Source organism: Eretmochelys imbricata, chromosome 22 (assembly GCF_965152235.1).
Source record: "Eretmochelys imbricata isolate rEreImb1 chromosome 22, rEreImb1.hap1, whole genome shotgun sequence".
NCBI classification, from domain to species: domain Eukaryota; kingdom Metazoa; phylum Chordata; order Testudines; family Cheloniidae; genus Eretmochelys; species Eretmochelys imbricata.
Window position 1 is genome coordinate 14,602,800 of NC_135593.1, and position 281,011 is coordinate 14,883,810.

Consider the following 281,011-nt stretch of genomic DNA (forward strand, 5'->3'; position numbering starts at 1 on the left):
AGGCACTAGGGAAACGCTGCACCCAGCCCAGCCAACGGTAAACACAGCCAGGGGAATTCGCTCACTCCACATCCAGCTCCAGCCCCCCTCCCTGCAGGCCCATGGGGCACTGGTGGCATCAGTAATGCCCTGGAGGGAGCAAGGGAATGCTCACCAGCTGCTGTGGGGTGGAGAACCAGGCTCCTCCCCCAGACACATTCACCCCCTAACAAGCCCACTGGAAGTGCAGGACCTGAGACCCCCTGGGACAGTGACAGCCCTGCTGCCTCCAGGCCACCACTGGAGATCTCATGAATACTCCACACATAAGCCCCTAAGCGGCCTCTGTCCAGGGGAGCAAAAGCAGCTTGAGGGCCAGGATCATGTCTTGGGAGGGACTCAAGACCATGGGAGAAGGCCCCAGCTCCATCTCCCTACCCCAGGCACACTCTCATAAGATGTCTGACCCTGAAGCTTGGTTCCAGGCAGCACCCATCAGACAAGCATAAAAGAAGAGGCAGACTTGAATTCCCACCCACTAACACCAGTGCAACCAAGGAGAGGGCTAGGGTTGGGACTGCTGGGTTCTACTCCTGGCTGGGCCACCAACTGGCTGCATTACCTTGGGCAAAGCAGGTGCACAGATGCCCCAGTGATGGCCACTAGGAGAATCATTTTCAAAAGCATGCAAGTGACTTAGGAGCAGAACACTCCTTGAAAGCCAATGGCTCCAAAGGCACTTTTCAAAAGGGGACATTAGCTCCTAACTGCAGCACCTTGAGGGGAACCTATCTAGGTTTTTTCAGGGCCTAATATTTTCTATGTATGCCTCAGTTTCCCCCCTGCAATGCAGGGGTAATAGCACTGACCTACTGATAGCTCCACAGGATCTGTGCTCCACCCCCAGCTTTGGAACAGTCTCTAGCTGGAACCCCTTTGGGGGGGACAGACCCCCAAGGGGTCTCAGTTTTCCTGCAGAGAATAGGCTATGCAGCCTCACCCCCTCCTTTGACTGAATCTCTGGGGCACCAGCACTCCTCCTTCACAGCAAGCACTCTATTCAGCAAGGCCAACTGAGAAATGCTCCTGGAGAGACTTGGAGACCCCCCTCACCCTCTAATGTACCTCACCCAGCCTTTGCAATGACTCAAGTAGCATGGTCAAAACAGTAAGTTTATTTGTCAACGGGAACACAGCAAGTCCTTAGGTTAGCCCAGAGTCTTCAAGGTCCTTCAGGTTAGCCCAGAGCCCAGCCAAACTGTAGCGTACCCCCCTTTCCAAGCACCATCATCTCCTTCCTCAGATCCCTGGTGAGCACTTAGCTGCCCTCCAGATGACAACTTTTATTCCCCCCCTTTACACCTTCCCAATCCTTGGTTCTTGAGCTGGGGGATTCTGCCCAGCTTCCCTGCAGAGAGGTGGGGAAATCCATCTCCCTCTGGGGCATTGGTTGCCAGGTGTCCATGTCCTGGTGACAGGGTTTGCCATTGTCCTCTCATTCTCCATCGATAGGGTGTCAGCCTCCACCAGTCCTTTACAGACCCATTCAGGTTCAGACAGCTAGGCATCATGCATGCTTATGTCTCTTAGCCTGCCCTGAGAGACTGTCTCCCTCCCAACTCCAGTAACCATGAAAAATAAAGGGGAAACTGAGGCACACATTGGCAACATACAGTTACAGAAAACTCCATAGACACTGCTCTGTGCGCCTCAAGGATGGCTAAGGCTTCATAGAGCAATGTAAGCCAGGGGCTCGGAGATGCTCCTCAGGAATGTACTACATCAGCATACCTTACTGTCCCACTCTGGGGTGCAGTCCAGACCAGTGAGGGGTTGGGTCATCACATGCCCTGTAACCCTGGGTGCCTCACAGCTTTGCTGCTGTAACTCCCACCCTGCACCGCTCACAACCAGACCCCTAGTCACACCACAAGCGTCCATGTAGAGCTGCAGCCTAGTCCAGCAAGACTGGCTTTCAGCAGCCTTGGTTACTCCTCTCGGGGTGACCCCAGCACACTCCCAGTCCCAGCTTTCCCCAAAGATGTGTGTTCTGCACTGACCTGCCTTCTCCTGAACAGTTCAGATCTTCATGTTTGTTGCTCCTGTAAAGAGTCAACATTCAGTTTGTTGCTTTAACTTGAGTTAACAAACAGTTTGGTTTACACACAGCACTGGATTGTTTTAGATTAGTATCAAAAACAAAACAAAGGTAGGATTAAGTGAATTCAAGTAGAAGAGGTGAAACTAGCTACAAGCAAAGAAGAGTGAACATGCATCTAAAAGTCTAACAATCTAACAAGTTTTGGTTCAAAGCTTGGTTTGAGATGGTCTCACCCGCAGCCTTCCAACAAGATGGGGACTGTCCCTTTCCTGGGTCAGGCTCTCTCCCAGAGGCCCAAAGGTGCAGGGGCCCTGGTGGTCTTAGGCAAAAGAGATTACTTGGGGTTCTCTACCCCTTTATAGTCCAGGGAACCTTAGGAGTGGGTCCTACTGAAGGTTACCCCTCAAACCAAAGTTTATGCAAGCTGTGAGGAAGGCAACATGGAGTCTGGTGGGCAAAGAGGCTTCATGCACCTTTCCCTTCTTGTTGGCAGGGAACAGAACTTGTAGTTCCGCTATCTCCTCCCCCTGCAGTTTTGAGGACGCTGCTTCCCTCAATTTGCACACAAGTAAACACATTGCCTTCTTTGGGCCAGACCAGACGAGTCTAATACCTTTGCCTGGGCAGGGCTGTGGCATTTTGAACATGTGCCATTGTACAGGGGATTTCATAACTTTACATTAAGTTATCAACCAGCAAGTTATTAGTTTTCAAATGATCCCTCACAAGGCCTATTTTGTGCAGTGGCATGTAGGGTGTGAATACAGGGGTGCTTTCCACCACCGCCAACGCCACAATGTAGCCACTTCTGGGGTGGAGCACAACAGCCGCTTACCTACCCACAGCACCACATAGCCCAGGGGAAGCAGGGCAGGTCATCTCATCAACTTGATGGGGGACCCCTCCATGCATCCCAGATCTAGCTGCCTGAGCCACTAGGGTCCTCAGCTCCTGGGGAGCACCAGTCCAACCAAGCCAGCTCAACAGTGCTGTCCCTTTAAGACTCCTGTTTGCCATTCCAGGGGACTTGACCTCAGCATCCTCAGCTGAGTTGGATTAAGGTGGGAGGAGGGGTTGGGGCTTGGGCTGTTTTTTTTAATGCTTTTAAAATTCTTTCACTGCCATGTGGCTTTCCCAGCCCCCTCCCCCTGGAGTCCAGTACAGCCATTCCTTGGCTTCCAACCTTTGGTACCAGCCAAAGCAGCCAGCCTGGCCATTTACATTCCCCACAGCAGGCAGACTGAGCTCACCCAGAGCTCTGAGTGCTCCGCAATAGCCACGTGGATGTCCCGGGGGAAGGATCAAACCCCAGTCGCACCTCTCAGGAGCCACTTTGTGCTGTCGCAGTGATCAGGAGCGGCCATGCCGACGGCAGAGGGGCCATGGGAAGGGGCCAGGGCCCACCAGACCCGGAGGGTGAGGAATGCACCAGGGGAGCAATTCTAGCCAGATCTGCCAGGAATCACCCCCAGCGATGAAGGACTTCACTGAAATCACACTGTGCCCCGACAGGCTGGAGCAGAGTAAGGTACAGGCGGCAGCAGGTGCCACTGGGGAGGGAGCTGTGTGGGGTCTTGGCCCTGAACCCGCTTGGCCCAGAGCTCCTGCTGCTGGTGTCACCTCCTGCCCCTGGGGCCAGGCAGTCACCTCCCAAGCCCTGACCCCTCAGTGCCATGTGCTTCCCCCAGCTCACCCTCAATACCATGCAGTCCCCCTCCCCCGATGCCTGGTACAGACCCCCCGTCAGGGGATTCACTCACCATTGGGGCATCTGTTTGGGGCCTTGCTCCTTTCAGGTCTGATGCTCCCCATAACTGACAGCTGCTCATGCTGCATCCCACCTCGCTCTCCAGGGCTCACGTGGCTTCCTCTGTGGCTCCACGCCCTGGCCAGGTCACTGTACTGTCCTCCCCTCCTGGATCCACTGTCCCACCTGCCATTCCAGACAGTTCTTCTGCACCACAGCCGGGCCCTGGGCCACTTTCTCAGCAGCAGGGAAGGGAACCAGGCCTGCCCACGACCCCAGGTTCCAGCCCTGGAATGCTTTGCCCAGCAGCCGCTGTCTGCTTGCTCCCAGGCTCCAGCACTCCTTGGATTCCTTCCTATGCACCCCACATTCCTGCCCAAACTCCCTCCCCCAGGGAGCAACTGCTTCCCCAGCAGCCCGTTCTGCTCTCAGCTTCTTCCCTTTAGACCACCCCACCTGAAGGTCATCTTCCACTCAGCTTTACTGAGCCCTGGTTCTCCTCCTGGGGCAGCCTATGAGGTTAATTGACCTAATTTAACCTGCTCTGCCTTGTGTGGGGAGGACCTCACTTCCCACTCCCACCATACCTCCTGCTTCTCCTCCCCAGCACTGATCCCTCCCTGCCTTGTGCACCTGTTCCCAGCACCCAGGGCTGGCCCCCTTGCGCACACCCACCCCCCAGCAAGGCCCTGACTCCCATTAATGAACAGCCCAGCATGCCCCATGTTCCCCACCCCACAAAGCACTGTTCACCTCCCTGCTGCCTCACACTGCACTGTGTCCCATGCGCTCCACCCCCACCATAGCCACACCAGCCCCTTAACCACCTGCTCTGTGTCTTGCAGACGGAGTTTTGCAATCCCATCTTCGAGCCTGAGAGCGAGGGGGCTGGCTGCGCACCCCCCACTCCGCACCAGATGGCGGGGGAGAACGGGAGCAGCACTGGATCCCCCTGGGATGGCCTCGGTACCAGCCCTCTGGGGCCCTCGCACCAGTGGGCCCTTCTGAGTGGGCAGCCCCTGAGGGGAACAGGGAGGAGAGGCAGGGGATCTCCCTCTGCCTGGGGGAGATGGGCCCAGCAGACCCTAGGGTCCTCCCTAAGGGAGTCATGCACCACACAGTACTGGCTGGCAGGGGGCCACCACGGTCACACCAGTGCCCTCAAGCCGGGCCCCCTGTACTCGGTGTACCCCAAGGAGCTGGTCCTGTGCCCCACAGCAGCTTATTCCAGTGCCCTCCAGCTGCACTTTGTATACCCACAAGCACCAGAGGGGGAGCAGTGACCCACAGGTCCCACCCAACACAGCGCCCACTGGCTGCCAGGGCCAGAATATTGGGTATCCCAAGAATGGCTTGAGGGGTCCTGTGCTCGTACCCAGAGCCAGGTGTATCCCCACAGGGTCCCCTCCCCAGTTCTTCCAGCCTTGGGGGTCCTGTCCCACTGCCCTTAGCACTGGCAGGGCTGGGTGCCCCACAGACCTCTCCCCTAGGGCTCTGGGAAGGAGGGGCCCCCCCAGCCATGCTCACCAGTGACCCCTCGCTGTGCACACAGCTCCCCCCGCAGGCCAGCGGCTCTGGGGCAGGGCGGGCAGGAAGCACGGGCCCGACTGCAAGTTCTCCTGGCTGTGCGTAGCACTGATGAGTGCATTGCTCTTGCTGCTACTCGCCTTGCTGCTGGGGATCATCATCTCCCGTGAGTACCAGGGCAGGGGCAGCTGGGGCATGTGGATGGACAGCAGGTGTGGGGGGCCCGGCATGCTAGCAGCACAACCCAGCTGCAGTCTTACACCCCCGCCCCCCCCAGGGTCAGGGCAGTGAGTGGGGCTGGGAGCACACCTGCGGGAATGGAGTAAGGGTTAGCTACTGCTACCCCATCAAGACCCTGGCCCCACCTGGTCCACCCTCCAGCCGGAATTACTGACAGCCTGAAATCCACTGAGCTCGGGGTGGAGGGAAGAGACTCCCCAGCCCCCAAACACCTAGCTCCGAGCCCCTGCTCCCCCCCCGCCCCGATCTGGGGTGCCAAGCAGGGGAGACAGCTGCAGGCCAGGCCTCCCCCCCAGCAGTGTCTGATCCCTGGGAGAGAGTCTCAGCTGCCTGCCCAGAGACCCCGGTTCCAGCGGCTGACCCCCACTCTTGGCTCTCCCTGTGGAAGCAGAGCTGCAGTCCTCACACTCAGCCGGACCCTCCTCTGCGACTGCATCTGCCCACCACCACCACGCCACCACCACAGCGCCTGCAAGCACCGCCGAGCCACAGAGAGAGCCGCCCCCAGCTACTACACCAGAGCCCTGTGAGTACCGGGGCCTCGCAGAGCCTCGCCCCAGGCCAGGGGACCCAGAGATCCACCCCCAACCCTGCTGAGCACAGGAGGGCATCAGACCCCAAACCGAGACCCCATTGTCCGGGGAGACCACAGGGAGCCACATTCACAGCTCCCCTCCTCACCTCCCTGACTAGCCCCATGTTAATCCCAGTAAGGGGGAGCAGTGGGGAGAGCAGCTAAGAGCAGAGGGGATCCCCATCCCTGACTAGGGTAAGCATTGAGCCCCAGGGCTAGGGGCACAGAAAGGGGCCCCACCCACCCCATAGCTCCCCACCCAGGCTGGGAACACAGAGAAGGGACCCCCCATCCACCCCCCTCCAGGGCTGGGGGCACAGAGAGTGAGCCCCATCCACCCCACAGCACCCCCCATCCTGGGGTGATATGGGGAAAGAACCCCTTCTTAACGCAACCCACTGTAACCTTCCCTCTCCAATGTGTCTTGTGTCCCTGTGCAGCCTGTGGGGGGACCCTGAAGGGCCCCGAGGGCTCCCTCAGCTCCCCCAGGTACCCTGCCCCCTACCCACCCAACACCCTGTGCGTCTGGCGCATCCAGGTGGAGGACGGGCTGGCCATCCAGCTAAAGATCGAGTCACTCAGCCTGGAAGGCACAAGATGGTGCCTCTTCGACAGGGTGGAGCTGTACGAAGAGCTGGGAGCAGCCAGCAGCTCCCCTTGGGGAGGGACATCCAGGTAGGGACCCCATTGCCAGGCTGGGTGAATCACAGACCCCCCCCCTCCAATATCCCCACCCATCCAGGCTCACATCAGCCACAAGATCCTCAGCTTTTGGGCCATGGGTTTCTCAGTTGCAGAGGGGCAGTGCTCTGGATTCCCATCTGCCAGGGTGGGCAACCTGCCAGAGCAAGCAGCACCCTCTGCTCAGGCCAGGCCCCAGCCTAGCTGGGCCTGCAGAAGGTCCAGGGCAGGTGTGCTGGTAAAGCAGGGGGTGGGGTGGAGAGGGGCACTCACCCCCAGGGCTGCCTGGCACTCAAGCAGGGCTGTAGCAAGTGGTCTCCCTCCCCGACATCCCTTTGTCAGTTACAATTCTGTCTTGGGGTTGGGGGAGGCAACCCCTCTTCTGTGGCTCCCCTGCTGGGTCACAATCCAGGCTTCCCCTTCCAGGGGGTCCCCAAAGAGACACCAGTCACAGAGAAGTCTTCCAGCACCCAGAGGCTTCAGGGCTTTCCCCATAGCTTGGGGGACACAGGCTCTTGGCTAGTCAGGGGCTCCTCCAGTTGGATTTTCTCCCAAGGAGAAGGCCCCCTGGGTGGCCCATCTTTTGGAGTGCATAGAGGAGCCCAGGCCCACCCTTTCCACCAGGCTCCCATACAGGGCCCAATGGTGGGCAGCCAGGTTCTGCACCTTAGGGTGCTAAGCAGCCACCCCCCAGGTCACTTCCTACCAACAGCCCCTTTCCCCAGAGGAAGTTAAAGAACCACAAAGCTTCTGACCTGCTCACTGGGTCTCTCCAGTCTCTGCTGCGCAATCTTGGTCAGGGCTGTACTGCTAGCATTTCCCCAGCCCAGAAATCTGCTCTAGTCCCGCTGCCTGCCTTTTATACCTTGCCTCCAGCTGGGCAGGCTTTGCAGGTGCCTCCACCTAGGCCCAGAGCTTAACCCCTTCTTATCCAGTGCGGACTTTGTACCTGTCATCACAGGAGCCCAGCGCAGGAGGCTGTGGATCAGGACTGAGGGGCACTGGCAGAGCTGTGGGGGGACAGGGGGACCAGGGATGTATGGCAGGGGGTTCTGGGTCAGGCTTGAGGGGCACTGGCAGAGCTGGGGGGCAGGACAGGGTGTCCCAGGGCTGGTATGGCAGGGGGCTGTGGATCAGGACTGAGGGGCACTGGCAGAGGTGGGTGGGAGCCTGGGAAGGCCAGGGTGTCCCATGGGTGGTATGGCAGGGGGCTGTGAGTCAGGCTTGAGGGGTACTGGGAGAGCTGGGGAGCGGGAGGACATGGCATCCCAGGGCTGGCATGGCAGGGGGTTCTGGGTCAGGATTGAGGGGTACTGGCAGAGCTGTGAGACAGAAGCTTGTCCACCCTTCCTGCCTCCAGCCAGCACTGACATGCCCATAAGCCCAAAAATGCCCCCTGCCCTGGGCCTGCGGGTCTCTCCCCCCAGAGCAGCGCAGCAGGAATGGAGTGGAGGGAGCCCAGCGGGGCTGTCCTGTGCTCCCCTGCTGCTCCGAGGGCACCCTGGCAGATCCAGCCTCCCCCCACCACGGGATCCAGGCCATCCCAGCCATATGGGCTCAAGGGGTTAATGGGCAGGTGCCTGCCTCTGCTCCCTGCCCCACTTGCCAGGGTCTGTGGGGCAGGGGGCACCGGTTGCACACACTTGTTGCTCTCTGCAGGTTTTGTGGGGACGTGGCGCCCCCGACAATCAACACCAACTCCAACCGGCTGCGCGTCACCTTCGTCTCGGACAACAGCGTGGGTGCCCTGGGGTTTACCGCCCACTACCGCGCCATCGTGCCCAGTGACAGTGAGTGCGGCCCCCCACCACACAACCACCCCAACCCCTGGGGCTTCACCCTCCCAGGGCAGCAGGGGCCCTCTGATGCAGGGCCACCCCGAGCCCTGGACACCTGTGGGCAGCTTCCAAGGGCAGGGGGAGGCTCTGTTATACAGCTGATCAGAGTGGTCCCTTCTGGCCTTCAGATCTGTGAACCCACAGGCAATGGGGCACTGGCCCTGGGCAGGGAGCTGCTGACCAAGGGGCATTGCCAGGTTCCTAGGCCCTCACCCAGCCACTGGCTCCTGCTTTCAGCAGCCACCCCTCTTCCTCGTCCATCTGTCTGTCTGTCCTAGAGAGCTGTGCCTGGGACGAGTTTTTCTGCGACCAGGGGCTCTGCCTCCACCTGGGCCTTGTCTGTGACGGCTTCCACGACTGCACGGACAAGAGCGACGAAGCCAACTGCAGCTCGAGACACAAAGGCACGGGCAGCCGGGCGGCCTCCGGCAGGGCTTGGCCACACAGGGGCTGGGCCGGGGCGGTGGGGGGCAGGCCTGGGCCAGCATGAGGGGCAGCAGCAGCGCTGGGTGGGGCCCTGGACTGGAGTTGCAATGGGGTGTTGGGGGCCCGGACCAAGGGATATTGCAGGGCTGGCAGGCAGGACAGCCTGACAGGGCGTTGGTGAAGTGTGGGAGCCCAGGCCTGGGACAGCACGGGGACGGTGCATGTAACAGTTGAGGGGCATTGGCAGAAGTGGGTGGGATCCAGGACTGGAAAAACAGGGGATGCCATGCGTCAGGACTGAGGGGCCTGGTCAGAGCCATGAGAGGAAAAGTCCATGTGTTGTGGGCTGAGTGGGGTGGGGCGATCTCTAACAGACTACGCGGGGCCAGAGCAAATCCCTCAGCAGGGACAGTCTGAAATGTTCTTGCCCGGGTGCTGCAGAGTGCAGGGAGCCCTGGAAAGCCAGGACTGAGTCAGACAGCACCAGGGGTGCCGGGCCAGGGGTGGGATGGGGAGAGCCCATGGGTCACAGGGCTGGCGGCAGAATAACCAGCGTGCACCAGTCACAGCTGGGTAAGAGCAGAGATCCGACCCCATGGTGTCTGTCTTGTTCCAGAATGCGGTGGGTCGCTGACCAGCTTGGAGGGGCAGTTCTCCACCCCAAGCCACCCCCAGCCGTACCCGCATCAGCAGGTGAGGGGGGAGCCAGGGGCTGGGGGCAGCAAGAGTGCTAAGCAGTGGAGGCTACGGGGAGGTGTGTCATGTGGCCCAGCTGGCACAAGAGGACAAGGGCCAACCTCTGCCATGCAGCTGTTGGCATCAGAAAGGAGAACCAGGGCTATGGAGGGCAGGGGAGGTGGAGTGGTCAGGTTGGCCCTGTGCTGTTCAAGCCACAGAGGGATAGGGTCCCCCACTGTGTCCAGAACACCAGGAAGAGCCAGAAATGCCCCAGTCTGGGCCACCCTGGCAGCTCCTCCATCCAGAGGTGGGCAGTGGTTTAATGCCCAGTGTCAAGGATCAGGTCCGGTGCTCTCGTGCGGCTCTGGAACAGTCCCTGGGAAGAGCCCTTCAGTGTACCAGCCCCCTTAGGGTCACACTCTTTCACGAGGGTGAGCCACTTGCCTTCCCCGCCTCTGGGGACTGAACCTCGGAGCCTTCACCACCCCTGCTTCCCACTGTGAGCTCCCTGCAGCGAGTCCGCCTGCAGGAGCTGTGTGCACCCAAAGGGATCCATGTACCCCCCTGCCCCCAACTTCCTTAAACTGCAGTGACTCAGCCAGAACTGTAACAGCAACAGGGTTTATTACATGTCTGGAACACAGTGTAGACAGCCCTTGGTTAGCACAGGGAACAGAAAGTTACAGCGTAGAGCATCTGCGTCCGGCCCAGAGCCCTCTGACCCCTCTTTCATCCCAGTCCAGGAACGTCTCCCCCATTTCCAGCAGCCCCCATTTAGCAACCCCACCCGGCCCCTCCTCGGTCCTTTGTCCTTGTTCCCCTGCTCGTCACACCCTGCTGGCATCCATGGTCGTTAGTTGCTAGGTGCCCAATCTCCATCCAGTTGGAGTGGCTGTTGTCTTCTGGGACTCTCCATGGGCCTGGGGCAGCAGGCAGCAAGGCGTCAGACACACCCGGATCTCTGGATCTCTACAAAGAGGAAACAAGCTTTTCGCACCACCTACTTAACCCTACACCACATAGGGGAAACTGAGGCACACACGCGCTTCATACAAAATATCATGAAATAATTCCCACGCCATCCCACCCGGTCTGTGCCCAGCTGGCAGTTCCCCATCCAGACACGGGCAGGGATGTCTGGCACAGGCTTACTGGCATCGGTCTCTTCCAGCTGTGTCTCTGGCAGATCGCCGTGCCCGTGGGCCATGTGATCGATCTGCAGTTCCACAACTTCAGCTTGGAGTCGCAGGAGGACTGCACCTTTGACTTTGTGGAGGTGCACGACAGTGCAGGCACGGACGCCCTCAGCCTCCTGGGCAGGTACAGGTGCCCGCAGCTCAGCGATCTGCCCTGGGGGCAGGAGATTGAGGGAAGGGGAGGGGGCCAGAACTCCCTGAGCAGGGCTGCCTTGCAGAGCCACCTCCTGGGGAGAAAGAGGAACCTCTCTCCTACCCGACTGAATGCCCCCATCCCCAGCACTGGAGAGACCCAGGTCCTGCCCTCCCAGACCCAGCCTTAGCTGCCTGTCAGCCATACATCTCCAGGTGCTGTACGAAGCAAGTCGGTTTTACTCTCTCCGTTTCGCACAGCAGGGAAGTGACTTACCCAAGGCAGGCCGGTGGCACAGCTGGGAAAGGGCACCCAGGGCTCCCAAGTGCCAGTCCAGTGCTTTATGCACTAGGCATCAATGCCTTCCCAAGGTACTAGCCAATATTCTGCACACAGCAAGAAGACGGGCTGCACAGGGAGGGGACAAAAGTCTCTGGAGGCATTTGGCACGGTCACAACTTCCCACACACCGTCCATTCCCATCCCCATTTCTGCTCCTCTCTTCTTTTCCCTCTCTGTCTCACTCCCCTCTTTTTCTCCATCTCTCTCTCCCTCCTGGTCTCTCTCCCCTGCTCCTCAGCCCCCTCGTTCCCATCACATTTCCTCTCCTGGCAGGTTCTGTGGCTCCCAGTTGCCGCCCGTCCTGACCTCCTCACGACACGTCATGACCGTCCTGTTCATGGCAGATGAGGGCGTGGCGGAGGACGGGTTCTTTGCCACCTACCGTGCCCGGAACGCCACGGAAAGTAGGTCCCTGGGTCTGAAACGCACCCTCCCTGCTACTCGGTCTTCCTCCAGCTGGGTGGCAGGATCGCCCATCTCTGAGTGGCATGTCCTGGTGCCAAGCTGACCCAGGTGCACACTCTGCCAGGGTGCTGCTCAGCTGTGGGTTCATTGCTGGCACGGAGCTGGGCATCACATGTGGTGAAAGCAGCATGGGTCTCGGCCGTTGGTCTGCCTCCCTAGCTGTGGGATCGTCCCATCTCCCCACACCTCCCTGAGAAGGGGACAGAGACCTCCTCAGCCAGGCTGATCACAGGGTCGTTTTTTTTCTAGGAGGGGAACTGCCTTGGGGGGTTTATCAAGGGAATAGCCTGACACCCTGTCATTTCCCTGTTGCTGCCCAGTAAGTAGCTGATTGCTGTTACGAAGGGAGAACAATGTGATCGCCTCCCTAGCTCCATCCCCGGGGAATCACTGGGGTAAACAGAAAGCAGCAGTGCCCAGAAATCTTAGCAGTGACTGTCAGGAGAGTCCACTCCTCCACCCTCCAGGTCTGCCTTTCCCCCACTTCCTCTTTCCAAGGTATTTCCCAGGGGACCTTTGCTCCCCCTCAGTGCATTTGTCCATGCACACCCCAGTGAAGCAGTGCTGTTGTGCAGATGGGAACTGAGGCCCAGCGAGCCTGAGTTCCCATCTGTATGGGAAGTGGCGAATTGATACCACTGTAGCTATCCTGGCCCGTGGACACTCGCTCTAGTCACGGTATGATAGCGCTGTCCAGTTGGGTCTGTGATCCAGTGACCATGGTTACATTGTAGTTACACTGGAGTTGGGCACCGCTTCCCATTGTAATTACAGTTGCTGACTGCTCGTGTGTGTCCGGTTGGATCTGCAAGCGCGGGGTCACCATGGTGACTATAGTTACACTGCAGCCCATCGCACGTAGGCCCCATCGCTGTACTCAGACGAGTACCCGCTCATTCCGACATCTTTCTCTCTCATCCGCCAAGAAACATGCAGCCCCTTGGAGTTCTCCTGCAGAAACGGGGAGTGCCAGGCGCGGGAGTCGGTGTGTGACGGCTGGCATGACTGCCCGGATGGGAGCGATGAATTCAACTGCACTAGTGTCTCACTCCCCTCCTTTGGTGAGTGACAACCCCTAGCCCAACCAAGCTCCTACAATGACCAACACTTGGCTTATGGGGTGGGGGGAACTTTATCCTCCAGTTTCCCTCAGCCGGTTCAGGTCACAGGTGGAATGAGTTTGGTAGGCCTCAGCTCTGCACCCAGGGAACCTCTGTCCTTACACACTAATGTGACCACCAACTCTGAGGCACCTGCTGGGCTAGGATCCAGATTTTGGAGCCCATGGGCCCTGCAAACGTTTTTTGCACGTCCTAGCTAGTGCACCCCCCCAGCTCAGAGCTGCCACCTGTATCACCTGTCCTCTCCCCTGCAGAGTCCTCCTGCCAGCAGATCCAAGTGGAGGTGTGCTTGGGTCTCAGCTACAACACCACCTCCTTCCCCAACATCTGGCTGACCATCCCAGACCAGCAGGAAGCGGCCACCATGCTCCGAGACTACAAGGTGAGCCCAGCACAGGGGGCCATGGGGGAGACTGTGAAGCCCGGCCGGGGGTGTCAGCTGGGCGGGAAGGGAAACCCAGTGGGAAGCAAGCAGGCTGGGTGGAGAATTTGCTTTGGGTGGAAGGTGGGGACATCAGCTGCCAGCAGTGTAGAGTGCCCAGGGGGTAATGCACCCATAAACGGGGAAGCCGCCCCCATCAGTACCCCAGGCCTTGTGGTGCTCACTGCCTCCCTCTCTCCCTGCAGACCCTGATGGGGCTCTCCTGCTACCAGCACCTGCGCCTGCTGATCTGCAGCCTCTTCGTGCCCAAGTGCACGCTGGACGGGGGCGTCCTGCAGCCCTGCCGCTCCGTGTGCCTGACGGCAGAGCAGCGCTGCCAGCAGGCCCTCAGCCTCCTCAGCATCCTCTGGCCCATCAACTGCAATGTCCTCCCTGACTCCAACGACCCCGTGGAGTGCTTCAAGCCATGAGGGGGAGGTGGGGCCCGGCGAGTGGAAGGGTGGGGCTGGCTCTTCCCGCCCCAGCCAGGCCAGAGACGCGACCTGTCTGGCTTTGGGGTGGGTGGAGACTCGAACCCTTCTCTGAGCTATGCCCTCCCCTTCCAACGCGTTTCCCTTCAGGGACCTGAGGACATGGGGAGAGCCTGTGGGGCCTAGGAGCCCCAAATAAAGGTGCTGGAGAAGAAACCACCCACCCTGAGACTGGGAGCCTGCTGCCTCATAACTCCCCATGGTATCCCCCATAACAGTCCCCTGTGGGAGCCACCAGGGCTGGCCCTAAGTGCCCAGAATGCGAGTGACTGGCTGCTGGGGTCCCCACACTGCATAGCCACAGCACTTCGGCAACGTCTGGCCCCATCTCCCCAGTCCTGTAGTGGGGTCAAAGGGTCCGCCAGCTCGTGCCTTCTCACCCACCACATCCTCCGATACACCCCGTCCTACACCCCCTGCATGACCGCGGGAAAAGAAAAAACAAATCCTTCTTTGACTCAGTTTCCCCATCTGTAAAATGGAGACAATGCTACTTCCCTAACAACCAGGGGGTTGTAAGGATAAAAGCATAGCTACATGGGGCCCTGTTGTGATGGCGGGGGCCATAGAAGTACCTAGGTAGATGAATGACAAAAAACACCTTAAGAAATGGCACCTACCCCAGCATCACGCTTCGTTTTACAAACCTTCCAGTGCCCGAGCCTCTAACTTGACATCTCATCTGGGCAGCAGGGGGCTGGAGGGCTGCTTCCCCAATGCCACGGCAGCTTAAGACATAGCACCAATTGGCACACTTCAGTTCCTTGGCCCAGTTCTGGCACCGGACAGCTGTCTTTCCACCTTACCCGAATGCCACTTGTACACAGGGTAAAGAGTTAATCAGCTCACCACGCAGACCTGTAGGCTAAGGCAAGGCCCAGTGCACTGTGTTCCACTTGACTTGGCTGGCAGTGCCTGGGGTGCTGGCCAGAACAGCAGCGTGGGCTCCAATGCCCTTGGCACGACTCTGTGTGTCTAATAAACAGCTGCAGCATTTTGCAACTACAACCTTTCAAATAATAATTTGGCTTCACACTCTCCTGGGAGGGCAGGTCAATATTACCCCCAGGTCAACACTGGGGAAACTGAGGCACTGAGAGGGGAAATTATTTGCCTGCAGGTCAGGGGCAAGGCCAGGAGCAGAACCCAGGGGAAGCCCATGTATGAATCCCCTGCTCTAAGCACTGGAATATGCCTGGGCTGGGCGGAATCACTGGAAGGGGTCACTGGGAACCGAGACCTAAGGGGTCCTTGGACAAGGAGCTGGGGAGTGAGAGCAGGAGCCCTTGTCTCTCTGAAGCAGACAGGGCTCATAGCCAGGGCTCCACCAAATTCACAGTCCATTTTGGTCAATTTCACCGTCATAGGATTTTAAAAATCGTAAATTTCATGATTTCAGCTATTTAAATCTGAAATGTCAGGGTGTTGTAATTGTAGGGCTCTGACCCAAAAAGGGGGGGGGGGGTCACAAGGTTATTGTGGGGGGGGTTGCGGGACTGCTACCCTTACTTCTGCGCTGCTGCTGGCGGCGGCTCTGCCTTCGCGCTGGGCAGCCGGAGAGGGGCAGCTGGTGGCTGAGAGCCCAGCGCTGAAGACAGAGCCGCTGCCATCAGCAGCGCAGAAGTCAGGGCGGCCTGGGCTGGTACATGCTGCCGCTGGCGGGCGCTGCCTTCAGAGCTGGGCTCCCCCCAACAGCTGCCGCTCTCCGGCCGGCCAGCGCTGGGGGCAGTGCAGAAGTAAGGTGACAATACCCCACAACTCCCTTTTGGGTCAGGACCCCCAATTTGAGAAACGCTGGTCTCCCGCCCTGAAATCTGTATGGTGCAGGGTAAAAGCACATAAAAGACCAGATATCACAGTCCATGATGCATTTTTCATGGCCGGGAATTTGGTAGGGCTCATAACAGGGCTGGGCTGGGCTGCGGGGGGGTGGGGGGAAGGGGTGTTGTTTGGGAGATCCAAAAGCCAAGGAGATAGGATCTAGGCCCCTTTGTTATCCGAAGCCCTCCCATTTCAGGGGTGAGTGGGTACGGGGTTCCTGGCTGTGCATCAGTCTGGGCCCATCTCACCCAGAGCAAAGTGGGGGTATTCTCCCTCAGCTGTAAATACTGAACCCCTCCCCAAGCTGGAGAGGGTGGGAAGAACTGGGGAGAGGGTGGGAGGGGCTCCACTCCCGAAGAAGGGGAAGGTGGATTCTGCTCTGGAGCAGGGGCAGGCCGTAGCTGGAGCTGCCAGCTGGGTTTGGACTCCTGGCCTGACTCCTGACCACTCCACTAAGGTTGGCTGTGCCTTAAAGCCACAAACAAGCTTCTCCTGACCAAAGACAACATCCTGTTTTCCCATCCACTGGGAGGATCCGCAGGCCAGTGCAGCTGGCTGAACACCACCCCTGTGATCTCAAACGCTGGTAGAGCCACCCACCAGGCCTGGGATGTCCGCTGGGAAGGGCACAGAGGGGCTATCTCTCCATAGGCTCAGAGCAGGGCTTCCCTCTGCTAGAGCACAGCACCTGGGAACCCCTGGCACCCAGACGTGACCGCGCCCTCCCCCCCCGGTGCACAGTTCCCAGGAACCCCTGGCACCAAGATGTGACCGTGCCCTCCCCCCGCTCGTGCACAGCTCCAAGGAACCCCTGGCACCGAGACGTGACCGTGCCCTCCCCCCCCGGTGCACAGTTCCCAGGAACCCCTGGCACCGAGACGTGACCACACCCTCCCCCCCCTGGTGCACAGTTCCCAGGAACCCCTGGCACCGAGATGTGACCGCGCCCTCCCCCCGCTGGTGCACAGTTCCCAGGAACCCCTGGCACCAAGACGTGACCGCGCCCTCCCCCCACTGGTGCACAGTTCCCAGGAACCCCTGGCACCGAGACGTGACCGCGCCCTCCCCCCACTGGTGCACAGTTCCCAGGCATCCCTGGCACCGAGACGTGACCGCGCCCTCCCCCCGCTGGTGCACAGTTCCCAGGAACCCCTGGCACCAAGACGTGACCACACCCTCCCCCCACTGGTGCACAGTTCCCAGGCACCCCTGGCACCAAGACGTGACCACACCCTCCCCCCACTGGTGCACAGTTCCCAGGCACCCCTGGCACCGAGACGTGACCGCGCCCTCCCCCCCCCCCGGTGCACAACTCCCAGGAACCCCTGGCACCGAGACGTGACCGCGCCCTCCCCCCGCTGGTACACAGTTCCCAGGAACCCCTGGCACCGAGACGTGACCGCGCCCTCCCCACCCCGGTGCACAGTTCCCAGGCACCCCTGGCACCGAGACGTGACCGCGCCCTCCCCCCCCCGGTGCACAACTCCCAGGAACCCCTGGCACCGAGACGTGACCGCGCCCTCCCCCCCCGGTGCACAGCTCCCAGGAACCCCTGGCACCCAGACGTGACCACACCCTCCCCCCACTGGTACACAGCTCCCAGGAACCCCTGGCACCCAGACGTGACCGCGCCCTCCCCCCACTGGTGCACAGCTCCCAGGAACCCCTGGCACCAAGACGTGACCGCACCCTCCCCGCACTGGTGCACAGTTCCCAGGAACCCCTGGCACCAAGACGTGACCACACCCTCCCCCCACTGGTACACAGCTCCCAGGAACCCCTGACACCAAGACGTGACCACACCCTCCCCTCACTGGTGCACAGCTCCCAGGAACCCCTGGCACCAAGATGTGACCGCGCCCTCCCCCCGCTGGTGCACAGTTCCCAGGAACCCCTGGCACCCAGACGTGACCACACCCTCCCCCCACTCGTGCACAGCTCCCAGGAACCCCTGGCACCCAGACGTGACCGCGCCCTCCCCCCGCTGGTGCACAGTTCCCAGGCACCCCTGGCACCAAGACGTGACCACACCCTCCCCCCACTCGTGCACAGCTCCCAGGAACCCCTGGCACCAAGACGTGACCACACTCTCCCCCCACTCGTGCACAGCTCCCAGGAACCCCTGGCACCCAGACGTGACCACACCCCCTGTGCTACATTACAGCTCACAACCTCATTCTGCCTTTGCATATTGCAATAACGCCTTGTTGCCAAGTCTCAGGAGAGACAAGAAGCAGCACCGCCTTTCCAAAGAAGCCCTGCCCGGTTCAGAGGGAGGACCGTGGGGGGTGTTTCTACAAATTCCATCCTTTGCAGTTCTAGTTTTGTTGCACACATTAAGTTACACATTAAAAATATTAAAATAATAAGTGTGTGCACTTCCATGATTTAAAAAGGTCATTCTCACTCTTTCCATCCTCCGTGCTCTCTGTTGCCTCAGTGTGGTACATTCCCGTGTTGAATCGCTGGAGCATATCCTGGTGTGGGACAAAAAATTCGAACATAGGATGTGTCAAGGGGCGGGCCACTAAGTTCATGTGTTTGGGTGTGTTTTCTTCATTGAACGGGAGCGGGGATAGGAGGATTCTCAAATTCTAAGGAAGTGTATCACCCTGCTCATCACGCCTACAACCACATTTAAACTATAGCCTCGTGTTGAAGTCACCTATTGCAAAAAAGCCCGAGTAAGCACCCTCCAAAGGAAACAAGCCCCAAACCACTGCAATCCACAACTCTCAAAATATTTAAGCCGCTTTTTGTAAAAAAAACCAGCCCACCAGAGTAAAACCTGCTGCACATGTCCACAGGAGGGGGAGAGAGAATTCTTCACTCTATCTACTTCTGGGGGGCAGTGGAGGAATTGTTACTGGTGTCAGGAAATCAGGCAGATGGACTGTTTCAGCCCAATGCCCAGTTGTGTGTTTTCTCTATCTGGAGGGTCTGTCTCTAGCTCTGAGAGTGGCCCATTCAGTTCTTAGCCTCTGCTACAATTGCCAAAAGGAGGCAGTGTGACCGAGCAGTTAGAGCGGGACTGGGACTTCAGGGGTCTATTCCCAGCTCCGCTGCAGACTGTCTGGAGAAGCCACGTGACTGTCCCCTGCCTCTGTTTCCCCACCTGTAAAATGAGGATGCTGAAGCTGACCTGCCTCTCAGTAGGGTTGTGAGGATCAGTGTACGGCTGAAAGCAATAGACCAGGACAGAGTCTCGCTGTCATTAATTTCTGCTAGGGGTGAGCCAGGCTTTTCAGTGATGGGGACACAAACCCATTGGGCACACAGGTCTTTGGCTGGCTGCTTCCCCAGGGAATTCTCCTTGGCCGGAGAACCTCTTCCCCCAACCCCATGGCAGGCAGAGCTGGGGCGAGAGCCGCTTGGGCTCCGCTCAGAGCTGAAATGAGTTAAATAAGCGTTTCAAAGGCCTGCCTCAGGCACTGTGTCCCGTGCTCCAGCGATGGGGGAGAGAGAACTTCACTCACACCTATACTGGCTGCCCTGGTGGTTTCCTCCATGTTCCCGGCCTGCTGGCAGCATTGCGTCTCTGTATCCATCTGCAGAGCTGGCCGTGGCCTATTCCCTGGGATTGCGGGCACTCACAGATCAGCCGCACCGACTCCTGCTGACGCTCAGCCCCAGCTCCCAGAGCTCAGCATACCCTGGAGCTTGGGAGCCCCAGGCCCTGGGTGAAGGGGAGCACGGGGGCTTTATAGCCAGCCTCCCGGCAGAAAACTCCAGCCTGTGGAAGCGATCAGGGACCTTGCTGGGCTCCCAGTGTTGCTGCTGTCCGTCCGGCTCGCCTGCTGTCCAAGGAGAAACCTGCAGCGACCTGGGGAGCTGACGGAGAGAAATGTGAGCCCAGGCCAAGTAAAAGGTCTCACGCGGCCTCTGGAACCACAAGGCTTTGGCCGGTGTTTCACATTAGTAGGGGAGAGTGTTTGCGTGTTGTGCCAGCGAGGGTGTGACCCCCGCATGCATGTGTGCACCCCACATTTGTGTGTTGTGCTGATGGGTGTGTGGCTCAGCGTTAGTGGGTCTGTGCGTGTGGTCCGTGGCTTTAGAGGTGCGTCTGTGGGTAGTCTGTGGGTAGTGCATGCCATGTGGTCTTTGCTGCTCGCATGTGTGACGTGTACAGTGACAATCGGCGCGTGGAGTGTGTCCCGTCCGTGGGTGTGTGGTTTAGTTCATGTCTCATGATGTCCCTAAGCAGGACTGAATTGCGGGAGCCCTCACACCCTTTGGTCTTTGCTCCCACCTGCCACACCCACAGCCTCTCCTCCTCCAAGACCTTCCACAAAACACCTGCCTGGCCCAGACACCCCAGTGCTCCCCTCCAAGAGGCCGGTTTTTGGCTTGTTTCGCGTTCCCCCTCCTTCCCCAGCCCTGTCACTGGGCTCCGCTCCGCCCAGAGAAAGCACCACAAAAATGAACCAGCCGGTTTCTGGTATGGCAGCACTCCCCACAGCACAAAGACTGGCCTGATGCTTCCAGAATGGGGGAGCTGACATATTCATGGCTACTTGGGTAAACTAGAGGATGTGAGCCACCTCCTTCACCCTCCTCTCACTTTTCCTGTCTTTCCCTGTTCTGCCATTCCCCTCTCTCCTTTTCTTTCTCTGCCTCTTTTCCTCAGCAGCTCCCGCAGGGTGATGTGTTAAGTCAAGGGGTTTTTCGAGTCAGGTCTGTGGTTCTGTCTCTCCCACCCTCCTCCCACTGGTGACAGCATTTCCGACACTGGGATTTTTTTCCCCTCCTCTTGTAGCTCTTGGCTCTGAAAGTCACTGATTTCCTTTGGAGTTTGGGAGGAGAGACACAAGGAGGGGAAGGGGTGCGGGAGAGAGACAGCCTTTCCTCGGAGCTGAAGTGGTCAGGAAGAGCTCACAGGACAAGGGGACGCAAAGCCGGCGCAGCAAGAGAGCCAGGATACACAGTAAGTAAAGCTAACCAGCTCCAGCTGCTCCTAACAAAGTTGATGGTGTAGCTATGCGGCCAGACGGCCATGGGATTTCCCTTAGCAACTCGGCCAGGCCCGGGAGCTCGGCTGGGTCCCAACTCCAGTCATGACACATTCCAGCGGCAGGCTCTGTTTTCCTTCTTTTCCTTTTATTTGGAGAAAGTGGCCTGCAGGAGTCCGGAAGGGGAGAGACCTGCTCCGCAGTGGATCCCTGCTTACCCGGGCGCTCCGAGCCAGGCTGGGGAGAGGCCTGTATGTGGCAATGCAGGGGAAGCCAATGCTGAAGTGAGTTGGATAGCATCCCTGCTTGGGGGAGCGAGGGGAATACCAGCCTTGCAGGCAGGGGGAAGGGCTGGATTCTGGACCCACTGGGAGGGTGGTAATGCTGCAGAAGCTGGGAGGGTGTCCCCACACTCCACAGCCTTGGGGGGCGGGGAGAGGTGCTACCCTGCCTCTGGGTGCGGTGCTGAAGCCCCTGGGTAATGCACCGTGGAGCCGGGAAGGGACCACAGTTGCCAACTTTCATGCTGTAAATAAGCACCCCGACTTTCACAATAAGTCAAAAATCAAGCTAAGCCCATTTCAAAACGAGGCCAAAACAAGCCAATCCCTAAGAACCCCAACACTCTAGATCCCCCCATCCCCCCGGTGTGAGTCAGGGACTGTGGTGGGCCCACTGTGCACACCTGGCTCTCTCCCCTCCTTGCCCCTGCTCGCCGGGAGCCTATCAAAAAAAAGAAGCAACAAGCTACAACAAGCAATAAGCTACAAGCCAAAAACTAGCCAACAAGCAACTCACAAGTCAATTAAGCCAAAAACAAGCCCAGTTTCTGGTTTTTTTCGAGGGTCTGGAAGGGTCCTGGCCTCACGCCCCGTGTGAAGGGAGAGTTAGGAGCGTGGGAGTCACCGTCAGCACAGCAGGAGCCCCCTTGGGGAATGAGCGCAGCGTGCGGGGCAGAGGGACCCCTAAAGCAGCAGTTCTCAACCAGGAATCTGGGGCCGTCTGGGCGGCCGCCAAGCAGGGCCAGTGTTAGACTCCCTGGAGCCCAGGGCAGAAAGGCGAAGCCTCGCTGTGCAGAGCTGGAGCCCGGGGCCCTGAGCTTTGCCACCTGCAGCTGCAGTTGAAGCTTGAGCAGCTTAGCTTTGCGGGGCCCTGTGTGGCGTGGGGCCCCAGGCAATTACCCTGCTTGCTACCCCTGAACCCCGGCCCTGGCTTTTCTGTGCAGAAAACCAGGTGTGGCTGCACGGCTGGGCCAGGGAGTTTTTATAGCATGTTGTACGGGGGGTGAGGGGGCTCAGAAAGGAAAACGTTGAGAACCCCTGCCCTAGAGGGCAGGAAATAGAGACAGGATCCTTGACCACAGCCCACAACCACCCACACATCCCACACTCACAACCCAGGACACACACAGCCCACTACCAACCACACACCCCACACTCACAACCCAGGACACACACAGCCCACTACCAACCACACACCCCACAGCTCACAACCACCCACACACTTCACATTCACAACCCATGACACACACATCCCACAACCACTCACACACCCCACAGCCCACAACCCATGACTCACATAGCCCACAACCACCCACACACCCCACACTCACAACCCATGATACACAGCCCACAACCAGCCACACACCCCACAGCCCATGACACACAGAGCCCCCAACCACCCACACACCCCACATCCCACAACCACTCACGTAAGCCACAGCTCACAACCACCCACACGCCCTACAGCTCACAAGTGACAGACGCAGCCCACAACCACTCACACACCCCACAGCTCACAACCCATGACACACACAGCCCACAACCCCCACAGCTCACAACCAGTGACACACACAGCCCACAACCACCCACACACCCCACAGCTCACAACCCATGACACACACACCCCACAACCACCCACACACCCCACAACTCATAACCCATGACACATACAGCCCACAAGCACCCATCCACCCCACAGCCCACGACCACTCACACACCCCACAGCTCACAATCACCCACACACCCCACGCTCACAACCCATGACACACACAGCCCACAACCACCCACATCTCACAACTACCCACACGCCCCATGTTCACAACCCATGACACACAGCCCACAGCCACCCACACGCCCCACAGCTCACAACCCATGACACACAGCCCACAACCACACACCCAGCCCACAGCTCACACAGCTCACAGCCCACAACTCACCACATACACACCCCTCAATCCAGCTCACAACCCACCATGCACCTACCCACCGCATAGCTCATAGAACACTATCCACACAACTCACACACACACACATACCCCTTCCAGCCCAGCACACACACCTGGCCCATTTAGCCCATTGTCCTCCCTCCTGTCATGCCATAGTTCCCAGATACCCTGGTGAGGGGCAGATTGGACTGGACTGACTGGGCTCGTGGCCTACCCAGGCCAGTATCCCATACCTCCCTTCTGGGCCGGATCGCTGGTCCATCAAGTCCAGTGTCCAGCGTCTCTGGTACCCAAGCTCAGTCGGAGCGTTGCTGTGGAGTGAGGGGAACCTACAGCCCACAGACCCTAATCAGAGCTGTCAAGCCAGGGCCTCCACCTCTCAGCCTGCTAGAGACATAATGGTTCACTCTGCTCCCAGCCCCTCCACGGCAGCTGAGATGAAGCAGCTCCTCTTCCTCTTCGGGCTGATCGCCAGTTCCATCCAGATTGAGGACAACAAGATCCCGAGCCTGTGCTCTGGGCAGCCCGGCATCCCAGGCACGCCCGGCAGCCATGGAAGCCAGGGTCTTCCAGGCAGAGATGGACGTGACGGCCGGGACGGAGTGGCTGGGACGCAGGGAGAGAAGGGAGAGATCGGGCAACCCGGTAAGGAGACCTCCCTGCTGGGGAATGCACCTGGAACTGGAGCCCTGCTCCCCATGAAGGAGGATCCAGTGGTAGACCCATGGCTACCACACTAGAGCAGTTGGGTTAACCAGCCAACCAGATAGATCCAAAGGGGCTAAGCACCAGGTGCAAAGTCCCTGGGTCTCAGTCTTTATCCTTTGAGGGGGAATAAATAAGATGCCATGTAGTTGATGTGAGGGGGGAGTAGGTCCTGTCTGCTCTGTTTGGTATCCATGACATGCAACCAGGGGCACAGATCCCATGGTGATGGGTGTATCACGAATTAGATCCAGAGATGGATGGGCTGGCTGGTTATTAGTGGCTCCAGTGCACTGGGCTTCTCTCCTGCCCCCTGTAATGTTCTCTCTCCTCGCCCTCAGGAGTCCCAGGTCCCCGAGGGGACAGCGGCAGCCCCGGCATGAATGGTCTGACTGGGGAGAAGGGGGCTCAGGGGGAGTGCGCGGTGGCTCCCCGCTCAGCCTTCACCGCCAAGCGCTCAGAGTCACGCAGCCCACCCCTGGCGGACCAGCCCATCCGCTTCGACGTGGTGCTGATCAATGAGCAGGGCCACTATGACGCGGACACGGGCAAGTTCACCTGTGAGATCCCCAGCGTCTACTACTTCGCTGTCCACGCCACCGTGTACCGCACCAGCCTGCAGTTTGACATCATGAAGAACGGCCATTCGGTGGCCTCCTTCTTCCAGTTCTACGGCAACTGGCCCAAGCCCACGTCACTGTCAGGCGGCGCCCTGGTGCGCCTGGAGCCGGAGGACGAGGTGTGGGTTCAGGTCGGGGTGGGTGACTACTTCGGCTTCTACTCCAGCATCAAGACGGACAGCACCTTCACCGGCTTCCTGGTGTACACCTACTGGCAGAACTCAGCTGTCTTCGCCTGAGACCCGAGCTGCCCGGGGCGGGGGGAGAGATGGAGAAGTGCCGTCCCCGCGGCGCACAGCCCAAACCCCATCACGTCCCCTGGGGAGGGACCCCCAAGAGGCATCAGGGTCCAGTGGCCTAAGCATGGTGGGTTCTTCACCATTAACGCTTCCCACTAATGCGTACAGTGGGGATAATGATGCTTCCCTACCCCGGGGGGCGGGGAGGGCGCTGTGAGGATTCATTAGTTAGTACTGCATAAGAGCTAAGTGTTCCTATTATCACTGGTGCATGAAGTTTGGGAGGTCTCAGCCCAGCCCATCTCCTGGCTCCCTGAGGCACGCGCTGTCTGTGCAATGTAGACGCAAGGGCATGGTTATTGTATGTCACTGCCCATAGCCATTTAGTATTGAAGCATATTCCCTGTGGTGTGAGCGCTGCATCCCAGCAGGACTGGGCAGCATCCACGGCACAAACCCCCCAGTGTCTGTGGGGCTCACTCGCCGCATCTCAGCAGAGATTCCAAGGGCTGGGTGGGCCATGGGCACTGAACTCCCGGCATATTGCTGGGGCTGCACCCTCCCTGCTCTGAGCAAAAACAGGGCTCTTCAGGGGCTTCCAATGAACAGACCCAGACCCTCAGCTGCTGTAAATCACACAGCTCCTCTACGGAGCTTCAAGACTGTACGCCGGCTGAGGATCTGGCTGGATCTTCTTCCCACTTACACCCATGGGGATACAGAGAAACCCCATTGAAGCCAACGTGGGAGCTCCAGGTGGACCCGGTTACAATGGACTGGACCCTGCTCCCACTGAGCGCTGCCATTTGACAAGCAGACACCACATGTGGCCTGACTCCAGTACCCGCTGGACCTGCTCCAAGCACACCCTGCATAGGGCCGCGGCTGGGACGTGGAGCAGGAGCTGGGTTGACAGGCGGCAGGTTTGCCAGCTAAGTCACCCAACCTCATCTGTGCTAGGAGCAGGGACCACCCTGCTTTCATGCCACCCAGACGTCGCTCTCACAGTGTATATGACCTCTCTCAATAAATGGGCTCTTAACTGTTCGTCAGCTTGTTAGCGTGTCTGCTCTGGAACGCGTGTCAGGACATGATCATATGTTTGGGTTCTTGGACATTCATCAGCTTGTTAGCATGTTGTATGCCCGTCAGGGCATGTTTGTGTGCCTCATCTGTATGCTCACCAGGGCATGTCTGTATTATCAGCTCACGAATGCATGACCGAGTGTCATGTGTTTTCTCTTGTATGCAAGACTAAGTGTGTTAGGATCTTCTCTTGTATGCATGTTAGTGCATGTTAGCCTGTGTTGGCTCCTGTGTGCACATCAGGGCATTCGCATGTGTCCGCTTTTTTGTGTCTTTCCTTGTATGTGTTTCAGGGCCAGTTTCTGTGTCTTCTCTCCCAGGTAGGTTAGGGTGTTAGCATGTCAGCTCTTTTCCGCGTGTCAGGACAGAGGGATGCCAGCAGCAAGCCCCATTTACAGACACTTTTGTCAGCGCTGCCTGCTCCTGCAGGCAAAGGCTGTCCCTGCTTGCACCCAAGCTGGCAAGGCCATGCCCTTGTGCTTTGTTGGCTCTGGCGCAGTTTTGGGCAGATGCACAGAGCCCTCTCTCCCCTAGGGGGCACCAGCTCCCCACATTGGGCGGGTTCTTGGGCAAAAGCATCAATTCAGCAGAATATCAGGGTTGGAAGGGACCTCAGGAGGTCATCTAGTCCAAGCTCCTGCTCAAAGCAGGACCAATCCCCAATTTTTGCCCCAGATCCATAAATGGCCCCCTCAAAGATTGAACTCACAACCCTGGGTTTAGCAGGCCAATGCTCAAACCACTGAGCTATCCCTCCCCTCACCTAGCTCCTGCTTCTGTTCATTAGCAGCCCCGCTGCCAGGGTACGACACACCCCACATTCTGCACAGCAACAGGGCATATCAGCCAGCGCCTTACTCGCCTCTCAGAGCAACCTGCCTGGTGTGGAAGTCAGGACTCCCGGGTTCTAGACCCAGCTCTGATATTGACTCATTTTGGGCATGTCGTTTTGCCGCTCCATGCCTCAGTTTCCCTTCTGCCCTCTGGGGCTCACCCTCTTCCAAGGGCTGCCGTGAGGATTAGTGGAGTTGGGAGGTGCGTTGAGATCCGGAGCTGGAACAGTGCCCTCATTCTCTGAACTCCAGAGCTCCCACAGAGAGTGACGCCTGGCTCCCCTCACTGCCTCCCTGGGGGCAGGAGTTGCTGAGGCAGCACTGTCTCACTTCCCTTCCCTCTCTCCCCTTGCAGATTTCCAGTGTGAATGTTGTGACCTGGCTCAGGAAAAGGTCCCTATTTTTAGCAAGGGAAGGAAGAGCCCTCTGCGCTTCTGTCCAAGATAGCCCTGGTGCTACTTTTCTAAATTCCACTGGATCGCGCCCAGCTGGGGACTGCTTCCCATTGTGAGAGCATGGAAGGGGGATGGCAAATGAGTCTGGACCCTGTGAGCTCCCAGGGGGGAGCAGGCATCATAGATCTCCCCGAGAGGACAGCTGTGCTCATCCAGCCTGAGCTCATGTGGGTCACAGGCCTGAGAATCAGGGCTGCCCAGACAGGGAGCAGAGCATGGGAAGAGGCAATGCATTTCATCCCCCTCTCGCCTGCCTGCCCTGCTCAGGTGGTGGGCTCATTACATGACCTGCCAAGCTAAGCAGTGCTAGAGAGCACCAACAGATGGTGGGTATTAAAACATTGCAGGGGATAGCACCCAGCCATCTGTGTGCAGTGCCCAGGTGCCAGACTGAATGCTTCATGCCCCCCGTCATGAAAAAGCAGAGTTTGATTCTGTCACTTAAAAGACCCTCCCAAGAAGCCACTCGGGCTCGGGAACGAGCCAGGCCCACAGAACAGGGAGGGGAGCAGTGTTGGGGGGCAGGAGAGAAATTGCTAATGTGGGGCATTGACAGCGTGATCTGGGAAGGGGGACGTGGCAAGGGAGTGTGGCCAAGCGGGTAGAATGAGTGGGAGATCGGACTCCTGGGTTCTATCTCCAGTCATGGGAAGGAGTCAAAGGGCTGCAGTGATTAGAGATGGGGCCCTGGGAGGCAGGACTCCTAAGTTCTCTCCCAACTCTGGGAGTTGAAGGTGGTCTGAGCAGGAGAAAGTTAGAACTCAGACTCCTGAATTCTGGTCCTGGCTCTGTTACTGCCGCCATTGTGGAGGGTTCAGGTACATTTTGGGGTTGGTTGAGGGGAGAGTTAGAGAATAAGGATGAATTGGGGAAACCCTAACAACATCTTATTGACAGGTTTCAGAGTAACAGCCGTGTTAGTCTGTATTCGCAAAAAGAAAAGGAGGACTTGTGGCACCTTAGAGACTAACCAATTTATTTGAGCATAAGCTGTAGCTCACGAAAGCTTATGCTCAAATAAATTGGTTAGTCTCTAAGGTGCCACAAGTCCTCCTTTTCTTTTTGCGAACATCTTATTGGTGTATCTCCCATGCTACGCCCTGCTGCGGTCGGTGATGGCCTCAGAGCTCCACAAGAGGGCACCCCTCTCCTCCTATGAGCACATCCGGCAGCAGTCGGTTTCCAGGTGGCCTGGGGACGAGGAGCAGGGCCCCATGGGGAAGCTAGAGGCCCAGAAAGCTGGGGGGGTCTGACAAGGAGCCAGTTTGCAGGGAAGAGGGCTGGGGTCGGGGGCTAAGAGCAGGATGCCCAGGAGTGGGAAGAAGGCAGCAGGGTGGTGGTACATGTTCTTCCCTGCTGAGGATAGAAGTTGGGCGTGGAGGGTGCTGGCCAGCTGTGATGGCTGCTGGACACTGGACAGGCAGGTCCTGAGGCTCTGGGCATAGACAGACACCCCATGCCCTGTACCACCTCCATGTCCCTGAGCTGCAGGCTCTGAAAGCAGCCTGGGAGCATACACTGGGTCTGGGAAGGAGCATGGGCTAGTGCTTAGAGCGGTGACTGTGAGCCAAGCCTGCTGGGTTCTGTCTCCACCGCCCAAGACTCCTCTACCCCCAGTCCTTTCCCTAACCTCCTAACCAGAAAAGCCATATTCTGTGCCCTGCCTGGTCTGTTCTGCAGCCCCCATTCCTGGGCCAGGGTCCCCCATGGGGCCAGCCCAGCAGGGTGCCCCCTGGCCTCACCTCTTAGCCTCCCAGAGTCCCCAGCTGTGATGAGCCAAGAGGCAGAACGCGCCTCAAGGAAATATTAGCCCAAGGTCAATAAGCCACCCCTGCTCTGGTTACCTACCCAGAGGGGAGCTAGGCAGCAGCACAAACGGATGGGGGGCAGGGAGGAGCCAGGGCTGCTGCCTATGGGGAGAGGGGCTAGGATCATTATCCAGGGTATGGGCACTTCCTACCTCCCCACTGATCCTCCCCAAGGCCGCAGGCCAGCACACACTGCCCTAAAGAGCTGGAGGGAACCCTGCCAGCCAGTGCTGGAGAGCTCCTAGCGCTGCAGTCCCAGGCCCCCCCAGCAGGAGGCACTGGAGGGAATGGCACTGGGGCGTTGCCCATAGGAGAGCACTCTGCTGCTCCACCCCCAGGGCAGAAAGTGTCTCTCCCTTCTCCATCCCAGCTATGAACGCCAGGGGTCTGTGTCCCTCTGCTATGCTAGCTAGCAGATCACCTCTGTCTGCAGAGAGGAAGGCTGGGAAAAGGGGGCAACAGCACCTGGAGCCATCCCAGGGAGGAGAGCTCTCTCTGGGGACTTGTCAGATGCCTCATAGCAGGGGCTGCACAGCCCCTTCCCACTGTCCAGCTGAGTCCCAGGGGGGTTTGCGGATTAAGCCAAAGTTGGGGCCCAGGCTGAGGAGCACAACATCCCCTGCTAGGTGACCGGAGGCCCCTTTGGGGCAGGCTACAACCTCAACCCACAGCAAGAGGGAATAGGGCCGCCTGCACCTGACTGGGGGATGTGTTCGGGCTTAGTAGGGGCTCTGTCACAGAGTGCTTGACTCACCACCAGAGCACCTCCTTCTGGCCATATCTGGGGATGAGCTCTGTGGGTCAAAACCCCTTCCTGCAGGGGACACTCCATCACTCCTCTGGGGCTGGCTCTCTCAGGACTTGACTGCTCCCACTTCACGACTTGCCCCTTCCCAGGTCACTGTAGTTTCCCCTGCCAGGAGGGGCACGTTCTCAAAGCATCTCAGGACCCACCATCCCGGGCAGTTTTCTCTTTCATGGCCCCTTAACAGCACCACCGCGCTGTGGCAGGGCAGCCCTCTACACTGGGTTCCAGCCCAGGACCCTACAACAAGCAGCCAGGGTCTGCACAGCTCTGAACCATACTGCTCTATCCCTAAACTACAGCCTGCCTCTCCTTCCCTCACCCTGACAGACTACAGGCCCCTTAGGCAGGCAAGCTCCTGGGCTTTATATGGGCCCCTCCTGTTCCTGTCCAGCTGAGCCTCATCCCTAATTAATTCTTGCTCTGCTCCTTGGTGCAGCCTGAGCTGGTAACTGGCCCAAGTGGCCAGGCCTTGTGTGGAGTGGACACCCCATCACAGGCCCATGGGCCGCATAGGATCTTACAGGAATGGGTGTCACTCAGGGTCCCATTTGGCTCATGTCTGTCCTGAGACATAGAAATTGCTGCTTGTTAGAATCCCTGCAGCCAACACCTGTGGGTACAGGCTGGTGGGCTGCATGGCAGGTCTTTGGGGTCCCATACTGGACCCCTGGGCTGCCCCTGAGCAAAGCCCCCGGAAAGGGAACGCAGGACCCGAGCAACTCTGGACCAAGGGCTCACTGCGTTAGCGAGAGCAAGTCTGGCTTCAGCGGCTGCTCCCTGCAAAAGGGCCTGGAGCCGCTGCTTCTAGCTGCTGGTGTGAAATGAGCCAGAGGCCAGGCCTGGCTGGGAGCCATTCTCCCCTGTGGAATGAGCTGGGCAGGTCTCAGTCCAGTTCCTAGCAGCCGCAGAACCACTGGCGCTAACTGGGCCTGAGTCAGGAGCGGGCCAAGGGCTGAGCAGGCCAGGGGGACGGACCTGCCCTCTCTCCCCAGAGGTGCGTCTCCTCCAGCTCTGGGCTGAGGCTGGCATGAACAAACAGAGGGCTTCCTTCCAATGAAGGCCTGTGCAAGGGACTGGGAAGCTGTGGACTCCTGGCCCGGAAGCTCCAGATCTGGAGATTGCAACCGGCCTCCCAGGCCGCCCAGAGGCATGGCTGAAGGAATTCTAGCCCAATATTCCCCTCAGCGGGAACCAGCATGGAGTGCCCATTGAATCCCCTGGGAGAGGCCGCTCCTGGGGCTGCCCTGGCTAGTTAGTCCCCATGTGTGGCAGGTGCTTTCCAAAGTGGCCACTGACTCCAGCTGACTCCAGTTGGGGGCCCAGGCTGAGATGCTCTGGGCCTGATCTTGAGCAAGTGCTGAGCCCCTGCAGTTTCCGCTGACAGAAGGGAGCCCAGCAGCTCTAGGCTCTCTTGGTGGGCACCCAAAATCAGTGACCATGCTTGAAAATCCTGGCTGGACCCCAGAGCTAAGCTCTCCAGCCCCGAGTGCCCTCATGGGAGGGGGCCACGCACCAGCTGGGGAGACCTCTAACCAGAGCTCCAGGAATCTATGGGCTATGAGACTTCACAGCTCCCCCCAGACTTGGGCTCACCCCCTCTGAGTTTCATGTTCATTTAAGATGCCCCTGGTCCCCCAGAGAAGCAGCCAGGTACCCTCCTTAACCCAGAGCTTTCAGTACTCCCAAGGGCCATGGACCCCTCCCAGTGGATGTGTCCGACATAGGTCATTGTGGTGGAGTGCAGTCTAGTAGTTAGAGCAGGTGGAGTGGACACTGGGAGGCCTGTCTCTGGCAGAGAGTGGGGTCTAGTGGTTAGAGCTGGAGATTAGGATTCAGGACTCCTGGGATCTATTCCCAGTTCTTCCACTGACTCACCATTCGACCTTGGCCTTAACCACTCTCTGCCTCAGTTTCCCCATGGGTAAAATGGGGATAGTGCCTTGCAGGAGGAGGGAAGGAGCACTCTGGGACTCCATGGGTTAATGTAAAGTGCTTTGAGAGCCTAGGGGGTGGGTGCTACAGAAGAGTGAGTATGTACCGGATGTGACGGGCACGGGGTGCTGCCCACAGAGGTGCCCCAGCACGGGTCTCTGCCCCTCCCTCCTGCCGGCTCTGGGGCTGCAGCGCAGCAGTTGGTGCTGAGGTGGGGGATGGTTGCAGAGCGTTAGGGGGCTGCTGGGTGCTCACTGCAGAGCCCCGGGTCCCCTAGAAGCTAGGCTGGGACTGGTTAGCCAGAGCCCCGGGTATCCGAATGCTCTGGTAGCAGCACCTCCTTCCTGGAAGCGGCCTGAGGACAGCAGTGGACTTACGACTTATGCCTGCCTGGGTTTGATCTGTTTCCGTAAGCGGAGCCACCTGGGGGCTAAATGGATCCACGGATCGATGGCAGGAGCTGCTTGCTCTTGGAGATGGACAAGCCTCTTTTGCAGCTGAACTCATCTGCTGGGTTGGGCTGGGGGGGCTGCAGAGGATGGTGCAGGGGGAGGGAACCTCACTTCCAGGGGGCGGTTGGGCTGAGGGTGGGCAAACAGGAAGGGTGGGGAAGCCCCTGGAGCAGTGGTACTCAACCTTTTCCATGCTGGGACCCCCCGCAAACCTCCTTCCCCTCCCACTGGAAATCCCCTTTCCCCTTAGCAATATCGGGAGGCGAGGGTGGCCGTGACCCCTTGACACCTGGCTCAGACCCCGAGGTTGGGACCCCTGTCCTAGAGGTTCAGCTGCTCAGAGCTCTCCTCAAAACAGGCGACTTGCAGCCGCCCTGGGTCCCATCACTGCAGAAAAGCAGCTGCTGCCTTCACAGCCCCAAGCAGACATGGGCTTAGCTGCAGGTGCTGGATCCGGATTCTGGACACCCCCAAGTTTGCATCTAAGGGTTTGGTTTTGCTATTTGCAGCAATGAGGCCATTTGCCAGATCCAGATGTAGGATCTGAATTCCCACATCCCGAGCTGAAGGAGGCTGAATCTGGGCTCGCTGTTCTGACCCATCAACAGCTGAAGGAGCCTTCTCCGGGGTGCCAGACGGTGCCATCAAAGAGCTTCTATGCACATGACATTCCTGCCCCACCTCGTTCCCTACGCCTCAGGCCCACAACTGCCAAGGTCCCCGGTGGTCCAGCTGCCATTTGTCATCTGCTGCTCATAGCATCATTAGCCAGCCTCCCTACTGGGCACGAGACAACCTGCCTTGTGGAGAGAGGCAGCAGGGGGTGAGAGCAGATGGATCTGTCTGTCCTCCCGACACTGCCACCGTCTCTGGAGCATGGAAATCACCATCTCATTAAAGCTGGGGCCACGATTAGACCCCATGGTATCTTGCCCAGATTAGGCAGAAGCTGCTCAAGAGAGGGGCTACTGCTCAGGCAATGGGAGCCAGATGAGTTGCGGCTCTTCCAGGTGGAGTTTGCTTGTAATTACTATCCCCTCCTTGGGACCTGTGACCAGCCCAGTCACTCCTTGGCCCTTCTGAGACCATTGGTGCCAGCAGAGTTGGTGGTTCTGTGCTGTGCAAGCCAGGAGCTAGACTGAGACCAGCCAAACTCAGTCCACCCAGGCGGCCACGTATGGGCCAGAGACCCAAGCCTGATCCCAAGGAGTAACCCAGTCCCCTGGTTAGTACCTCAACGCCGCCTCCTCTGGTCTCCAGCCTCTTCCTCCTTCCGTCCCCACTAATGCAATCCAGGCCCCTTGCTGCACGTGAGCACCAGGCAGCTCTGCCAGGCTCTGGGCTGTGCAGGCTGAGATGTCCAGCTCCCCAGCCTCAAACTCCCACATGTGTTCCCGTCAGGAGGGCATCTCCCCTCCCAGCTCATCTCCCTTCCTTCTGCTTCATCCCCCCTCTGAGCCACGGAGCCAGCACTGGCTGCTCGGGACCACACAGTCTGGCGGGGCTGAAGCTGCGAGGCCAGAGGATGAGAAGAGTCTCTAGGCTGCTCTGGATCCACCTCCAGGTGCAGGAGTGTGCCAGAGGCTGGGAAGCCCTTTGGGAGGGATTAATTATATTTTGCCTGCTATGCACGCAGGGATCAAAATGCCCTGCTGAAATGCAACTGCCTCTGGGGAGTTGCCCGGTGGCCAGCGCACATTAAAACAGTGCAGGGTGGTGGATTTTAGCCAAAGACCCCAACTCCTACCATAAATGCCACTTGCTGGTGAATGTCTGCACAGAGCCTGGATTTTTAAGGGTTCCACCCAAACACTTTCCAGGGCTACCTGGAATTCTGTTCCTCCCCTTCTGCTGGACAAAGGACCCAGCTGCTATTGTTCCAGGGTGTGGGCAGTGAAGCCTGATGCTTAAGCCACTAACCCATGCCCTGTCTGGAGTAGGATGGCAATCTGACCGGGGGGTGTAAAGAGATCTCCCCCACGTGCCACCAGACCAAGGCTTTCTCCAGGCTGGAGATTCCAGGCTCTTGTACAGCTCCAGCAGGGAAACACTCAGTACAGACAGGCAAAGCTGTTGTAAGTCCGGATTTGCACCAGGGAGCCGCAGGCATGATTGGAACCGGGTTAAGCTGCACCACTGCAAATCGGGCAGTCTATAGCAGCTTTGCCTGCCCATGCTGGGGTTTGCAGTGGTGGCTAGAATTGGGACAAATCCCCCGGGATAGCCTAGGTCTCACTGTCCCAAAGGGGCACAGGAGAGCTGGCTGGAATTTGCTCAAACCACGACAGTTGTTTGCACTGAGGGATCACAGTGCAGGGTCACTTTCCCACCCCTCAGCTGGTCCACGTTCCAGCTCTCGGCCCATGAATATTTCACTAGCCCTGTGCTAACACGAAGCCGGCTGGAAGGTACATTTTTAACAGCAGCCAGAACAGCGAGTCCAGGAGCTGCCACTTAATGGGTGAGTTATTAAGGGAAAAGGTTGAGTGCAGGTATCAATAACCCTGCGATCTGCCTAGACTCGCTGGGAGCAGGGCGGCAGGGAATGTACAGTTGCATTTTTTTGTTAATTGCCTGCTGTAACAGCCAGGGAGTAAGTAAAACCACAGGCCTGATGGCTCCCAGGGGAAGAGCCGGCCTTCCGAACCCAGCTCTCTGCTGCTTGTAATAAAGAGTCTTAATGGGCTACAGGAATGTTAGCCAAAAAATAACTTCCTTCTGCTAGGCCAGCAGCAGCTGCAGGGTGGGCGGGTAGAGAGAGCACCGCCAGGTTCCAGCATGGCATGTTTCCTTCCCACAAGCCTTCGGCTGGCTCGGGAGGTCGGCACTGGTAGCATCTGCACAGATAACCAGATCCTCAGCGAAGCCGCTCTAATCCCTGCTCTGCTGTGGATTAGCCTTGTAGCCTTGGGCAAGCCCTTTAAGCTCAGGGTTTCAACAGTGGCCTCCAAATGTGGGGGTCTCTAGTTTGGGGTGCCTAATTTGCAGAAGTGCTGAGCACCCCCACACCTTGCATTTCTACCTGAATTCATTAGGCACTGCGGGCATGGATTATCTCTGGAAATCATGTGTCGGACTAATGGTGGGCACCCTGGAAAATGTGGGGCTGAACCTTGCAATGTCTCAGTTTCCCCAGCGAAGAAGAGGGTGAGGGGATGAGTTAGCTAATATTCAGAGCTAGGAAGTGCTGCGTACGTGCCGAGAGGTGGGGGTGGGAGTTCGCCCACACAAGGGCTGCAGAGAGATGAGGCAGCATTAGAGACATTCATCTCCCAAAGGAACGCAGACCTTCAAGGTGGCTGGAGCAGGCACTGAGAGCCAGGACTCCTTGGTTCTAGTCCTGGCTTTGGGAGGGGGTGTTTTCTATTGACTAGAGTGGAGGAGTCTGAGCTTTAGGACTCCTGGATTATGTTCCTTACTCTGGGACTGGGGTTGTTGAGCATTTAGATCAGGGAACTGGAAGCCAGAACTCCTTCCCATTTCGTGGCTCCAAACTATATGCAAGAATAGTTCATCCACTAGTGAAATGCAACCACCTCTGGGTTGAAAAGCAGCATGCTTACCCATGCATATCCGTCCAGCAACTCAGGACAGGACGTGAAGGATAACACATTAAACAGCCACTGCACTTTCACAGACCTCAAAGCATAATTGATAGGAAGCCAGATAGTTGTGGCTTCCATATTGTTACAAGGAAATGTTATCTAGACACATAATAAGTGAAACATCCTCCTTTCTGGGTCTTCTCTCTCTGCTTATAGTGCCTCCTAGAGATACCCTGAAGTGTCACATTTTGCAGGCATGAATAAATTAGCCTCCCATCCACCCTTGGGGGGTAGGTCCAGATCATCATCCCCATTTCACAGCTGGAGAAGCTGAATCACTGAGAAGGGAAGCAACTTGCCCAAGCCCCCCAGAGTATCAGATAAGGTGGCGTCTATGCTGAGCCACATGTCTCCGCATGCTCAGAAATTTCTGCAAAGCCTTCTGTGGGGGTTGAACTTTTCCGTGCTTGGGCTAAGCTCAAAGATTTCCTAGATTTCTCTTTGGAAAGCTAGAGCAAAATCTAACCACTATTTTATTATATTATTATTTATTATGAGAGGGTGAGGGGAAAGCTTTTTCCTGCTGAGAAAAAAATGAACTAATTTCAGATTTTTTTTGTTCCCTTCCGTACAGCATAACGCAAAACCCAGCTGACCTGTAAACGCTGAAGCTTTCCTGTTGGCTGGGTTCTCCCCACTGCCCAAGACCTGATCTGGTTGCAAGAAGAACATATATACAAATAACAGATACCAGTGAGTGAGGGAACATGGCTCTGAAAGAGGTTGGAGGGCAGGGATATTGACAGAGAACTTGGCCGGTTTTTACTGCCTGCTCGTTTTGTTTCACACAACTGGGACGTGGGAGGCAAAGGGGGGCACTAGCCATAGCTGCACTTGTGCATGCAAGTGGCCAAGCTTCCCCAGTTGAAGGTTAACTGTGTGTTACGCCCAAGCACACCCCTGACACACCATCCCCATATCTGCCTAGGGCCTGACCACACCCCTGAAGGGTCCCCTCCTCTCCCTCTCTGGTTGTGTGCACGATCTGAACATGCTCCCCCCAGCCCTCTCTGCCCACCCCCACCGCGTCCTACCCTGTTCTTCACCCTTGTCGTTTTTGCTCAGAACTCTCTTGCTAAAGCTGCAGGTTCCCTGCTGATTAAAGCCTGCAATCTCTGGCTGCAGGGCTTTCTCCCTTTTCCAGGGGGCCAGAGATGAGCGGAAATGAAGTTCAACACCAGTATCCCTGTGGGGAGGTGGCCCTCCCGCAGTTGGAGCACTCCCAAGAACAGGGCCATAGGCAGTTTGGTTTTTGCAAAGGAGACTTTAATGTGCAGAGTCAGGTTAGTAGTGCAAAGAGTTAACCTTAAAACACACAGCTTTTCTGGACAGCAAATAACAGCCCCTAAAAAGGCAGAGAGACTGACTTTTAAAACATCAAAAAAGACTGGATAGGAAGGGAAGCAGCAGTGAGCTCTGGGAAGAGAAGTCCCCCAGAAAGCCCGATACAAAACTCTCTCCCTCAGGGGATTACGTTAGAAAAGCAATCGCTCAAAATAAACCCCTGAAGCAGAGCAGCCAGAGAGCAGCCATGAGGGAGCCAGCTTTTTACGAAGGCACAAATGGGGAGGGTCTGGCTAACTTTACCAAGAGGGCCGGGTTCGCTGCGCAGGCCTCTGCCTGCCTCCAGCTTCCAAGGGGGATGGTTAGGAAGAAGTGGAATAGCCTCATCTGTGCTGGAGCAGGTGGAAAGCATTACGTACAGTTATGGACGCTGCACCTCCCCAAGAGCCTAAGAAGCCTCTTCGGCCAGATCCTCCTCAGGCTGAATTGGGCATAGCTCTCTGCCCATTTACACCAGCTGACCCGTGCTACTGTATTAGATTGTGCCTGTGCAATTTGTGGCATGAATAATACCACAAATACACTTGGGATTTTAGCAATGCAGCTATGAGCTTTGTTACTTGGCATGGTCTTTCCCCCCAGCCCATCAGCACTAAGGCCCTGGAGCACTTTCTGAAGGGACAGAACACACGTACCACCGGGAAGGAGCTTTGGCCCAGCCCCACAGCCACCATTCTGCTGCGCTTTGAGACGCTCTTGTGGTGATTGGGGGGTGGGTTATACAAACTCTACAAATCAATCAGAGCATTTCCAGGGGAATTCACAAAAAATAAACAGGTTTCAGAGTAGCAGCCGTGTTAGTCTGTATCTGAAAAAAGAAAAGAGTACTTGTGGCCCCTTAGAGACTAACAAATTTACTTGAGCATAAGCTTTCGTGAGCTACAGCATCCGATGAAGTGAGCTGTAGCTCATGAAAGCTTATGCTCAAATAAATTGGTTAGTCTCTAAGGTGCCACAAGTACTCCTTTTCTTTTTAGAAAATAAACAATTCTCCGTTTGGATTTCAACATCCCCCTGCAGTGTTTGAAAATGGAGGTGAGGCAGAAAATGAAAGGGACTGGCCAGATGGAGAGGAAAGCAACATTTGAAACAGACTGCAGCTGGGGGGGAAGGAAATTTTTTTCTAAAGTAGCAAAGTAAGAGATTGTAAACATGAGGATTGCAAGCCTGGCTGTGTGTCAGAATAGGCAGGGCCCATATTGTACCTCTGGCTGCGTGGGTTACAAGCGAGGGCAGAAGTTGATTCGGTGACATCTCACTTTTGTCACCCTAGATTTCAAGTGTAAGGCACTCAGAAGGGGCAGAGAAGGATATTTTTCATCCCCTTGCCAGCGGCATCACACAGCAGCCATTCAAATGCTTGTCTAGGATTCTTTTTTTATTGATCAGAAAGTGAAACCTGCATCATTTTACGTGTCAGTGGCCCAGTAGCAGCACTGCTCCCTTGCAGCTTTCGAGGTTAGAAGCTTAACCTCACAGGTTCTGCATCTCACCCTTCACACTCATCTGCCAGGTGAAGCTCCGCCCTGAAACTCTTCGCCAATGCCTGGATCAGCCTCCCTAAGACCGTCAAGCACACAAATACAGGGGGTCTTCCTACAGGCCGTTGTGTGCCATGCTCTGCAGGGCAGCACAGTGCCCCACCCTTGGTAGAACTGTTCGGTTCTGGCCTCCATGCAGGGGCCGCCTCATATACTAACGCCAGAGCGAGACCAGGGGTAAATCCTGCACCCACTGAAGTCAATTTTCCCATTGCCATCAGCACAGCCAGCATTTCACCCTGAGGCTGTAACAACGTCCCACGAAGTGCTTATAACTGTTCAGTTACATTCACACCGACTAGCCCACGTCTCGTTATGACATAGTAGAATTCTGCAGTGTAAACAAACTCATTCGACCCTCCCCAAGTGCTCTCTGGCCTTAATACAGGGCTTCATTTGGGGTCAGACCAACTATCAATTATTTATTAGCTTGAGAGAGAAGAAAAACAGCCCTCAGCCTCTTGTCTTGTGGTCCAGGGACTCTTTCCAATGTAAGTACTGACAATTAAATTGATTCTGGCACTCTTATAACCCATCTCAAGCATCCGGGAACACGAGAGGGTTTTAGTTTAAATATGTATTTGTCAGCTCACTGATCTCTTGGAATTACGCTTACTGGCAAAATGTTGACAGGCCCTCCAGACCTTCCAGTCCAGAGACTACTGCTAAGTTTCACTGCAAGGGGATGGTGCACAAGCAAAGGAGATCTCATGATATGTTTCACATTTCAGGCTGTGGGTAAAACTCAACACTATATAATCCCACTCTAAATTACAATCCCTATATGTGCAATCACAGCTTCATCCCACATGGAAAAGTACTTGCTCCCCAGAGTCTGCATGTCTCAGCGGTCCAGCATTGGGATTTGGAGCTTCCCCCCTCGGAGACCACTCCTTCAATTCCAACCCAGTCTGGGAGACAGTGAAGACAGTTACAACGGGATGGCTCTAGAGCAGTCTCAGTAAAGGCCATGGGTTGAGTAGGTCACGGAGAATCAAGTCCCTTCTAAAGGGGACCCTCTGAGTGTGGAGGGAAGTACAGGGAGATGTGGATGCTTGCATTGCTGCTGCCCAAGCTGGACCTGTTCTGTGGATAAATGGAGGCCTTCAGTCTCCAGGGCTGTTAAAACAGCACCACATTCATGAGAAGAAAATCTTCAAAAGGAAAAAAGAGTCAGCTTTCCTCTCCCCCACTCAAACACCCCCCATCCCAAAAAAAAAAAAGAAAAGAAAAGAAAAGCTGTGCAAGGAGTCTGGAATGTGCTATCTTGCATAGGTGATCTGTGCTAATTACATGCAAGTGTATCCAATGAGGTTCTGACTTAACTCTATGGTAAGTTAAACTGGGAAGAGTTTGTGTTCTCCCCAGTAGCAACATTTGGCTTCTAACTTGCGTCTCTCTCGAGGAGGAGGGGCCCTGAGAGAAGTGGGGAAAATGAGCTGGAAAAATCCCACAGCCTAGTAATTTCCCCCCTGCATTACCAGCTTTTGAAGGGGAAAAAGAAAAAATCAAGACCCCAGATGGCACCAGGATCCAAAATACTGTGACAGTTTCTGAAGAAATGATTAAAGACTGCACAGGGTGTCCTTCTGCAACCAAAAGCCAAATAGGCCTCTTGCTGTCGAGATCACGAGCCAGTCTTTTGGATCAGGCTTGAAAGATGCACTTGCCCACTCACTAGGGGCTGTAGCCGAGATCCTCAAAAGTATTTAAGTGCCCAGCTCCCATTGAAATTGATAGGCATTTGAGGCCTAAATATCTTTGAGAATCTGGACCTGTGAGCCTGGGGCATCAGTGTGAAATTGATAAGACAGCACTGTAGTCTGCTGTGAAACTGACCAAGAACGTGTCAATGTCAGCCACTCAACTCCCTTCCTGCCCCCCTACAAGAAAGCAGGAGGGTAAGGGGGAACAAGAAGAGCTCCCTCTCCCTCTCAACAGCTGAGAGAAGAGGAGAAATGCCAAGATTTTCAGGCAGTCATTAGCCAAGCCTGCCTTGCTCCTAATAGCAGGGTTGGAATTCCAGCATTTGCTTTTTCCTAACAGCTGAGTTTCTTACCAGGGCACAGCCTTCATCTTTCATAGCACACTTTTGCTAGGAAGTGTCTGGAGCCTTTTTCAAGCCTTGCTTTGGATACTCTATATGATGAACCAACAGAGGAAGATTCTGCACTCCGGGCAAAAGTCCTTGAAATACAGAATGTTCAACTGCCAAAACCTTTCAGTCCATTATTGAGACCAGCTGCTGTGCTTTCCAGTGGCAGTGACAAGCAAGTTACACCATAATATTAGTGAAACCAAGCTTCTAATGTTCTCTCTGTTTCAGTGCCATTCTCGGTTCTTTGGAAAACTCCTGGTGGCATAGAAAGCGTTGAGCTACTGCCGCGTACCAACACAGAAAGTAACACCACCGTGAAGCCAGGGTCCCAGGATTCTCCTTGCTGGCTGGCACACCGGGTAAGCCCGGTGGAATGTAGATTAAGCAACACCCCGAACTCACAAGTACACGTCGAGAGTCTGCAATATCATCTGTCGGCAGAGTGGGCAGTTGCGCTGGTAGATGGCCTGCTGCAGTAGGATTTCGGTGCATTGTTGGCAGAGGCACAAGTGCCTGCAGGGCAGGAGCAAGACTGTCTTGCTTTGGTCCTGGCAGATGACACATTTTTTACGTTCTTCTTGTTCTTTCAGGAGCATCCACGGGTCATTCTCCAAAACGACATCCTCGCTGTCCTCCTCCGAAGCATTCAGCTGCTCTTTCCTCAGAGCTTTGGCTCGTGATGTGCTTGGTCCTTCGCCTGGTGGCTGGAGGCGCTGCCCTGCTGTGGCATTTCGACCAGAGGCTGGTTGCACATTTGATCCTTGCTCAACGTTCGTGTCATGTTGGTCCTCATGTCCTCTGGCTGCTGGCTGCTGCACCTGACGGGCACCACCTGCACCCTGCTGATTGGCTCCAGGCAGCCCTGGTCTTCTCTGATGAGCTCCTCCAAGAGCAACTGGCCTATGAATGATTGCAGCTGCCCCTTGCCTGCCTTGGTTGGCCTCTGCACCTTGTGGCTCTTGATTGACCTGTTGATTTGTTGCTCTGCCTCCTCCATTCCAGTTGGCCATTTGGAGACCCCAGCCTGCTACCCTGCGCCAAGCATGGGAGCTCACGACCATCCCCAGTGACAAGAGCACAATCTGATAGAGGCGCCAGATGTCCCTCCGCAGGCGGTGGTAGGAAGGCAAGGTATTCAGGTATCCCAACACATGGTTTGCCAGCGTCCTTGTCAGCTCAGGGTTGAGGACTAAGATGCTGACTGTGACAATTAGGGCGAGCAACACTAGGCCATAAAGATTCAGGAAGAAGACATTAACCAGGAGTTTGCTCATGGACTCTAGGAGTTCGAATGCCAGCTGGCAGGGTGACCACACGAGAATGGACATGGCAATGGCACTGCTAGACATGTGAGCAAGGAAAGCAGAGAGGAGGTCTGTGACTCTTAGGAAAGGGCCAATGATGGAGTCCCACAGGGCCAGCACCAGATTCTGGGTGCCGATCAGGCAGATGTTGATGATGCTGTTAACGAAGTAGGCGAGGAGGCTCATGACAATGGTAAACACTTCGCATACCTGCCTCAGGAGCGACTGGCCAGAGCCAACCACATTCCAGAGCCCTCGGTGCACAAGTTCCTTGCTTCTCAGGACCAGGTGCGAGAACAGGTTCCCGATCACTTTCAGACTCTCCAGGCTGGAGCAGAAGCCTCGGAACAGGCCAGTGACCGTTTGGACAGAGCCCAGGGCCAGGCAGCAAAGCGCCTCCACCAGGTACAGCAAGGAGAACAAAGTCCCGTTCCAGCACTGGATCACACCAGCCACCAATGCACTGGGCAGGTTGTAGACGAACGTGATGAGCCAGACCAGCACGGAGACCAAGGTGGAGACCAGGAAGAAGTTCACATCGAGCAGGAGGCTCAAGAAATCCAGGGCCATCCCTATGCCGTTGACGACCAGGAACACTAGATCCATGGCTCGCGCCCTGACGAGGGGGGTCCCGGCGTGAACTACAGCAGCTGGGTTGGAGGAAAAGAGAAGGGTCAGGCTCTGATGGGAAAAGCGGAAGGGATGGGGATGGTTCCCAGGGGGTGGGGAGGGTCCTGCCAGGCAGCTGGAGGAGAAGAGGATCCTCTGGTGGCTAAATGTGCCGGGGGGGGGGGTCACTTTAGCGTTTCAAGATCCTGGCTGCGGGGGGTGGGGTGGGGGGATGTTTCCTTGCTACCAGGCGGGGGGGGCGCTCAGGCAGGGGTCCCAGCAGGGTGGGGGTGTGAAATCCCGCAGGGGTGGGGGTCCTCTGACGGGGGGGGGGGAGTGCCGGCTGGGCGATTCCATCCTTCCGCGGCGTGGGGGGGAGCAGCTCCTCACCCCGCTCTCCCACGGGGGGGCACCCCGGATCGCTTCCCCCCTCCCCCCCCGCGGGGGGTGAGTCTTATCCACGTCCCGGGGCTCCCTCCGCGCGGATGGGCGCCACCATCTTGAGTGGGCGGGGCTGGACGCCGGCCAATGGGCGGCGAGAACCGCCCCTGCTCGCGCTCTGATTGGGCTGTTTGAAGGACTCGGGGGGGGGGGTTTGCTGTTTACGTTCCGACGGAAGGGGCGTGGCCTATGGGTCCCAAGGCTCCTGCGATTGGCTAATGCTGGCTCCGGCTGGGTGGGTGGGCTGAGGATTTAAAGGGACAGCGCCCTACCCTGGGCAGAGGGCGGCTGGGGACGGGCTCTCTCCCCCTGGCGGCTCCGCCACCCCCAGGCGGAGCCTGGGCTCACCTCCCGTGGCCCCCGGCCGGTGCCGGGCCCCCGCGGCGATCCTGGGCCAGCTCGTGGAGCAGCCAGCCCAGGATCCGATCGGCAGGCCGTGGCTGGGGCCAGATGCTTCCGCTGCCCCGACCAGAACAGGGCGATTGTCCAGGGGTCCCGCCCCCGTCGTCCACTCCCAGCTTCTGGCCCTTCGGGGCGGCCGGCGCACGGGGTTGCATCCCTGAGCGTCTTGGCTCCTAGCCCTTGGTGAACCCCATCCGCCATTGAACTTACCTCGTGCTCTTTTTGAACCCAGCCGTACTTAACGCCCGTCGCACGTCCCCCTGGCAGTGAGTTCCACAGGTTGACCGTGCGTCATGAGAAGTACTGCCTTCTGTTTGTTTTAACCCTACGGCCTATTAATTTCATAGGGTGACCCCTGATTCTTGTGTTATGTGAAGGGGTAAATTACACACCATGCATGGTTTCATAGACCTCTGTCATATCCCCCACCACCATTCCCCCCCAGTTGTCTCTTTTCCAGACTGGACTGTCCCAGGCCTTGTTAATCTCATTCAAGAGGAAGTGGTCCGTTAAAACCCTCGCAGTCATCGGACAAAAAGAGGGGGTTAGTGGGTTACAGATGGTTGTAATAAGCCATAAATCCAGAGTCTACGTTCAGTCCATGATTTTTGTTGTCTAGCTGAGTAATGAATTTAAGCTCCCAAACTCACCTTTTGAAAGTATTGTGCAGGTTTCCTTTCAGGAAAAGGAATGGTCCTTGAATGGTCCCTTACAATATGTGCTAACTACTTATGCTAAACAATCTGTTCCCCCCCTTGCAGTTTGTTGTGACACTAGGAGTTCCTTTCCCAGACCTGAAATATGGGATGTTAGATGGGGTGGGATCAGAGTTACTACAGAGAATTCTTTCCTGGGTGTCTGGCTGGTGAATCTTGCCCATATGCTCAGGGATTAGCTGATCGCCATATTTGGGGTCGGGAAGGAATTTTCCTCCAGGGCAGATTGGAAGAGGCCCTGGGGGTTTTTCGCCTTCCTCTGTAGCATGGGGCACGGGTCACTTGCTGGAGGATTCTCTGCTCCTTGAAGTCTTTAAACCACGATTTGAGGACTTCAATAGCTCAGACATAGGTGAGAGGTTTTTCGCAGGAGTGGGTGAGTGAGATTCTGTGGCCTGCGTTGTGCAGGAGGTCAGACTAGACGATCATAATGGTCCCTTCTGACCTAAATATCTATGAATCTAAGAGCTCTGTGTAAGATCAAAAGATTATCTCTCTCACCAACAGAAATTAGTCCAATAAAAGATATTACCTCACCCACCTAGTCTCTCTAATATCCTGGGATCTACACGGCTACAACTACACTGGCTGTTTACGTGTAAATTAAGTATTGTGAGGTTCACAATGGGCCTCCATCTACAGTCTGAGGTGAATATTAATGAAGGACTGTGAAATCTTCAAACAAGAGGAAATTTAACAGGAAGAGGTAAATAGCGGGTGTGTGGGACAGCCTGATGTTCAGGTGAACATCAAAAGTCTGTTCTTGTGTATTTTGGAGACACCCCCTGGGATCCTTCACCTAGGAAGTAAACTGGCAGTGAGTTGGTTTCGGAAAAAGTGGGTCTCAGCTAAGCTTGGTTGCAGATACAGGAGAGAACTTCTGGGGAGATAACTAACAAGTTCTCCCCCTGTCTAAAGAAGTTTAAATTTTAGATCAAGAATGAGTGAAATGATGTTGCTTTAAATGTAACCATGTATTCCCATCTCTCATGCTGGTTTATATTTGAATCTCTGTTCTTTCTTAAATAAATTTCCTTTTGTTTTATCATTGAACTCAAGTGCTGCATATGATACAGGTGGGGTGGGCTAAGGTAAAACTAATCAACTGGGGTACACTGTTCTTTGGGAACAAAGGCTCTGGGATTTCGGTGGGTATCCAGTGATCAGAGGCTGGACGCCATAGCGGGTCACTTTGAAAGGAGTCATGGGCTGGGGTATGCGGATTGTCGACCTACAGGGCAAAGACACGACTGGTGGAGCCCAGAGAAGCGTGCTTGAGCTAACACCCAGCTGGCACAGGCAAGAACCCCACACACTGGAGGCGGGTGGCAACAAGGTAACTCACAGCCCTGGCTGCCCTGAGAAGCGTCAGAGTGCCCTCTGCCAGTTCCTGGGTCACAACTCCCCTCTATTCCCATGGGTACACCCCACCCACCCCCCAAGGCTAGGGAATGGTGCCTCCCTCCCATTCATAGAATCATAGAATATCAGGGTTGGAAGGGTCCTCAGGAGGTCATCTAGTCCAACCCCCTGCTCAAAGCTGGACCGATCCCCAATTAAATCATCCCAGCCAGGGCTTTGTCAAGCCTGACCTTAAAAATATCTAAGGAAGGAGATTCCACCACCTCCCTAGGTAACGCATTCCAGTGTTTCACCACCCTCCTAGTGCAAAAGTTTTTCCTAATATCCAGCCTAAATCTCCCCCACTGCAACTTGAGACCATTACTCCTTGTTCTGTCATCTGCTACCACTGAGAACAGTCTAGATCCATCCTCTTTGGAACCCCCTTTCAGGTAGTTGAAAGCAGCTATCAAATCCCCCCTCATTCTTCTCTTCCGTAGACTAAACATCCCCAGTTCCCTCAGCCTCTCCTCATTACTCATGTGTTCCAGTCCCCTAATCATTTTTGTTGCCCTCCGCTGGACTCTTTCCAATTTTTCCACATCCTTCTTGTAGTGTGGGGCCCAAAACTGGACACAGTACTCCAGATGAGGCCTCACTAGTGTCGAAGACCCATTCCCCTGGGTCTTCTTTTATTCCCCCTAGGGAGTAAAGGCAGCACCCCATTTATTCTCACCCCCAAAGCCCGCCTTTACTTCCCCCAAGACAAGGGCAGCTACCCCTCTTTATTCCCTTCCCTGAGGAGAGGTGCCTTCCCCCACCCTGCCCTGGGATCCCCAGCCACAGATCCCGACAGCACATGTAATGGCCATAATATGGCCGTGTCACAGAAGAGGTGCCCCTGATTGTACCAGACCAGGCTGCCTCAGGACCACGGGCCTCTCACCTCGGCCATCCTGAGCTGCTGCCTTATCGCTGCAAGTGCAATACAAATCCTAATGGGACTGATTTCCCAATTCTCAGCCCACTGCCCCTATCAAGAGCCCGTTCTGCCTCTCGTTAGGGGTGGTGGTTGAGCAGCAAGCATGAACTGGAAAGAAAGCAAAGCAGACGTTAAAACTGCTTTGCTTTTAATCATCTCAACACAAGAAGGAATTATTATTTTTAACATATACAGATCGATGCTGACAACGTTCCTCTCAAATGGCTGTGACTGGGGTCAGCCTCAGGTGGTCACCAACCAACCCAAACTACACAGGCAACCTCTCATATCCTGCAAAATCTTGCTTGCAAAAAACAACAACAAATCCTGGAATACAGCTTGGGGAGGTGTGTGGGGTGGAATCCCTGTGTTGCAACATTTTGCATCGTCTCTCCACATTCTTCACCTCTCGCCCCTGAATTCCTTGCCCCTCCCCTGTGCAAAATATGTGGGGGAGGGGAAATGTTGCAGAGGGAAACTAAGGGGTTAATTGCAACCCGATGTCATGTGCTAGAATAATTTCTCGGCTTCAGTTTTGTCCTGCCGTGCAAACCTCTAGCAGCTGCCCCCATCACTCCAACCCTGTGATTTTCACCCTGTGTTGCCTGGGCTGTCCCATGGCACTGCTGGGGTTGGGTTTTTCCATGATGAGAAGCTGTTTGTGTTCTGTTTACACAGGTGCTCTTTCTCCAAAGCCCCGGCTCTCTGGGAGAAGCCAGGTTTTAATAGATTTAACAGAATGTATTCGGCCTGCTAAAACCAGATACCCCGAGCTCAGGGCTGCTCGTTAACGTGCTATCCTGCGTTTCCTCCCCTTGCCCTGAGCTCTGACAAGCCCTACTCCTGTAGCATTAGGGTGACCAGATAGCAACTGTGAAAAAACAGGCTCCTATTACCCCCCACCCACTGTCCTATATAAGAAAAAGTCCCAGAAAACAGGACTGTCCTTTAAAAACGGGACACCTGGTCACCCTATGTAGCATCCTCGGCTGAGGATTAGAGGGTATGCAAGATGCTGATGCAAAACAACCAGAGAGCAAAGCTGAGCCCCATGGCCAGGGACAACTGCCCCAGGGTAGCTTTCTCTGACGCTGTTGCTGGTTCGCATGAGCCTCCCTGGGCTTCAAAGCGCCACAGGTAATTAAAGGGCAGCAGTGAAGTCAAGTGGTTATCACAGGTCTGGGAATCAGGACTCCTGGGTTCTATTCCCAGCTGTGTTGCTGACATGCTGATTGATCTTGGGGCAAGTTACATCCTCTTCTCATGCATCAATTTCCCCATCTGTACAATCTGGGGATGTTTGGATCCGGGATAACGGTTTAGGCTTGTCTCTAAAAATGAAGCTCGTAGTTGCTTTACATTGTGGTTGACAGGGGTGCTCATGAGGCCTGGGCATGATGGCTTGTTACTGTGGGGTCTGTTCAGGAGCTCTGCGGGCATTGGCATCAGTTTAGAAAGCGTTTGTCCTGGGGGGGTGAGAAATGGGGAGCTTTGCAGATGCACATAAAGAAAGGGGGAGGTCAGCTTTGAAGCTTGCATGCTGGTCTGAGCCGCCCCCTGCAATCTGAGGGCAGCTGGCGGCAGGACTGTTCTATGGAGAATGACCTCGACCCTGTGCCACACAGTTACAAAGTTCGTCCTTCTAGGAACGCCGAAGCCTGGCACTGGCTCTGCCCTGCTGTGCGCAGCCCCTCGGTGGCCCTGTGTGCCGCTCAGGCGGGTTTGCAGCTGCCGCCGTTCCCACTGTGCTTGGGAATATTTTCAGCCTTCGTGATGTCAGGCGGTGCAGGAAGATGTGTCTGGGGCTGCAGGAAAGCCAGCGAGCCAGGTGTTTTGCTACGGGGGGTCCCAAGGGTGATCTCCACTCAGGACTCCTTGTATTCAATGACCGCTCGGGGGCAGGTTTGCAGGTCGATTGAACAAAGGAGAGAGAGCGGATGAGGTGGTGGGGAGCTGCCCCTGAGGCCGCTCTCGTCTTGGATCAGTGTCTGAGAACCTGCTGGGCTGGGGGGAAGGACTCTGCAGCATGTGGATCCCTGTCTGGATGGCCAGTAGGTTAAGATGAAGCAGAATTGGAGGCTGCATTGTCTGTTGGACTTCAGGCTGGTGGTGTTGCTGGGGGACCCAACAGAACAGTGATCAGAGGCCTGCAAGGTGCCTGGTGGGGATGCTGGATTTCCAGTAATGGGGGTCAACGTGTGACCCCAGCCTAAGGGACTGGGGCAGAACTAGTGGGTAACTGCCAGGGCTTGATGACCAGCTGGCATTCTGTTCTCTTCAGGTTCTCACACCAAGCCCATCACCGTGGTATCTGATCACATGGCACCAGTATTGTCATCCCAGCAGCGTGCTGCAATCTCTGGATCTCCTCTGTGAGAGGGTGGTGCTCAGCCAGCTGAAGGAGAAAGGGAAAGGGTGGCAGGATCGGGGTGGTGGAAGGAGTGTTAACTCGTCAGGCATGTGCCTCAGGAGAGCTGGGTTTGATATATTGTTAAGATCACCAACGACATGAGTGTAGTGAGTTCTCATCCTAGTCACAGGGGAGGTCTGTGCTTGTCGCAGAATCCCTGCCCTGTCGGGCACAACTGGAAGTGACAGATTAGAAAAATAGCAGGAGTGTTGAGGTGCGTGGGAGGCCAGGCCTGGACTACCAAGGGGGGCTTCAGGTCAGGGTTGAGGTGCGCTGGCAGAGCTGTATGGAGGACCCAGGACTGGAATAATAGCAGGTGGGGGTTGAGGTATATTTACAGAGCGGGGGGGGGGGGTAAGCGGGGGAGCTTGCACATTGCCTGCCTGCGGCATCGCCTGGCTCTAGCCAATGTTATCAGCTTCTCATCACAAGCATTACATTTATGGCCAGCTTCCAACTGCTCCTGCAGTCAGAAGAACCCACGGTCTCTGGGTCTGGCAGCAGAGGCTCAGCATTGGCTGCTGGGAAGGATATTTTTACTTTAATTCCCCAGTATCCAAAATAAGCCCCATGCCACCCTGGCTGTGCCAGAGGCTCACCCCAAGGGACTGTGCTGACATTCCAGCCCCTGGTTCCCAACACAACACTCCCCTGCTCCCCACTGCAGGTTCAGAGGTTGCACAGCAAACTGCAAACAGAGCCTGAGCCTTCCCGGGAGACGCATTCCAGGCTCCTCAGGCTTTGGAGCCGGTGACGACAAGCCGTTAGCTCTGTGTGCGAGACCTGGAGCCCAAGGCTTTTTAAGGAAGGGGAAAGCAGCGAACTGGATGAGCCATGGGAAAGTTATCCATGGAGCTGGCCGCACTCCTGGCTATGAGCAATCCGGGGGCCGCAGCTATTCAGCCCTAGGAGCTGCTCTGCACTGCTACTCCCTAGACTGGCCAAGAGGTACCAGGCGTTACGAGGCATTGCTGGTAATATTGACAGGGAGCATAATCTGCTCATGTCCAGGACTGAGAGGTGGGACTCCTGGGTTCTCTCACCTCTGGGAAGTGCCAGTGGTTACAGCTGGGGGCTGGAAGCCAGGACTCCTGGGTTCTATTTGTGGCTCTGGTGCTGGGTCACCTTGGTGCAGGACGTGCCACCTCTTCCTGTGCCTCTGTTTACCCAGCTATGGAACGGGGATAGTGCCAAAATCTGCCTGGGCTGTTGAAGTGTTTTGCCATCCTAAAGGGGAAAGGGGCTTGTGACGGGCCGAGTCCAATCTAGCAATGCTTTGTCCAAACGAGCAGTGTCCTGTCCTAGTACTCTGCCCTTCACTAGCTGCTTCCAGGATTTCACTAGCCAGCACTGCCGCTTGCCCCAGGGCTCGTGCCAGCTCCTGAACAAACCCAAACAGCGCGGAGTTAACTCCTGGGCGCTTTTTAATGCTGGTCACCTTCAGGATCATTGTCTTAATTATTGGAGCAGCAAAACCTACCCTCTCTCACCCCCGTCCCTCTGGATCCTCCACTCCTCCTCCCCAGGGTTCCCTTCTGCTGCTCAGGCTTTCACCTTGCGTTCCCTACATCCTCTTTCCACCCATTCTGTGCTCCTTCTCTTCCTGCGTGTGGCATTCTGCGGGAGGGGGGAGCGGGGGGGTGCATGCATGTACATGGGTGTGTCCTCCCTGGGTTCTCTCCGGCCGTGTGTGTCTCGTTCCCTCAAGGCTCACGCCCACTCTGGGGGCCTGGCTCCCCATGGGAGGGGGATACAGGGAGATATTTTGAGCATTTCTGGTCATGTTTGGATTTCTAACAATTTTTTCAAAAATCTGAGGCAGCCTCTGTCAGTTTCATTCGCTGATTTGTTCAGGCCCCTGAGCTGGGGAAGTGGGAGACGAGTCGTCCTGGGACGAGCAGGCACCATGTCAGCCCATCCCTCGCTGCACCTGCTTCCCTCCTGTCTCCTTACCTCTCCTCCCCCTCCCACCTCTTTCTTCTGGGAGCCAGTCATGATGGACCCTCTGCTCATTGTGCCTAGCTCCTCCATGGCCACATCTCCTGCCCACAGCCCAGTCTCCCTGTCCCTCCTGACATCAGGCAGTGCTAGAGCAGAATCGCCACTCCCCAGTCTGTGTGGCTGCCAAAACCCCTGTAGCAAATGCGGGGTCACTGTAGCTGCGGCCCAGGCCCCGGGGGGCAGGTGTGCACCATCCTTCCGTTGGAAAGGGAGGGAAAGAGGTGGCACACGGCTGCTTCGACTGTGCTGACACCTCCTTCCTCCAATGGGGGTGCGTCACCCCTCGGAGAGAGGGGGCTGGGAGCCGCTCTAGGGCGGAGACAGCCTGGTACTGACTGTTGTAGCCCAGCACGAAGGAGCTGCCGGCTCGAAGGCACTGACTGTATTCCCACCGTCCGCCAGTACGCTGCAGCGTCTGGGAATCCCTGTCGCTGATGACTGCATCACAAGAAGTAGATCACAGCATCCAGGAATCCCTGTTGCTGAGCTCTGACTGCATCCCATCTGCCTGGAAACCCCTGTCACTGAAGTTCCTTTGTGTCACCTCCATTATAGCCCAGCACCGAGTCCCCTCCCCGAATTCCTCCACGTCTCCAAGTTCTCAGCCTGACCCCCAGAGGTTGCTGAGCTAGCTCTGCTTATTGCAGGCCATGCTAGGCAGTTGCTGGAGGTCACGCTGATTTGCCTTGGGAAAGGAATCGACAGCAGTAGCAGGTGCTAGCCCCTGGCCCGCCTCTCTGGATATAGCCCATCGACCCCATGTGCGCCGCATAGCTCTAACCCGATTACAGCCACCCACGAGAACTGAATGAACTCACCGCTCCCTCTTCTCCAGGCCGAACAAAATAATTAGCCTCCCCTAACCTCATTAGAAGTCATTTACGCTCATTTGGACGTGAGCAGGCCAGTGAAACAGACCCAGAGCTCAGCTGGCATGATGGGTAGCTGGAGTTCCAGCTCACAGCAGCTACGGCTGAGCCCCAGGGGAACAGGGAAACTGGGACTCCCTGGGCAGATGGTGATCGCCTGGTTTTAACACGTACATAGACATAGGTGCTGGAACTACAGGTGCTGAGGGTGCTGCAGCACCCCCTGGCTTCAGGTGGTTTCCATCCTACCCAGGGTTTGCAATTTGGTTCAATGGCTCTCAGCACCCCCACTGTACACATTGTTCCGGCACCCCCTGTACATAGAACGTTTCATCTTCCGAGCACTTTGTAAACCTTAGTCCCAGCTCACAGAGATGTTGCTAGGTAAGGGGTGGTGAGACTGACCCTGCCTCTGCAATGCAGCCACCTCTGGGGGTGGAACAGGACAGCTGTTCAGCAGCTCGGTGTGTAATTGTTTTAGACAAGAAATGAAGCCGCTTGTCTCCGGCTGAAGCTTCGCGAGGAGCTCGGGTACGCCGGCTCTGGAATCAGGAGACCTGTGCTCAGTTCCCAGTTCTGCCACTGACTTACTGTGTGACCTTGGGGAAGTCACCCCTCCCTGCCTCAGTTTCTCCCACTGTAAAATGGGGATGTTGATACAGCCCTGAGATGCCTGGATGCAGCGTGCAATAGAAGGGCTCAGTATAAGCATTACTTTCAAAGAGTCAAGTCTTCAGGACCCCACTTCTACACCTCATCTGCAGAAGAACATCCCCCTAGTGGCCCTGAGGTGCGGAGGGCATGGTTATGAGGCACAGGCAGAGCTGGAATAGAGTATCAGGATCAGGGGGCACTGGAAGAGCTGTTGGGGGGGAAACTTGCCTAGACCCAGCTTGCTCTACACTTCACTCTAGCTACTGCTCATATTGAGGGGACTGTTGGTGGACCGCAAAGCTGGGGTAAGAACCAGCTCCTCTGGATCTTGGCCTGATGAAATTCTGAGCCCTGATCCATGCCTGCAGCCAGCTGTCTGGGTTATGGGTGCCTTCGGGTCACGCCCTGGGCAGAGCCCAGCAGGGATGCTAGGAATGAGCTGGGGGATGTCAGAGGAATGGGAAGAATGAGCCTGAACAAAGGGCCGGAGATTGGAACTTCCAACAAATCCTGATGGATGATGAATGAGATCCTCAGAGGAAACCAAAGCATTGTCCAAAGCACCAAAGACGGGACTTCCTGGTGAGGGGCCCTGTGCTCCCTGGGCAGGATGCATGGAACTGCGCTGGTCGTAGCACACGCTCTGCCTGGAGAGGTAAATCTAGCTCCTGGGGCCCATCTACGGAATCTCGTCTTTCCCTGATTTTCACTAGGACCCCAAAGTTTTAACCATCCGAGGCTGAAAGGGTTACACTGAATGAATCCCCCTGGGCCAGAGCTGTCATTCTCGCTGGTTTATATTGCTGTGTGACTCCAGGGGCATCAGGGATCTGCTGCAGGATTGTGGCCATAAACTCCATTTATTATGAATTATTCTTGCGTGAAAATCCAGCTGCTCAGCTCCAGCCTGGGCGTGAGTCTCCTTGCTCCATCCCGTTAGTAATTCTGTCCCAGCTCCTTGATCCATGTGCAGCTTCCAACTCTGCTGGATCTCTGCTCAGGGCAAGCGGCACTCCTCACATCAGATGCACACGCTGCTGGAGAGGGGATAACACACACACAAGCCACCCCTTCCCTCCCCATCACAACTTCCCTGCAATGCTTTGAAGGAGCAGAGAGCCAGCAAAGCACTGGCCGATCTCACCCTGCCAGACCAGTTTGGGGTTGGCCGCTTTGAGTTCAGTTCTCCTCCGGAATTCTCCCTCCCCTATTACTTGTGAACGTGTCCCAGGGGGTGGGAAAAAGCTTCTCCCAGATCCCTGCCTCTTAAGCAGAGTGCAGCAGGGTTCATTTTTTCCTCACTTGTTTAAAACAATGGGTGATTGTGCTGTATCTGCTCTGGGACTGGGGAAGCCCCTGTTTTCCTGTTTCCTCTATGGATGTGAGCAGAGATACTTAGGATGATCTCACTGCTCTTTGGGGCAGGCCCAGGAGCGACCCATCGGCAACACAGCATGGTGTTGACGTTGAAACAAGCCTACTGAGAGCCTTGGTTGTGGGGAGAGAGGTATGCGGGCAGCCTAGTCCCTGTTGGATTTGCCTCCAGTTTACACCAGTGCAGGTGAGAGGGAACCAGACCCATGGAGAAGCCTTTCATTTCTCAGGGCCTTACTTTCACCAGCACCTGTCATTCAAGAGGTGAGCCCCAAGGTACAGGAATCCCTTCACCCACCACTAAGATGCAGCCACCTCTGGAGTGGGACATGGCAGCTGTTTTAACAGCTCCATGGCCATGAGGCACAACAAGTTAGGATAGGATGCAAAGAAAAAAATTATATGCAGAAAATTACATATTGATTTAGGGCCCAGTCCTGCAAGGTGCTGAGCACCCTCAGTTCTTTGGGATCTGTGGGAATGGAGGGTGCTCAACAACTCCATGCAGGGTCAGGCCCTTATAGAGGATCCCCAGAATAAAGCTGATAGGATCTGTCTTTTCCAGGAAAAGAATGGGCTTTCCTTCCTCCTGCACCTTTATTCAGACTGGCAGCCTTGGGGATCTCTGCCGGCCGCAGCTCCGAATGGCGGCTTTCCAGAGCAAGGTTTCTGAAGCAGGGGCAGCTGGGGTACTGATATCCTGTCTGGAAATTCTCCAAAGAACGCTGGGAAAAGCATGCAAAATTCATGGGAATAACCTGCCTGGGTAAATCCCGCTTTTCCGAGCCAGTGGGCTTCCTTTCCCCTCTGCCCCTTTTTACAGCCCATCTGATGGTTTCCTAAAGTTCACTGGCCTGAGATATTAGCTGTTAAGCTGAGAGGATGTCTCTAGGCCACAGGGGTCATAACTAGGTCTGGCCTCAGTGACCAGAGTGGGGCTGGGAGCAGCTGCAAAACCTCAGCCATAAACAGGGTAATTGAGTAGAGATAAAAGGGCCACAGCACGACCCAGGGGCTCAAGCATCGGACTGCGACTCTAGAGCCCTGGGTCTGGCTTCCCACTCTGACACTAACTCACTGGGAGGCCCTTGGCAACAAACTACCCCTCCCTGTGCCTCAGTTTCCCCCTCTGCGATGGTGGTGACCTGCCTTTATAAAGCACGAGGGGATCTGCAGGCTGGAGAGGAGTTAGGTAGTCACTGTGAATGCACGTTCAGGGGAGAGCTAAGTGCTGTGAGCGGAGTCCTGGCTGGAGCCCTCTCCTTCTCACTAGTCAGCATGTCCTTTGATGAGTCTTCGCTGGGGAGGAGTGTGGGAATCAGCCTGGCAAAGCCACCAGGAAATTGCCCAGCCCTTACACCCCATCTTGACTATTTCACCAGCCTATAAAAAACATCCCAACTTGCCCTAAGCTGGTGAATTTAGCCAGGCTGCCTCCAATCTGCCCCAGCCCAGAGCATGATGCAAAACCTGCCTTCCGAGGATACCAGACAGAATGAAGCCCTGCAAGGAAACTCAGACCTAGGGACAACAAAGACCAGGGGCTGTTGTGAGCATGTTCCAAACCCAAGCCTGCTAACGCAATGGATCTTAATAAAGGGATCTGGCACCTGGAGAGGATGGAGCCGGGCAGGGCACACAGTCCACTCTGGATCAGAGGCAGCAGGAAGGATTTGGAGAGGGGACAGAGGATGTCAGAGGTTCTATCTCAGTGGGCTTAAGGGGCTGTGTTCCTGCTGCCTGGAGCAATCAGCAAGGCTTGAGAATAGAGCTAGTCCTGGGGGGCAAAGCCCCTTCTGCCACCCCAACCCCACCCCACCATCCCCCCACCGTTGCTGCTACTGTCCCTGCCACTGGCTCCATTTTTCTTTCCTACCAAATTAAGCTTTATTCCTTTTGTCCCCAGTCCGGCACAAGCAGCCCAGTGACAAGCTCTGGCCACTGGGCCAGCAGATCCACTAGCCGCGAGGCCTCTGGGATGGGAGACGTGCCCTGTAACTGAGACCCAGGGCACAGAATACACCCTGCGGAAGAGTGATCAGAGGTAAGCAGAGGTACTGGGGGAAGTCTGGACATGCAGCACGGGGATGAGAATAGCACCAGGCAGTTTGATTTAAGCCCCTGACCCAAAGGCATCAGGCTCACCCAGGCATGGCCCTGGCTCCCCCAGCTGTCACTTTCCCTCTGGTCACGGCCAGGGGGCTGCTGATGAATAGGTGATGGTGTGAAGTCAGACACACAGAACTCCCTGGCCCACCAGCCATTACAACCATCAGCTGCCTTAACGCTCTTCTGAGCTCTGACAGGCAGCGGGGAGGAGGAGCCCAGAACATACCCCATGTTGGTACCTGCAGCTTTGCCTGGTGTCCCAGCCTCTTGCTGCTATTTATAGGGCATGATCTCCGAACCTGGGCTCCAGCCCAAGCCCAAATGTCTTCACTACCATTGTTAGCCCCACAGCACAAGCCCAAGGCAGCTGACCCGAGCTCCAAGACTCGCTGCCAAACGGGTGTTTTTTGCAGTCTAGACGTACCCTAAGAAGCAGCTCTGATGACAGTGTGTGGAGTGCAGGACAGACGGACAGATCAGTCTGGGAAATACAGCACCATGGGGCAAAGATACCTCCTGGTGCCACTCGTCCCAGCTCCACAGGATTGCTCTGGATGTAGGTGTGACCCTCCAAGCGGCACTCAGGGATGGGTCAGGCCAGCATCTGGGAACCAACATGATCAATGATGCTTTGCTCTTCTGGAGCCCAGGGAGGGGACATGTGCGTCACCTGATCTCTGAGCTAATGGCAGAGCTGGGAATAGAACCCAGGAGTCCTAGCATTTTGCCACTAGAGGCCATTCTCTGGCTTCTTGTTCCATGCTCTAGCTCCTAGGCAATGCTGCCTGTGTAGAAGCAAGGAGGGAGGAAGTGCTAGGGAAGCAATCCATGGTGTTGGTGATTACTGAAAATAAAATATTCTCGGGGCAGGGGGCCCTCCTTCCTTGGGCCCGGGAGACACGGGCCTGTTTAATCAGACCTTGATCCTCCCCGGTGTATGCTCAGCAAGCGGTGAGCAGCTCAGAACCATGCCAGACACTAATTGACAGCGACACCCTCTCCCATCTTATCCGGAGCCTAGGGATTTCCAGTAATGGAAATGAATGTCCCCAGCATCCAGCCTGCCACCTGGGCCCCTGCCTCACTTTCCCTGTCTGCTGCAATCACTGCTTGCCCCAGAGCCCTGCCTCCCACCCTTGCTTCCCCTCCCCCCCACCAACCAACCAGTCTTATTTATTTGGATTAATTAGTTAATTAGCACATGAAGAGGGAGAATCTGGGAGGCAGCTGCTCCAGCTGGGGACCTCCCCTCCCCGGCACCCCCCCCCCCAGCTGGCAGTATAATCCCGGCCATTGTGAAGGCAAGTAACTGTCTCAGCGACTCTGTCCGGCTCCAGACAATGGGAGCCTTTTCTTGGGCATGAGCTAAAGGGAGAGATGAACTCAGAAGTTTTGCAAAGGAAAAGGGAAGTTAAAATTAGCCAGGAGGGGTGGGGGGGAAGAGACTCTTCCCCTACTCTCCCCCCAGCACCAGTTCATTTCCTGTGGGACCCTCTGACCCATTCTCTGCTTCAAAATCCTTCTCCACAGCGACTCGGGGAGCTGGATGGATCCATCCCAGGACAGCAAGTCCTTCTTAAGGACACTGGACAAGCTGACTCTGGGGTTCTCTTCCTGGTTCTCTCACTGAAGCCCTGGCAAATCACTTCCCCCTTTGTGCCTTCCTTTCCCTAGCTGTGAAGTGGCCAGATGCTTGGTTATTGTTAGGGAAGCACTTGCACAGATTCAAGGCCAGAAGGCACCGTTGGGATCGTCTAGCCTGACCCTGTATAGCACAGAGCAGAGAACTGCCCCCAAATAATTCCCAGAGCAGAGCTTTTAGAAATTACATCCCATCAGGATTTCAAAACGGCCAGTGGTGGAGAATCCGCCATCACCCTTGGCAAATTGTTCCAGTGGTTAGTGACCCTCATTGTTAAACATTTACACCTTATTTTCCATCTGAATTTGTCTCGCTTCAACTTCCAGACATTGGATTGTGTTCTACCTTTCTCCGCTAGATTGAAGAGCCTGTTATTAAATATCTGTTCCCCACATAGATACTTGTAAACTGTGATCATATCATGGCTTAATGTTAGATTGAGCTGCTTGAGTCTATCATTATAAGGCAGGTTTTGTAACCCTTTAATAATTCTCATAGCTCTTCTCTGAATCCTCCCCAATTTATCAACATCCATTCTGAGCTGTGGGCACCAGACCTGGGCACAGCATTCCAGAAGCAGTTGCACAAGTGCCAAATTATCACAGGTCAACTCACCGCTCGGGGCGGCTCCTGCTGGCCGCTGTGGGGATTAGCTCCTTCCAGATTCTGTACCCTCCTCTGGTGGTCTCTCCATCCATCGTCCTCTCACCCTGCGACCCCTCTCGCTCCAGAACCTGCAGCTTCCTCATTATGACTTGGCCCTCTGGCCAGGTCACTGGGGTCCTCCCTGTCTTGGGTGTCAAAGTCTTTTAGGGCACACTGTCCCAGGCAGTCTGCTCTCCACTGCCTGCTCTATGCCATTTCCTCAGGAGCTGGTAGGGGAAACCAGACCTGCCCTTTGCTCCGGAGTCCAGCTCAGAGACCCACAGCAACCAAGGTCTGCACTATGCTGGACCTTACTACCTTTTCCCTGAGCCTTTAATAACCTTTGGGCTCTCCCCCTTCTCTGGAGTTACCAGTCCCCAAAACATCTCCCAGACAGTGCACTTCCCTACAGCCCTCTATCTACGGCCACCTTCCTGTCTTTATAAACTCAGCCCTGCTCTTTCCTTCTCAGCTGGGCTCTCTCATTATTCAGTCGGATTACTTCAGCCACCTGATTCCCTCAGCTGAGGCCTGTCTGGTTAATTGGCACACCGGCTTAGCCTACATTAACCCCTTCAGGACAAGTGTGGGGTGAACACCCCACCACACAAATACAGAGGTAAAATAACCTCTCCATTCCTACTTGACATTCCCCTCTTTATACACTGCAGGATCGTATTTGCTTGTGGCCACAGCATCACACTGGGAGCTTACATTCAGCTGATTTTCCACCACGACCCCCAAATCTTTTTCAGAGTGACTACTTCCCAGGATAGAGTCCTCCATCCTGTGGAGCATGCCCACATTGTTTACAGACGTATACATTTACATTAAGCTGTATTAAAACATATATTGTTTGCTTGCACCCAGTTTACCAACCAATCTGGGTAGCTCTGAATCAGTGATCTGTCTTCTTCATTCTTTGTCACTCCCCCAATGTCTGTGTCATCTGCAAGTATCATTGATGATTTTATGTTTTCTTCGAGGTCATTGGTAAAACTGTTAAATAGTGTAGGGCCAAGAACTGAACCCTGGAGGACCCCCCTGGAAACACACCCACTCAATGACAATTCCCTGTTTACAGTTACATTTTGAGACCTATCATTTAGCCGGGTTTTAATCCATTTAATGTGTGCCATGTTCATTTTATATCCTTCTAGCTTTTTAATCAAAATGCCATGCGGTACCAAGTAAAATACCTTACAGAAATCTAGGTATATTATATCAACACTAGGACCTTTATCAACCAAACTCATAATCTCATCAAAAAAAGATATCAAGTTAGTTTGATAGGATCTATTTTCCATAAACCCATGTCGATTTGCATTAATTAATAAAGAACTAAAGGAGGGTCATTTAATCAAGTCCCGTATCAGCAGCTCCATTATCTTGCCCAGGATCGATGTCAGGCTAACCAGCCTATAATTACCCATTATCCCATTCACCCTTTTTAAAAGTTGACACAACATTAGCTTTCTTCCAGTCTTCTGGAACTTCCTCAGTTCTCCAAGATTTATTGAAGATCAATATTAATGGCCCAGTGAGCTGCTCGGCCAGCTCTTTTAAAACTCTTGTACGCAAGTTATCTGGACTTGCTGACTTAAAAATATCTACCTTTAGTAACTTCTGTTTAACATCCTCCACAGATGCCAGTGAAGTGGAAAGAGTGTTATCAGCACCATATGATGAGAGTATATCATCAGTGATTTTCCCAAATACAGAATAAAAATATGTATTGAATACTTTTGGCTTTTCTACAGTATTATTGAGAATTCTCCCATTTCCAACTAGTACCAATACCACTGTCAGGATCCTTTTTGTTCCTAGTATATTTTAAAAACTCCTTATTCTCCTAACTCTGCTGGCCACAGATTTCTCCTTAGATCCTTTTGCTTCCCTTATCCATTTTTTTCTATAATTCCTAACTTCTTTTATTTATTATTATCAAATTTCTCCTTCTTCCATTTGTTATTGTAGCGGGGATGTTACCCCTCTCCTAAGGGAAAAGGGTAGGCTGACTGGGGAGGCGGCCACAGCTGTGGCCACACCCAATCAGGCCACAGCTGGCCCTGATATAAGGGCTAAGGGAGGCACTGGGTCAGTCTCATTCCAGCCTTTGAGTGGGAAGGACCTAGCTGCCTGAAGGAGTATAAGGTACTTGAAGCAGGGGAGCTCTGGCCTGGGAAGTCCCCAGGTTGAGGCCTTGCTGAATGTCCAGGGATGAGTATATAAATATGGCTTGGGTATGTAGGAATAGAATCAGGAAGGTTAAATCACACCTGGAGTTGCAGCTAGCAAGAGATGTTAAGAGTAACAAGAAGGGTTTCTTCAGGTATCTTAGCAATAAGAAGAAAGCCAAGGAAAGTGTGGGCCCCTCACTAAGTGAGGGAGGCAACCTAGTGACAGAGGATGTGGAAAAAGCTAACCTACTCAATGCTTTTTTTTGCCTCTGTCTTCACGAACAAAGTCAGCTCCCAGACTACTGCACTGGGCAGCACAGCATGGGGAGGAGGTGGCCAGCCCTCTGTGAATGAAGAAGTGGTTCAGGACTATTTAGAAAAACTGGATGTGCATAAGTCCATGGGGCCAGATGCGTTGCATCCGAGAGTGCTAAAGGAATTGGCGGATGTGATTGCTGAGCCATTGGCCATTATCTTTGAAAACTCATAGCGATCGGGGGAAGTCCCAGAAGATTGGAAAAAGGCTAATGTAGTGCCCATCTTTAAAAAAGGGAAGAAGGATGATCCTGGGAACTAGAGGCTGGTCAGCCTCACCTCAGTCCCTGGAAAAATCATAGAGCAGGTCCTCAAGGAATCAATTCTGAAGCACTTAGAGGAGAAGAAAGTGATCAGGAACAGTCAGCATGGATTCACCAAGGGCAAGTCATGCCTGACTAATCTAATTGCCTTCTGTGATGAGATTACTGGTTCTGTGGATGAAGGGAAAGCAGTGGATGTATTGTTTCTTGACTTTAGCAAAGCTTTTGACACAGTCTCCCACAGTATTCTTGTCAGCAAGTTAAAGAAGTATGGGCTGGATGGATGCACTACAAGGTAGAAAGTTGGCTAGATTGTCAGGCTCAACGGGTAGTGATCAATGGCTCCATGTCTAGCTGGCAGCCAGTATCTAGTGGCGTGCCCCAAGGGTCGGTCCTGGGGCCGGTTTTGTTCAATATCGTCATTAATGATCTGGAGGATGGTGTGGATTGCACCCTCTGCAAGTTTGCGGATGACACTAAACTGGGAGGAGAGGTAGATACGCTGGAGGGTAGGGATAGGATACAGAGGGCCCTAGACAAATGAGAGGATTGGGCCAAAAGAAATCTGATGAGGTTCAATAAGGATAAGTGCAGGGTCCTGCACTTAGGACAGAAGAACCCAATACACTGCTACAGGCTGGGGACCGAATGGCTTGGCAGCAGTTCTGCAGAGAAGGCCCTAGGGGTGACAGTGGACAAGAAGCTGGATATGAGTCAACAGTGGGCCCTTGTTGCCAAGAAGGCCAATGGCATTTTGGGGCGTATAAGTAGGGGCATAGCCAGCAGATAGAGGGACGTGATCGTTCCCCTCTATTCAACATTGGTGAGGCCTCATCTGGAGTACTGTATCCAGTTTTGGGCCCCACACTACAAGAAGGATGTAGAGAAATTGGAGAGAGTCCAGCAAAGGGCAACAAAAATGATTAGGGGACTGGAACACATGACTTATGCGGAGAGGCTGAGGGAACTGGGGTTGTTTAGTCTACGGAAGAGAAGAATGAGGGGGGATTTGATAGCTGCTTTCAACTACCTGAAAGGTGGATCCGAAGAGGATGGATCTAGACTATTCTCAGTGATAGCAGATGACAGAACAAGGAGTAATGGTCTCAAGTTGCAGTGGGGGAGGTTTAGGTTGGATATTAGGAAAAACTTTTTCACTACGAGGGTGAAACACTGGAATGCGTTACCTAGGGAGGTGGTGGAATCCCCTTCCTTAGAAGTTTTTAAGGTCAGGCTTGACAAAGTCCTGGCTGGGATGATTTAGTTGGGATTGGCCCTGCTCTGGGCAGGGGGGTGGACTAGATGGCCTCCAGAGGTCCCTTCCAACTCTGTTATTCTAAGGCCAAAGGAGGTACTGGGGCTGCAGGGAGACAGCTAGGTCAAGAAACGCAGCAGGTCTAACCTCCTTGCCAGTGATGAGTGGCCATTACAGACTGCAAGTTTGTCCCAGAGAATGGGGGCAAGATCATGACTGGCAGTAGCCACTGAGGTGAGGTGGGCTTTGGGGGTTCCCCTAGGAGGGGAGACCCAGAGCATGGGGACTGCTGTGGGGCAGAACCCCAGGGTAAGGGGCACTGGGGTGTGGGAGGGATATGGGGCCTGAGGTGGGACAGACACCAGCCAGCAGGAGATGCTGTGAGGACTGGAAGGGAGATAATTCCTGGATGACCAGCAGGGGGTGTGGAGGTAGTGAGTGCTTGATCTGCTACAGTTATATATATATATATATATATTTTATAGGTGTCTTCATTCCCCCTCTAAAGCAGGTCAGTTTTGTAACCAGCTCAGCCTCCTTCTCAGTTGTGGGATTGTGAGAGCCTTCAAAGTGATGTGCCACCATGAGGGATAATATGGTATCCTTTCCTCCACGCTTTCTCCTTTTTTATAGTCTCTTCATTGGGGTAGCTAGTCCCTGTCCCCTTCCTCCAAGCATTTAACATTGCTGGGTCAGTGAAATTCTTCTCCTTTGACAGACAGAGAAAATGAGGCACAGAGGAGTAACATGCCCAAGGTCACACAACAATTCAGTGGCAGAGTCAGGAACAGATCTTAGAAATCCTGCCTCCCAGTGCCCTGCTCTAATCACTAGACCCTACTCTCTTCCCAGAGCTGGGCGGGAGTCAGCTCTACTCAATAGACCTGCTACTGTGGGAGGTTAGGTCACGTCAAAACCTCCTTTTTTCTGTTGAGAATGCTCTCCAAGGCAGCTTTTATCTTTCCTCTGTGCTGCTAGCCCCTTTCCAGGGCACCCCTCCTTGTGGTGCTATACCCAGCATTTCAGATGGACTCCAGGTTAACTGAGCGGCCTCCCCTTTGCTTTGTGCCTGCTCGGCTCAGATTAGTCAGGAACCTGTTGGCTCACTGGGCTAATGGCTTTACCGGCTCTGCCCCAGTCACCTCTCGAGTCAACGTTCCAGACACCTGTTCTGCCCAATCCTGCTTCCCAAAGTGGGCTCCTGGCTTCCCCCACACCCCACCTGCCCTGCAGCACCAAACAGGCTGGTTGGAGCAGATTTTGCAGCTAAGCCCTGTTCCACAGCTCCCACCTGTAGGAGGGGTCCAGGAGTGGAACAGGAGCATTTTTGTCCCTGACGTGGGGACTCTGGTTTCTTTTGGCCACTGTGCATGGCACAGAAGCAGGTGGGCCCGAGGCAGCACCCAAGATCTCAGGCTCCTCCAACCTGAAAATCCAGATGGTGCTTTATTTTAAACTCATCCCTTTCCTCCCTCGCAGCTCACGTCTTTCCTTCCTCCGCCCTGGCTCGCTCCCCCATTTTGATTTTCCAAGACGCCATCCCCACTGTATAAACAAAAGCTATTGTAGCCATGGTTAATAATCCTCAAATAAAGCACAAACAAGGGAGAGAGGAAGGAGTGAGGAACACACACAAATTATTCACTGGGATCCGAGCCCAGAGAGGGGGAGCAACATGAACTGGTACGGAGACTCAGCAGGACGGGGATGTTCCAGGACTGGGGCAGGTGTCAGAGTTACCCCAGGATCGAATGAATGTAGAGGGCTAGATCCCCAGCTAGTAAGTCCCTATTGTCAGAGGAGTGACACTCATTTACACCAGCTGAGAGTCTGGCCTGGAGAATGAATTCCCCCCTTTCTCCACTAGAGAAGGGTGTGAGGGTCTCTCCTCGCTCTGGGGTGTAGGTTTCCGACCCAATGATGGCACAACTTGCGGGACATCCAATAGGTCCAAAAGCAGCACCCATATTTTGATGACTTTAGGGCCCTCATCCCAGAGGACACAGCAGGCCTGATCTTAGTTATCCCATGGCCTCTTTGTGCAGCTCTCCACATGAGGCTTCCCCAGCTGCTATGTAAGGGCCCCTGGTGTAGGGAGCATGGCCCATGTGCACTGCATTGCGTCTATTTGTTGCTTCCTATGGTGCCTGGGAAACAGAGTGCACTAGAGGAGCCCTGAGGTTGCTCTAAGTTACACATGGGGCCAGGCAGGGCCCAGCCCTGCCTCAGAATACAGAGTGCAAAGGTGGGTTAAAGTCTCCTTAGCTCCCTGCAATGGCTGGCAGCAGTGGAGTAAATGAGACTTAGACCCAGTGCTCTCATGCCACAGCACCTGGTGGAGTGGGTGCAAGCTGGAGACAGGCTAGCGCACCATCTGGGGAGTAACAGGACTAGGCCTCCGGCCTTACTTCAGAGGGACTGAATTCCTCTTGTGTCCCAGGAGAGGGCGACTCTTCCCCCTCCCATGGCAGAGGTGTGTGAAGAGGTCCAAGACTGAACAGTGTCCAGATTCCTCCCTGAACATCTGCCTTTCGTCAGCTGTGAGATCTGGGCAGGAAGCGAGTCCTGCTGAATAATGCATCATGCCGACCTCATAAAGAGCAGCATGAACCTCGGATGGAAGAAAGCTGGCGGGTCTGACCCTCCCCAGCTGATCTGCCTGCTTTTAGCAGGGGACAGTGTGATGCATGGCTAGAAGGGATTAAACAGCCTGCAAAATAACCCTCAGAAGGTGTGTGGGGAGATAATGTTGGTGGTTTTGTCTTTACATATGTATAAGTAGGGTCAACAATGTAATCAACAGTCCCTCTCTATGCTGTATTCTGACAATTCAGAGGTCAAAAGATCCTAACATTTAGACGATTTGTAAACACAGGATATCTCAGTATTTATCTCTTTGAACTGTACTGTGAATAGCCATATGTTAATTCTGTAGCTAAGTACTGATGGTGGACCTCCTTCAAAATCATCCTAATTACCTTTTGTTACCTGAGGAACTCCAACTTGTCAAAAGACATGAAATTGTATAAAAGATCTTTGGATCCTGATTCTGTCCTCTCAGATCTGCTTAAGCTTCATCAGGGGAAGTTTTGAGTTGCAAGACTGAGGTCCCAATTATGCTGCTATGCCCTGAATATGAGATTTGGATGTGGACTATGACCTATGAACTATTTCTGAAGGAGAGCTTTGTAGTTGCAAAGTTTCTGCTGTGAATCTGCACCTCAACAAATTGAACTCATATCTGTATGTATTTTGATCTTTTAACCATTCTCTTGTTTTTTAATAATTTAGTTGTTAAGAATTGGCTGTAGCGTATCTTTGGGTAAGATCTGAAACATTTGTTCACCCGGGAGGTAACGTGTCCTATCCTTGGGGATTGGTAGAACCTTTTCTTTTATATGATGAAATAAAATTTACAGAAATTTTCATCAGATTTGATGTGGGTACCTGAATGGAGACCTGAGGCTGGATCACTTTAAGGGAAATGTTTGGACTTCTGAGTAACCAGTAAAGTAGATAAGAAGCTGTTTTAGTCTGGCTTAGTGAAACTAAGTATTGGAAAATCCACCAGCTTTTTAGGGTTTGGCTGCCCCTTTCTTTGCAGTTCACCCTAATTGAGTGACCACAGCTGGCCCCCACAGGGACCCCAGTCACAGTGGCGTAGTTGAGCTTGGAGACACATTACCACAGATTAATTGGGTTTTTGGATCAGAACCACACACTTGTCAAAATTTAATTTTGGCATTGGGGAGTTTAAGTTAAAAATCAGTTACAGTGAGTGACCCAGGAGCAAGATCCTGACAGAAAATGCCTGGAAAGATTGTGCTTACACAGAGGGATGTATTTTAAGCAAAAGGCCTGTTGCCTGCCTTCGGATGTTAATAATATTTATTTGGATAGTATGGGTTTTAGGCTCGCCAATCTGTTTGATCAGAAGATAAAAGTTTTTGTCCTGGATCAGGCTCCACAGAATTTATAAAGGACCCTCGGAGGTATGACAGGAAGCTCACACTGAGACAGATATAGCCTTAAAGACTTTTTATTAAAATCAATGAAATAGTAAGTAAATGGTAAAATAATCAGAGTTACAATTGCATTACTGCTATTCAAAAGATACATATGGTAATAAAGTATTGTATGCTACAAAGCTTTGATTAATATACTCGCACCTTTCCTCAGTAACCTGGTGGTGAGAGACACAGGACCAGCCTCACGGTTCAGGTTTCTCAGTTCTTGAGTGAGATGCCGTGCTTAGAAGAACCTAATTCTAAGACCTATCAAAGCTAACTTAGGGTTTACTTGACTAACTTAAACTTAAAATCAAAAACTAAGAACAAACGCTTAGGGAAACCAAGCTTAGCCTTGTCTCCTTGGAACTTAAAGTTTGAAAGAGAATGAGTAGGGCCCACCAATAGTTAGTAGTGTCATGGATAGAGTAGAAATAAAATACTCTAGCGAGGTAGGTCACCTCTTTAATAGGGCACAAGTGCCGGAAATCCTTCCTCCTATGCCCAAATTTCATTCCTCACCCACTGAACGTTAGGGTGCGCTTACTCTATAGGCAAGCATCTTTGTGCATATTGATGACATGTACGTACACACGTTCTTTTTAGTCATTTCAGTTTTTTCCTTGTGGTGTACCTGTTAACTCTGTGGGTACAAACTTGGAAACCCCTATACCATTCTTCCATTATCTATCTGTCTAGATAAAGGTCTAAGACATAAGTGTGGGTACTTATCTAGGTAAAAGATCTTAATATAGATATGCTAACTTTACCTTAGCTTAACATACAGGATATGGCCTGTAGGTCCCTTTGCATTACAGCCAAATTTACTTTAATACAAATCTATAAACCTACTACAATAAGCCAAAATATTTAAACTATAAGAAGAGAGATAAGCAAGCAGGTTAATCCTATAGGCTACAGGCCCCAGACCAGGAACGGAAAAATCTGTTCAGTGCCAGTGCTAAGGAAGAAGACCCAACAAAAATGTTAGTGCTAAGAAACCAGGGGTTCAAACTTGAACAAAAGCAAAAAATAGCTGATATGAAAGGAGAAGCTGCTGAAAGAGAATGCCTGTGGTTTGAATGTGAACAAAGAATGGCATATATTTGATCATAGGAACTAGAAGCTAAAGCAAAAGTAGGCAGACTCAAGCTCCAACTCAAAAGAATAAAGGAACAACAGGAACTGTATGACAGTGAAAAACCAGTTCCTCTCAACAACAAAGATGGGGATGGAATCTATCCAGTTTGTCACAATGTTGGTATGTTTGACTCTAAACAGTTGTCTGTGTGTAACCAAATTTACCCCAAAACTTCCACCTTTTATGTAAATGCTTTTACTCTGAGCTCGGGTGAAGGTAACCCCATAATTTGTGCAGAGAATGTAAAAGTCAATGGGAAAAGCTGTTTAAGGCAAATTACAGCTTCTAACATCACTCTTGTTAAAACAGATTTTGTCAGAGGAAGATTATTTATCAAATCAGAGTGTGAATATTGTAATCCTCTATGAGTTTACTGTAAGCGTGGCTTTAGCCAGAATCCATCTTGAATGGAATGAAATGGTGTTCAACATGAAGTTATAGCTGGTGTAAGGAAGTTATTGCCTAAGGATCTTTTGATTGGGGTTGATATTAAAACTTTGTTCAGTCAAGTTGATGACATAAACCAGTCACAGGAAAGAAATAATCCTGAACCTGTGTCTACTAGGGGCCAGGATTTGCCTATGGATGGTTTCTCCAAATATCTGTATGAGGAAAATAGCCGTAAATCCACTAGGACCCCAGTCACAGACAGAAACAAAGCTTCCGGGTAAGCAGAAGATCCACATTCCATCCAGGCCTCCGCTGGATAATCTCACTCATCTCTATCTTCAAGATCCCAGAGACGAGTGGAGCAGGGTAGCCTCACTGTAGGACAGGCTCCGGTTTGAGCCCTGGGCCAGTCAGGTGAGCAAGAAGTGCAAAACACATGCATGGATCTGGAGCTAGGATGGCCAGGCAGCTGCATCTCCATCTCCTTCCACATGGTGTAAATCTGTACAGAACAGGGGCCTTTGTGCCTGTCTGTTAGAGAGGGAGAGCAGATGGTCCCATCTACAGCTGCCAGTTCTGATCCAATTGCATCTTGCAGTGCAGATGGGATCAACTCAGGGAAGCCCAGTAGCTCCAAAAGCCATACAAAGAGACCCTATATTTCAGTCACTTCTGGTCCCAAACCAGGCCTCTTCCTGGGGCCCAAACCTGCACCCTACTGGAATGTTCCCATTGATTTATGGCAGCTGTGAAGCTGACCGTGTTTAAGTACATTTACTGAACACAGGTGGAGTTTGGCCTCCAAACAAAACCGTTTGTTTCTTCTGCCTGTGCGTATTGTAACCCCGCACACACCAGCCTTGATCTTCCCACAGCTGCGGTACACAACTCTGCGCAACAAGCATCAGTTTCACCATGCAGATGGTCAGAGAGAGAAGTGTAATTACCAGCTCTGGGGCTACGCCTGCAAATCAGGAAGGTCAGATAACACCAAGGTATCCAGGCCCATGAATCCCCAGCTGTGGACAATGTTATCTGAACCCTGAGTCCCGTCTGCAGCCTGAGTCACTGCTCTCCCACCTGGTGTTTGCTTGATGGATGGGGTAAGACTAACAAGGAGGGGGGAAACCATGGGATTTTTCTAATGAAAATCATAAAGGGCAATGGTGTCAAACCCACGGTAGCCAGAGTAACAGCCTAGAAAATTGTCTAAATGTTTATGACACTTACGGCTCCCTTTCCAAACAGTTCTGGCAGGCACGGCACGGCACGGCACGGCACTGGGTGGTTGGATTGCGACATCAGCCCTCCATCGCTTTGCTGTAGTTGATTTGCATGCTGCAGTTGTGCTGGTCCAAATACAGTTCAGGAGTGTGGCCAAAAGGGGGGGGGGGCTGCACCCTGAAAAGGTGATTGGATGAAGCTCGTGGCTCACCCTTTTCTTCCTGAGTTGCCTGTGGGATTTTGCAACATCTGCTTCAATCTCTGTTTATCAGAGATGGGGCAGAGTTGTAAATTCTGATCTGATTGAAATTCAGGGCAGTTTGAATCAGGGTTTGCCTCTTGTTATTTATAACCTTTTGAGCCAGGCTAGAACTATGCCTCTTATGGAAGCTGGGGTGAGCCTTGCAGAGCTTTGGGCTTTATAGGGGCCGGGGGGGAGCTGTGTGTAGTGGTAGCAGGGGTTCCATGCCCGGCTCTGAAGTCATAGATTCCGAGGCAGAAGGGACCACTGTGATCATCTAGTCTGACCTCCTTTGTAACTCAGGCTAAAGACCTGCCCCAAAGTAATTCCTAGAGCAGAGCTTTTAGAAAAACATCCCATCTGGGTTTAATGATGGCCAGTGATGGAGAATCCACCACGACCCTGGGTAAATTGTTCCCCTGGTTAGTTACTCGCCCTTTTAAAAAATGTACACCTTATTTCCAGTCTGAATTTGTTTACTTTGTCTTCAACTTTAAACCATTGGACCATGTTCTAGCTTTCTCTGCTAAATGAAGAGCCTGTTTTTAAATATCTGTTCCCCACATAGATAGCTATAGACTGGGATCAAGTCACCCCTTAACCTTCTCTTTGGTAAAATGAATAAATTGAGCTGTTTGAATCTATCATTTTAAGGCAGATTTTCTAATCCTTCAGTCATTCTCCTGGCTCTTCTCTGAATGCTTGCCAATTGATCAACCTCCTTCTTGAATTGTGGGCACCAGAACTGGACACAGGATTCCAGCAACAGGGGCACCGGTACCAAATAAAGAGGTAAAATATCTTCTATTCCTACTTTATACATCCCAGGATCACATTTGCTCTTCTGGCCACAGATTCACACTGGAAGCTCATGTTCAGGTCATTATCCACCATGACCCCCAACTCTTCCTCAGCATCACTGCTTCCAGAGAGTCCCCCATCCTGCAAGTAAGGCCTGCATTATTTGTTCTTAGATGTATACGTTTACATTTAGGTGTATTCAAACACACACTGTTTGCTTGCACCCAGTTTACCAAACAATCCAAGTCTCTCTGAATCGGTGACCTGTCCATCGCATTATTTACCACTCCCCCAATTTGTGTGTCCTCTGCAAACTTTATCAGTGATGATTTTATGCTTTCTTCCTGGTCACTGATAAAAACATTAAATACCATAGAGCCAAGAACCGATACCCAAGGGACCTTACTGGAAACACACCCCTTTGATGATGATTCCCCATTTAGAGTTACATTTTGAGATCTCTCAGTTAGCCAGTTTTTAAATCCACTTAATATATGGCATGTTGATTTTATATCGTTTATATAGCTTTTTCATCAAAATATCACGTGGTACCAAGTCAGACGCCTTACATTATGTCAACACTAATACCTTTATCAACCAAACTTGCAATCTCCTCTTAAAAAGAAAAAAGACATCGTTAGTCTGACAGGATCTATCTTCCATAAACCCATGTTGATTGGCATTAATTACGTTACCCTCCTTTAGGTCTTTATTAATTGAGTCCCATATCAGCTGCTCTGCTATGTTGCCTGGGACATTGTGACCCTCATTCTCTATTGCTTTATTGCTCTGCACCTTGTGCAGCCACTTACACCAGTGCTGAGTTCTATTAAAATGGTTGCATTATGCCCCCACTTTGTGCTGACATAATCCTTTGCCCGAGGTGCAGGACAACAGTGGATCAGGCCCAGCATATTCACTGGTTCAAGCTGGGGCCCAGCAGGGCTTCGGACTCCTGGGTTCTTTCGGGCTAATTTTTGAAGGGATACAAAATTAGCTTGAGTTCATGAACCTAGTTACCCTCCCCTTTAAAGCCTGCTCCATTACACTGGATAATGGAGTGTCACTGGTGGAGAATCAGGCCCTGTGTTTATTGCCATGGGTGACACCATGATGTGTGTGTTTAGCTGTAGGGCAGCCTATGCTGTGGGGCAGGACAGGCCCCCGTAGGCTGAGCTGGCAGACGTGGGTGTCAGGGGATGAGATCTGGACTGCGGAAGTTTTCCTGCAAATGATTTCCCTCTCTCTTTACAAAGCATCTCCGGAGCATATCCCAGCATAACTCCTGTGGCCACGGACCTCAGCGAGAGCAGGATCGGACCTAGGAGTCCGGCTCGCATGTGCCATTGCCAGCTGTCTAAGCAGGTCCAGAAGGCCCGCCCCTACTCTGCAGCTTTGCCTGTTCGGGGCTCCAGCCAAAGCCATTAAACAAGCAAATAAAACAGAAGAAGCTAGATAAGGTGAGAGGGAGCAAAGACCAAGAGACTCAGAGCGTTCTGGTCCCCAGCGAGAAGCATCCTCCTCTACCCTGTGCTGGGACCCTGCATGCGTTCCCCATCTTTCCCAGGAACCCAGCGGAATTGCACGCTGCCTCCAGGCTGCGGTGTGCGCCCAGTTGCACAACCCCTGGCCTGGAGATGTAGAAGGAAGAGCTCCTAGTGGATTAACGGGGGTTCAGCCAGTTGTTGTGAGGCTGTCTGTGGACAGGCTGTGGTTTCCCAGGGTTTTGTCCCAGGATCTGGAGGTGCCGTCTCCCTGTGCCTTGACTGGGCTGTGCCACAGATTGCCCATGCCCAGCCCACCCATTCGCTGCTACCCTGCCCGCCCCTGCCCATGCCCCGTTGTTTCTCTTGGGGCTCAGCCAAGCGTGCAAACAATGTGGGGGTGGGGAGAGAAATCCTGCCCCGGAGCAGTGTATTGCTTTGGGGTTCCCAGGTACACCCTCTGGCTCCACCCACAGACAAAACAGAGCCCTGCCACCATCCACCAGCAGCAATGATTTCATCTCTCCTGCAACTGGCCCTTGGTCAATACCGACTGAGCTGCTAATCAGCCTTCTGGAATCCCAGTCTGTCTGCACAGCGGAAAGCACCATCTGTCTGTCTGGGAAGGGGGAGATGGATGTGACCAAAACACTGCCCTCAGCCACTGGCTGTTTCAGACACCTCCTTTGTGTGTGGGCACCCAGTTGTGCAATATTTGCATGGCATGGATGTGTAGGGGGCATCTGTGTGTGCATGTTTCTATGAGGGCATTTCTCTGTGTGTATGTACATTTGTGTGTTTGCAATTTTGTGTGTCTGTGTGTTTGTACGTATATTGGTGAGTGTTTATTTGTGCAGGCATACTTGTGTGTGTGTGTTGGGGGGGCATTCCGTGGTGGGTATGTCCATGTGTTTGCATGCATGTGTGTGTCTGGGCACATTTGTGTGCATGCTTGTTTGTGTACCTGCGTCCACCCGCCTGCTTGCATCAAAATACCTGGCTGCACCTTGTTTTCCTGTGTCAGTTGATTGAGTATGTCCTTATGAGGGTGTCTGAAGAGCATGGCTGGAACAGTACTTACATGTAAAGTTTGCAGCTGCCTTCCCCCAGGTGTCAAATAAATTCCTTTCCACTTGTTTCTGTCCAATCTAACCTGCTCCTGGTCTGCCTTCGAGGCTCTAGCTGCTATCAGCAGCCAGTACCTGGAGTCATATGGCAAACCAACCAACTAGGCCATTTTAAACAACTAATCTCATTTGGAATAAACTGTTCATTTCTGATGAATCATCCAAACCCATTTGTCCTGGAAAGGAAGGGGGAGGATAGAGAGACAGTGGATCAGAAATGCATCTAGAAGCAGAGAAGAAGGGCATGGGAAGGACTGCTGTGTGACACATACACACACAGAGAGAAAGGAAGGAGAGGGGGAACGAATAAGAGGAGAGCTGAAGAGAAAGCCACAGGCAGAGGGAAGAGACAGAGGGGAAGTGATTTGCCTAGTGCCATGCAATGAATCAGTCTCAAAGCCAAGAGCAGAACCCAGGAGTCCTGGACTATGGATTTAGCTCTCATCATCAAACAGGCCATGTCTGAGACCTGCAAAGAGGACCCAGGAGTCCTGAACCCCAACCCTCCAGCTCTCACTGCTGGACAACTCTCGGTTTGTTTGGTTTTCTTGGCCTTTTACCACCTCCCTTTCGGATGCAAGTGTGGATCCTTTACCTCCATTCCCCGCCCCCCTTATCCATTGGGACCTTTCTCCTTCTCTCTCCCCTGCCCCTCCTCCCTCTTTCAGAGAGATGCTGATATGTATCTTTGCAGCTGCAGAGAGGAAGGCCAACGGAAGCCTTGCAGGTGGGGTATGAATCCCAGTCGCAGTGTTAGGAAAAGCAAACGGAGCAGGGAAGAGGCTAAAGGCAGATGAGGCAAAGGCTCCAAGACACCAAGCATTGAGGGCTGGCATGGGGGGGCTTTCTACTGCATCCAGGAGCTGCTGAGTAAAGCCAGGTGTAGTCCTTGGGGCCAGGGTGAGCCCTCCAGGTCTGGGGGGAACTGGGAAGAGCTTCTAAGGGCATGGTAGTCATGGTGCCATCCCCTGCTCTAGCACCATCCAGGCGAGGATCTGGCAGTGCATTACAGAGCATCTCATTGATTAGGCCTTACGACCCCCATTTCCCACATGAGGAAACTGAGGCACAGCACAGGGAAGTGACTTGCCGAAGGTCACCTGGCCAGGCAGTGGCAGAGCCAGGAATGGACCCCAGGAGTCCTGGCTCATTAGCCACTAGAGCATACTGTGGGGGAGCTGTTCAAGGCAGGACAGCCTCAGCTTTGGGGTTGAGGCTAACAGCCTTTCAGCCCATTTTCATCTCCCAGCTCCCCACAGACTGATCCCTGGCTTGTTGTCACAGGAGCCACATTGCAGCTACGAGAGCCGAGTCAAACACGTGCTGGGCACAGAAAGTGACAGGGTGGTGCCCAGGAGCGAGGGAGCCACGAGTCTGGGGGAGCAGTGCCCTGTGGGGGCTCCTGGGACAGGCAGTTTTTGCTGGGTAATCACGGCCTTGCACAGCTCTGGCAGTGATCAAAGGCTCCTCCAGCCACATGGGCTCAGGCGCATTCTCCCTACCCGTACAGGCCTGAGAACAACTTTCCCACAGCCGCTGCACTGCACAGGATTCAACAGCTGCATGGGAGGCTTTGTGCTTCGGCTGAAGAGGGTGGCGGGGCGGGTGGGGGAGGGGGCGAGGGCCAAAGGGGCTTTCCACAGAGCCATTGTGCTTGGCCGTTTCCAATCTGGAATCCGGGTGTTGCTGAATGAGCGTGAAAAGGAGAGATTCAGCCAATCTGGCGTTGCTTTCCAGGCTGCCTCGACCCAGGGGCGGGCACCTTTAACAGGGAGACAAAGATGGGCAGCTTCACCACGATGCTGTGATGTAACACAGGAGCTTTATGATGTCATCTTGCATCACTCTGGGTGTACGGACAGGCCCTCGGAAGAGCAAACTCATCTGATTCTGCTTTGACACCCCCCCCCCCCAGATAAATTCTGGACTCCTTCCTTCTGATTTTAAAAAGGACCAAGGGCTAACTCAGCCCTTTGCACGTGTCCAATGCACAGTTATTGCGTAGCGTCTGTCCTGGCCCACAGAGGCTCCTTTATGCCCAGAGAGGCAGCAAGAGGCAAATTTCAACCCTGGCCTCTCAACACGATCCTACCTATCAAACTGGTAGGCAGATGCCCAGGTACCCCGCTGAAGTGGGCAAGAACCTGTCTGCAATCCAATGGCTGGGACAATGTCAGGCAGTGGGAGTTAAGTGCTTAAATATCTCTGAAGATCTGGGCCAATGGACTTCGCAGATCTAAACAAGTGCATCTCTGCTGATGTCCGTGTGTCCAGAGAAATTGGCCAAGAGCTTTGGAGGACACTTAAGTTTAGTCCTATCCATAGGGGTAAGAGACAAGGCACTGTGGTTTTGAAGAACTTCCCACTGACCGCCAACATATCATTGTTAAATCAAACGCTTCCAGGGTCACTCAAGTCCCAAACGTTGGTCTCAGTAACACAGGGAAGAGAATTTGGTTTCCGCCTACCCCAGTGGGGTCTGGATTTCATCTGGGACCTCAAGGCGTCCCTGTTATACAGATAGATAGTGATGGAGAGGAATGAGTTAGGGTGTAACAAGGATTAAGAAAGGGGAAAGAGGTTGATTAGCAGGAGAAATGACCCAGCAAAGAGGTCTAATAGGTAGTGGGACAGTCCCCCAAGAGAAGAGGTCAGAATGTAACACACTGGCTTTGTGTTCCTTATCCCCTCTATCAATAGAGGATAACAGCCTACTACTGCTACCACAGCTAGCCCTTTACCTCTGGTGGTAGAGACAGTGCTGGGGATCCTGCTGATGACCCATGGCGGGAGGTGGTCATTACAGATGCCCCAACATTCAGGACATTTAAAACCGGACTGGGCGAACCACTGGCAATGGGGTTCTTAACCTGGAGGTCGCAAACAAGTTGTTGGGGATCATGACTACCACCCTTCTCACACTGCTAGATGGTAGCAGGGTCCCAGCTTGATGGGATGAACCCCAGTGTGGAAAATCAGATGTACATATCTTAAAGAAACAAGCCTACATTAGGCTCAGCTGGATAACCAGGGCACCCCAATGGGTTTTTTCCATCTCGGATGCCTAGGAGCCAGCTGCTACAAACTTTCCCTCTCCATTTGTAACCCCAAACCGGCTGAGCCATCCAAGCTGCAATTTTTCAGGCTAAATTGGAATTAAACCCCCAGTAACAGAGTTATAAGCACTTGAAAAACGGACTGTTTCCAGACCCAGTAAAGCATTTCCTCTAAGTTTCCAGTTACAGGGCTATTTATGAGGCTCGAGAACAACCTGGAGACATGGGATTGATGTTATTTACTTATAGCAGAGACATGATAACTGTCTGCAGCTAAGTGCCGCGTGTGAAGGGGAGGAATGATTTAAGGTGGTACACGGCGCACGGTGAGTATTAAGGAGCCGTGGGATGAAGTTAGGAAAAACTGGCTGGATAACAGGGAAAGCAGCGAGATCTGCTCAGCTGTAGGATGGTCTCAGTGGAAGCCTCATTGCTCGAATTGTTTACTGTTTCAAATCGTGGCTGTGTTCAAGCAGCTTCACTGCAGATGCAGGCCCCATTGTGGCAGGTGCTGCCCAGACATATCATGAGAAAGATTCCTCACCCCGGCAGCTTAAGTAGACAAGATGGACAGAGGATGGGAGAGGAGAAAACGATACAAAATCTCAAAAACCAAAGCCTCTCGACTAGCAAAAGTTCAGCAGGAAACCATCCTGTATGGGCCCTTCTGCTGTCCGGTTCCTGCAGCAGTCTGGCAGCGTAGGGGCTGGGGGTTGCAACCAGACTGATCTGTTTATTTGCAGCAGGCTAAGGTGCAGAGTCAAAACCGACAGGGCAACAATAAAAGAGGTGTCTGCAAATAGCCAAGGGAGAGCTGTCCTCTGGGCTGGGAACACAAGCCAGCTTAGGGGGGCTGGACAGACAACCCTGCACCTTCCCAGCCAAATCTGCAGCCACAACTCCACCGTTCACTTGGGGGGAAGGGGTCCCAGAGACAGAGCAAACCAGCTGCTGTGCTGAGGAGACTGCAGGGGAAGGACCATGCCTGGTTTTCCTGCTTGGAGGGAAAGCAGCGGCCGGGGGCCCTGGTAAAGCGCAGGCACCTTTGTGTCATTAAAGGGGTCCAGAAATCCCCCCCCCCATCCCCCAGCGCTGGTCATTGTCTCCCTGGGACAGCTCCTCCCCCGCCCCCGCGTGGTGCCCCCAGCCCCGCTGGAGGGATTGAGGAGGGGCGCTGCCGCGTGCGGCAGGGGCTGGAGATATGGGCTGGCTCGGTGCAGCCGGTGGCCCCCGCTTGGACCAGCTCCCAGTCCAGCCCCCTCCTCCCTCCCCCCTGACGTCAGCCCCTGGGCTTCTCCAAACCCGCCGAGCCGCCCGCTCCTCACTCTGCGGCTGCGGAACATGGCTCGGAGCGGGGCGGCGGGGCGCCCGGGGCTGCTGCTCGCCTGCGGGCTCCTGCTCTGGGGCGCCACAGGTGAGCCGGAGCGGGGCGCGCACCCACAGGGCTGCGGGCCGCGGCCTCTCCCCGCCGGCAGATCGGACCCTCCGGCGGCGGCGGGGCGAGGGGGTTCGCGGGGGGCGGGCGGGCGCTCCTGCCCCCAGCCCCCCCCCGGGGCTTCGGGGACAGGTTTGCTGGGGGGGGGGGGGGGACGGACAGTGCTTGTGTTCCCGAGGCGCGGTGCGCGGAGCTGGGTGGGCTTGTGTGCGGGGGTTGGGGGGTTTTTTTTGGGGGGGGGTTGTTGTGCGGTGCCCTCGGCCCCCCCCCGTTGGTGAAGAGGGGGGCGCAGGGCAGTTTGCGGCGAGGATGCTGCGCCCCGTTGGCTTAGCTCCGACTCTTTGTGCCTTGGACCCGGGCGGGGGAGGGGGGCGTTTGGGGGGGGGCGGGCTGTGTGTCTGAGACCAGTTCAGCTTGGGAGTTTCCACGTGCGCTGGGCTCGTGTCGAGAAGCTGATCCGAACCCAGCCAGCCCCCTGCCCCCGGGTTGCCAACTCCCCCACCCCGGATTGCAGCACAAGGCTGGTGCATTCAGGTCCTCCTCGCACCGCTCCTTGATCCGGAGGGGTCAGCGCAGGGCGCGGCTCTGTGTCGGGGTGGTTGGGCGATCGGGTGGAAATTGACCTCTCCCCTGCGACAGCTTGGGTGGAGCGGTAAGTGCTTCTCGCAGCCCGGTTTTGCTCCATTGGGGTCAGTTTCCAGGGTGGGGGCCGATTCGCCCAGGTCTTCCCCCTCCCCCCGGAGCGGAGCTGGTTTGAGGGGCATCTGGGCAAAGCAGGGCTTAGGGGGCTGGGGTGCCAGACCCTCACAGCTTTGCGCTCCTTGTAAAGTGAAGCTCAGGAAGGGGATTGTGCACCCAGAGCAGCTGTCTGGCCCAGAGAGCGGGGAAAGGGGCTAGGAGCAGAGTGACCCTGGGGCGAGAGAGTGGAAGCCCTTGCCTCTTGGCTTTTGGGCACTGGACCGAACTGATAAATGGAGGGTTTCTGCCTATGCCTAGCGGGAGCCAGTTTCAGCTGGAGTTCAGGGGTGATATGTGTCTCCCCTAATCTAGGGCCAAAGGAGACATGGGGGGTTGCAAATCACATTTCTATCTGAAAACTCCAGCCTGGTTTAAACAGGGAGCTATAGTGGACTAATAAAAGGTGTGATTTGATAGTGATTGAATTAATCAGGTGAGACTCTGGATGCTCATATCAGTTTGAACCTGATTTAGAGTAGTTTAGCTGTAAAGGGACAGGTTCAGGCTCAACCAAGAGAACCCGTTTGAAACCAATATGAGCAGTTTTCAAACTGATGTAGATTAAGCCAGGACACTTTCTATCTGAAGACAACTCTTCAGTGCTTAACAGAGAGAGAGGAAAAACAATCGTGTTGCCCCTTTGGCCTGAGTGGGTAGCCAAAAACCTTGGGTTTGGGTCTTCCAGTTAGGAGGAGAAACTGATGAGCGAGTCAGGGATCTTTGATTCAACTCTGTTTATTTGCAAAGAATGGACAAAGTCCTGTTTCCCTGAACACAGCAACAATCAAACAGGAGACAGTTTCTTTGCTCACAGTTCCAAGCCCCTCATCCTTCCTGTACTCTGCCCAAAAGCTCAGTCTCTTGGCTTTTCGCAGAGCCACATTCCCGGTGCTTGGTCTGACTGTGCCAGGTGCTTCCTAGCTGTCTTTTATCTCAGCTTCTCTGGTCTTTTCTGCCATTTCTTCCCCAGACACAAACTTTCACGAAACAATAGCTAGCAAAATCCCTCTGCCCAAATGTGCCTTGGGTGCCTTTGATTTGGGTGGTGACAAGACTGTGTTTTGGATGGAGGCTGTGATTGTTTCAGTGACCTGGTCACATAAAGGCGCTTAATGCCAGTCTAGAACAATATTCTTGCAGTTACTTGTCCACCTTATATAGAGTTATTTTCACTGCTTCACATGTATGGTCATTTTCTCCCTTAGCCTCCGCTCCTCTGTGAGTGGTTATAAACCACCACTCAGGACATACTGTTTAAAGGCGCCTCTTCTCGGATACATGCATTTCTTAACAATGAACCAATTTAAAAAAAATTCCAGTTAACGGTGTCCCTTTTAAAGTGTGCATTTCAAACGGCTTCCACATAGCACTGCTGGCATGTAGCCGCCTCTGGGGTGGGGTATGGCAGCTATACAGCACAATAAGAGAGGAAACTTTAGCCAAGGAGATGAGAGCTAACCTGTGCTCTTATGAAATGATGGGGGGTCTTAATGGCCATGCAGACTAGACAAAGCTTGTGATTATTTCTGAAGGGTGTTTAGGAGACCCCACACGCAAAATTGCATGTTGTCTGCTTCAGAAGGAGGGTTCGGTCCAGTCCTGCTGGGATTCAAATTGCTGGTGCCAAAGAACCCAGGAGTTTCACACAAAGGTTTAGGCAGCCAACCCATCACTTCCATATAGACTGATCTCTTACCCAGCTACTGTGACCTCCTGAGCTTTCCTGTTAGGGTCACTGACACGTCGGAGCTGGCAGGGGGCGCGATGCCATTTCCCCAAACACAGAAAGAGACGTGCTGGTTTAGGGCAGCGGGGGAATCCCTGTCGTTAGATGGAGAGAAGAATTTGCAGGCTCTTCCCATATGGCAAACGGGACCCTCGTCCCTGAAGCTGTGCTGTAAAATACTTCCCAAGCTTTGGATTCCTGTCTGCCGCAGCAGCACCTTGAATTCCGCTGCCTGCCCCAAATCCCCCTCGTATGATGGGGAAGGGCTGGAACTCTTCTACTGGTGCTGCTGCGGGGGGTCAACAGAGAGAGATGGTACAAAGGAAACGTGCCAGGGCTTGGCTTTTCTTTTTCAGGGTGGTCTTGCCGTGGCCACCCAGACAACGAATCTGCGGGGACAGGGAAGCAGCTTCCTCTTTTATCTTTCTCTTGCTGCCGACCTCCTCCTTGCAAACCTGGTGCCTTGAAACTCCAGCACCAGGGTGGGCATGGGCGTGGCTGCCGCCACCAGGGCGTTGAGCTGCGTGCTCTGAGCTGGTGGCATGCACGGGGCCGAAATGTTGGAGCTGTGCTCTGGCCCCCTGCCCCAGCCGACACACGCGTCTCCCCTAGTTCTAGGCAGCCAAGCGCAGGGCTGCCAAATACCAGGCACGTACCAGGCTTGGGGCAGAGACCTCGCCATACACAGCATGGGCTGCCCAGACAGGGCTCCTGGAGTGGGGGGCAGAGCACGGAGATAATCGGGGGCTCGCTATTTTGGATAGGGCAGGAGCGGTAAGCAGTTCAGTCTGGAGATGGGGCAAGGGGGTGGAATGGAATAAGGGCAACTCCTTTTTATCATTCGCCCCCTTTTCCAGATGGTCCTGAGGTGTCTCTGACCCTTTCTGGGGCTGGAGGCACCCACCAAAGCCTTGAGAGTGAGGTCAGAGCCCAGGCCACTAACGCAGCCACCTGGGGCAAGTTGCTTCTCCTCTCCATATGCCTGCTATCCCCACCTGTAAAACAGGGGGTTTCTCCCCTTCCCATGCCAGCCCAGTGCTCTGGGGGTGTAGAGCACTAGCCATGATCCTGCTGGGCTCCTGCAATTGTTTGTTTACCCAGCTTGCCAAAGCAAGCAACCCCGGCCCGAAGAGCTTCCAGCCTCAGGCTCATGGAAAGGGGAGCTGCGTGAGCCAACACGAGGGCCATGGGGGTGGGGGGTGGCAGGTGGGCAGCGGAGGCTGTGGTGGGCCGGAGCATGGCGAATCTGTATTGATTCCCATCCAGGGCTGGTCGGGTCTATTGGGAGCTGGCCATGGCTTTCCCTTCTATGGAGTTTTCCCTGGAGCCTTGTGTTTCTCTTGGCCTTTCTCACTTGTTCTTTTTTTATCCTCTCTCCTTGCTGGTTGTTTTTTTGTTAGCCTGTGTATGTTTGTGTATTTTTTCCCCTTCCATTCACAGCTGCCTCCTCTCCCATCAGCCAGAGCTCAGCAGTTCCCTCTGGGCCGGCTTGCCCCGTCCCCGGGTCAGCACTCAGCTGAGAGACGATCTCCTCCCCAGGTTGTGTCCGGGTATTCTGTTATCCAGCCCACGCTCTGGGCTCCATAGAGACAGTTAGCCGGGTCTGTGAAGTCCTGTCCCTTTGGCCTGGCCAAGTTTACATCCCGTCTTGCTCCCAGGCAAGCTAAATGTAGATAATCAAGGCACAGCCTCATGAACCCGCCTTGTGATTCAGGGTTTCCCAGGCTGCATTCTGCTCCCATGAGCCCGTGTGAAACCCCACCGCCAGCCCCCGAGCCATCGGAGCTGCACCTCTGCACGTCGTGGCTAGTCGGTCACCCAAAGCAGTGCAAGGGCTGGGAACCGGATAGGGAGCCTTTCCCCAGTTCAGAGCCATTACTGTCTCGCAGCCATTCAGTGGCTTGAGCAGAGTGATCGGATGGGTCCTGGTCCGGTCCTTGATGGGCAGTATCTGCTGCACTTTGTTGCCAGCAGGCTGAGGACAGAACAAGCGGCAGAGACAGGCTGGGGGCACCCTTTCAGGTCAGGGCATGGGCATGTTCCTCGAGGGGTAAGGTTGCCCGGCTGTGCCCCATGCGATATCCCATCTTCCCCCAGCATTGAATGCTGCTGCAGTGCCTTGGACACCTCTCCAGAACCCCCAGTACAGGCTCTCCAGGCCTGCAGCTGGAAGAACCCCAGCCCTTGTGTGGCTTGTTGCCGTTGCATGTGCATTCGGAGAGTTTGCAGGGCCCGTGCAGATTTAAAGGGCTGACACCGGAATGGGGGCGCGGGGGGAAGGGGGTGTGAACTGGAACTTGCAGTAGGGGTGGAACTAGTTGATTCAAGGGAGTGGGAGTCAGGATGCCAAACTTCTCCTGACTTCCGGTGTGGGGCAAAACGCTTCTCCTCCCTGCACCCTCCTCTGAGCAACGGGGCACAGCAATCCTGCCCCCCCGGTGTGAGATCCTGGGCTGGGCCACGCGGAGTGTTAAGGGCAGTGATCCGACAAGTAGCATGAAAGTACCAGCAGCTGCTTCATAGCAGCAACAGGAGCACTTTGGAAACCTCCGCTCCCACATCTGGCCACAGGCCCCCAGCGCACCCTGCTCTCCCAGGCCTGGAACTGTTGCGGGGTTGTTGTTTTTAAATGACCCAGGTGAGGAGGCCCAGCTAGGGTGTGGGGGCAGGGCTGGCGCCCATCAATCAGGGCTTTGGTTGATGAATATTTTTGTGGGCGAGCCTGGCCACTGGGAAGTGTTTCAGGACTCCTGTAAGTGCAAGGCTGGCTCCAAGCATCAAGCTGGCCCCCCTGCCGGCCCACCTCAGCCCCGCTGGAGGGGGTAGGGCTCTGCAGGAGGAGGGGAGGAGGGGTACTTTTTCCTCCTGAAGTGTAAAAGGCCGATCTTTGTTCGTGTGCAGTGCTGGCTCCAGGCCAGAAGTTCGAGAGCCAGCTTGGAAGGCGCAGGAGCTAACCACTCTCTTGCAATAGAAAGCTGTAAATCTGCAGGGCTCTCTTTGAAACCCTGCCAGGCAGCTGGGAGAAAAGGGTGCAACGTGCTTGCTGGGTCTGAGGCTTGATAGCGCTGCTGGTGAGCAGCTGACAGGCCATTTCCTGGGGGTTCTCTGCCTCTTGCCCATGCTGGTCCCATGTGTTTTGTGCAGGATCCATCTGGGAGGGGCTGGGAGCTCCCCATGCTTCTGCCCTGCTCCCTACTGCACCCTGAGCTGGGAGAAGCTGGGACTGGGGCAGCTGGGGGCCAGGGTGTCCTGTGCATGGTGAAGGGCGAATGAGATTGGTTCCTTGCTGCTCAGAGGGTCCAGGGCATTCTCTGGTGACTGACATTATCGGTGCAGCTTTGAGGGGGAGGAGCCACCTCCCCTGGACCATGCCCTTGGCTGACTGAGAGCCTCCCCTAGGGTCTGCTGGTGGCCTCCTTGGCCCGATGCCTGCTGGCTTCTCTTGCCCTCTCTCTGCTGGGGGAGGGGATGGGAGTGGGGGTGGGTTTTGGGAAATTACTGTTCCGTTGTGGGGGTGGCCTGAATCCCAGACCCCTTGGTGCAGGAGCCATTCCCACCCCCTTGTTCTCTGCCACGGGCCGGTGGAGCCTGTCGGGCACGGGTCCACACTCGGGGCTGCCGGGCACCAGGAGCCATGCTCCCGTCGTGCCAGTCCCCAGCCTGGTTTGTGGCCCCACTGGCCGAGCCATGATGGCTGCTGCCCCTCACTGCCCACAAAGCCTTTCTCTAGGGCTCCTTTCCTGGGCTCTCCCTGCGCTGCCTCCAGAGGTGGCTAACAGCAAACAGCTGTGCGTCTGGCCCTGCCCCCATGGCTCCAACTCCTGCCCTTGCCCCTCCACTGAGCCTGCGGGGCCCTGCTCTGGTTATGCCGCGCCCACCCTTACTGGCCTCTTCCCCAGGACTGGGGACCTTCCTCCCAAGAGGGATCCCAAGGATGGCTCCATGCAGGCTGCCGGCTGCCTTCGCCACGGCGGTGGGGGGCTGTGAGCCCCTGTTGGCTCCCTGCCCAGGCTGTGGCAGAGCCAGCATGGGGCCTTTGAATGTGCCGCTCTCCCAGGGCAGGGCCTGCAAGCCCGAGGCACGAAGGGCCAGAAGGGCCCAGTGCCCGCTGTGCTCAGAGCCCCGTAGGTCTCATCTTTAGGACTGGAAAATGCTCAGCTGATGCCTGGCAGCCTTAGGCGTGAGATGAGTCACAACCTAGGCAAGCTTGCCCCATGGGCGGCTGTGAGGGGAGTTCTGGAGCCGTTTAGCCCTTGGGCTCTCTGCTGAGTTGTGTGCTCGAGTCTTGGGGCCTCTTGTCCCATTGGGACCTGCCCTAAGACTCACCAGGCTGCTGTGGGTCTGGAGTAAGCCCCCCTCCTTCCCCGTGCCTCCAAGGCAGGGGAGTCAGGATCTCCAATCCCCAGCCGCCTTCCATTGTGTGCCTGACTCTTCAAAGCAGGGAGAGCTTGGCTTAGTGCAAACAAAGCCAGCTTTGCCTGCTTGGGTCCTCTCCCTTGCCAGCCCCCTCCAGGCAGACGCCCCAGCCTGCCCATTAGCCCATTCTCCACCACCGCTGCTCCAAATCCCTCTCCCCGCTGAGCGTGGACCCCAAAAGTAAGGAGACACCAGGCTGGTCCAGCTGAGTGGCCCTCAGTTACAGTGAAGCCATGCCCAGCGTCTCTCCAGCCTGAGGTGTGTGTGTGGGAGGGGCAGGGCGGTTAGACTGGCTGATGGATCCTCTCTGTCTGCTGGGGGTTTGGAGCGGGGAGCTTCCCTTTCTCTGTGGGCGTGGGGGCGGGGTCTGCTGTGAGAAAGGTCTCTCTGTTCCCTGGGCTGCCCCAGCCATGCCCTCTGCCCTGCGCACAAAGTTCTCTGGGCTCCTCAGCACTGTTCCCTCAATGCAATCACTGTATCCCGAGGCTCCCGCTCCGGTGGTCAGGGCCTGGCTCCTCCTCCTCACAGCCCAGGCCTAGAGTCTGCCCCACACAGGGCCCTGGGCCCCTCCCCACCAACAGAAGGGATCAAAGCTGTGATGAACCCTAGGTAGGGGGTGGGACTGTCAACCTGAGTCAGGGAGCTGCTGAGCGAAGAGGGGGGGAGGCAGCGGGGTACATCCAGAGGTATCGGGGGAGATCCCCCACATGCTCCAGAGTCCTCCCCTGAGCCTGCCCTCCCCGCCATAAAGTCTCTCAGCCCAGCCCCTCGCCGTGGTGTTCAGCCTCTCTCTGTGCCCCGGGGGAGCTGGGGAGGATCCAGGGCAGTGGGCTCTCCGAGGTGCCAGCAGTGGGGTGCGGCACGTGTGCCAAGGCGCCAACAAAAGGAACGTTCTTTGCCTCATGGCGGGTGGCAGATTCCGGGCATTCTTGGGCTCTGAGCTCATGGCACTGGCTGGACTTCTCATCCGTGCCAGAGCTTGGGGGCTGGGGAGGGCGGGGCAGAGGCAGCTGTCTCTCTCTCTCTCTCAGCCTTTGGCCAGCAGCACCAGCTGGGTCTGCTCCTTCCCGCTTCCCCCAGCATCCCTTCTTTGTGTGTTAGGCGGCGGTGCCTGGCACAGTGGCAGAGCCTGTAGCCCATCTCTGCCCAGGAGATCTGGACTTGGGCCCACCTCTGCCCGCTGGGGTTTTGCAGCAGGCTGCCCTGACATGGATGGAGTCTCCTCAGGCTGCCGTCCCAGCCAGCTGCTCTCGCAAAGGTGCAGGACCTGTGGCTTGAGGCGCTCATCCCCCCTGGTCCCCTGCTGGCCTCAGGGAGGGGCATGACCATGGGCAGCAGGTAAATGGGCTGTCTCTTTGCAGAAAGCAGCTCCATCCGGTCCATCAACAACCACCCCCCCCCCCCCCCCCCGCTCTGGGGCACGGTCAGTCTCTTAGGCTTCCTCTGCAGCTCGTTAATGATTCCCTTCGTTTGCTAACCTCAGCTCATTACCTGCCCTCACTGCTTAATGTGCACTCAGCATGCACGGCCCCTTCCTATTCTAGATCAGTGCATTTCCATGCCTACGGTGGTGGGTTGGGGGCTCTGGTTTAGCAGCAGGAGTGCCCCCAACCCAGCAGTGGGCTCATCCCGGCTCCATGGGAGATGGGGGTCGCTAACAACCAGACTGCCCCAGAATCCGGGCAGGATCACTCCCCGTATCTCCCCGTTCGCCACCACTGGGCTGTCTCAAGTGACAGAGCCTCCTCCCTTCCCTTGGAAGCAGGAGAGATCTTGCTCTTGGGATTACTCCCATGGCTCCTGTTCCTTCCTGCAGTCCCTCTCCTGTGTGGCATGCTCGCTCTGTGGCTGGTTGCCTCCTCTGCCCTCCAGGGCTCAGCTAGCTGTCCTGGGCCGAATCCAGCCCTGCTGTCAGGCCCATTGAGTTCTCTGTGCCTTGGAATGGCTGGGCTGGGGGTCAGTGCCAGGGCCTCTCACGCTGGGCTGAACCCCCTTGTTTACATGCGGGGTTTGTTTACCGTCCCCTGGCCTGTCAGTTCGGGAAGCATCTCTGCTCCCCAGCTCCTGCCAGCGCCGGGTCGATAAGCCATTACATTTTCTCCAAAGCTCTGGAGCCCGGCCAGCCACTCCATTACCGCTGTGAGGCTGGGAACACGTGCCGAGGAACCCAGTCCCCGGCCCGCCACCTTGCCAGCATCCTTCATCCCCCATGCTCTGGTGCCATCCGTCAAGGTGCTGGGCCTTGGTCAGGCTGCTTTCAGAGCAGTACCAAGCGGCCTGAGCCATCAGGATTGGCCCCATTTTGCAGATGACGATCTGAGGAATACAGAGATTTGGACTTGCCAAGGTCACACAGGGCTGGTCCTGGCAAAGGCAGGGTGCAGAATCCCAGGGCAGGAGAGCTGGGGCAGCTCCCCCAATCCCCATTGGCTGCTCAGTTGTATTATTTTAGAGGGATTAAATGGGCTAAAACTGTTAATGTAACGCAGTCGCTGTCCAGTGGTAGACGAGGTTCGGGGGTTGGTATCCAGAGATCTCAGTGCCATGGCAAAGCCCCCATTAAAAACCCGTCCAACCTCTCATTAAAGATAAAGAAAAGAAGGAAAAACGGTGGCACCCTTTGAAATGTAGGGTAGTGAGTGAGGTTTCATTGTAACAACAGCCCTGGCTTCTTTTCCTTCTAGCTGGGGAGTGTTTACAAGGAAGCCCCTGGGTCTGACAGTCCCTTGGCTCGTGCCAAAGGTGGCGATAACTGGCCTTTGCGGGGAAAGAGAAGCTGGGCTGGAGCTGCCATTGTTTCTGCTGCTGTTAAAGTCTGACCCTGTTTATTCTCAGGTGGAACATGGGGCAGTATGATGGAGAAGCTTGTGCCAGCTGTTCTTTGTCTTTTTCCCCACAAGTCTCTTCCCTTAAGGCCCCGCAAAGGCAGTGATGGGTGGAATAGCCCATCCCCTCATTATTTGGCCATCGCTGATGCCTGATATAGGACACACCAATTTTGGGTTGTTAATTTCTCCCTTGCCCCTCCAGCATGGGCTGAGGGTGCATTCCCATGGGTTGCCCCAGGCTGCCTGCCTTTCGCCCCCATTTGTTTGGCAGCTGTAGAAAGTCGAGGAAGAGAAAGACCCACTCGGGGGCTTTGAAACTCCTGCCAGACTGGGGTGGGGTGGGGGAGGAACTTGCCAGTCCCAGGGGATAGGGTGGGGAAGCAGGGCAAGGCCTTGCAGCCAACTACACAGCCTGGGCACAAAGCCGTATGCCGGGCAACAGGCCCAGTTGCCTCGCAGGTTTTTAGTACGTTAGAAGAGAAGAGCAGCCAGACTGGGTCATCCCAGTGGTCCGTCTAGCCCAGGATCCTGTCTTCCGGCAGTGGCCAAAGCCAGGTCCTTCAGAGGGAATGAACAGAGCAGGGCAACTCTCAAGTGATCCATCCCCTGTCGTCCCCTCCCAGCTTCAGGCAGTCAGAGGCTGAGGGACACCCAGAGCATGGGGTTGCATCCCTGACCATCCTGGCTAAGCGCCATTGATGGACCCTATCCGCCATGGACTTATCTACTTCTTTTTTGAACCCTGTTATACTTTTGCCCTCACAGCATCCCTTGGCAATGAATTCCACAGGCTAAGTGTGTGTTGTGCGAAGAAGAATGTCCTTTTGTTTGTTTTAAACCTGCCGCCTATGAATTTCATTGGGTGACCCCTGCTTCTTGTGGTGCGTAGGAAGAAAGAATGCCTCCTTACTCACTTCTCCACACCAGTCGCGATTTTATAGACCTCTGTCATAGCCCTTCTTAGTCGTTTCCTTTGCAAGCTGAACGGTCCCACTCTTTTTAATCTCTCCACACACGGAAGCTGTTCCATATGCTTAATTATTTTTGTTGCCCTTCTCTGTACCTTTTCCAATTCTAATAGATCTTTTTTGAGATGGGGTGACCAGAACTGTACGCAGTATTCAAGGTGTGGGCGTACCATGGATTTATATGATATTTTCTGTTTTATTGTCTATCCCTTTCCTAATGGTTCCTAACATTCTGTTTGCTTTTTTGACTGCTGCTGCACATTGAGTGGATGTTTTCAGAGAACTATCCGCATTGACGCTAAGATCTCTTTCTTGTGTGGTAACAGCTAACTTAGACCCCACCATTTTGTATGTGTAGTTGGGATTGTTTTCCAACGTGCATTACTCTGCATTTATCAACATTGAATTTTATCTGCCATTTTCTTGCCCAGTCACCCAGTTTTGTGAGATCCCTTTGTAACTCTTTGCAGTCTACTTTGGACTTAACTAACTTGCGTAATTTTGTTTTGTTTTCAAGTTTCGTCACCTCACTGTTTACCCCCTTTTCCAGCTCAGTTATGAATACGTTGAACAGCACTGGTCCTGATACAGATCCCTGGGGGACATCACTATTGACCTCTCTCCATTCTGAAAACTGACCATTTATTCGTACCCTTTGTTTTCTGTCTTTTAACTAGTTACTGATCAATGAGAGGACCTTCCTTCTTATCCCATAACAACTTACTTTGCTTAAGAGCCTTTGGTGAGGGACCTTGTCAAGAGCTTTCTGAAAATCCAAGTATACTATATCCATTGGATCAGTCTTGTCCAGATGCTTGCTGACTCCCTCAAAGTATTTTAGTAGATTGGTGAAGCGTGATTTCCCTTTACAAAAGCCATGCTGACTCCTCCCCAACAAATCGGGTTCATCTATGTGTCTAGTAATTCTGTTCTTTACTATAGTTTCAACCAGTTTGCCTGGTAATGAAGTTGGGCTTATCGGCCTGTAATTGCGAGGATCGCCTCTGGAGCCCTTTTAAAAATTGGTGTCACATTAGCTGTCCTCCAGTCATCTGGTGCAGAGGTTGATTAAAGCAATAGGTTACATACCACAGTTAGTAGTTCTGCAATTTCATCTTTGATTTCTTTCAGAACTCTGGGGTGAATACCATCTAATCCTGGGAACTTACTGCTGTCGTTTAGTCCCTAGCACCAGGCTCAGAGGGGGAGCACCAATGGGTATGAGGGGGCTGCATTCCCCCCTAATGCCAGGGTAGGTGTTGGAGACAGAGGGTGAAGAGGCTGTACTGCCCCCAACAGCCCAGGGCCCTAGTGCCAGGCTGGTGGGTGACTAGGGCAGCCCCCACACTTGTGCTGTCTGAGCTGGCTGTCCCCCTGGCCTGTGCCCTCTGCTGTGGACATAATGCCCCATTCATGCTTGCCCTTTCCCTGAGCTCTCTGGATCCCGTGGGCAGCAGGGGGCTGGTGACATCAGGATTCAGTCACCCCCCACTCTGGCCGCAGAGACCCAGTCATTGTGCCGCTTGCTTGAGTCACCAGGAGCTCCCTGACTCGGTTTCCTTCTCGCTGCTTTTCACCAGCGGGGAGGAGGTCAGGGGGCCTGGGACTGCTGTCACACTGGGGCATTGCCCCCCCAAAGGGCCATGCTGCGGTCTCTGATGGGCTTTCGTCCCTCCCACAATCCTGCTGTGTTGCATAGGGCACCCCGGCATGAGCTGTAACCCTATGGCACTGCATGGAGCTGTGCTGGTGCCCCTTGCCCCACAGAGCGGTGCCAGCGAAGGGGAGAACATGGCCTCAGCTGAGACTTCAAATCTGCCAGCAGCGCAGAGGCTGCCGGGGAGGAGAAGGTAGCTCTTGTGTCTGCAGCCCTGAGACTGCGTGAGGAGGCAGCTGGAAAGGGAGCAGAGCAGAGAGAGGGGTTTAAATACCAGAAGCAGAGCCGGTGCTGGGCATAAACCCATGACACAATTTCTTAGGGTCCCAAGCAGCTCAAGGGGGCCCCTTATCTGCTTTTTTAGAATGTGTTGTGGGGGGCCCCCAAATATTCCTGCCTAGGGCCCCCAGAGGGCTAGCACTACCTCTGAAAGGGCAGGTCGGTTTTGTAGGTGGTTCCTGAAATGACGGGGGGAAATACAGTGAAGTGGAACGGCTGCTCTTAGAACATAACGGAAGAATGGCCACCCTGGGTCAGACCAATGGTCCATCCAGGATCCTGACTGGTGACAGTGGCCAATGCCAAGTGCTTCAGAGGGAATGAACAGAACAGTGCAATTATTGAGTGATCCACCCCAGTCGTCCAGTCCCAACTTCTAGCAGTCAGAGGCTTTGGGATACCCAGAGCATGGCCATCTTGGCTAATAGCCATTGATGGCCTTACCCTCCAGGCGCTTATCTAATTCTTTTTTTTGAACCCCATTATAATTTTGGCCATCACACATCCCCGGCAATGCGTTCCACAGGTTGACTGTGCATGGCATGAAGAATCATAGGACTGGAAGGGACCTTGAGAGGTCATCTAGACCAGTCCCCTGCACTCATGGCAGGACTAAGTATTATCTAGACCATCCCTGACAGGTGTTTGTCCAACCTGCTCTTAAAAGCCTTCAATGATGGAGATTCCACAACCTCCCTAGGCAATTTATTCCAGTGCTTAACCACTCTGACAGTTAGGACGTTTTTCCCTAATGTCCAACCTAAACCTCCTTTCCTGCAATTTAAGCCCACTGCTTCTTGTTCTATCCTCAGAGGTTAAGGAGAACAATTTTTCTCCCTCATCCTTGAGACAACCCTTTATGTACTTGAAAACTGTTATGTGCCTTCTCAGTCTTCTCTTTTCCAGACTAAACAAACCCAATTTTTTCAATCTTCCCTCATGTGTCATGGTTTTTAGACCTTTAATAATTTTTGTTGCTCTTCTCTGGACTATCTCCAATTTGTCCATATCATTCCTGAAATGTGGTGCCCAGAACTGGACACAATACTTCAGTTGAGGCCTAATCAGCGCAGAGTAGAGTGGAAGAATTACTTCTCGTGTCTTGCTTACAACACTCCTACTAATACATTCCAGAATGGTGTTTGCTTTCCCCCTCAAAGTGTTACACTGTTGACTCATATTTAGCTTGTGGTCCACTATGACCCCCAGATTCCTTTCCGCAGTACTCCTTCCTAGGCAGTCATTTCCCATTTTGTATGTTTACAACTGATTGTTCCTTCCTAAGTGGAGTACTTTGCATTTGTCCTTATTGAATTTCATCCTATTTACTTCAGACCATTTCTCCAGATCATTTTGAATTATAATCCTATCCTCCAAAGCACTTGCAACCCCTCCCAGCTTGGTATCGTCCACAAACTTTATAAATGTACTCTCTATGCCATTATCTAAATCCTTGATGAAGATATTGAACAGAACCGGACCCAGAACTGATCCCTGCGGGACCCCACTCATTATGCCTTCCAGCATGACTGTGAACCACTGATAACTACTCTCTGGGAACAGTTTTCCAGCCAGTTATGCACCCACCTTATAGTAACTCCATCTAGGTTGCATTTCCCTAGTTTGTTTATGAGAAGGTCATGCAAGACAGTATCAAAAGCTTTACTAAAGTCAAGAGATACCATGTCTACTGCTTCCCCCCATCCACAAGGCTTGTTACCCTGTCAAAGAAAGCTATTATGTTTGTTTGACACTATTTGTTCTTGACAAGTCTATGCTGACGGTTACTGATCACCTTATTATCATCTAGATGTTTGCAAATTGGTTGCTTAAATATTTGCTCCATTATCTTTCCAGGTGCTGAAGTTAAGAAGTATTTCCTTGTGTGCGTTTTAAACCTGCTGCCTATTCATTTCATTGGTGACCCCTGGTTCGTGTGTTATGTGAAGGAGTAAAGACCCCTTCCCTAGTCACTCGCTCCGTCATAATTTCACAGACCTCTGTCATATCCCCACTTAGTCCTCCCTATTCCAAGCTCAACTGTTCCAGTCTTTTTACTGGTTTCAGAGTAACAGCCGTGTTAGTCTGTATTCGCAAAAAGAAAAGGAGTACTTGTGGCACCTTAGAGACTAACCAATTTATTTGAGCATGAGCTTTCGTGAGCTACTTCTCTCTCCTTATCAGGAAGCTGTTCCAGACCCCTCATCATTTTGTTGCCCTTCTCTGTGCCTTTGCCAGTTCTAATAGATCTGGTTGGAGATGGGGTGACCAGAACTGCTACTAGCCTTTAATGGACCTGACCTCCAAGAGTGGTGGCTTCCTCTTTGTGACTTGGGCCTCCAGCCAGGTCACAGTGGTCCTGGGTAGCAAGGTCTTTTAGGGCTAACTGTCCCAAGCAGGCCAGTCTCCATTGCCTGCTCTGTGAGACTTGCCCAGGGGCTGGCATGGGAACCCAGGCTCACCCTCTACTCCAAGGTCCAGCTCTGGGACCCTCCGATCAACAGCCAAGGTCTGAACTGTTCTGTCCCTGGCTGCTTTTTCCCCTGAGCCTTTCCTACCTCTCTGGCTCCCCCCCAGTTCTGGATTTTCCAGCCCAAACTCCCTCCTGGCAAGGAGTCACTGCAGGCTAGTTTCCTTTGTAGCACCAAACACCCCTTCCTTCCCTCAGCAAATGACTGCAAACTACTTCCCTATAGATCCCAGCTGCATTCAGCTCCTGGGCTTTATACAGGCCCCTCCTGTCCCTGTTCCTGTCCAGCTGAACCTCCTCCCTAATTAATCCCTGCTTCCTGGCTGCTCCTCCAGATGCAGCCTGGGCCGTTAATTGGCCCAGCTAGCCACCTTAACCCCTTCAGGCCTTGTGCGGAGCAGACACCTCAAATCATCTTCACACCCTCAAGCCCATAAGCCTTGGGGGTGGGTTAGTGCAGCTGCCTCCTGCCCTGCATTTGCCTGAGCAGGGCCAGCAGGGCATCCCTCTCTTGTTCTGCTTCACCCACTAGGAGACCCAGATTATCCTGGTCCTCCACAGCACCCCTAAACTTTTCCCTTTGGTACTCTGGGTCTCCATCATCTATTGGCAGGGCCTGGTCCATGGCTACTCGTTTCTCCTGTAGCACCTTCACTTGCCCCACAGGATCCCACAGCCCCCTTTCCCTCAGGGCCTGAGTTCCCACCATAGCTTGCTTTGCTTCAGTGGCAGTTCCTATGTCCCTCTGGGCCCCCTCCGTCCTAAGCATTTTATCTTCCAACTCCTACCACCCTCTTCTGGGTGCCTGGTTGACCACCTGCCGGGTCCACAGTCATCCCCACCCCGTCTACCCTGACAGTCTCCTGCATGGTCCAGTCCCCAGACACCCCCCTTCTTTTTTTCCAATCTCACTGTGGCCCATGCCTTCCCCTTTGCTACCCCTTAAGAGGGCAGGGCCTTTTTATAGGGCCAACCTCACGGCACCCAAACCAGCCCCTTGTCCTTGCCTTGTCAATAGGCCGTGCTTCGCCCTTGTCTATTCCCGTCACAGTTCATACATGGGCATCTCCTTCTTAGGGGCCCCCGCTGACCCCGGGCAACACACGCCTGTCCCTTCCCTGTTCTACACACACGTTGGACTCTTTGGGGTTTCTTGTCTCCTTGCCTTCCGAATAAAACTTCTCTCCCCTATACAGGCAGGGCTACTCATGTCCTTCGCCCGCAGGTACAGCACTTCTCTGGCTTCCCGGCCTCAGGACCCTGTCCAATCTCCCTCTCTGTGCCCTTTGCTAATCTCTTTCCATGGGAGCTTAAATCAATACAGCTGCTGTTCAGCCAGCCGTGTGTCCAATAAGCATTGGCCTGGGCCTCTCACTTTCTCTGTGAGTTCTCCAGCACCTGCCTGCTCTTTGTCAGCCCCTTCCACAGAGGTGGCGACTTTGGGGTCCAGGCTTGGAGGATGCATACTGTAGCTCCATTGTCTCCTCCCAACGTCTCCTACCCCTCCCTCAGGGTGTGTGATCTCTGCTGATCTGCCTGGAGAGATGTCGCCTTCATGTCCCAGACCCCTGTGAAGCAGGCTCGAGGAGAAGAGGTATTTCCAGGGAGCCAGGTGGCCTTTTGTCCAGCCCTGTTTGTTCAGCTCTCCTCTCTGGGGGCGGCTGGCAGAGCACACGCAGTCCTGGACAGGTGGGATCTGGCAGCTAGCGTGACCGGGGAGAGATCCTGCTGAGGGACAAGCGGTGCTGGGACGCTCAGGGTGGGAGCTGGCACCGCTGGTCTGTAATGCTCCTGGGTTGTCTGCCCTTAGACACAACCTCCAAAGCCACTTGGCTAAGCCACTGCCCCATATCTGGGCCAGATCCTGCACTGATGGCCCTGTGGGGCAAAGTGGCTGCCAGGTGCAGGGGTGGGGAGGGGTTCCTTGCCCTGTTATCCGCGGTTTCCTTCAGTACTCAGGAGGGGCCTGGCCCCATTTCCAGGAGCCCCAGGGGCAAGTGTTCCCTGGGGCCCTTCCTACTGACCCCCTCCCCAGCTGGGAAGAGAGTGAGACAGGATTAGGTGGCTCTGGGGGGCAGAGAGGCGGCTGGTCTGGGAGCTCTATCCAGCCTCCCGTCCCCTTCCACAGATCAGGATGAAGCCCAGCGGGAGATGGGGGCAGGGGGAGACCTGCAGGGGGATTATCTGTGGCTTCATGATCCCCACGCTCTCCTGTCCCAGTCCTCTAGGGGGGCACAGGGCGATGACACCCCCTGCCCTGGACCAGAGCATTAGGATCCTGTGGTTTGATGCTGGTGATGTGGTGCGGGACATGAGGGCCTGGCATGGGAGGTGCCAAAGACAGGGGGCACAGCCCCAGGCAGGAGATTTGGGTTTGCTCTTAGCAGGTTTCGCTCCAAGCAGGTGCAATTTCAAAGACCTTGTTCTCGCTCTTCAATTAGGAGCCATCAGGGGGAGGGGGGTGGCCCCCTCTACGTCCCCTCCACTATGACCCCATCCCCTGCTATATCCTGGCTGGGCCCCCTGGTGGCATCCCTTGTTCTGTGACCCCAGCCCCCAGGGTGTAGCCCCCTGGTGTGTCCCCTGTACTGTGGCACTTGGGGACCTCTGGCCCTAAGATGCGTCTCTGGCACTCTTCATAACCGGCAACCCCCACACACACCCTGGCTGCGTTCCCTTGGCTCTCCCCCCGCCCTGTGACCCCACATCCCCCTTGCTGAGTCCCAACCCCCACATATGAACTCCCGAGGCTGTGGCCAGGGCAGCCTGGAACCCCTGCATTCAGAGCAGCCGCCGTGCGTAGCTCCCCCTCTGGAAACGTGAGTGGCCGGGCTGGGACAAAGGTCCCTTGTGTTGGGGCCAGTGCAGGACAAGGCGCTTCCTATCTAGAGCTGCATGGCAAGATTTGGAAACCACTTCCTGTGCCAGGCACGTGGCCAGCACTGGAGGGGCGGGTGGTGTTACAGAGGGGGGCGCTCACCTCTTGCCGTAACTGCCCCATGACCACTCCTCCGCTCAGCACCACAGCCCACTCCCAGCTGGGATCCAGCCCGTGGCTGATGGGGGGGGTGCAATCTCACGGAGGGTATTGCTGGCATTTGGGGGTCCCCTCGCTAAAGAACGTGGGTCACTCCCTGCAGCAGGGCTCAGGATGACTCCTCACGCCAGGGGAAAGCAGACTGGTCCAAAGCGGTGAATCACTGAGTATCTCCTGCCTGCAGCCCTCTCGTCTCTGCTCCTGGGGGTGGGGGCTCTGAACTGGGGGGCTTTGGAGACAGGGTGTGACCTGTGGACAAGCCCTCTGGGGCCACGCCTGCCCGTCTCTCGCCTGTGGGGGGCCCGTGGCTGGCTGAATCCTCGTGGCCACCAGCCTGCCAGACACCCAGTTTCGAGAGATGTGCCTCGGTCGGTTCTGGGAAGCTGAGCAAGCTGGCGACCTGGGTGCTGTGCTGGGGGGGAGGCTCGGCACTGCCCCCCCCCCCCGTGTCGGGGGCTGCTGTTGGCGTGACTCATGGGCCGGGCTCTGGAGCAGCATCACTGGCTCATCCGGGTTGCGTTGGCTGTCACCATCCATCACTGGCTGGGAGCACCAGCTCGGCCCTGCTGGGGAGAGTCCCACGTGCAGCCGTAGTCGCTGCCTGGGAGGGGCAGCTGGGCTTAGACTGGACCCACGGGTGCCATGGGGCTTCTCCCCAGTGAGGGGTGAGCTGGTGGCTGCATCATGGGAAGCTGGAGCCTCAGAAATCTCTCCGGAGCCCCCCATAGACGTTCTGAGGACCCAATTGTTTGGAGGTGCAGGGGGCTCCCTCTCTGCTCCCCACGGTCGCTGTCCTCACTCATATCAGGTGCCCTTCATGACCCTTTGCAATGTGGGGTGACCCCCCACTCTGGGCACCCTGGCTGTGTGGGGCAGGCTGGGCTGATTCCTGGTGCTGTGCCCACCCTCTCCAAGCTTCTTCCCTGACCCTCCCACCCCCCAGGGGAGCCCTCTCATCTCTTGTTAATTGCAGGGCTTGGTGCTGTGCAGACCCTGAGGTTCTCCCTGCCCTACAAAGGCCATGGAGGGGAGAGGGAGCTCTGTTTGCTGGGCAGATTAATCAGACAAGCTGAGGTCCTGCAAGCAACAGATGGCACAGATCACAGCCACTTCCCCGGCAGATCAGAGTCAGTGCTGGGGAAGGTTGAGGCAGGATTGGCTGTGGGCATCCACCGGTTCCTCAGGCTGTATCTGGTCCTTGCCCAGACCCCTAGCATAACACCCCCTCCCTGCCATCCTCTACCTATGCCCTGCCTAGCCCCCTGCTTTGCGCCCAGGGGAAGCCGGTAGAATTTCCTTGGTAGTGCAGCTGGGAACCAGGACCCCTGGGTGCTGGCTGTGAGGCAGAGAGGGGGCGTAGGTTCACAGTTGGAGGTGGAGGAGCCAGGACGCCTGGGTTCTGTTCCCCATTCCAGAAGGGTGAAATCCAGGGGCTAGTACAGGAGATGGGGAATCAGGACTCCTGGGTTTTACTCTTGGCCCTGCCAGTGATCACCTGCTTGTCTTTGGGTGAGTCCCTTCCCCACACTGTGTGCCTCAGTGTCCCCGTAAGGGAGCAGGGTTAATGGTCCATATACCTAGGGCAGAGGGGCGAACATGGGTTCCAGCCCTGCTTACATGGGGGGTGGATTGGTGATTCCTCTGCCGGTTGCTCCATGAGCAGCCAGGGCCACAGTGGCTTAGACGCAACCATGCTGCCCCCTCCATCATGGGTGGGATGCAGCAGCCTCCCTCCACCATGGCCCACGCTAGGCCGGGCACGACCCCCTCTGCTGTGGCAGGTGCTGCCTCCTGCCAGTCTCAGCCCCCTGAGCTGATGGGTGCCATCTCAACCGGGAGCCCCCCTCTTCATGGCCAGAGCCCGGGCCCCTCGCTCCCCAGGCCTGAGGCAGTGGTGGCCCGAGTGATCCTCCACCTGCCGGGGCCGGATGAAGCTGCGGATGTGACCAGGAGGCCAGGATTTCCCCCACGGGGGGTATGTGTCATGATCCCGGATGCCCTGCATGCCCCCCGTCCCCACTGCCAGCCAGGCCACCTCAGACCCAGCAGATGTCCTAACAAAGGGGCTGCGGCCACCGACTCGCGCTCAGCCAAGCACAACATCCTGCCCCAGAAGTGAAGTCATCCCAGAACATGGGGGGAAACTGGGGGCGGGGGGGGAGGAGCAAGGCAGCCAGGGCACCGCCCCCCCCCCCCATATAACTGTCCCCCTTGTGCTGCTCATTGCCTAATCCCCACCTGTGCTGCTCTAATCGGCATCTGGAAAGTGACTTACTGGGCTCAGCTGCCTTCCCCGCGCTGGGGGTTGGGGGGCAGAGGGGGAGCTGCTTTTTGCACCCACCCTCCTGTGGGACCATTCTCCTGACTCGATCAGTGCTGGGGGCGAGGGGACACCCAGCTGCAGGGGGCAGAGAGAGTATCATGGAGGGCCGGAGCTCAGATTCCAGGCCCCATTCAGCCATGGGCCCCTCTGGCTGGGGAGACTATGGAGGGGAGCCACCTGTGCCATTGGGAAAGCGACCGAGCCCTTCCAGATTTGTCCCACCCAGCCCCAGACAGCTGTGCTCCCCCTGGCCTCAGCTGGGTCCCTCGTGGGGAAAGGCCTGTGCCCCAGCCTGCTCCCCCAGCAGCCAGGCCCCGCAGCCTGGGCTGGATCGGAGCCAGCGCCCCTGAGAGGGGAAGGAAGCGGAGTGTTCCCCACACTCTGTGATGAGTTTAGTGGCCTCAGCTGCTATTGTCTTGACCACAAAGGTGTTCAGCTACTTGGGGAGAGGCAGGGCTGAGATGGCCCAGCTGGGGGTTAACAAGCTCTCGCTGGGTAAGTAGTGACCCCCACCACCCCACGCCCACCCGCTTGGGCAGGGCCGAGGCGACAAATGGGAATGGGAGGGGGCTGGGGACGTGGCTGCACATGGCAGGGTAGCTGGATGGTAGCAGTGACTGCTGCCTAATGGGAACCATCTGGGGCGGTGTGCGGAGAGTAACCAGGAGCAGAGCAGGTCTAGCAGCTGGGAGTGGGGAGGATGGTATGGTGGGGGTGGGGGTGCCTGGGAGGTGTGGGGCTGTGCTGGCTTGCAGGGGTGGGGTCCTGGGTTGGTTTGGGGTCAAACAGGGCTGGTAAGGTTTGTACGGTGCTTGGAAATTGCCCCCCACTCTGGCACTCAGCTAGCATTCTCCTCCTGGGGCGCCCCCAGGGGTGCTGAGCTCACTCCAGGGCACTGGCAGGCAGGCCGGTGTTCGCATAGGGATCTCGCAAACAGGAGCCATGCCGCTGTGGGCAGTGGGGTCTGTGCGCCAGGCCATGGCATGGTGCCCCCAAGAGTGCCAGAGCATGGTGCGGGGAGCAGATGAGGCAGCTCCTGGGGGCAGGTTTGTCCCTTGTTGCTCTTTGCTGGGGGGCTTCAACTCCCCCCATCTCACCTGAGGGGCCGATTTTGCTGTTTGGCCCCAGTGGCATGTAGAGTCTTGTCTGTCTCTGGGGGCGGGGAGGGGGGAAGGGGATCTGTTCTCCTGCCCCCCCTTGCCTCAAGCACAGTGTTTGTGGGGCATCCCCCCCCCCTCACCTTGTGCCCTGTCTTAGCAGGTGGGGCCAGCAAGGTGGAGGTCTCCATGCTGGAGGTGGTGGAGGTGGAGTTGGGCCAGACAGCCAGGATCCCATGCAACTTCTCCCTCCCTGAGGCGAGCGACTATGCCTACATCAACTGGTTCTATGTGAGTACCAGCACCCGCAGGGCGGCCCGGGGTGGGGGACTGACGGGGCAGGATCGGGGGCCCCCAGCGGGAAAGGTCAGGGGGGACAGCGATGGGGCAGAAGCAGGGGACACTGGAAGATGTAGGTGGGGGGCAGAAAGGAGGGACTCCCATGGGAGGGTTTTAGGGGAATAAGAGCCCTAGAGCAGCTTGGTTGCTAGCCTGGCAAAGGCTGGCGGTGGGGGGTCCTAGTCAGAGCGAGACGGTCTTGCCCCCTCTCCCCGCCTGGCCCCTGGAGGAGATCCCTCCCCACACGCCAGTGTCCCAGCCACCTTGGCGCTGTGCTAACAAAAGCCTCCACCGCCACCCAGTGGCACAAAGCGGGCCCAGCAGCTGATGGGTCCTGGGCTGGAGTGGCGAGTCCCTCTAGTTCTCGTTCCCCTCTTTAGATCGACAAACGCAGCCGGACGAAGATCTACTACATGGTCCGTGGCCAGGTCTTTGAGGTGGACACGGAGTACAAGGGCCGGGTGGCCATGGAGGATGACTTTACCCTCACCATCAGCAGGGTGACCCTGCAGGACGCCAGGACCTTTGTGTGCCAGGTCGGGGCGGGCAGCTTAGGGGTGGGCGAGAACCGGACCAAGCTCCATATTTACAGTGAGTGCCACTGGACCTAGAACCGGGGGAAGAGGGGGAGAAAGAGGGGCAGGGCGACAGCCTCTGATTGGCGTCTCGGCCCAAGCCCCTGCTCTGGATGCTGCTGCTCAGGGACACCAGACAAGCTGACATGCTCCTTTCCCATCAGGGCTGCCTGCCCCGGCCAGGGCTTTGCCCAGGGGCACGGAGGTTTGGAGGCTGATTTAAGCCGGGAGCCTAGGGCAGGGCAGCGTGTGCATGGCTCTCTCCATGCCGTAGTTCACAATGTGTGGGCATTAGTGAGAGAGACGCTGCTGCCCACTCCAACCCCTGCTGCCATTCCCCCGGCATGTGACATGCCCTGTAGGACCAGCCATGCTGCCCTCGCTGGTCGCAACGCCTACCGGTGCAGTGGGAAGGCGGGAACAGGCTCAGGGCATTGAGAACAAGGGCTGGGTCTAGTCCCCCCTTCCGTGGTGCTGGCTCGGCCTGGGGAGGGGCTGGGGACTTTGCCTTTCCCCTCCCTCTCGGTCCACCTGGCACCAAACCCCTGCCTGGCATGCTGCTCTTTTCCAGAAACCCCGGAGCCTCCTGAGATTCAGGTGAACGACGCGGGCATCCCAGTGACGAGTAAGGAGATCCCAAAGGTGAGGGGAGCCAGCTGCGCCACACAGAGCCTGGCTAGCACCAAAGGGGCCAGAGCACTGCTGGGGGGGAAGCTCACAATCATAGGTGCCAACTTGTCCGGCATCTGTGGATACTCAACCCGCCCCAAGCCCCGCCCCGACACCTATGCTCACAAGGCTGGCAGGCACCCAGAAGAAGGTGGGACACTACTGGCAAGAAGCTCACAGTGCCAGCAGGGGTGGGGGGAATCCTAACTGCCTTGTCCAGGTGCAAGCTGCACCATGTGCTGTGTGTTGGGGGGTACTAGGGGGCGCTGCGCGGGGACCTGGAGGTTTTGAGCACCAAGCACTCCCTTTGCTGTCTCAGATCGCAGTGTGCATCAGCAAGAACGGCTTTCCGGCCCCCAACATCACATGGTACAAGAATGGGAGCCCCCTGTGGCAGGATGACACAAGTAAGTTTTGGGACCAGCTCCTTCTCCTTAGGCTGCTTAGGTACATTGTAGCCTGGTGAGGCCAGCCCTGGGGAGCTGGGGTAAGGGGCCTGCCAAGGCAATTCCAGGACCTCAATGCTCAGGATAATCCTGTATCCTGCTGCAAGGAAGCTCACAGCAACGGAGTGCCCATGGGCACAGTTGCGAGGAAGCTCACAGCAATCCTGCTCAGCCCAGGGGTCGAGAAGCTTGTGCATCCCCATTCCTTCCTTCCAAGGGCTGGATCCTAGAGTCAGGGGTGCAGGGGTGGCTTTGGAGCTAACAGGGTCTGCAGGTGCCTAATCCTTCTTGGCACTGCCCCCATCACCTGCTTTTGCCCAGCAGAAATCAGCATCCTCTCCACCCTCATCAAGGAGTCCAGCGGGCTGTACACGGTGAGCAGCACCCTCTTTGCCCGTGTGAGCCGTGAGGACCGCCAGTCCCGCTTCCACTGCGCGGTCAGCTACTGCCTGCTGGGGGCCGACCAGACTGCCGTGTCCGAGAAGGTCAACGTCACCGTGTTCTGTGAGTCTGGGACTGATCAGCCGAGGCCTGGCCAGCCCAAGGGAAGGGGAGTGACTCTCCCTACCGGTGATAACACTCCCTGTGCTGCAGGGTTGATGCTGTAACTTCCATGGCCCCGCCTGAACGCCGTACGGCTGTTGCTCTACATGGGGATGGTAGCGGGGGCCCGCAGTGATCCACCCCCCAGCTCCAGGTGTCGCCGGAGCTGCATGGCAACAGGTGGCATCTGCTCAAGTCTTGGCCCCTCACACTTCTGAGCGTGGATATATGCGGAGTCACTCTGCTCTCCAGCCAGAGCAGCGCCCCGTCTATCAGATTCCCCCTCTCCTGTTTGCCTCTTGCTAGTTTCTCAAGGACCCCTGGTCTGTCCGCCCCACGGTCCCGGCTGAGCCGAGGCTCTTCACGTCTCTCTCTCTCTCTCTGCACCCCAGATTCCACGGAGAAGCTAAGTCTGGTGATACGCTCTCCCCAGCCGCAGGTGCGGGAGGGGGACGAGGTGACGCTGCACTGCGAGGGGGACGGGAACCCCCCGCCCGAGTACAACCTGCTGAAAGTGCAGGTGAGCAAAGGGGCAGGGCAGCTGGCTGGGGCAGGCTGGCTCTGGATGCCCAGGGACTGACAGAGTGTGCCTTGAATATGGGGCTGCCTGACAGTCCCTGTCTGAGCTCCCCCCTTGCTGTCTCTGTGCTCCCCGGTACACCGGGATCCTCACCCTTCCTGCGCTGGGGGGAGGGCTGCGGGTTCCACACACTTGCTACACCTGGACCTGCCCCAGTCTGGGAATCTATTGCCGAGGGGTGGATGGCTCAAGGAAAGGGATAATCTCTGTGCCAGGGCACCGGTTCCACGCCTGCCCCACGCAGAGTGGGCTTGATCAGGAGATGGGAGGCAGAGCCTGGCACCTCCCTGCCCCCCCCCACACACACTAGGGCACCAGTTCCAGCCCAGCCCAGGGCAGGGGAATGGACTACGGGGCCGCAAACCAGCAGCAGCTCCCCACTGCTCCCGGTGCAAAGGCGAGCCACGCGTGTGCCCACGTACCCTCACTCCCGTCTGCCCTGTGCCCCTCAGGAGGGTGCCCAGGCTGAGGAGAAAGACCTAACCTCCAGTAACGGGGTGCTGATCCTGCGGAAGGTCAAGAAGGAGGACAGCGGCCGATACCTGTGCCGGACTTTCGACCTCGACTCCATGGCGAGCCTGGAAGCCACGGCGGAGCTGTCTGTGAACTGTAAGGAAGGGCCGGGGAGGAAGGCGGGGAGGTTCCCCTGGGCCCTGTGCTGTCCCAGCCCTTCTCCCATTGAGCTCCACATGAATCTGTGCCGTGCTGCCTGCCCACCACCCGCCCCCATCCAGCACGATGGGCTGGCGACTCAGGGCCCCGTGACCCCAGCTGACCGGATGAGCGGTTCCCCAGTGCGGGGGAGGTGGCATTTGAGAATGGCCGCTTCCGGCTGCCTCCACCCAGAGCCAGCCTGTGTCCATGCTCCGGGCTGGCTCCTGGGAACCAGCTTCTGTTCTGTACCAGAGACAGCAAGCCCTAGGCCACACGAAGGGTGCCACGTCTCATCCCCACGCTTGCCCTCTCCCTAGACCTCGAAGGGCTCAAGATAACCCCTGAGGGGCCCATCCAGCTGCAGCAGGGAGAAGGCTTAGCCCTGATCTGTGACGCCAGAGGCTCCAAGCCCTTGGAGTTGCGGTGGAAGAAGGAAAAGGTAACGAACAATGCGGACGGCTGCTCCCAGACAATGGCACAGTGCTCCCCTTCCAAAGCGGCGCTGGGACCTGGGCACAGTGCAGGAGAGGCCTTGGCTGTGCTCTAGTGACCTGCAGAGCTAGATGAAACCTCATTAATACTCCCCCCGGGGCAGGACATTCCCTGCCCGCTAACCCCGAGGGGGTGAGAGTCTCTCTCTGACCTCCAACAGCAGGGCTTTGAGTGGAGCTGGAAAGCTTGGGAAGACCCAGCTGCTCCCTCAGCCATGTGCTGCTCCCGGGCAAGAGGCGGGGCCGCAGCAGTCGGACACTAGCCTGCTCGTTTCCTGTTCCAGAAGGGGAAACTACTGGGGCACGGAAAACAACTGAAACTGAGCAACGTCACCCTCGAATCTTCCGGCAACTACAGCTGTGAAGTGTCTGTGGCTGGGGTGCCAGGGCTCTCCCGCTCCAAGCAGGTGTACGTCGCCGTGCACGGTAAGAGCCAGCCACCGCCATATCCCCGTCCCCCCTTCCTGCACAGGCTGGGAGGGGACAGCTTCGGGGCGGGGGGGGGGGGGGGGGGAATCCAGCAAGGAGCCCATGGAATTGCCCTCGTGGTACACACAGCCCACACCCGACTGCTTCCACCCCAGCCCTGCTGGTCCCTGGGAGGAATGAGCGGGCAGAGAGAGACGAGAAACGCAGCCTCCCAACGTCCTGGAGGGCGTGGTGCATCTCCCCTCACCTGGTCAGATGGCTGCAGGGAGCCCATGTCACAGTGCTGGACAATTGCACCTGTATTTCCCCCTCCATGGGCCCTTGAGGGCACTCACTCTAGGCTCCTGGCTCCTCAGTTGTCACCTCTCTTGGGCAGAGACTCGCATTTCTCTCCCTCCTGACTTTTCCAGGTTTTTCCTCCTGAGTTTTTCCAGGCTGCAGTTTATTCCCAGCAAGCCAGAGTGCCTGAATAGGGCACAGTCCGTGCTTTGCTTCCTCGATAGAGACTATGAACAGCTGTCATTGCCAGTAGTCACAAGTCTGTGCACAGCTCTTTCTAAGCAAGCACATTTATTCTTAAGGTGAAAGCATAACAGAGAAAATCGATTACAAACAAGCAAAGAGCCCCTATGCAGAGGTCATCCCAATTGCAGCCTCAGGTTCGTCAAACCCCACACCTGGGTTTTCCCCACTGTTACAAGTTCATAGCATCTCAGATTCCAGACAACCATAAATAGCTCAGTCATTCCTTTGTACGTCTTGGGCTTTGATCTTGGCTTTGTACTAGGTGATCAGCAGACAATGGCTCACTTCACAGGATGTAGCTTCAAAAGGCTGCGGTTTTGCAGAACCAGAGGTGGGGAATTTGCATTCCCCCCAAGCTCCCCCAGGAAAACCACTAAACACATTTTGTTCCCAGACTCTATTCTTGCCTGACCCATTGTTCAGTATAGTCCTCTGAAACACACACACCCCGCTGTCACATCTCCCCTCAGGAGGTTGCACGCAATTCCGGCCCACAATAAGACAAACTGTTCATCGATTACAATGGGGCCCCAAAGATACAAAAACGTAATCCAATACAGTCTCCCAAGGACACTGCAGGAAATTGTCCCATCTGTCCCAGGCCACGCTGACACCTCTGCTTTGTGTTTCTTCCTCCCCCACAGCAAAGCCACAGATCAGTCCCAAGGATTCCCTGGTGCCCGTGAAACAGAATGAGCTGGTGACCCTGATGTGCAGAGCTACTGCCCTCCCTGAGCCCATGATCACGTGGAGCATCAATGGAACGGTGAGATCCACCCACCGGATGCGGTGCAGGGAATGGACGTGGGGGCTCGGCAGTGGTTCTTGACCTCTTCCATTCAGGCGTCTCCTGTTACATATTTTTGGGGAACCCCCAACTAGGGAGGGCAGTCGTAGGCCCTGGTTGGGAACCCATGGGCTAGCAATCACTTCTTCCCCTCCTGAGCGGCATCCCTCATTCTCTTCCATCTCCCCCCAGGTCCAAAACCACATAGACCATCACCACGTCATCAGCAACTTGACTGTCCAGGTCACCCCAGAACTGCTGCAGTCAGGAGTCACCTGCATGGCCACCAACAAGCTGGGCACTAGCAGTCTTCACATTACGCTGCAGCTGAGTAAGTCTCCTGGCCACCTTGACGGGGGAAGTATCCCATGTGGGAAATCCCCTTTTCTCACTCCAGACCAGACTGGAGTCCTCCCCTCCTGCTTTAATTCACAAAACAGAGACCATTTTTTCTTAATGATTTTTTTTTTTAATTTCTGATTAAAAACAAAATACACAATATACCAAGAGCATCAGACAAGTCATGTAGCCTTCAATGCACGGGCCCACACAACCCCAATAGCGCTCAGCCTGCCTGTGAAAAGAGTCACGGTTCACCCAAAGATGGATAGAATAGGGGATCTGCAAAGGGGCTTTACATTCTCCAGGCCTGATGATCATTCATGCCTCAGTGGCAGGGTATAAATGGGCCTCAGTGTAAATGAGAATTGGGCCCTTCTTCAGGATCAGAGCTGGTTTAAAAAAAAGTAATACATGTTTTGTCAAAATATCAGCAATTTCAATTTTTTAAACAAAGCTTTGGTTTTTGGAGAAAGAAGTGACAGGGCACATAAAATGAAAGTGTTTCTACCTGCTGGGTCCCTCGAATTTTCAAAAATCAGAAAATTCTGCCCCAAATATTTTTGGAGAGAAAAACTCTGACGGTGATGGAGAAAGACAGACAGCACCCACATCCCCCTGTCCATGATGATGGTTCCACTTGAGACATTTCAGGAGTAGCTGGTCTGGCTTGGTCTGATTTTGCTGAAGTTCTGAGCTTCTCTGCCATTTTTAAAATCTTAATAATAATCTCTTCCTCTTTCTGTCAAGGCCTAATCCTGTCAAGTGCTGAGCATCCTCTACTCACATTCATGTCAATGGGAGTTGAGGATACTCAGCACCTCCCAAGACCTGATTCTCAGTACATGAGTACTCCCTTTGACTATTCACGTGCGCCAGCGTCACCTAACATGGCCAGTCAGGAGAGACGGGTCCAGGGAAAGCAGGATTGACAGGACCTGAATTGCTAATGGAGGAGGAACTTTTCCGTCTCTTTGTAAAAGTCAAGTTTTCCTCTCTTCCGTGAACCTAAATGTACATAGAAAAGAGATCACTAATACCATAACAGGGAGGGCCACTTACTCTCTATTTACAATTAGTAGGAAAAGTACTCTGATTGTGGCACTGTGTCCTCAAAAGGCCGGAGTAAGTAGGTAACAAGGAGTTCTCACTCATAGCTGTTTTCACTTGAAGAGAGCTCAGCTTTGTGAAGAGAATCAGACATGTGGAGAGAATCTCTTTCTTCAGTGGTAGGATTAAATCTATTTCCCTGGTCTCTTGCTGCACTGATGGAAGAACGTGTTGGTTCTTAAGCATTTGCTCTGGGTTCAGTTCCCTGTGGATTACCAATCTAAAAGCCAAGTCCACTTTGCAGGGTATGAAGCTCCCACCTACAAATTCTTCCATAAGGGCAAAACGTGAATTCTAGAGTTAGTGTTTACAAAGTCTCCATAGGTTATTACTGGAGCTGCTGTGCACCACAGTCCAGGATCGGGGCCCCAATGTGCTAGGTGCTGCACAAAGTGACATTCCCTGCCCCAAAGGGGTTACAATATTTCCTTGGTTGCCTCACGCCAAAGGATGAGCTAAGGAGAGGTGACAGACTGAACTGTAAGATTTAAAGCTCGGTTCTACTTGAAAAGTGACTGTGAAAGAGGCGTGTGGGGTCAGGGCTGGGGGAAGAGGGTTCATTGTAAAGTAGTGATTTTCCTAATTTGCAAGTTCAGCCCTGAACCGAAGAGCTGCTGGCTTTGATTGGAGCTCAGGACTGATTAACAGCAGAGACTAGGCAGTCAGAACTTAATTTAATTAACGGCACTATTGAGAATGCAAAAGCTAAAAGAGAGGCTGGGCAGGGCTATGGGGAAGACTGAGCAGTCAGTGCTTATTCGTGTCCTTCAAATCAGCAGGTAGGATGCTGAATGCACACAGCTCTCCGATCTGAGCTGCCAAAGGACGGAGGGGAATTCTGAGGCCAGTTGCTGATCGCCGTTGGCCTGGCTTCAGGGAGGGCAGCTTGAATTCACTTAACACTCACTGACCTTTCCCATGTGCTGGCTAATAATTTCCAAATGTAGAGTCTCCTGCATGTTTCTTCCCCATGTCTCTCTGGGCTGGAGAGTAAGCCCAGCTGCTTGGCTGTAGCCCACGCTGCGTGATCCGTTCTCAGCACGATTTGTTAGCGGCGTCTGTGTTGAACATTGAGGTCCTAGAAAGTGGAGGTCCAAAAGATGATTCATCATCTCGTTATCGTTAGCCCTGGGTCCCTGTGGCGGGAGAGGTACTGTGCACATGGGTGAATCTGTAACTGGCTGGGGAAAGCCAACGAGCACGTCTGCAAGGCTGCCCAGGGGCAGGGAATGCTCGCCCGCTCCAGCCCCTGGCGTTTCAATGACACACTGTGCACAGACAGATGGTTCAAGGCTGGAGTCTCCCTCTAGCTGGTGGGATGCTGCTGGGGGCACCCTTCATGCTAACTCACTCCCAGCTTTCCAGAGAGGGGAGGAAATCAAATCAACCAGCCAATGTCTATCTTCATTACAGGGACGACAACTACGTCACCTCCTCCTATTGGCAACACTACCGGTAAGCGTCCCCAGGGAAAGTGCTGAATAATGGCCCCTGCAGTGGTCAGAGGAACGAGATCTCACCCACACATTAAGTACCCCCTGTGGAAGGGAAGGGATGAGACCAAGAGCCCAGAATGGCCCAGCAGTGCTGCCCGGGCCCCTTGAAGATGGGGATGGATGGGGAATAGCAGCCGCATCCCTTCAAGTCACCCCTTGGTGTCCTGGTACGGAGAGATGCCATGGGCACCTAGTTCTAAACTTCAGACCCTGTGAGCTGCCCTGGGGCACCGGGGTGGGCGGTTAAGTCCCAGAGCCAATGGGGTGAATGTCTGCCCAGAGCCTTCCCACCTCCGGGAGGAATGGGCCTCATTCAGCGCTCTCTCTCCATTCTTTATTGGCATTCTAGCGGAACCCATCAAGAAAGGTCAGTAGCTACTGTGCCCCACAGGACCCCCTGCCTCCCAGCTGGTCCCTTTCCTCTTGAGACCCCCGGCCTGCTTTCATCGTGTGAGCTCCTCGCACCCCTTCTTGTGGCCTCCAGGCACCCACTCCCAGCCTTCCCCTCTGCCTACAGCTGTGTTGATGGTTGTGTGTCCCCCACCGTTTGCAGAGTGCAACATTCACGTTACACCCCAGAAACAGGCACGAGCACGTGACTCCTTCAGGCCATTCTTCCCCTAGTTTCCTCCCCACTCTTTGACCTTCACTCAGCTGGGATCTCTTGCCCTCGGTCCGTGGCACTGGGTGGGTGGCAGATGCTGCAGAGGGAGGTCTAAATTAGAGCCTAAAACCCGGTATTTGGATGAGAAGTGCTTCCATATCAGCAAAGCGTTTCCCACCTGACCGAGGTTTTAGACACTTTATTTTAGATGCTGGGTGATTTTAGATGTGCCTAAGGCCCACTTTCAAAAGCAGCTTAAGCACTTAGGAGGCCAAGTCGCATCGAGCCTTAGGACCCGAAGTCACTGACGGCTTGTTGATACGTGGCACACTACTCAGCAGCACAACGGCTGTGTGTCAGGGAAGACATGACCTCCGTCAACAGGAGGGGCTCTCCCATTACTGGAGATGATGCTTAATACACAGCACGTTACAAACATCCATTCGTTGCGTCCCATATTGTTACCCCCCAGCAAGCCAACAGCAGGGCCAGGAACAGAACCCGAGAGCTCTCCCAGTGCATTCTGCTAGCTCTGCTGCATGCATCCCCCTTCTCTTCCTGGTGCCCCCCAGCAACCCCCTGCCCATTCAATGCCCTTCCGATGCAGCCTGGGGAGAGGTAAGCGTGCTGCCCACTACCGCGGCAAGTGGCAGGTGACGGTCATCTCTCAGGGAAGCCGTGGGGTCAGGCAGTAACAGCACCTGTCTGTTGCGAGCAGAGCAAAAGACCCAGGAGAGCAAGGGCGTGATCATCGTGGCAGTCATCGTGTGCATCCTGGTGATCGCCGTGCTCGGCGCCGTGCTCTACTTCCTGCACAAGAAAGGCAAGATCCCCTGCAACCGCACCGGGAAGCAGGACATGTAAGCACAGCTTGCGCCCCAGCCACACCCTTCCAGCGCTCCCCCGCCTCCCAGCTAGCAAGGGCTTGGCTCAAAGACGCACCAAATCATTCACGCTTCCCATCTCATCCCATTCAGGCAGCTTGCTCTGCCCCCCACCCCCCTCAGAAGGGCTAGGATGCCTCACTGCCTTTCTCATGCCAGGGGGAGGCCTGGATGTAGAGTAGCCAAGAGCTTCCCAGCAGCAAAGGCTCCCGGCACTGCCTCCTGAAGCAGGCACTGTAGGGAGCCACAGCTGAGTTTCCCCATCAGCCAGCAAGCCCTCGTGTGACCAGAGTAGCTACAAGCCACACACACTCCAGCAGCACTGAGCTTGGCAGCTATCCCAGGGCTCCTGCCCCTTCCCCTACAGCACCTCCTGCTGGAGTCGTTGAAAGCTTCCCTCAGCCTGGGTTCCCACCATAGTTGGATTTTGCTCTGACTCCTTTTCCTTCTGCCCTCTGGGAGTCCGGAGCAATCAGCCAAAGGGCCCAGATTCCCGCACCTCAGCCTGTAGGCGCTCAGGTACCTCAAACGTCTCTGAAAACTGTCACCTCCCTCCCCCTAGCACCAGGCCAGATGCCCGTAAAGACGAGATTGTAGTTGAAGTTAAGTCAGATAAACTTCCCGAAGAGGCGGGGCTTCTGCAGGGCGCTAACAGCGAGAAGAGACCTGCAGGTGACCAGGTAGGACAGATCTCCATGCAATTACCTTCCGGGGGCTGGGCTCTCCCTTGGCAGCCTATGGCCAGGAGTAGCAGCAATGCTCGAAGGGCACAGGGGGTGTCTCTGCCCTACAGCTCACACTGAGGGTGGGCCTCCTCTGGAGCTGGGGAAGCAGCTGTCAACTGCTGTTCCCAGCACCCCTCATCTTGCATGGGCCTTCATCATCCATCGTCATCAGCAGTAAATAAGGGAAGTGGGGAAGAGACCTCATGGTGCCAGCCTTCATTGCACAACAGTCAGCGCCGGGGCCGAGACGTGGATGTGTTGCTGCATGCTCGTGGGAAGTAGCGGTGTTGAAACTGCTTTCCCTTCTGCTATAAAAACTTTCCCTTCCCCCTCCTTAGCTCTCTCACCGTGAACTTGACCACTTCCCCTAGCTCCCAGGAGAAAGCAGAGTTGCAGGCCCTTAGGTTTCCCTGTTCCCTCTTGGTTCGCGGTCAGCCTGGTCTGGAGCTAAGCGGTGTAGGTGTTACAAGCTAGAGAACCTCTGGCCTCCGCAAAGCCCGCGTAGGGACCTAGACTCCCTAGGCTAGGTATGTGCCTAAGAATGGGATCCACAAACACCAGGGCAGGGTCTGTCCTCAGCCATGGGACTGCAAGGAGGAGGAAAAGAAGGTAGCAGCCCTAACCAGTGGGTTCTGCTGCTAGGGAGTTTTTCCCCTCTCCCCAGGGAAGCTGCTCCATGGGGTATAAGCAATTAAAGAGGCAGCCCCCCCCACCACTGATATAGGCTTGTTCCTGACGTTTATCCTAAAGTGCTTTGTCTAGTTTTAATATGCAGAGGTTTCCAGTTGGACACTTCCAGTTCAGCTAACATGTTCCTTGGTTTAATGCAAATCGGCATATACAAGCACATGCCCCAGTAGCCTTCAGCTCATCCCTCAACCACAGAATGGTGTAAGGAGGAGCCTCCACTGCCAATACCCACTGCTCTAGGAGTCACACTTACCCGGGTTGGCTCTGAGCAGCTGGTCCTTTCATCTGTGGGAGGAGGGAGAACCTGCACTCTGATTGCCTCTAACTACTTATTTCTTGTCCATGGCTTAAAGGCAGAGAAATACATCGACCTGAGGAACTAGAATGAGGGACCCGCCATGTGTTTTTTCCCTTCAAACCTTTCCTGATCCTGGATCGCCGCCTCCCAACCCTGCTCCAGCCCCTTGGGAGCGTGACCAGAGACCTTGAAATGCATCACAGCGCTGAGACTGCTCTGCCAGGAGAAATACCTCACCCCCCAACCCCACCCAACATGGCCGTTACACTAGCCAAGGGTCTGAAAGATACCATACTAGCAGCAGCAAATCTGGACTGGCTTACTGCTTCAGAGAGGCCAAAAACAAATTCTTGGAAACATCCACATTACCCTGACAGGGGAAGAATTTAAGGTCTTATCAGGAATGTTACTCTTCGCTTTTTATTGTTCCAGTTGTGTGTGTGTATTGAGAGACGGGTGGGGGGGAAATCTAGAAGCAATTTTACCGAAAATTCACAACAGGTAAGTCCCCCTGCCCTCCTGAAAGTAGGCTAGAGCACTAGGCAGTCTGGGTTTCTCTGGCTAGAGTTGTGCTTTTAATTGGAGCTCCTTCCGACTGAAAAAAACCCAACCCCACAACCCGTATTAAATTAGCAGCATTCAGCTAAGTCTCTGAACAATGGGTGCATAGTATGAATTACAGCTAGGGAGTGGAATTTACCTGGTGGGTTCTAGGATGCAAATGGTTAATTCTCTTAGCTTTTCCCTTAACTGTTCTTGTTTTGCTGGTTTAGATTCACAGCCTCTCAACTTGCACTGGTGAAATGCAGGTAGAGCGCTCCATTCTCGGAAGAGTTGATTTAGTTTTCCCAAGTGACTCTATTGAGAACAAGTAGCTGAAAGGAAAGGATCTCTGTTCTATGTGCAGTAAAAAGCAGGGCCTCCCAGTTGTTCTGAGGTTTCGGCAGGGACTGGACCCAACAGTACATTCATACGAAAGTTTTAAAGCTGCATGATGTGGCATTGCTTAGCTGAGGGCTTAGGCCTTGTTTCACACCTGCCACCTCCCTGAGGAACGTGGCTACCCTGGGCAGATTTCTAATTAAGCTGTACCGTGGCTGAAATGAGCAGGCCCTCCAGCAGACCACGTCTAGAGTCGAGGCTGATGAAGAGAGAAGCTTTATGCCATGCTTAGAAATTGGCACCTCTCTTTAAAAAACCCTCAAAAAAACCCTAAAGTATTCTCACTAGATAAAACATTACATATCCTTGACTAAAATCCCACTCTCTGGCCTAGGCCAGGGTGACAGGTACCAACTGTGAACAAGAAGGGAAACTGACAGAACTGAGCTCCCAGACTATTGAACTGGTGCTATCTCAGAGATACCAAACAGACCACCACCTCACGGAAAACACCTAGCCTGTAAGCATATACCGCTGTTGCTTCCATCAGCCCTATGAGTTCTCCCTCATCCCCAGGCGAACACTGAGGAGATGAGCCCCTTGCTTTTCCTTCTCTATTCCTATTAGAGAAGTAAAGCAAGTTGCAGAACTTGTTTCACCTAGGCACACACCCCCATAGCTGCTACTTAACCAGCCATTTATTTTCCATTCCTCCAACTCTTCAGCAACAAACAGACTTACATTAACACTGGGCAAAACGATAACAGCTCCTTTCCTATGCACCCAACTTCCTCAGTGGTTATTGAGACTCTCTGCGGCAGCAGATGCAACCAACTCATTAACAAAAAGGGTGAGCTGTACTTGTGAGCTAGAATTATCAGAAGCAAAAGCTTTGGTTATATATATATATATATATATATATTTTTGTTGGTTTGTGTGTAAATTTAAGAGTTTGTCTGATATTTGCAGGGGTTTTTTTTATATATGTGAAAATAAAAAGCCAAAATACTTCCAGGACTGGCTGTACTTTGTCTCAATTCACAATGGTGAAGTGAGAAACTCAATTAGGGATGTTAACATTCCCTAGGTGCGGATTGTACACTTGGACTGTAATGTGTGACTTCATCTCCTCCTCCCTTCACCCCTCATTTGTCTACTGCATTTATAATATATGCTCACAAGTGGGTCAGGAGTTACTACTGCATTCCTACTTAGACTGAATTTGATTTAGATTTAATTAACACAGGGATGGGCAAACTTTTTGGCCTGAGTACCACATCCGGGTATGGAAATTGTATGGCAGGCCATGAATGCTCACAACATTGGGGGTTGGGGTGCGGGAGGGGGTGAGGTTGGGGGTGTGGGTTCTGGGCTAGGGCTAGAAATGAGGAGTTCAGGGTGCGGGCTCCAGCTGGGGTTGCAGACTCTGGGGATGAGGGGTTTGGGTGTAGGAGTGTTCTCTGGGCTGTGACCAAGGTGGTCAGAGGGCGGGAGGGGGATCAGGGCTGGGGCAGGGGCACGGGAGGAGGTCAGAGATGCAGGCTCTGGATGGCGCTTACCTCAAGCAGCTCCCATAAGCAGCAGCATGTCCCCTCTCCAGCTCCCGGCCAATGGGAGCTGCAGAGCTGGCGCTTGGGGTGGGGGCAGTATATGGAGCCCGCTGGCTGTCCCTATGCATAGGAGCCGGAGTGGTGGACATGCCCACCATGCTCCTGCTTCCAGGAGCCGCGCCAAGCGGAGCAAGACCCTTACCCCACTCCCCAGCTGGAGCACCAAGGCGGGGCAAGCCTCTGACCCTGCTCTCCGGCACGAACTTGAGGGTCGGATTAAAAGGTCTGACAGGCCAGATGCAGCCCGTCGTTCGCCCACCCCTCACTTAACAACTCCATAGCTGTGCTGCTGCCAGAGAGGAAGCAGACGCAAGTGTTTCAGGAAAGATCTATTGACAGTCCTCTCTCATAAGAGGTCAAGAGTACCCCCCCACAACTCAAGAGAGACATTTCTCATTAGTTTCTTATAAGAATGAGGCCTGTCAGATACCAGTTTGCATTGCTTAAGGAGCACATGCTTTCCTAGAATGCCAGCAGCTGGTGACAGGCCCTTTTTCCTATATTTCCCACCTTTGCTCAGAAGGGGCAGTGTTGACAACCCATGTGTTAGCAGAAGACCAAAGCTCTGTGAATGAGGAGGAATCCTCATTCAGTAGGGCTGTGCAGTTTAAGACAAACTTGCAGCGTCTCAAGGCTTGTCTCCACTAGAGTTTTGCTGCTTTAACTACACTGGTATGACTGACACTGCAAAAACCCCTAGTGTGGACGCAGCTATACTGGGATAAGTGTTTATACCGTACTCCAGTTCAGGAAGCAAAATACACCATATACCAGTATAATTTCATCCACACTAGGGTTTGTACTGGTATAACTATGCCAGTGGGGGAAAAATCCCACCTGTCACAGACAGTTATACTGGTATATCTTTTCTAGTGTAGACCAGCCCTGAGCTGTCCACCCTAATACCAGTTTGTATTAGGATGTACCAAATAACCGTAATAAGGTACCTTTTATCAGTTCCTTTGGTGGTAAGAACACCCAGTCAGCAGTTCTCAGCGTTTAATGTGCATCCCTGTTACATTGAATAGGCTTGTGACAGTTTCAAGAGCAGTACTGTCCATGAATCACAGTAAGACCACCTCACTGATATGCTACAACAAAGGAAATTTATTTAAAAATAAAACTTTGTTTTGTTTTGTATTTTTTTTTAACTGACACAGGTGCATGAAATTCAAAACAAAAAAGCTCTTTAGTGGGCTGCATACAAGAATGAAAAAAATTAATAAATAACATTAGTATAACTTCTAAACATTAACAATGTATTTGCAAAACAAAACGAGGACTTTAAATCAAATGAACCTTAAAGCTCAGCTACTCTCTGTAAGAATATTTACCTTCTGTTTTTCTTATTCTTTACAGGTCTCAAAGGATTAAATACTGCTAATATAAATTTTTTTTATATTAATGACACTATTATACTTAAAATATTTTGTGAAAATCTCAACATTTTAACACTGATATTATATAAATTGGTATTCATTATTCAAGAGAAATAAAGCTACTCTTCCTCCCCCACCATGAATTTCAAAAAAAGATTTATATTAGGAATTTAAAAAATAATAATTTTCTTGTTTCCTGCTCTGATTTTAAACTGGGGCACATTAAAAAAAGCCACAAGAATTGCATTTTTGTCCTTAGTCAGATAAAATGCACATGTACAGCAGTTACGCTGCCCCTAGATTAGCTGGAAAGATGTACAGGGTCTTAGTGCATAAAGCAATGTGCTGTTCCCCAACCTATCCAGCTGCCCTGGGATTTGGGTAGCAGCTAGGGACACATGGGGAAAGCTTACAAAGAAAGCAGAAGCCACTGCAAACCAGCAGAGAGGCACTAACTGCTTAATGCTTAAATCTGCAGCTCTTGCAGAGAGGAACAAGACAAGTGCAGGTCAGCAGGCAGATTTCTCCACCTACAGGAGTAACAGCATGGCTGTTACCTCCCTCCTGTGGGAATTGGTTGTCTTGTAGATTCCCATACAGTTGGAAGGGTGGTTAACGCACTTGAGGGGCTGGAAACTTGGAATGGGATGCACAGATCTGCAGTCACAGCTACCTGCTGATTGTCACTTGGTGAAATACAATCTGGTCCCACTGCATTTTATTACTCCTCTCTCACTGGACTGTACGTTGCTTACTCTGTTTCCTGGGGTGAGAGGTGGGGGACAAACAGCATTTTTATGACCAGAACTCTAATTGGTTTTGTTAAAAGCAAAAAGAATCCTGTATTACAATTCTACTGTCTTCACACCAAGCTTATTACAGCACCAATCCAGACAAGTCACCGTTAGTAACAAGGATAAGGTAAGAAACCTCCACAGTTGAAATGCTACAAAACACAGGGTCATCTTTGAAGCGACTCTCCCCGATCTCTCTCTCTCTCCTCCCGCCCACCCCCCACTTCCATCCCCTTCAAAGCAGTTGCACTCACAGGCATCGATAAGGCTAGTCTAGTTGAGGCTCTAAGTTTTCACAAGAGGATACTCAGATCCAGCCTGGAGACGCAGCATTCTCTTAAAGGCACTAGACATTTGGCTTTTTTTTTTTTCCTTCTTTCTTCCATTTCTTTCTTTTAAAGTAAAATAAAACGTTGACATTCTGGAATAAAGACACAGGGGTGGGATGGGGCAATCATAAGGTTACCTCTGCAAAAGAAAAGCAGCAAGGAAAATACACCACAAAGTGCTTCACTTTACTCCACAGAGAACCACCTCAGGAAGCGCTGTTGGCTCGGCTATGCTTCGGCAACACTCGCAGACTGTTACAAACATTCACGTGTTCAAGGAGAAAAAGCCACTTAAGTTTCTCAGATAAGTTTAAGACACAAACAGTGGGCAGAAAGGACACATGCATAAAAATAACATCAGAGATCCACGCCACAAGGATTGCCTTCAAATCTCTAATCCTGGAATGATGTCCACAGGCAATGAACCTCCATGGCCGAACCCTGAAAAGAGGTCTGTCAAAGCTTTGCTAGGCATGATCTAATTAGCAACAGGACAAGCCTGTGAAAATGGACTGTCCACAAGGACTAGGAGACTGCTGCTTTGAACAACAGGCTCTCTGCACAGCAGGACAACAGTTCAGGCTTTTTAGCTGGTTAAATTTAATTGCCGTGCAGCAACGGCAGAAGCACTAACCCTGCTGAAAATGCAGCCACAGTGCATATTGAAACACCCGGGCTAACCATGCAGAGAAAGTTATAAGCGAAGTGGCTGCAAAACCAACCAGGAGTTAGTGGCAGCTTTAGAGACAGATACCAAGAAAGGGTAGAAAAGAGTAGTCTTCACGTCAGAAGGGTCACTATTTGCTTCTGAAGCACATTTTGGACAAGCACAGACCACGAAATGATTCAGATACTCCAGAAATTGCTTGGTCAGTATCAGAACTACCACTGCATCATGCAGATGTAATAAGAGAACAGAGCTGCCCTTGTACCAACCTCAGCTGTTCCTGCACTAAACCTGCAACCAACAAGGTCTGAAAGACATGCTGACCACGGCCTGCTATGTATTATTGTCACAGCATTTCACACAAAAACAACAAGACATGACCTGTTAGTTGCCGTCTGTCACGTGCACGGGCAGAGGAACAGCAGATTAAGGTATATTCCATGGAGGGCAGACAATCACCCTTCCCTTTACAGCTCAAAACTTCACTAGGGCTGGACTCTGCCCTCAGCGATGCACATGCAACTCACGCTGAAGTCACATGGCTTGACTTTGCACTATTACAGTGAACAGTAAGCATCTCCCACCTTGCACGAACACAAACCACAGCATCAAGCTGTGTTTGCAAATTATACCTCTGGCGCTGAAACAGCAGCCATGCTGATGGGCAGTGACTGTACCGCACAGAGAGTTGCTCTCCCTAGCATTCCAGACGATATTTTCTTTACCAAAGAAGGGAGGAAAGGAGAAAAGAGCAGACAGTTCATGCATTTATGTCACCTGGATCCCACTGCACATACAACAATAAGGGTGGAGATTCAGAGATAATCATTATGTTCCACATAAAATGAGAATCTAGTACTTTGTTCCCTTCTGTAATATTTGCTATTACTCTTGTTAAATTCCCTCTGTCGATTTCAGGCTCCTGATCGGATTACCAGATTCTGTAAAAGGGATGAATTACATCAAACAGTCTCGCACCCCTAAAGATATTTCAAGCCATAAATAGTCATTTAGTCACTACTGCTGTTCATTCATACTACTGACATTCAAGAGCGAGCCAAATAATTCCGGGCACAATCTGAAAAGTTAATGTGCACTGAATACATGCGCATTTTGTTCATTTGTCAGACTATGGTCTCTGAATCTCTCTTTGATTTAATTCCTCTCTGAAAGAATCAGTCACTTCGCGAACACCAAAGACACCCAAATTGAAAGGGACTGAGTAAACAGGATACTAGCAAGTCAGGTTTTTCCAAAATAATAGTTGAACACCAACTTTTAAAGTCCAGTTTGATTGCTTCATAACTATACAATTTCCTCTGATCTCCTGTCTGACACAAGCTCTGACAATTCCCTGGTGTAACGAAGGGGAAGCAAGCCCCATATTATTGTGACAGACAGCCTCAGAGAATTTTGTTGCATTTTTGCTACAAAGCAGATACGATACTGATGAGATACATCGGTTGCACCTACCTACTCCACAAAACCTGGCACACAGGTGAGTGGCTCCCACAAGCGCTCTCTAAAGGAGAGGATGGAATGTGTGTGAAGGCCACTAGTGTGCTATAGCCACCATGCAATTAAGATAAATAAATCATCATATTTACCAGATGCAACATTCCTATAGAAAGTGTGCATGGGAGTATCCAGTGGTAGCTACTCAAGTCCAACACAGCTGTAAGCAAGTTGAAGCACTGAAGAACAAGATGCTCTGGGCTAAAAAGGTAAGCAGCAGCCAGTTCTCCATGCCTACCCTCCCCAAAAGACTCTCCCCCCACCCCGCTAAGTTCAACATATCTAACTCCCTGCATTCCAGTGCCAGCAATGCGATACATGGTGAGAGAAATCCACCTCCCAGCACTAAGGAGTTAAAAATACCTGACTGCTGCCAGTCACACTTGTATCCCAGCTAAAGGGGAGGACTTAAATTGTGAGCAATAATTATGAGTACAGGAGAAATGCCACAGTAAACGGAAGCAATCTAATCATCTCTTCCTAGATCTCCTATGTATTCCCAGCAGAGGGCCACCTACAGACTGCTCTAAAAATCCTGAGCCAAACACACAGCAGTGAACAGGTCCCAATCTAGTACCACGAACCACAGGACACACCACATCAACCTGGAGACATTTTCCGAGCATTCAGTTAGAATTCACAGCACAAAACACTTGCCCACCCCCAGAGCATCAGCTCTGGGATCACTTGTCATGATACCTATTTCTACCAATGCCCTTTGAAACAAATCTGTACTCCCAAACAAGAGGCGGGGGTGAAGGACTCCAAAACGATGCCAAGACACACACTGTATAAACATCTATCCGCTCCGTTTCACTCCATTGCTTTGAAATCTGGAACCACAGAAACCTGATAACTGATTCTCTTAAGAGGCAGGGCTGAATTGAGCACAATGTCTCTCAAGGAACCCCTTCCTCCTTGCGGTTGCAGCTGGGCTATGGGCTGCCCAGGCCGTTGGTCCACAGAAGTTGTAGGCAGGGAGGTGATGTGCTATGTGGCCACGTGTGCAGGGGAGGAAATGGAGACAAATTCCCGGAGAATATTCTTGGCCATTTCGACATTGTTATGGGCAATGACCAGCGCTTTCTGAATGTCCTGATATGAGTATCCCTGGCTCATAAGGTTCTCAATCTCACTGGAAAGTTGGGGCGATGTGCTGGTGTTGGTGACAGCACCACCCTGCTGACAACTCCCGGCTTTCCGTTCAGAGTTTATCCTCCGCGGCAAGGGCTTCGGCGGCCTTTCTGGAACTTGAGAGCCATCGGAAGAACCTAGAGGGAGAAACACCTGGGTTATTTGGGAAGAAGACAAGTGCTTGTTGCGTGAACAAGCAGCTTTAGAACACTGTAGAACCCCACAAGCCACTTTTCCCAGCCAGCCCGTCCTTGCAACTTCAGTTTATCTCATCTCCTCTTCCCTGGTGCACAAAAATGGTTACAGAGGTTTAGTAAATAATTAGTAAACCCGACTGGTTTTGCTTATAGAAACAAGACGAAGCAAATGGGAGCTATTTGGGTAAGCGTGTGAGCAGACCTCAGACAGCAAAACGACAGTAAGAAAGAGGTCTGGAAAAACAATGCAAGTATAAGGAATATGCAAAAGATCTCACCACACATCCCAGTATGTGTCTAAGGCTTGGGAAACCCCCCTGGTTAACCACTCACTTATTACCTAATTTATCAGGCTCTGCTCTTTTCTAATGAGACCTGGCCATTCTGGTCTCAGGGCCAGGTCTGTTCCTGCTTTTGCACTTCTCTGCCACATCCCCCACTCCCTCTGCAACAGGTCCAGTGGAAGGGTACCCTACCTAGCAACAGTAACCCTGCTACAGCAGATCAGCAAACTCAGCCTCTTCAGCCTGTCCTCACCATGAATTATTCCAGCGCCTACCTTCCCAAGGGCCACATGTTGTATCCTCTTGTGAAAAGGTAACAAAAACATCAGTCACTGATTTGCCAGTGAAAATCTGCCCAGTGTCTAGGAACACTGCCCCTTCAGATATCACTGTTTGCTATCCGATGTTCCTTACCGTTGTCTTCTCATTTTAACCTTTGACAGCTGAAGAAAACATTTTGTCCTACTTTTCAAATCACTGAAAACTTTTCAACATGAATGTTGAACATCTTAAGAAAAAGTTTGATTTGCCTTTCGGGGTAACCCCTCAGGTGCCTGAAGATGGCATTTTCCAATAGGTAAACTTCTGCAAAAAGTGTACAAGCCCTTAGAGTAAGAACTCCCAAACAATCTAGTTTAAAAGGAGCCCGCCGTGAAGCACTGGTGTCAGGAAGGAAGCAGTCACCATGATGCAGGCTCTCTGAAAAACGTATCAAAAGCACAACAGGCAACCAATTCACTGAAGCTGCCCCATCCATCAACATGCAGTTCAACTCACTAATCTTCCAGGAAAAACAAGCAGCTTAAAAACAAACAAAAAGCCTTTTGTACAATTGCAAACAGGAACTCCCTCCACAATTTGCCTTAGAAATAGGTAGTTCACCATAAGCTGGATCATGTTTCAGAGACAGCAGGTCATGCTAGAACAGTAGCCATGAGTACGGAGCCTTGTTACAAGTGTATAGAAAGCTATGTTTTACGGAGCAGAGTCATCCATAATGGTCCATCCCACCTAGTAGCCAGCCTCTAACAAGAGCCAATACCCCATGATTCAGACAGCAATGAAAACTCCCCAAAATCATAATAATTAGCCCTCCCCTAAAGCATTTTTCATCTGTAGATCTCAAGGCACTTTACAAAGGAAGGACAGTATCATTATCCCCACTTTACAGATAGGGAAACTGAGGCACAGAGACAGGAAGACCCTTAACCATATGGTGACACAGTGTGGCACAGCTGGAAACAGAAAGATGGCAGATTCTGCTCCTCTTTTATCCCACCCATGGTATTCTATGAACGCTGTGGGGCATTGAGAGGAGATGCCGGGAAGGGCATGTGTGGCGAACCTATTAAAGTCCTGCTGCTTTTCCCAGGGCTGGAGGAGAGCATCCTGAGGAAGTGGAAGCTGGAAGTCTGAAGAGCAGACTCAGGGGAAAGTTCTTGGAGGCTCTGCAGGAAGGAAAGCTGGAATCTGAAACTTCCAGGCAAAGATCTGGAAGACACTGATCAAGGCAAGGAAGACACCCTCTGAAGGGTGTTGCCAGCAGCATCTGAGAGGCAAGGTGTTACTTTGAGCTGCTCTTTGCTTAGAGTCTCTGCTAAGTTAGAGGACTTGGGAGCAGGAAGCACTGTTTCCTACTTCTCCCTCTGAGCCCCTTGCCACAGCTATCACATCCTCTTCCTCTGGGGGTAGCCTTTGATTCCTGGGGGGAAATCAGGCATGCTGAACTCCTCACTAGAGTAGCCCCACAAGATGCAAGACTAATAACCCCAAGGTGGTCAGTGCCTCCAACAGATGTGACTGGACAGTTGCAGAATAGAAGTCCCAGGCTCAAACAAGATTTTTGCACAGAGTGAGCCTTGATTTTCTCTTACCAAGTCTGTGTGAGCCAGGACAGCACTATTTTCTACAGCCTGGAGACAGAAACAACTAGCAAGTCCCTTCTCTCTACAGAGTAGACATCACCAAACAGTTTCAGAACACTATCTCCATCTGCTGGCAAAGAATGATACCCAAGAGTCTGACCTAGCACAAAGAAAAGGAGGACTTGTGGCACCTTAGAGACTAACAAATTTATTTGAGCATAAGCTTTCGTAAGCTACAGCTCACTTCATCGGATGCAGAAGATCAAAGATTGGTCTTTCTTACTACCTTTGCCTGCAGAGTTACCAATGTCTTTAGGGGCAATAACATCAGAAAGCTCAGTTTTAAGTCCAGCTATAGTCTGTGTCTTACTTCCCCTGCCAGTGAGTGCTACAGGTAAACCTAATTTCCACAGAGGAGTATTCTTGATGACCAGGTGAATATGGAGGGTTTTGCCAACTGCTAATCCAAACACCAAATGGTTTAAATGGCTAGTGCAGCACATGTTAAGATCTAAATCAACCCTAACCCTTCAGGACTGGAGTACCTCTGGAATACAGAACTGATTCTTCTCTAACATAAAGGCAATAACAAGTTAGTGACAGAGACGCTTCAAAGATGTGTACCAAATTACCACATACTGCTGCAAAATCAGGAGGTAAGGGTGTTCACCTGTGATGGGATCACAATCCAGAGACATTCGGCTGAAGGCAGAAGTGGCATTGGAGATATCAGACAGTGTGCGACGAGCTGTGGCAATTGGTAAAGGTGGTTTGGGGATATCATATCCATCTTCCTCATTCTCAGACTCTTCTGGGCCATTGCTAGCACTGGCTGCAGCCATATCCCCCTCATCTAGAAAAATACACAAACAATTAGCTCCAAGTGCTTGAACAGAGCCTTCCCTTTCTTAAGACAGGCTATATATTCCATTCACATCAGTCCACATGCCTTCACAGAGCAGATAGCTAAGGGTCTCTTGTTGAAACCCGAGTCCAGAAGAAGTTCTTTCCAGGAAGCAGTGAGTAAAAAGTATCACAGTGGAAAAGTTGTAAATACCTACCCCTGCCTCACATGGTACATTTTTTAAAAAACCCAGGTGTCTCACAAACACACAAACTCTTCAGTTTTCCTGCTTAATTTTAAACTTTACACTATGCTTGCGGAGCAATGCAGATGCCTTTAAGATCAAATCCACCTTGGCTGAGTGCTCCCTGAGTTTCTGCAGTTGACATTCAACTAGGCAGAAAGCAAAAGGGGGCACGAGAGACACTGTACACTTTGTGTCCCGCCAAACAGCCTTCTGCGGGCAGGTCTGCGTGTGCAGCTGTGGGTTGTTCTTTACCTTTCTAGTAAAGTTAACTATCTATCTTCTAATGTATCAATCACAGTAGTATCCAGGGCATAAAATACAAAATGGAATTCATCATTCTGCCAGGAAAAGGACACAAACACGCCATCCCTCCATCAATATATGTACTATCTGGAGCATGCTCATTCTTGGCTATTCCCTTCCAAGAAGCAATAGCCAAGTCATTTTGAAGCTGTGTTAATGTGGAGCACGGGCTGTGAGAAGAGACAGGTCTTGCATCAGTCCCCAAAAGGGTCAAGATTTGGGTTCACCTTGATCTCCAATGACAGAAAAATCCTTGGGACATCAGTGAGAATGCTGGCACCCCAAAAAATTTGCCCTAGAGACCTGCCGTGTGATATCTCCACTAATCACAACTGCCACATTGGTGCACAGGCCTTTGCCTACTCCATTGAGAATCAGCAACTTGAAATGGATCACACTAGAAAAGGAATGTGTCAGATACACACACAGGGACGAATTTCATAAATTCAGTAAAAATTACCAATAATAATGAGGAGAATTAATGGGAACAGCTGGAAACAGAAAGATGACAAGTCTGGGCTGACATTTTCCATTCCAGCTACCTACAGCAACTACCACTTCATACAAAAACCTTTATAACGATGATTTCTTTTAAACAACCGATGAGTCTTAAAGCCATGTTAAATTAGGTTCTCTTTACTGACATCCCAGTTTGCAGTCTGTAGGCAATGCCAATTGAACACTTACACATATGACAAACTATTTACCTTGAACACCAAGTGACACCTCTGTTAAATGATAGCTTAAATGCTATTTAAATTGGGAATCTTATCAATTCACTCCTACCCAATTTCTCTCACGGGTGCTTTATAACATGCATTGATGCCCACTCACCAGAAGTGTTGGTGGTCTCCAAGTCAGCGGATGTTGCCTGGGACTGAATGTTGTACATAGCTTCATACATACAGACATTATTTGGCTGATCACACTCCAACTCTCTGAATGAAAAGTGGAAAAAAGTGTTCCCTTAAGATATGCAACAATAGTTTCCTCCTCACCTACAATCTGTTACGTAGATTCCTCTCAGATGCATACTGTGATATGAAGCACAGCTCTGCTACCTACTTTCTTTCAGAGAATATTTGCTCTCATACACATTCTGACATTGTCTCCATTGCAACATAACAGATCAAAATGTAACTGGTATACCTGGAAAGTGAGGGAACAAAGCTGTACATGGAATGTCACATTTCTATGTCTGCTGATGTCAAAGGAACAACAACAAAAATGGCCTGGGGGCAGGGGTGAACTGCATCCACTATAAAAGGACTCAGACCAGAGCAATGTTCACATTTCATTTACCCCACTACTCTAATCTAGATCTGGTCAATACCAGAGGGAACCAGGCAGCAGATAAACCACGGGACCAAAACCTCAGCCAGAATAAATGAACAAGCCTCCTTGGATAGGTGGGGTTGTAAATGCAGCAGACAACTATAATCTCACCGTAAACCGTGAGTCATTTCCAAAGGCAGCTTGATCTCTGTTTTTTGTTGGGCAGAAGCAGGAGGCACCAGAGGCAGAGAGGATGGTGACATGTATTCAGTGTCCTCATCGCTTTCAGACTGCTCCCCCTGTTGCAGTTTTGGCACGGGCAGTGGTCTGCAGAAGGAAGAGGATCAAGAGCATGTGAAAACCAGTTCATCCAAACACCACCGCAATCAGTTTGAAAAACAGTTAATGCAAATAAAAACAAACCATGGTTAAGCCAAACAACTAAATCAGTTTGAAAAGCAGCTAATCCAAACAACAACAAAATGGCAACCATCAGCTCTCAAGCACTGAAAGTCAAAGCTTCGAGCCAGGCTTTTCAAACTGATTCTGACTGAAGCAACAACCTGGCTTATTGGAATTCCGAGCTATGTAATTGTGAGACCTGATTTGACGGTGAAATAATAAGCAAAAGTCTTGTCCAAGGTGCGTGGTAACAGTGCCATAGAGAAATCCTAGCCACTGGAGGATCTCACATTTCAACCTCATTTCAACATATACACTCCCTCATACCATATGTACTGCTGCGTCTAAGGCACAGGACACTGCACACCACGTTGTCTGAGACTGCAACAATTCTGGGTAATTACCATTCCAGTAACACTCGAAATTACCAGTTGTAGATCTAATACTAAGGATACTTGCTGAGAGATTTACTTTTCCTTGTTTGTATGTTCTTAACAATCCAGCGCTTGAATCCTAAACTCAGGCCATCTATATAATGTCAGATTCTAACCCTGCTACCAAAGAGTACTGAGATGTAAATAGAGATCCAGAAGTACATTTCTGCCCTCTCTACATCTACAGCAATCCTGAAACTGATTATCTCTACTACAAGAAAAGAGCCTTCATTCAAAAGTAACACACCTGACCGCTAGAGAGTAGATAGCATTGGCAGATGAAGAGGGTTTTATTTTGGGGTGCTCATATTCTGAGCCTGTTGGGGGGCCACTGTTCAAGTTCTGCAAAGAAGAAACCATAGGTTAGAAATAGCACTTCTGTCAGCAGATTCAAACAGACATCAATGTCTCATCACCCAAAGCACCAACTCTTGTCTGAGAAAGGAGAGCTTCTTTGACATTCTGAATCATCCATTTCAAGAAACCTTGTACCTGCAAAAGAATTTGTTGATATCTAAAAAGTACACTGGCTTTCAAACTCTGAAGAAACTTGGAGTTGGAGGAAGCAACAGATAAGGGTTAAAGAATGAAAGAAAGTAACATGTTCTGGGAAGCATTTCTTCTCGACTGAAATATACTGCATCGCAATGTGTTACAGATGGTGGGGGGGGGTATCAGTCCCACACGCAACACAGACCCAAAGTCAACAGTGACTGTAAATTGCTGCCAACTGATCGCAACCATTTAAAATGAGCTGGGCTCTTAGTCCAGCTGTCAGTGGACAAGGAAACCACATCCCAAAAAAGCCCACCACAACCAGCACTACCTGACCACCTTCCTGGCCATCTCAAAAGAGAAGCCAAAGGACTGAAGCCTCCCCTCCTACAGACCACTCTGGGCTGGGTGTGATGCATAATGTCAGGGCAATGACATCCCATGGGAGGATTTTATTGCTCACAGCTCTTGATCCAGCACTTATAATGTGTATGAAAAATGTGAACAAAAATGACAGTTCAGCTTTATCATCACTTCAGAGAAGTCTTATACAAGCAGCATTCCCCGTCTCTCCCGCTCACAGGAAGCAGGCCTGCACCACTAGAAAGCAGGGTGCCACCACATCAAGTGACTTACCACTGTGGTGTCTAAGCTGAGTGTACTCCCATGCCTAGGAGCATCAGGTCTGGAATCCATCTGAGATGGTAGTGAGAATGGGAGCGAGTGCCGGTTCGTCAACTCTCTTCCTGCCCAAGGGTCACTAGGACTGAGAGCTACAGACGGCGCTTTTGGAATTGGCCGCAATGGCCAGGGCTCCCCCTGACGGCTGGAAGGTACGAGGGGTAATTTGTCTCTGGAAGGACAGTCTCCTGGTGTACAGGGTAAAGGACGTCTCTGAGGTCGACTCTCTGCCCCAATGGAATATGGCCTGTCTGGTGGGGGCGGTGGTGGGAGATCTCTGAGCGTTGGAGGTACCGGCAAAGGTTTATCTTTATGGAGGGGACCAGGAGCAGCCTGTAAGACAACATCAGACATTTAAAACCACAGCTTAACAAGCAGGAAGTCCAGCCCACTGCACTTATCCCAGTTAGGACGCTTCTTACACAAAATTAACTCTAGAGCAGCCGTAGAATGTGAAATAACTCCCAGCTATATCCTCCATAGACCTTTAGATACAACATTTAACCATTTATGGCTAGGAATACATACTAAGTCCCAGGTTTGCTTTCTTGCTGCCCACAATGGCACCATAAAGGATCCCTACCAGAATTCTCACTATTTCATCGAACTTCTTGTACAGATTGAATTCACAAGTCAATTTTTATCAAATACTGATTAATAAGATTGGTTATTTTCCCACCTGAGCTTTCAGCACCAACCCACAGCCTCTCCCACCCACTCCAAAAAAAACCAACAACCACTAACATGCCCAATGCTACCAATACTGTGCTTCCTCCTTCTACTGGTCATAAAGGAAATATGACCATCTCTTCCTTCTAACGCCCTTCCCCTTCCCTAGTTTTCTCTCTGGAAAAAGAAATGCTTGGGGGAAAACCTGGAAAGGGAATATAAGAACCAACTTCACCCAGCTAGGCTAGTAGCTGGAACAAACACAGTTCCATAAATGCAGCTCCACATGGAGTAGTCAGAGGCGTACTGGTTGAAGACCAAGAAGGACAAACTGCTTTCTGGGGGAACTGTGGGCCCTCCTTGGATGGAAGAAAAGAGCTGGTCTGAAATGACTTGTGGAGAAGAAGGAAGAAAAGGTAGAGTCTGAAGAGAGAGTAAGGACAGTCCAACACTTTTCCCATATCTCCTCTGCATTCAATAAAGGACCTTGGAGGAGGGTGAAAAGAAGACTTCACCTTGGAAGTGGTCCCAGGGCTGGAAGCTCCAGAAGGGATGGACACGCGTTGCTGCAGAAGATCGAGTCGTGGGGGTACTGGGGGAAGTGGGGCTTGTGGAGCCACTGAGAATGGAGAAGGAGGGCGCTCAACCTGGAAAGAGAAAATAAAGAAAATGAACAAAGAGCCAAACTGTAGAGAAGACATCCTATCTAAAGCACCACACCCCTCTTGCCTTCAAGTTCTGCACCTCACCTTACCTTGCTGCAGCTTGTAATGAAATTACTACATTAACACCGAGCATGCAATACGAGGTCATGTTTGTTTCATAGCACTGCAGCATTTGCCTGAAACCAACCTTGTGAATCACCAACAGGCCCAACTCTGGCACTCAGCCACATGAGCACATACCTAAAAACCTCGCTCTAAAGTGCTGATAAATTGTTTGGTTGGACCAACTATTCTTTAATACTGGTACTGGATTTGCAGTAGGCATATTTTCTTTTCACCATCAGAGGGCATGCTCCACTACATTAATGGCAGAGCACAGTGAGCAGAGTTATATTATAGAGGTGTGCAAGTTGTCCCTTTGCCATGACGGGACGGCACGGCACTTACAGCAATCATTAGCGTGCACCAGGAGCAGTGTCAAAACCTTCCTTCTTGTCCTTGGATAACTGTTTCACCACCTGACAAATCAGAACAGTCACTCCTTTTTTCCTTATCTTTATAAGAGTTGCTTTATGATACAGGCTAGAGCATGGTAACTTTGAACAGCTTGACAGTATTTGTAAGTATCTGGTGCTGGCACATCCAGAGCACTTGCCTACTGCAAACCACAATGGAAGTCAGGTCATGTCAAGGGAACTGTATCCTGACCCCAAGAAATGCCAAGCTGCATAGCACTCATCTCCAAGACGGTGGCCTGGAACTTCAACTGCTGACTACAAAAGAATTTATAACAGGGATGAATCAATGCAGATTATCATTAAATCTGAACAGAGAATTCTTAATTAGAAGGCCCTATTTTATATAAAGTGAAACTAACTATTTAAAAAAAAAAGTCTGATTCAAAATCTTTTTCCCTAGGCACCAGAACAACTAACTGGTGATGGGCAAGTGGCAGCAATAAGCCAACAGAAAAAAAAAAACCCACTGTGCAGTGATTCATAAAGAATGCCTTACTTGCACACATTTCCCTGGCAGGAAGCGGCATTGATGGAAGGCAGTCATCAGACCTTTATTACACAGATTAATCAGACAACATATTCAAAGATGACAGTCCAATTGACTTCCTCAGCAAATCAGACTGCCCTCTACTTAGTTCAGTCATCAGCCCCTTGGAAAAACTTCTTCTCTAGCTGGTTGCTTATACTCAGCACTGAGGAAAATGACTTTCTGCTGATAAGGCTGATTACAGATCATAAATCAAAAGCAGCATCGCTCAGCACGCAGAGAAGTATTAGAAATATAGGTCTTGTATTTCAGTAGATGAATTATGTCACCCTGCTAATGGCTTGGACAAAGACCCACCTTCCAGGACAATATATACAATATCAGAGATTCTGGTATGTAGAACAATATCGCCTGACTGAACTGGTAAGTTTCAATAGTATGGAACTTACCATCTCTGTACCAACCGCAACCTGGAAATACAGAGGGCAGTTTCTATTCTGGGGCTCAACACCTCCAATGTGCATAGTCAACAAGACTCAAACCAGCTTACTCTGTGTCTATTGCCACATTCAGCAGCATGTGCCTAATGGGGCCTTTACCTTAGCACCGGCCAATTCTTTCATCATGAAGAGGGAATCATCTGCTCTGTCATCTTCATCATCATCATAGTTTGGGGAGGGAGCTCCCTCTGCACATTGCCGCAATAATCCTCCTCCTCCTCTGGGATCAAATGGGTCGACTACAATGGGCTCTGTGCCTTTGATTTCACAACGGCAGAAAGGACAGCCCTGACCTTCCGATTCCTGAAGGGGGTGGGGGGAAATGGGAAGAAACCTATTAAAACAACGGCTGTTATGAAAACAAGTAAAATGGACAGTAACTTATCAGACAAAGGAGTTTAGTATCATCTTTTTATTTGGTTTTATTTAGGTGTATTTTGGTGGAGGGAAGGAGTGAAACAGGAATTAAGACTACACTATAAATACAGCATGATCCTTATCATTTGGAGTAAAACCAAAAAAAAACAAAAAAAAAACAACGGGTTTTTAAAAAGCCCTCCCTCCCACACACACTATTCTTAAGGCAAGAAAGTAGCTGCTAGGGCACCAACAATGAAGAAAAGGTAGGAGAGTCTAGTGAGTAGAACCAGTTTTGAACACAGAGTCCAAAGTCTGCATCCTGTGGGGACAACACTCTAGCATCCTTTATTATTTTGCGGTTGGAGCAAGGCACAACAGATGTATTGATATGAATTTCACACTATGCTTTCAGCTCCACCACCAAATTGTCGGTACCCATAAGGATCTAGACCAGAGGTGGGCAAACTGCAGCCCGCGGGCCACATCTGGTCCCTGAGCTCCCGGCCGGGGAGGCTCACCTCCGGTCCCTCCCCCGCAGCCACCATGCGGGCAGCGCTCTGGCCCACCGCTCCTACAAGGCAGCGCAGGGAGCGCAGCTGGCTCTGGCCAGGCAGCGTGCTCCTGCTGCTCTGAGCAGCATGGTAAGGGGGCGAGGGGGGGACCCGGGGGGGCAGTCAGGGAGCAGGGGGCAGTTAGGGGACAGGAAACAGGGAGGGTTGGGAGTGGGAGTCACAGGAGTGTGGCTAGGGGTCAGGGCAATCAGGGGACAGGGAGCGGGGGGGTTGGATACGGGGTGGGGTCCCAGGGGGTGGTTAGGGGCAGGGGTCCCGGGAGGGGGCGGTCAGGGGACAAGGAGTGGGGGGGGGAGGGTTGTTGGATGGGTTGGGGGTTCTGAGGGGGGCAATCGGGGGCAGGAAGTTGGAGGGAGCGGATGGGAGCGGGGGGCCAGGCTGTTTGTGTAGGCACAGCCTTCCCTACCTGGCCCTCCGTATCCTTTTGCAACCCCAGTGTGGCCCTCGGGCCAAAAAGTTTGCCCACCCCTGATCTAAACAGTTTGAGAAGAAGGAAGGAAAAGATACATCACCCCAGCCCAAAGACAGACCAACTTCACTCTGAAAGAGTGCACAAATGGGGCAATTCCTTACCTGCCATGCAGTGAGACAGGAAGTGCACATCAGGTGGCCACATGGCTCAATTTTCACGTCCTTGTCATTTTCTGCACAAATTTTACACAGCTGGAACGTGGAGCCCATCTCGCAGTACAATTCATATTGTTCCTTGAGGGAAGGAAAACAGAGATAATTCACTCTGGAATATAACGTGCCTCATTAGTCGTAACTACAAGAAATCCCCCCCAATATTCACACAGAGAAAAAAATCATAAAATCACAGCATCAAACCACAGCTCAACAGAAACAGACACTTGCAAAGGTTACATTGCAATTTTATGTGCTAGAGACTTCCGTAAGCAATGCTTCTGTCAATCTCTGGGAAAAAAATGGACTTGAAGCTATCCTAAAGGAGCCTAGAAGCCTTCCAGTATAGAGCTTCAAGTTCAACTTAAGGTCACATAGGTCAGGGATAAAAGACGACATAGGAGTTAGTGTGTCCTTCTGCCAGCACTATCATATTACTCTAAACAAGGAACCCAAAACTTATCAGCCCTAGACAGAGATGAAGTTTTGTTTGATGTTTTCAATCCGTCTTCCCCAACCCAACCATTCAAAGATTTTTGTGTCTCTTATAAGACCTGATACAGCTGCTTCATACACAAGGAACCAGTGTATTAAGCAGATGAGGAGGCCAGAAAATGGAGAGAAGTGGTGCTAGTTTGACAGGACAGAGCCCTCTTGCTCACCTGTGTAACTTTAATGTGGTCCTGAGGTGTAGGCTCACACAAACCGGTCAGGTCAGGATTTTGATTCCGACCATCAGGAAATAAATAACTACAACAAGTAAACATAACATAAGATTTAAAGAAAGGCACCTTCCTTTCTTTCTAAAATCCCTTTTTAAATCTCTTTTTAAAAATGCAGAGGTCAACTATACTTGAACACTGATCACTCAGCAAAAGAAAAACCTACCTGTAGGTTCAGCTTGGGATCGTCTCATAGGGGCACTTTTCCACGTAAAGACTGAGCATCTCAGTTCTTTGGGAATCCAAGCTGCTTTGGTTTGAAAAGGAACTTTCAAACCAGAGAAAGCCCCCTAATATACCACATTTATCAATACGCAAACAGGAAATCTGTTTTCATGGTTTCCCTTTTGCCAATGATCAAATTATTCAGTTTTTTTTTTTAATAAAAGGCACTCTCAGCCCCCAATCTTCTCTTCTTATATGACCCACCCTGCAGTGATGTCTTAATGATGAAACTATAACACCCGAATAAAGAAAACTGAGGTCATAACTCATAATCCTAATTTTTGTGACATCAGTATAGGGTCAAATGGAAGAAGAGACTACATTGACAGGAAACTACAAACCAGACATGTACCTTCAACAGTGGCATTGGGAGTAGAGACAAGCAATGAAAAAAATGGCTCTCTCTATGAACATTCTTGAGAGTCAAACTCCCTCTTTAGGAACGCAGTTCAGTAAAACAATCAAGCTTGTGAGCAGTTCCATCGACCTCAACAGGACAACTAATAGGTTTACAAGTGCTTTGCTGATTCAGGGCGTAAATAAAGAGGACGGACTGCGTAATGCTCACCTGCACAATATCCCTATCAGTTGCATGGCCGCTGCAAAACGCTGCACATACCACCAGCCAGAATGACACGCGACTGAAACGTGATGGGTACGTTCTATCAGCCCACTCATTTCTAAAGGTACATTAACTAGTGGTGGGATTAAGGCCAGTACATCATAGGGGCCACAGCAACAGGATGCATTGTACACTCACCGCAGACTGAAAGAGCACAACAGGTGACAGGCTGATGCAAAGTTACTTACAAGCCTTCCCTGAAGCCATCTATCAGTGCTTGAAAAAGAGGTTTGTTGTGGGGGATAGTCTGGAGAATGTTCCCATCTGCAGTGACGTAACCGATGGCCCACTGACCGAGTCGCGTACAGCTCAATCGGAATATGTAACTGAAAAGAGACAAAAACAGAAATTCGTTTTGCTTGGATCAGCCAAGAAAACGTTAAGAACCAAGTAGGCAGCCTCTGTCTAGCTATCTCAAGATGAAAGATAAAGACAAGCTGAAGTAGCTGGAGGGTTTCTACCAGCTTTTGCCACTTTGCTCACTTGTAGCGCAAAGGGAGAACCCCGCAGTCTGATACAAGTGAAGCATCTAAAAGCTCGTGTATGCGTGCGCACGCTCAGTTAAACACAGAATCCACAGCAATAAGGGTGAGTGTCCTCACACTCACTTGCTGTTTCAAATTAAGTTTTTTAAAAGATTATACAAGGGTTCCATTTTTAAAAGTTTCAGAGTAACAGCCGTGTTAGTCTGTAGTCGCAAAAAGGAAAGGAGGACTTGTGGCACCTTAGAGACTAAGGTCTTAAAGTACACAAGTACATTCTACTCCTTTTATTTTTAAAAGTAGCATGCAACCTGTGGTCTCCAGAGGTGAGAGGCACTAATCTCCTCCCCTGCCACAGCGCACGGTAACAGCAACCAGCAAAACACCGAGTAAGGCCCCTCTGTCAGACCGACCCTCCTCTGACACAGCAGGTGCTGCAAAAGTAACTAACTAGAGGAGTTAGCAAGAGTCCTCAAAAAGGCAACTGCTACCAAGCACTAACCTGCCAGGTTTGTGAATGAATTTCTGAAGCCGAGCTTTCACCTCATCATAAGTTAGAAATGCCATGTAACCAGGATGAGTCACTGCTAGGCTATTCCAGTTCCTGAGCAAAGAGGACCACGGCTAAAGAAACAACAAAAGAAATACCATTAACCATGCACTTCCAAGATGTACCCATGCACATGATTGTCCTTAATCCAAAGAAGTCAGTTCTTCAATAAACTGGAGTTCTTATTCCATTGTAGGGGCTAAAACTTATTTACAATCAAGCAGCATTAGGATTTGAGTATCACCCCCTGGAGACAACACAAAATAGCAACAGGATGGTGACAAATCGTACCAACATGCAAAGTGTAGCAGCAACAAAAAGGAAGCAGTGAAAGCCAGAAACGTAGATAGTGAGGTGTTTCAGTTATAGAGACATTGGCCCTTTCCCCTTAACTACACAGGAAAAATTTCCTTAGCTAAGTCTTGGCATCCCAAGAATCCCTTTCCGCCACACCTCTGTGATAATACAATCAGAGAGGCTACAGTGGACTTGCCCATAAGGTGATGGAGCAACAAAAAGTATCGCAAAGCTTGGAGATAACACTGTTATAGTCTGCCAGTGCAAGGCTATGATTGGTGGCCATCCCTGGGGGAGAAGAATGAGGTATAAATATTGCTGTTATCTACTAGCGCTCACAGAAACAAAACTATGCAACTCGGTGTACTCTGTTCAACTAGCAACCGGACCAAAACACAAAATCAAAGAACACTTTCTGTATCCCCTTTAGATAGATGGAAGGATAGGCAACCTTAAAGGTGAGGAAGAATGGATAAATCAGAATGTTTACCAGGTAGAAAAAAAAGGGGGAAGAAACCACAAAGTGAGACATTTATCATTTTAGTAGTCAAACACCACTGGGACAGAAATCCCAGTCAATACACTTAACAAATACCAAGGGATAAGTCATTCTGCTCACAAGGAAGGCAGCCCAGGAATGGCTACCACTCACACCATTCTGGGGAAACTGAGAGGTGAGACAGGGATAGAGACGAGTAATTCAGAAGATTAAGCGAAGGATTACAAACCAGAAACTATGACTCGGCTCTGTCACTGACATGCTGCATGGCCTCAAGAAAGTGACTTAACTTCTGTCTCAGTTTCTCTGTCTGTGAAATATGGAGAGCGATACCTAATGACCTAATCTCACAAGGGTGTGGTGAGAATATTGTCTGTACAATGCTGTGACTGGATAAAGCAATGTACAAATGCTAAGTGCTGTTGTTATTAATGCACACAAAGTCAAGAGACTAAGCATAGCAGTTTACAATACTCATAACTGTAACTCCTCCTAAACCACCTCTTCACATACTAGAGTAGAGAGAAGTACATAATTTGACCAGCCGCAAAACAACACTGCATATGGGAACTTTCAGCTAAACACATCTTAATTACAACCCACCCTATCACATGGGGGAAAAAGGCAAGTCAGAGCCCAAGTAGTAAGTGTTTGTACTTGTAAATATCCAATTGCCCCATCAGAAGCTGCATTCTTTATCCAAGTACTACTGACGACACAGATTTATTTTAGGTTTTCACCCAAAATTAATATTGATTCCATTCAACAACAGAGATGTTTATTTCATATAGAAAACACGATATGTTTATATAACATTTTGGTTGTGGCAACTCAAAAGCCAGGAAATCTGAAGTTCCATATTGTCATTCCAACCAAAATACGCCCTCACAGAAAAAATATCCAACAATAAAAGGGCACAAGGGAGAGTTAGGGATGGACTGATTGAGTGAGCTTCACATTTCCTGGCTTACAGAAGTTTATCATAACCTCAGTTTTAAAACTGACCTTTAAAGTGGGAAAAATTGATTCGGGGAGGGATATTGAAAGTGTGCTACAATTACGATTTATTTTTAGAAAGCCCTTTTTCCCCCCTTTGGCAAGAAATATCACACAGTGCTACCGAACAGCAGAGTTCTAAATCTTAAAAATATTTTTATATTTTCATTTATATATATAGGGGGAAAAGAAAAGTCTTATTAGTATTAACAGTGTTATTTTACTATTTAAGGCCTAGTGTAAAGGTCTATCTAAGCAGTAGGCTACATATATTTCCAAAGTGTTTCAAGTGACTCACGTTCCTCTGCCCTTACCTGAAAGAGTCGGGTAAAGATATCAAATTCAAACACTGAAATGTAGTCATTGCATGTCAAGTCAATAGTCGACTTCAGAGCCATGGCCTCTAGTCCTGAACTGATTGGATGCACCTCATGCAAGGCCTGGCGGAAGGTCTTCCATGGGACAATAGTCCTGGCAGGGGAGGAGGGGAAAAATCCGCAAGTGTGCACTTAGAAACATCATCATGCAATGCCATAGTGTCACACTCTATATATGATATATACAGTTGTGTACACACAGGCACCCCCAATTAGAAAAGGAAAGAAAGACAAATCCAACTGAACTCAGAGAGAAAATTACTCCTGTCAAGCATGAGGGAGAAACTTCCCTGCATCACCAGCAAGCAGCAGCAAACCAGCCATCTTTCAATTCACTACTCTGCAAAAAGTAAAATGTTGGAATTGCAAGCCCAGCTCTGATCTCTCTTTCCCCCATCCCATTAACGCCTGTGCAGCCAACAGTTCACACTGAAAAACAGCATCTACAGCACTTGCTGTCATAATTTGATCCATTTCATCTTTCAGCAGCAGGCACAGGAAGAGTTAATTTAAGTCTCCCTGGAGCAGAGACCAAGACAGTCAAATGACAGCACACAGCTATCTAGAGAGATGATTTGCCTGAATAAAATTTTCAAAAGCACCAAAGTAACTCACATGCCTGGGACTTAACCTTCTAAGCCACTCAGGTGCTTTTGAAAAATTTCCTCATTTCCATTGGGTAAAAAAATATACTCCTACAAAAGTTTTTGTGCTTTCCATAGCAGGCCAGAAGAACCAAGTATAGCTGGACTCCATAAACTAGATGCCTTCCTACATGCTGGAGACCAGAACCTGAACTTTCTATATAATTGAGCGTTTTTCCCTTTTGAAATATATAGTGGAAGTCTATAAAAAGATCCCTGAAAAGAGCTTACCAATCTTCAGGCTCCTATCTCTTGGTCAAGTCCAACTGGTTTCATTTTTTGACTCCTAACTGTTAATATATTCATTTAGTATCTGTGATGTACTAATTACACTGTTTATATGGTGTGTCTTGTTTAGTCAGAAGTCATTGTCCCATTCCAGTAAACCTTCTCCTCTAATATAGTGGAGGACATTTCTAAAATTAATACAATCAGTGTTTTATTAGATTTAAAAAAATAAATCTGACATTTCATTGGCCTGTACCTAAATATACATTGCACTTAAGTTTCTCCTTTATTCCATCTTAACTTGACCATTATGCAAACTGAGCAAGACAAGCAATACACAAATGCTAAATATTATTAGAGAAAAAAAGGGATTAGGAGACTGGAAAGACTAACTAAAGGAAAAGCTAAAATAACTTAATATGAACAGCCTGGCTAGCAGACAACTAATGTGGGGAGCACGAGAACCATTTGCAGGCAGGAAGAGGAATTATTTAGGATGGCTGGAAGTTATGGGATTAATTAAGAAAAGGAAAGTTGAAGCTGAATGTCCAGGGAAACTTCATAACAGTAAAATAATCCCCCACAGAATGTGGGGAAAGACCCATTACTTGACATATTTAAATAAAGACTGGACAAGGAACTGGAAAAATATAACATAGGGAACAATCCTGCACTGGACCTTGGAGAATAGACTAGATGATCTAATAGGTCTTTCCCATCACTAATTTTATGATTAATTTGACAAAAGATCATCATCATACTCCATAAAGCAGAAGTAACATTTAAAAAAACAATACATCTATGAACTTTGTTCTTGCATCTCTTATATTAAGCACATTTAGAAACTTACTTTTCCCCAAAAGCTTTTCTCCAGAACTCTGCAGCATCTGCCTTGGTGATCCGGAACGTATCTCCTTGGAAGAGGCCACTTGGGAAAATGCCTTTCAGTTCTGCCAGCATATGGCTGAATATCAGGGACAATTTTGTCAGGTTACGCCTGCAAGAGATTACAAAGGCAGAAGTTTCTTTTTAAAAAGAAAAATGTGACTTTACACTGTTTGTGGGCAAGTCAGCCAGATGCAGAAATAGCTTGAAGAAATCCAGAAACTATCCCCCAACTGAAAAATCCCCCACTGGGAGCATTTTTCAAACATACATTTATAGTTCTCAGCACATTTTGTCCAACACATACCACTTAAAGAGATTTACATTCTGGAAGTGCTGGATACACATAGACTAATTAACTAACCCTCACTACCCTTCTGAGGTGGGGAATATTTTAAGCTTTGTTTTGTAGTTAGGAGAGAGGTTAAGAGACTTGCTCAAGGCTACATAGCAAGTCAGGTGGCAGAGCAGGATTAGAATTCAAGAGGTTTTGACTTCATGTCTCATGCTCAAGTCCTTACACCATGCTGCCTGTAAGGGACGCCACTTTTTAGTTAGGCAAAACTAAACTAAGGCACAGCCTAGTTCCTCCCTTACCCCCAAAGTCATAAGTCTTATAGGAGAGCACACCCTCTCCTCCAAAGGAGTCAAAATAACACTCTTCCTGGCTGAGAGCAAGAGCCTAGATGAAACTGACAGTGATGGCATGATAGAAACGTAAGAGAGATGGCTCCGGATGGAAGGTGTGTTTATTTGCTCTCTTTCCTCACCCTCACCTTTATGTGGGAAGGCTCCTTTTCTCTTCCTCCTCCCCACACCACTGGGTGTTGGGAAGGACAGAGCTGCAGATTAGGAATGGGGGTAGTCCAGTAGTTTCTGTCCCCCTCCATATGGGAGATGGTAAAGAACTACTGGCATGAATGCTGGTGTCAGGTGGAACAGGGAGAGTGCTGCTTTGATTAATGCTTTTTCTAAAGACAATTTAGGCAGATTGTTAGCGATCAGTGGGTTTCAGCAGCAGAAGAGCTGCAGAGCCTGCTCAATGGCCACAGTAGGTGGCCTAACAAGCTCCCTCACCTCAGCACTAAAAATGCCTTGACTATTGAACCACAGTGGGAAGGGGATTCACTCACATGGAATCATTTTTTAAACATGTTATCTTTAAGGACACTATTGTAGGGCAATACATCCCTGAATGCAGTTAGTTTGGATGTACACTGGATGCACCTGCTATTTCTTCACTGATTTTGAATACTCATTGTTTTGATTAGTTCTGTGAAAGATGCCATCTGCGGTCTCTAAACTGGAACTATAGTTTTCAGCCAGATGTCCCCATTCTGCTCATGTTGCCCTCCTAGGTGAAATAAGCTCATTCAAGTGCAAGCTCTGCCATCCTGACTCACTTCAGAACTGGACTCCAGCTTCAGCCCATCAAGAGAGTCAGTTACTTCTTCACTTCCCCTTCTATTACCATTTGCAAACACTTCTCCATAGACCTGTGCCCCAAAATGTAGAATGAGACCATTTAAAACACATGAGTTAGAGTTTTCTTTTCCTCTAATATTCCCAGAATTCAAACCCAAACTGGAGCTAGTCTATGCTCACTTTATTACCCCCATAGTCACTCACCTGTTTTTTTAAATCCCCAATATTTTAGAGTTTTGTAAAGTCTGGAAAGAGTATTTCACATTCCACATAGCCATATGAAGTCAAAATTTTGAGCCCCTATTTGGAAGTGTCATTTTTTGTCACTTTGTCCTGTTCTCATTCCTAATCATTTCATGTTCTGCCTTTGCTAATGGAGTTCTTTGGCACATGTATGGAACATGCTAGTTTGGGATTAAAGGCATCTGCTCTCTCCCACTTTTTATCAGGTGTGAGCCCAGCAGATGCTCAGGCTGAACACAAAGTACCAGCTGGAAGGTGCACTCAGGTGCTCTGCAGGAAGCAGCTCTCTCTAATAGTAGTCTCACAATTTTACAGTCTTATTTAGACCTATTACAGCATCCAAGATTTATGTTAAAGTAGCACAAACACACTGATCATATGGTTCTAGATGCTGCAAGTCTTTGTACAGTTTTCTTTATTGTACAGAGGTTGGGTAAAGGATACCTGAACAAGCCTACAATTAGAGGGGAATATAGAGTCACTTATTAAAGCCAAGACTATTAGTGTGTGTATCTTGCTTTAGTCGTGCAGTATGATTTCAGAAGGCATGGCAAGTGCAGGGAACTTACATTAACATTCAGCAGCATCAGTAACTCAACCTTGCATTTTTAGAAAGCTGGGCTGCCTCTGCAAAAGTGAGAATTTTACTGGCAGCATTTCTAAAGAAGGAAAATTGTCAGTGGAAGTCAAATGTTGTGGCAGTGCATAAAGATATTAGCTGATGAGGTACTACTCACTAACTGAATCATGTTTGGAACAAAGTAAATAGTGGAAGTTTCATTTAATTGAAATCAAGTTACTAATGTTCAGTGATACAAAGAAAAGTTCGGAAGGTTTATTTTTAATGCAAGGTGTTTCTCCTTTCAGCTGTTTGAGAGCTTCACACACTACATTCAACAACATACATGAAACGGTAAAAATATTAGGTTACAAGTACTCAAAAGGATAGTGAAAAGTACTTCACAGCCCCCACAAAGTATAAAATTTTCAGAAGCACCAAAGTAACGCAGGTGGCTGGGACATAAGCTTCTAAGCCAATCAGGTGCTTTTGGAAAATGTCCTCATTTCCATTGGGTAAAAAACTATACTCCTACAAAAGTTTTCATGCTTTCTACAGCAGCCCAGAAGAACCAAGTATAGCTGGACTCCGTAAACTAGAAGCCTTCCTATATGCTAACAGGGGCAATGGGACTTGGTTTGAGTCCATAAAGAACAGTGTGGTTTGGGATTTGGATCTCTACTAACAATCACGACGGGTTCTTTTGTTGACAGACCCTAAAAACACATTGACTAATAGACATGGGACATAATGAGTTAAGGGGCCCCAGCCATGCAACTTGTTCCCTCTGACTACCCACTGAGTTTACTGATCTTCATCAGATGGTACACAGCATCTTTTTGATCAAGCAAATGCATGATTAAAGACATGTATTGGTTCACATCATACATAGGAGCAGCGTGTGGAGGAAAGGGATGCTTATACTGTTCAGTGTGAATCTGCATTTTATCGAGGATACACCTAGTTGCTACAGAAGAAGAGCATGTAACCAACTGAATAAATAAAAGCAAATGGAAAGTGAAGGACTGAACCAACGATATGTTTGTTTCTCCAACAGCCTGACATGGAAGAAGTAACCAAACTAATTCAAACCATCAGCAAATGCAGAGAACCTTCTTGTAAAGTTGAAGTGTAAATCGTAACAGGAAAAGTGGTATCTCACCTCGCTGCACGTCACTGATGGAAAGAGTTTCCAGAAAAGTAACACCATGAAGTTGAGCAAGGTGATTAGCTGAGCTAGCTTGGTAACACTAGATTTCTGCTACTAAAGCAGCACAGTTCATAAGTATGATTCAGGACATACACACTGTAGTTTATGAAGGGTTGGGGGAAAGTTAATGTCCCCAACGACTACGGCTGGCAGGCAGGGTTATGAATGTTTGAAAAGGAACACAGTATCCTGACAGGCTTAGGGGTGAATAACCAAAAGGCCTTGGAGCTGAATAAAGTTAAGTTTCAACACTTTTCAATTCTACTCTCAAATGCTGATCTACAAATTGTTTCCAAAACAATTCTACCAAGGTCTACGGATTTATAACTTCAGCTGCAGTCCAAGTTATTGCCATTTTCAGACAAGCATCACTTAAATCATCAAAATGAAAGAAGGGAGGGGGAGCCCTACTAACAGCTTCTCTGAAGAGCCTACGGAAACTTACCATTCTTTGCTACGTGGTGACCAACTGCTGAAATATATCAACTGCCAGTGCTTTGCAATTACACAAATTAACAGAAAAATTAAAAGCTACATCACCTTTGTAAAGAAATAACAGCCCAAATACATGTTAGCAAATATATGTTAGCTGTTTATGGCATATCAAGGTTATGGTTGTAACTTATTTTTAGTATTGGTAACACTGACAACTCTCACCCTCACTGCTGCTTCAAAACAAAATCAAATAGTAAATATTCATCCAAAACAACTGGAAATGACAGTGGCAACTTGGCTTCTACTGATAAAGAGTAAAATTTTCAAAAGCTCCTAAGCGACTAACGTGTAGAAATCCCATTGAAAGTCAATGGGATTTAGGTATCTCACTGAGTTATGCATTTTAGAAAACAGCACCCTAAGACTGCAAACATTGCAGAAGTCAGATCTCTCCACTACTTGTAGTAGATTCAGTTGCAACTGTAAAAACTAAGCTTCAGAAGTAAAATTTGCATGATGCTTCTGTTCAGTGGTTACCATCAGGTTCAAACTGAAGTGTCTGCAATTTGGATAGGACACCACACTTCTGTTAGTGAGATTTTATACAGACAGAGAGACAGAGAACAGTTGACTGCTGGGAAATTAAGCAATCTAGAGACAGAAAGAAGAAAGGTTCAAAGAACTAACGACTTCTGCACTTACTAAAAAAGTCCAAGTATTTTATTAGCTAATAAACTTCTGCAGCTGTAGCCTGGAGCCTCCATTCTTTAGGTATTAACAGAATGTTTAAAGATAGTTTAATAATACATACAATTACACTTAAGTATTACTAAATGCAGACTGGGTAGTTGCAGTGTGAATTGTGCTTTTAGTTTTGTTCCCTTGAATACTGTCCAGTCCCCCAAGGGGCAAGCCTCAAGTAACTTTTGTAGAGAGACTAAAAAGAAATAGCATAGTGAAATACAGTGTGACCAGATAACTGAGTAAGTCAGACAATTAATATGTGCTGAGCCAGTTTTAAGCCCCATGGAAGGTTTTTCAAGACCGAACAGATACTTTGCTTGATTCTCCTTCTCCTCCCCATCCCCTATGGTTATGCTACTTCCTTCCCACTTAATGATTATTTCTGCTCCCCGGGTCTCACAGGAAGTCAACAGGTCAATCAAGTACTTCCAATCCTACTGAAATCCTTCAGTGTGGCCTCCCTATGGGCCTCAGCTTCTCCCAGTTTGGTTTTCTGATGTTGGTCCCCTCTGACCTGCAGCAGGCTGTTCCTTTCCGGTTTCCTGTTTGTTGGATGAAAGCACTTTTCCACTGTAAGAGCTCAGTCTTGCAGAACAGTCAATAGTAGAGGCAGACTTTAATCTCAGTGGTTTTTTAAGTTACATTTTTTGCTTATTTAAATTCCACCGGGTTACAAAAAACCCACCTCTTTGCACAAATAGCCAATGACTGCTGCAGTTCATAAACTGCATTTATAAAAGCCTTCCTAAAACTAAGGTCACACTATCATCTTGCTACTTTCTTCCAATACTCCTTCAGTGCTAACAAGAGCCTGGCACTGGTGTAACATTATGTTTCGTGTGCAGCAGTCTGTACAGAAAGACTGTTCCAGAGGAGGATTTATATAGTTCTCACTGCGACGCACAGCTATAATGCTATTATAGTTTGAAGTGTGCATACAATACGATCATCCTGGGAAGCTTATTCCATTGAAAGTGCACCAGAGTTCCTGCAGCATGAAAGGAGTTAAAGGATGCAGCATAAGGTTAGCCAATGTCAGAGCTCTTCATTTCTCCTTTTTGAAATTTTCTTGTAGACTTAACAGTTGCTTACAGCCTGATTTTCAGAGGTGCTTAAGCATCTGCAGCCTCCATTGAGATACACTGGGGTTGAGAGTCCTCACCACCTGTGAAAATTACACTCTGAGTACCCACCAAGGGACATTACAATACTTACTAAGTTGAGCAGCTTCAATAAACAGCACGCATTTTCACATGTGGCAATGTTCAAGTTCACATAAAAACTGAATATGTAATTACAGGACAATGTTGGCTGTCAAATAAAATCTAAACTAAAAGTAACCTGATTAACATCATAACTACAACCAATTTTAGGGTAGAATTCTCTTTAAAGTAATTTCATGAAATTGGCAAAGTTTGAGGCTGGCAGAGATCTTAAGTCAGTAATTCTGACCCGAGTGTGGGGTTCTCTGGAGGGAAACACTTGTGAGGAATAAAACCAAGTTATTGTACAACTCCTGACTATGCAGAACTGAAAGGGAAAGGGGAGGCTTAATATTTTAAGTGGACCATTAAAAAGGGACATGACCTGGATAGGTGGCTAATGACAACAAATTAGAAGCAATAGCTAAGTTCATTTGTGAAAAAGCTCCAGAAAAGAAGAAATGAGATTTGAGAAGAATTCACTTTTTTACTCTAATGAAAAGTGAAGAAAAGAAGCCTGACAAAATGCTGGAAGAGTCTGATCTCTAAATACTAAGTTCTTTAATGTATTTTTAAAGGCAACAAAGGAGCTTGAAAAAAACCTGATGCAATTCTAAAACAAAGATTTATAGGCTCCTTATTTATATTGAGGAAGACTCGGATACATATACTGGGGACAGCCCATCTAGTTGATTTCCTTCCTGCAAGCATTTTGTTTACACAATACAAGAGTCCATCATCAAAAAGGATGGCTAGAAAACCAGAAGAACATTTAGCCAAATAAAAAGGTAACAGCACTTGGCAGTCATTGTGCTATTTCCCAATATTACTGAAGACATGTATTTTAAACAGCTTCTTGCAGCCCAGCTGCTCCTGCTCAGTTTTGAAATACTGCTTTGCAAGTACTGAATGATGTCTTGAATGTGTGACATTTTCTTTGCTTCCATAGAAGAAAATGTGATGTTCCAGTTCATTGGTAATTACTTCACTGGTTGAGAAGTTCTTGCCTGCTCCTTCACAGTTTTGCTTAAGCAGCTCTTTGGTAAGAATTTATTCAGCACTTTACATGTCCAAATAACTAAGAGTTAACTTATCCTCAATAAACCTGTGAGACAAGGAGGTGTTGTTCCCATTTTACAGATGGGAAAGCTGAAGCAGAGATGAAGTGACCTGGCAAAGGCCATGCAGCAAGTTAGTGGTCAAGTACAATCACAACTCTTTCCAATTCCTAATTGCATATTCATTCCTCCAGAGTATGAGGTACTTCTGGCAAGTACTGCAAGAAACCCTGTAGTTCTCAAGGGACTTAGATCAGCACCACACAATGAACACTAGATGGCATTTATACAAAGAAGTCTCAACAAGTAATATGGGTATGCAGCAGCACACACTCAAATTTAGAACTGCTACATCCAAAAAGTACTCTTATCTTTTTGGGTGCTGTAAACACTGCCTACATGTGACGTTAACTCATACTCTGTTGTGCTTAACTTCACGCACAGCAATTGTAAGCAGTCATAGTTAGTGGGTCAGCTGACTGCTTTGATCTGCCATAGCTTGAGAGAAAGCTACTCTTTACAGAAAAATTATGACGAAACTGGATTTTCCTGTGACAGGAACAGAGTATTGAAGATTTATAGTAGTAAAACTCAGCTTTCTCCCCAAATGTTTAATAAATACTTTGCAATTACAGAAACTTATCAGAGGATCCCAGCATTTTTTTAAAAAGCCCCCTAATTGTATCAGCCGAGCTTTACAGCACCCAAATGAGGTCAGTGTTGCCCTTTTATAGCTGGGGAAAACTGAGGCACACCGAGGCTAATTGACGCAACTCAAGTTACACAAGGAGAAAAATAGAATTGATGTCTCCCTAACTTCCAGTCCTCTGTTAACACTTGTGGGTTCAAGACCCTAATATGTTTGGACACGTATAGAACAGTTAGTCCAGAATTTTTTTTAGGAATTAAGCTGTGTTGCAAGTTGATAGTTTGACAATTTAAGGATTCAAACATTTGAAATTACGTTCTTTAACCCTCTAACATGCAAGAGTGTGAAATGCACTTTACAAATGCCACCAAAAAGGAAAGCTATCACATAGCCCATACCCTGTCATATTTTAAAGCTTATACGCCAGATACTAATAGTCAGTCAGACTCAGATAAACGGCTGCACAGAATTCCAGGAAGAATAGCAGTATGCCATTTCCTAGCACTATGTCAGCCAACAACTGTGCTCTTAGTGTTAATATAACTGACCCTTACACACAAATACTAAGTAGGAATGCTTAAAGAGATCCTGAGATGACATTTATAACTCAGTGGCAGCTTCAGAGTCCTCTGCACACAGTAATCAGTTTTAAAAATAGATACAACGGAACTACTTTCAAGAAAGCTTCCAGCACAGGAAGTGAATGACATTCCATTTAACTACTACTGACTCAACAGCAGAAGTCACCTCCCAGAGTAATAAGAAAAGGAGGACTTGTGGCACCTTAGAGACGAACCAATTTATTTGAGCATGAGCTTTCGTGAGCTACAGCCCACTTCACCTACACTGGCACTTTCCCGGCAAAACTTTTGTCATTCAGGGGTGTTAAAAACAAAAAACAAAAAACCACCCCCACAGGACCAAAGTTTTGGCGACAAAAAGCACCGGTGGGAATAGCGCTTTGCCAGCAGGAGTGACAAAGCTGCTGCCGCTCGTGGGGGGTGGAAGTTTTTTGTCGGCAGAAGCGAGCTCTCCTGCCGACAAACAGCAGCTACACTGCGCGCCTTTTAGCAGCATGGCTGTAGCGGCACAGCCATGTTGCTAAAAGCCTCGTGATGTATCCATAGCCTTAGAACCGGCAGAATAGATGCCCACGTTATACTATTTTGAAGGAGTCAGCAGGCGTTGGTTGCACTGATTTTGTGGACTGATTCATTAAGGCTCCAGTGGGAAAAAGGGATCTAGCACGTTAATTAGATGCAATAGGGCTGCTATCAAGAAAAGGCATAGGTCAAAACACCCTCCCTGCTTTCTTGTAAAGTTTTTACAAAAGATACATTAAAAGTGGAATATTCATTGTTCCATTCTTTGTACACTTACAGAAAGCAGTTAGTAACAATTTGTTTTGCATTTGTTCCTTCTCGTCACACACTCCTTTTTTGTGCCGGACAAGACTGTAAGGGGGGACATTTAACAAGTGTAACACTAGCTATTTCTATTCTCTTTTTATACAACCCCCTTTTCATTGTGGCCACCAATTTCCATAGCTATAAAGAATCTTAGTTTAATTGCAGGTCCTTGGCTAAAAAGTGACTGTTTACTAGTTCAAAGCTTTGTCTTCACGCACAGCATTCAAAACCTTAACACCTACAATACATGCGTTCTAGTGCGGTTGGAAAAAAAGCACTCAAAAATAAAAGCTACAGACAGCCCCACTGACCATTTAATTGTAGCTTCCTAAGTTGTGTTTCAAAAGACTACAAAAGCTTAAATAGGCTAATGCCTTTAATTTTACATATGTGCTATGAAATAAACTTTCTACAGAAATGAATATTAAATACATTTATCCCGATACATGCATGCACCCTTTCGATTCAGTCTCCTAAAGCAATCCAAGAAACTGTGTAAACAGCAACACTGAAATGCAACTATCTATTGGGGTACAGGGCAACAAATCACTTAACATATTACACACAAAATACTGCAAAACAATGGAGGTGGGACAATTTTGGCTCACATGTTATGTTTATGCATAAGGACATGAGATATCTGGAGCCTACACATGACATCAGCTTTTAATAACTCCTGAACAACCCACTATTCTAACCACAACATTGTGTTGGCTTTGCCTGGAATAACAAGCTCAGCTCCGGACTTTCTGATCCTTATGTTCAGATCACTTTTAACAGGCCACTTTGCTCTTTCTATGGTGAAGAGAAAAAAATATATCACCAGTTCATTTCTGCTGGATTTGGATATTTAAAATGCTTAATTATAAAGTGCTGAAGAGGCAGGGTTTAAAATGACTTAATCAGAGACTAGGCTAGGGAGTTCTACGCTTCCTCAGAGGATTTGCAAGGATAAAGGACAATAGTATATCTAGTTAACAAATGTATTCCTTTATGGTGATCTCTGAAATATAATAGCAAGACTTGACCTCTGACGCTTGTATTATCTCTTAACAGCAACACTCCTCAATATACCTATCTTAGGCCACTTACCCTCTGGATTACAGTCGGAACCATACCACAATGGAGTATTAGTGACTATGTGTTACAATGCAATAAGTCATTATAGCTAAAATCAATTCTGGATCCCCTTCTCCCTCCCCACCCAGACCCCTCCACTTTTAATTCAAATAGGGTTCTCCTATTCCTGCCCAAAGCTTCTCCAGTTCCTCAATCTTTTCTGCCCTCCCTTGAACTTGAGGATGGGTAGAATCTCCTCGTTCATGCACGATACCATTAACAGACTGCCTGAGGGATGCAAGTGTCATCCTTTCATTGAAAAGTTTCTTTGCCCATCTCCACTCTTAAAACCTCCATTCATTCCCTTTTCTTAAATCTTGTCAAACAAGTGAAGGCAAAACATTTTGCTACAGGGATAAAAATTCCCAAAGAATTTAAATCTACTTTATGTCTTTGAATGGAAATCTCTGAAGACCTGAAAACAAAGAATCCAGACGGCACAGAAACCTAGCGCCTGTGTCAACCTGCAGTCCTCCCCCTGCACTAGGTTTGGAAACAACAATCCATTTTTGTTCATAGTGCTGTTTCCAAAAAAACTCTGCCAACACCACCACTATACTTCTAGCCACGCTTTTTAGAGACAGCCAGTGGTCAATGAATCACACAGCCAAGTCAGTGGTACACTAACTGAAAATGCAACCTTATCCCCATTTCATGAAGAAAGCAAAATGTCTGCAGGTTCATGAACTTGTTCTATAGGTCACAAGGTAGTGTTTCAAAATATTAGAAAGGAGCTGTTCTAGTTTAGCTTACCATCTTTCATGAAGCTCAGCCAATTTTTCAGCAGCATCCTATCAGGCTGAAGTAATCTTCCTTTAGCAAAGGCACAATCTGATGTCGAACAGCACAATCCAAAACGTGACAATGCCTCACACAAGAAGTTAAGATGTACAAAACACAGATGTCAGACAGCTAACTGCACAGGTTCAAACCCCAAGAAATTGATCAACATTTTAACCAATGATCTGTGATCAACTGGATGATTGCTTCTGCAGTGCCAGCCACAAAACTAAAGTCCATGAGGTAAACTAATTTCCTAGAAAACTTATTTTAGACTCAGATACACAGAGGAAACACACCCAGAGATCAAAATCCCATCCATTTATTACTGTGCAAGAATCCAAAAGCTCAATTTCACTTACAGAATTGCATCTGCACAAAAATGTTGTTATTTATAATGGGAGGAAAGCGAAAATAATGAAAGTTTATGCTATTACATTGGTAATAGCTGTAACTGGTTACAGTTTTGACTATGAAATTCAACACCTAATCTCTCTATTAAAGCCCAAATGTAAGGAACAGATTCATATTTCCCCCCAGAAATTTAAATGGTAATGGTTTCTCCTTGCAAGCAGGCAATTAGGGCTTATATGCCGCAGCTTGGCAAGGAAACCTTTCTTGTGGACAGCCTTTGAGCCTGCTCTTGTCTTCAAGATGTTCTCATTTAAATGCAGATGTAGGCTCCACAAGTATTGTAGTGTTGTGGGTTTTCTTTTTCTCCCCATTTCTTTCTTTTTGAAGTGTTAGCTGCATCAGAAGGAAGTGACAGAAGGAAGGCTCTTTTGCACCTCATTCACTAGATGTTTTTTCCCCTCATTTCTTTCCCCTTCCCCCTGAGTGTTAGGAGACATGTCTGTTGGTCCAGTAAGAAGTTTTCTTGTTGGACATTTTGTGGGTCAGAATTTAAGAATCAATGGTTTAAAGCAAACAAACCAAGCTTTTTTATATCTTTCTGTGGGATCTGTTTCCTTCCTCTTTTAGACACATGTCAGTACTCTCCTTTATAAAAGACAGTAAATATCTACAGCTTTCTTCCTGCATGGATAAGTAATTCTATACCCTGGAGCAAGGCTAGAGTATGAAATCCTACTGAGGCAGCATCACTAAGTCTTGCTGTCAGATAGCATGACAATTAAACATGTTCCAATTTCTCAAGTCAGCAACTTGATGTTAAATTCAGAGAATTTTAGCATCCTCGGCACATAATCTATCAATATATATTCTCACACAGAAAACCAGGGGTTTTTTTAGTTAATGTACCTTAACTATATAGCAAGGTTTCAGAGCAGCAGCCGTGTTAGTCTCTATTCACAAAAAGAAAAGGAGTACTTGTGGCACCTTAGAGACTAACAAATCTATTTGAGCATAAGCTTTCATGAACACTTGGGTTCTCAAACTGGGGGTCAGGACCCCCCAGGGGGTCATGAGGTTATTACATGGGGGGTTGCGAGCTGTCAGCTTCCACCCCAAAGCCTGCTTTGCCTCCAGCATTTATAATGGTAAACATGTAAAAAAGTGTTTTTAATTTATAAGGGGGCCGGGGTGGGGGGGTTGCACACAGAGGCCTGCTATGTGAAAGGGGTCACCAATACAAAAGTTTGAGAACCACTGCTATATAGCCTACCTGTGCAAATAGCAAAAAGCAAGCAAACAATACTTGTGTCATTTAACACCTTATCTACAGTTGCTTTCTCAACTTCTAACGCTTCCCTTCCACCACACTGCCTCCTTTTCAACTTCTAACCCTCCCTTTCACCACCTATATATATATATATATATCTCCATCCTCAGCCACTGAGAGACTATGGTCTGGTCTACACCTAAAGCTTAGGTCAACCCTTGAGAGATGTAGTTAAACTGACTTAATTCCTGGTACAGGCACTGCTAGGTCAGAGGAAGATTTGTCGTCAACCTATCGCCTCTTGAAGGGGTGGATTTACTACCGCGACGGAAAACCCCCTTCCATCTACACTACAGTGCCACAGCCGTGCCTCGGTAGCACTTGTATTATACAAGGTTTGAAGGCTGAATTTTGTTTCAAAAGATAAAATGGAAATTCTATCGGCAGTGGACTGTCCTACCAACCGATTTGGAGGATAGAAGCAGAGCCTATTCCCACTACTTAGAGAGAATATTAATACCCAGCAATTGAGACACTTCATATCTACATTTATGGATGGGTAAATTATTTGCCTTTCCTATATTCTCCACCAAGCAAGATATTAGATAACTGCAAAAAGACAGTTCATTAAGAGACATCTCTAGCTTACACAGCCAGGTGAGTTTATGAATTGCAACTCTTGTGTAAACTATCGCTTTCATTTCTACAGCAGGTACCTGTAACTTTCTGTGATAAAAATAAAGGAGTATTTGTGGCACCTTAGAGACTAACCAATTTATTTGAGCATAAGCTTTCGTGAGCTACAGCTCACTTCATCGGATGCAAATAAATTTATTAGTCTCTAATGTGCCACAAGTACTCGTTTTCTTTTTGCGAGTACAGACTAACAAGGCTGTTACTCTGAAACCTGTGATAAAAATAAAAGCATTCCAACATGAACTGCAGTTAAGGTGAGTTAAAACTATACCGTGAACAGTTGGGCAAGTTCAGCATTGCCATGAAGAGGTACTATTGTATTAGATTAACTGGAACCACTAAACCTTGCATTGCTGCAGGAAATGCACTTTTTTTGGTTCCCACCTTCCAAATAAAAAGGAACATGAATGTTTTGGTGTGTGTTTCCATGCTTGTCTAGCCCCACAGAAGCAGTACATTTGCTATCATGTATCCAAATTAGGCATTCAGGGTTAAAGTTGTTAATAACACAGATGTACCATACGCCACCTTTCTTTACTCTCCTGGGTCCCATATGTCCAGATATATAACTTGCAACCCACTAGGTGTTCATTACACAATTCAGTCTGTTTCAAACACAATCACTACAAGAGGATTCCACACACAAAAAAGAAGGGCTGAGATCTAGTAAGGACATATGGGAAAACACATTGCAAGATGGCACAACTGATATGGCCTTTTTCCTTCTACCCCTACAACTAGAATTCTCATTCAAACTCCTCTTCCACCGTTTTGGCCTCCTTGTCACCCCTAATGGACCCGCTTCGGTCCACACAAAATAAAACTTCTAAAATTATCTTCTTTGCTTGATTCTGATCTACACTCCACACTCTGAATCTCAGTACTGGCTTATCACTCTCTACCATGTTAAGTTTAAGCTCCTTGGGTGCTGCTTTCAGGACCCTGCCCATCCCTACTTATCTGCAGATCTCTCTCTTCACATCGCCCTTACCTCTTCTGATCCAATTATAGAAACCTTGATACCTCACGGAGTTGCCTCTCCTAAAAGCATCTGAGTTTTCTTCCACATGCCCTCAATGCATGGAACAACCTTTCTGAACTCAGCCACAAAGCCTGTTGCACTCAAATCCCTTATGGAGACCCTCTTCTACGGTGAAACATGAGACTAACATGCTGATTACAGCAAGATTGTGGGGTACCTGGGACAGTCTACATTTTTAGAAATGTATTAAATTGTGGACAGTCACCTTGTGATCACTTTACTTGTACAGTACATTTCACCCAATACTCTCTTTCCAATTTTTGGATTAAGCTCTGCCTTTTTGTTTGGGAGTGCTAATGAAAACAAATATAATCAGAAAAGTATGCCATTCCACAAAATGATGCACTATAACTGAAATGCCCCCCACCAGACTCCATCTTTCCCCCCATCTATGATCAGGAGATATTGTATATTCAGACAGAATAGGAACTGACTTTTTTCTAAAAAATGATCAACTCCCATCCCGGGGAACTTTTTGTTGGTCAGAACACAAAGAACAAATATTAACCACAAGAATCTAGCAATCCACCCTTATTTTCTCATGGGCATAGTATGACCAAAAAATCCAGAATAAGTAAACCTTTAAACACTAGTGGTTTTCAAAATCAGGGGCCAGCAGATACTGCAATTATGTTTTACTGAACTCCCAAATACATAATCTGTATTTAGAAACCTGGTTCCTGAGTAGCAAGTTCAAACTTAACCCACACAGGCCTCACTTCCCACAACTGATTGACTATATGCATAAGAGATGCAACATCCCCATAAGATTAAAAGTGTACTTAGGGACTTCTCATTTCTAAATTGAAGCACAAACTATTGTTCATTGCTTCCATGATCAGTGCCAATTCAAAAATATTCACGGCTTTGTACATACCACAGTTAAGTAGTGCTCGCATAGTTTAAAAAGCAGCCATGATTTTGCTGTAATCTTTAAACAGACATGTAAATTGAAGCAGAATTTAGATGACATCTTTAAGATGTCAGAACGAAATAGCTGAGTTAAAAAAACAACACCAAATATATAAATACTGTATAACAGTTTATGGAAACCAACAACAATTTCCACTGAAGCACTTTATACCAAACCACATTGCTGCAAGCTACAAAACAGCCGTTACAGTCCTAGGAAAAGCAAGTGCTATGAACACTGAGCACTGGAAGTCAGCTAAACCTCACCTTTGTTTTAGCCACCCTAGGAGGATACTTTCTGCATAACAATTGTTAGTATATAGCATAGAAAGGTTAAATTACATTTGATTGATTTTCTGATCACATCTAATGGAGCCCAGACTTTCAGCCACCATCCCTTAAACCGAGTGTTTCTACAAGTCTATTATAATTTCCTGAACACAACAGAGGAACAGGTGCATCAAAGAAAAAAAGTTAGATATAATAAATACATCAAAGATTCGTGCTCTGATCTTTGAAACTTAATTTTCTAAACCCTTAAAATGTAAATTTAATCTCACTTCCTGCTACTACATTTTAAACTGAGCCAAGTTTTCATTTTACAGTAAACACTTAACAATTAGCAGCCATATTCTGGTTCTACACAACTCTGGTGTAAGCATCATATATTGTACAGTGTACCATGAAATGCAAAGTGACTCCACGCTAGATGACACACAATGAAGTTGCTCTGTAGAGTGTCAGCGAAAGGTCTAACAAACTAAAAAGAAAATGCCAATCTGCCCAAGAAAGCCAAACATTACACTCCTCGATGTGCATAAAGTCATAACGCAGCACACATCTGTAGCCACTGTAACTCTACTGAATGGCACATGAACAACCAGACAGGCTCTCTTCATTTCTGCCTCAATCCAGCTCTTGGAAGAATTCATTGGGGATCATTTTAAGCTGCTTGGGGGGAACCCTGTTCCTTGGTTTGGAGATCAAAAATAGTTTGAATTCAGAAAGATTTAAAGAAACCTAGTTATCTTATCAAAAAGAATGATTTATTTTGTCATTTGCCACTCAGTGTTGCATTTATTGGAAAGGGACACATGCACAGTTTGCACACGAGTTATGCAAATGTCCAAATACTTCATTTGTTCTAAACCATGAGAAATTTTGGGGAAGGAAACAAAGTGATTGCTAAATTCAGAAGATGGGAAGAAAGGTAAATGTTTAAATTGAGCACTACAGGAAACATGCAAACCAGGGTAAAGGAGAATATGGAAAGCAATAACATTTAATAGGCTGAATGATAGCAAAACTGAGATAGGAAAAAACAGAATGTTTTCAAACATGTTCTAACTGGCCGGGGCAAACAAACAACGAAAGAGCAAAATAAGAAACATCTTTCCTTGCCAAGAGGATGTATATAATGCTACCTCATAACGGAAGTTCAACTGAATGCCAGACTCTTGTTCAGGGTTCCTGGCTTGTTCTAAAACAGCTGATGACAAACTTCTAGAACAATTGGGGGAGCTCAGCTTATTTTTAAAGCACAACCAATTTACCTTAAATCTCCTATGATTTTGTGGTTGATTTCCAAAATTTACAGTAATCAGTTCCTAAATGACACCTAACAGCAAGCTAGAACGCAATAACTGGCCTGACGGGCACAGTGCTGAAAACAGAGGGTTCAACAAGCACATCTAAAAGCATTCCCATCTGAACCAGAGAATCCATATTCTGTACACGTGATATCCTGAGTTAGTGCCTGAATCATTCATACGTTATAGACTATTCTAACCAATCGTGCCTTTTTATCCATTGAATAAATATGGGACGAGTGAGAGAGCTACCAAGCTCATGACTGCCCACTGGCTAAAACATGCCTAAAGTGTAGTCGGAGGAAAGCTGCTTAATCCACACAAGGGTGACTACGTCTTTCTGGGTTGAGAGATGGATGGAGAGTAGGGAAGGAGAAGGTGAAAGTAGCAGGGCTGTGATTTAGTTACACCAGCATGCTTACCAGTTCTGACAGGCCAAAAATTTTCACTTCTGTTGATGTAGTGTTTGATTGTCAATCCTTCAGAAGCATAACTCTAGAGAGACTGCTAGTCAGATCCCATCTGGCAGACGGTAAAACTGACTGCAAAAGCACTGGTTTTGCAACTCATATGTACCATCTTGTCAATTAACATGCTTTGAATATTAGTTGAAATAGGCATTTTTGTTTTAACTCTAAATAGTTATATTTTTTTTCCTTCTTTGCTTCTCTCATGTCAGTGCTATGGAACTATCTGAGGCACAGAAGTCAGAAGATCAATTCTTGTGACTAAAATTTTGGACTTAAACAATTGATGTCGCCTGTCAGTTGGCATCTGCTCAGAATGATGATCAGAATCCTGAAACAATCAACAGGTTAGTGTACTTTAGTGCATGTTCAGTACTGTACCACTTCTGAGCCTAGTACTGGAGGTGGATTGATCTGGGCAAGGTCATTTGTGATGGCACAGGAGCCCAAAGCAAGCTAGTTTCCAATAAAAAAAGCTCTTAACAAAAGGTTTAAAATTAACCTTACATTAAAGCGTTCCTGCAGTTCACTACACTGCAGAGCGGTTTACAGCCTTACATTGGGTTCACAGGTTGTCAGTGTCCCAAAAGGTTTTCCAGCAAGATAGAAAACTCCAGCAAAAGACCCAAAGGCCAATTTTAATTAAAATACAGTTTACACAGTTAATCCATGGTGACAAATGCTTCTTGCATCATGCACGTTTTAATTTGAGCTAATCCAAAATGACTGCAGTTTTACATTAAACATTCTCACTCCCATAATGTCATGCTAAAAGTGTGTTATCCCCGAGGCATGCGTGCTCAAGCCCCCTCCCCATTACATCCACTATTTTTTATAACTTTTCATGCATATTCAAGTGTTTCTAGCTGAGAAATCTTCCGTGCCCTACCCCCAGTTTCAATTCCGATATCTATGAAGAGTCAATCAGAGTCTAAAGAAGCAGCAATTTTCCCGTAAGGGACAATCTGGTCGTTTGATTTGGCTTCACTCATTATACTGGCCCCAAACCTTGAAATCCTTATACAGAAAATTGGAATTAAATTTTAAAGGCAGACAGATTTACAGCTTTGAAGCAAACTGTGAAAAGTAGCATAATCCTTGCAAATCAAAAATCACAAATTTGTCAAAAAGCCATGCTAAACAGCAGCTTTTAGTTCCATTTTCACCTCCCACATTCAAGAAATTACCTGAAAACTTGAAATGGCTATGAAAAGATTTTTAGTGAGGCAACATCTAAAAGTAAAATAACTTGACAGAATAATACTTAAACCCCTCAGTGGCCATGGAAAGGGGGAAATCAAAACAGTAATAATGAAGCCATATTACATGAACACATTAAAATAAAAAATCATCAAGAAACATTTATGCAAAGTGGCTCCATCACTTCCCATTTTGGTTTCAAAATATTAGAAGCAAATAGCTGCAAAGGCTTCATTCACTTAAGTCATTCAGCTGCAACGAAATTCAACTGATCCAGCTAGTTCCACATTTTTCTACTTACTTCAGTTTGTACATAAAAAATAAACTGTACCTATTCCACTACCCTAGGCGCCCTTTGAAAATAGTTCAATACAAATATACACTTTTTACAACTCCCTCCATTATCTTGTACCACCAATGGCTAAATAAATATAAATCAGCATTAACCCTTCTGCCCCCCATCAACCTCTTGCCACTTAAAGTGGCCATACCCCTCCTCCCTCCCTAAAAGCCAGAGAAAATAGATAACCTCCAAGGCATGCTGCAATGCCCTTCAGATTCAGACCATTTCGGTCCAAGTGAGGGGCAAGTTCCAAAGTCAAAGTGCCTACAAAGAGGACCTCCTGCTGATAACCTTTCCACCCCCATCCCCAGCTCCCATTTCTTATACTTAGGGGACTCCAGCTCAAGTGTCTGCTGATCTCAACTGTGACAGCTGGGCACAAGGAAGGAGGAGGTACCTCACGTAGGCAGGCCTCAGTCTATTTAGAGTTTATAATTCAAAACTAACCACAAAAAATACACCCAGAAACCAACAGGCAGTCAATGCAGATCACAGAGCACTGGTGTAACATGCTTATGGTGAGATACCTCAATTAGTGGTCTGCCAAATTCTGCACCAGCTTCAGTAATGAAGTAGTTTAAATTGAGGTAATAAAGGCATGGGTGACAGGTGTAACATTTGAATCCACAACAGTCAAACTCATGGTCATCTGCAGGTGGAGAAAAGTCACTCTTGCTGTGACTGACATTTGACCATGTAAAAGCAGCTAGAAGTCTAACCAGCCACCCAGACTGCAAGCAAACACATGTACGCTCACTGACAAAGGAGCACATTTCCTCATCACATTTTATGGTTGTTTTCCAAGCCAACCAGCCACTGCCATATGTTTTATCGGACAGTCTAGCCCTCCATCCTTTTCTCCAAAAAGACTCAAGAAGTCACTATGTAAGGCAGCAAACTGAACTACTATGGCTGGGCCAGATGAAATGTAAAGTATCAGCATGCCAAAAACACCATGTTTCCTCGATAAACATTGCAACATCCATGTATGCAGATTAAATGAGAAGGGTGACAACATGGAACCCTATAGAACCTGTGACAGCACTTTTAGGGAGGAGAAAAATTCCCCACCACTACCCTTTGAGAATCTTCAACGAAAAACAAATGGAGGCACCCAAGAGCAGCCCTGTCTATCCCTACTTTGTTGACGTTAGTCAACGAAACCTTGCTCTCCATTGTATCAAACAGCTAAAGTAGCGGCCATGTATGCATACTACTTTTAGTAATAGGACATGTGCTCATGACCTGCATCCTTTAGGACACAAGCTGATAAATGAAGTGCTTCTAAAACCTTGAGTCTCTCAAATCATGACAATAGTCAGGACACCAGAGAGCTGTTGCAGTCCATCTCTAAACAGGCGTGACATGGAGGCCAAAGCGAGGGGGGGAAAATATGATGTCTGGGGACAACTTAATTGACAGCCAAGGATAAAATAGCATTATAAAATTCTAAGCCATTGATAAAGTGACTTGCCAAAAAAACACTCCTCTCCCTCGGAGACCTCTGAATATGCTCAGGTTCCTTTAATTTCAAAATAGATCAATTATGTGCAAATCAGAGCTTCACCCTAACTTCAAATTCTAGTATGGTATGAAAGGGAAGTGAGAATTTTAGGACAATCTCATGATTTTCTTCCCTCTGCCTCCTATGCTACAGGGCATTGTTTTGTACTTCATCAAACCTCCAGAACTGCAATCAAATTAACAGAGCAGAGGTCACAACTCCAACTATTAAAGTTTGTAAAATTAAGTCTTTCAATATTAAGTACATAGTTTTAAACCTCAGAACAAGCTATTCTAAAGTCTTTACAGATTTACAGACAAAAGAACCTTATTGGTGCTCTTTACTTTGGCATGGAGCTGTACTCAGGTACATCTCATACATAAATTTGAAAACCCATTCAGAACATAAATAATCTTATTCTTTATACTAGTGCGACTCAAATGAAAGCTAAGCCACAGCCAGGAATGATCAGATCTGGAATATGAATCTCTCTTCATATTCATGTCCTCTCGTTGCCTTCATTCCAGCACAGAATAATATTTTACTTCAAACTTTACCCTCTCCAGCTAACCTTAAATCTCTTCACTGATTTCTTCCTTCCCACATACCAACTACCAAGCTGTTCAGTTCAAGGTCTCACCCACTCAGCTAGCAGTGGTGCTACAAGTATTTGTAGTAACTTTTCCCCATTACCTTGGCTGAGAGTTCTCCTCATACATCCTCTCCTTCCCTTCCTTAAAGAGGCTGATGGTCTGTTTGGTCTTCTTCATCAGGTTCTCCATGAAGACCCTGAAGTACTCATTTTCTCCTAGGGTCTCCATCTTCCCCTCATAACGTGACAGGATGGTTCGTAGATGCTGATACGTATCAGGTAGCAGATCTAGAATATAGGGTGGGCTGTTCTTCAGTGCCAGTTTTGGGTTCTGACATAAACGCACCACCTGCAATAAATGAATAATGGAAAAAGTCACCATTTTGAGATTTTAAGACTATTTAAAAATTACAAGTAAATATTGTTTAAATAGATGATCAGTGACATTGCTTTCTAATGGAAAGGTTTTCTAATTTGTATTACAGCAGTGAGATTATCTACACGTTCCTAGTTAGTAAGAATTTGAGTCAATTATTCCACAAGTACACTGTGCAAAACAAATTAATAGGCTTATCAGTAAGGAAACTTTTTGCCATTTTCTATGCATCTATTTTTGCTTCTACATAACAGGTTAGGCACCGTAACTGAATAGAAAAATTTCATTCAACCTGCAAAGAGAATGCTGATGCTGTAACCGTATATGACCAGACAGCTCTCGAAATGTTAGTGGTCTGCAAGAGAGCGACTACATGACAAAGCTCATGAAAACAAGTTTAATCAATAGGAAAAACAGTCTTAAAAAAGGATCATACACCTCACAGAGAAAGGCCTCATTTGTATCCAGAACAGCCAAGATTCTCTATTACCTAATCAAGGGAGAGAGAAAGCTAGCTACAGAAGGCATAATGCAACTTTTAAAGTTATTAGGGCTCTCTGAGCTCCAACCAAGTGCTGAAATACCAGCTTAGCATGACAAAGCAATTTCAGTGCTTTAATTCTAAAGCCATCTTTTTGAAAAGACAAAAAACAGGCAATTGGGAATAAGACTCAACTAACAGCTCTAGTCTTTGGCACGTTTACCTCAAACAAAAAATAAGGCTGGTGCAATAATTTCCTAAAGCTTTCTACTGTAGTATAAAAGCACTGTTTTGACTTCCTAATATCAAAAGGCATGACTGAGGTCTAAACTGGCACCAGTGATGTGCAAAAGAATATTACAAAGCAGATCTCATAAAAATGCTGCAGAAGATCACTTTCTTCAGAAGGCTTTAGGAAGGTAGATAAGAAAGCGCCAAGAATAACCCGGTGCTGCTATGCAGTGCATCACCAACACAAAATCCGGTAAAAAACCTACTATATGCCACCAGGTAACATTCTGAAAAAAATTAACTGGCTCTCTATATTACACACTTAAACACTTATTCCACTACTTTTGCCTCACAAGCTGTGACTGAACAGTAAATATTTAAACCAAATAACTAATTTAGTCTGAAATGGAACTCTAGCATTTCACTCAGCCTTTTAGGATAGGTGCAAGAAACAGTGTGGAGAGGTCACACATGTCTTCCAATTATGCATGGCTCCACTGAGAGACTTCGATTTCCATCAAGGGAATGACTGCCTGACTGCACCAAGTCTCACACAGGTGAATAGGATTCTCATAATTAGAAGGAATTACACTCTGGAGGATCACCGAATGTATAGGTGGGAAATAATCTAGACAAGTAAACTTCCCCTCCAGTCTGAACTGACAAATACTAGGAGATCTAAACAAGGAGCGGAGTTATCACAAGAGTGGTGCTTCTTTCATACATCGTAAAATTAACCTTATCAGGGAACCAAGCTACGACAACTGTATTCTGAGACCATAGTTTCACTTTGCAGCATGGAAGGATCCAAACCATGTCCCCAAAGCAAGCTACAGATAGCACCATTATTGCTCCTACAGATCTATTTTGTTATTTAAACAATTGGGTTTAAAACTATTCTTGGTGTGTTGTAGGGAAACCACATGAAGGAAGCAGACAAGTCAAAAACAAAGAACAGTCATTTCTCTGGGTCAGCTACAATAGGAAATGGCACAGGCTGTTATCTCTTGAAACTATCCAGCTATGTAAGAAGCAGACCTACTGTATGTCAGTAACTATACAGACTTATTTGATATTGATATTCATATCAGACATGTTTTCCCAGAAAAGCAAAAAATTCTGCAGACAGGTCGTATTCTCACAACCTCTCTAAAACTTTTTCATTAAAATACCCTGTATGAATACCCGAAGTAAATGGTTTACAGATCAGAAAAGCTGAAAAACTTTGGTTTTATTACCTGATGAATTTTAAATAAGTTTAATTATTCACCAAACGGACACCTATTTCAACAGCTGAAGTTCACAACTCCCCATACCTGGTTTTAAAAGCACCCAATAGCAGCACTCAGATATAAAGTTACTTGCCTACGAACTGCCTGTCATTTAACAAACTGACTTTTCTTAATACATCAGCAAGAAAAAAAAGGGTTTCACTTTGTTTACTTCTCTACCTGTGCACTTGCAGCATCATGACAACGTTAAAAGGAACGTTCACAGCTCTGGGAAACCAGCAGCGTATTAGCAAGTTCCCATGCCCTCCATTCATTTTCTCCCCATGATTGGCGGCTACCAAAGAACATTACAGTGAGTCCAGAAAGACAGCAAATACCTTACATTAGGTATGCTCACTGTAAAGAGAAGTAATTTCTGCTTTTTTAAGTGACTTAAAAATAGGTGCAGTCTTAAATGGACATTGTCAACTGAAATTTGGCCTCACTGTAAAACTATTTTAAAACTAAAGCTTTTACCAACAGAAATGTTTCTATATTTTTAATAATTTAAATGAAAACAGTTGTTTGTGAACACAAACTTTCCCAGGCAATGTTTTAAACTCTCAGAAAGGAGCACCTGAAAATTAAACAGACTACAAACAGTACTGAAATTGATTTTCCGTTTCCAAGCTGAAAGAAATGAAAAACGTTAACAAGGAGCATGAATACCTACAAGTATAGTGGTCTCAGAGTGGTAGCCGTGTTAGCCTGTATCAGCAAAAACAACAAGGAGTCCTGTTTTAGCCCACAAAAGCTTATGCCCAAATAAATTTACTAGTCTCCAAAGTGCCACAAGGACTCCTCGTTTTTACAAGTATACTGGATTTTAAAATTTTCATCTAGCCTTGTAAAAGGAACACTGTAGGTTTACCATCATAGTTCCTATTTTTTAAATGTTTTTCTCTTCCTTATTGTTATATTAAAGACTCACACAAATAGGGGAACTATGACTAGAATGAGGAAACAGTGAAACTGACTTCAACGTGCTGTCAAAAGCACGAAGTAAAAAACTAAAAAATAATTTCTTCTCTATTCTTTATGACTTGTAACAAGGGTAAGTAAAAAGAGTTCAGAAGAGTGTGATATTTATGTAGATGTTAACAACACAGGTGCAAAAGTTTGTTTGCAAGTCATGATTTGACAGTAACCTTGAAAGAAAACGACAAAAAAACCTAGGAGTGACGGATCTCTTTCTATTGATTTCTCAACTCCTATTTCTCTTCCAACGCTGTTTTCCTAAACAGGCCTATGAGGAGTCTGACGCTTTCTTCCTTTTAAAAAACAAAGCTACATAGCTCCATTTTTCGCCAAAGCCAAGCATTTGCTTTTTCCTTGAAACATCAGCAACTCAGTACATATCAACTTCTCAGCCTCCCACAAAGCCACACCTGACCACATCACTACTATTAGGGGTGAGTTGCAACAAAATTTCTGAATTACATCCATATTTAGGTTACAGAGGTGTTTGCCATTTTAGCTCAGCCACCACCAGTTTCTTAAAAAGAAAAGGAGTACTAGTGGCACCTTAGAGACTAACCAATTTATTTGAGCATTTTCCACTAACGCATCCGATGAAGTGAGCTGTAGCTCACGAAAGGTTATGCTCAAATAAACTGGTTACTCTCTATGGTGCCACTAGTACTCCTTTTCTTTTTGCGAATACAGACTAACACGGCTGCTAATCTGACACCAGTTTCTTCTACATCCTGTAATGTGAAATCTACTATTCTTCCATCCCATCCAGTTACAAAACCCCTCTAAGTAGTTTAGAATTTCCATAACTAGTTCCTCAAATGCCCAAGAACAGCATTAGGTTATGTCTTCATTGCAGCAGGGAGTAAGCCTCCCAGCTTGGGCAGAAAGACTTGCGAAAGCACACTAAAAATAGCTGTGTGGACATCATGGTTTATCGGCAGAGTCTTGGGCGAGCCACCTTAGCTCAAGCCAACCCTAGCCCAACCCTCTGCCACTGCTGCAACATCCACACAACAATTTTTAGCATGCCATCATGAGCCCTGCTAGCACGAGTTTGTCTGCCTGAGGTGGGAGGCTCACTTCGAGCTACACTGTAGACATACCCTGGATATTATTTGTATTATTCTGCTGCCTAGATTAGGTTCTGAAGATAAACCATCAATTGCATTATCCACAAAAATAAAGCAACTCCCTCCTGCCAAGACACAGCACTAACAAGTTACTTTACAGCATCAATACATTTTCTGATATTAAGCACTGCTTTAATTGCTTAACACAGTGAAAAGATGAGGAAATAGGATAAATTAGACTGACATCAGTTCCTCCCACTTTAGCCTAGTAAAAATGTATAGGATGGCTACAGTCAGTGCAAAGAAGTGACTGAGATGCTTAGTGTGCTATTTGTTGCTGCACTTTGAAGGCTCATAAGACATCTAACAGCAGAGCCTCAAAGGCATGATTCAACCTCTAGATAAGAAAGCAAACTGCTGAACTGAGATGAATTTCATAAGTTGCCATCAAACATCTAGAATACACAAAGGAGTGAAATTTCAAGGTGACCAGTAATATACAGATGTGCAATATAACAGATGCTATATGCCAGAACTTCATATAATATAGCAGCATGTTTAATCTTGCATACTTGAATAGGCAAACTGTGTTTATACCCATGTTAATCAATCATACTCTAGTTCTCTTACAGAACAAAGACAAAATACTTGCCTAAGGAACTTAAAAGGTTTCCTGTCCTACTTTAGCAAAGTTTGAAAAACTGTACCACAACCTCATATTCCAGTATCCTACTTAATCACATCAAAAGACACAAACATACTAAAGGTACAAGGTTTTGTTATTTTCTTTAATGTTTGCCAGAGTGGGGCAGATATTCTAACAAAACTGTAGGTGATGTGGCCCTAAAGAGTCTGACCTACATACTGAAAACTCTTTGGGACATGGACTGTGCCTACTTCTGTATCTATACAGCACCTAGCATGACAGGGGCCTGATCAGGGACTGCAGCTGCAATTAATATATAAATATTAATCTACAAAGTGGCCAAATATTTAAAGATATATCAGCTTTCAAAAGGACTGTTTTATCCTCATGAAATAGAACAGAAGCGGGTTTCAATGGGGAACAAAATTGCTCCAATCAGTGAAACTCTCTGTCAGGACAATGTCATTTTTGGTTTGGTTTTTTGGAAGGGGTAAAGAGGCCTAGCACAGCCCAAACACTATTTTAGCTCCTAAACAAGGTGCACCTGGCCACACAACTCAGACAAGCTTCAGCCTGCACTCAAGTGTGAAAATGACCTGCCAAAGGTGGAAAAGGAATGTATGAGTATACTTTCCCCGAAAGTGTGAATTAAACTTTGAACACCACACCCAAACCAACTATTTATCTGTCTAGTGATTTTACTTGTTATTTAAATGGCTGCTTTCACATAAGGCAGTGGGCTGCGGAAGTAAAGTCCAAACAAGCTATAAGGGTGCAGATGGCAAACCAACATAAGATTTCACTGACAACTAAGGGTGTGTCTTCACTACCAACGTTAAAGCGCTGCCGCGGCTGTAAAAAAAACCACCCCCACGAGAGGAGTAGCTCCCAGCGCTGGTGCACTGTCTACGCTGCCACTTTACAGCGCAGAAACTTTCTCGCTCAGGGGGTGTGAAAAAACACCCCCCTGCACCATGCAAGTGGCAGTGCTGTAAAGTGGCAGCGTAGACAAGGCCTAACATTGACATACTAGATGCGCGCAGAATGCCATGAAAGGGATCCATCTAAAAACCTGGAAAGAGATTATCCAGTGTCCAATTTTTGTTTAAAGTGGTATGCTTATTTATTCTTGCAACTGTCAAACTTTGAGATTTACTGAAAACAGAACTTCCTAAGTACTGAAGTGTACTATTATATACTTGTTGCCTGTGCAGTAACGAGTCAAACAATTAGCTCTACAACTACAGCGTTTCTTTCAAATTTTAACAGATAGGAATGCAATGAGTTAAAATTTGAGAATCCTAGTTGATGTACCATGTTGATGAAGCCCTGGTCACAAGTCAAAAAACCCAATGCAAGCCTCACTACGGAACCCCACATCAACAGCCAAGGCATAAATAATGAGTAAAAAGAGATAACTGAAGATGAACATCCGACTGGATATACGAAGGAGTGCTGCCCAACACTGGAGCTTTGGCCTCATTATGGGTCACCGAAGGCAACTGTGGGAAGAACATGGGACAAAATTAATATGAAACAAAAATAAAACTTCTTCAGATGGAAGTTGGGCACATGTCAAAATGTGCGGAGAGAATGGAATGGACAACTATTAGCTTGTGTAGGAAATTCATTAGCCACACCTGAAGAACAACAGTGCCTGAATGCTTTTGCAGGATACCAACTAATTTTATGGGTTAATGAATTTAGGTCACTGTACAGATACAAATACAGCAAGCGTCTGATCTACAAGATCCCTTATCATATGTGCACCCATCAACTATTTTCTTACACACCTATTTGAGTTTGTGTGTATTTGAAGTAGTCAGATAACTGACAACAGAAACGAAGTTTCACAAAAATTTTCACAAGTTCTTCCCACCTCCTTGCAATTTCCTCAACCAAGTCTTGGTTAATGGTTGGCAATTTGTGTTAAGAAGCAGATATTCTATTTTAGGCCCAATCCTGTAACAGAATGTGTGTACACAAACTGTTACCTCTATACAAAACTGTTGAAGTTAATGGGGCTCCACACAGATGCAGGGTGCACCCATGTAGATCAGACTGCAAGGTCAGGGTTTAAGTCTGATTTTAATATTTTAACTATTATTAAACACACAACTAGAGCTTTCAGCCACTATTTACTAACAAAGGCATTTCATAATGAGGTTGTAGAATTGGCAGCCAACACAAGTTCAGGCAAAATAAATTCCTCTAAATATTTTTGCAGCAACTGCAGCACCCTTGGCTTTACTTCACTGATCACAATTTCATGGTAAGGAAACTGTGTGTGGCCAAGACCTGACTATGCAGATCAGTAATGGTATTGGTACCCAAAGACGCCCAGAAAATGCTGCTTTTATACCGCAAGATTACATACCAAGGTAATCTCCATCTTTCCAATTCCATCTTTTTTTTAAGCCTTTTTTATTGCCTGACTAGTCTATGTAGTTGAGCATGAATGTTCATGGCATATACATGGGAATGGAGATTCACATTAGAATAAGTTTCAGAGTAGCAGCCGTGTTAGTCTGTATTCGCAAAAAGAAAAGGAGGACTTGTGGCACCTTAGAGACTAACCAATTTCGTGTAGCTCACGAAAGCTTATGCTCAAATAAATTGGTTAGTCTCTAAGGTGCCACAAGTACTCCTATTAGAACAAGTCACATCCAGGCATCGACAACACATCTGTATATGCATGCAGAAATACGCATATCTAACATCTTTCCAACATTTTGGTTATCACTTGTATTCTCTCATCTGTTCGCCCTCAGTATCGACAATGAAAGAAAAGGTTCTTGAAAGGTGCTTAGGTTATTACCTTCCTTTCTCCCATCCCTCCATGTATAGGAGAGCTCATCACATACACAGCAAATGAAGGTCACAATCAAACCATGCTTTTTGTATAGTCTGCCAAGAGAATTTTAAAGGGAATTTTTTGGCATAAATGTTTCTTACTGGTCTTTTCAAAAAAGGTATTTCTATTTTTCTTTTCAGAATGAACCGAGCTACAACATTTGCTGCAGGAGATCCAGGGCTTAACATGCACAAATGCTGTCTGTTAAAAGAGGAAGAAAAATGACATGCATGGGTCGGCAGGCTTACTGTATGAGATATACCCATCTTGTCCAATAGGAGAAGGTGGATGGTGTGGCACTCCCCAAACTACTGCCAAATGCTTTCTAACTGCATTCATTATGCACTCATCTACTCTTTCAACTGAACCTAGCATTATGAAGTATGCCACTCATTTTATACACGAATATATCTCAATCCCATACAAATTTAGTCTCATCACTTATCCATGGAAATTAACAACAGAAAAGTAAAATGTCACAACTAAGGTTACAGAAAACCATATATAATAAAGAAAATATATTCCCATTAAGCCCACCTCCTGGATTACTGTGCCCATTTGTGGCATGAAGAATAGTGCCAGAATCACTCATCTAGATATAAACTAGGTTAGCACAATTCTCTACAATTAAAATTAAGCACTGACTGGGGCTATTTAGAGCAGTGGCTCCTCTACTAATATACCCATCAGTACTAGGACTTAATTTACCACATTCCTTCAGACCCTCAAGCCAACTAGTCCAGCGTGCCATCTCTGGCAGTACCCACTCCCTGATGCTTGGGGGCAAAAGAAATTAATGAACCTGGATATGTAGTGCTGGAAGTTGTGAGAGTGATTCCTTTCTGATTCCTACAGCAATCATTTTATGCCATGAAGCATGAGATTTCATTTCCCTTATTTTAGCATAACTCCTCATGTTTATTACAGAGGAAATTTTACAGGGTCTCATGACTGGTACTCAAAACTCACTGCTTTAATAAAAAGTATCTATGCTGAGTCCCAGTGCATTGTCACTACTCATCCAATAGACCTCTCCAAACTGCCAAGGTACCCCAGACCTCTGTCTTGCCATCAAGAGAGCAGACCATGCTCAGCAGTGGGCTGGAACTCACAAGCAAGTGGGTCAAGCTCAGCAAAATACTTCCTCTGGTTACAGGGTAGGGTTTACCACAAATAGGTCAGAGGCAGGAACATGTCTGCAATGGTGCCATGGTGCTGACCACCACTCCAGCCCCCCCACCACTCAACAAGCTCTCCATCTTCCCCAGCGCCCTAACCAGCACCCCCTAGAAATCCAGCCTTCCCTCTGACATATTGCTCCTCTCCTAAACACCACTACCATCTGCCCCAGCCTCTCCCCAGCACATACCTTTCCAAAATCTAATTTCCTCTCTCCCATCGCGAGCCCCCAGCCCCATCTCCAGCCCAATCCTGCCCCGCCCCATCGCGAGCCCCCAGCCCCATCTCCAGCCCAATCCTGCCCCGCCCCATCGAGAGCCCCCTGCCCCATCTCCAGCCCAATCCTGCCCCGCCCCATCGCGAGCCCCCTGCCCCATCTCCAGCCCAATCCTGCCCCGCCCCATCGCGAGCCCCCTGCCCCATCTCCAGCCCAATCCTGCCCCGCCCCATCGCGAGCCCCCCGCCCCATCTCCAGCCCAATCCTGCCCCGCCCCCCCCCCGCCCCATCTCCAGCCCAATCCTGCCCCGCCCCCCCCTGCCCCATCTCCAGCCCAATCCTGCCCCGCCCCCCCCCCTGCGGCCCTCCCCCTCCCCCGCCCGTGTCTGCCCCCCTCCCCATCCCCCAACCTTGTCCATGAGTTTCCAGCACTTCTCCACCATCTTCTTGTCCACGGCGCCGGGCTGGTGCGGGCCCAGGTGGTGGTGATGCGGCTGGAACGCGTCCTTCATCAGCCCGATCAGCCCGCCCGGGCCCTTCTTCAGAGGGGCCGCCATGGGTGGGGGGCTGCGGGGAGCGGCGGGGGTCAGGGTGCCCCGCCCGCTGGCTCCGCGGGCGCCTGGCCGAGCCCCCCGGGCCGCTCCCTCCCCGGCCGGGCGGAGAGAACGGGACGGAGGAGGCGGCGGTTCCGGACTAGGAGCTGGGGCTACAGCGGGGACGCGCCTCGGTGCGGGGGGAGGGGGGGCGGAAGGAGGGCGCGCGCGACCCGGCCCCAAGAGGTTCGCAATGCCGCGTGCTGATTGGCTGCTGTGGGAGGGGCCCCGGCTCGCGCCCCCGGGAAGGAAGCACGCGCGCCAATTGGAGGCTGGGACGCAGCCCCGGCGCGCGCCCTCGCTAAGGAGGCTCCCGCGATGATTGGTTGCCCCGGACGGCTCGGCGCGCGCTTTGAGGGAAGGGCTCACTCCGCTACCGCCCGGGGGTGGGAGGGAGCGTCCCTCTCACGAGCCGCCCAGCCGGCAGTTCATTTGCCTTGACTCCGCCCCCATTTCCCGGTGCTTTGCACTGCGCGTGCTCTCACCCGGCTGGCATGCGCACTGTGGCGGTAGAGGCCAAAAGGAGGCCATGATTAGTGTGGGCACGGGCTTGGAGGCGAGGGAGGGGAAAGAAGGAAGTGGGAGGGCTGGAGCTGGGGAGCGAGGCAGGGCAGGGCAGGGCAGGGCAGCCTGGCCTGGGGAACAGGGGCAGACTCCCCTTCGCACAGTGATGGAGCAATTTAGAACAGGGTGATTTAAATAATGCTGTAGTGGTGCCCGCAGCGGCTCAGGGCAGGCGGTCCAGAGCCAGGGCACAAACCCCAGCGCGGTGGCCAGTTCCCCAGTGAGCTTCCACCAACCGGTTATTGAGTGTAACCTCCTTAGGCCCTGTGGCAGCCCCGCCAGGGAGTCGCAGGCGCTCTCTCCCCCACCCCGCATAGGCTCTTACCCCCCACCCAGCTGAGCCTGCCTTCCTGAGAGATGGTCCCGCACACAAAGAACCAGAGCAATGCTCAGATTACAGCCCGTCCTGAAGGACCAGGCGCTCACCCCCGGTCAATTGCACTTTAGCTCTCACACCCAAGACAATGCCTGTAGGCCGGGGTGCGGAAAGCCGCTGAACCAAACTGTAAACCCTGCCTATAATGGAAAGCACTTCAAGCCAGGGGGTGCAGCAGCACCCCTAATTCCAGCCCCTATGCTTGTAGCCAGTCCCATAATAAAGATTAATGAAGAAGGAAAAGGAAAACGAGAGATATTTACAAGGTTGAAGCAGGTTAAACATACACACTCAAATGAGTTACAATGTTAAGTTTCAAAATGTAATAGAAGCTTCTATAGTAAGCAAGCTCTACATTAGGGCTAACCCAGCCTAAACACCAGGAGTCTCTTGCTGATGGCTAAAAAATCTTGCCACCCAGATTCCAAGCAGCATATAGTTCCTTCTTGTTGGGGGGGTTTTATCCTCCCATCCATTGCGCTCTGAGCTGCAAGCTCAGCTGACAAGAGGAATCCTCATGCATGGCTCTTCACCAAGGGGAGAGCAAAACAACAAAGGTCTTTTATCCTCTGTATTGTCTCCCAATAGTTAATTTGCTGTTGATGGACCTTTCCTGTTGGGCAGGATGTAACATTTTCTGTTGGAGATCAGTACTTCGCACTAGTTAATGTGTCTTTCCTGTCTGGTGATTTACACAGTCACAGAGGCTCCCAATACAACCACTCAGATATTACCTTACAATATGGGATAGAGATATTATAGTTAAGATTACGCCAGGCAGCAGCTAACAAACATTCCATAAAGCCTAACCATTAAACACATTCTTATAATTCTAATAGCTGTTTTAATAATACTCACATGCAGTTGAGCCAGTCTGATTCCAACCAGATATTTGTCAGTGTTCAGTTGAGACCTGGGGATCTTGGCATCTGATCTGCCAACATCACAAATGCATTTTTTAAAGGCAGGTTGAGATGTCACAGTTGTAAAACGAATGTGAAAGTTGGCGCCATTGCACCATAAGATTAAAGTTTAATTAACTATACCATCAGTTCTGTTTTTTTAAATAAATAAGTACTCCTCGTGGCTGGATCTCTTATTTGACTTTTACAAAACAAGAGCCCTATTTAAGTACACAGAAATAGTATTTTCAAGAGTGCTTGAGTGACTTGGGAGCATAAGCCCTGTTGATTTTAAACTACAAACCCTGATGAAGGAGCATAACCTGGTCAGTGCATTTCAGCTTAGTTTTTCTGGGTAAGTTTAATACATTAGAAGGTGATGTTGGTTGCAAATATAGCCCAGGCTATTTGCTTATGTGGGAGTCTCACAGAGGTTAGAGGGCCCAGACTTGTCTTTTTCAGCACTGATGAGTATTTTAACTGTGAAACTTCTTAGTAGGAAGATAAATTTATGTAAAACCTGAACTTGTATTAACAATTAGAAAAATGAAAGGAATAAGTATGAGACATCCATGTTATCAATTTGACTACAAAGTGAGTGGAAAGTAGAGAACTAGCAACCTGTGAGTAAAAACACTGATTTAAATTTGAAAATAATAATCCTGATTTTTATCCGCCCAGCCTGTGTGTGGGACACACCCCGTACCCTTGCAAGGGACAAATGGCTGACACACACACACACCCCCGCCATGTAATGCACCTTTCACACCATCACAGCATCTCATGAGCCCCATATAACCAGCCACACTACCATGCAGTGACCTCAGGGGTAGAGGGCAACAGTCAGCACATAGAACCCTACAGGCCAGGAGGAGGAGGGGAAATGTTGGCCAAGAACTCCACAGCAAATGCCCATCCTACCAAAAAGTGCTGCATGGGATCATTAATATCCATGCAGAGCAGAGAGAAGGCTTGCACTATTACAACCTGGTTCCCAATGCATCTGCTTCTGAAGTGGCTCCAACATCCGAACCTGCACATTCCAGGGAATCAAGGCTTAAACCCTGATGCTTATGGCTGCAAGATATCCCCTTCCATTTATATTTGTGTTATGAAGGCAACAACCCAGAAAGGATTTGCTTGTTTTATTGTTGACCCCATCTCTCCCCCCATCTTCCTTTTTAGCAAGCAGAATTATTGTACAGACATAGCACCACAGCAGCATTTCCCTTTTTCAAAAAGCCAGGTTCCCTTTTCTTCAAATGGAGAATTTTCAGCGTAAATACGTAAAGAAAAGTCAGGAAATGGAGCAAGGAGATTGCAGTCTCTCACCGGGTGTGGGAAATGCAAGGCTTGCAGGTTCACTTTGCCTTGGGAAACTGTTGACTAGAGAAGCTGCTTCCTATTAAACTGAACCCGCGCCTTGAGACCCCCAGGCGTTGCTGGTGTGTTTATCTCTGACCATTCCTCTGTAAAGAATAAAGATCATGGTACCAGCATACTCAGCCATTCTTGTTAAAGTCATACACTTCCCTGATCTCATAAGGAAAGGAGGACTTGTGGCACCTTAGAGACTAACCAATTTATTTGAGCATAAGCTTTCGTGAGCTACAGGTGCCACAAGTCCTCCTTTTCTTTTTGCAAATACAGACTAACACGGCTGTTACTCTGATCTCATGAGGTTTCTCTCCCGCCGCCCCCACCCACCCCAACACGTTGTATAAGAATAGAAACTGGCCTTCAGCTGTTGACACTACTGACCCTGCATCTTCTGCAAACAGAAACCTTTATGACCACACTTGGGTTTACCTTGTGACAAGCTGTAAAACACACATGTCCCAAGAGACTCTGGCTCCTCTTCTGACTCCTGCTGAACTTTGCTCCCGCACAGAGTTCCCATGGGACTGCTTATGCTAGCAAAGTTAGGTAGGTCTGCAGGATCGGGATCGTCGTGCGTAATCCATAGTCCAATGCAGTCAAACAGCTTTGCATCAGGCCCCTCTAGATTCACCCATCTTTGTGTAAATGTGTGAAGTCTGTCCTACTCCAGGTCAAGTTGTGACTACTTTAGTCCTATGTGTGAGCACTTATTAGGACAAGTGGTCCCAGTGAAGCTAATGAGATCACTCTTGTCACCAGGGGTGGGAGAGTTCATAGTATGGTCCTCACTGATATCATAAAATGTGTATCTTTACACTTAAACAGTAAGTGTAACATTTTAAACAAGAAATTAATAAATCCTGTGCTAGGTGCATGACTGAATTCCACAGAGAACAGACTCAGTGATTGCCTCCGCCCTGCCCCCCCCATCCCATCAGGGAAACAGCACACAGGCCCGAGTCTCATCTCACAGCAGTTTTCTACCAGCGGGAAAAAAACCCATAGAGTTTACTTCCACAGGGTTACCACTCCTGATTTGCAGCAGCACCACTGAGAATGAGAATCAAGCTAATTGCTTCCCAAACCTGTGTCCAAAGAATAAATCCTTCTGCAGCAAAAAAGCCAGCCATGGAGACATGGCTCCTGAGTGATGCCAGCGGTAATAAACACAGCCAGTTAATAAAGTGTTCTAAAACCAACATACTGGAGTCTGTCCCTGGTTTCTTTTAGGATGCTGTATTTCACAATGGCACTGAATTTCTCTGGAATTAATACATCTTCTTTCTTCATTCCCCCACCCCCTTCTGCAACAGGGCAGAGCAGGTTTGAATATGTGCAAAACAGAACTGAAAACACTCCAGGAAGATCACAGAGGGAGTTATGAGGGAGAAGAGCCAAGCTGGTAGAACAGTGACTTTTGGGCAGTATTGCAAGCAAGCAAAAATCATGAAATTAGCCAGAAAAAATCATGTGCTTGTTTTAAAAATTGGGGTTTTTTCCTTTGCCTTCTGGTTTTTTGAACAGTAAGGGAGTGTTAGGGAAGTTTTTCCTCCACAGCCACAAGGTCTAAAAGTTTCGTTTTTGTTTTTAAATAATAACGGAGAGTCTCACCAAAATAACATGACTCCACGAGCTGAGGCTTTAAGGGGGAAAGCCCACCAACTACGGCAAGCTGGGCAATGCCGGTTTTTACAACTTAGTTTGAATAAATTATTTATTTACATCCTAGTGCTTGCTTACATTAAATGGTGTCCTTTCTGGGGATGTGGGTCTCTTCTGTCTTTGTAAAGTCCACTTTTGGAGTGTTCTGAATAAATGACTCAGAGCAGCACCTTCCTGTCTCCACTTGGAAATTCAATGATTCCATGGCAACGGTGGAAATGGCTTGCAAGTTAGCAGCGGCAGCAACTTCCCTGCAGGATAGAAAGGACGTGTACTGCAGCATAGTTTGTACAAGGGACATGTTCAAGACACGCCATCTCAGAGCACCCTTTCATGCCATAGTGTGAAATTGGAGTTGCTATACCCCAGCTTCCCCACCACGCTCTTCCGCCTACTCCCACTCTAGGTGACTTGGCTCCAAAAGAGCCCCTCTGGAGAGACTAACCCCTTCCAGGGTAACAGAGTCCTTAGGCAAAAGACAACAAAAAGCACAAAACAAAGGACTCTTTAGCCCAGCCCCCTGCCCTCTTCATTACCAGCAGGGCTCAGCTTCAAAAGCCTCTCTTAGGGGTACCTGGGCTCTACCCCCACCCCTCCTACAAAGAGTTGCGGCAGGCTACAGTCCTCAGATAGCTCCTAGAGACTTTCTAACCCCATAGGCACAGTCTATCTACTCTCCTCCCCAGTCAGCCTCAGCTGCTAGGCTTTCCCCCTCAGACCAACACCCCACACACATATAGCAGGGCAGTGCGACCTGAACAGGGTTGAGTGGCTGCAGCCCTCCTGGTTCTTAAAGAGGCAGGCCACCCTGTTACAAGACAGGTTACAACTTCCCTGCCATTTGGTTATATCACAACACTGTGTTGTGTGCCCACATTGTGTCGCCATTGCCTTATACAACAGTAATGTTTCACATGCATGCTCTGCATTGCCTTACATTGACACAGGTGTTGCCTACACATTGCGTGGTGGTGCACTGCTTATCCAGCAGCAACATATTGTGCAATTCCTTCCACCAAACCTGGAGCTACAACGGTTTCATTGCCGTAAGTGAAATTCCCCCTGCCCAGAAGATCAGCTCACCCTCTAAGCACCACTTCATTCTCATTAACCGCACGTTGACCTTCTGCTCTGGGGATGTTCATTCCTTGTAAAGATTCCATTTCATTCTTGATCTGATGCATTGTACCAACAGGCCAATGGACTGCTTTCAAACATTTCAGTTGCAGGGGGGGATATGCCAGCTAACCTCCTATAAATCAATGCACATTAACATGAAACTCACAAACTTTATTCCATTGCCCTTTGGGGGCTGGTAATTATTTCTGGAACAGGCAACTCCCTGCCTGGCTTTAATTACCTGGGAGAGTTTTCCTAAGGATTATACTGACCTCAAATATTTCCACATTAATTGAGTGCCATGTTCTTGAGGCTTTTCCCCTTAGATACTCATGCATTCTGGCTAATATTCAAACCCATGTGACCACCACAGGGTGTCAGGGGCAACCCAATGATGCCACCACTTCCCAGTGACAGAAGTTGTGGGGGTTAGGCTCTCTTTGTTGAGCAAAACATAACGACCACAATGGACCTGATCCAAACCCCGTTCAGATCCATGAAAAGACTCCTGTGGACTGGAATGGGTTTTAGATCTAACCCAAAGAGCCCAAACCCTGCAGACATTGAGTGACTGTGTTACTGACACATCTGCCTCTGGCATCATTCAGATCTCCAATAAGGGTCTTAACATTTAACCAGAATTAAAGTGAGGGTAGAGCTCTGTCACTGACCTACTTTGTGATCTTGGTCACTTAACTTATCCGTGTCTCAGTTTCCCCATTTGTAAAATAGCAGTCACGATGCTTGAAAAGTGCTGGAGATCTACATCTGAAAAGGACTACATAAGCACTAGGTACAATTATTAAACTGCTGCAGTACTTTACAGTAGCATTCAATACACTGTCAATATATGTATTCATCCACTGTAAGTATTATTAACTATTGATATAGTGCCATGGATTTATACGGTGCTATGGAGACATGGACTAATACATGTTCCTTGCCCCAGAAAGCTTATGATGAAAGCTAAACAAGCCAAGACTCAGGGTAACAGTCTAGGAAAGGGAGGGTGAGAAGAGGCTACTTCTGTAGCTCACAAAAGCTTATGCTCAAATAAATTGGTTAGTCTCTAAGGTGCGACAAGTATTCAATAGTTAGGGTCTAGTTTTTTTCTCAGTTAGACCGCTGTAAATCAGTCATTACTCCACTGATGTGAATGGAGTTACACTGATACAAAATCAGTGTGAGATCAGAATATATTGGGCCAGATCCTCAACAAGTGAAAAACCATCAGCGCCGCCGGGCCATTCTACAGCAGCTGGGGATCTGGCCCATTGGTTAGACAGAGCCAAGGCCTGAATTCTGATCTCACCCTGGCTTTACCCTGCTGTAACTCCATTCACGTCCATGGAGTTACTCTGCTTGACACCGATGTACGAGAGGGAGAGCCAGGCCCTTTATGCCTAAAACCAAGACAAGCAGATTGGAAGGCACCTAGAGGGTGGGAGGAAATGAGCTCAGAGATGGAGTGTTCCTGCATTCTCTGGGGCAGTGACTACGCTGCGGCTCAGGGGACACTGCCAAAAGTAATACATCTAGAGTTAACAAATGTGGGGCTCAGTCCTGAAGCCCCACCTCAGGCAAAACTCCTGTGATTTCAAACCAGAGTAAAGGCTTGGGTTTTGACCTATTGAGGATAATACACTTACAGCCAGACTCTCAGGCAGCATAAGTACTCCTAGCTCTTACTCCAGCCAAAGAACTGGCTCAGATTGCATCGAACTTTGTATCTTCTAAGTGTGCCATGGACATTAATGAACCCTCACGCTTCCCCTGGGTGGTAGATGACTTTGATCCTCATTTGACACATGGAGAAACAGTAGAGAGGGGAAGTGACCTGACCAAGGCCATATTGCACTGAAAGCAAAGCATGTTCACCTCTTTTGGAACCCCACTCCTGGGTGCAATGCTGTGTTTACGTGTAAGACCTAAAGCAAATGCCACCACTTTTAGCACAAGAATGATCAGTTTGAATAAAAAATCCCTCTAGGCTTTGATATTAGGGCCGTTCCTCTTTGTGGCTTTCAAGATCTGTTTCCTTTCTGGTCTAGAGGATTTGGCTGTATTCCATTACTGCTGCTGCACAATATTGCTCTGAGATTTCTGCAGACACTAAAGGCCCCAAGAGCCGTGGGCCAATGCTGCACGTTGAACTGTAGAAAGTCTTTCAGTGATCACTCTGGTTACAGTGTGTATGGTAACACCCATTGTTTCATGTTCTCTATGTATATAAATCTCCCCACTGTATTCTCCACTGAATGCATCCGATGACGTGAGCGGTAACTCACGAAAGCTTATGCTCAAATAAATTGGTTAGTCTCTAAGGTGCCACAAGTCCTCCTGTTCTTTTTGTAGAAAGTGTGTGTGTGAGCGAGACTGAGTGAGCGTGACTGTGCATTCATGTGACGATGCATGTCACGGTATGCCGTTGTTGGACTGTTTGTATGAGTGTGTATGTGTGTGCGAGACACAGTGCGACACTGTGTTTGCCATGTCTTCTCCCATTTTACCGCCCTAGCTGTAAAGGACACATTTTCTCTGACTGCTCACAGGCAGCCTGGCTGCAAATCTGCCAGTTCCTGATTGTGCTTGAACCCTCCTGCTGGAGTCCATCTCTGCCAAGCTTCCCTTAGTCACCATAGCAGCAAATGGACCTGCTGCCTAGCAATGTAAAGCCCCTGTATTGCACTGCCAGGATAGGCTCCCAGCCACCAAGCCACTGGTTCTCCTCACCGCTGATAGGCTTGCCCGGTGCTACTCACACAGGGTTGGTTACATTTCCTGTTGGATAACTGCGGCATATCAAGAAATAATAAGCTCTTCACTTCCAGGTATTCAGGGGGAGTTAATTGTATCTTGAGCAGAAATTACTGTTTAAAAGCCTTTTTCCCTTTGGAGCTCCACTGAGATCTACGAAATCAAAAATAGAAGCAAAATACTGATGCTTTTAAGGCAGCAAATGGAAAAAGCGTTTGCGTGTGACGAGCAGGAGGAGTGGATTCTAACGGTTAGAGCCAGGGTCTAGGAGTCAGGACTCTAATTTTAGTCCAGACTGATTTCCTTTGCGGCCCAACATGAGTCACTGCCCTTGTCTGTGTCTCCATTGGCCCCAGCTTACAGCAAGTGGTTTGAGATCTGCGGCTGAAGGGTGCTGCAGCACTGCAGAGAGACCACTGTGAAGGCTGCGAGGAGCTGGGGAGGCCACATTTGTGGAAGCTGCACAATCTAAAGTTTTCAACTGAATGTGTGTAACAGAGCTTGGGCTGAGCTCTAAGGGCTGGATTCCGAGCTGTGTCACAGCAGTGTAGATCTGGAATATATCCTTTGACTTCAGTGGAGTTATTTCAGTTTACACAAGAGAGATCAGAATCAGAGCCTAAAAGTGGGATGGAAGAGAACTGAACTGCCTTGGAGCCAGTGCACTGGGGCTGAGAGCTGGGATAATTACACTGATACAATGAGCTGGGGGGCTGAATGCAGAGATAATTGCTCTGGAGCAAATTCCTGCGGCTAGCGGTAGGACTGTTGTACTGGTTCCCTACCCTGGCTCTGAGTGCTAGATTAGTTGCACTGCAGAAGGAACATCAGCTACCCGCTCTGTAATTGTCTCTTTTAACCAGTGCAGAATGGTCAACAGACAGTTACTTTTCCTTTATTTTGAGTAGCCTTTTAGCTGTTCCTAGACCCCCATTCCCACGCCCTGGGAGGTGCAGCCTGGGCTCAGGGTGCATGCTGTGGTCCCACCATGCCTGGATCCCAGGCACAACGTACATTTAAGTTTGTGTATCTTAGCAGCACAGGACTTGCCAGATTGGATCGCTTCTCTAGCCCACTACCGCAGCTCCAACAGTGGCCAGCACAGACAGTTCTGCCCTGAGCTGCCCTTGGGGAAGACCGCGGAGCACAGGCGTTAATAGGCCTTGTCAATTTCTATTTGCAGAAAAAACGCAAACAATGGCCCCCAGGAACAGAGGGAAAGGGAAGAAAGGAGGGAAACAGAAGAAAAAGAAGAATGTGGCAGGTGAGTGTGGAGGCCCCCATGCAGTCCAGGAGATTCCCCCATCCCTGTTTCTGTCCCCATTTCTCCCACTCCCAGGGCCAGAGGCTGGCTTTGCCGCAGGCTCCAGGAAGCTCAAGCTGGGAACGCTGTTGATGGAATGTGTCAGTCCCCAGGGGGACAACAGCACTAGTGCTGTCTCATCCTCTCTCCCCCTGCGCCCTCGCTGTTGCAGCTGCTCCTACATTCTGATGAGAAACAGAAGGGCCTTTCCTAAGTGGTTTAATAACCTCCCAAGCAAGGCGGAAGCTAGGAATCAAAGAGAGTGGCCCTCCCAGGCCCCTACTTCTCCCCCTGGGCCTTTAAAATGGAACCATATGGCATGGTGTGGTAGGGACAGGATGCTGGAAGACTGCTAGGCACGCATTTTTGGAGGGAGCTTCTCAGCACTTACACGTCCAGGAGACCCTGCTTTACCCAGTGTCCGTGAAATACAGCCCCCCGATTCCGAGGGAAATGTTCTGGGTAATCCCAGGCATGCCACAAGGGGAGTATCGCAGACACATTCCTATCCAAAAGGGACACAGGAATGGTTAGAGCATTGCTCTGGCTTGCTCCCAACTGGTGGCCCAGGGGATCGTTCACAGGCCCTGGTTCCTACGCTGAGGCAAGTCTCAGAGTAACAGCCGTGTTAGTCTGTATTCGCAAAAAGAAAAGGAGTCCTTGTGGCACCTTAGAGACTAACCAATTTATCTGACCATGAGCTTTCGTGAGCTACAGCTCACTTCATCGGATGCATACCGTGGAAACTGCAGCAGACTTTATATATACACAGAGAATATGAAACAATACCTCCTCCCACCCCACTGTCCTGCTGGTAATAGCTTATCTAAAGTGATCATCAGGTTAGGCCATTTCCAGCACAAATCCAGGTTTTCTCACCCTCCACCCCCCCACACAAATTCACTCTCCTGCTGGTGATAGCCCATCCAAAGTGACAACTCTTTACACAATGTGCATGATAATCAAGTTGGGCCATTTCCTGCACAAATCCAGGTTCTCTCACTCCCTCACCCCCCTCCAAAAACCCACCCCCATACACACACAAACTCACTCTCCTGCTGGTAATAGCTCATCCAAACTGACCACTCTCCAGGCAAGTCTGATTCAAATGCAAAACTGCTCCTCACTTTCACATGGCAGGAGGGTAGGTGAGTGCTATGGGCCAGATTGTCCAAAGAGCACCCTCCTGCAGGGTGCAGGTCAGGCTCTCGACGTTTTGAGAATCTGGACCTAAGCATCATAGCAGGAGTCACTGGGGGCTGAGCTCTGTCAAAAATCTGGCCCTTATTTAGATGCCTAAATGGGAGTGGAGATCTTTAGAAAATCTGGCCCTGTTTGTTGTTTCTGAGCCCTTGAAAATCCAGCTGCAGGGTGGGTGAGGAGCCAGGATTCCAGTCCCGTGCATGGCCATGCTTACCTGGAGCTTATCTCATCCTCTGCATAGATCAGCAATAACATTCTCTCTTTTGCTCGCTTGCTGCAGAAAATGAAGTAGAGGAGAAATACAGGAAAGCAGCCCTGGAGGTCGACATCCTGAAAGAGCACCTGGGTAAAAGCCTCATCTCTTTCCTCAGGACATGTGTCCTGCTACACCAGGGACTGGTAACAGGTGGAGGATAGGACTGAGGGGAGTTTTCTCCCTTCAGAGGGGAGACAGCTGCTGGGAGCCACCAAGTTTCCCGTATGGGATCAATCACTATCCCCCTGCAGAAGCGTCTGCTTTCATAGTAATGAGCCCAGTGCTGCTTTCAGTTACACCAATGTAAATCAGCAATAACTCCAGCGAGGTCAGTGAGTTCTGCCATTGTATGTGAGAACAGAGTCAGGCCCATTGGTTTATATCTCTCCAGCCCGTTTCAACTTGAAGGCCTTCCAAACTGTTTTATAGGTTATGCCTAGGAGTCCCTCCCGCACTCCTGGAATGCAGCCACCCCTGGGGTGGAACCCAGCCGCTGTTTCATGAGGTGCAGTGATGCTGTGCAACAGCTTAGGACAGGAAGTGAAAAAAAAATCCCATTGCTATTGAAACTGCAAGGGAGAACTTCAGGGAAGCAGCACGGACTTGGCCAAGGGTAATTAACCATGGGAACAACTTACCAAGGGTTGCGGTGGCTGCTTTTCGTTCACCAGAATTTTAGAAAAACCACCCAGTCTTGATGTGCTCCAGTTTAAAAGATGTGCTCCAGTTTAAAACAGGCATTAATACAGGGAAGTTGTATGGCCCATCTAGCCAGAAGCTCAGATGTGGTGATCACAGTGCGCCCTGCTGGCCTTAGAGTCAATGAAGGAATCTGTGAATTTGACCAAGCAATCAGGGTTAGTAACCTGGGCCCAGATCCTCGGAGGTATTTAAGTGCCTAACTCCCATTGAAATCAGTGGACGTTACGTGCTTAAATTCCTTTGAGGATCTGAGCCCTAGTGCTTGGGAGAAGTGCACGGGCCCGTTGATGACCACAGGTGGTCAGGACCTTGGTTCTCCATCAGTGCTGGAACATGGCATGTCCAGCAGTACAGTGCCTCCCTCTCCCCATGACGTTGTGATCACAACTGGTACCTTGCACTGAATCACCACCATCCCAGGCAGCTCCAGAGGGCTCCAATGCAAGTGCTGTGAAGTTCAGTTCATGACCGTTAGCAGCGGCCCCCTGAGCACGAGGCACGGAAGATGGTAGAGAAGTGCCAGGTATTGTGGCCCGTTGTACTCCTGCTCTCACATGGAAGTGTGTAGGTGCGTCCCTTCCCCAAATTCACAGACTCCAGGGGCAACGTTGCCGGGTACCCGCCTGGGGGCAGCACATCAGGGGAGGGGAGTAGGTTCCAGCCTCTCTGTTGAGCTTTGCATCTCCGTGCCCGGCAGCCCTCGGGAGGGACGTGGCCAGGCAGGTGAAGGCTGACAGTGAAGGACTCAAGCAGAGGCAGCTGGAGCTGGAGCGGGAGCTGGAGATGTCACGGGCCGACAAGAAAGACATTTACGAAGGTGAGGGGCTGGGGCTCTGTTGCCTAATGCTTGTGGGGTGTGGCATCCTGCTGCTTTAAGAGGGAACCCCTCCATGCTTCTTCAGCACCGCCTGGTGGGGAAGTGGCTGGGAGATGATAGCGGGCGGCTGCAGCTGGCTACTGGCCGAAGCTTGAAGGCTGCCTGAACCCCTAACGTTCCTCCTAGGCAGGCAGAGGCAGCTGCAGCCAAAGGCCATGTGCTCCATTCCCTCCAGACCAGTGGATGCCCCTCAATTGTCCCAGAGGAATGGAACACAACTGGGCTTGTGGACACACTGCCATTGCTCCCTCATAGCCCTCCCTATGTGGAGCTGCATTGTCCCTTGGAGGCTCCTCACATCCCACTCCACCCATCCCCACAGAGCAGCACCTCCCTGGTTCTATTGGGCCGTACGCACCCTGCGAGCCGGGGGCAGATGTGCCCCCAGCTGTGGACTCAAGAGCCTTAACCTTTGTCCCGAGGTCTGGAATCTGGGCTCCCCTCATGTGGAAGGCCTCCACTGGCCTTTCCCATTAGCAAACGCTTCCCTCTTCAACAGCTCTAACCCCTGCCAGGGCCTTTTCTTGAAGGTAAAGCTCAGCCAGTGGTGTGGAGTCTGAGCAGTATATAAACCCTACGCTGCTTTGGCTCCCTGCAGCTAGGCTGATGGGCAAAATTCCCCTCTGGGGCTCTCTTCTGCACATACAGCCCTCCTGCCCTTTAGTGCTGGTGGGAGGGGTCTCCCACAAGGAGGCCCTCTGCAGGGCAGGGCAGGGAGGGACAGATGGTTCAGTGGTTAACCTGAGACCTGGGTTCAGTCCCCTGCTTTGCCACAGCCCGCCTGTGCGACCGTGGGCCTGTCCCTTAGTCTCTCTGTGTCTCGGTTCCCCACCCCCAAAATGGGGTAATAGCCCTGCCCTGCCTCCCAGGGTGAGGATCGAAACATTACAGAAGGGAGATAGTGATGGGCTCCGAGAAGAGCCTATGACAGACAGGAGGGGAGCGTGCCCACTGGGTTGCATTTTTGTATCTCTCAAAGAGTCACCATGTTTGGCACCTTCCTCTCCCCACCCTTGTGCTCCTGGCCACTCAGAGATGATCCGGCAGTACCAGGAGCTCCAGCGGTAGACAGAGACCCGCATACAGCAACTGGAGACCGAGACGAAGCAGCTCCAGGAGCAGCTCGGTAGGATAGCCTGACACTCTGGGATGGAGGGAGGTGACCCAGGCCGGTGGGGCAGTTCATGGCCATGTTTCTGCCCCCCAGGAAGCGGGGATGTGCGTGCTGGCCAGCAGGGAATTTCTGAGACACATTGTCACCTGCTGAATGGCAATTCTGGGAATGTGCTTCTCTCTGGGACCAGCAGCATTTCCCCTGCAGGCTTAGTGGGGCCCTTGGAATCCAGGCTGGGACCTCTTCCATCCGAAGGGAACGCTAAACAAGTGGGATCCCATCTTTGATCTTGTAGTCTGGGCGCCTCTCAGCCCTGCACTCTCCGTCAACACCACTGTGACAAGATCTCTTCCTCCCCAACCCCTCACAGCCCCTGCAGCGCTAGGAGAGCGAGGTGATTCTGCTCCGCCTCATGCAGCAGCCATAGGGAAATCCCGCATGCAGAATCCACCTTCCCCGCTGGGCTCTCTGCTCAAGCACCTTCTGCTGCAGTCAGATAGCAATGAAGCTTTTGTGGTGTGGTTCCTGGGGGTTGGAACTCCCCCCCTCCTCCCTGCCCAAAACTGTTTCATGCCGCTTCCCCTCCCCTTTTGGGAAAAGCCTCTCAACCCCTTCCCAAGGTGTGCTCTGGTCTCAATGCTGCTGGACCCCACGTGGGTGAACTCCTCACCCCTTGGCTGGTTCTGGTGCTGTTTAAGGGATGGCCTCTCTCCATACATTGCAAAGAATTTGATGCTGATACCCAGCATCCTGTGCCCGGGGCAGAGGGCACTTTGTCATTGACATAATCGCTGTGGTGCATTTACCTGCTCCTCTGCCCTCAAGGTCAGGCCAGTCCTGATTCTCCACCTCCTACCCAGGCCCCGGTGCTGGGCTCTGCTGCCTGCCATCCCCTGCAGCTATTCAACATTCCCACTCCACTGCCCTCCTCCTCTCACTCCCTGGTGTTCCTCTCTGGTAGCAACTTGCCGTGAGGCTATCCAGGAGGCCCGGGCGGAGAGAGAGCAGGTGCTGGGGGAGAAGGACCGGACCATCACAGAGCTGCAGGGTAAAATCGATGCCATGGAGACAGGGTATGAAAAGATCCTGCACGTAAGTTGCTGTGTCAGGGGTCTGGCGCCATGCCTGTGGGGTGGGCGAGCCCTGCCGGAGCAGGCCATGGGGTGGGCTGGAAGAATCTTCCTCTTCTTAGAGGAACCTGCCAGCCCTGCTCCACAAAGCTGGGGGTCCTATCTCCAATCAACCAGAGACACAGAGCGAAGAGTGGCTACCTGCTGGTATCTACTCTGTGTGTTCCCAGGATGCCCCCCACTGCAGCATCTAGGCACCCAGTTCCAGAGCCTCCCCACTAGGCCCCTAACAGCCTGATCCCGAGGAGGCCCCCCCTTAGCGGCTGTTCGTCACCTGTTACTTCTCTGCTCTCTCCCTCCAGGGCAGCCTAGACAGAGTCCTTTCCAAGCTGGCAGCCGCCCAGGGCTGCTGGGAGAAGGAAGCCACGGCCCTGCACACGGAGCACAAGGAGAGACTGCGAGAGTTTGGGCTCAATCCCCTGGAGATCTAGGGCCCTGGTTTATGCTGGGGAAAAGGGCCATGTGTACACCCCACCCAAGCACTAACCCCCCAGCAGTGGCAGCTGTGATGGGTTGCCTTGCAGGGCTAGCAGGTATTCTCCTAACTGTGGGAAGGACCTGGATCAATAGCCCTGGAGACTGGTGTCCTCTTTCCCCAGGGCAGCTCTCTCAACACCAGGCCCAGCTCACCTTGGCCTGGGGCCCCCCAGCTAGCAGTAAGAGAACAGTTCAGTCTCCATGCCCCCTTTGGTCCTTGGCTTCTCTGCTGAGAACGGCCCTTCCCGCTCTCCCTCCCCATCCTGCTCCTTCCCAGAGAGTCCCACCAGGTTCACTGCTTCTCAGACCAGCTTAGGTAATTTTTTAAAATTGTTTTAATTGTGTAAAATGAGAATAAGAGGAGGAAGTGGGAGCCAGCTCCTGTACAGCAGGAGGGATGGATGGCAGCTGCAGGGTGGGGCTTGCAGAAGGGAAGGTTGCGGGGAGGGGGGGTCTATGCGTGGCACAATACAAGGGGCCAGATCCTCAGCTAGCTGGGAACTTACACCATGGGGGTCAGGCGCCAGGAAAAGGGAGTAACTGTTTGGGGCCCTGCCCCCTGCGTGCCATGCAACTGCTGACCCCCCCTGCCATTCCTGCCCCAGATAATTCTTGATTCTTAACAGAGAGCCCGGTCCATTGCACCCCTTCCTCCCAAGCCCATGTGCCACAACCTCTCAGGAGGCAGGGTTTTACTGCCCCTAACCTCAGCGTCTCTCCAAACTATGCAGCTGGGGAGGTTAACTTGTAAACGCCGCAATTAGGACCCAATGCAGCAACTTTACTATCTCCAAACCTCCATGCTTTGTTGCAGCACCCCCAGGTACAGCTCCTTGGCAGAGCCAGTGCTATCAGCAAAAGGGGTGAAGAGACAAGATTGTCCTTCCATTACACATGGTGCCACTGTGTCTGTTAATAAAAAGTCGGTGTGAAGCCTAAGCCAGGTGGGTGATTGGTTTCCCTTAGGTGCAGGCCCCTGAACCTCCTTATTTCACTGACCTCACCTGTTCTGGTCCCTGCTCCCACACTGGGCCAGCCCTTAATCTCTGAGACCAATCACAGGAGAAGTGGCAGCTTTAAAGTCCCAAGATCAGCTGATTGGTGTAGCAGCTCACCAGAAAATAAAATCAAGGGAAGAATCAAAGTGCAAGTTATTGTGTGTGCAAAATCGCATGTCCAGGGCTGGTCTAGGCAATGGTTTGAAGCCGCTCCAGAGCTGGGATTGCGCTGAGCCCACAGGTCCAGCACAGAGTGGCTAGAATGACTGGCTCCGTCCCTTCCAGTCCTCACACCGTGGCTCCTGCGTGGAACGGAGAAGGGTCAGTACCAGTCACTTACATGGCCCTTCTGGAGACCCTGAGCATAGGGGCTGTCCAAAGGGAGACAGGGGAAGCAGCAGAGATCAGGGTTCCAGGTGACATGTGGTACAGGGAAGAGGTTCTTAGAATCATAGCACCACCTGCACGGAGGCTTCTCCCGCTTTGTTCTCACCTGCACCATCTCAGTTTGCAGGGGTGGGTCAAATACAGTTTGGTTACTTCTCTGTCACCCCTGGGATTCCCCCCATCCAGGTATGCCCCGCATGTGACTTGGGGGCCAGATAGCAAGACAGGGACTCTGATCTCAATCTAATAACCATGTAAATCCAGAGCAACTGAAGATAATGGAGTGACTCTAGATTTACACCAGGGGCTAGGAGCAAATTCACTTGGTGTTCCTGGCCTGGGTTCTGCTCCCATTTACAATGGTGTAAGTTGGAGTAACTATACTAACACTGAATGCATCCTATGAAGTGAGCTGTAGCTCACGAAAGCTTATGCTCAAATAAATTTGTTAGTCTAAGGTGCCACAAGTCCTTCTTTTCTTTTTGCGAATACAGACTAAACACGGCTGCTACTCTGAAAACTAGCTTTTAGGCAGTTACAGCCAGGCAACAGAGCAGAGTCTGGCCTGTTGCATTTGTTCTGACTAACGAGTCACTGATGAGCTGGAGGGAGGCCAGAGAGGAGCAAGCAATGAAAAACCATCCCAGGTGCGGAGGGAAGAGCTCGGCTGTTGAGAGCTCCTGCCATGGGAAGGGCACAAACGCCTTGCCGGGAGAAGAGTTAGCGAGCCCCGGGCCCAGAGAAGTGGCAGAGGCCTTATCTGCACTGAGGGTTTAGCCCTGGGTGTAGCTGGTGCAGACATGAGTCACACCAGTGCAGGGCCATTTGTGGGACTCCAGCTCTGTCAGTGGCTACAGGCCCCAGGGCAGGGAAGCCCTAAGGAAAGGAAAGTGGAACATTAGGCAGGAACACCCCTGGAATCATCTCCCGGCAGGCAGGGGAGGGAGCCCCACTGCTTGAGACCAAACCCCGCAGCAAACCATTCTGGCCTGGTTCTTGGGCCTGCCTAGGCTAATACGACTCCTCCTGCTCTGGCTTCTCTGTGGAGTCTTGACCCCAGGTGAATGCACCGGCAGGGCGATGTGGAGCCTGGGGCAATACGTAGAAGGCAGGAGCAAGGCCAGCCTTATTCACATTCACCTGCCTAGAACTCAACAGGGCCTCAGCCCTAGCAGCAGCATCTCAGCCCTCTGGCACAACAGCCGTGATAGCGAGGCCCATCTCCCTGTAGCTCCTAAGCACCTCCTGCTCCACCCCCAGCAACGTCAGCTGTTGGCTACTCTCCTTTATCCTCCCCGGCACCTCTTTGTAGCTCTCCTGCTCCACGTTGCTCCCGTTGACCTCAATCACCACGTCCCCCTCCTTCAGGCCTGCTCCCTTCCCGACGCTGCCCCTGGCCACCTGGGAGACAGCAGCCATGCCGCTCAGGAAATACTCAGCCTTCACTGCCCCTCCAACTTCTCAGACGTGCAATCCAATGGGCAGGCCATAGAGCTGGGTCAGAGACCCTTGATGCTGACCATGCTCCGTGGGTGAGGCAGAGGGAGTCACTGGTTCTCCCTGCCTTGGAATATGGCAGGTGGGCTGCCTCAGCATTGTAAAACCACCAGCATGGGGTGTTGTCTATTCAGGGCCTCCTATGCCTATTGTCCAGGTCAGGCAAGCTGTACTGCAGCCCCGGGCTCTGGGTGGCCCCACTTTTCCAGCTAACCCTTCTAATAACCATACTAGGTGATTCTGCCCAGTGCCACCCAGCTGAGAATCCCACAGCACTTTACACACGGCCATATGGGCGAGTTAGTGAATGCAATGGGACTAGAAGCCAGGAGTCCTGGTTCCCAGCCCCCTGCTGTAACTACTCCCTTCCCAGAGCTAGGAAGAGAACCCAGGAGTCCTGGCTCCCAGTCTCAAGTTCTGCTATAACTCCTGACTCCATTCCCCTCCCAGAACTGGGAAGAGAACCCAGGTGTCCTGACTCCCCATCCCTCACCTCCACCAAACATTGCCTCCAGCTGGAAATGAAATCAGTGTTGGCGAGGCAGCTCAGGATGCCAGGCATGGACAGCCAGGGACACAGAGAGGCCTGTTCCCTGCTCAGTCTCTGCCTTGGGGGAGAGGGGTGCTGGGCAGGGAGTCTGAGTCCTGTGAGCTACCCATGCCAGAGTACAGTGCCATCTGGAGCCTCTAGCTCAGGCTCCATGTGTGTGTGTCGGAGGCTGACCGAGATTGTTTGGCCCACCCTTGGCACTGAGGTGAGGAGCATCAAGGGGAGTTACCTGTGTAATAAAGACCCCCGGCTTGTCGGTGATGGTCTGCAGCTGGAATCCGTACCCTTCCGGCCCCATGTCCAGGTGGCAGAGGCGGGGCGTGCCAATGGGCGTGCCGTTTCGCTGAGGCATGCTGGGATGAGATCCTGAGGCCGTGTGAGTGCCCGATGAAGGGTGCCCATCTTCACAGAACAGTAGCGGGGACAGCCCCATCTGGAAAACCAAGCAGCCTGAGGCTCACAGCTCCTGGGGCCCTGAGCCAGAGGAGAACATCCCTGAGGCGGGAAGTCAGCTTTGCCAAGGCCTCTATCTCGATATCCCACATGGCCATGGGCCTATAGTGACCCAGCACTGAATGGCAGAGGGTGCCCGGGGAGGAATTCCTGTGGGGCTGCTGCCCCCAAAGAGGGCAGGGTTGGGATCTCTCCCTGCTGCCCACCAGCCCTCACACTGCGCCGCGATCCTGCTGGGACGTACCGAGCTGTAGAATTTGTCTCCATCCGGATCAATCACCAGCAACGTCACCTGGTTGCCGCTAGCGCGGATCACATCCACCACCTCCTGGTGGCACAGCCCCTCCACGCCCTCACCGTTCACGGCCAGGAGCCGGTCTCCATCCCTCATCCCTGCCCTGTCGGCTGGCAGCCCGGTATCCATCTCACACAGGAAGTGGCCTGCATGTGTGGGGGACGGACCCAGAGAGAGAGAGAGAGAGAGAGAGAGAGGAAGAAAAAAGAAAGATGGAGAGGAGAGAAAAGGAAAATTGTGAGTATGAGAGAGAGAAGTTAAAATTTCTTTACTGACAGGGTCCATACAGTGGGGCTGGCCCCGTCCAGCTAATGCATTGATCCTCATCGCCAGGCGGCGATTAGGGACAATATCCCCCTTTTACAGATGGGTAAACTGAGGCAGATGGGTGACCTTGGGCAAGTCCCTAAGAAGTCAGGGTCAGCATCAGGAACAGAACTCATTAGCTCTGGGCTCCCAGGCCTGTGCTCAGGCCTCTACCTCTACGATACGCACCGATAGCCCTAGTTCCCCATCCTGGGCCGACTTACCCATCCTCCCTGAGCTGCCCCTCTCTTCCTTCAGCAGGAACCCGTAGCCATCTGGACCTTTCACCATGTGCAGTTTCCTGGCCTTGAAGGGCAGCGTGGCGGTATCGGCCATGGCAGCTATGACCCTGACACCCTGCAGCCGGTAGAACTCCTCCGACTTGGCATCTATCACCAGCAGGGTCACTTTGCTGCCACTCTGCTTGAGCTGGCTCCGAAAGAAACACATGCGCACAGAGAGCCACGTGGGCCTGGTTAGAATCAGCACCGGGCCCCCTGACACCCTCCCGCAGGGCATAGGCCATGGAATAGCCTGGAGACCAGGGGCAGGGATGGACAGTCCTAGGCATCGTGCCTTCACCACACGCATCAGAACTCAGAACACGGAGTGTGGAGAGCACTGGGCATTGACCTGGTGGGGCATCTCCAGGGTGAAGGGCCCTGTGTCCCCAGGGAACTGTCCACTACCATCTGCTGAGTGTGGCGCCAGAAGGTGACTGGATCTGTGACTTTGGACAGACAGACGCTGCCAGCCTTACATGAGGCGTGATTGTGAGGGAGACAGGGGGAGAGAAGAGGATGAAGGCTGTGGGGGAGGGACAGGCAGATGAAGAGGGAAAGTGGGGACAGGAGGACAGAGAGGTGAAGGAAGGACAGAGGGACAGTGACTGAGGAATGGTGAGTGGGAGCGGATAGGCAGACGAAGGGGGCCTGATGCAGGGCAGAGAGATGTTCAGTGATGAGTGGGTGGGAGGGAAGGAAATGGGATCTAGTAAGGCAAAAGGCAGCAAGTGTCTGACAGACATGTTCCAAGGACCTGAGGGGAGATTCGGGCCAATCTACGACCTGGTGGCCCCCCACCCTGGGGAACAGCCTGGCAGTGGGACGCTAGGCCTGGGCATGTACCTTCCTGGTGAGCAGTGCATAAGTGTAGTTCCTCACACTGGCCCCATTCAGCTCGAGCAGCCAGGAGTCAGAGGGGACACCCGCTTTATCTGCTGGGCCGTTGCTCGTCACGGACAGCCGGAACGTGCCCTTCACACCTGCATGGAGAGTAGAACAAAGGGATAGTGCTGGCAAGCCCAGCCACCATGGGGAAGTGCCCCCTCGCCGGGAGGCCTGGCTGGCCCTGCCGTGGGGAAGCGGGTAGAGGAATATACACACAGGAAGCACTGGCAGGGTTTTGATGTTTTCTTTTACCTTCTGGAGCTGAAACCCTGAAGCCAAAGCCACTTTTGTCCTTCACGACATGGCAGAGCCGCGGCCTGGTGTGGCCCGGCAGCAGCTCTGCCAGGTTCTTGTCAAGGGCTTTTGCAACTTCGTAGGCATTGCCATCCAGGACTGCGACAGCGACCTGGTTACCACTGGCCTTGATCTTCTGCGCCACCTGCAAAAGAATCCAGGCATATGGACCCAGGGCCAGGGGGCTCCAGACACAGGGCTTGGGAGGGATGTCGTGCTGGCAGAAGGTACTAAATTGACAGTCTTGGAGACTCTAGTCCTCTGTTTGGCCACAGGACAGGGAGAACCTGGGCTGCAGCAGAGCAAGCTTCCCAACCCTGCCCTGCCATGTGACTCGCCCCTGCTCGGACAGAGAAGGGGGCTCTGCAGTCATGGCCTGCTCATGCTTTGGGCTAATGCTGCCGGCAAGGGGCCAGGTGGAGTGGTTGTTTCCGGGCTGTGGACATTAGGAATTGAGCTGAGGCCCAGCAAACTCATTTCACGGGAGCCACCCAACCGCCCGTGGGACACTGACTTGAACCAAAGCCCAGATCCCAATACACTGGAGCTCCAGGGGAGTTTGGTTTTGGAGCCAGATGTTATGGCTCTGGCCCATGCCAGGTCTCTGCTGGCTCCTACCATGGACAATCAGAAGGGTACAGTGTGGGGCAGCCAGTGCCCCATGACAGTTCATCCCCCGTTAACCAGGCTGAGCTGATGGTGCTAGTCACAGACCTCGGCGCTCAGCCCTGCCCACGGCTTACCCTGAAGTGCTCCATGTTGTCCACGTATTCACCGTTCACCTCCAGGATCCGGTCCCCGTCCTGCAGGCCCCTGCGCTGGGCCATCCCCCCACAGGCAAGCTGCCGGATGATGTGCCCCTTGTACCCCACTTCCTCACGTAGGCAGAACCCAAAGCTCTCCCCATCGCCCTTGGTCAGCAGGTAGAATCGTGGCTTCCCTGCGTCTTCTGTATCTGAAGGAGAACAGAGCCTGTGAGTGCCACGTGGTACCCAGGCTGTCACTGTGGAGGGGGACATGGGTAGGCAGCATGTGGGGAATCAGTAAGCGTGTAGAGATATTAATGAACTGGGGTAACCTCCCGCCCCCCGCCATGCACCACACCCTCTGGGGAGCCTCAGTCATTCAGGTTTGCTACAGAGAGGCAGGATTCTGCCTCCTGCTAGCCAGGTGGGATTCTAGTCTGTGCACCATCTCATTGCCAGGCCTGCTCAGTCTTGTACCAGCTGGATGCTCACGTGCCTGTGTGTGCACCGGCTTGTGTCTTTGTGCATCTGTCCCAGGCACTTCTGCATATTCATATCATATGGATAGTGTCCACTTTTGGCTGTGGACCTGCCCGGGTGCATCCCGAAGTCCCAGCGTGCCTGGGCTCATCTGTACTCCGGACACATCCGTGTGCATACATATGTCCACCTGTGCTTATGCACCTGCCTGGGTTGCTGTGTACATGCAGACACATACGGTGTCATGCCGTGTCACACTGTGGGTGCATATGCACCCACATGCGCCTATGCGCCTGTGTACCTCCCTGCATGTGAATGCGCATCCCGCTGCACTTGCATGTGATTGCCTCCCAGCAGGGACTTTTCCCCTGTCTGGTTTCACCTCATCCTTCTGTACATGGGGGGAGGGTTATTGCGGTCAGGTCTCCCTCGGTTTGGATTTGCCAGAAGCAAAGAAGAGGCTCACTGAACCTCTCCCCCAGCAAAAAGACAGCAGCAAAGAGACTGCATGCAAGCTGGCCTCCGTCCAGGTCTCTGCCCCCCGTTACAGAGGGGTGTGGGTGCAGTGCAGGCAAGGGTCTCCAATCCAAGTCGGGAGGTGGGGGGAGGGAAGGGGCTGTTGGCAGCTCTCTCAGACACGAGGGCTCAGGACGGGGGCCTTCTCCTTCTACACGGAATTGAAGTGCCCAAGAAGCATCAGTTATGAACAGTTTTAGTCACTTATGCAAGATCACATGCTGGTGGGTGGTCTCACTCTACAGGTCATGTCTGCCCCCCCGCCCCACCCTACTCCTCACACAAACACAGCACCCAGCCTGGCCCTGGAGGGGCCGGGGGGATGCTGCTGAGCCTAGTTTCTTCTAAGTCAGTTTGCTCTTGAAGAGGAACAACCCCAACCCGCAGCAAGCCCAGGGCTGCCACTTACCGGAGTCCTCTGCCAGTGATAGGGCTGGGTTATCAATCCCGTCTTTGGGGTTGAATTCAAATTTCCTGAAACAATAAGAGAAGAATCTACAACAATAGATAAGAGACGTCAATCTACAGCAGCCAGACTCACTGGGCCCCACTCCAGCTCGGTGTGCCGTGACATCACACCCCAGCCACATGGGCTGCAGCTGGCCTGGGCACCTGCTGCAGGGAATCCCAGCCCTATCCTGTTGGGAGCCCAAAAATGTTAGGGGGGCAGGCAGAAGGGGGCTGTATTTGCTGTCTCCTTCCTTGGGAGAATCTTGCCCACAGGCTCCAGTGTTCATATAGAAATGGAGGGAAGGGAGAGGGACCTGAATGGGACACTGGAGGGCAAGGCCGTGGGAAGCTAAGGGTATCAGATGACCATGTCAGGGGTCAGGAAGGAATCTCCTCACACCCCTGCCATACAGCATGGCACAACGAGCCAGGTGCTGTACCGCCTTTCCCTGTAGCATCAAATATTGGCTACAGCCAGAGGCAGCAGACCAGGAGTCCAGTCCTGCATGGGAAGCACTATCTTCCTACTGCAATGGGTGTCTGGACACCACTTCCCTCTGAATCTGAGCTGCTCGGCTGTGTGTCATGGCCCCCATACTGCTAACAGCTAAGGGAGATTCTCCTTTGGCCTGAGATTTTGGAGCAAGGGGGGGGTCCCCACTGTGCCCGAGAAGTTCCCAAGAGCCCACAAGAACTGTTAAGTCCCACATGCCCATGGATTTGTCACACTCCCACACACAAGCACAGGAAGCAATTGGCATGGGACCAGGAAGGCACCCTTAGGAGACCAGCAAAACCCAAAGTATACAGGAGTAGCTCAGCACTTACAGGGTTAACTCCTTGGAATCCTCAAGCCCTGCGAAAGAAAAGGCTCTGAGGTCAGACCATCTCTCTAGTAGCCCTGACATTGCATTGTGCAGGCGCACAAATCACCTCACCTGGGCTGCATTCACATGCCCACCCCCTGCCTGGGGCGAGCAGACCCTGCCCCAGCACATGCCCCAAAGCACTGCCATGCGCTCACCGAGGCAGGGCCCCCCACAGGGACACCGACCCAGCCTCTTGTGGCTGGTCCCCTTCCAGGGGCTGTAAGCAGAGCCCAGACTAGATGGGCACAAACAAAGCTCAGGGGCCTCCTTTCCTACAGGCGGGACCCAGTGAACGTTCCAGGTGGATGGCGGTTCCTGGGTTTGTCAGGAGGGGAGGGAGCCTTGTCCTTGTGCACCGTAGTGCCTACTTCTTGCCCGCGTGAGGGGGATGCCCCGGAGATGCACTTGTGTACAAACACCCACAGCACAACACAGCTTTGGTCCATCCACCTCCACCCTCAACCAGGTGTGAGAGGGGGAGAGGCAGCTGGAGACCCAAGTTGGGATCAGTGAATCAGATGCATTTTGGAGGACCACAGCCTCCTGAGCCCCAGCTCTCTGCTGTGGAGCCAACTGTGTGTGCCCACAGGGGGAGGGGGAAGGAGTCAGGGGCATGTGTGAACACTTCCCTCCCACCCCCTGCAAGGTTTGTGCATTTGCTCAAAGTTGCATAGGCCCTGGAGCCAGTGGGGAAGAGGGGGTTAAGCAGCATTCCTCTCTGCTAAATCAGTATTGCTCCCGCTGTAAGGGCCCAATGCCACTGAAATTTGACCGGGCCACCCCTCCACCCAGACCGTCCAGACAGAGGGGCATGGGGTGCTGTACTGCCTTCTGCTGTAGCATCAAATATTACTCCCCTGTGCCCGTATGGCACAGTAGAGGGGAATGCCAAGAACGTGACTTCTGGCAGCCCTGGATCATGCGTTGTGTGGGTAAGAGAGCGGGGATACGGAAGGAGACCTGGGGCCTCTGCGGGTGGAGGGGCTGGCAGGGGATGGAATTTGACCCCCCGATCCTGCCCCAAGAAATAGTTGGCATGGTGCCACCACTCTCTGGCTAACTGAGGCTCAGTGCAGGGCATCCAGCCAGCAGGGAGGCAGCTCTGGGGGTGCAGTCCAGACCCGTTCTCGCCAGTGGCACGTACCTCTGCGTTTCTGAGCAGGAGAGTGCACCTCACAGCCTTCACCTCCACTTAACTGGGTACTTAGTACCCAGCCCAACCTGGCCTGCTGCTGCAGAAACCTGGCCACGGAGAGCTAGGGAGGTACGAGACAAGGCCTGAGCTGCAGTGCTCACAGCCAGGGACACACTGTCCTCAGGGTCAGGACTGGGCTTTTAGGGAGGCAGGACGAGAGGGCAATGGGGCTTAGGGAAAGGGCAGAGAGTAACTTGTCAGGGATAATGCCCTTGGCCCCCAAAATACAAGCCACACAGAAAGCCAGCCCTAGAGAACCCACAATCCCATGGAACTGGGGGGCTGCCTAGAACTCCCAAATGAAAGGTTGTCTGTCTCTCCGGATGTCATCAGGACCCCTCCCCCCCGCCCAAGAACTCCTGCAGCCACCCAACCCCACCCCCAGCACCTGGAGAGTGAAGAAAGCCACGGGCCCTTGGTTATGTGTGTGGGGTAGGTTCCTCAGAATCAACCCCCTTTCCCCCCAGCTGCTTCCCACCCACGCCATAAGCCTCAGCTACTTACTTTGCTTTTGCTTCATGGCTGTGGCGAAGGTGCAAGGTACAGCGTGAAGTGGCAGGTGAAGCTGGTGTCCCCGCCTCCTCCAAGACTGCACCGGTTTAATATTTAAACAAGACAGAAGTCTTCCCCTGCGCCCATGAGTCTCAGCAAGAGAGAACAGCTCCCCTCGGCTGACCCCTCCAGGTCAAACCTCAGCCAGCCCAGCAGTAGGGGCCATGGGGTGAATGGACTTGGCCACAGTCACGCAGCAAGTCAGTGGCGGAGCTGGGAATGGAACCCAGGAGTTCAGGCTCTCAGCCCCAACCATTAAAACACCCCCCCATCCCCTTCTCAAGGCACAAAAAGAAACTGGGAATCCAGGCTGCCTAGTTCAGGCTTGTCTCTCAGTCTCCCTGGCCCATTCAATCCTTACCCTCTGCTGAGGATGTCAATGGTGGTTGGTGGGTTCTATGGATCAGCACTGGGACGACCCAGATCCAGTTCACACAGGGCACCAGTAAGCCATCCAGAGGAATGACTCTAGTCACTGTGGTCCCAGGCCAGCGTGGAGAGGGTACCCTGGCGGGGAAAGGCTCCATTGTCCACCCCTCAACCCAGCTGAGGCAGCCAGGCCAGCCACAAAGCCAAACCCCCAGTGGTCCCATGCCTGAAACTGCTTCATCAGGTTAAGGCCCTGCAACCCCCGATCCTTCTCTCCTACCGACGAGCCATAAGGTGGGTCTCTTCCTCTTCCCTGGATTGCTTCCCCACACCATGCTCACATAGCCTGGCTATGGCACAATCTTGAATCCCCTCCCCGCAATCCCCAATCAGCCCATGAAGTGCCAAGGAAATGTCCCCCCACCCCTCCCGCACAGAAGTACTGCAGGGATGGGAGCGGGTAGTGCTCCCCAGGCAGATGGCAGGAGAGATGTGGCATCGGTTCGGGAAGGCTCTGGCACAGAAGAACAGACCAGTTTGGTAACAACTCACGTTTGTGGAAACAAAAGTGGTTTAGTTTCAATGATACATAGAACTGCACAAAGCGTCCAATACTGGGAACAACCTCCAGAGCTGCTCTGCCCTTCAGCCTGCTCTCCTGCACTGGGCCTCGTGCTACCTCAGTCCACACAACCCTCCCCCCAGGATGGATTCCCAGGGCCCGATTCCCCTGTGCCATCATTGAAACCAGCGCACGGCGGGTGTCAAATGCTCCCTGATCAGAATGGGAGCATTCGGCAGCCACTGGGCCCTAGAAGAAAGGACTCCACAAGGTCCAGGAGACTCAGGCCCTTGGTTGATCAACTGGCTCTCAGCCCTCTGGTGCCCTTAAGAGTCTTGCCATGCAAACCTGTCCTGTGTTTGGCATGACCGATGGCCACACCATTCTCAGCCCTCGCGGAGTTCAGGCTGCAGTCCCCCCTCCCTTGGAATACAAGTGGCTCCCTTGGAGCAGAGCCAGGGTCTCACCAGCTATGGCCATGGCCGCTTGCTGTCTGGGAATGGCAGAGGGGTTCCCAGATGGAGGCACAGGGCAGCTCCCAAGGGGCAATGCTCCCTGGTCCTTCCACGGAGGCCCCAGGCTCTTGGTGTTGTGGTTTCACTGTAGTTCTACTTGGGCATCGCTCAGAGGCAGCACCTGAGAGTGCAGGGTTCATGGCCCCAGTACACTCCAGGAAGGGAGGCCAGGAGCTGCTTGGGAAATAGCCCAGTGAACCCTAGCACTGGGCGCGTCCCTGAGGTACCTGTGGCTGTGGCTGTGCAGATGGGATCCCAGTGAGGGAGCAACGGTGCCATCTAAAGCCAGGGCCAGTGCTGTGCAAGCTTCCCCCTCCCCCGCCTCCGACCTGCTGCTCTGACCACACCCCGCCTCCTCCTTTTCTACTGCACAGCGTTGCCAACACACCTCACTCCAGGCCTAAAATAGTGCCTCCTGCTGTCCTGGCACTGGGGCTTCTCCCAACAGGACCCCCACGCCCTGTGGTGCTGCAAGTAACTACCTGCTCCCAGCCACCCAAGCGAACCCTGCTCTTGGGGTGGTGGGGGTGGTGAAATGGTTAACAGAGCGACTCCCTCGGACCCTGTTAAGTCCTTATGTCCATTGCATCCTCCCATCCTGCTCATGGAGCGGTGCGTGGGGGGGTGTTAGAAGGTTCCCTGCTGGATTTTAACCAGCATCTTCTTGACCTCGTTCTCCACCCGCAGGAACTTGGCCTTCTTCCAGGGGTTGCCGGTCTGCCGGCGGCTGCACTCCAGGTCCTGCAGCAGCAGGCTGAGGTGCTGCTGGACCCGCTCGCGGTCCCAGTTGGGCAGGTTCTTCTTCACCACGCTCAGGATGAAGGCCCAGTAGTCGGAGATGTCGGTGCCCGCTGTGAGGAACACCAGCACCTGGACGCCGTCGCGGTCCTTGCGCAGCGCATGCAGGGCCCACTTGCCCTCCTCACTGATGTCGTTGAAATACAGGCTGGGGAAGGGAGAAGCAGGGTTATGGGGCCATGAGGCATCCCTTGGTGACCAATGAGAGAGGAGCATGGCGGGGCAGTGGCCAATGAAATGAAAGGACAGGAGCAGCCCCAAAGGGCAGTAGCCAATGAGTGCAGGCTCAGAGAGGAGCCGCAGCCAACGGGCAACAAGTGGACGAATGGTGGCCACTGAGGGACAAGGCCTCAAGCAGCCGCATGAGGTACTGGCCAATGAGAGACAAGCATGGGACAAGGCAGTGACCAATAAGGGACAAGCACTTGTGCAGCCATATGGGGCAGAAGCCACTGAAGCAAAGCATAGGCACAGTGACCAATCAGAGAGAAGCATGAGCTATGGCTCAGGGGAGTAGTGGCCTATGAGAGATGAGTGGAGGTACAGTGACCAATGAGAGACAAGGACTCTAGCAGCCATGAGGGGTTGGCCAATGAGTGACATGCTCAGCCACTGTTGACAAGGAGCAAGTGCTAAAGCAGCCACCAGCAAGGAGCCGATATGGGGTGGAGGGAGCACCCAGAGGGAGAGGGGCCAGGTCTTGTGGGCTGGGAGTGCTGCCAAGGAGGGAAGCTGGTGCCCATAAAGGGGATGCCGGGCTGGATGCCTGAGCTGTGGCTCCCTGGTCTGGGGTCATGGATGGGGCGGAGAAGACATTGACCTGGCTGTATGGTGTGGGGAAGGGACTTGGAGACTCACTGCACTTCCTTCAGTGTCGCATGCCTCTTAGCCACCTCCACCAGCTCCAGGGCTGCCTTGTCCGTCACCGAATTGTAGCCCACGTTGAGCAACTTTAGGTGCTGGTTCTGGGCCAGGTGCTGAGTGATCACTTCCACACCCTGGTTCCCCAAGGAGGTGTGCAGCAGGGACAGGTGTGTCAGGGAGCGGTTGCCTGCGATGGCCTCAGCCAAGTACTTGGCCCCCTGCTCAGTCACGGGGTTGTCCGAGAGCCTGAAAACAACACAGGAAGGTCACAGAGGGAGAGGGGGCAGCCAGGAAATGGGGCTGCCACCCCAACAGGCACTGACTAGTGGGGTGTTTACTGCTCATACCTTAGTGCTGCAGGACGTGGGGTGACAGAGGGCTCTGGGGAGAAAATAGCTTGTCCCCCTTAGAGCTGGTTAGGGAAAAAAAGGGGGGGGGGGAAAAAGAGGGGTTTTCCCCCCACCACAGATAATTTCAGCATTCAAAAAAAAAAGTTTTGTATAAATTTTCATTGGAAATTTTTTGATTTTGGGCAGAAATTTGATTACCAAAATATTTCAATTTGGAAATGCTGCTGCGGTGCCTCGTGGGAGTTGTAGTTCAGGTGCCTCATGCTTCCATTCTCCGCTATAAGCTGGGCTCCCTGGTTGGACTACATCTCCCATGATGCAGTAGGGTTTCCCCTTTTGGAGTGGGAGGCGGAACTTCATGGGATTCCCTGGCCATGATGCATCATGGGAGATGTAGTCCAGCTGAGGAGCCTGCTGCATAGACGAGAATGGGGACATGAAGCAACTGAACTACAGCTGCCATGAGGCACCATAGCAGCTTGTTGAAATTGGAATATTTTGGGGTTTGGAGATAGGACTGTTCAATTTAAAAGCAAATCACTAGAATTTTCTATGGAAAGTGAACACTTTTCGCAAAATACTTCATCTAGCTGAAAACCTAATTTTCTGTTGAAAAACGGATTTGACGGAAAATTTTCAGTTAGCCCTATCTTTCCCTTTATCGCAGCCTTGGCGGGGGCATGCCACAGCTTCCTTTCTGTGCTCCTGCTTAATAGGAAACCTCCCCCCATTCTTCCCTCAAATGCCTTCCTCAGCTCTCGGTACATTTCCCTCATAATCCCTTCACCCACCCCGTAGAACCCACCTCATAATCCCACCACCCTCCCCTAGCAACATGGATGGGGAAGATGTTTGAGTCAGGCAGCTTTCTGTAGTCCTGTACAGCTTTGGCCTGGCAGCCAGCTCCCCCCAGCCCTGCCATTGTGCTGCAGGGAGTTTCCGCTCTGCCTGAACCCATGCTAGAGAGAACCGCAGGCTAAGCAGGGCTGCAGAGCCGGGAAGGGAAGGGCTGCAGCAAAGAGTGTGAAAGGGACAATGAAAGACGGTGGAGCACACCAGATATTGCCTCCATGGCCAGGTGCCTGGAAAACCCTCTTGATCCAGGCCCCTTTGGCAAAGCTAGGTCCAAGCACTTTAAAGGATCCTGCCCAGTACACAGACCATGGGGACCAGCGGCTTCAGCTGGCCCTGAGCTGAGCGTCGAGCCTGCTTAGTAAGGGCCAAAGTAACAGCCAGCAGGCTCTGCCCCCAGCCTTTCCTCTCAGCCATTTGCTTACCCTCTAATACCTCCCCTCTCCAGGATCCCTCAGACTCAGGCCAGTAACAGCGGGGCTCAGCATGCGGCTTGAACTCCTGACCAGGAGATCCAGAAAGCCATGACCACAGGTCAGCCGAACACACTAAGGAAGTGACCTCACCAGTTGGGGTAGGTCTCAGAGAGAGTCCTGCTCCGGGGGACAGGCTCTTGGTTTCCTGAGCACACTCACCGCAGGGTGCTCACCACACACTTGTCGTGCAGCAGCAGGTCCCGGATCTCCCTGCAGGCTTCAGGGCCCAAGCTGTTGAGCTGCAAACTGAGACAGGGCGAGAGCAAGAGGTCAGCAGTGGCGCTAGTCAACCCTTCATGTTATGGGGCCAACACCCAGCCCCTCCCCACACATGCCCCTGCTGTAGGAGTACCGCACTCTGGCCCTAGAGGGCGGAGTAGAGGTTATTGCCCTACATGGAGGGCATGTAGGTGCACCTATTGCAGTGTGATTCACACCCACCTGCTCACTAACACCCCCTCCACCTCTCCTAGCCTGCCAGGCACCCCAGGACTAGGAAGGAAGAACCACAAGGGGTGAGGTCTCTCCTGAGGCAACCCAATGGGAGAGGCAGCCTGCGTCTTGTGGCCAAAAGCACAGAACTGGACTCTTGGGGTTGTTCCCTGCTCTGCCAGCATGCAGCCTTGGGGGAGTCATTTCCCCATCAGTATTAACAACACTGAACTCCCTCCCCTGCAGTCCTGGGAATGTCAGGCTTATCCAATTAGTGTCTGTGAAGCCATTGAAGGGTGCTATGTAAACGCTCAGTATTACTCCTGGCAGGCGCTACCGAGTTATGGGTCAGCCATAAGGCAGCCATCACCTCTGCTTGGAAGATAATACAGTATTTTTTCCCTAAACAGGGAGAAAGTGCTCCCCATTTTCATGCACAGACCAGAAGAGGGGCAGTACCAGCCAGAAGACTAAATGGCACAAGCTCTCAGACAGAATCCCAGAGAGATGTACATGGGAGAACAGTCCCCAGCAGGAAGGGAAATTCAGATGTTGGAGGAGAAAGAGGGAAGGATCCACCATGGATTCCCTCCCTGATTGTGTTTGTATTGATTCTTCTCTGGCCAAAGGGATGGGACATTTTTTTCAGACCCGCTGTATTTTCCTTCCCCTCTTTCTTTCCTGATTGCAGCTTGCCGCCTTCTGGTAGAAGGTGAGATTGCAATACCAGGCATATTTAAAAAACGAGACTAGGACAAAACAGGAGCAAAATGACAAGAAGAGAGTCTTGCAACTGGCCAGGACCTGGACTAAATAGGTCTTTTCCAGCTCTAGATTCCACCTTTTCTGCAGCCAGACAGGATCCATGGAGGGGGAAAACAATCAGAGGGGTGCAAATTTCTGAACAGGCCATATTTTAAAAAATGCAATTGACTGCTTTCCCCAATCACTTCAATATCCAGTTCAAAACTGCCCTTCTCCATTATACAACCCACTGTGGTATCACTGCAGCCATCTCACAGATCTTATCTAACATCCCATCCCCACACCAATAATCTCCTCTGTCTCTCCGCATCATCTCAACAGAGCTGGTGCAAGAACCTTCTGCTCCGCAGCTGCCATTGTCTGGAATAGTACCCCTCCTCCACATTGTATCTTTCCATCTTGTTCAAGTCTCCATCACATTCCAAACCCAATCTGGAAGCATCTCATGGCCCCCTTGTCCCTATGTCTTAGTTTCTCTCTCTGATATCATTCAACTCCACAAAGCTTATGGAGAGTCAGTGCGTACCAAAGACCCTGCACGGAGTAGAGATGGAATATATCGTACAGGGAATGGATCACTTGATGATTACCTGTTCTGTTCATTCCCTCTGGGACACCTTTGCATTCGCCACGGTTGGAAGACAGGATACTGGGCTAGATGGACCTTTGGTCTGACCCAGTATAGCCATTCTTATGTTATTCTCTGGTACCAAGTGAAACAGTGGGTCCAAGATACTCTAATGATCTTAACTCTGATCTAAAGTAAAATCTAATGATGGGCAAATGGCTTTCTCCCTCTCTCCCCCCTCCGCTTCTTTAATAAAAAGTTAGCAGAGCTGGCAATATAATCTAAAAATTACTTGAACGGATTTGTGGTGCCTTTAGATAGAATTCCACAAAAGCAAGGGCCCTGAAAAGCAACAGGAATTTGGGACCTGACAGCTGAAATACGGAGATGAAAACCACTAGAAGAGCCTTGATGCCAAGCACGGTTCAAAGAACAGCCGAACAGCAGCCCACAGAGTTCTATAAAGGACCCATCATCTGTAAAGAGTTGCTATCCATTGAGACTACTAGTCCCAGCATGCAATAATCTAGCATGGCTGCTTAGATCAAGGAGCACTGTACACTGATTCATAGTCTCCATGGTCTGTATCTTCATATTTAAAACGGACAAAGGCAGCAACTCTTTACACCAGGTTTCTCAAACTTCATTGCACCGCGACCCCTTTCTGACAACAAAAATTACTCCATGACCCCGGGAAGGGGGACAGAAACCCAAGAACTTCTGCCCCAGGCAAGGGGGCCCAAAGCCACAGCCCGAGCCCTGCCCCCCTGGGGGAGTGTGAAGCTGAAGCTTGAGAGCTTCATCCCTGGGCGGTGGGGCTTGGACTTTTGGCTTCAGCCCCAGGCCCCAGCAAGTCTAATGCCAGCCCTGGCAACCCCATTAAAACAGGGTCACGACCAACTTTGGGGTCCTGACCCACAGTTTTGAGAACCACTGGTTTACACCATTGTACGCAGCTCTCAGGCTCCAGGCAAGCTGCTGATGGGAGTACAATCAAGGCATCCCCAGATATAAATGGATGACCTAGACCCCAGGCAAAATCAGAGAAGGAGGCACTCACTGGAGCTTCCGGCACCGTAGCAGGACAGGGAAAAGAGTTCTCAGGCTGTTGACATCAAGATGGCATGAGCTCAGGTTAAGCTCCTCCACCTCATGGCTGGTGGTGCCCATGACAGATGCCAGGATGGAGCACTTGAGTGGGGTCATCTTGATGGAGGAGAGGTTGATCGCCCTGAGGGAGTGGATGGCCTCAGCCGTGAAGCGCTCGTTCTGGAACTCATGCAGGAAGACGAGGTAGTCCATCAGCTCGGATGGGGGCAGCCACTTGCGGCTGTTCCTGATCATGGTCTTCTTCATAGCGTTGGCAATCTCAAAGGCTGCCAGGTTCTTGATGGAGCAGCCAAGCTGCTCCAGGAGGGCCCGGTTGCGGCGCGACAGGAGCCCGCCCATGAAGATAGGGAAGAGCTCAAAGACTTCATCATCCGGTGCCTCGTCAGGGTGGTGCCGGGGGCCCTCCACCCCCAAGATGCTGGAGTTGATCTGGTCTAGCACATCGTCATTGAAGTAGTCCTCCTCCTTGAACATCTCCACCGCCATGGTGTGGGCAATGGTGTCGCGGTCCTTGCCACTGAGCCGGTTGAAGAAGCGGGGGAACATCTTGAGTAGGCCGAAGAGCAGCGGCAGGATGCGCAGGGGGAGGACCTTGGAGACGATGCTCAGCACCAGAGTCACGTCTTCGCTTACCTTGCCGATGACCTCAGACACCTCCTTCCCCACCCGCTGTGCCAGGGTCTTCTTCTCGCCCAGCACCACGTAGAGGGCTGCCAGGTACTCCTGCATGGCAGGGATGGTGAAGACAAAGGTGTGCTCCTTGCCCGGCTGAACGCAGGGCGTGAGGAAGAAGCGGAAGACGTCAGTGCGGAAGACGTTGAGGAGGTTAAGCTCGCCCTCCGTCTTCATCTCCACTTCGAAGCACTTCTGCAGGTCTTCATCCGAGAAGCAGGTCTGGCGGGAAATCACCCCCTCATGGGCCAGCTTGCCCACCGTCTTGGCTACGTATTTCATCATGGAGACGTTGGTGGGGTCGGTGCTGTCCAGGATCTCCCCGCTGAAGTTGAGCCGCAGGAAGCTGGTGTAGATGCCCGTCAGGGTCTGGCTGGGAGGCACCGACTTGGTGAAGTAGAGGAAGTGCAGAGTGGTGCAGACCAGCCAGCAGTAAGAGGGCAGGAAGCAAGCAGCCGCGATCTGGTTGTGGCGCTCCAGATTCCTCGAAAGCATCTCCACCAGGTTGTCCCGCTCGTCTGAGTTGCTGCTGCTCCCGCTGCCGTCGCAGCCGGGCTGGCTCAGGCGCATCTGGAAGTACTGCTTCTGGAGATTGGTGTCAGAGAAGCCACAGATCTCGGCGTAGCGGCCCACGTACTTGCTGGGGATCCGGCGCACGGCGGACGGGCGCGTGGTGACGATGATGCTGGCCTGCAACCAGAGCAGAGATGCACAAAGCTGGGATTTAATACAGTCCCTCTCTTTCTCTGTCAAACCATTACTGGCCTGATCCAGAGCCCACTGACCTCAATGGGAAACCTCTCACTGGTGTCAGAGTGCCTTGTGTCAGGCCCTATATGACTAAATGACTTGAGGAGGAAGGGCAAGGACTGGATGGGATTAAGGTGATGATTACCTCAAGTCTGCTGGTTCACATCCGGCCCAGGGCAGCAGTGATTTAACATCATCGCTATCTGAGGCTGGGTGTGAGGGGAGCTTAGGGGATCTCAGTCCGGCTGATGGACTCCCACACATTGCCTTTTTCTACAAATCCCTCATGCCGCAGCCCGTACTGATGGCACAACAGGTCAGAACTGCCGGCACTAAGATGGGGCATGTCGTGCCACCTTAGCAACCCCCTCCGTTCATTCGCCTCAGCCCTCCGCCGACACCCATTCCCCCATGCCTTCTGGATTTGCCACCTTCCATTTAGGCTGTCCGTTCTTTGGGTCAGGAACCACCTTGGGGTTGCATTTGCTATGTTACATCGATAACTGCAGGTTGTCAAGAAACAACCCTCCCAGCTGGCACGGATCGGCCTCTTTGTTCCCAGCCTGTGCAGGGAGGCCAAAGACTGAATGAGCTTCAAAGACTGGACTCCCCTCTCCCTCCTAAGGGCCATGAGGGGCGTGGGTGTCCTTCCAGCACAGGGGGTGTGGGGAAGCTCCTTGCTGTGCCTTTTACCAGCCAGCCAGGGCCAGCAGAGGCCCCACCAAGGAGTGGGTTCTGGGCAATGCTCCAGGGATCCCCGTTTCTACCTGCAGCCCCCCACAGGCTCACAGCACCGGGTGGGGAGGAACACCAACCTCTGGCAGCAGGTACTTCCTCAGCAGGTTGACCACGATGGTGGAGGGAGGCACGGCCTCGTTAGGGTCGCAGCAGAGCTCAGTGCCAGACAGCCGGAAGTCCAAGTTGAGCCGCTCCAGGCCATGGAGGATAACGAGCACCTTGAGGTTGGTGGAGCCCAGCAGCGGCAACACCTCCTTGAGGTGCAGGTACTTTTTGGTGATGAGGCGCCGCAGCGAGACGGGCATGTTGCTCTGGGACAGGTCCTCGCAGGAGAAGGGGATGACCAACTCGAAGTGGGGCAGGCGCCCATGGCACCAGTCCACCACCATCTTTTTGATGAGGGTGCTCTTCCCTGTGCCCACTGTGCCATACAGCACCACATTCTTCACCTGCTGCCCGCAGGCGTCCGCGTCGAATAGGTTCTGGAGGCCGATGGTCCGGCTACAAGGGGACTGGAACTGGTTCAGGATGGTCAGGTCAGGCGAGGGCTTCAAGATCTCCTCCAGGGAGCTCTCCCTGATGACCGGGTCCACGTGGATGGTGTCCAGTGAGAAGGATGGGCCGAACTGCCTCTCCTCATTGGGCTGGTGGCTGAACCAGTCAGACAGGCTCTTCCGGTGCTTCTGAATGGCGTCTGAGCGGTGGGGGGGGAGTAGAGAGATGCTCACAAATACGGGGCAGGGGGGAGGGCGAAGGCTGTCTCAAGTTTCCAAATTGCTGGAGCCCCTCCAGTACCCCCAGTGCTAGAGTCCCGCAGCACAGTCCCGGCACTGGCTGCTCCAAGCACTAACAAAGCCCAGGAACCCCCGGATCCAGCTAGCTCCCCCCTTCATTCCTGTATTGGAGCAGCACTCGTGCTGTCCACTCCCCACCCCCACAGCCCAACCTGACCTGCCAAGACGGTGCCTTTAATATTGCTTTGTACAGAGGTAACATTTCCCCATCTAAAGACCCCCCAGCACACTACGAAGGGTTGACCCTCTCTATTTCACACAGGGTGAGGAGCCCGCTGGCTCCAGGGCCCCGCAGCGAGTCAGCGACAGAACAGGGAATAGAACCCAGGACTCCTGACACTCTGTCTCCTTTTCTAACCACCGCACCTCACCCGGGTCAGTGACTGCATCCCAGCCTGCTCACCTGACTCCCAGTCCCGAGCACACCCTACCACCTCAGCACTGCCCCTCTGTGATGGGCTCCTACAGCGTGGCAGAAGCACGGGGCCTTACCGGAAGAGGCCACGTTCCTCAGGGCCATCTGGCCAGGCCGGGAGGAGCTCGGCTGAGACGCACTCTCCTGGAATCCTCCTTGGTAGCGAGCAAAGCTCCTGCAAGGAAGCAGGCAGGGAATTGTTGAGAGAGCAAAGCCCAGAGTGGGACAGCAGAGTCTGTCCCAACGGCCCAGAGCTGGGGCAGGCTGCAGCTTGAGTGAACCTGGACATCCCAGCCAAAGACATGGTTAGCTCACCAGCCAACCCCTCAGCCCCGGCCACAGGGAAACTGCCTCCCTGCCAGTGACAAAACACTTCCGAAACGAAGGAAGGGAGCAGCTTGTGTGCAAACACAGTGGTGCGAGAAGAACTGGGGAAAGCACAACTGCAGTAGGACCCATGTCAGCTCCAGGGGCATTGTGGGAAATGGGGAACCTGAAGACAACAAACCAGGACCTGCTTCTTCCAACTCAGCCCAAAGAGAACCTCCCCTTGTTTGAACTCTGAGCTGCAAAATGTGCCCACTTTATCCTGAGACCAGGTCTGGCTCCAGCAGGAGCCAGGCAAGCTCCCCCCAACCTATCTGTCTCAGGCCTGCCATTGAGGGACCCATTCAGGAGTTCAGTCTGCACTCAGGCTTCGATCTCTCCTCTGAGCCAGAGAACAAGGGGGCCTGTTAGTGCCGGGGGCTGTTTGTTATGTGAATACTTGTCCACTGGGAACTGGGCAGAGGCCAAACTCATTTCATAAGAACCACCAAATAGCAACAAGCCACCTTATATAAGAATGGCCCAGTGTCCTGTCACCAACAGTGGCTGGGGCCAGATGCTTTAGATGAGATGAACAGAAAAGCGCCGTTATTGAGTGAGCCATCCCTGTCGTCCACTACCAACTTCTGGCCATCAGAGGTGTAGGGGCACGCAGAGCATGGGGTTGCATCCCTGACAATCTTGGCCAATAGCCTTTGTGGACCTACCCTCCATGAACTTATCTAGTTCTTTTTTGAACCCAGTTATACTACTGACCTGCACAGCATCCCCTGGCAATGAATTCCACAGGCTAACTGTGCGTTGTGTGAAGTAGTCCTTCCTATTGTTGTTTTAAACCTGCTGCCTATTAAGTGCATTGGGTGACCTCTGCTTGTGTCATGTGAAGGAGTAAATAACACTTCCTTATGCACTTTTTCCACACCAGTCGTGATTTCATAGCCCTCGATCATCTCCCTGCTCAGTTGTCTCTTTTCTAAGCTGAGCAGCTCCCCACACATAACCTTCTGTCATCAGCTGGGGTGGGTTTGAATGGGTTGCCTAGGGGTGACAGGCCCTTTAGCCTGTTCCCAGCCTCTCTCAGCCTGTTCCCAGACTCCCAGAGCTAGTCCCTCTGAAAGATCAGGAAGAGTCCAGCTGAGAGGGCCTCAGCAGCCTCCCCCCACCAAAGCCATGCATCCTGGGGCAGGATCTCAATTAATTTTAACACCCACACCGACAAATTAGACCAATTGCTTTATGTGAGGGGAGCTGCCTTAGCCACCCACCCCTTGCACTTGGGTCCCCTTTACTTCATGCCCCTGCCAGCTTCCGCAGGCACTCCAGGCCCTACCTGGGGGGGGACATTTTGGAGCACAGCCTGCCAGCTGGGTGAAGCATCCTCCCGAGGATGAAGCTGCTCCTGGCACCTGAAAGGAAGGAATGCAGGAGGTCAGAGAGAGCAGGATTGAGAGAGATACAGGATGGTGCCTGTCGCCTGCCACCCGCCCCCCAGGGTACCGACCCCCGCTCAGCACCCTTCTTCCTCTGCACTCCCAGAAAGAGGAGGAAGGAGCCTTGCTCCAGCAGCACCGGAGGCCCAGACAGCCAGGATGTTCTGTGCACCTTCCCCAGGGTTCTGGCTCCATGTGGCCTGGACCGGACCATGCTCCATGTAGTGTGCATCTGTGCACGGCCAGGGAACAGGATGCTAAGGCAGCGATGCCAGATTCGAGCCCCAGGGAGACACCTGCCTGCAGAGTCATGGGCTCATGTTCAGAGCACAGGCTTGGGAGACAGGAGCTCCACTGTTCAAATCCTGTCTCTGTCACTGTCTTACTCTCTGGCCTTGGTATTTCCCCTGTCTGTGCCTCCCTGTGAGGGACAATACTCCCCCCCCCCCAAGGGGGTTGTGGGGATCAATTAGCTAATATCACAGAAATCATAGAAATGTCAGGCTGGAAGGGACCTCGAGAGGTCAGCTAGTCCAACCACCTGTGCTAAGGCAGGACGAAGTAAACCTAGACCATCCCTAAAAGGTGTTTGTCTACCCTGCTGTCATAGAGTGTGGGGGAGTCCGAGGCCTGTACCCCTCTTCCTGGGATTCACTGTGACTCTCAGCCAGCCAGTAAAACAGAAGGTTTATTGGACAGAAGGAACACAGTCTAAAACAGAGCTTGTGGGTACAACCAGGACCCCTCAGTCAAGTCCTTCTGGGGGAGCAGGGAGCTTAGACCCCAGCCCTGGGGTTCCCTGCGTTCCACCACCCAGCACCAAACTGAAAAACTAACCCTCCCCAGCAGGCTCTCTCCTGCAGCCTCCGTCCACATTCCCGGGCAGAGGTCTTACCTCCCCCTCCTGGCTCAGGTTACAGGCTCTCAGGTTTCCCATCCCCAGTGAAACTCCCCTGCCACATTCCCAGGTCAACACTCCCCCTCTCTGCTGCATCACACCCGCACTTAAAACCCTCCGACCCTCCGACGGAGACTCCCCAACCTCCCGAGGTAACCTGTGCCAGCACTCAACTATCCTTAGAGAGACAGAAAGTTTTTCCTAATATCCAACCTAACTCTCTGTCACGGAGTCCCTGGGCGATGCTCTGGAACTGCTCCCCATGAAACCAGTCAGGACGCTGGGGCAGTCTCCTTTCTGTGAGCAGCCTGTCTGCAGGACACACAGCTCACACAGCTTCCACCTTCCTGGGTCTGACCTCGGAGCATTCAGCCTCCTCTGCCCCTCCGTGCGCTTCCCACAGCGAGTCCGCCCAGGCGGGGTCCTGGGGAAGCCAGAGGGTCCTGCCCCGCAACTTCGCAGTCAGATGTGACACTCAGCAGCCAGTAAAACAGAGGTTTATTAGACAGGAACATGGTCTAAAACAGAGCTTGTAGGTGCAGAGAACCGGACCCCTCAGCTGGGTCCATTTTGGGGGGCAGTGAGCCAGACAACCATGTCTGCCTTTCGCTGCATGTCTCCAGCCAGGCTCAAACTGAAAACTCCCTCCAGCCCCTCCTCCTCTGGGCTTTGTCCCTTTCCGGGCCAGGAGGGCACCTGATCCCTTTGTTCTCCAACCCTTTAGCTCTCACCTCACAGGGGGGAAGGGCCAGGCCATCAGTTGCCAGGAAACAGGGTGTCGGCCATTCTCTGTGTCCAGACCCCTGCACACACCTGCCCTCTAGGGCTCTGCAATGATCATACACCCTTATCCCACCACCTAGATACTTAAGAACTGTGTAGGGGAAACTGAGGCACCCCCACACTATTCAGAGGATACATTAAGAACAGTCCCACTTCGTCACACTCTCCCTTGTTGCAAACTTAGCTGAGTCCTTGTTGTCCTGCCCTCGATGGACAAGGAGAACAACTGATCGCCCTCCTCTTTACAACAACCTTTTACGTATTGGCAGACTTATCAGGTGCCCCTCAGCCTTCTCTTGATGAAACATACCCAAGTCTTTCAACCTTTTCTCAGAGATCAGGTTTTCCAAACTTTGAGCATTTTTGTTGCTCTCCTCTGGACTCTCTCCGATTTCTCCACATCTTTCCTAAAGCGTGGCCCCCAGAACTGGCCAGGGGTACTCCAGCTTGGGCCTCACCAGAGCCAACCAGAGTGGGACAATGACCTCCCGTGTCTTACTTAGGACACTCTTGTTAATACAGGATGCGATGCTTTGCAGACCCTGGGCCTGCTTTGGTGCAGATCCTGCTGATTCCAGTGGTAGCTGCAGGTGCTCAGCTCCTGTAAAAAGCAGGCTCTTTCTAAGTGCTAAGTTATGAGCAAGCATCGAGGGCACCGCATCACATGAGCCAGGGAATTCTTCCCAGCAGTGGCACAGCCTGACCTGCAAATAACCTCCCAGGGAATTCCCCCACTGAGGTCTCTGCCTCCTGGTTCCAGGGCATGTGGGAATATCTCCCCCCAGTCATCCACTCAGGACTGGATTTTCCACTTATTGCCCCAATGTTTTTCCCCTTCTCTAGCACTGTCCATCCACGCAAAGCACTTCACTAAGGAGGTCACTGCCATTAACTCCATTTTACAGATGGGGAAACTGAGGCACAAAGTAGTCAAGTGACTTGCTCAAAGTCATCCAGTGAGTCAGTGACACAGCTGGGAATAGAACCCAGGAGGTCTGTCTCCCAGACCCCTGCCCTGCACTGCCTCTATGTAAACTAGAAGGAAACACTTTGCACGAACACCACCTCCCCGCCAGAATGGTGCAATTAGAAGTGACATAACTAGGCCAGCAAGTCTCCTCTGACAAAGCAGCACAGACTGGCTGCAGTGTGAGCTGGGCCCAGGCAGAACCGGTGCCATCCCAAGCCCCCAGAACCCAGCACCCAACCTTAGACCCACCGTGCTTTTGTCTTAACGCAGTTTCATCAGTGGGGAATTCACACACAGGACATGGCTGTGATATGGCCATGGTCACTAGGTGAGTCGGGGCAGCGCCAGTAGAAGAACTGGGCTCCCAGCCCCTTGCTGTAGTCTCTAGACCCTCCCACCCTCTCAGAACCAGGAACAGAACCCAGGCATCCTGATTCCCCTGCCCCACTCATAAGATCATGCTGCCCCAGAAGGCAGAATCCAGTGATTCCACCTGCAGCCATAACAGGGAGCTGCAAATTTCACTCCAAAGGGATTGGGCTCTGGGGAAAGCCAGGTAAGAGGCTTCTCACCTCAGCCAGTTCCAACGGCTGCTTACCTGGTGCAGAGCTGGGGGACAGCAGCATGCGCATAATCTCTCGGCCTCCGAGCTTGGGGCCCTGGATCCTGCTCCAGCGGGTCCCAGCCTGGGGCAGACATCTCGGGCACTGCATGGCAGGGGACTTGCTTCAGCTGAAATGCAGAGAGCAATCACTTGGGGAGGTGGACCACCCCACTGCGGTGCCCCAGCTGGACAGGCTGGGGTCCTCAGTCCCACCACTGAGCTGTGTGCTGTGAGGGCCAGGTTAGCAAAGCCCAGCCTACCCCAGGACACACCTGAGGGCTAAGGAACCAGCATCATCTTGCATGAGCGGAAGCCCAAAGCTTGCTTCATTCACCCTTCCTCCTTGGGCTCTCACACCAAGAGGCAAGCGTAAATAGCGCTCTCCCCACCAAGCAGAGAGATTAGCAATCTTGGAGCAGAGAGGGGGCCCTCAAGACAGCTCTTCCCTGTGCAAACCCATAGTATCAGGCCATCCGCTCAGTCTTCTACCCTGTCTGCAGCACTGGGGAGATCCCCTTCCTGACCTCTGTAGTGATTAGCTGGTGCCCTGCAGCTTTACTGCACTTTGGGGGCCTCAGTCTCTTCTCACACTGGTTTAAATGGATTATCACAGGGAACGGATGTGAGCAAGAGAAGAGTCAAGCCCATTGTACTGGTGGGAGTTTTTTGCCACCTGAGTCACAAGCAAAGGAGGGTCTCTGGGTCAGGCAAAACAATAGTTCTAAGCATGTAAGGTTCTTAACCAATCACCTGCGCGAGGGGCTGCAGCTGTTCTCATTCAGTTAATTTAGGGGAAGAAAGAGACAGAGCAGGAGGTGAAGGAGCAGTGTCACCCCCCCCCTTCAAAATCGTGAGTCAGGCCCTCCCCACCTGAAGATCGCACTACTTATTCAATAATGACATTTGAGTCTTTCTTTACCTTCTTGGGGATCCAGACTTCTCTCTCCTGACGAGAGGCTTCACATTTACTTTGGCTGGTGCTGTTTAGAGAGTCTCCCACAACCAGGTGACTCCAGGGGTAGGGGCTTTAAGAAAGAGATCAAAGGTGAGAGTCCCGCTGACATGGGGAGTGTTGGCAGCTAGGGTGACCAGACAGCAAATGTGAAAAATCGGGACAGGGGGTGGAGGGTAAAAGGAGCCTATATAAGAAAAAGACCCAAAAATTGGGACTGTCCCTATAAAATCGGGACATCTGGTCACCCTATTGGTAGCTCTGTAGTGTTAGAGGAGAGAAATATCCATCCTCTCCCCCTTATGCCCTCCCCCCTCCAAATACCTGAGTGGTTACAGGCTTTTCCCCTTGGCCTGTCAGTGGCAGTCAGGGGAAGGACAGGCCGGTGACCTTCTCTACCAGACAGATCCCAGGGGCCCACTGAGGAGACCGTCTCCTGCTGCATTCATGTCTCGCTGCAGTGGCAGCCGGCACAGAGCCCTCTATCCTGAGCCTGGCAGCCTGTGCTGGCTGCTCTGCTGGAGAAATGAGACACAGGCTTAGGGCAAACCCGTAGCCTCCTCCCCTTAAAGCAACAGGGGAGAGAGACTCCAGCTGTCAAGCTGAAATCTGGCCTGCTGCTTTCAGGCTTACAGAGAGCAGCGCTCGGGAGCGCCCTACCAGGGGCTGCATTGGAGAGTCTGGGCCAAAAACAGTCGGGAGTGGGGTTGCTGCTGCCATCCATGTTTGTCAGGGCTGAATGGATCCCCACCGAGCAGGTGTGGGGCCCCCTTGCTCTGCACACCTGTTGAATGCAGGAGGAGTTTAGCGACTCTAAGGCAAGGGTAAACTGGAGCAAGAGTCAAATTTAAAGCGGAACAAGCTTGTTTCCAGCCCAGACAGCTGCTGCCAATTGCTGAATCCATGATCTTTGTGAGCAGCCAGAACAGGAGAACATATGTGTCCAGGGAACACCTGGTTCATCCTCTCTCAACTGACTAATACCAGTCTCTGGTCCAGGCCATGTCTGACTGTCCCCAGGGCAGCAAGTTGTGGGCATTGCCTCCTCTGAGGCTTGTCAGTGCTGGGAGCGGGGTGCCAGCCCCTGTCCTTCTCCATCTGCGCTGTAAGGCTCAGGGACTCCTGCCCAGTGTGAGAAAAGGAGTTGGTCGTTGCATCTGGGTTTAGCTGTGGTTGTGGCTGGGTCTGGGGGCATTCCATCACTGGTAGATGTAGGGAGGGCACTGAAGGGTTAACAGGTGACATGCGAGCAGGGTGTCCCTCCCCAAGCTGTCATTACCTGGGCGGGAATCCCCACACAGCAAGCTGCTCAGCCTCACCTCGCCTCTCCTCTGCCTTGTGTTTCAGGCACCCTGAGAGTTTCCAAACTACACAACAGGAAACCTCTGGTCCCAGGGAAGCTACCTGGGCTCTGGGCTCTCCTGTGCCGCCCTCTTGAGTGGGGCCGGAGCTGCGACGACTCACCGAGCCCTTTCGGATGCTTTTCATCTACCCATCTCAGAGCCCTTTCTGAAGGAGGGTCTGTCTCATTGATTATACCCATTTTACTGCTGGGGAAACTGAGGTACAGAGCAGGCCCATAACAGACCTGAAATAGAACCCAAGAAGGTCTGGCTTTGGAGTCCCTTGTGGTAACCACTAGACACTTGTTAGCAAAGCTGGGACTAGAACCCAGGAGTCCTGACTTCGAGTCCAGGGCTCCATGCCCACCCTACTTCACGGGCACATTTTGCTGTCCCCTATGCTCCTGTAACTCAGCAGATCCACTGAATTTGAAAGGCAGGGTGCTGTGAAGCCCACTGCCTGGGGTCCCAGCTGTTCTACTTCTATCAATAGCTGGGCAGGGATGCTGCTCTGGGAGGGGCATGTTTGGGGTGAAACCCAAACTGGGTCACAGTGTCCCAGAGCCACCAGCTTAGGGACTTACTTTTGCAGCCTCTGCTCAGGGCAGCCCCACAAGGTCAGCACAGAGGTCCCTGCTGCCATGAACCCCACAGACCCCATTGCCTAGGAGAGATAAGCCAGTTTCCTGCTCATTCTGTCTTACATGGTCCCCACCACAGAGCAGAAATACACCAGCCGTTTCTGTTAAAAACCAGCCCCTTGCTCAGAACCCAGCCCACCAGAGAAAGCCAGAGATGAAGGAAATCAGGGCTCTGGCTTCTGAGCCACTCTGTGCTCGGACTAGGGGGAGCAGGGACCCAGCCGGCTCAGAGAATGGGGACTGAGGAAAAATGAGACTCTGGAAGATCAAAAAGTTACCTAGAGTGTTTTCTCAGCCAGCTGCTGTGTGTTAGTCCCACAGCCTTCGGTCCATTTGGAATCGCTCTTCCCCACCCATCACTGCATGCAGTTGTATCTCTGCCATCCCTGGCAGCTGTTAAATGTTGCCCCGTGCCAGAGAGCGTCCCTCCCTTTCCTTTCTGTGTTTTTAGTTCGTTCTCTGACAGCTTCTCTCTGGCTGCTTCCTTGCAGCTGTAACTTCCTGCAGCTCTGGCCCCTCCCACCGCCTCCACAGCTGGGGAAGCTGCCAAAAATAAGCCGGAGTGGTGAAACCACAGAGAAGGAGAGGGAGAGGAGAGCAAAAGACAGCTCCTCCATTAGCACTGCGAAAGTTATTCCGGTGCAAAAAGGCCCAGAGCCTCAAAGTCAATGGAAATCTATGGCTGTTAGGAACGTAAACACCTTGGAGGATCTGGGCCAAAGAGGCCAATTCTGATTGCATGCCAGTTTCACGCCATTGGCTTCAGGAGCATCACTCCAGATTTACACCTGTAGAAATGAGGGCAGAATCAGGCTCAGGTTCTTGCTGAAACAACTTTACTAACACAGCTGTGCTGTGCAGGCTGATGGCACATCACAATCATGTGGCATCATTAAGTATAAATTCGAGAGTCTACACTAATCAGTAGAGCAAGCTCTGTGCAAGGCCCTCCGGCTATTCCCCATGGCCATAGCGATCATTGGTATGGCTTCAGCACCGAAGGAGGGGTGCATTGGGCTTTACAAACCTACCCAGGCAAGGAGCTGGCGAATTGTTAAGATGCTTAACGCAAAGAGCAATGACGACAGACAGTAGTGGATTCAGTGGGGCGGGGGACAGGACAAGGGGGAGGAAATATGGCTCCTGAGCAATCTTTATTTTAGCTGTGTTTGGAAGGACCGGCGAGTCCTGTTTGAAGCAGGGACCATCTTTTTGTCGTGTACGTCCAGCACTGCGCAGAGCGAGGCCCTGATCCCTGACGATGGCTGCTAGGCACTAAGATAACATCATTCATAAATAACAATGACCATTGCTGTTGTTATGGTTGGGGACAAGGCCCTAAGAGGGATTTTGCAACTCGCCTGTTACAGTCCGTGGTTCCACTCTTGCAGCTGCAGGGAACAGCTCCCAGCAGGCAGGAACACGGGTGGGATGGAGTCATTCTCCACTTCCTTCCTCGGTATTACAGGCACAACTGTCTTTTGGGGTTTGGCACCCAAACACCCATCCGTTTCTAGGGAAGGATTCGCCCTGGGAGGTGACTCAGAGCTTTTCTGGCTTTTCCTGTCAGCCCAGGCGCTGAATGAGAAGGGTAAAAATGCAACAGCCATCCAGTGCCTCGAGCTTTGCACGGATGGTGGTTACTGCAGCAACACTGAGGAGCACTTGATGTGGGAAGCTCCCAGGTGCTCCAGTCCCAACCTTTCCCAGAAGGAAGCGGCCTAGGGACAGGGCCCTGCTCTCCCAGGCCCAGGTGAAGTGCTGTGGGGAAAAGAGGCGGGGGCATTGACTGGGGGAGCTCGCAGACATGCCCGTCCCAGTGTCTCCCAACAGGAGCCGTGTCAGCCCTGTGTCGTATGCATTCTCTCATGTGCCTGTTTTCACTGGGCGAGGGCAGAATTCCAATCCTAAATGACTTACACTGGCAACAAATAACCCGGAGACCTGCTTGTCTACTTGACAAGAGAAGCCCCTGGGTCTTACCAGGGACAGGAGAGAACCTCCTGCATCCTGCCCTGGGAAGTGCCTGTAGGAATCATCCTCCCCACTCCCCACAATGAAGACAAAGCTGGATCATTAAACACCATCTGACCTTGACCCCCTCAGAGCAGGGTTAACCCCCTGCCGTATGTTGGGTCTGACTCATGTGAGGTTTCTCCTCCGTCAGCCACACTTGCCGAGATGACCCCCACGCACTCTCAACCCCAAACATTCACCACCACACTCACACCCTTCACACCCGCGCACCCCTGCACACGCTCACAGCTCTACTCAGGGCATGTGCACCTGCATCGCTGCACACAAAGCAACACACTCCACACTCAGACCCCTGACCCTACACACAATACACATGAGCTCACAACTGCACCCCCAAAGAAAAAGACGCCTGGTTCCCTAGCCACTCAAAACCACATGCCCACACCCATCCCACATAAACACACATTCCCAGAACAGCATGTACACACTGGCAAACAAATTCACTGCCTAGACCCCCTACACACATGCCCTTCAGGCCCCCAGAGACGGAAGAGGCGCTCTGACATGTACAGTATAAATATAGGTTTTATTAAGGGTGTGAAATCCAACGAGTACAGCTGGCATCTCAGGAACACTGAATTAAACTGCAAAATGTCTGCCTAGCTGCTGACTCCTGTCACCCTGTCAATCTGGATGGTGGTCAAGATTAAACTAGTAACGTCTCTGCAAAGACACCATCATGAAGTCAGGAGCTACAGACAGACTATACCTGCATGTGCGTGTGTGCAGACAGCACAATCCTCTTCACTGGAACTGACCCTCATCAGGAAAGAGACATGCCAGCTTCCCAAGGGGAGCTCTCAGGCTGGGAGAGATTTGCTTCCCTTTCACCACTTGTTTTGAAAAGATACGCAGAGGGCCAGGCTTGGGGAAATGATAGCAAGGTCATGTGGATCCACGTAGCCACCTCCAGTGAACAAAGAGATCGCAGACTGTGTCCTGAATGCTGGCAGACAGCGTGTCACACCTGGCCGCCGTAGCAAAGGGTTTGCACATGAAGCCATTTAAACAGACTCATGGTGACTGTTAGCCATGGTTTGAAACACACTGGTTGTGGGACGCAGTCCCAATTAAACAGACACACCTCTTATGATTAGGTGGCCCGTGACAGATTCTATTGGCCAGACCTCTCTATGCTACACACGTACACACACACACACACACACTCCCTATACAAACCCATCTGGTTATACAAACATGAAGAACACTTGAAAAGAGACTTAGAACACACACACACCAGCCATGTTGAGATATCGATGGGAAACATGGAACAGCTGAGATAGCCATGTGACACTCTCTGGCCCAGGAGCTCACTTGGTGGCTGGATGACACAAACTTTGTCCACACGGATCGAAACAAAACACGTTTATTGCCTGATTCGAGGGGAAGGTGGAGACCTGGAAATGCGCCCGCCCACCCCATCCATGGCCCAGCCTCTTCCCTTTGCAAGCCTTAGCACCAGTGTTTGATTGTGAATCTGCTTCGCCTGTACGTGTGAATAAGAGTATCAGGGCATGCAAGTGTGCCAGACTGTATCAGAGAGTATGTGTGTGTGTGCTTATGTGAGTGCCCAGAGAGAGAAGTTGCACGTGTTGCATTCATGCCTTTGGATGGGAGTAGCTCTCCCGGTGGGTGGAGCAGTTTTAAAGAGAAGCTAAACACATAAGGTCATTCAGGTTATGTTGCAAAGCACACAAACCCTAATCAGCAGCCTGAACAAGGACTTGCTGTCCATTAAAAGTGCATTGCAGCAGTGGTTCCCACACTTTTTACTGGGGTGATCCACCAACTGCAGTTTCTTTTTTTGGTGACGTACCATTACATTTATGCACCCTCTGTCCCGGCACCAGAACCCGAATCCCAGCCCTGTGTGTGGGGAGGTCCTGGGGGAGGGGCTGGAGACCAAGTCTGCCCTGTACTCCCTCCCTCAGTGGCGACTCCTGTCCCGCAGGACTGGGTCCTGCTCCCCACTCCGAGTGTTGTGAGCTGGTGTACCAGTCACAACGCCTGTGACCCTGTGCGCCAGTCACAATGCCTGGAGCAGGGAGCCAGGCCCAGACCTGTGCAACAGGAGCTGCCTCTGTGGGGTGAGCGCAGGGCAGGCTTGTCTGCGACACCCACCCCCTCTGCTGGGCCTCCCCTCTGCACCAGGCAGGGAGAAGGGTATGTTCACCTAGGGCCCAGTGATGGTTTAATCCAGCCCTGGATGTGACGACCCATCTAAAATCTTCCCGTGACCCACTGGTGCATTGGGACCCAGTGTTTGGGAACATTACAGGAAGGGACAGGACTGGAAAATGGAGAGGGAGGAGGCAGAGAACCCTCCCTCGCCCGTAACACTCACCTCCTGATTATCCCAAAGAGACATGCAGGAAGGACTTCCCTACCCAGAGAGGGGGCGCCAAGCCCTGGTGCCACACAAATTGGCATCCAGAAGGAACCTAGTGCCCCCCAAAGTGACTGGCAATGTCAAGCGCCCCAAGGAGCATGCTCTATTAAAGTGCATCGTAGTCACTTGTTACAATCCTAGGAGCAGCGGGCCATGTGAAAGAACTTGGTGCAACAGACAAAGCTCTGGCACGCCCAGCTGCCCTCTTTGGAGCACGCCCTGCCACCAACACCCATGCGGACGGGAATTTCATGTCAAACTCCCCGGCATGGGAGGAGGCCCTTTGGTTGCTTTTTCTGATCCCATTTAAGGAAGGAGAAAGAAGAGACAGGATTGCATCAACCCCCCAGACCACATATCAACAAAGAGCCGGCATTATTACTGTGAGTGGCGGGTCACAACTGCCTGACCTCTCCCCATCCTGCCGAGAGGAACACAAGTCACAGCCCGCACCCTGTATGGCTGGCATGTTGTGACGCTAGGGGAGACAGGAGGGAAAGCCCCCCTGCCTCATCTTCCCAGGGCAAGGAGAGGTAGGCAATGGGGAGGCAGGCAGGCAGAGAAGGAAGGAGATGGCATCCTCTGGGCTACACAGCTGTCCCTGACCTGAAGCAGCAGCTTGGCTGGAGTCTCGGGCAGCAAGTCACAGAAAAGACTCCACTTCCAAGCAGGTTGGAGCAGACCGGCCTTCCTCCAGCTGCATGGCCACGGCGGCTCGCTGCCTGGACTGCTGCCAGTGACATCCCTGTGTGACCCCCCCATTAACACTGGGAGGAGGGGGCAATCCCCCCTGCCTATGAAGCAGCACCCTGCTAATCCGACTCAGACAGGCAGAGCATTTCCTCACCTCCGAACATTAGCAGCATTAACCATCTCGCATACTGGACCATGGGCCCCGTCTCCGCACACGCCCTGGGAAGTGCGGGTCAAGGCGCGCGGTCACTAAAGCAGCCAGCTGGGAGGTGCTTGCCCAGTCTCCCTCCATCCCTGGTTGACAGCAGGCGCGATACCAAAGGGGCTGAGGGCAGGTGGCCTCCCAGAGATGAGCTCTCCACCTGGCATTGATCCGGCATAGTAGGTTTGATGTGGCGGTGCTCCTTTCACAGTCCATACAATCAACAGCATTGTGCGTTCAGTGCCGCTCAGAACAGCTGCCATCATGGGCCTGGAAAAGGGGGCACCCCAGCCAGCCATTCTCCCCCGACCCCGCAAGCCAGGGGTCTGTCCCACACCCCATCTGTAAAACTTGGGACGGCACCTGACCATCTGGAGAATGAAGCCAGCTAGAGCAGGCTGAGTGAGGCACCGTGCACAGGAGGGCGGCTGGGATGGGAGGCTGACGGCCTGTACGAACTAGGAAAAGTGCTGGCCGGACAGCTCCAGAGCCCTGTAGGTATCTACAGACCAGGGCAGCCTAGGCAGCAGCCCCTCCCCTGCCAGCACACCCCGGCTTTCTTCAGTCCCCTGAGGGTCAGCCCATGACTCTGCTACCCAGCCTGGCCATGCCACCCTGATGGCCAAACACAGGACTTGTCAGTGGGGCTGGTTTGCTGTTGTCTCCCTTTCCATATTCCCCCTGAGGTCATGGATTATCTAGTTACCAGGGAATTGGGGCCTAGGAGTCTCTGCCCAGCAATCAGCCTTGACCCCAAAGCTCACTCAGCAAGTCTGGCTGGCTCCACCCGGGGACCCCTTGTGCTTTGTATTCAGGAGTCAGTGAGCAATGCTTGCCCCCACACAGCAGGTCAGAGGTTAGTGAGCCCAGGGAGACACAATCCAAACCTCGGCAGCCAGGGTCCCACACCGAGGCTCACAAGCCATAACCGACCTTCCGAACCAAGCTGGTCCCGTCTCTGAGCTGTGCTCCTGCAGCATGGCCATGGCCCACTACCAGACAAGACGCAGGAGGGACGCAGCTTCCGGAGACAGGTGGGGAGGGAAGAACTGTACCAGGCAATGGAGCCCACATCCAGTTTTCTATTGCTTTGATCCCGCTGCCCCAGCTAAGATCCAGGTCCAGTTCAGGGCGGGGACCCCATTCGTTCCTGTGCAGGTGAAGGGTGGGGAGAAGTTCCAGCCTGGGAGAACTGGGACTCAAAATCCCCCAGAGGGTTGGAGATCCACGGTGAGCAGCTCCTGATTCCTGCATGGCCCCCGGTGTCCACCGCGCACCACCTGCTCCCACCAGAGGCAGTGCAGTGAGAAACTCAGGTCCAGTCCATCCAGCAAGAGAGACACAATAAACACCACACAAACAGCCCTAGTTCTTCTGGGAGGGGCAGCAGCTCAGGCCGCTACTGAGCAAAGATGATGCTGGAGAGGGGTTTAGACCACTGGAGGATGTCTTGGGCGTAGGTGGCATGGGTTCCAACCTTGAGACAGCGCGGGCAGCACGTTGCTACACCGGGCATTGGCCTGGAGGGCTCCCAGCATCTCTGCCCCTCCATACTTGCTTCCTGCAGGGCTGAGCGGGAGGAGAATCTATTGCAGAGCAGGACCCTACGCTGGGTTCAGACCCCATCACGCGGGTCTCCCTACACCAAGAGGGGATAGACCGACCCGGGGGTTATGTTAGGGATGCAGTGTATGTTCATGGCTGAGCCACACACAGCTTTGGTACTAATACAGTTAACGAAGGCAGCCCCCAGCGGCGACACAGTTAGACGGGATAGCTTAGAACCCAGCCCTAAGGGAAAGCAAGGGAGGAAAGAGAGATGAGGGCAGAGAAGGGGAAAGTGTCATAGTTTCTAACCACCAGCCAAGCCTCTCATGAGGAGCTGTGGCGACAAGCAGCCTGACTGGTTTGAAGGTGGAGCCTGGTAAGTTTCTGGATGGGGCTGTAGGATGGGGTTCCCAGCGACAGCAGGGGCCGGACGCAAGGACCTAGGACCTTCCCTGCCTGTGCCCATGGAGTGAGGGACAGAGAAAAGGGGAATGAGAAAGAGAGAGGGGAAGGAGTGAAAGCAAGGAGGAAAGAGGAGCGAGTGGTGATGGAGGGTCCTTGTTAGCCCCCAGGCTGCTTGAATCGAATTGCACTGGGTCATCCCACTGGCTCTCACCCTCCAACACCTGGGTCCTCTGCTCTCTACATACTGCCCCTTATCAGGATCAGGACTCTGGGCGAGGGGTGGGCAAACTTTTTGGCCCGAGGGCTACATCTGGGTGGGGAAATTGCATACAGGGCCATGAATGTAGGGCTGGGGCAGGGGGTTGGGAGGGGTGTCAGGGCAAGGGGTTGGGGTGCAGGAGGAGTGTGGCAGGGGACTCAGGAGAGGTTCAGGAGGGGTTTGGGGCGTAGGCTCTGGCCTGGCGCCGCTTACCTTGAGCAGCTCCGGGGTGGCAGAGGCCCACAGCGGGGCTAAGGCAGGCTCCCCGGAGGAGCCGGGGGAGTGGGGGGGCGAGGCAGGGCCACAGAGATGTGGCGCCGGCTGCTTCTGGAAGTGGTGCAGGGCCAGGGCAGTTTGCCCACCCCTGCTCTAGGCAGCCCCACAGCATTAATCCCCTCCCTCCCCATCTCCTCCATGAAAACTGAAACATGGGAGTGGCAGTGGCTTGTTTAAGCCCCAAACCAGTAACAGAGCAGATGTGGAGCTTAACTGAGCTCCTCCTTCCCTGCCCTACAAACACCCGAGTTCAGGGCTCTGGAGCCTCCATTTCTAGAGCACCCGTTCCCCTGGGATGGTCCTAAAGCACTCGACAAACTACACACATGCAGCCCCCTCTGGGCTGGAACACAGCAACTCTTTGACACAGCACAGCAACACTACATAGCACCTCAGGGCAAGAAACAAAGGAGAATCCTGTCTCCGATTGCAGCTGCTAAGGACTTTAGGGAAGGGAAACCTGAGCTGGAATTTCGCCAGGACTCCAAGGCTAACCCCTGATTGACAAACAAGCCACAAGATTAAAGTTTGTAGGGCCTGGACTTCAAGGCTCATCCGAAGGACACCTCTTTGACTACCAGCTCCCCCTAATGGCACCATGGGCTCAGTATGGCTTCTAAAGGGAAGAACAATTCCTATTGACTCTCCAACACCACTCCCATCCAAACACTGACCAAGCCTGACTCTGATTAGCATGCAAGACCTGACCTGCTCCCAGCAGAGCAAGGTGCTTTGATTGCAGGCATTGCAAATGCTTTGAGTAGCACAGGAAAACACTCTGCTTTGGACACTGGCTTGTCAGCTACTGCAGGGGAAACATGGAATACTGAGCTCAAGCCTTGGCATGTCAAAGACGGGAGGAATCGCTTTCAAATAGCTCAGCTCTCTGCCTCCCAGTTCTTCCCAAATCTCAGCTGAAATCATCTTCTCTTCTCCCCTGCCCCTGAAATTCCCTCTGCTACAAGTTATTTGCCAGTCATAGCTACGGATCACGTTTTAAGTACCAAGAGCTTTACAGAGCTGCCACTTCAGGTGTACACCGAAATAAATTAGCTCATACAAGGGGAGACCCTCAGCTGATGTGACTGGAGCTATGCCGATTGACGCCAGCTAAATGTCTCCCTGCAAAATGCTCTGTACACAACTGCTACACACGGTAAACACTGTTTTGGACTGACCACAAACGCACTGGGGATTTTTAATTCTGTGCTTGCTTTTTCTATTACTGATTAGGGAGCTCAGGGAGGTTTTGAAATTTGTTTTTCTTCAGGTATTCAGGGCTTCAGCTGCAAGGCCAAACTTTAAAAGGGGCATTGTCCTATTATCAGCCACAAATGAAAATGTCCTTCCATGCATTGTAACAAGACTGGGGTTATTAAACACAAAGGAGAGCTCCTTTACTTTGCACCTTTCGTGCCACTCAGGGCCACATCCTGCTAATCTCAATGGGGCTGGTTCATCAATGCCCCGCACCTTGTGTCATCATTTTACATTTGTGCAAAGCAAGGGTAAAACATCTCCGCTCTGATTCGGCAGGATTTTTGTGCAGGTGTAAGTGACGATGCAAAGTGCACGTGAACTGGGAGAATCAGACCCAAGTGGTCTGCAGCATTGGGCCCCTAGGGACTGATTCTGATTTCACAGGGGAGCAGAAACTCCACTGAGGTCAATCACTGTGCCAGATCCTCCTCTCAACCCAGCCTAGGGTGACCAGATGTCCCAATTTTATAAGGGACAGTCCCGATTTTTGGGTCTTTTTCTTATATAGGCTCCTATTACCGATTTTTCACACTCGCTGTCTGGTCACCCTAACCCAACCTAACTCTGCTGGCTTCAGGACAGCTGCTTCCCATTCACACCAGCGTAAGAGAATGGAGAATCCGCCCCCTTACCTTTTCACCATTTACTCAACTCCCAAGGAAACTGGTCAGTTTCAACATGGCCAGCCAGGTTTGCTCCTTCACTCCCAGGGTCTCATGCAGTAGTCCAACATGGCAGGGCCCTGGTGGCAAACCCAGCAGGGGCGGAAACTCTCCCACCTCCCGAAAAAACATTTAAAAAAAATTTCATTGAAATGTTTCTACCAATATTACATCCTGCCGAATCCTAAATGCAGAGGCCTGATCGACCCGCATCCCCCCAGAGCGACAGTACTTGTTCCTGTGCTAAGTGCTGCCGGGTTGTCTTTTGGTTTTGGTTTTTCCTTAAGAAAAAGGGAAGTCTACAGAAAAAGACCGGGGCTATGGCATTGGCTGGCACTATGGCTAAAGGTAAACATGAAAGCCTCCTGCCTCTTAGCCGATTGTTGTCTTCTGATTTCTTCTTAATATGGATACACATGCTACTGGACATCGACTCGCAGGCAAGTTAAAACACTGCACTACACACTGTGCTACAAAACTGTGCTTTGCGGGAGGTAAACGGGGTTCTGACCGGCGCAACTCCCTCCCCCAAAGCCTCTTGGCGGGCTGCTCTCTCTCTGTCTGGCTTGGAAGACAGCTGCCTCCGTGGGTGACCTGAGGTGGTGGTTTGGGGCACAGGGTGGAGGAAGGAATCCAAGATCCATCTGATGACGCGGCTCCAGGGGAGAGAATGAGGCATTCCAGGACAGTACAAAACATTTGCGATGAAGAGTGTGGAAAGGTTAAAACAGTTCCGAGATGTCCCAAAAAACCTTCTCGACTGAGCCAGGACTGGCCGCCACCTCCCCGATGCCTCCCCTGTGGTCCCACATCCACAGAGACTGAGAGTCCCTTTGGGAATGTCCATGCTGTGGCAGATCAGGTCTGGGAAAGGCATCGGGCTCTGATGGCCCCCTTATCTCTCAGACTTCACTTTGTACCTGAGGACCAGGTAGGCCAGGAGCCGCAGAATGAGGAAGAAGATGCCCAGGATGATGAAGTCCAGGTAGAGTTTGGCCTCTTCCACGTCCAGCTCCTGGAGGATCCTGCTGGGATTCTGGAAGGGGCAGGGAGTCTCCCGGCACTCCAGGTCCTCACGCTCCATGGCGTAGATGGTGAGGATGACGCCCTCGAAGCCATACCTGTGCCAGAGCACAAGCAACATTAGTTCCAGCTGCACCCCGGATTTTCACACACACTGGGTGGCTTCTGCTCACCTGGCACCGGACTGGGTGAGCCTCTGGCCTGCTCTGCAGCAGAGAGCCAGCCATGGGTGATACCGATTCTGCTGCACCACTGGCATCAGCATCACTGCACGCCAGGGAGCTGGCCGGGAGAGGCCCCAGCACAGCTGTGCACCAAGGAGCTGGGCAGCAGTGGTGCTGGTAGCACTTGGGGATATCAGGCTGGCCAGCCGCAGAACTGGCGCTGCTGTGTGGCCGCGGGCCAGACAGATGCACGTAAAACCATCTCCCTTAAAGCTGGCTCTCTCCGTCCTCAAAGAAGCAGCAGGTCTGTGCAACCCATCTGCAGCCACAAGGAGGCACCATCCCTCCAGGGTCCTTGCCTCTCCTGCATCCTACCACCCGCCAGCCAGAGCATCCCTGGAGCAAGGTGCCACGGCTTGAGAGGGGGTCCCTGGTAGCTGGATCTCCCCTCAAGCCCTAGGGCCAGGCCTGAATCCCCTGCAAAGCCTTCCCAGAGGGACGTCTGTGGGGAGCATTAGCAGGGATGCAGGGCAGTCACCGTCCACGTGTGAGTGTTGCCAGTTCCCTGTTCCCACTGCTGCTGCGAGCCCCCACCTGACATAGGAGACATATGAGGTCCACTGCAGGTACGTGGGGATGGTCTTGAAGCTGACGAAGAAGCCTGAGAAGAGCAGGACGGGGATAGCAGTGACCGGTCCCACGAACGTGGCCACCTGCAAGGCAGAGGCAGGCCAGAGTCAGGCATGGCAATGAGGGTCGGGGGGGCACAGCATGCAGCCAGTGTCACGCGAACCCATGGCCACACACGCCCTGGTGTGCACGCACACTTCCACGCACATGCACGCTCATGCTTTCGGTGCCACGCCCTTGCAGGGCTGACACCCCCTAGCACACCTGCAATCCACACACCCTGGCACATCACTGGCTCGATTACTGACCCTGATAGAGCAGACGGGTGCAAACTCTGCCAGAGGCTGTCCCCGTCGTGTAACCCAGGGTCCCCACCAAAACCTGCACCCCCTCTGACCTGCAAGGAGGTGGAAGCTGCTCCGATCAGAAGCCCCAGGGACTGTGCCACCAGGGCGGTGGAAGTGGCGAGGGCGGAGAAGAGGAGGAAGCGCGTAGCCTCCGGGGGCTGGCCTGTCATCCAGTACACGATGCTGCAGTAGGCTATGGGGCAGATCACCTGCAGGGGGTGGAAGGGAGATGGTTCAGCAGGACCCACCTCCACTAAGGCTCCATGCTACTCCCTGCAATGAGGGGTCTCTGCACCCGGCTCTGTGGCCCCAAGCATCACAGTGGTCCAAGTTATACTGTGAGCTCCACAGGGCAGGGATCTGGGACCTCCGGAGCTCTATGAACCCCCCTCTCTGCACCTCTCCAATGGGGTCAGGGCCCAGGATGTGCCACGAGTGGCAGGAACCCAGGAGAAGCCAGCCCTGGATCTCCCTGTAGGCAGAGCAGCCCAGGGGCCGAACCTAGGAGAGTCTATTTCATCCCCCCACCCACCCATGCTGAATCCTCACCTGGAAGGGCACATCTGCCATGGTCTTGGCCAGGTAATAGGCCTTTAGGCTGTACCAGTAGTTCAGGTGCTCTCTCAGGAACACAGACATCTCCAGGGGGACTGCAGGCACAGAGGGACACAGCAGGTTAGCAGCAAGCAGTGCCTGTGCCGGCCCCATTCTAGGGCCCGCCGGCTCCTCGCTCAAATAGAAGCCGAGGGAGGACTGATAGATGCTAACCCTTGAAGCCCAGTAGTGCTGCCAAGCAGCTCCCCAGGGTTCCTGGGAGGCGGCTGAGCCCTGCTGGAGTTGCATGGCTGTGGCTGGTTCTGATCCACGATGCACCCGCTTCCTCAGGAGCCAGCGCCTCCAGGAGCGAGGGGCACTGGGGTCTACCCTCAAGAGCCGAACTGGGCCCGGAACGACCTACACTCCACCCGCTGCCCATCACTCCCAACCTCAGCCTCTCCCAGGCCTGGCTGGAGCCGCCCAGGGGAAAGCCAGCTGGACCCCATGGAGGAGCTCAGCTGCCAGAGCTAGGGGATCCCCAGTGGTCCTGAGGCCTGACACGCCGACCTGCACATCACAGGGCACTGGGCTGACCTCTTAGCCTGCCCGGGGCTCTTCCACTGAGCCCCCAAAGGAGTCCCTGTGCTGCATTAGCTCCTGCCCATAACGTCAGCACTGAGTGTACCCCGGGCTCGCCCCACCTGCCCTGCAGCGACCCCAGCTAAGCCCTAGGCCTGGGCAGAGGGAGTTACGGGCTCGGGTGTTTCAGTGCAGCACAGAAAGCTCCCAGCCGCCAGACGGGCCTGCCCCACCCTCACTCCTGGGATCTTCCCGCAAGCCCCCCGGACAGACACAGTGCTCTAGGGGAGATGGGGGCAGGTGAGTGCCGTACATGTGAGGACAGTGGGCATCAGGGCGGCAAACATGAGGAAGAGCATGGAGAAGAAGAGGAAGCCGGTGTTGTTGAAGACCTTGCCGGCGTCGTTGCCGATGTGCAGGTACAGCAGCCCGATGAGCACCCCGATGCAGATGTGGGACATGAACCGCAGGTGGGTCAAGACCTGCAGGGGCAAGATGGGCTCTGCACTCAGAGAGGGACTACCATGAGCCCTGGGCACGCCTGGCCGCTTGCTGAGCGTTCACCCTCAACAGCAAGGGCAGTGATGGGCCCCCTCCACCCGCTGGCTCCAGCAGTAAGGGAGTTCCCACGATGCAGCCTCTCCCTTCCCTTCTCCAGCCACCAGGCCCTGGTCCCTGCTTTCTCCACCCCATCCCCTCTGCATGTGCCTTAGTCCTGCCTCCAACCTTCCCATCCTCTGCCCCCGGTCCCCTCCCCTCCCTCTGCCTCCCAACCCTGGACCCTGCTCCCCATAGCACCTGTCCCCTCTGCCCCAGCCTTGGTCTCTGCCCCCTCCCCGGCCCTGGCCTGGCCCCCCAGCGCCCTTCCCTTACCGTGTCTCTCATGATAGACAGGAACGTTCTCTTGAAGAGGATGCAGAACTGGGTCATGGTGCTGGTGGCAAACGTGTGGCTCTCGATATGATCCACGTCCTGTGCGGGGGGGACCAAGACGAGGACACGGAGAGTCAGGGACCCAGAGGCTCCCAGCCCTGACATGCAGACCCCCTCCACCCCACATGGGCACCTGCTGGGAGTGCGGGCACCAGCCGCACCCAGGGGAGCCTTGTTACCCCCAGCACCTCAGGGACAATGGGCCCCAGCACCTGCCACGCCCCTCACCCCAGACACCGTCTCACTCCCTACAGCACCCTGGACATCCCTGGGCCACGACAGGGCTGCTGTACACACCCTGGGGAATGGCTCTATGGGGGCAGCAGGGCAGACACAGCACAGGTGCTCTGGTGTGTGGGGAGATCCCCATAGAACAAGGGGCACTGCCTGGGGGGAGGGTGGCTCTGGTGCCAGAGGCCTGTGCTCTGTCAGTGCCCAGTTAACACAGCGATGGGCACCCCAAAATCCACAGGTGTACAGACGGACATTACTCCCTCGGGGTGAGGGAACAAGGCAGGGGCTGCTCCCAAGTCTCAGCCGCTCTGTACCCACCCCCTCTGAAGCCAACCAGGGTCTGGGACAGTGTGATGAGGGCAGGGATGCTGCTGTCCCAGGGATATTCCCTAGATACACCAGGACCATTCCGCATAGCTGACCCACAGCCTAGCCCCACCTGGAGGGACAGAGCCCAGCACCACAGGGTTCTGGGCATCGGGGGCAAAGACGCCCCGGGGCCTGCCTGCCTCGGGGCTGCCACACTGACCGTCACGCAGGGGACTGGGCAGGACGAGTCCGTCTTCTCCGGGCTGCTCTTCTTCTCGGCCATGGTGCACAGCCCATTCTGGACAGCACGGAACAGCAATGGGTTGAGGTCTCCATACTCGCCCGAGGCCACTTCGATAACTGGGGGGAACCCAAACAGCAAGCACTGAGACCCCTCGGGCCTAGCCACCCTGCCCCGCTCTTCGCAGCCACGGCTGACAATCAGGGGCAGCTGGGCACCCTGCCTCCTCTGCCCTGGCCCCGGCACATTGCCGGGGGGGTGTACTAACCTCCATCTCAGGGCTGAGTGGGAGTTAGGCTTGTCTGCTCCTGGAAACGTCCCCCAGATGGGACGGGGAGCTATAACAGAGGTAGCATGATCAGGAAACGGCAGGCGACCACAGGGGAGCAGCCACCTCCCCATGGTCAGGTGCTAAGGCTGGAGTAGCCAGGCAGAGCCCCTTGACCCACGCCAGGTGGGGTGGGGGACAGTACTTTAGGCATAACCCACCCAGACTTTGGGCAGGTGTGGGGAGGGAGACCCCACCTCACTCCCGAGTGCCTGGTGCCACTCTGCATGGAGAACTGTCCGTGCGTTGCCCTCCCAGGTCCTCGAAGGCTCCTGTAGCACCTTGCAATGTTCATTCGCCCTGTGAGGGGTCTAGAGGGGGCTCATCCCTGAGGAAATGCAGCCACCTCTGGGGTGGAAGGCAGCAGCTGTTTAGTAGTAACACAGCACAAGTGCTTAGGGCAGGAAGTGAAGAAGTATCTCACATCCGGTGTGAGCCCCGGGGGAGGACGGAACCACACCAGCTGGGAGAGCAGCACAAACTTCTCCAACACCCAGAAAAACACACCAACTCACCAACCCCTAGGCTCTGCCCTCCCGCTCCTGGGAGCTCTCCCATGCCGTCCTGGTCCTGCTCAGCCAGCAAGAGGCGGGGCCGGCTGCAGGCCAAGGGAAAGGCATGGGAAGCCTGGCTTTGCATGGGCACTTACTGAAGTCAGCCGGGTTGTGGTAGGTGGGGCAGTGCAGCCCCAGCCCTTTCAGGTAGGGGATGAGGTTGGTCACCACCCCTTTGAAGATGCACTGGCCCTGGCTCAGGATGTACAGCTGGAAGAGAGAACAAAGCTGCCTGGGCAGGAAATGGCAGCAAGTCCCCCACGAAACATCATGGTCCAGACCCCGAGACCTCCGGCTTCTAGGGCTCGTGCAAGCCAGGGAGCGCTCTGCCCCACAGGGAAGGGGGAGCCAGTGGGGGGCCCACCAGCCAAGAGATGCTGCCCCAGGGTACTGGGACTCTGCTCCACAGCTGGTGGAAGTCGGTCCCAGTTTCCTATTGCCTGCCGCACTAGCTCTTGGTCAGTCTGCAGGGTGCCTACGTGGCTGAGCTCTACACCCCCGACTCAGCACATGAGGGCAGACAGGCCCTGCCAGCTGCAGAGACCCCCTTTGTCCCCTGGAGGCAGAGCTCTGATGAGCAGGCGATGCTCCCCAAAGCACAGGGGCGGGCAGGGGACTCACCCACCTTGTCGAACATTTCGAAGAGCTTGGCGCTGGGCTGGTGAATGGTGCAGATGATAGTGCGGCCTCCCTGGGCCAGGGATCTCATCAAAGAGACGACTTGGAAGCAGGAGGCGCTGTCCAGGCCACTGCAGCCAGGAAAAGCGGGGGGAAGAGGGAAGGAAACCGGGTTTGTGGGGGGAGAGGGGGAGCGAGAAAAGGGGGAGATGGAGGTGTGAGGGCGATGGATAGAAGAGGTGGAAAAGAGATCAGGAGTGGGGGAAAGGATGAAAGCAGGGAGGAAGAGGAGTGGAGCCAGAATGAGGTGGTATAGGAATGGGGATGGGGAGAGAATGAACACCCCAGATACAGGGACACCTCGGCAGCCCCTGAGCCAACTCTGGGGGGGGCCCAGCTGTGACCCTGAGCTGTTAGTAGGGCAGAGCTCCCTGGCTGCTAAAACAAAGCAGGGCTCCCCACTCCCCCAGCTTGGCTACACAGCGTGCCTCACAGCTCCCCGCTCCAGCTGGTGCAGGGAGAGGCTCCCGTCCTGGTCAATCCACGTTCATCCCTGGCTGTGACCCCCCCCTCCAATTTCTCAGCTGCAGCAAAGAGATGTGACCCCGCTGCTCATGCTTGGCTCCCCCTGTGCAGCTCCAGGGGCCGGCGACAGCTGCAGGCTCCCGGGGAGGGGAGCCCCATGCTGGCCTGGAGTGGTGGAGGAGGGAGGCTCCCCATGTGGAGAGCGGGCCCGCGGGGCTGCGAGGAGGGACGCGGCAGGCTCAGGCTAGGGCAGGGCCGCCCCATGCTCACCTGGTTGGCTCGTCGAAGAACATGACCGGGGGGTTGTTGACCAGCTCCAGGGCGATGGCGAGGCGCTTGCGCTGCCCACCGGACAGCGACATGGTGCGTGTGTAGGAGCACTCCAGCAGCCCCAGCGCCGTCAGGATCTCCTGCACCTGGGCCCAGCACAGAGCAGAGAGGGTCACTCCCTGACGGGGCCCCGGGGTCGCTGTGCCAGCCTCCCTGCCCCACACGGGCGCCTCACTGCCCCCCTCACAGCCCCACCTTGAGGGATGTGCGGCCTCCCCGGGGCCAGGGTTTGAAAGGCGCTGGTGGCCCCCAACACTCTTCCTACCCCCTGCTGCTCCCCCTGCCCCCACTGTGCCCAGCCTATGTCCCCACCTTCCCCAGCCCTCCCAGGGGTCCCACCTCTGGGCTGGTGTGCTGAGCCATTAAGAAGGCTGAAGCAATGGAGGCGAGGGTGTGCCTGTGACGAAGTGGGACTGTTCTTAATGTTTCCTCTGAATAGTGTGGGGGTGCCTCAGTTTCCCCTATGCAGTTCTTAAGTATCTAGGTGGTGGGGTAAGGGTGTGTGATCACTGCAGAGCCCTAGAGGGCAGGTGTGTGCAGGGGTCTGGACACACAGAGTGGCCAACACCCTGTTTCCTGGCAACTGATGGCCTGGGCCCTTCCCGCCTGCAAGGTGAGAGCTAAAGGGTTGGAGAACAAAGGGATCAGGTGACCTCCTGGCCCGGGGAAAGGGACAAAGCCCAGAGGAGGAGGAGGGGCTGGAGGGAGTTTCAGTTTGGGGCTGCCTGGGACATGGAGTGAAGTGCAGACGTGGTTGTCTGGCTCACTGCCCCCCAAAATGGACCCAGCTGAGGGGTCCTGTTCTCTGCACCTGCAAGCTCTGTGTTAGACCATGTTCCTGTCATCTAATAAACCTCTGTTTTACTGGCTGGCTGAGAGTCACGTCTGACTGCGAAGTTGGGGTGCAGGACCCTCTGGCTTCCCCAGGACCCCGCCTGGGCGGACTCGCTGTGGGAAGCGCACGGAGGGGCAGAGGATGCTGAATGCTCCGAGGTCAGACCCAGGAAGGTGGAAGCTGTGTGAGCTGTGTGTCCTGAAGACAGGCTGCTCACAGAAAGGCGACTGCCCCAGAGTCCTGACTGGCTTCATGGGGAGCAGTTCCAGAGCATCGCCCAGGGACTCCGTGACAGTGCCCTGGGAGCCCCTTTACCCTGTGGGTAGAGGGACAGGATGGGCCCTTCTGGGCATGGCCATGCTACCCAGAGCGTGCCACCCTCCCTTGAAACCCTTCAGCTACTAAGCAGAGACCCCCAACTCACCAGCTCCTTCTTCACCTCCTGCTTCTCATTCAGCTTCAGGTTAGCAGACACCTGTGGGGCAGGGAACAGACACGGAGGGAGCCTGAGGGCAGCCACACTGGGGCCTGCCCAGCTCCTAGACAGAATGACCAGCGGTCTCCCGGCCTCCGCACAGGATGCCATGGTAGGCCAGGCACTCTGCCCTCAACTCTGCTCAGCAGAATCCAGGGGATGGAATAGCAGGGGGCTGTGGGTCGGGACTGAGGGGCACTGGCAGAGCTGTGTGCATGGAGGAGCCCAGGGCTGTGATAGCAGGGGCCTGTGGGCTGGGATTGAGCGTTATTGGCAGAGCTGTGGGCACGGGGGAGCCCAGGGGGGGCTGTGGGTTGGGATTGAAGGGTATTGGCAGAGCTGTGTGCGCCGGGGGAGCCCAGAACTGGGATAACAGGGCGCACTAGGGGACACAGCTGCAGAAGAGCCCACAGCTGCCTGCAGTGTCTGGCTCAGCTCCCCCAGCTTTCATGAGCACCAAACTCCCCCAGTAACAGCAGCTGAGGACCCCTGGCTGTTTTATAAAACCCAAGCCTAACTGGGTTCTATGTTCTCAATATATTCTGTTCCTATCCCCATATCGACTAGCGTCCATAACCATATAATGGTGCTCACTGCACCCAGGCTGGTGGGATCACTCTGGGGAGGAAGGTGGCCTCATGCCATCACATCTCCATACGGCCATGGGCTCAGTGGCAAGCCCATGCTGGGTTAATCCGGGCCAGGTCTTGTGCCAACTGCAGGGCCAAAACACAGCTCCCAAACAAGCAATCCCGCACTGCTGTTCCACCCTTTCGGAGCAGCCCTTGAGTCCTGCTGCCCCCCACCGCCCACTCACTCACCATCATGGCCTCCAGCACAGTCAGGTGCGGCAGCAGCATGTCGTCCTGCATGATGTAGCAGGACATCTTGCGGAAGGTGCGCAGGTCCCGCGGCCGGCCATTCACCAGGATCTGGCCCTTCATCCCCGTCTCCCTGCGGGCGACAGGCCGAGATGCACGGTGCGGTTCTGGTGAGGTGGAGTGAGTGCAGATCCCTACCTCCCACGGCGATAACCCACCCCCAGGAGCCTCCATCACAGTGCACCGTGCTCCCATCCCTACCGGGCTGGCCGGAGAGAGGGGAACACCAGGCTGTCAGTCCCATGCACAGAGGTCAATCATGCAGCAGGGAACCCTGCGCCCTCTCCCTGCCAGGGAGCTGCCTCACCTGTAACCAGCCAGGATGTTCATGAGCGTGGATTTCCCAGCGCCCGAGGGGCCCATTATCCCGATGAGCTCGCGCCGGCAGAATTTCCCGGACAGGCATTTCAGGAGGGTCTTGTACCCTGGAAGAGGGGAAGAAAGCAGGGTGAGCTCCTCTCTGGCAGAGCCCAGAGAACTGTCTGGTGGAGTACGAGGACTGGGGAACCAGTGGCCACGATGCAAAGGGCCAGCCCCACTTCGGTAACTCCTCTAGGGTGGAGGAGCTTACCCCATCCCCCACTACAGTAAAACCACCCCAGCCCTGGGTCCTTCTCTGGCACCTTCCACAAGGGAAGTAGTGGATTCTCCATCTCTTGTTGGCCTCACATCCAGACTGGAGGCCTCTCTGGGAGACCTGCTTTAGTCAAATATAAGTTACCGGGCTCAGTATGGGAGTAACTGGGTGAAATGTCATGGCCAGTGTTATACAGGAGATCAGATGAGATGATCTAATCCTGTCACGGAGTCCCTGGGCGATGCTCTGGAACTGCTCCCTACGAAGCCAGGCAGGACTCTGGGGCAGTCTCCTTTCTGTGAGCAGCCTGTCTGCAGGACACACAGCTCACACAGCTTCCACCTTCCTGGGTCTGTCCTCTGCCCCTCCATGCGCTTCCCACAGCGAGTCCACTCATGCGGGGTCCTGGGGAAGCCAGAGGGTCCTGTACCCCAACTTCGCAGTCAGACGTGACTCTCAGCCAGCCAGTAAAACAGAGGTTTATTAGACGACAGGAACATGGTCTAACACAGCGCTTGCAGGTGCAGAGAACAGGACCCCTCAGCTGGGTCCAGACAACCACGTCTGCCCTTCACTCCATGTCCCAGCCAGCCCCAAACTGAAACTCTCTCCAGCCCCTCCTTCTCTGGGCTTTGTCCCTTTCCCGGGCCAGGAGGTCACCGGATTCCTTTGTTCTCTAACCCTTTAGCTCTCACCTTGCAGGGGGGAAGGGCCCAGGCCATCAGTTGCCAGGAAACAGGGTGTCAGCCATTCTCTGTGTCCAGACCCCTGCACACACCTGCCCTCTAGGGCTCTGCAGCAATCATACACCCTTATCCCACCCCCTAGATACTTAAGAACTGCATAGGGGAAACTGAGGCACCCCCACACTATTCAGAGGAAACATTAAGAATAGTCCCACTCACATCTCTCCCCTCTTCGAGATCGATCTGAGTGGGGTCACTTTAGCCAGTGACCTGGGGAAGTTCGAAGCCACCAACGTTCCCATGGATGCCCCACCATCTCTCCCATTCCTTGGTGGGAGTTACACCAGGCCCTTCCAGTTTCACGCCCTCCCTTAGGTCGGGGGTGGTCGATAGCACTCGCAGGCCGCATGTGGGAAGGTTTATGTGGCCCGTGCCCTTTGCCCACCCCCAAAACCCCAGGGGGTCAAACTGGGATTGGGTCTTCTCCCCAACAAGGTGGCCAAACACAGCCACTTGGTTATAGGACTGTTTAACTTTCTTAACAGCTTTCACTTCATCTGAGACCTTCTCAAAGCTATCCACACTGGATTTTTCAACAGGAAAGTCAGTGGATCCATTCACAACAGAAAATTTCTGGCCGTTAGGAACTGAAACTTTCTTGATTAAATCACTTTCACACCCTTCAGTTGCAGTAAACTGCTTGCAAAGACTCCATGAGGATTCCTTTCCCTAGGGGCTTTTCTATGCAACAATTTACCCCTCACAAAAAGAAAAGGAGTACTTGTGGCATCTTAGAGACTAACCAATTTATTTGAGCATGAGCTTTCGTGAAGTGAAGTGAGCTGTAGCTCACGAAAGCTCATGCTCAAATAAATTGGTTAGTCTCTAAGGTGCCACAAGTACTCCTTTTCTTTTTGCGAATACAGACTAACACGGCTGTTACTCTTACCCCTCACAGAAATTCTGCTCTTACCCTCTTTACCAAGGGCTTGCTCTAGAGGAACACTTTCCTGAGCAACAACAGATTCTTTCTGGGTCTCCCTTACATCCAGAATTACCTCTGGCCCATCCGGCGGATTCCTACACAATCCCCTTTCAGGCAAACTTACAGACTTCCTAGATAAAAGGTCAGAAGCATTCTCCTTCCCTTTGCCACACACAAGTTCAGGAATGTTTTCCTTCTTGCTACAGGTTTCCACACCCTCCGTAGGTAACGCAATCAAATCACCTTCATGCTCTCCTTGTGCCCTGGCTAGGATCTCACCCTGGTTAGATAGAGTTGCTACACCCTTTCCCAACAACACACTAGCAACAGGCAAAATACAAGCACCAGAGTTGTCTGGTCTCTGGGATTTTACATAGACACTAACTGGATGCGACCTAGTTACAGGGCCATTCTCCCGAGCAGACACAAACTTAGGACCCTTCCCTTCCTGGGCTTTAGCTGGATCCAGAACCAGCTCTTAGACAACTGCACGACCCTCAACCATCACAGGCTGAAAGGCCCCTTCTGTCTGCTCCACAGACAAAGAAGAGCCAGACACACTTTCTCCTTTCCCAGACACACAGCTTGGGATCTCATTCCCCTGGTCCCAGCACACAAGGCTGGTCACAGACAACTGCTTGGAGATCAGGGTAGCTCCCTCCATAGGCAAATCAATACCCCTGACAGACACACGCACATTTCCTTCACTGTCACACTTCTCCACCCAGCTAACAGGTAAGGTCCAGGGACACTCATCTTCCATTCTCCTCGCCTTCCCACCCTGCTGACTAGACACAGCCATCAGCTGACAAGGCTGTCTAGGCTCATCCAGACTTTCCTTACCAAGCACCTTGCCACTCCCAACAGATCCCCTGCCCTGCCTGTGTCTCCCCCACTCAGCTGGGGTCTCAGCTCCCCCTGTGCTCAGCGCTGCCCTTGCTGTCCCAGTGGGGGTAGGCAGCGAGCTCCCTGCTTTCCTCACTGCGTCAGAGCCAGCGTGAGCCCCCTCTCCACCGATTGGTTCCCTGGATTCAAATTCAAACCCTTGGCAGTTACAGGAGCAAGGCCTGGATCCTGTTCCAAAGAGACACAGTCACCCCACAACAAGGTCTCGCAGCTGGTGTCCTGGAGCACCCCAATGGCCAGCCAGCCCGACCCCTCCTGTGTCTGCACAGGGATCTGGGCCATAGGCAGGGGGAGGGGCTTCATCCTTGGGTCCCTCACCCAGCTCACACAGCCCCTCAGCATCTGAGGCTGCACCACCCAGAGCCTGACAACAATTCTCTCTGTCCCAGGATCTCGCCACCCCAGGAATGTCTCCCCATTGACCATCACCTTCCGCTCTCACTGCAGGTCCGAGGGGCCTGGCCCCAGGAAACTCCACACAGTCATATAGGTTGGGGTCAGAAGTGGGAGCCTGTCCACCTCCCCACCCATCTGGCTGATGGAATCTATGGCCTTGGAACCCAGCAAGGGAGCTAGACACCGGGGCTTTTCCGCAGGGTCCCCCTGGTTCAAATCTCCAGCCTGCTCATCCACATCCCCCCGCTCCTTAACCAGGGGAAGCAATTTAGTCTTGAGGTTCCCTGCGGAACTGGCCCCCCGGGGTCTATCCCCACTCACCCCTGGGAGGTCCCCTAGGCCTCTCCGCTCCACCACCGCCAGTCCATGCTGCTGCTGCTTCTGCAGCTCTTTCTTGGACTCTTGCTGTCTCCCACAGTCCTCTTGCTCTCTCGCACTCAGCTCCAATCCAGTCCGTCTCCGATCCCCCGATGGGGCACCCAATCATGAAGACCCCCATCTGGTCAGGGACAGGAGTCTTGGGGATGCCTGGCTACCACTCCAGCTGCTCCCAGATCCTGCTATAGCCCCATTTGGGGTCAGGAATCTGTTCCTTAGAGGGGTCATCCTCCTCCAGCTGCACGATGAACTGTGCTTTGGTGAACTTTCCAATGCTCAACCCTCTCTTTCTGCACAGGGTTACAATGTCCTTCTTAAGGAGATGGTGACAGGCCATCACTCCGCTCTTCCCAAGTTGTTGTGGACTCACAGGCCTGTGTGCTCTCAGCTCCCCACGGTTTCCAGGGAGAACCCCTAGTGTGCCAGCCCTTCTCGAGGTCACCACCTCTTTGCCAGGGTCGAGCTGCAGACTCCTCCGCCCCGGGACCGCTCGCTGCAATCCCCAGGGGAACCCTGTTACTGCAAAACTCCTCTCTCCCAGGGCCAAGCTGCAGGCTCCTCCACCCCTGAGACTGTTCACCGCAGTCCCCAGGGGAACCCCATTACTGCACAGTCCTTCTCGCTGGTCACACACTCCCAGGGGTTAACCGCCCCCCGAAACTGCTCCTCTCTGAGCCTTCAGCACGCCTGGTCCTTGTCAATCCCCCTTCGTTTTACTGCTCCCCCATCACTTACTGCAGGAAGCGCTGTCCAGGGGTGCAGTACATCCCCCCTCTGCCACCAGTTGTCACGGAGTCCCTGGGCGATGCTCTGGAACTGCTCCCCATGAAGCCAGTCAGGACTCTGGGGCAGTCGTCTTCAGGACACACAGTTCACACAGCTTCCACATTCTTGGGTCTGACCTCGGAGCAGTCAGCATCCTCTGCCCCTCTGCGCGCTTCCCACAGCGAGTCCGTTCATGCGGGGCCCTGGGGAAGCCAGAGGGTCCTGTACCCCAACTTCGCAGTCAGACGTGACTCTCAGCCAGCCAGTAAAACAGAGGTTTATTAGACGACAGGAACATGGTCTAACACAGAGCTTGCAGGTGCAGAGAACAGGACCCCTCAGCTGGGTCCATTTTGGGGGGCAGTGAGCCAGACAACCACGTCTGCATTTCACTCCATGTCCCAGGCAGCCCCAAACTGAAACTCCCTCCAGCCCCGCCCTGCTCTGGGCTTTGTCCCTTCCTCCCCCCCCCCCCCCCCACGGCCAGGAGGTCACCTGATTCCTTTGTTCTCCAACCCTTTAGCTCTCACCTTGCAGGGGGGAAGGGCCAGGCCATCAGATGCCAGGGAACAGGGTGTGGCCATTCGGTGTGTCCAGACCCCTGCACACACCTGCCCTCTAGGGCTCTGCAATGATCATACACCCTTATCCCACACCTTAGATACTTAAGAACTGCATAGGGGAAACTGAGGCACCCCACACTATTCAGAGGAAACATTAAGAACAGTCCCACTTCATCACATCTCCCTTCTGGCCTTAAGCTCTATCAGTCAAAAGCCCATTACAATTGCTGGGCAGGATCATTCTCCCCATGTTGCAGATGGTGAAAGTGAGGTACAGAATGGGGTCATCCACACAACGGGTCAGGAAGAGAGCTCAGGAGTCCTGACTCCCAGCCTGTCCACCCATCCAGAGACACATCGGGGGGCCACCCCACAATCTCTCCCGCTCTCTGAGCCCGGTGCCACATTACAAGCCTGCAGACGCTGTAACATCAACCATTGTTTTACAAGCAGGCAGTCAGCTCTGGTGTGGCAACCGTTAGGAATAGATCTCCTGTGCCGGCAGGTCTCCCTCCTAACTGGTGACCTGGAGGTGAAAGTTCCTGTACTACCTGGGACCCCCAGTCCCCAACAGGCCCCCGTGCAATCTACTGCCATCTCCTGGGCAAACGTTATTGAACTAAGTTTAAGTATTTTAGGAGTTCATTGTATTACAAATGCATATGTGTACGTGTCGCTGTGGGATTGCATGGGACTTCTTCAAGGGGGAGGCAGGACTAATGTAAACCCTGGGAATCGTTATGAGCGTCAAAGGATTCTTTTCAAACAATGGGTCAGACAAGACTGACCTTTTAGTTGAGTGGGTTTCCTAGGAAATATTGGGAGGAGGGGAATGCAAATTGCTCACCTCTAGACCCATCCCTTTGAAGGAAAACCCCATGGTCTGTTACAGGAGGAGAAAGTCAAGAGGCCCAAACTGGATAAATGAGTGATTCTCAGATTCATGGGGTATTTGTTCTGAGGTTACAGCTGTTATGAACTTGTGACCACAGAAAACCTCCTTGGTGGGGTCTGAAGGATGTTTTCACCAGCCAGAGCCCTTGTGGAAGTGGGGTGAACTCTGGCAAGCTTCTTAGCATGCTTGTAGGTTCTTAATACATTTTCTCTGTAATGCTGTTACCTTAAGAATAAATGTGCTTGCTTAGAAAGAGCTGCGTTCAGAAGGTCAGGCTAGATCATTTAGTGTCCCTCCTCCCTCTTTGACTCTGAATCTAGCTGTGTAGTGACATAATTGTGGGCCATTACACAGTTCAAAGCCTTTGACAAGAAAGCAAAGCAAAGCCTGCTTAGATTGTTTGACTTTGCTGGGGAATTCACAGCACAGGCAGGTAACTGTGCAGCCTGGAAATACCCTGGTCAGGAGGGAGAGAGATGCGGGTCTCCGCCCAAGAGCCAGAAGCATAAGAGTGGGTGCCCTTGCTGGGCCCCCAAGGGAGAAAACAGCTGCAGTTTCCCTGAACAGTGAAACCCCATCCCTATTCATTGCACTGACTTTGCAGACAGATGCGCCCCGCTGATTTTCCTGCCCCCAATAGGGGAGGCCCAGCCTCTTGGGGGCCCTGGATCTGCCTGGGGCTATGGACCTTAGCAGCAGGGCAAGCCGGAATGTGCCAAGGGTCCCTACAGAAGGCAGGCTGCCGGATGCTGGGGCAGCCTCAGGGCCAGCGGGGAGATGGAATCTCCCAAGAAAGGGAGCTGGGTGGGGGTTCGCTCTGAGCAGGGAGACTAGGGGTTGCAGGTCTTTGTGTAGCTGCTGCTCAGTGACTTGGCAGCAGCCCACCAGCCTTTTGCACAGCACCTGTTGGGATAGGAAATGCGGCCCAAGCCCCGGAACCACGGGGCAGTTCAGATCCAAACACACAGGCCCATTCCTAGCAGCAAAGCTTCCTCCCATCTCCTACCTCCGCAGGGGACCAGGCCTGGGTCAGGGCACCTGTTTCTGCATGCAGGGTCCCTCCCCTACCTTAGCTAACAGGCGTCTGTCTGCCAAAGGCCCGGCTACTCTGCCCCAGGCTCAGCCCAGATTGGCTCCAGCAGCAGAGCCGCACGTTGATTTCAGTTGTAAATTCCAGGAAGCCAAGGTTAGCAGCAGGCTCCCTCCGCCCCCTTCCCTCCATCATCCTGTGGAGTCTGTCCGATTTGCAGCCGATAAGTTGCATGCCCGGGGCCTCTGCGACCATCCAGAAATGAGAAGGGAAAGGACACATGACAGGACTAGTCAAGGGGTGGGGCAGAGCGCACAAGGATAGGCATGTATAGGTCATACTGGAATGGAGCACGGATCCTAATGGGACAGATTATACTAGGACAGAGCATAGCATGGGGATGGACAGAGAGAGGATCCTACTAGGATGATGGAAACCAAACAAGCTGAGATAGGAAACCAAAATGTGGAATCCCAGGGGACCCCACTTTTCTCTCCCCAACCTCTCAAGATCTGCCCCCTGGACAGTCACTGTTACTCATTCTCCAGCACCATGAATGGGCCGGGTGTGTTAGAAACCCTGGGCTGGGCTCCGCTCTGTTACTTGCTCACTGCAAACCCGCAGCAACTGCACTAGCTCCAGTGACACGGGGGCTGCTGCTGCACACTGGCCTTGGGGAAACGAAGAGCTGAGCCTGCTCTGTGCAACAGGGATGCCTCCATGGCCTGGGGAGCTTCCTGAGCCTACCAGCCCGATGCCACATGGTGCTGAGCACTCTGGCCATTCCCTCCAGCAGGCGTCCAGCGCCTCGCAAGACTGGGGCTCAAAATAAAGACAAGCAAGCACCAGATGAGAAACGAGAGGGGGAGTTTAGGGGAGGCAGGGAGAAGTTCTGGGAGGGTGGAGAGTAAGAGGGGGGGCTTGTTGGACAGGAAGCAGGAGATTGTTCTGCATGTAAGGAACAATGTGTGTGAATGGGGAGAGCTCGCCATGGGCTAAAGAACTCCTCTCCCATTGCCTCCATGCAATAACCACCTCATTGCCCGCCCCTGACCAGTAACGAGGGCTAACATGTGGTCCCTATTGCAGTGCTCCGGGGGGCTGAGATTCAGGGAGGGATTTTTCTTTACTGGTGTTTGAGTCATCACTGCTGCCTTGGGGCACCCAGCGGCACACTGACTGGGTGGGCTCTGCCCAGGAGGGGCTTTCTGGGAAGCAGCCCCCAGCAATACCAGTCCCCAGCCTGCAGGCCCTGCGCCTGCCGGATCGATGGCCCGCCGACCTACTTTGCATTCCCACTGTGACACCTGGCAGCAGCCGCTAATCAGCCCCAGAATTACCAGGGACTTGAAGGGGCTGATTAGCATTTTGCAGCGCTGGGAACAAGATGTCTCGGGGGAGTGCGACAGGCAGTGCCTTGTGTCTCTGAGCAGCTATTACCGTCCAAAGCCAGTTTCGGGGCTTCTCCGGTGGAGGCGTCAAAGAACCGCAGCAGGAGGGGCCCAAGGACCGAGGAGTGGAGCTAGATGGTGGAGCTGGAGCTGGATAACTCCCTGACCCATAGCCACAGGCTCAAACAAGGGCAATCAAACCCCCATGCATCAGGGGAACAAGTGATCGGTATAGCGGAAGGTTAGGACCTTTCTTTCAAACTTCAGATATTGAGGGCAGCACCTCCCTACCACAGTCAGGGGCAGATCAGAGAGAGCAAGGATAGACAGAATGAATGCAAGAGCACAGAGAACAGAGAGAGGGATTAGATTAGATTAGATTAGGAGGATGCCAGGTTTATATCCTTCTAATCTAATGACCTAGACTGTATCTGTCTGCTGCCCACCGGCTGTCGCTTGTCAGCTCTTGGGGCAGGGCCAGTTTTTTCATCATGGCTGGACAGTGCCCGTGCAGCGGAGCCCCGCTCCCCAATTAAGGCCTACAGGAGCTACCCCAACACAAATAAACAAACAATAAGGGTTTGAAGGTCTTGCAGGACAAGCCCTCGGTTCTCCTATAGATCGGGTGCAGATGCCCCCTCTGTCATGCTTTCTCACACGGACGCCATGGTAAAAATAAGGAACCAACTTCCCACTCGTCCCTCCGCATGAAGCTCCTGCCCCCAGCAATCACCACCTTAGGGACACAGGCATTGTGGGGTTGGCTCGCGGCGCTCTACACCTCGGCAGCACCAGACCTGGCAAGAACCAAGCTGCCATTAACTGCGCGCCCCACACATCCATCCTTCCAGCAACCTCCATAGCTTCAGCAAAGCGCCGTGGTTCTGAAGGGGTTAACCCCTGGCGTCTGCACCCATCGCACTGGGGTCACCCTCCGGGACATGCCCAGCCGCACCGCCCCTCCCAACTTCTAAGGAAAGGCTGGACTTCAGCCCAGAGCATCACGGGCGCTTTTGCAGATCAGCCCGGCTAGGCTCCTGGGTACCCAAATCTAGGGTTTATGGGGCACTGCTTCCCTTTGCTGGAAGGAATCAGAACCGCTCACTGTGTGTCCTGGACCCAGTACTGCTAGCAGCTAATGGGGATTCTCCTCTTGCTCCATGAAGGAAGGGTCTGCGTTCTACCCCTGCTGCTGCTGTAAAGCCCCTGAGTGTCCCTGGATCAGGTGCCAGGGGAGTAGCATTTCCATCACCCCTCCCTAATCAGCTGGGAAGAGGTGTATCTTGTTTCAGGGCCCAGGGACTGCTCTCCTCGTCTGGGCAGTGTTAACCTGCCCCCTTCCTCTCCTCCAGTGGGGAAGTGCACCCCAGAACCTTTACTGCTGCCATCCAAGGGCACTGTAGGAAATTAACGACACAGCCTGCACAGGAGCAGGGAAGCAGCTGGCCCAGGGAGGGGGCTGGTGGGGCCAGCAAGCAATCTGGGGGCAGCTTTATGGCCCTGCAGCAGTTGCCGGGCCCCTGGCAAGGGCTCCTAAGCACGATGGTAATACAGCGTATAATCCTCCCCCTCACAGCCATGTCGGTGGCTTCGCGGCAGGTTTTCAGAGTCCTGGCCAGGCTGGTGCGAGATGCTGAAGATGGGGATGTGGCGGCATGTGACAAACTACCCAGAGCCGGGAGAAGCGGCACCCGGTTCGCACACCTTGCTCCTTGCATGCAGAAGGCAAACCCAGGCGCTAAGCTGCACCCCCTTCCCCAGCCCTGCACGGCTGGCGGCTCTGCGTGGCGCACAAACCACAGCACACACTCCAGACTCCAAAGGGCCGCAGCTTGCAGCACGGTTACTCAAGTTCATTGACAGCCAGTAACCCCCGGCCGCAGCTGAGCCCTCACTCAGCCCACCCCTGCGTGCTGCTGGGGAAGGACAGCAGGCTCTGCAGGGCTTTGCAGTTTGCCTGTCAGCTCCGGCATGTGAAGATGGGGATTGTGCTGGGGCCTGCTCCCCAGCCGCCTTTCCCATGGGTTGGCTCCCCTCCCCGCCCTCTGCTGTCTGAGTGAGCCCGGCAGAGCTGTGCTCACTAATGGGGTCAGTCTCAAATTAGCCCCCCTTCTTCGCCCACTAGAGCCATCTCTGCCTCATCAGCTGCCCCCCAGGGCCAGATCCCTCTCAATCCCTGCCCCTACAGACATCTGAGGCAGGGAGGGGAGATCTGGAGGCTTTTAGGGAGGGGACAGAGGCTGGTGTGAGGTGAGGGGGGGTGAGGGAGACCACCTCCGAGAGAAAGCTTCACCAGGACCCCCAGCTGGACCCCCAAAAGCCCATGTGCTTTAAACCCCCTTGAGCAGGGGGTGAGGCTCTCACCCCCATCACCCCTGAATCTCACGCTCAGTTTGGCGAAGAGCTGTCTCGGCTCTGCTTGGGAACCCCAAGACTCCACCTTAGCAGGCAGCATGGCCCCGTGGTGGGGAGCGAGGTGTCAGGACTCCTGGATTCTGTACCCGGCTCTGCGACTGGTCTGCTGGGTGACTTTGGGCAAGTCTCTGTGCCTCGATTTCCCCAGCTGTAGAAGGGGGGATAACAATGCTTGGTAAACAGACACATGTAGGAAGCCATGTGGGCACCTGTCCACAGCCATGGGCACGGAGTTTGTATGACTGTAGTGCCAGGAGCTCCGGGCACGGAGCAGGACCCCGTTGTGCTACGTGCTCTACAAACACAGAACAAAAACAGTCCCTGCCCCAAGGAGCTTCCAATCTGAGTAATTCAATAGGGAGAAGGATCCTCAGCACCCCTCTTTGAAAGGGGCCAGGTACAATATTTACTGCGACTGGGATACACCCTGGAGCCCCTCCGTCTGGTGAGAGCCTCATTGACTCCAGCAGAGTTTTGCCTGAATAAAGAGCTAGGAACTGAGCCCGCCACCCACTGGAGCCAGAGGAACTACTTGCCTGAGTAAAGGTTGCTCACGGGAGCAAGGATCAGGCCCTGAGAAAGGCCTCAGAGTGTTGCCTGCTATCCCCCCATCTCTGGGTGATGGGGGAAGCTCCCAGCGGCTGCCAGTCCCTTCAGGCTGCAGGCTGAGAACAATGGGCAGGATAGAGTGGGCTCTGAGGGAGTCGATGCAAACAGCAGGCAAGGGGCTGGTCCCAGAGATACCCAGCCTGGACTGGGGAGATGCAGAGTGACCTCATCATAACGTGTGGGACATTTAGGGTGACATCACCATTACGGGATATGCAGGGAGACAGCATCAGTGTAGCAGGGGGTTAGGGTGACGTCCCATTGCTAAAAGGTGGATGACAAAGCTCAGCTCATTGTTTCTGGCAGGGCTGGATGAATTCGTTACACCTAATTCTGAACCCACCGGAAGGTGCTGGGCATGGATGTTTGACTCAGGCCATATGGGTTCAGAATAGATTCAGCTAAGGAGACACAGTAGGAAAAGGGAACAGACAGGAAATGGGGAAAAGTCCTGATGCAATGGAACAGTTTATAGACTGTGCTTACAGCCCCCAAGTCTGCCAGTGCCAGCAGCTCCGGAGGAGAGAGGGGGTTCTGTCCGTAACTCAGGGCACAGGCTGCGTTCTTCAAGGAGAACATTTTGGGCAGTGCGGTGAGAGTCACAAGACCTGGGCCTTAGTCCTGGCTCTGCCATTGACTCACTGGGAGGCCCAGGGCAAGTCACTTGCTCGCTTTGTGCCTCAGTTTCTCCAACTGCAAAAGGGGGAATAAGGATACTTGGTAAATAGACACACTCAGAAGCCATGCGGACACGTGTCCACAGCCCTGGGCAAACTCTGTACCCGAAAGGCCAAATTCTAGAACTTCCTAGAGGCCAGGGTAGGAGGGTCTGTCTGGGGGAGATGAAGGACTCCCCAGTTTGCCTGCACAGGCTGGAATGTGGATCATTTACATCTGAGGATCCAGGCACCCCGAGCTTCTGCCCAGATGGGTGTGTTACTGGCTGTAAGAGCTGCATAGAACCCCAGCCAGCTAAGACTGGTCAGGCTGCTTCCGGTCTGGCCGGGGGACGCTCCCTTCGTCTCACCAGGTAGAGGTGATACCGATGAGCCCCACCAAGGGAGCAGTTAAAGTCTCCCTTCAGATGGAAGGTTGCACCCACACCAAAATCCAGCCTTTGTTGGGGGACCCCGCCCTGACCTCTGCCCAACCAAGCCCTGGTCCTTCCCCAGCGGCAGTCAACATCCTATAAACCTTGGGACCCACTCGTAACGTCACCCCCAAAAGCACATCCAGTCATCTCTGGCACCCGTGCAGCTGCCCTACGGCATTCCACCCAGCCCTGCTCTTTCTGCAGCTGCTGCGATGTTCCACTCTCTCCTACCGCTACCAAACCCCGGGCTCTAAAAGTGTCTTTCTTCACCCCTCCAGGATCAGCTTCTCTTCTGCCTCCTGGGGCCATTTGATTGGCATCCCATTAATGAATGGAGCTAATTAAAGGAGACTACCACCTACTGGCTGCCATCAGCCTCCCCCGGCTCTCTGGGGGCCCCCCCAAGTTACACACATGAAACGGGGATGCCACCGACGCACGGTTTGGTAGGAGCCATCCTCAAAGGGCCTGAGGAGTGGGACGTCGGGGAGAGCAGGAAACTAACCCCCCACACACACCTACTCCCCTCTCAGCCTGCTCATGCTCTGATCTGACACATCAATCAGGGTCTTTCAAGTGCCATTTAACCCACCCACCAGGTTGACAGCTTGCAGCAGCTTCCTACAGAACTGGTCTCTTTGAGGGGATTTGAAGCCCTGAGTGCTCTGTTGTCCCTGAGGTTCTGGCCATCTTGGGTCATTACACAGGAGATGTCCAGTGTGGGCAATTCCATTCTGCCTCCCTAAATCCTGCCCAGCGATTTCACTGAATTCTCTTTCACTCCTCTCCTCAATTGTTGTGTGGTGTTACTGGGTGCTTTTTAACAGCTGCTGCATCCCATCTCAGAGGTGGTTGCATTTCAGTGGTGGGTAAATAACCCCTGCAAAGTGCTTTGGGACTGAGGATGAAAGTCACCATATCAGAAAGAGGCTGGAGCCAAGACCTTGGAGGCAAACTCCTCCGAACAGCCAGATTCCATGGCTTGAGCACATCCTTCTGCCACGGTCAGGGAAGGTAGGTACTAGAAAGAGGTTACTGCAGTTTATACAGCCACAGGAAGTGACAAGACTTCCTCCCCTTCAAACTCCTGTCTAGTGGTTTGCACTACACTCTCTATCAAACCACAGCCCCACATGGATGACCAAAATAGGAGCAGCGGGGAAGGGCCTGTCACTCCACTCCCCACAGATGTGCTGGGTTGGAGCACAGAAACACGGTTCTTCATTGTTTGTATTGTCCCAGCCCCGGCCCGGGACCCCATTGTGCTAGGCACTGTACAAACACAGAACAAAAAGAGGGTCCCTGCCCAAGGTGGGGGAATCTCCACAGTCCCAGAGGTTTAGCAGAGACTTCCACAAGAGCCATGTGACTGGAACCCCACATGACCCTTTGGAAATATGCCCCCAGGGGTTAATTTAAATATATATTTTGATATCACAGCTGGAGAGTCAAATTCAGCAAAATTCATCCGCCGTGCATGGATCCTACAGCACATGGGCGGGAAGTGCAACGCCTGGCGGTGGCAACATGATCTTACTGCCCTCAGCGCTTGTAATTTACCTGTTTCTCCCCCTTCTCCTGGCCACAAGCACATCCCAGAAGTGAAACACGCTAGCACCACCTCAGCAGCCTAGGAAGAGACTCCACACCCTCTCCCGCAGGCAGTACCAAGGGCAGAGATGTCTGGAACATTGATTTCTGACACCAAGAACCACCCAGGTGGAAAAGTATCACCGGTGGGAGCAGGGAACTGATGCTTTCAACAGCCCCCTCCCCGCCCAGGACATGGCAAACACCACAGGATTACAAACTCAGCCATCTCTGACGGGCCCTTGCTCCCCTCCTCACTGCCTTCGGCTGGGGGGCGAACATGTCAGCACTGAAGGGTGGCTCCATCTTGACTTCTGGTCATCTTGGGTGACAGGTGCTAGGATCGGCAACCAGCTCCCATCTCGTCTTTCTTCCTATTCCAATCCCTCCTCTCTGCCCCGCTAGCCCCATCTCATCAGCCCCCCAAAGGCTGCAGAACCCAGGGAGCACCCTGACCCCACACACCTCCCCTGGCTGCCCATCCCCTGTAGGAGCCAACTCAAAATCACCACTGGATGGACTCTTATTTTAAACACCCTTCCAGGGGCTCACTCCCACTGCACTCCCAGGATTTGTCTTCTCCTTCTTTTTCCTCCCCTCCCACCTCCCTCCTGTCATCCAGTTCTGTCTCTGGTGGGTACTGGCACCTCTTGGATTTCCTTAACCAAGCACTGCACTTGCATTAAACAGAGAAAAGAGTTTCCAGGGAATAAGAGACCTAAACCACCATCTAACCATCTTAGAGCCAGAGCCCTTGGCTTCTGCAGCACAGGGCTGTTCCCAGTCTCAGCCACCGATGCAGCATAGAACATTACTTGCAACAAAGCATTGGGTATTTTTTTCTCTCCCTCACATGATCTACCCAATAGGAATATAAGAAACCGACAGGGGCCCCTATGCTAGCGCATACATCCCACAACAGTTAACCCTTCTGTTACCAGATTAAAATAAAACATTGTTTTATTTATTTTTTTATTTTAACAGCTGCTGCATCCCACCTCAGAGGTGGCTGCATTTCAGTGGTGGGTAAATAACCCCTGCAAAGTGCTTTGGGACTGAGGATGAAAGTCACCATATCAGAAAGAGGCTGGAGCCAAGACCTGGGAGGCAAACTCCTCCAAACAGCATATCCTAACAGTCCCTTTGCCATTGCAGGCGCAAGAGCCTTCTCCTCTACAGCTCCTGCCACCTGTGTCCCCTCAAGACGCTGACTCATGTGATTTCTTTTCAAATCTCTCCCCTCCTGGCTAGTTCTCTCCATTCCCTGGCCACAGGAACACAACTGCCATGAAAGATGCTACACCCACAGGACCATTGCACCCTCACCAGGGGCTGCCACATCCTACCTCTCTTTCTCCACCAGGAGCCCTCACGGACGGAGTAGGACAGGTCAACGAACTCAATGTCCACGGCCGAACGCTTGGGCAGGTGCGAGAACCTCTGCGCCTCTGTGATGTGATTCTCCACCTTCTTCAGGTGGGTGGTCAGGAGAGGCGCGTCCTGGGAGCCAGCATTGCACACAGAGTCCTCCAAGGCGATGGAGACGCAGGTCGGGTCGATCCCCTTCTCAGCCATGGCGCCGCTCTGGAGGGGGACACCACACATGTGCACCATGGAGACAGACAGTGACCAGTTCATCGGAGCTTGTTCTACGCGGAGCAGCCAGAAACTCCTGCCCCCGCCCCGAGGCACCCCTGCTGGGAGAAAGCTGGGACTGCCCTGGGGTTATTGCTACGGCACCACCTGCTGGGATGCAGGGGCTGGAGTAGCTGGGAGCTCCCCGGCAGCCAGCTCCCACCCTACTCCTGCTAGAACAGGGCAGCTTGGCTTGGTTTTGACCAGCTGCCACGTGGCCTCTGCCTCCCCAATAAATGTTGCAGCAGCTGTTAGCATCCCTGGACCAGCGGGGGATTCCCAAGGGAGCTGGCTGCTCGGTGCTGCTGAGTATTAACCCCTTGGGTGCAGGTGTGCACTGGGAGAGTGAGATTGCCCCATGTGCTTGACATGGATAATAGCCCCTTCGTGCCTAACCTGGAGGTGCCAACCCCTTCCAAGGCAGAGAAGAATTCAGTGGCTGATCCCGCTATCCAGGATGCTGCCCCCTCAAGGGGCCTTAGCTAGTCTGGAGGGGAACATCTCCCCTCCACTCCCCTGCCCCCACACCCCAGGGCTGATGTACCTCAGCCAGGTTCTGGAGAGCTGGGGGCAGGCAGCCACTCATCAGCCGAGATGTCAATAATTCATGGAGCTCTGGCCATGGCTGGCTCTGCCAGCTGGGCCTAGTTCTCAGGCTGAGGCAGCTTGTTGCCCTGTGGGCCCCCCCCATCCCTCCTGCTCCCTCTTTCTCCCTCTTCCACACCAAGTGGGGAGCAGGGAGCAAGATCTGTCCCCCATCCCGCTGCATCCTCACTGGGCAGAGGCAGGGAGAGACCAGAGAGAAAGATGGAGGGATTCATGGGTACCCCCTGTAAATCCAGCTAGGCTACTTACTCAGCGAGCCCCACAGGCTTCCAATCTGCTCCTGCCATTGGCAAGGAGCTGCTGATGCCCAAGGGGAAAATTCCCTCCTGTCTGGTAAGGGGGCAGGAAGTTGGGATGACAGACAAAGCCATGGCATTGCAATGCATTGCAATTCTTGGGGCAAAAGGCTCCCCCCTTCCACAGCCAATCCTTCCTGTGTTAAACCCGCCCGACCGCATCTGATCATCTGCCTCACTCCAGTAGGTCCCACAGGATCCTGGGTTGCTCTCAGCAGCCGGAGCAGCTCAGGCTGTGGTGACAGGCAGGGCGCTAGGCCAGTGCTGGGGTAGCAGACCTGCAAGGAAGAGCTGGCACAGGAGATGCTCTTCCCTACGAGCCTATCGGCCCCTGCATGGTGCCGGACTGCGGAGGGTGCCCAGGGGAACCTGGCTTTGTTCACGTTCCCCTGGCTCTTTTCAGATGAGCAGCAGGTGCCCTCGCCAAAGTCTAACTGATGTCACCCCAGCAATAACGGGGACATGAGCCTCCTTTGCTGCCCACCCGACACTGCAGTGCCGTGTTGCCGTGCGCCGGGCAGCAGGCGGTGGGCTCCACCCCAGAGAGGGCTGCACGGCACCGGGGTTCACGGTGGGGCTCATCCAGGGAAGTGGGGGACGCTGTTAGCACTGCCCAGACCCCCTACACTGCACCTGGCCTCAGGAGAGCCCCAAATGGGGCAGGCCTGTGGGGGCCTGCTGCTGGGGGAAGGGGAGCTGAGCCTGCAGGCGAGCAGCCCGGGCCCCTTGCCCCCCCACGGCTGGGGTATTAATGCCTCCCTGGAGCTGCGGGCCCGGCTGGGGAATTCCGGGCAGAGCATCCTTGGCTGGGCCGCTCCCTGATGCGGGCAGAGCCCTTGCAGGGCTGGCAAAGCGCCAGCCCCCATCCCCCGCGAAGGGCTCTTGGCTCGCTGGCCCCAGGGCCCCGACATCCCAGGCGCTCGCCCCTCGCTGCGCCAGGCGCCCCGGCGGCCGCAGCCCCCCCGGAGCTAGAGGGTCCAAGGCAAAGTTTGAGCCAGGCGGAGCCCTCGGGGGTCACCTTGACGCCTCCCGCGGCTCCTCGCAAGCACCGAGACACCCACCCCCCAGCATCGCTCCGACTTCAGCCCCCCCAAGGGGGCAGATGTGCCAGGAAGAGTCCTCAGCGCCCCCCCATCTCTTTCATACTCTGCCCCCCCTCCAAACTGCAGCAAAATTGATCGGCCCCCTGCTCCCCGCACGCACCCCCTCGTGTCTCTGGGCAGCTCACCCGCCTGCGGGTGGCAGGGGAAGGGGGCTTTGCAAGCTGGCCGCCGTGGTATAAAAGGGGGCAGACCTTTGCAACGCTCACCTTAGCGCGTTACGGGGCTCGGCCCGGCTCCCCGTCCTTGGAGGGGCGACGGATCTACCGCGCCGCGCCGCCGCCCGCTGCCTGGAGTCCCCGAGCCGCCGGCATGTGGCGGCGCGTCTCCGTGTAAACGCCCTCACCTTCGCCTTCGCAGACAAAGAGGCGAGGTCTCCTGCCTGCGGGGGCCGAGGCTCAGGGAGGAAGCGCTCGACGCCGGGCTGAGCGTGCACCCAGAGAGAGAGAGAGACCGGCGCAATGAAGGGGCTGCCAGGTTACTGCAGGCGCCGGGCTCCCATCACACTTGCAGCTTCCCGGGGATGTGCACGTTACCCGCTGCAATCAGTCCCCAGCTGGCGCTGGCTTCTCCATTGCCTCGCAGGTGGGGCTGGCTCGGCTGCCGCCTCCCCCCGCTGGAAAATGCCTTCTCAGCCAAGCCGCCGGCTAGGGACCCCTCTCCTGGAGCTGCCTCCATCCATCCCCTGGGTCCTTTCCAGTAGGGTCCCAGCTTCTGCTGAATGAGGCTGGGCTTTCCAGGCAGGTCTTACTTCCCCAGCCCACACAGCAGCCTCTCTTAAAGAGGCAGTAACCCAAGCGCTGTCTTGTCCAGGACCCTAAAGGTAAGGGCTGGCCAGAGCGCCTACTCCTGCAGGCCTGGGCGTGCTGTTCGTCCCCTCTGGCCCACCCCAGACAATCCCCACTCCGGCTCCGAAAGGCATGGCTGGCCCTGCCGCAGTGGCCATGGTCTGTGTTACTGACAGAACGCAGCAGCATTGCACCGTGGCAGCTAGACAGCAGCGTTTGTACCCAGCCCAGCCAAGAAAGAGGGGCCCAGTTCTCCGGAGGCTGGAGGACATGGAGTGCTGCACCCACAGCTCTTGCATCAACTGAAATTTTCTAAAGGCCCTTCCCTGTAGAGATGCGCCCCGGGGATACCCACATTGCCCACTGGCTGCAGACAGAGGGCAGCTCCAGCTTGGCTGTGATAGGCAGCTAAGATCAGGTAGCCTGACCATCACCCAAAGCCCCCCAGAGTTACTGGGTGTAATTAATGAGGGAAGTGCAACAAAAGGGGAAACATTCAAACAGATTCGGAGGTTGATTCATCACAAACTCCCTGCCCTATGTGGATGTGCGCACAGTCACACACCCCTTCGGCAAATGGATCTGTTTCCAGTCAGGAGAGCCCAAAGGGTGGAACAGCAGGGAGCGCTGTCAGGGGATTGTGTGGGAACCCTAAAATAAACTAGGGTGAGCCCTTGGGAAATGAAGTATGTCAGCGGAGCTGTGCAGGGAGAGTAGCAGGGATACTGCAGATTGGTGCACCAGCAAGGTGGGAGGGGTGGGGGGGTGTCCTAGGACTGGAATACCTGGGGTCTGCAGGCCAGGAATACGTATCAGCAGGGCTGTGGGGAAGTGATGGGGGGTAGAGGTGCTGGGGGATGGGGGCTGCAGGTCAGGACTGAGGTGCATCAGCCAGGTTGTGGTGGGGTGTCTGGGAGGAGGAATCTCACTCTCTGTTCAGGCCTCCATCAACATGATGTCAGAGCCCTGGCGTTCCTCACCAGAGCTCACGCAGCCCCGGCACCTCTCTGCATGGCTCGTGCCATCGTTACTAGTCACACATATCACCCACAACATTTCTTAAAGCATGGAAGACATATGGAAATGAGCGACATTAATGAGGGTATTAATTAGAAAACCATCTGCTGAGCTGTGGAGAGCTTTCCTGCTGCCACCGCCAGTCACCGGGAGGGTGGGAGACAGCTGGAGACAGTGACTATGCGCTGATGGTTGGACCAAACTCAGACTGGAAATCAGTTAAACTGGGAGTCAGACGCAAGCCATGTGTAATGGCAGGGGGGCCACCTGCTGCCAGGGGCGGTAGTGCGGGGTGGTTAAAGGAGTACAGAGGTCTCCAGGTCGGACATTAGGAAGGCCGGGGAGCTGCGAATACCCCAGGCAGGGGACAGTGAGGGGACTTGTTTATACACAGAACAAGGCTCAGCGTGGTGAATTCTTGGTTCATTTAAGTTATCTTGTGAGTTTACACAAGCACCATAAGGGAGTTAAGTGGCTCAAATCCCACTGAAAATCAGTGGGAGCTGGGGGTGGGGTGGGGGGAGAGAAGTTTCCAAAAGCTCCTAAATAACTTGAACGCTGCTGACTTTTACTCTGACTTGGGCTCCCAAGTCACTTAGGCCCAGATTCACAAAGGTATTTAGGCTCCTAACTTCCACTGAAATAAATGGATGTTAGGAGCCTAAATCTCTTTGAGCTGGGTCGTAGACAAATCCTACTATAGGGTGCCTAACTCCCTTAGGTACCTTGCGCTATACCCAGCCTAAGACATTCCTGGGTTTATGTGTTACTGCCGTTTAATGTTCCATGTAAGCTCATAAGCCGATTCTGTGCTCTGGCTTGTTTGGGTAATTTTTCTTTCATAGCAGGAGTACAACAATTCTGGGTTTGCCTTTTTCAGAAACCGCTGCCCATCTCGTCCATCACTTGGCTTCACTCCTGCCAGGTCAGTAGCGCTGGAAAGGGGATCCCCTCTCTTGGGCATTCCCATGTGTGAGATGAGCTTGGTGGGTCTCAGTCCAGTCCCTAGGACATAAGTGTCTACAGTTCAGAAACCACAACAATTGGTATGAATTAGCCCCCTTTCTGGCAGCTTCAGGAGGAATGGGCTATGGAAACTGAACTTCCCTAGGGCTAACAACACTTCTTTTCAAACTTAGGTTTTCTGGGGGGCAGGGACTCTCTCTCATTCTGTCTATACAGCCCCTAGCGCAATGGGGTTCTGAGCCTGGCTGGAGCCTTCGGTTGCTACCACAATACAAATAATACCCTTAAGACAGGACTGAAACGCACAGATGAGTCAGTGGCAGAGCAGCTTGCCTAACTGCCCATGTGGCGTGGACAAGCAGAGGATTCAGTCCTTTTGGCTGTGGCCATTTCACAAGAGGATCCCCACTGCTCTTCTCCTGGGTGGAATGCCCCCAGCACTGAATTCCCACAAATTCTGACACCACCCCACAAAACTCAGCCCACCTTAGATCCATTACTTGCTGCGGCTTATGTGAACGGAGCGAGTCAGGAGTCACAATGCTAGCTCTGTTATTAATTTTCATCGCAGTAGGGCCTAGAGGCCCCAGCTGAGATCAGGGGCCTCCTTGTGTTAGGCACTGTACAGACAGGGGGTCTAGACAGCCCCTGCCCTGAAATGCTGACAGTCTGTTCTCTTTGTTGGGGAAGTAGGGCCATGACTCCTAGTTAGGGTCCTGCCTGCTGGCTTGGCTTTAAGAAACAAGCTCTCTAAGCTGGGCTTTGAGCCTAGCTTTGCACTGGCCACTGTGTCTTTGGTACAGCCATATGGGAGGTAGGGGGACATGGCTGTTCATAGAAGTGTGAGGCTATCTCGGTGGCTGTACCCAGAAGGGTATGACAACAGGCACTCTCTCCCCCATCGTGGCTGAGGGATAACCTGTCCTGGTGGGTGTTGGGCTGGAGTTATGGGTGACCCATGGACCTATCATAGGAATAGACTGTATCCTGGGTCAGGGATTACATTCACTGGTCTGTTAGCTGTGTACCTAATCTGGCACTTGTCTCCAGCCATGGTTAAGAGCTGGTGCAATAGAGAATGGCACAAAACTGCATGCTGCACCCTACCAATGGTTTGGTGCCGTAGGTGTGAATCTGTGCATTCCTTCTGACCCTTGTGTACGTAAGTTTGGCCCTGAAGCAAAAGATCTGTCCACCCTGTTTAGCTTGACTTATGGCACTTACAATGTTTTATTGAAATGATGATTAAAATTTGCCAAGCCCTGATTAAATCCTACTTGCAGCATTTCACTCAGGATGGGATTTTTGGAAGCATCTAAATGACTCAGGAGCACAAGTCAGGACTAGTGCTCCTAGGTCATTTAGGTGCTTTTGAAAACCTCATCCTCTGTGACCTCCTGCAGCAGGAGGTTCCACAGGTTGAGTATAATCATACAGAAAGATAAGAATACCTCGTGGGAATGGAAGAATGGAATGGTATTTCCTTTCCCTGGCTCTCAGTTTAGTGTTATTCAATTGCAGCATGTGATTCCTTGTACCTATATAATAAAATAATAGTGTTTAAGAATTGTTATTAATTGTACTGCAGTAGCACCTCAGAGTCTGGTCCTGGAGCAGGGACACACTGCACAGATGCAGAACACAAGAGACCTTCCATAAGCCTTCCATATCCCCACCAGGGCTCTGAAAACTGGGTCAGAATGCAGAAGCTCCCCTAAGAGGTTTTTAAATCAGTGGTAGTGCTGGAAAATCACCGTGATCTTGCTGTAAACATATTTTAATTATCCTTACAGCACATGTGCCTCCAATTCCCTCTGCCTCTCTCGATCTCAAAACACACACACACACACAGAATTTGCTGGAGAGAATAATCCATTGCCTCTTCCTTTGTGCATTTCCAGGGCTGGAATGGAGATGGGGTTACACTGAGCTCCAGGAAGATTCCCTGGGGGAGCAAGAGGCTGCTTCCTGCTGGAGCCAGCATAATGCGAATGGAGAGGAACCTGTGTGGCTAAAAGCCTTTGCCGCCCACTGGAGCTGTTGAATATTTATTCCTACTGGAAATGAAAGGAGAGAAGAAATCTAGGCAGCTCAGAGCAAATCTCTGCCCGGATGAGAAGTGCCTGCGACAGGGGGTTGTGTTTGTGCTGCCTGCAGTCCATAAGATAGCTCATCTGGTCAGATGATGAATGTTATACAAAGGGCTTAGGCAATAGTGGCCTGTCCATCAACCCGACCCACTGCTTAGCTGGCCGTAGCTCACCTTGGGGCAGCAGTGAGGGCCCCAGCGCCTGCCAGCTAAACCCAGCTTATCGCTGGTCTGTTGGGATGGGGGATTGGCATAAGGTCTATGCCCTGGATGGATGTTGGGGCACAAACAGCACAACCCCAGCCCTGCCTCCAGCCCCACACTGACTACACGGCTTCTGAGCTGACCTAGTCTCTCCCTCCAGCAATGGGACTAGAGGGGAAGAAGCTCTCTGCTCTGGCTTGGGCCCATAGGCTGCAGGGCTGGCCCTGTATCAGGTTCAGTGGATCCTCAAAGCACGGATTGCGTTGGCAGATGGGCATCTCTCCATACCCTGAGCTGAGGGAGAAGGTGCTGGTGCGATTTGGGGGGAGGGATTGGTTCATTTCTCTCCTACTGAGCCCTAGACAGAGATCTGGGGACCCCAGGGGGTTCCCTTTCTCTCACCCCTTCCTTCCTGGCAGGATGCCCCTTGCCACAGTCTGACTCTTCTCCCACCCTGGGAGTGCACAGGTTTCATGCTAGGTTACCGATGGATGAGGACCATCAACTCCCACCCCCCAGGGAGCCAGGCCATGACTCTTCACAGGACAGCACACACATCTGGGCTTTGACCAGCCCAGCTTAAACAATTCCCACAGGCGGACAGGGTCATTGTCAAGCCCTCTCTCCCACCCTCCCTCCCTGCCACTCTAACTCCTACTAGCCACTGAGCCCAAGACCCAGCACTGCCTCATCTCTGGCCTTGGCTCCTTGGGATGCTGTCCAGACACAACGCTGTGTTCTCTGGACCACCTGAGCCCTGGGGGCTGTATTCTCAGAAGGCCTGGGGTTTGCTCAGCCCCAGCACTGCATACTCCCTGCCCCCATGTTGCAGTCACAGACCCCCGCAGTTATGTTTTACCCCCACCTCGGCCTCTCCAATGTAGTCATTTCTGCGGTGACTTGCTGTAAAAATAGAGCCCAAGGACTGAACCCTCCTTTGCCACCCCAGCTGGATCAGTTCCCCCAGCTCAGTTAGCTTCTTTTTCCTCCTGGTGACTAGCTCCCCGTCCCCACCATACCCCAGCGCAGGTCACTTACCCGAGCTGCTTCTCTGTTCAGAGCTCCAGCCACAGAGCAGATCTGTCCCCGCGTCGGCTGCCCCGGGAGCACATACTAAAGTGCCTTGGAAGTAACTAGGTTAAGCAGCTGGAGGACAAGCTCTCTGTGTGCACCTGTAGCTTTAAATTCTCTACCTGTCACTTGGGCCTGCTCACAGCCTCCTTCTCTGGCAGGGAGGAGGGGATGCTGCTGCTGCAGTGAGGTTACTCACAGTCAAACTCCAGCCACTGCTGCTCAGCTCCATTGCCTTGGAAAAACCTACCATCCTTCCCAGCCCCCTCCCCTTCCTGCAGAGGATGGGGCTGGGGCAGGGGGGCAGCATGGGGAGGAGATACTGGAAATGACTCTCCACGTCACAGCTATTTTCAGAATCACCCTGGTTCCCTCCCGCCCTCGCCCCCCAATGTTTGCACATGACAAACCAGAATAAGAACAGAGTTGCTGGTTCTTAAGGCCCCCGTGGTGGTGGTGGTGGCTTCTAGGTAGCTGGGGTTGGCCAGCCTGCTCCCCTGGGGCGCTGCCGTTGGACTCCTCGGCCGTTCCAACAGAGATAATAAGGGGCTGGTCTGACCAGCATTGCCCAGGCCTGAACTTCCCCCAGTGCCCCCTGCATGGAGTTCAATAGCTTGCGGCTGAGCTGCTGATTGTTGCTCACAAGATGCCCAGCCTGGGTTCTAGCTCTCTATTGGTCCGTACCTGCCTCAGGCCACGAGTATCTGAGCACCTCACGCTCTGCACCGTATTGATCCCCTCAGCCTGCCTGCCATGAGAGAGGGCAGCACTCTTTGAGATCAATAAACATAAAGGACTCTACAAGAGCTAGTTGTTGCTATCCCCATTTTACAGATGGGAAACTGAGGCACAAAGGATTAAGAGTCTTGCCCAAGATCACATAGATTGGAGTAGAGCAGGGAATTGAACCCATGTCTCCTAATTCCCAGGCTAGGGTGTTCGCCACTGTCCAGTCTTCCTCCCAGTTAAATAGGGCTACTCAATGTTAACATATTCTAGTAGGGAGCCCCCACCTCACACTCCACAGGACAAGCCACGCTCTAACTATTAGGGATTGGGATGAGACCTTGCAGGCTATCACGCATCTATCTACATGGGGCTTTCTTGCACCTGCCTCTAAAGTGCCAGCGGCTGGCTTTGCTTGGAGCTGGGATAGGGGGCTAAATGAACCACAGGTCTCCTGCTTTCTGTCTGGAGAAGATGGTCGACAGGGCTGAAAACCCCTGGAACCCACAGGGTCAAATCCAGCAGCATCCATCCTTCACCCTTCCCCACTGGATACACTGAGGTCTGTGCAGTTACTGCAGGCTACGAACTCTCCCCTTTGCAAGGGCGTTAAAGATCCCTGCCCTAGTGGCCTAGCTTCCCCTTCCCCCACGCTCTTGGGGAGGGCATTGGCTCCCCCAGAGCTGGCTGCATTTCACAGGGGCTGGGTTTGTAATCAAAGGTGCTGCAAGGAGAATATTTTTGCCCATCTAAGTCCTCTTTTCCCCTGAGGATCTCACACTGCTTTATGCAGATGAGCGAGAAGATCATCTCCGCTGTACAGCTGGGGGATCTCCAGCGCAGACAGGGAGTGACCGGTCCAAGGTCACAGAAGGAACCAGTAGGTTTCTTTTACGCAGGCAGCAGCCCAGGTATAATTGGGGTGCAGCGGGCATGGGGATGAGCAAAATGTGCAGCTTTGTTTAGATGGAAGAGTTGGTGCACAGGAGGCCTGGGTGCAAGGGGGTACGCAGGCAAGGTGGGTGGTAGCCTGCCGAGGTGGGGTATATAACAGGCACTTGTGGCTGTGGAGAGTCAGGGGAGGGTCTGTCGCCTTCATCCCCTTAAAGAGAGGCCCATTTCCCTCTTTGCAATGCTGCTGCAGAGAGGGATGTAAAAGGAAACCTGCCTTTACAGCTAAATCCCATGCTGCCCATTGCAATGAACGGGAGCTCAGCCATCAACTTCCATGGCAGAAAGCACTGACCTTTGGAGAGGGGAAACTGGGTTCAGCATAACCCCCTGCTGCTGCCGCCTCGCTGGGATGCAAACCATCCACGCGCTCCCTGGGAGCAGCCCCAGCCGGCTGGAGAATAAGGATGGAACAGTAGCTGGGACAGGCCCTCAAGGTGCTGACCCCAAAGAGGAGCCTGTGGACTCACTGGAGATGGAAAGTGGTAGAGTAGCAGGCTCAGGAAGCTCTGGGTAAAGAACAGCCTCCAGCCTCACCTGTGGAGGAACAGAGGAGGGGAACTGAAACTCCCCTTTAACCAGGGGAGAGCACTGGGGGGCTGCAGGCACAGCCTTGCACAGTATGTGGGACATGTTCTGTGTGCAGGCCCAATAACCAGCTGGGTTGCTCTCCCGTTGGCACCCTCAGTGACTCTTTGGCCATAGCAGCTGCCTTAGCTGCCTTTACTGGCTGAGCTCACCCATAAGCCTGCCCAAAGCTGAAATCAGCTGAGCTAGCAGTGTGGGCACAGAACATTAACCGTCTCCGTCAATCAGCCTCATGCCTCTACGAGCTGTAGCAATGAGGGGCTTGGGCTCCAGAACCTACAGGAGAGGGGAGAACACGTGAGCGGAGGCGAGGGGGTAGGAATACCCTGGAGAGGCAGCTGGTGAGTATCAATGCCTAAGAAGAAAAGGAGGACTTGTGGCACCTTAGAGACTAACCAATTTATTTGAGCATGAGCTTTCGTGAGCTACAGCATCCGATGAAGTGAGCTGTAGCTCACGAAAGCTCATGCTCAAATAAATTGGTTAGTCTCTAAGGTGCCACAAGTCCTCCTTTTCTTTTTGCGACTACAGACTAACACGGCTGCTACTCTGAAACTGCCTAAGAAGGAATAGCACTGTCTGTGTATGTCACCTCCGGAGTGCAAGGAGCTACTGCTCCCTGGAAGCCTGTGAACCTGCACCCAATTCACTAGCCCTGAACTCACTGGCTTTGGTCCTGTTAGATTTACAAATTAAATTCACAGTGACCGCAATGCTCTGGAAATACCTGGACTAACAGCAGGCAGGGGAGAGGATGCTGGTTATCCTCATTTGGTGCTGCACACTGCTGGCCAAACCGAGAACTGCCACCTCGGTCTGAATGCAAACGGCTCCCAGGCCAGCACAGCTCACACTTAGAACTGGTCATACTTTTTCAGTGGAAACTTTTTCATAAAAATGAATACAGTGTTAGAAAAGCGTCATTTCCAGGGGAAACGTTGCTTTCCAATGATCTTTTTCAGTTGTTCACTTAAAACCCCCCCATTCACTTTTTGGCACCCAAAAAGTTTTGGCCACAACCTAAAAAAAATTTGTCCCCATTTTTTTGGGACTGGCACTTGTCAAAACCCAAACAATTGGGGAGTGCTGGTTTTTCAGTTAAAAATGGCCCTTTTTTCTTAGATAGTTTTCAACAAAAACTATCATTTTTTTCATGGGACTGTTTCACAGGAACAAAACCCCACTTCCCAACCAGCTCCACCCCCAGCCCTGGAGGAGAGATGGGGCTTCTGTACATAGGGACTTAACTGGGTGGAGTGTGGATGGGAGCTAGAGGGTGAGGAGACGCATCCAACAATAACACTGAAACACCAGTCACCTCTAGACAGATTTATTGGAGTGATGGTCACAGGCTTGGAGCCAGGGGACAGAGACAACGCCCCTAGGACAGGAGCAGCATTCACCATACCCAGGGTTTAATCCCCACCTTCCCCATGCCTACCCCCTATGTGGCCAGGAGGGAGAACACCACTGGCGGAGGCCTGTGTGTCCCACAGACCCTCCCCAACTGCTAGGTGAGGGAGAAAATGTGACAGAGGCTGCTGGGTGCCAGGGAGTAGCATGGCATCACAGAAAAGCAGGCAAGGAAGGGGATTCCCTTCAACTGCCTTCCATCCCCCTGCGTCAGAAGAGGAAACTGGTGCCTAATCCCACAGTAGGGCAGGAGCAACCCTCTCCCCCACGTAGAACAGCTGCTCCCTCTCCCCTCTTGCTGTGGGTGGTGCATTTCCAAAGGTAGCACTTGCAGAACAATTCACCTTTTCCACAGTTTGCCCCTGACTAAAGCTCCTTTAGGCTGAAGGCCTCTGCTCCCCGCTCCTCTCTGCTCATGCCCCTCTGCCTTGATAGGGATTGGCTCTCGCCAGGGCAGGCATGCAGGTGGGAGGGAGGGGCAGTCCCTTTTGGCCAGCTGGTTTGGTTCACTGCACCTGCTGCCAATGGAACCTGTCCACACAGACTCCAGCTCTGGTGAGAGGAAACGGGGGAGGCTGTAGCAATCTGCAGCACTGAGATAATGACGTTCCTCATTCAAAGGGCATTAGGGACAGCGAATCCCCACATGTCCCCACACCCAGGGCTGGGTATTATTCATCCCCATTAAGCATATGGGAAAACTGAGGCAGAGATCGGTGTTGTCCTTTGCCCACGGTCTCAGAAGAGGGCAAGACTGGAGTCCTTGGCTTCCATTCCTGTTCTTAGGAACTCTGGTCCCTGGCTCCCACAGCGTAACCCCCTGCAGAGCAGGAAGATGACTGTGTATACCCATCCCCCTACGTGCTTGTTTGGAACAAATCAGGGTGCAAAGGGTTAAGTTATGGGGGAGGCAGTCCTTTCCTCTGCAGATGCTGCACCCCAATAAGACAGGCTGGCAAACGGTTCCAGCCCAGGAGACAGACACAACCACGCACTTCCACAAGCACACTGCCAGTATCGTGCCAAGGGCGCGATGGGAACAGATGGATGGAGGAGTCTGGCCCGACGGGGAGAGGCACAGTATGGTAGCCTACTGTGCAGTGAGCATCAGGTTTGCTGCTGCCCCTCCTGGGACGGAGCTCCCCTTCACAGCTGAACAGCTCCCCGCGAATCCATCCACCCCAGATCTCTACCTGGAGGAAGCTGTAACGAGAACACGTTCAGAGAATGGGCGTCTGTTTGATGTTAGATTATCCTGACCCTCACCCTCCCATGTGCCCCACGCCAAGTCAAGGGTGCCATGCGAGCGCATCTGGACTGGCATGCGACTAGCTTCTGCTCCTTGGCTCCATGGGCCAGTGAAGAGCAGCAGAGCGAAACTCACTTTCCTGCTCTGATCATGGAGCCAACTGCAAAACAAAGTCGCCAATTTCCTCGCTCTTGGCTCAGCCGGTGCCAATCGGGGAGCAACCCCAGCGCAGCCAGCAGAGTCATTCTGCATCATACAAGGCACAAAATGGGCAGACAGTAGCCCTTTCCATACTGGGATCAGATTTCTTAGACACTGCTGTCAGGGGTGCTCTGGAAAAGGCATGCCTTTCTGGGGTGGAACCTGGCAACTGATAGCCCGCACCAACAATGTTTAGGACAAGAGGTGAAGAAAGAAACTTGACTGATCCTGTGGTCACAAGCGGACCAGCCAAACCATACACGTGCGGTGTCAGGCATAAAACCCAGGACCTTTAGGACCAAAGAACACCAGGGTTGACAACTACAGCGCAAGGAAAATCTCCACCAGCAGCAGTACATTAGGGCTTTTACTCTATGGGGAGTAGCCACTAGGGGGCGACATGATCACACACACACACACACACACACACACACACAGGAGAGCAGGTCCAATCCATTCCACCCAGCACAGGGCAGCGATTGTGTTGCAATAGGATGGGAGCAGCAGGGAAGTCCCATCAGGTTGCCTGGGGAGGCGGCTCCCCCTGGATGGGACGGGGTCACTTACAGCAGGGGACGTAGCAGTCGCACTCGCAGAAGTCGCAGCGCGTGAACCAGCGGGTCCAGCCCCACTGCTTGGTGACGCAGTTGGAGATCTTGATGCAGCCGTGGTTGAGGAAGGCCCCGAGGTGAGCCTTGTCCGTGCAGGTGGAGGAGCAGCTGCCGTCGATGTCCCGCTCGTTAATCTCGATCCGGCCCCGCAGGCATATCCCTGCCGGGGAGAGACAGCAGCCCTGTTACCCCGGGGCTGGGGGCAGGCACTGAGAACAGAGCGTGGGAGTTATTAGCATGAGGCTGGGCCATGGTTATCAGAGCAGTGGGGCTGGTCTCTCAGGGCTGATGAGGCATCAGGCTGCCGATGGCACCAGCACCCCGGGTTCCAATAACCAGCCCTGCAGCCTTTTAGTGCGCAGGTCCCCAAGCCCGGCAGACCCAGCACATTCTTCAGAGCTTGGAACACCCCTAAGGGAGCGAGGTGAAGCTGATGCTGCAGCCCCAGGCTGGGATAGGAGAGTGACACCCCACTCTCCCCCTGCTCCTGACTGCAGAGGGGTGGGGGACAGAGGTGTTTCCTCCATTAGCCCCCTCGCCGCCACACATCAGGGATGTCTTTGAATGGAGCTCACCCAGTGCAGCCAGACCTGCAGACTATGCTGACTCCCAGGTGGAAAATCGGCAAATAAGGGACACTCCAGCCACCACTGTGATGCAGCCACCTCTAGGGTGGAACATTAGCTCCTCCCAATCCTACCCATTTTACTGCCCATCGGTGCTGCACGGCGCAGTACTCACGGAGGCAGGTGGGTTTAGGTGTCCAGTGGCCATCGGACTGACAAGCACTGGCCGGGTCCCCCACCAGCAGGAAGCCGGGCCGGCAGCCGTAGCGCACCACAGAGCCCACCCACCAGTCATTGCCGTAGACCATGGAATTGAAGTCTGCCTCTGGCCGCCCGCAGTTCACTGGGAAGAGAAAGGTCCCAGTGGATGGTGCAGGTTGGAAGTCTGAAGGTATCGCCACCCCCACAGAGACCAAAGGGGCACCAGAGAGCAGCATGCCATGGATACATGCTTGGCATCATTGGGGTGCCAAGGGCTGCTGGCATAATTCCACAGCCCCACAAAGATGCCAAGGGTAAATACCAGATCCTTGGGGGGACATGCTGGGCATGGGGGTCTGGATCCCAAAGAGATGGCAACAACTTATGCTATGGATGACAAGGGTATATAGCTCCTGGGACCCGTGATGGCCAGGGTATCTGCCACAGCCTGGATGCATGCTAGCAGTGCTGGTAAACTGCTCTGGGTATGTGACATGGAGCCTAAATGGATGCTAGGATGCCAGGGGCTGGAGGTAAATGCTCCAGATCCCAGAGAGGATCCATTGGCCCATCTCCTGGATGTCAGGAAACCGAGGATACAGAGATGTTGCATCAACCCCCAGCCCGTACCCTTTCAACCACCAAGCTTGCTCCAGGACACAGACTTGTTGCATTAACCTCAAAACCTCGTGATGCCAACAGCTGCTGTAATTCCTTGCCAAGGGGACCATCAGGAAATGCCCCATAATTCTCACTTCCCAGATGCCCCCCCAAATTCTCCAAGCCAAAGACAGTTTTTGTTGGAGATAAAAAGGGCCTTTGGGGTCACACATAGAGAGATGTATGTATATGTTGTGTGTATATAAAAACCTTATACACACACACAAATATATATACACATACACACAAAAAACAGACAGGTTTGAACTGAACCAAAACCATTGTTGTTATTTTTAAATATCTCATCAAATAATAAAATTCATTTCAAATCATCCAAAATGTTTTGGGTTGATTTGACGGCATTTTTTCATTTCAATTCACCGTTTAACATTTTCACCCACCCCCCTTTAAATTTTTTTTTTAAATTGGCTGTATTTGAGAACCAAATGCCACGTTGAAACAAACGAATAAGCCCTCTAAACAAAGCATTTCAACTTAAAACAAATCAGGGTTTTTCCCTGTGGAAACTATTCATTGAGTTTGACCGAAATTTACAAATAGTTCCAGACACCAAAACAAAATTCATGTTTTCGGTCAAATTTCTATTTGTCAAAATAAATTCACCAGGCTGCTACTGGAGACAGCCTCCCACCCCCACCCCCACTTCAGACTTGTTTCCCAGTGTCTGAGTGCATTTGGGGTGAGATCAGTGAGGTTCCTGCACAGTTCCTCCCCCACCAAACTCAGCCTCTCCTTTGCTCTTCCCACAGCACCCCTGTACCTCGACAGAAGGATTTGTATCCCAGCCAGCAGCAGCTGCCATTCCCACACTGGCTCCTCTTCAGCTCCTTGTGTTTCCCTTTGCAGCCCCCCATGCAGATGGGGGCCGTGCCAGACCAGTATGTGTCCAAGCTTCCTGGAGGGGACCGATCAAGGCAGAACAACAGGGAGAGATGGGCTGGGACCTCTCTCTTCTCCCAGGTCCCAGGGCACCCCCATGATTCTGTTTCCCACCCCCACCTCCCAGAATTCTCTTTCCTAGCTGGGCCAGGCTCCCCCAGGGCTCAGCAGCAGCACTGAACCTGCCAGGGTGTGTCTACACTGCAGCTGGCATGAGCCACCCAGCCAGGTAGACAGGCTCACATTAGCCAGGCTCAAGCGAGCACACTAAGAATGCCCGTGTGACTGTTATTGCTCAAGCTCACCCAACCGGGCTAGGCTCCAGCGCCCGAGCTCCAGACAGAGCCGCGACATCCCCCAGCCCCAGGCAAGCCAGCTGGGAGATCAAGCAGGGCCCTGCTAGCCAACACTCTGCAACAGGGTCAGCCCCAGGTCTTTCTAAGGGCCCCAAGTAGCGTTCTGCATTCCCGTGGCCCTTCACAGCCTCACAGACCTTTACGGATGCTGAGGGGCCTCTTGGGGAGCACCCCAGGAGCAAGCAGGTATGGGGGTGGGGAGAGAGACACTGAGGCATAGACAAAGGGACTGATTTGCCCAAGGCCACGAGGAGTCATTGGCAGAGCTGGGGATAGAAGCCAGGAGTCCTGGCTCCCATGGCATTTATGGCATGTCTGAGTGACAGGCCTGAGATCTGGCGCCCTCTCTTTATCCTCTGGAGAGGTGCACCCTAGGCAGCAGCAGCTCAGACTGATCCTGCCAAGAGGTCTCAGCCCTGCCATGGCGTTCCCAATGGCTTTTCTCTGATGCTGCAACAAGGGATTCTCTGCAGGTGGCAGCTGCGCTTCCTGTCTGCACATGGGACTGAAGTGGGGCTGGTGAAGTTGTACCCTGAGAACGCTGCAAGGGTCTGGAAGCAGTGAGGGGCGGGGGTATCGGGGCCTGGCCGAGAGTGCCAACACCAGCAGGTCCAGATCAGCAGCAGAACCTCCCACCCAGCCCGGGGCACGCCAGGGAGACGGACCTTGGCATGAGACGCCGTTTGGAGAAGCGACTCCTGCCCTCTCCACTGACGGGGAAGCAAAACAGAAAGGAGCACGGAGCTCCTCGGCCCCCGAGAGGCAGGGGTGACTCAACGCTAGACGGAACCTATGCTGGGGAGAACTGGCAGGACACGAATGGAGGATCTTTCCCAGCTCTGGGCAAAGACTGGGTGGGCACACTTTCAGTGTGATGCCACCATCGTGACCTCCCACTGTGCCCTGCTGCACGGGCTGTGACACAAAGAGCGGGGCCTGCTTAGAGCATTGCCAGCCCATGGCCCTGCAGCACCAGGAGGGCGCCTGAGAAAGCACAAGCAGCCACCACCCCCTTTCCTTGGTGGGTCCCAGCAGGACTAGCTCAGCCTCTGGGCTGGGCACTCTGCACGGACCACAGAGCTGCTGCCCTGTGACCAAAGCAAAGCTGCTCTTCTCCGCAAGGACACTGACCAGAGCTGTCTGGATCCCGACACAGCTAGCTCCCTCCCTAGTGGCTCACAGGCACCATACTGTGTGTAGCCAATGCCTCCTGCCCCATTACTTACCTTCCTCCTCCTCACCAGAGCCAAACCCAGCCAGCGTGACTAAGACAAGGAGTCCCAGCTCCATGGTGCTCATCACAGGCCCAGTGCAGTGCCCTTTCCACACACTGCCCTCTTTAGTTGTTCTGAAGTTTCCAGTCCTTCTCCCACTGGCCTTGGACTCCAGCTTTCAAAAGACAGGTAGTATTTGCTTTTCCATCTCCCCCTCACCCTGGGGATTCTGACCGGGCTGAGCTGGCTGCCAGCAGGGTCTGGCTCTGTCCTGACCCAGCCTTCCCATGGCGGAAGGGAACTTCGCTTCCATGTGCTCAGGACAGAGACACCTTACAGGTCCAGTAGCTGGGGGAGGACGGGGGGGGGGGGGGGGGACGGGGACGGGGACGGGGACGGAAGAGGCTTCCTTTTAATCCCCATTCTCTCTTCCCTGTAGATAATCCTCTGGCAAAGCGATTACCTTCTGCAGCCTATGCTGTGGCTGCAGCAATTAAAGACCCCAGAGGCCACAATCCCACAGAGGAGCACCAGTGAAGTTTCAGACTGGGCCCTACGGTATTTCCTGACCTTAGGTTCTATTGGTCCATGCCAGGGACAGCTGCATTGCCCCTATATTCACCTGTGGAGCCCCAGGCTCCTTGACCTGAGTAGTGCCATGGAAAGGAGCTAGAGACATCCCAATTCACTGCAGCTTTTGGCACAGATTTGGTTCTTCAATGTGCCAGCTAGGCTCTGTTGCCTGGAATGCTCTTGCTGCGAAGGCATCCTTGGTACAACTGATCAGAACCAGGTTATGCCAAGCATACAAGGTGGGACTCACCTAGCTGAAAGGTGGAAACTAGCCTTTGACCTCTGGGACATGCACAGGTGCCTCCCTGTCCAGTCTCCTCTCAGCCTGGATGTGAGAGCTGAACCTCTATGGAGGCGCTGTTCGCTGCATGAGCACTTAAGGGAGTTCAGAGCCAGCTGAGCAACCCGGAAATCCTCCGACCATCCACGCCAGTTACAGCATGGGCGGGGCAAGCTTACCCCACTCCTCCTGGCAGCGTGCTTCACCCCAGCCTTGGGACTCCACCTCTGGGGTGGGACACAGTGTCCAGGGCCCCTTCACGCCTTTGTCCCCTCTGCAGAGGCTACGTATCAGTTGTGAAGGGGCGTGCATGCACACAGTGCTGATCTCTGTCTGTGGGGAATCGGACCGAGAAACCCATTTGACACAGGCCTCCAGACCACTAGAGGATTTTGATCACGACTGTCTGAACTATTTCTAGAGGGGTTGTGTTCCCTGCCCACCTCTGCCTGGGAACACTTTGTCCAACATAAGCTTTCGTGAGCTACAGCTCACTTCATCGGATGCATCTGATGAAGTGAGCTGTAGCTCACGAACGCTTATGCTCAAATAAATTGGTTCGTCTCTAAGGTGCCACAAGTACTCCTTTTCTTTTTGCGAATACAGACTAACACGGCTGCTCCTCTGAAATTTGTCCAACAGACACTCACCTTCCTTCCCACCTCCCCACTTTTACTCAGGCCTGGTCTGCACTCAAAAGTTACATTAGCATAAGTATGTCAGGCAGGCGTGTGAAGAAACCAAGCCTGACTGGCATAGCTAGGCCAACAAAAGCCCAGTGTAGACACAGGTATGTGGATGGAAGAATGCTTCCATTGACATGGCTAGCTGTTCAGAGGGTGGTGTTCCTACACAAGCAAACTCCTTCCGGTGACATAGGCTGCGTCTATGTTACGGGGCGATGCTGGTATAATCTCCATAGCATGGGCATTCCCTTAGCATCTGAAGGACGAGAAACCAATGTGAGCGTCTACATTCTGAAGAGAGAGCATCCCTTTGGGTGCTGCCCTCCACCACCTCCTGCTTTCAGGACACCACTGTGAATTATGCTCTTAGTGGGTTTGTAATTAGAAAGTGAGCAGATGGCTGGGGGTTTAATGTAAAGTGATTTCTCCATTGAAATAACCTGGAGCTTCAGTGGCTTTTGCTCTGCTGAACTACGCAAGCAGGGAACGGGAAAGGCAGCGACCACCACACCACAGTGGCTGCTGAGGCCACAATCCCACTGCATTGCTGGAGGATGGTCCGTTGAGCCTACACACAGTAATTGTTTCCCGGAGTCATAAGCAGAACAAGATACCTGACTTCCGTGCACCTGCTGCACAAAACCGACTCCCTTCAGGGTCCCTCCATTCAGGGCTCTCCAGTGAGCCAGCAAGAATCCTGCCTCAATTATTGCCACTGGCAAATCCCAATGGAAGAACTACTTGGAAAATCCCCCACCAAGCATGCCAGAACTACAGGCCCAGCAGGGCACTGCAACACCTTGCTCAGTTTAGGACAGGAAGTGAAGAAAAATTCTGTATCTAGTAGAAACTGCAGGGAGGTACAATGGCACCATGGGATGTTCTAATGAGCACAAGTGTATTATCCAAAAGAGGGAGTCTCCAGGTGGGGCACTTGCTTTGTGGGAGGAGTATCCAAATCACATTGGTTTCCTAGAGGTCTCCCATCCAAGCCCTGACTCAGGCTGGCCCTGAGCAGAAGGGCAGAGTTACACCAGTTTAACTTAAGTTGCGATTTTAAACCATCTAGTTAAGCCAGTGCCAAAGGCCATGTGGTCACTTATTAGGGTTTAAACTAGGATTCCTGCAGTTTAGCTGAAGTCATTCAAACCACGTTTAAACAAAACCAAAATGCCCCCCTTACACTGAAATAAGACCTCCCCACACAGGGGTTTGCCCTGCTTTAACTGAAGTGGTGCTGATGTGCATGCTGACAGCCCCTCAGCCTGGGAAGGCCAGTCAGAGCTGGGCAGAGAACGGTAATCCTGCTTCGTGAAGGATCCTGAGATTCCAAAACGAAACCCGCAATTTCAAAATCCTCCACAAGCCAGAATGATCATTTTCCACCTAGCTCGATGGGAGCCCCAGCTCCATGACAGCATGCTGGGCTGGCTGTCCCAGAGCCAGGGATCTGGGCTGCAGAGAAGCCCTGACCTGGGCTCTCAGCTCTTCCAGGCTCCTTGTCAGTCTGCCAGGCAGGCAGGTTTCAGAACCTTCCATGGCCCCAGATGCAGCTGGCAGAGGCCGTCTTTGCTGCACCCTCAGTACCAGGGGGCAGCTCCCCAGTAAGACAAGCTCCATAATACGCTGGTTAAGGCGATTACAGCTGTCCTGGGAGAGCAGCAGGTGCCCCCATTCGAGGGCTCAGCTTGGAGCAGGGAAGGTTATTCCAGGATTAGAAAGAGCACAGCACCTCCAAGGGAACTGATCACCACCAGAGCCCGTCTACCAGTCCGAGGGTGGGACAGAGCTTCCTATTTACCTGCACTTTACAGCCATGTTCCTGCCACATCCCAGTAGGATGGGGTCAGGCTGTCAAGCAACCAGAACCAACCCAAGTTAGACAACAGCAATCTGCAATGGACCTGCTAAAAACTACCCCCAACATGACGTTTGGCTCATGCCTTTCAGCCAACAACAAACTTTTCAAGTGGGCCTCACTTTGTCTGCCCCTGAAATGTGCCCAGCTATGGGAGGAAACGCAGCACTATTTGATTCCCCATAACACTGCGATATAATGGCTCAGGAAAGGAAGATGAGAACTGTGTCCTCCGCTGAAAAGGCCAGGAGGATTAGTGGCTCGGGAGACCATAATTACCCATGCTGGAGGTTAGCCAAGACAGAAACCTCCTAACAAGCATGGTATGTCAACACCTTACTGATGAGGGTATTGCAAATACATCTAATGATGACTTGGAGGGCAGGAGGGTTGTAGAGTTGTCTCCCAAATCTACAAACCAAAGTTTAGAACTGAGACCCCTTGGGATCCCAGGAGAGAAAAAGAGGCCAGCTAGCACAGCTTGGTCCCATGGTAGAGACTTGCTTGCAAGTCGACAGTGATCCTTATGTTACAGCAAGGAAAGGTTTCTGGGTCAATGGGAATGGCAGAGTAGTCCACGTGCAGGGAAGAAGGTTGGGGGAGTGCTATATCCTATCTGATGAGACAGCGTGCGTGTGCAAAGCTATGGGAGGCACAGAGCAAAAGTAGACACTCCGATGCCGAAGCTGGGGATTCCAGCCGCATGAAGATGGCTCTGTATCACTGGACATACCACAGAGATATGGTAAGAGCTCAAGTGTCACCGGCACCCTGGATATTACAAGGATACGGTCACGAAAATCCCCAACTGCTTGGTCCCATCCCTGCACTAGGGCATGCAAGAGCCACATTGACAGGGCCTCGGCAGACACCACACACTTGAAACCTGACCTGGAACACAGGGCTTTTATTTATTTATTTTTATTATAAAAGCACTTACTTTGCACAGCCAGGAGCCCAGGCCCCAGCGTGGGGAAACCCCTGAGCAAGAACCCGAGGGGAGGACGAAGGCAGCACAAAGGTCCCCGAGTGTTGAGAAGGGTGCCCCCAGCTTACACCAGCTCCCCACCAGTGCATGGGGGAGCAGCAACCTGCAAAGGGACAAATGGACCCTTCGGCTGTCCCCTGCTCAGATCAACAAGATGATGGGGCAGTGTCAATGCAAATACTGATAAGGGATCTGTTTGAGCAAGCTAGAAAGTGGACACTCCGACATGTCTGAGACAGGGTCAGGACGTCTTGTTCACCCGAGGGCAACGAGAAACTGGACAGAATGAGCCTGTTTAAGGCCAAACAGCATCTCAGGAGGTAAGCTAATCCACCTGCAGCTCCAAAGGAGTGGAGATTCTGGCTGAGCACGGGGCTCTCAGCAAGCACAGGGACTGAGTCTCTTAGCAGCAGGAGTCTGACCTATCTGCCAGGGACCTTTGGGGTGTAGGGAGGGACACAGCCCAAACCTCTCCCCATGGGATGGAGGGCACTGAAGTCACAAAGCGTTTGTGCTGGGAGACTATTCCACATCTTCCTCCCAGTTCGAATCCCCTTTCCTGCCATGAAAATATCTAAGGCTGCTCCCAGCATCCACTGCCACCTTCCTTTCCCAGGCTGGTGGAAGGGAGCTCAATCCCTCTCACCCACTGGGCGCTGACCAGAGCTTTCCTCCATCAGGTCACCCAGCACAGCGCAGTTGCTCCTCAGTGACAGGAGGGCAAAGGGAGACAGCTGAGGCTGGGTGGGGACGTGCTCAGAACCTTCCCGCAGGCAGCACCAACTCCTCTGGGTTTATGATCAAGGACGAGGAGGGACCCCAGCGGGGTGATGGAGAGTGTTTGTGATTCCATCCCTGCCCTCCCAAGCAGGAGAGACACCTGAATTACTTGAAGCCAAAGTGCAGGGAGGCAGCGCTGGCAACTCACATAATCTGTATCCCCAGCTCCTCAGCTGTCTTCTGTAGGCGGTCCATGACGTTCTCCTCTGGCTCCCCGGCCAGGCCGCCAGGCACTGCTGCCTGCTCCTCTGAGGGTGCGTTGGCCATGACGTAGTACACCGTCTCGTTCTCCCCACGTTCGTTGGTCCTGTTCACCACACGGATGATGGGGCCGAGCGGGGCGCTGGACTCTCGGTCTGGCGAGGCCTCAGCTCTCGGGAAGGTGCTTTGCTGAGCTGGGTCAGGGTTGGCAGCAGCATAGGCCGGTGGTGGCAGCGGGGCCACCTGTGATTCCATGTCATTGGCCTCCTCCAGGGAGGCCTCTGCCGGTGGCTCCAGGATGATCCCCTGCAAGTTGCCCTCACCCTCTGTCAGCACCACGCACTCCGCCGTGCCATCCAGCAACTCGCCCTGCTTCTCCCGGTCCTTCAGCAGCTGCTCAGTCAGCTCCACGCTTTCGTAGCGCACTAGCTGCAGCCGCATGTAGCCGTCTTCGTGTTCCTTGTACCTGGGCAGGCCAGAGAGAGGGAGGGTTAGAACGGGGCTGGAAGGCAGATGCCTTGTGCAGTTACCGAGGGAGGACTGACTGCTTGGAGTGCTGCCCAGCGTGCTAGCCCACCCAACGCCAGGCTAGGTGGCGATCAGTGGCAGTTGCTACCCGAAGGAGGTTATTTTGCAGCACTGATATTGCTATGGGGCAGACATCCCAGCACACAGCGCCCAGAGTGTTAACAGGCAGTGCAGTGGGGGGGGGGGGGCGTTGTCAGGGAAGGTAAATCCTTTCATCCCCAGCCCCTAACAGTTAGCAGCCGCATGCCAGATAGAGGGTTTACATCTCCACTCAGGCCAGGTTTGGTTTCTTTGTCCTGTCCAGTTTCCATGGGCAAATTTGAGAGCCCTCCTTTGCTTCCTCACCCTTTTAAGCCCTGGAACATTTCGGGGAGACTGCGGTTTGCTGGAGATTACACCGGATAAGGCATCCTCAAAACCTGACCGGGCTTAGACTGGGGTGACTCTCTCAGGCTGAAGAGAGCTGGATCTGGCTGCAGCGTGAGCCTGCGAATTCCACAAGCAACCCAGTAGATCCAGCCGCATTAGTGTGGCTGCTGCCCAGCAGCCCTTGTCTCTGATCTGCCACTGGAGGCTGCTATCTAGGTACTGATATGGCACCCATCACCATAGTATCAGAGAACCCAGGAGCAACGCCCTCCACCCCTGCGTGACTGTCCCCTACTGCCCCCTGTGGCTTGAGAGAGGTAGTGAGCTTTGCACACAGGAGGGGCTGGAGGTCCAGTACCTGAAGCGAGGATGGCCCGAGGGCCACTTGAACTGGTGTTTCTTCCTTAGGTGCACGGTGAGGTTGTTCCCACGTGTGAAGCACTTGTCACAGATGTGGCACTTGTACCGGGGTTCCGAGTCACCCTGGGGAGGGAGCGAGAAGAAAGGAAGGATGTAAATGTCATGGGATTCAAACCCAAGCTGCCTTGTGGGAAGCCAGGCTTTCCAAGAGGAACAAACATCCTACAAGTTTTATAGCAAGCATCATTCTGGCAAAGGAGTGGGGACTGGTAACACTTCTGATGGGCTTGGCATTTCCAATCCATGGGATGGAGGGAATCTCATTACCTAGGAGATCCTGTGCCCCGACTGCTAGTTGTTTGGGACTGCTTTGCAAAGCGGCCACAGAATCATAGAAATGTCAGACGGGAAGGGACCTCAGTAGGTCATTTAGTCCTGTCCCCTGCACCGAGGCAGGGCTAAGTACTGGAGCCATACCCATGTCTGTAGAAATACAGGTATTAAAATGCTTGCCCCATGCCAGAGAGTAGCAGCAGAACACACGCAGTCAGCCATGCAGGGAGGAACAGGGGCAGGCAGACCCCAACCAGTGCTCCCAAGGGATTAGCAGAAGGAGATACAAACTGACGGCTCATAAAATTAGCACAATTGCTAGGTTAGTGGATAGTGGCCAAGAATGGAGAACTCCCACTCAAATCCCATCAGCCACCATTTATAGCCACAGGAAAAAGCAGGCAAGATTCTAGGCAAACATGTTAACACACCACATAGCCTGAATTACTGGGTGTGTATGCCCAGTTCTGGTCAGTGTTCTCTGCGTCTTTAGTGTCTTCAGTGCAGGGACCTGCTACTTGCTTGCCAGGGCTCACCTACCGTTCAGTACATCTTTGCTACTTCTGACCTTAGTATCTACGAATCTATGAAACTGCTGCTCTTCCTGCCCTCGACCCTGCACTGGAAGGGGGAGCAACTCCCTGTTCCCAGCCAGAGAGCAGAGATCAAAAGAGACCAGACAGCCAGAAGGAAAGTCATGAGAGACCCACCCTCCCCAGATAACTTGTGTTGTCTCATCCGAACCCGTTTAGCCATTAGCACTGCAGCAGGTGGAGAGAGGAACAGGAAGGATAGAAGAGTCAATTCCTCCCGGAGCTGATGGATACCACGTGTGACCATGGATTGTTCATGGGTGGGTGAGGAAAATGAAGCTGAAATTTCCATTAGGGTTTTATGGTCACCTCGAGGGCTAGGGCGGGTTTGGGAGGAAGAATGGTCTGGTGGAAGTCAGGAGATGTGGATTCAAATCCCAGCTCTGTCAGACTCCCTGTATGACCTTGGACAAGTAATTTGGTCTCTCTGTGCCTCGCTCCCCCCATCTGTCTAGCAGGGAGGACAGCATTCCCTTCCTCTCAGTTTTTATCTTTATCTAGATTGCAAGCTCTTCAGTGTAGGGCTCATCTCTCACGACGTGTATCTGCAGCACCTAGCACACTGGACCGCAACCTTACTTGGAGCTTCTCAATATTATTGCAATATAAACAGTGGGAACAGCAGCAGATCCCCTGGTTCCCTCCCCACCTCGTGGACTTTCCTGTAGTGCAGTTTGATGGAGCAGAGGGAGCGCGCAGTGAAGCTGCAGGCTTCGAACTCGCAGCGATAGGCTGGCTCTTTGCTGTGAGTGTCCAGGTGCTTCCTCAAGTCAATGAGATTTTTACAGCTGAAAGGAAAGAACGTGGGAATGAAGCCAAATGCGTGAGAGACCCCTACCCCATTCTCCTTCCCGGCCCATCAGTGCTTCTCTCCCAGCCCCTGACAGCCCAGCTGCCCTCCCTTCACCCCACACAGACCCAGGCCCCACCTCTGAACCCCAGACCCACTCCCCTCTAGGGAAGTACAATCACAGGGACCCCACCTGTAGTCACAGTAGTCACACTTGAAAGGCCGCTCCTCGCTGTGCCGGAAGCGGATGTGGTTGCGCAGGGAGGAGGGTAGTGGGCAGGTCATGTCGCACAAGGGGCACTTGTAGTGGTTTACTGCTCGAGAAAAACGAGAGGGAAGCCCATCACCATGGAGTGGGGAGAGGGAATGCACTTGCCAGAGCGACGGCTGGAAGAGAGAGAAGGGCCTTTACTCACCATGGTTCCTCATGTGATCACGCAGCAGCCTCTCTGTAGCAAACCTCTTGGAGCAGTGGGAGCACTGAAACCTCTGCTCTGTAACAGTGGGGAAAGGTGGGGGAGAGAGAAGAGAGTGCACAAAGGGGGAGGGGAAAGGACAGAAAGAACAAAGCAGAGAGAATATAGCACAGATAGCAACACACAGGAGGAAGAGAATTAGTTATATCAGAGCCAGACGCCCTTTTGCCTCATTCACAGCCACTGTGGGCGCTGCCCCTGGCTAGAGAGCCAGTGTCTTGCCTTCCAGTGAACACAGTCCTGCCAGTGCTACCACCGCATGACTCAGGAAGCAACCCCAGAACCAATTCTACTGCCTTCAAGAATGGTCACAAAACAAGTCTAACCAGGAATGAGATGCATGGGAGCTGGGGACATACAGGGACAGCTGGAAATGTAGACAGGGCCCCTGCAGGGAGCTATGGGTAGACCAGCAACGCCTTTCACTTTTAGCTACAGGCCCAGCCTGAAGCGGAGAATGCACAGCACAGTATGACTCCAGCACCCAGTATGGCACAAAGGAGCTCAAGGAGATTTTAAATGAATGTAGCACTGGCAGAAGGGTCTGCCTGCCAGCCTGAGACTTTAGTCCCATGTCCACAGAGCAAGAATGGCACGGGATACTGCAAGACAAACCTCTCCCGTGCTGCCCCACCCTTGCCTGAGAGAGGAATTCAGTCTCAATGGCCTATTCAAGCCGCTGGTCTCTCCGGTGAGCCTGAGAGCCAATCAGTGCCACTATTCACAGTGCTCGTGCCCTGCTAATGCCTTGCTCCTAGAACAGAGATAGCTGCTGACAAATCAAATGACCCAGCTAGAAGCAACAGGGTAGATCAGGGACAATCCCACCCCCACTCAGGCACTTACGATCCAGGGCGGTCTGCCGGCGGATGTGGTCAAAGAACTTGGTGTTGTTGGAGAACATCCCGCCACAGGTAGGACAGGCCACTACCTTCTCCTGCGTGTGGCTGCGCAGGTGCTCCCGCAGCTTACAGCGTCCTTTGAAGGTGCAGTCACAGTCTGAGCATAAGAGGCAGAGACATTGGTTAGCTCCTTGGCAAAGGACCGGACAGCTCCAAGAAACTTTCAGTAGCACAGGCAGAGGAAAATGCCTTGGACTCAACAGCCCCAAACCACGCAGAAGCTTTCAACTTGCTGTTCTGCTGGGTGGGAGGTTAATGCTGTCCCCAGTGGAGAGCCAGGCCAAGCATGCTGCAGATATGTAGAAGACTGGATACAGGCCTACAGACAGCATAGATCTGTCATTCCACGGGACACATGAGCAGCTGAGATGATCATGTCCACATGAAAGACAGCAGTTATTGTTACAGTTAAACCAGCACTTCCCCCTTGCTGTTCTGTTCAGAGGCCTTGATACCATCTATTAAATGCCTCAACTGGAATCACCGGATATTGAGTCCACCCATGGTGGGCAGGTTCCAGTCAATTCTCTGACTGGGGTTGGGAAGTTCTTGGGCAGTTTTACACTCCAGGGACTGAGAACCCCTTAGCAAAGGAAGGAGGGAAGTCTAAATCAAAAGGGCTGGGGACTAAGAAGCAAGAGTCCCAGGTTATATTCCTCACTCTTACATTGACATACCGTGGGCACCCCAGCAAGCTGACACTGTATTTTGGTTTCTGGAGCCAACCAGTGGGGAAATGGAGAGTACTTTGAGAGCCTCATTGGAAAGGAGCTACCGAAGTGCAAAGCCTTGTCGTTTGTCAGCTGCTCCCCAGCCTCGCCCCAGGAGAGCTTTCAAGTTCTCACATGTGCAGGGACTGTGTTTTGTTCCGTGTTTGTACAGCACCAAGCACAACGAGGTTCTGGTCCATGACCGGGGTTCTTAAGTGCTACTGTAACATAAATAAAATCAAATACCTTTCCAGCCACAAAAGACCACATGGTTCTCCTTCCCAGCTGCCTTGTATTCTGAACAGAAGCTGTGATCCTCCACATGCCGGTAGAACCATTCAGGGTTATCAAAAGATCTCTGTTGCGGGCAGACAAAGACACAAGAATATTGGTCAGCACATGCATACTAGCAATTCTGATACAGCTCAACTTTGACAGAGCTTCTTCCCTCCTCTCCCCTGGGGAAAACACAGAAAAGCACAATCCAGGCATCCAAAATTGTTGCAGTGCTCGTAATGCTGAGACCATCTCCCTACCCTAGAACAGAGATTTTGTTGGCTTGGACCACGTAAGGCCCTGTCTGTGCCCCCACTTGAACTGGGCTGAGATCTCAAGGGTTACACCACATTGAATGCTCAGGAACTGGAGATTTGCTGACACTGTGTGAGACTAAGCCCTGCTTTTCTCCTGCTCCCACCTGACTGCACACCTACAGACAGGATTTAGGAGGGCTGATCCCCTCCCTGTTGCTCTCACCTCACAGTACTCCCACAGACACAAGAAGTTTTCCTGGATCTCAGGGATGATGTTGCGGCTCTGGAAGTCCAGCTGACAGTGGGTCACATCTGACTGGCTCTGCAAGGCCTGCAGCCCCCACTGCTTCAGCTTAGTGTGGTAACAGTGGAAGTAAACGTGGCGGACCAGGTCTACAGAGCTCTCTGGGGAGCAGAAGCCACATTCCTGCCACAGACAGGTGTATTCTTCTGCAGCATAAACAGGAAACACATTCGTTTTCTACAGATTTGTCAGTAACTGTCTCCCTGTTAAAGCTTAAGTCCCCATGAGCAAGAAAAGACGCAAGCTTTCTTCATAGCTTTCCTTCCCTGCAACTGGTGGAACCACCTACTTATGGTGAGAAGAGAACTCTCATCTTCCTACTTGTTCAGTTCTGGACTCTGTTCTAGAAGGCTAAGCCTCTGGCTTATGATCCACTACAGAGGCAGCCAATACCTTGCACTCAAGACAATCAATATAAACATCAACTATTTACAAAAATAAAAATAAATCTCCTTAGCTCTGTTAATAGCTCAGGTGTTCACAGATCCCAGTCCAGTGCTCAGAATGTTAGACTATGTATCACACTTTAAAAATATATATCAGTTAACACTGCTAAGCATCTCATTGAAAAGCCCAGCATAGATTTAACTGAAGTCACATAATGAAGAGGATTACAATTTAAGGGTTTATAGGTTAATTGACAGCAGAGCTCACTAGATCCGCTGGAAAGTTTATTTTCTTACCAGAATGCAGAACACGTTATCTCCAGTGGACACTATGGCATCACCCTCACTAGGAAATTCACTATTGAAATTTCTCCATGTCTACCAGGGTGGTTCAGAATAATGAAGGGAGCTTGATGACCCACCTTATGGCTCTTCCAACCCAAGAGTCCAATTTTAGTTATAGTTTTTAATTGCACTCAGGGTCCCTTACCAAGAGGGTTCATCTCATCCCTATGTTCCCCACGAAGATGCAGCTGCAAATGCTCCGACACATGATCACAAAACTCCTCCATCTTAGAGGCTACATAGGTGCACATCTCCCACTCACACTGGAGCACCAGCTTTTCCTTATTGCCGGCCTTCCCAGGAGGCATGGTCCGACCTTTAGGCACTGAGAGATGGTGTTACAAAGACAGGAAATGTTTGGCACGCCATTCAGTCACCCAGAAAACCACCACCACCAAAAAAGATGCCCTCTACAAAGCCGTGGGGGTTCCTAGATGCAGCGTGGGCCATGGCACAATGGGGAGAGAACTGTGACTGCGGTCAGCTCAGAGGGGCAACACAGCACAACGTTGTATTTTGCAGATCCAGCCCCTGCCCCGGGGGAGTCTCGGGGGGGGGGGGTTGTGACAATCCACATCTGGAATAAGATTTAGGCAGGAGCGCCAGGAAAATCCAGAGACAGGAGACACCAGCGTCCCCCACCAACACCCTCCTCCCCCGCGGGCCGCCAGGAGCCCGCCGCCGGCCCCGGAGCGCAGGGGGCGCCGTGTGGACGCAAACCCTGCGGTCCAGCGCCGCCGCCCGGGTCACAGCGCAGGGGCTGCCCCCGCCGCAGGGGGCAACGACCGGATCGGACCCAGGGGGCCCGGCTCCCCCAGCCCCGGGGGGCGGGTGGGGGGGGGCTGGGGACAGCGGGTCCCGAGACGTGGGGAACCTGCCGCGGGGAGCCACGAGAGCGGGGGGCGGGGCCGGGCCCGGCTTCGGCCAGGCCTGTCCGCGGGAGGGGGCGGGGAAGGACCCGACCCCTCCTTACCGGCGGCTCCTCGCGCCGGCAACTGCCGGCTTCCCAGCTCCGGGCCCGCCGGGGGGCGGGCGCAGCAACCGCAAGGCCGGCCGCCTCCGCAGCCAATGGCAGCGCCTCCTCCCAGCCCGGCAGCCAATCCGAGCGAGGGGCGGCCGCGCGGGGAGTCGGGCGGAAAGGCCTCGGCCGGAAACGCCCCCCGCCAGGCCGGGACACTAAGGTTCCGGCTCCCGGTCTACACGGAAGTGCCCGAGAAAGGCTCCGGAAGCGGAAATAAGCAATGGAGGCCCTTTCGGGAGGGGGAGATGCTGAAAACGTTTACGTCTCCGTTTTGACCTTTGACCCCGGCAGAGGTCGGAAAACTCAGTGGCTCCGACCACTTCTCATTTGACCTTTGAACTCTGACCCACTACAGCCTATCCGTGACCGTCTGAGGCCTGTGGGCTAGTAACTGTCCGTGAGCCCGGCCGCTTGACCCCGCCCCGTGCGCCTCAGGGTAGGTGGAGTCAGGCATCTCGGTGACCTCTTGACCTTTGACCTTCTGAACTCTGGCTTCAGAGGCCCTTTGACCTTCCCAGCAGCCAGGGTCAGGGCTGTGAGAGCAGTCGCCAGAGGACACCAACCCCTGTCAAGTGGCTGGGGGTGAGAATCAACCACCCGTTGCCACTTCTCCTACAGCACCGAGCCCCATCGCCCCTGCCGGCACGAGGTGCAACCCGTGCGGGGACCTCCCACCGGATCTGTCTCTGACCCCAGTAGAAACGCACATCAGTGAGCCCACTGTGCCAATGACCCCTTAGCCATTCTAGGCCTATGGTACTAGAGCTGTCACTGCTGCAAAGCGCTCTGCACACCACATTAACATACCTACACTAATAAACACAAAACCTGCACTCACTGCAAACACACACAAAACTCGTCACTTAATGAAACATCCAACGAACGGGAGCTGTAGCTCACGAAAGCTTATGCTCTAATAAATTTGTTAGTCTCTAAGGTGCTACAAGTCCTCCTGTTCTATATGCAGATACAGACTAACACGGCTGCTACTCTGAAACATGCATATCTAGTTAGGAGCAAAACACTTGAAGAAAGAGGTGGAAAAACTGGAGAGAGTCCAGAGGAGAGCAACTAAAATGACAGAACGTTTAGAAAACCTGACCTCTGAGGAAAAGTTAAAAAGTCTGGGCATGTTGAGTTTTGAGAAAAGAAGACCGAGGGAGGATCAAATAACAGTCTTCAACTAAGTAAAGGGTTGTTACAAAGAGGATGATGATCAATTGATCTTCATGTCCACTAAAGGTAGGACAAAAAGTAATGGGCTTAATCTGCAGCAAAATGGATTAACGTTACATATTAAGAAAATTTTTCTAACTATAAGGATAGTTAAACACTGGAATAAGTTACCAATCAAGGTTGTGAAGCCCCCATCATTGAAGGTTCTTTAGGACAGGTTGGACAATACCGGTTAGGGATGTTCTAGATATATTTGGTCTTGTTTCAGGGCAGGAGGATGGATTAGATGACCTCACTTTCAATGTCCTTTCCAGTCCTACATTTCTATGATTCTAAAGCCCAAATCTTCAATTCCCAAATCAATGGGAATTAGGCACCTGAATACCTTTGAAGATCTGGGCCCAAAGCCTTAACATCAGGTTAGGAAATAATGTTACCTAGTCCTCATCTTCAGGAACTCTCTCATTCTCTGGGACCGATTTATGATTTATCATTAGTGAACCTCATGGTCACAGCTTCTGTTTCCATCATAATTATTCAGATATAAATGCACCATTGGGCCAGAGGAGCAGGGCAGCGGATAAGCCTCTGAAACTTACTGAATACGATTTTTATCCCCAAAATATTCATATTTTTTATTGGGTTCATCTTTTATTTAATGTTGAAAATCATGAAGGCCAATGCGAAAATTCATGCAAATAACACTAGGCAAATAAGAGGCAGAAG

The 281,011-nt window shown here is 52.4% G+C and overlaps 11 protein-coding genes across 15 annotated transcripts; 4 read left to right on the forward strand and 7 right to left on the reverse strand.

The window, feature by feature from the left end:
• The first annotated feature begins 3,554 nt into the window (after positions 1-3,554).
• MFRP (membrane frizzled-related protein) lies at positions 3,555-13,900 on the forward strand. The gene is made up of 13 exons (XM_077839943.1): positions 3,555-3,608; positions 4,673-4,793; positions 5,380-5,520; positions 5,986-6,120; positions 6,609-6,843; positions 8,509-8,639; positions 8,966-9,091; positions 9,730-9,806; positions 10,963-11,111; positions 11,736-11,866; positions 12,854-12,988; positions 13,303-13,430; positions 13,676-13,900. Exons 1-13 carry the CDS (start codon positions 3,555-3,557, stop codon positions 13,898-13,900), a joined length of 1,788 nt encoding a protein of 595 aa, XP_077696069.1.
• A 9,494-nt stretch (positions 13,901-23,394) lies between these two features.
• C1QTNF5 (C1q and TNF related 5) lies at positions 23,395-24,521 on the forward strand. The gene is made up of 2 exons (XM_077839939.1): positions 23,395-23,602; positions 24,004-24,521. Exons 1-2 carry the CDS (start codon positions 23,395-23,397, stop codon positions 24,519-24,521), a joined length of 726 nt encoding a protein of 241 aa, XP_077696065.1.
• Positions 24,522-36,744: 12,223 nt separating this feature from the next.
• Positions 36,745-42,892, reverse strand: RNF26 (ring finger protein 26). Its single transcript, XM_077839804.1, has 2 exons — positions 42,787-42,892; positions 36,745-42,437 (listed from the first exon to the last, which is right to left on the reverse strand). Exon 2 carries the CDS (start codon positions 42,391-42,393, stop codon positions 40,882-40,884), a length of 1,512 nt encoding a protein of 503 aa, XP_077695930.1. The 5' UTR covers positions 42,394-42,437; positions 42,787-42,892; the 3' UTR covers positions 36,745-40,881.
• Positions 42,893-76,807: 33,915 nt separating this feature from the next.
• Positions 76,808-110,709, forward strand: MCAM (melanoma cell adhesion molecule). Its single transcript, XM_077839641.1, has 17 exons — positions 76,808-76,880; positions 98,604-98,731; positions 99,160-99,370; positions 99,926-99,996; positions 100,343-100,430; positions 100,791-100,973; positions 101,405-101,532; positions 102,045-102,201; positions 102,564-102,685; positions 103,022-103,163; positions 104,336-104,457; positions 104,671-104,809; positions 107,341-107,382; positions 107,773-107,790; positions 108,746-108,887; positions 109,474-109,591; positions 110,680-110,709. Exons 1-17 carry the CDS (start codon positions 76,808-76,810, stop codon positions 110,707-110,709), a joined length of 1,914 nt encoding a protein of 637 aa, XP_077695767.1.
• A 3,493-nt stretch (positions 110,710-114,202) lies between these two features.
• On the reverse strand, positions 114,203-167,670 carry CBL (Cbl proto-oncogene). 3 transcript variants are annotated; one of them, XM_077839666.1, is made up of 17 exons: positions 167,393-167,499; positions 164,047-164,234; positions 157,784-158,031; positions 136,849-136,995; positions 135,064-135,220; positions 132,910-133,031; positions 132,114-132,251; positions 131,019-131,106; positions 130,306-130,437; positions 128,900-129,103; positions 127,146-127,277; positions 125,917-126,294; positions 125,033-125,127; positions 124,121-124,276; positions 123,509-123,612; positions 121,951-122,133; positions 114,203-119,071 (listed from the first exon to the last, which is right to left on the reverse strand). In XM_077839666.1, the coding sequence occupies exons 2-17, from the start codon at positions 164,125-164,127 to the stop codon at positions 118,791-118,793; spliced, it is 2,646 nt and encodes an 881-aa protein (XP_077695792.1). In that variant the 5' UTR covers positions 164,128-164,234; positions 167,393-167,499; the 3' UTR covers positions 114,203-118,790. The 3 variants fall into 3 exon arrangements, with proteins under 3 accessions (XP_077695792.1, XP_077695791.1, XP_077695793.1); XM_077839665.1 differs by lacking the exon at positions 164,047-164,234 and having other exon boundaries at positions 167,393-167,670; XM_077839667.1 differs by lacking the exons at positions 132,910-133,031; positions 135,064-135,220; positions 136,849-136,995; positions 164,047-164,234 and having other exon boundaries at positions 167,393-167,670.
• Positions 167,671-177,532: 9,862 nt separating this feature from the next.
• Positions 177,533-183,351, forward strand: DRC12 (dynein regulatory complex subunit 12 homolog). The gene is given in 6 exon segments (XM_077839687.1): positions 177,533-177,599; positions 179,122-179,187; positions 180,497-180,616; positions 181,710-181,802; positions 182,752-182,882; positions 183,223-183,351. Coding segments are annotated over 6 exon segments (606 nt in total).
• A 2,613-nt stretch (positions 183,352-185,964) lies between these two features.
• Positions 185,965-194,122, reverse strand: NHERF4 (NHERF family PDZ scaffold protein 4). The gene is made up of 10 exons (XM_077839642.1): positions 194,107-194,122; positions 192,367-192,394; positions 191,498-191,562; positions 190,090-190,301; positions 189,305-189,491; positions 189,011-189,147; positions 188,108-188,312; positions 187,527-187,723; positions 187,059-187,262; positions 185,965-186,183 (listed from the first exon to the last, which is right to left on the reverse strand). The coding sequence occupies exons 1-10, from the start codon at positions 194,120-194,122 to the stop codon at positions 185,965-185,967; spliced, it is 1,470 nt and encodes a 489-aa protein (XP_077695768.1).
• Positions 194,123-195,076: 954 nt separating this feature from the next.
• Positions 195,077-213,578, reverse strand: NLRX1 (NLR family member X1). Of its 3 annotated transcripts, XM_077839886.1 has the most exons (10): positions 213,411-213,578; positions 211,116-211,221; positions 210,191-210,324; positions 206,842-206,917; positions 205,262-205,359; positions 204,053-204,669; positions 201,766-203,177; positions 199,100-199,186; positions 197,257-197,508; positions 195,077-196,546 (listed from the first exon to the last, which is right to left on the reverse strand). In XM_077839886.1, exons 3-10 carry the CDS (start codon positions 210,303-210,305, stop codon positions 196,228-196,230), a joined length of 2,976 nt encoding a protein of 991 aa, XP_077696012.1. In that variant the 5' UTR covers positions 210,306-210,324; positions 211,116-211,221; positions 213,411-213,578; the 3' UTR covers positions 195,077-196,227. The 3 variants fall into 3 exon arrangements, with proteins under 3 accessions (XP_077696012.1, XP_077696013.1, XP_077696014.1); XM_077839887.1 differs by lacking the exon at positions 211,116-211,221; XM_077839888.1 differs by lacking the exons at positions 210,191-210,324; positions 211,116-211,221; positions 213,411-213,578 and adding an exon at positions 208,053-210,155.
• A 10,180-nt stretch (positions 213,579-223,758) lies between these two features.
• Positions 223,759-248,323, reverse strand: ABCG4 (ATP binding cassette subfamily G member 4). Its single transcript, XM_077839824.1, has 14 exons — positions 248,032-248,323; positions 232,714-232,831; positions 232,347-232,479; positions 231,475-231,525; positions 230,156-230,301; positions 229,368-229,491; positions 228,838-228,952; positions 227,840-227,979; positions 227,017-227,115; positions 226,457-226,625; positions 225,577-225,677; positions 225,078-225,236; positions 224,645-224,763; positions 223,759-223,984 (listed from the first exon to the last, which is right to left on the reverse strand). The coding sequence occupies exons 1-14, from the start codon at positions 248,321-248,323 to the stop codon at positions 223,759-223,761; spliced, it is 1,992 nt and encodes a 663-aa protein (XP_077695950.1).
• A 2,262-nt stretch (positions 248,324-250,585) lies between these two features.
• LOC144278386 (zona pellucida sperm-binding protein 3 receptor-like) lies at positions 250,586-266,169 on the reverse strand. The gene is made up of 5 exons (XM_077839643.1): positions 266,106-266,169; positions 264,405-264,539; positions 262,938-263,105; positions 262,153-262,356; positions 250,586-250,704 (listed from the first exon to the last, which is right to left on the reverse strand). Exons 1-5 carry the CDS (start codon positions 266,167-266,169, stop codon positions 250,586-250,588), a joined length of 690 nt encoding a protein of 229 aa, XP_077695769.1.
• Positions 266,170-270,387: 4,218 nt separating this feature from the next.
• Positions 270,388-279,277, reverse strand: HINFP (histone H4 transcription factor). Its single transcript, XM_077839805.1, has 10 exons — positions 279,062-279,277; positions 278,234-278,413; positions 277,277-277,503; positions 276,767-276,878; positions 275,755-275,907; positions 274,849-274,926; positions 274,626-274,746; positions 274,292-274,430; positions 272,715-272,839; positions 270,388-271,925 (listed from the first exon to the last, which is right to left on the reverse strand). The coding sequence occupies exons 2-10, from the start codon at positions 278,394-278,396 to the stop codon at positions 271,403-271,405; spliced, it is 1,641 nt and encodes a 546-aa protein (XP_077695931.1). The 5' UTR covers positions 278,397-278,413; positions 279,062-279,277; the 3' UTR covers positions 270,388-271,402.
• Positions 279,278-281,011: the final 1,734 nt, after the last annotated feature.

Excerpts from the sequence above, each read along its gene's own strand:
- MFRP (XM_077839943.1), top strand. The coding sequence starts at position 3,555 with ATGAAGGACTTCACTGAAATCACACTGTGCCCCGACAGGCTGGAGCAG. Across the intron at positions 11,112-11,735 it reads GCCCTCAGCCTCCTGGGCAG|GTTCTGTGGCTCCCAGTTGC; the intron begins GTACAGGTGCCC and ends CTCTCCTGGCAG. Across the intron at positions 13,431-13,675 it reads CCATGCTCCGAGACTACAAG|ACCCTGATGGGGCTCTCCTG; the intron begins GTGAGCCCAGCA and ends CTCTCCCTGCAG.
- RNF26 (XM_077839804.1), bottom strand. The coding sequence starts at position 42,393 with ATGGATCTAGTGTTCCTGGTCGTCAACGGCATAGGGATGGCCCTGGAT.
- LOC144278386 (XM_077839643.1), bottom strand. The coding sequence starts at position 266,169 with ATGGAGCTGGGACTCCTTGTCTTAGTCACGCTGGCTGGGTTTGGCTCT. Across the intron at positions 264,540-266,105 it reads CTCTGGTGAGGAGGAGGAAG|GAAGCTTGGACACATACTGG; the intron begins GTAAGTAATGGG and ends GGTCCCCTCCAG. Across the intron at positions 250,705-262,152 it reads CGACTGCTACGTCCCCTGCT|GCAGGAGACCTCGCCTCTTT; the intron begins GTAAGTGACCCC and ends CGGCCCCCGCAG.
- HINFP (XM_077839805.1), bottom strand. The coding sequence starts at position 278,396 with ATGCCTCCTGGGAAGGCCGGCAATAAGGAAAAGCTGGTGCTCCAGTGT. Across the intron at positions 275,908-276,766 it reads GGTCTTTTGTGGCTGGAAAG|ACTGTGACTGCACCTTCAAA; the intron begins GTATTTGATTTT and ends TCTTATGCTCAG. Across the intron at positions 271,926-272,714 it reads TCGGGCCATCCTCGCTTCAG|GTACAAGGAACACGAAGACG; the intron begins GTACTGGACCTC and ends TGGCCTGCCCAG.
- MCAM (XM_077839641.1), top strand. The coding sequence starts at position 76,808 with ATGGCTCGGAGCGGGGCGGCGGGGCGCCCGGGGCTGCTGCTCGCCTGC. Across the intron at positions 101,533-102,044 it reads ACAACCTGCTGAAAGTGCAG|GAGGGTGCCCAGGCTGAGGA; the intron begins GTGAGCAAAGGG and ends TGTGCCCCTCAG. Across the intron at positions 108,888-109,473 it reads CGCACCGGGAAGCAGGACAT|CACCAGGCCAGATGCCCGTA; the intron begins GTAAGCACAGCT and ends CCCTCCCCCTAG.
- NHERF4 (XM_077839642.1), bottom strand. Across the intron at positions 190,302-191,497 it reads ATCACTGGCAGAGGACTCCG|ATACAGAAGACGCAGGGAAG; the intron begins GTAAGTGGCAGC and ends GTTCTCCTTCAG. Across the intron at positions 187,724-188,107 it reads GGGCAGCTCAGGGAGGATGG|GCCACTTCCTGTGTGAGATG; the intron begins GTAAGTCGGCCC and ends CCACACATGCAG.
- ABCG4 (XM_077839824.1), bottom strand. The coding sequence starts at position 248,323 with ATGAACTGGTCACTGTCTGTCTCCATGGTGCACATGTGTGGTGTCCCC. Across the intron at positions 224,764-225,077 it reads CAGCTTCCACCTCCTTGCAG|GTGGCCACGTTCGTGGGACC; the intron begins GTCAGAGGGGGT and ends TCTGCCTTGCAG. Across the intron at positions 223,985-224,644 it reads TCATATGTCTCCTATGTCAG|GTATGGCTTCGAGGGCGTCA; the intron begins GTGGGGGCTCGC and ends GCTCTGGCACAG.
- C1QTNF5 (XM_077839939.1), top strand. The coding sequence starts at position 23,395 with ATGAAGCAGCTCCTCTTCCTCTTCGGGCTGATCGCCAGTTCCATCCAG. Across the intron at positions 23,603-24,003 it reads GGGAGAGATCGGGCAACCCG|GAGTCCCAGGTCCCCGAGGG; the intron begins GTAAGGAGACCT and ends CCTCGCCCTCAG.
- NLRX1 (XM_077839887.1), bottom strand. The coding sequence starts at position 210,305 with ATGCAGTGCCCGAGATGTCTGCCCCAGGCTGGGACCCGCTGGAGCAGG. Across the intron at positions 203,178-204,052 it reads GGAAGTACCTGCTGCCAGAG|GCCAGCATCATCGTCACCAC; the intron begins GTTGGTGTTCCT and ends CTCTGGTTGCAG. Across the intron at positions 199,187-201,765 it reads CTACGGTGCCGGAAGCTCCA|TTTGCAGCTCAACAGCTTGG; the intron begins GTGAGTGCCTCC and ends GCCCTGTCTCAG.
- CBL (XM_077839665.1), bottom strand. The coding sequence starts at position 167,539 with ATGGCGGCCCCTCTGAAGAAGGGCCCGGGCGGGCTGATCGGGCTGATG. Across the intron at positions 158,032-167,392 it reads GCTGGAAACTCATGGACAAG|GTGGTGCGTTTATGTCAGAA; the intron begins GTTGGGGGATGG and ends CATTTATTGCAG. Across the intron at positions 131,107-132,113 it reads GATGGCTTCAGGGAAGGCTT|TTATTTATTTCCTGATGGTC; the intron begins GTAAGTAACTTT and ends TACTTGTTGTAG.